We start from the raw sequence: 262,340 nt of genomic DNA, 5'->3' as shown, positions 1-262,340 counted from the left end.
GAATAAGATATGAGCATGAATGTCGAGTGATTTCACAAAACTGGCAAAGCTCATTTCACCTGATACACTAAAGAAATGGTGTGAGAGTAATGTTCGGCTGACAATCTTGTGCCCAACACGGTGGCCTTTTCCCAAGCTTCTTTGACCCAAATTTCAATCAGCCTACTTCGACAGGTTTATATACGTCAAAAGGGTTCTCGCGCCCCATACGTCAAAACAGCCCCGGAGTAAGTTTGCTTTCGACTAACAGAAAAAGTTCTGTTTCCGAATGGGCGACATTGACCCCTGAACTTGCGTCACAGCGTCTGCATATCCGAATTTAATCATCACCGCCGTCACCGCGGCGAACGAGCGGCGGCGAGAGCCCGACAGAACACCCCTGACGCGGTGATGGGGTTTTTCGAATACGACACGGCAAAAGTTTCGTCGACGACTGACGAGCCAAAGTTACCGGGTCTTGTCGTCTGCATGAGATCGCGCTGCTTTCCATCTGCTTCCTCTCCAAAAATATATTGGCCCTCTTTTACAGGTCAGTTAAGTAGGCTTTACTTTGCGATGAATGATACCTAAATGGCGTGCAGCTGCGACATCAAAGGTAGCGCAGAAACGCGACCCGGCATCTTTTCTTAAATGGGGTTGCCCCGTGGGAGACAGAAAGACCCACACCAGTCTCATCAGGTGTGCGTTTTATCGAGGAGCTTGAAGCTCCTTGGTTCTATGCACCACTTCACCGGTCGAAATCGGCTCAACTCTTGTTGTCCAAATCTTGTGCTACCCTCGATGTACATCGGTAAACACTGAGTTGGTAAAGTACTTGAGTTTTCAAAAGTTCCGATGTTTATACTGCCACCTATGACTGTATGAAGAGATCTGAAGAACAAATGTCACCATGGAAATGCACCGTTTATTCAATCAAAATCAATCCCAAGACTAATATGTATGGGAAGTACAAGGTATGGTAAATCCGGTCACTCAAAGTTTTTTTTTTTCTCTCACTTTTGAACCAGTGAGCATTTATTATTGAATTTAAAGACAATTTAATGACATTAAGTAAAATTAAATGAACAGATCATCCGAACTTTCACCAATCGCGCGCGAAACGTGAAAGTTAATATGGCATCTTGAAGTTTCAAATGTTTTCACCGATCAATAGTGATATTGGTAGAAAACACACATGATGTATCACATGCATCCTAATGTAATCGGTTTAGGCCTATACACAAGCGCAATCAGTAATTAAGCATGAAAATGGTGTTTGGAAGGCAAAATTCACCAATTTACTGCAAACCATTAAGCCTTACATGTCACCGGTGTTCGGTTATCAAATGAGTACGCTAATGTATTAAATGCACAGGAGGAAATAGAGAATACATAGCTATAAGATTTATGGACATAACAGGTCAAGGAAATACCTGTGAGTTGCTGGCATCATAACTCAAATTCCGTTATATATCATTAAATGTTTTATCATGCTGCCTTATAAATGCGTTCAAAAAGCTTTTTTTTTTTCACATATTGTATTATTATGTCCTACATTTATTCAGTGAGGTTTATGGAGGAACCCAAGCTTTAAAGTTTGCCGTTGGTCTAAGTAATAGCTCCGTAAATCATGTCTGTATAAACCCTGTGTATTTATCCAACAGTTTATCCGCGGGGCTGTTTTCTTCGAATCTCTGTACACAATGGACACCGCTTCACTTATCAGTTCTCTCCGATGTGTCCAGTATTTATTCAGAGACGTAACAGTCGCGTGAATCGACGACGCGTGGACAATGACTGTGATCGTAATGCTAGAAGGGTCACAAAAGCTATGGATAACCATCTTTCATGAGCCCATACAATAATGAAGCACGTAATTGTACAAGCTACATTGTGCAGCATCGATCATGAGCAAATCTTGCAACATGATGATTCACGTCAACACGTGATTTGCGTTCAGTGCTCACTGCTGCATGCATGCTGTATAGCTCTTCTACAGCATTTCCAGTAAGAAATTTAAAGAACATTTTTTAACTATGTATAGAATTGACACGGATCCTTGCAAACTGTTAATTCAGTTCGTGGAGGCTGATGGGTGCTGACCTATAGGCTCTACTACTGTGAAACCAGGGGAAGTGGGTGCCACACTGTATATGGAGGGAAACAAGATGTTCTTCGTGTCCTGTTACTTCGTTTTAAGACTGCATTACTTCTATACGGTCCCTTATAGAGTATGAAGAGTATAATCGTAACTCCTAACATTCCGTGAAATGTTTACATACGAGAGAAGGAGTATATGAGCAAGGGGAGAAGGGTGGGAGAGAAATGGAGGGTGGGATTTACACACGATTGTGTGGACATCTTCACATCAACATGCCACTTAACCCTAAAAACACCCTACACCGTAACAAACGTCTGTGTTTCTTTGTCTTCTCTACATGTGATGAAAAATTCGGCCAATTCTCTCTCTTGAACTTGCGCTTTGAAATCAGCCCCTCCATCTGACAACGCTTATAGAGTGATAACCTACTTTGGAGCGAAGGGATGTTTATGTAAAGAGATCATTGCACTTCTGTCGAAAGTAGTGGTAGAGGGCACGACATTCTGGTTACAGTTCGTTTATATTCCGAAGGTTATTCCGAATGTGCGTTGATCCGGAAACAAAATAAGGTTCGTTGTTCAGAAGGGTTTGTTACTTTGAAGTTTCGTTAATTCGAAAATGAAACGATGTATCGTTATTCTGAATGTTCGTTAATCAAAAAATGGAGTACAGGGTAAGGTTCGTAATTCCGAAGGTCCGTTTATCCGAAAACGAAATGATGTTCGTAATTTTCAGCTTAACAAACCTTCCGAACAACGAATCTTCGAAATAATGAACCTTAATTCATTTTCGGATAAACGAACCTTCGGAATGACAATCACCCGAAATTCGTTTACATAATGAGATTGACGTTCAGTTGACTCAGATGGACGGGCGTTGAATCTAACACCGATCAAGTGTCAATAGAGGACCACACTCACAGGTGTAGAAAGTATGCTGTGATGGTGTTGAAAAGTGCTCAACTCTCGCTTCGTGGTGTTAATTTTACACTGTACAGCTGGTGATATTTTTGACACTGCGCTGGTTTTAATTCATCAATGACACCGCATGGTGTTGATTTGATATTGGTGGTGTTAATGTCAGTGGTATAACACCCATCCAGCTTCAATGGGAGACCACACCAACTGGTGTTACTGTGGTGTAAATGTGTTCACGCCTTCATTCCAAAAATCAAGTGCTTTATTGGAAAGTTCTTGATCGTCTTGTCAAAGTTCAAAATCAACAAGAAAAAGAACTGTCACTAAGAAACTATTCAAAAAACATTTTATATTTTGAAATGACACCTGGAGGTGTTAATCTAACACCATAAATGAGCACCGGAAAGTTAACACCAGCTCGGTGTTTCATATTTAACACAGGACTTTTTGCAGTGAAGTGAGAAAACCACGACCTCATCATTCTCGAATTCAAATGCGAACAAGTCTTCACCAACTGTTTTTTATGCCTAAAATGAATGAAAGGGGAAGAAATTTTTATGAACTTGTAAAACATAGGGAGGACATAGTTGCCAATATTTTGACAAAAAGGATGATTTAATGATGATTTATGCGCGAACAAACGGGGAGAATTATATAAGTTTGGCAATGATAATCTTGTTTAAATAACATTCTCCGTGACTGTGATAAATACATAATATGTCATGCAAAACGTTTTCGCTTTAAATATTCCTCCTTTTTTTTTCCTCCTTTTTTTTTTTTTTTTTTTGGATGATTGTGCAGTATTGGTTTTGTTTTCTCAGGGAAGTATTGAGATGTTTGCTTGACTTCAATATAATAACATGATATGTGGATTTACACTCTAAAGTTGCTCGCCTCTTAGTACGATTTTCGATATCCGAAATCAGTTCGACTGTATATAGTTTTCTACAATGTGGGATAAGAGAGTGGTCATAAGAAGATACATGGCAAGGCAACCATTCGGGAGAGGAAAACGAAAACAGTTTTTGGCACATGATGATATCATTTGCCATCCTAAAAATGATATTAGTCGTCCAAAAGTGACTATCCGTACACGGATGGCCAAAAGTGGCGATCGGTATTAAACTAAAAACCTCTGATACAAATGACTAGCATCAAGAGATCCTGTTCTCCTACATCATAATAAGTTATTATCTGAAGTAGGTTCCTTACCACAAATAAGTCTAACGCAAATCTTAAACTGATCTTCGGAATCTGACCTCGCGGAACTTAACGGCGCCTCCAACTCAGACAGCCATTATAGGTTAATTAATGTTTGTTGTTTCGATGACTACATACACACAAAATACTCCCTATATTGCCAATAATTGAAGCACGGCTCATGATTGTGTAAATGGTATTTTGTGATTGAGTATATAGCATATAGGTAGGCCTACCTGCTATACAGCGTAGCCACTTGCAACATTTCGTGCTTCTTTTACACATGGTCAGTTTCCTTCCTTGTTTATTTCTGCTCTGTTCTTGTCCTAGCCTTTTCTCTAAATCTTGTTCGTATTTCACCGACTCCTAGAACGTTTCTTTTTTTTATTAATTCATTTATTTTTGGTTAATTTACTTTATACTGCAGGGTTGGCATGTTCAGTTTTGTGAAACCGCTTTCCAAAGGCACCTTGCAGTAACAACAAAATACAAAATACATAACAGTTATACTTATAGATAGCATCGTAAAGTAACAGCGTGGAGAGTGGAATAACTGCCAAATTTCATCTTCTGATTATTCTATCTATCTATCTATCTATCTATCTATCTATCTATCTATCTATCTATCTATCTCACTCTCTATCTCTCTCCCTCTCTATCTATCTATCCACTATATATCTCTATCTGTCTACCTATCCACCTATCTATCTATCTATCTATCTATCTATCTATCTATCTCATATTAGTTGTAATATAACCTTCAGTCTTTTTTATGGGGAGTCCACCAAAGCACATTAATTCTCTCACCAGACCAGCTTACCAAGATAGCATAGTACGCCACCATTAATCCGACGGATCAACCTCGGCGCTGCTTGACTAGGGCGGGAACAGACTTTACGAAGTGTTTTCTTTCTTTTTCTTTCTTTCTTTCAGACATTTTTCATTGGCTTACCGACTCACTGTTCTGCGCAGATGATTGACAATTGATTGCTCAAATTAATGACAACGGTCCAAGTGTCAACAGAACAAAGGTGCTAAGCACCACTGCTTTCCCGGAAACTCCAGCTCGCGAACGATTCTATTATCGCATTATCGCATGAAAGTGACAATACATTCCTTCGCGTCCAGGTGACTTACTTCAGTTTGTCAATGTTTGTTGAAGAAAAGCCTTACATTATGTGTATGATGTACACATTGTAGGGCCTATACATTGTGTGTTTTACAGGGCACTTCAATTTGACTGATACGACGTACAAGCAAGCAGCGAAGTGCCAACAAACTGGCTTTATACAAGGATCATGACACCTGGTACGGATGCACGGCTGGCTAATCGGTTTGATGTTGAGTCATATTGTCGGGAGAAACTATTCTACAATGCTGTGTGCAGAAGTACCTATAAAGACAGATAGCGTAACTGCTACAGTATACGTGTATAATGGGTCGAACTGTCTAAACTCTTCTATTGTTCTGTCTGGTCTGTTGGACTTTTCAAATGACACGTTGTGCAAATTCAAAAAAAAATTGAAAAATCTTTACAAACTATAATCGAGATATCTATCAAACTGCATGTGTGCTTTTGAAGAGAACACATTGTTTCAAACTGTTGAAATAATATTTGCAAAGCACTACCGACAGCCGAATAGAAAATGAGACATCAAAGCAATTATACGGTTCGAGACATGATATCGAGAGCTATACGTTTCATTTGCGAATGTCGAAAAGTAACATACGGTCTTATCTCGTTTCCTTGGTAACATGGAAAAAGGTAACGTTCTCCATTACAATAGTCAAATGCATCGAGTCATGAACAGTGCAGCAACCATGAAACTCTTTCTTTTTCCTCAATATTCGTTCATTTCTTTCTCTTCTTCAACATAAATCAAATTTAACAGTCTGCAAAATAATGCACGAAACAAACTTTGTGCATGACATATGCTTTAGTAACCTACATGTATACAGTCTTCTTTTTCTCAATATTCTTCTTCCACTTCTTTCTCTTGTTAAACATAAAACATGTTTAGCACTCTGTAAAAGATAATTCACGAAATAAACTTTGTGCACGATATCGTGCCACAGTAACCTACATGTTCTATTATAGTCTTCTTTTTCTCAATTTTCTTCTTCCATTTCTTTCTCTTTTTAACATAAAATAAAACATGTTCCACAGTCTGTAGAAATAACGCCCGAAATAAACGTTGTACACGGTATAGTGCTTTATACAGCCAAGAGTTAGATCCCTTGCCAGATTCGACCTGGATGGGGGGGGGGGGGGGGGGCTCTTTTAATCGGGGAAGTAACAGATTATTGGTGGGCAAACATCTGTCTTTACGCGCGAGAAGCGACCTTCATTAACGGCCTACACTATACTTAGGGCGCAACCTTCCTGTAAGATTACTGCGCTCAAGAAGCATTTGCACCGAGATCCCCCAACAAATCACCGTCAATCGACAATTTATACTACGGTGTGGTGGAGATAGAAAGATAACAATTTAATGTCGCTGAAAGCATGCAAGACGGAGAGATTTGTCAGTTTTTTTCTCCATCATTTTCCTGTTATTCTCCTCTTTCATTCACTTTTTTGAAGAAAATAGAACAGGGAGGTGGAAGAGTCTCTCTTCCACCTCCCTGGTTAGAATCTAGAGGAGCTTATAACTGATGGTGCGGCAGGGTACCGCTACAAACCCACTTGTTGCAGGCGCGCCCTGCTCGGGAAGGCAACCATAATTCACTGTTGAGTAAGATGAATGAATATTAGCCTTTTAAAAATATTGGGCCCCATGCCCAAAATGCCTGTTCGGGCACGTGGAATAATACCATAGGTATGAATTATGGAGATCGGGGTCTGCCTGCAAGGCCAGCCACCATTAATAGGCCTAGATATGACACATACGCATTATTATATGAATAAATTACGGTTGAAAAGAAAGGCTAGATGCTGAAAGGGGGGATATGTGAGTTACTAGATCTACTATCCGGTCATTATTTCCCGTAGACAGTTTAAATAATGTTAAATAAACCACTTAATAAACCGTTCACTGACATGATGATACTAAACTTGTTCATAGTTCTCTCAACTAAGGAGGTATATCGTGTGTGATATCTCCTTGGTTCTCTTGATAATGTCATTACAATTCTCTCTCTTTTTTTAGTGTGTGTCTGCGTGTATGCTGGAATGTTGAGTTTTTCCTGTTTATACATACATATATATATATATATATATATATATATACGCTTAAACATCATCACACAACTCAGTCGGCAAAATTCAACATTTTCACAGGTATAAAGCCATGTAAGTCAAAATTTATTGCGACACTTTCCCCTGTCTACTACACTCCATTCATCATGTCATTCATCAAGGAATACTATACGGCCTTTAACACCTCGGTATTATTCAGTACCGAAATTAATCATGATTGACAATGTTTTTCGGTTATGTTTCACCGTGTTCTTGCGCAAATATTTACGCAATCTTGACTACACAGCGGACAACGACAATCACGGCCAAATTATTCAAACTTGGCAAAGCGTGTGTACGCCAAAATGTAGCAACGCTAATATTCCATGGTTATAAGAGATATGTAGGCGTTATGTGATTTACTTGTCTACATAATGTCTTCTGACATTTGACAGTGATGGCTTTTCAAAATGAACTCAGGCTGCAGTCTGACGGACTCAAGGGAAAAAAAAACAACAACAACAACAACAAACCCGAAAGTTGAATTCTCGCCACATTTGAAACCCCCACGTATAAAGTTAAGCGTTCAAGACGTGACATTGCGTCGAAAGTTTCTTATCGAGTGTGTCAACTTCATCATCACTTCCTGTATATTTCACATTCCGTAAAGAGACACTTTTTTCCAATTTAAGTCTTGTATGTATATGTATGTGTGTGTGTGTGTGTGAGTGTGTGCGTGTGTGTGTGTTGTGTAAATGATTGGAATATGGTAAGTGCGAAAAATAGTCGAAAATGGTCTAGTTATGTTCCAAATACTCAAAACATATACTAATTGCACGTATTAACAATTCATACTAAAAGATTGGTCCACATAATTTGATTAAAAGGTAAATGGTTAGAACAAAAATAACGAATGAAAAACATACAGGCCTTATAAGATATTCATACTGAAGAGACGAAGCAAATAAATGGGGAATTTTAATCAACTTTTTTTTTAATTTTGATATATCAATTTATAATAGAGCGCAAAACCTATTTATGGACATACATTCTTCTGTTTCAGTAAATTGTTTGAAAAATAACTCACAGGCTATCCATAATTCTTGGCAGGACCGGCGTTCTGGAATGAATATTCAGATTTATCAGATGAATGACTCAATCAATAATAATGGTTCGACGATAGCGTGTAATCGTAACGTATACATATAGAATTTACGGAAAACATGGTCAAGTGGCTAAGGTTACAAAGTTTTGACATGTTAGCGCTGCATGAGAGTCTTAGTATACTTTTCATTTTATTCAAGTCTTGTAATTTGAGGACTTGCACAAAATGATTTACAGTTATTAGACGTTGGTACTCTAAAATCCGATTTTGTGCAAATTCAAATTGCTTTCTTTTGTATTAGGAAGAGCTACTGAATTTGGTAAGAATAGCTCCCCTTGCACGCCTAGATAGAATTGCAATAATGTAAGAAAGATGAAATACGAGCATTAAGGCTAACAAAAATTATTGGGCAAATCGTATTTTAGTCGATTTAAGATTTAAGAGAGAGATTCTTAAACAAACAGATATATATGATTATTCCAGGTTAATTTCCTTTTGAATTCACTGTTTAAAAATTAACAAAACTTTAAAGTCTCAAATGAATTTCACTAATTTTCAGGACTGTATCATCACCTGCTATTTTGAAAGGTACTAATTTTGCTTTAGGCCTACGAATATTCAAAGAGAGTTTATATTGCACTTATGCCATTTGCATAAATTATATTGAGCAAGATTTTTATTTCCAAATCCAATCGAAACATCAATATCACTATGAGTCTTGACAATTATGAGCAAATTTCTTGAATATAATCTTTTTTTTCTCTGTACCCCTCGGTACGTATGTTTGTACACACAGGATGCATCACATACACCACTGTCATTGTTATAGGCATTACGTATGTAACACAAGTGTAATCATCACGACATACGGAAGTACATAATTAATAGACTTTTTTTTGGTTTTTTTTTTTTTGCTGACAACGGACAGCTAGTCTTATAATAAGCCACCCTTCATCTCGCTCTGACTAACTTTCTCTCTCTTTTGTTTTTTGTGGACAAAAGGGATTGTTTGTGCACAATTGTGAATGGAAAATATGAAAAATTATCAGTTGTTGGTGTCACATACTTGTCCATTGTTTACGTTAAAGAAAAGCTTAGGCCTATGCGGGTGGCAGGATCCATTGTGAATTGGTGAAATTATCGCCAGATAACAAGCTACAACAATTCGAGTCAAATTCTCCGTATGAATGCACATATTCTCTCGAAATATATGTATGACATAATGGCAGCGGTGGCATTATCTCCCACTATACCTTCTGGAGGTAAGAGGACTGTTCTTTTATAATACTGGGAAAAAATAAACTACTTCAGATTTTCTTCATTTCTTTTTCACACCGTTTCACTTGCGCAACATTAAAAATTGTTACAGCTTTCTTATATCCGGCCATGACAGCGCATCGGTTTAACCTTAGCCTATAATCACAGACATCCATAACTTTTGGACAGACGATATTCGATTTTCATCAAACTTAAAGGACAAGTTCACCTTCTTAAACATAAGGATTGAGAGAATGCAACAATATTAGTAGAGCACATCAGTGAAAGTTTGAGGAAAATTGGACAATCGATACAAAAGTTATGAATTTTTAACATTTTTGTGTTTGAACCGCTGGATGAGGAGACTACTACAACTTATGAGTCATATGCGTACAACAGTATAAAGAAAATGTAAAGAAAATTCAACATATTTTCACTTTTTTCGCATAATAAAAAAGCACTTGACTTGCCTCTTTTTAAAGGCAGGGGGAATAATATTACCCGTAACATAATGTCGGTAATGAGTCAGGGGAATGTGTACTTTTTTCAAAAGATGAAATTTTGTGAAATTTTCTTTATATTTTCCTTATATTGTTGTACGCATGTGACTGCTAAGTTATTCATACACTGCAGTAGTCTTCTCATCCAGCGGTTACTGCACAAAAACTTCAAAAATCCATAACTTTTGAATGGATTGTCCGATTTTCCTCAAACTTTCCATGATGTGTTCTACTAATATCACTACATTCTCTCAATCCTTATTTTTATGAAGGTGAACTTGTCCTTTAAGTGGTGTCTTCTAGATACTTACTGCATCCATCAAATTCACGTAAATATTTGCGGAACATTCCCTTATAATACAGGTGACATATCATTTAATACAGCGATACACCGTAACCAACTGTTTCATTTCAACGAGCGAGCGGTACTCGGTTTCCCATTGTAAAGCTACATCACTACTCAATGGTTTTCCATTATTTGCACATTGGCTTTGATTGAATTCGACTTGATTCTAATATCGACAACGAGATTTCTGACCAAGTGCACTCCAACAGTATGTCTGAATTGGTTCTTTTTTTCTTTCTTAAAATGATCTCTAGAAAAAAAAAAGTACTGATTGATGAGAATTATATTCGAATTACTCTTATTAATATTGGTTTTGAGAGCAAAGCATATTACCAGCTCTGCTTTTTGGCTTCCCTTCCATTTTCAACATTAGGCATTACATGATTATTTCGACGTGTTAAGAAAATGTATTTTTATTTTTATGTTAGTTGTTATTTTTTCGTGATATATATTTGTACATTATTACTCTTTGTTGAAAATGAAATAAACCAAACGAAACGAAACTTTGTGAAAATCCGACAAGACATTAATTGGCCCATGCATAAGGCTGCAACTGACGCGTTAATTGTAGGGCCTATGTGTTCGTCAATACAGAGCGTATAATGTCGATGGTCGGAAAATTGCTTCAATAAATTACCCAATGTCATTCTGCTCTATAATACATTCATTTGCATGATAATTATGTACTACATTCAATAATGAAATGCAAAGATACAGCAGTGTTGGGGGTGGGGTCTGTTCTTGAGCACGCATAATTCTCTATGTTGAATCAGCTGCTATACTATTGTTCTAATTTTAGCAAATTTCGTGATAGATATAGGCCCAGCTATTATATATGAATTCATTTTAGCTTAACCGTCTGGCTAAAACGACCTTCACACGACATAGACTGCGATTGCGACTCAATTGTGGTGTCTGTAACCTTGCCAAAGCTGCATGGTACAATAACGATTAGTCATTTGTTTTATTCGCGGTTTGCGAGCTGCGACGAAGGCGCATTTCAGTAGCACAATCATGCGTGGAGATTGCCCAATGTTGAACTGTGCTGATGAGCGATTTGCACACCATGTTCAAATGGACTTCGTTGAGGGTCCCGCGAGATTGAGGGTACAAAAGCATAAGACAAATACAATGAAGGAACCTTAATCAAAATCGGAGGTGATATAAGAAAGTTACGGAATTCAGAATATTTTACATGTTTTCCCCGAATGTTGAATTTTGGTCGCAATTGAAAGATATTAAAACTGAATCAGCTTACCATGCTCCACTTTTTTTTGTGCACAAAAATACAGATTTCTTCTTTTCGGCAATATTCAGTAACTTAAAGAACTTTCTCACTAAAATGCACCGTTGCCAGATCACTAAAATATTTGAAACGAAAGAGACTTCCTAATTGTTATTCTACTTCTTGTAAAACAATAAATTCAGTGAAGAGTTATGAATGTAGGTATGATAACTGTTAATAAAAAAAAAGGATGGAGACCAACGGGGCGATGGTTTATGATGAGTTCCTCCTTGTTGCATTTGGTTGATATACAGTATAATGTTACTGTTGTATAAAATAATGTGAAACTTCAGAAATTCCTTCACTTTCCCAAGTTCTGTCCAATTTTGATGAAGTCCGACCTCTAGTCTTTCTTTTTATTCATTTATCATTATCATTATTATTATCATTATTATTATTATTATTATTATTATTATCATTATTATTAGTATTATTATTATTATTATTATTATTATTATTATTATTATCATCATCATTATTAATATTATTAAAATACTTTCCGTTTATTCAAGCCATCGGAACACTTGTGGAGTTGCAATGTAATATCAGGGAGATGGCCCCTCCCTGGTAATATGGGCTGTTGTTCAGTTGGGGGGGGGGGGGGGGGGGGGGGTATGTTGCAGCAGTGACAAAGTTTTTATAATCATTATCAATATCATTATATATCCCTTGCAGTGCTTGGCCCGTAGGGTGATGTAAGAGACAAGCTCATTTCCTGTTGCAGTAACTCAAGATGCCTCCGTTTAGGCCGCGTCATTGACGGCCTTCCATATACCGCCACGCTCATGCGATGTTTTCCTGCGGCAGTTGTGGCCGTATGTTTCCCGGACTGACGTGGGAGTGAATCACTTCTCCAGAGTAGAATTAAGTGTAAAATACTTTGAGGCACAACATGCCTACATGTTCTTCCTCACAATCTCACCACTTTCACTACAGGGACCGTATGACAGACGGTTACCCTTTCTTCTAAACGGCTCGATTTTAGTCTGACTAAGTGTAAGGAGAGAACAAGAATTTTTTATCACGACGAACTGAGTCCAATCTTTCAGTGTCTTTCCTCTGGTCTATTCCGTAGGCCTGTAACTGAAATATGTGAAACGATTCACATCAAACTCTTAAAGCCACTATTATACAATTTGCGGATGAAAAAAAAAAGAAGCTTTAGTTCTAAAATATGAATAGAAAAAAAAACAATGTAAAAATGTCAATCAGTATTATCAATGTGAAGTATAATTGTATTGATAAATATGCAAAAGGTGGACGATAGCTTATCAAAATCATTTTTAGAATAAACCGTTTACAGTTACGGTTCAATGAGAAAATTGGTGGTGTCTCCTTTTATATTTGTGGCTTTATTGCGAAATGTTAATATGGTATGTTTTGTGATGCAACCGAACTATACATATGCATCAAATGTGATGTGATAACACGAAAGTATTTTTGAATCACTGCTCCCACTAGTAAACAGTGGTTTTAAAATGGTTATACACTGAAAGGAAACGATTTATTCACTGTTCTTAGTGGCAAACAGTGGATTTAAGATGTACATATACTGAAAAAAAACAACAACTTATGTCTCTAATCTTTTGCGTCCGTAGAATGTTTTCGAACTATACATTTCTCAGAAACACCCACAGTGTTTTCTGAGATAGCTAGGGCATGCATCTTGCGAGGAAAGTATTGTTTGTTTGTTTTCCATAATCATCGCAGGAAAGTCTTGAAAAATGATGCATGATCTACGTATTTTATATACTTGTTTAATGGTATTCCTTGTGTTTGCGTACCACAAGGTCTGATTAATTTTTAGAACAGGACATCCTTAAATCGGAACCTATGCTCAAATTCACAAAACATTACACCACATTGAATAGGTTGTCCCAGGGAGGCCCACCTCCTTGGTTGTCCTGTGTTCGTCCTACAGCAGGGCACGTGATGTTGTCGCGTTCAAGTCACAGGCTGACGATAATGCACAATTCACACGAAAAGTATTGAAACTTACGAGAGCTTTACCAACAATCAGGAAATGTCGACATTTCGTGTATGTATGAGCGTTATGGACATCAAATGGACATCGATTTAAGTGTCTATAACGTTCCAACTGTCTCTTCCCATTTCGACCGCACCCATGGCAAGTGGGTACGGCGAAAGGAAATGGCAGGCTGAACTCCTACAAAGTTTTTAATTGAAACGTACAAACACACATACCATCACACAGACAATCATAAACTTTTATCTGTTTGATGGCTGTTTGATGTTCGTTACAATCAATTAGGGCCCAGATTGAGTGGCAATATCCTGGAATTAATGACTTGAGTGAGGACTGCGAGCTCTTAGAAAATGATGTGACACAATATCTCTCCAGCTAGCACAGACATGTCTCCGTTGAGAGGTCACAAGGGAACCGGAAGTTGCTTTTTATCGCATCTCTTCCTCCTGATCGACTCAACCCAACGACTGACTGCATGGTATGGGCAGGGAAAGGTCGACTGGACAGAGAAGTACAGTTTGGTCGCGGAACAGATCGACAGTAGATGGCTGCGGTATATTATAATACATGTATGCCTTCATCTGCTGATCCTTGCTTGCTAGTCTGCTCGCCAGTAATCAATGACATAGATTCGGCTCCTTGCTGATTTTAGTCAAATTTGTACCAAATTTTACCAAAGTTAGTAGAGGTTTGGAATTGGTTGCAGTTGGGATGATTGCGGTTACCATGGCAATGTTTCAAAATGCCAATAGTTGATGGGTTGTTGCCTGGCTCCTGCAAAAGTAGGGTCCTACAATTTAAAGGGTGTGTACAGTTCTGGTCATCGGATTTAGCTTTTAACGTTTTGCGAGATATTCAGAAACCACTCTATGAGATGTCAAAGAGCATGCAATTCTAAGGGGTATCAAAAGTTTATTTGATGAAGATCGGTTTTGAAGTGGCCGAGATATCCAAAAACAAGGTGAAACAAAGAGAACCTAATAAAGTTGTGGCCTGTAGTCTTTTATTATTATCACTTTTTTTGATATCTCGGCCATTTGAAAACCAAATTTCATCAAATAAACGTTGAATCCTTCTTAAAATTACATGCTCTTTCATATTTCATTGGAAACTTCTCATTATCTCACTTTGGAATGTAAAAAACATGAATCCCTACCTCAACCAGTACTGTACAGCACCTTTAATGGCAATCGTCACAAAATTTCGTTTACAGTCAAGTGCTTCATGAAACACTACCGTGAACATCTCAGGATCATGTAGCCTTTTGTCAAGGCCCTCTCGCTGTATGGTTGATGGTGAAGAGAACCTCGCCCATTACAGCGAGAGGGCCTTGACAAAAGGCTAAGGATCATGTTGATCAAGTGTGTTTTCAGACTTCTTGAGGCTATACTGTTGTATCTTTTTTTTATGTCATCTGCTGAGCATGCTACAAACGGAAAATACCATAGCAGCAATATGCATGCCGGCTATTTCCTCAAAATTGTTTATAAATTGTTTAAATCTAAAACAGGCCTATATAGATGTCAATTATAGAACCTTTGTAAAAACCTGTCTGACCCCGACATGGTCCTTCATCTGAACTGCAAGGTTCGATACCAATGAATCAATCCAAATCTTATTTCCTCGCCTTATTCTTCGCCATATAAAATATCACTTCAGTATTCAGTTCGTTGTCACTATTACATGTATCTCTGACTTTAATCTAGACCTTTTCAATTTCAACATGATGTTACGCTGCGAGGTTTGTGTTGACACAAGTGGAACAGGAAAGACGAATGAGACAGACATAAAAAGAACAAAAAGAAAAGGGAAGAAAAAGGCGGCTATAAAAAGGGAAGGAGGAAAGATGGTACAATCAGAGAGTAAATCAACAATGTCGTTTTGAACTTCCAACGTCATGTCGAAAAACGCAAAATGGTTTTCGCCACAGGCACGATTTCCTTCAAATAGTATTCGTGGTATTAGTCATTTCCCTTCATTTCCACCATCACAAAAGGTTTAGGAAGTTACTAGCCTCGTTTGTCTGGGCAGGCTGTAGATAACTGCGCACATTGTGACGCTTAGTCTCTGTTTCAGTCTTTGCAATGTCATAAGAGCTATATACCCTGTCCTATTAATTATACGATTACCATTCGGTCTTTTTTCATCTTTCCCCGTAAATATGATATTGTGAGGATTATATTCATATAGTTATATTATCTGCATAAAAGATCCTTGTTGTAGACGCTGAGGCATTTAAAACAAGGAAACAAAAGCTATGTTCATGAAAAAAAATGTGATTCAAACCTTTATAGGTTGGAAAATTTATATTGCATCTGAACGGTATAATATGCTTTCTTTGTTGCCCTGGGAACCCTGCCATTGGCAACAACGCAAACACTGACAGAAGGCAACAGACTGCTTGCTGGAATTGAACGGTGTCGGTACATTCCAAAGATGAATTTGGGGGTCAAAATAAATCATTGTATTATGAATAATTGAAACACATCTAAATCAGAACCAAAAACAGATGGCGGCGTGTCAAGGTTTAGGTTATATCACAGCCATGTATGAATATCAAAACCCTATCGTGTAGCTCTTTGGTCGAACGCTTATTGGAAATCATGTTTATTATGGCAGGGCTCTTACTTACGATGTATGGCAATTTGATGGTCCTCAATCGTAATTTTATGAAAAGTAATTTATTAATAATGGTGTGGAGTATATTTCGCTGTAAGCTTCAATCAGTATAGTACAGTAAAAATCTACTTTCGTTAAACGTACATTACCACTTCTCCTACTGTAGTATAATATTGCTTCACTACTTACATGTATACTACCACGACAACTATTGCAATTATTACAACTGCTGCCGCTAAACTCCTACTCTTCTTCTCCTGCACGTTAGCCTCCTACTCTTCTTCTATCCTTGTATTTGTAATCTTCAACTTCTCCATCGACTTCTTCCCCCTCCTCCTCCTCCTCCGTCTGTTCTTCATCATTATCGGTTTCTCCTTCCTCTTTTACATGTGTCTTTTTCTACTTTCACGCACCGTCCTCTCTTCATCAGGAGAGCATCCGTTCTAGAAAAGAGGGCCTCAATTCGAGACCTTAATCCTTTGAGGACGGACTGATTTTACTATACACACATTTCTAATAGACACCTGTCCGAGTATACGTGACTCTCGTCCTCAACGGGTTAAAGGGGAATTCTAGTACAGAACAAAGTTAGTCTGAAAAGAAGGATAAATTTTTTTCTCAGTACCTACCACAGTGAGAATTTGATCAAAATCGGATGGAAAATAAGGAAGTTATGATATTTTAAAGTTGTACTATTTTTTTCCATGATATAGTTCTTGAACGGTCAATATAAATATACAAATAGTGAAGTAATTATGTCACATTTGGTACCCTCACAACTTGCGCAGCTTGTAAGCCTATATAAGATTATGAAATTTCTAGTTTTTTAGGCCCTACACCCAAGTCTCAAATCCTGATATATCTATTTGATAGTTACTCTGAAGTTACTCAACCAGACATACCATCAGGTTTTTAGCCTACACTGTAATAACAGAAATAGTAAATTACCGCAATCTTTTTGTACAAGAGCAACGGAAAATTGTAAGGTGATGACATCATCAGCTCACTCATCTGCATATTCGTAGAATCAACTGTACGAGAACTGTTCCGCAGAAATTGGCGGAACTTCATAAAGTCATGACTTCCCTAATTTTTATCCAATTTTGACAAAATTTTCACTGTTGTACTACATAGTAACTACTACTGGTAAGATTTTACGTTTTCTTAGCAGACTAACTTATATCTGGACTGGAACTCCTCTTTAATCAGTTATGAATGGTGTCGATATGGAGCGAATCTTCTGCGGTGGGGGGAGGGGGGGGGGATCTCTCGTCGCACCTGCTGTACCCCCGATATGACCTCTCTACTAGTATTTCCTGTCCCAAAAAGTGTGGAGGCATACGGATCGCTTGAATTATTCGTTCTGTGAGAAAGGGAAAATGACGATTATTTTTGTCTGCAGCAGCAAGCCTGGGGTTGAGCGTGATATTTCCCTTTAAAAAAAGAAAAAAATCTATTTCTAATATTGGAAAATATGAATGGAGGATAAAATAACACAGCATACATTGTACATACACGGGGCTGGGGAGCACCAGAACACATTCCACAACACAAGTCAATGCTCGGGAGAGGTACATAAACACGATGTAGGGATCTGCGATTTATGACATGAACAACTCGCAACGGAGTCTCCCCAAATTTTTGCCCACGACATTATTATGAGAGGATCGGCCATGTCCCCGTCCCCAGGGTGGAAGCGAGCTGTCAAAATCGCGCCATATACGGTGTTATCAAAACGACAATTCTCGACGGAGGCATAAACTTACATGAGAAGGCGGAGGCCCCCTTCCCAGTATGTATTCAAAGGAGAACTACCTAAAAACACGCCTTCCCCAGCCCATTGACACGGTGAATGGCACTCGGTAGGGCCCCGAATCTCCAATCGCGAATTCGACAATGCTAGTAATCGCTGGGGTCCTTTCTCGGGTGATTGTGTTTCCCCCTACAAATCGCCAACGCCAACGTATTTAACAATAACCCCCCCCCCCCCCCCCCCCACAAGAAACCGGGCCTGGCTGGGCAGCTCTTTCCTGTGCTCAAAACCGATCACAAAAGAGCTGTGAAGAGATGGACTTGTCACGCATTATAAAGGCTACAGCAGTCAAGTGGTGCCTAATAAAGTTAGCCAACTGCGGAAACTTCGTGCACAAAGACACAATAGGACGTAATTGTCGACAGAAGCCGCTTCTCGGGTCCGCTTCAGATTCTAAGCGAGAGCTTCATCTAACGATTCCTATTCACTGCGTCATAATATTATTTCCATGCACGAGGAACATGCACAACGATTATGTACAGCAGGTATTATGCTGTAGAAGCGATGATTTATCACTCCAGGTTAGGGCGAATAGGTCAAGGGGCCAGATTGATCATTGCCATGATAAACTCTATACTTGGTTAATCACGGACGTTTTGGAGTCATCTTTCAACGCTGTCGTAACTTGGCGGGCATCTCCAGCCCGACAACTGTATTACTTATCCATTCCTGTTCATAGTCTATATGCTATTGCATGGGAGCTCCAAGGTCTGAGCCTGAAGCAAGTCGATATATAAACACGCCTTGCCTGAGCTTGACATTGCTGAACCCGGATTACACCCGTTGTTATTTTCCTCTCCTTGATACACAACCTTGATCCCATACCTGCGTCTCGAAAGAAAAGTAGTTTATGCTGACGAAATCAAAGTTAGAAAACTAAGCGGTTTATACCGTGGTTGATGTTGCTGTTGTTGTTGCTCTTGTTTTTCTTTTTTACTTTCGCAAGTTGCCCCGTTTCTCTTGAATAGTGGTCAAATATTTATCATAACACTTTTAACAGCAATGAGGGCTAACGACCCGAAGCGTTTAATACAAACCTTCAAACAACATAAATATACACAATCCCAACCTATTTGTATTAAATACTGTGAACACAAAAGAACCACAAAATACTTGACTAAGTAGCATATGTTTGCATTAAAGAATGATTCTACTCGTAGGCCCTACTCATTTTTCCACATGTTCAAGAAAGCTCTACAGACGTCATCTCATACGTATAACAACTACACGAAAATAATACTGAAACCTCAGCCGCTGTGCCTGGTCAAGTATTACCCGTTGAAAAATTGGTCATAACGGAGAACTTGTATGACCTCGCGTTGACCACCTGTTTCTCTCGTCGACTAGCGCAAATCTAATCGTGATCGTTGTAGCACGAGGCACCTCGGTTTTACTCCTATCCGCAAGTGCAGCTCTCATACACCCTAGTAGTACTATAGTATACGTATAATATTGTCGCTCATAAATAGTGCAGTGACGTCCGATAGCTGTGATCTTTTTGTTTTTTTGTTACCAGTGGGCCCTATTTGTTTTAAAATTCAGCGCTTCATCAAGGTCATTATATAAAAACACTAGGAGGTAGCACACACATTGCCTGTGACAGCTAATTGAAAGAAAAAAAAACTTGAGCCTGCCCCTCCGATCGCTATAGTTTGAAAGGAAACATCTAGAACAGAACAGAAAAGGAGTGATGGGTGAAATGAAATACAACTTCAAGGTAAGAATTTTATGTACACCACATGAGTAAAAATCTGATTTTGCAATTTACGATACCCTCACAGTCGGAAGAGTGCGAAGTGTGTACAGTATTTGATTATAGGCCTAGCAGAGGGTGTCTGGAAATTATCCCCCCCCCCCCCCACCATGTTTATTACACTTTTTGAAGTGATATGGTTTCATTTGGCCATGCATGGTGATGGTAGACTCTTTCTTGCAATTGTCTTCCATAGAGTTCTACGATTTACTATTACCCAACCTAAAGGGCTATGTGGATGCGAGCCAGTGACACCAAGGAGGTACGAGACCTCGTTGGTGACACACTGCAGATTCTTCAGGTACAGTTTGCTCGGACACGTGAATTGCTTCAAAGGAGTTTCTTCCCAGATGTCATACACCAATGAGGTACGGTACTCGCCTGGTACCTCCTTGACACAACCAAGGTACCTCCTTGATGTAACCTTTGTAACTCACTGCAACAGGCCGCCGTCTCCTGCACCCCACTGTCAAACTTGGAGAGAGAGAGGTACTGTATATCAAGATCCAGCTCCAATGCAACATTATTTTGCACGTGTAAATTTAATATTCCGCACAACACAAGAGATCTAAATCCCGCGCGTTGAACCATGGACCTACTATAGCTAGTTGAGTTGTGTTGTACAAACGCTGCTCCATGGTTAGTCCATGGTTGAACCAGGGAGGTGGATCTCTCTTCCATCTCCCTGGTTGAACCAAGAAGTCATGACGTGGCTACTACTAGCTATGCTACATGCAGAACACACAGTTTACAACCGGAAATTCTGTATCTGATTTCAGAGACCTGGGTCATAAATTATGTCGGTATATATCAGTAGCTGTGTGGGATGTTGGGAAGTGACTAAATTTAAGTGGTCAACTGTCATGATAACGGACTGACTAAGTATGAAGATGTAATAACAGTGATAATAAATAGATACAATTTCTAAAGCGCCACATTCCATTCTGATTAACAGCTCAAGGCGCTTTTATGCAACAAAGCAAAAAGACTGAAAATACATATATACAATAAAAGAAGAAAAAGGTGAAAAAGAAGGCATGAATGTCTGTCTTCAAAACGCACTGTCAAACAAACAGGATTTTAAGATCCTCCTAAAAGACGTTATGGAGATTGAGCCTTTCAGCTCAGTATGGAAGTGAATTCCAGTGTTGGTCCAGCGTGAGCGAAAGCTCGTTTCCCCCAAAGATTTCCTGCGGAAAGCAGAATATGTAAGAGTCCAGAAGTTGAGGATCGAAGAGTTTGCGTAGGTTGGTATTGGTGAAATAAACATACATTGTAATCAGGAGCTGTTCCCTCAATGACATGATAAACCAGAAGAAGTATTTCAAACCTAATACGCTCTTTTACAAGCAACCAATAACGACTCTTTAGGATAAGGGTATAGGTGACTGCGTTTGCTTGACAAAGAATCGATGTGTGCATCGACATTTTGTAGTTATTGTAATTGGGCAATTTGTGAGTTTAGTGAATTGAAAAGCATCAGGAGATGAAAATGAACAATGAAGCATTGAATGTCCGATATGGGTACCCATCATAGTCACTGGTCAGATTATATCTCTCAGAGTTGAAACAGGCAGAGAGAAAGGGAGAGAGAATAGAGATCGGCATATAAAATAATAAAATATACTAACATAATATACTAATATATGACTGATATATATATATATATATATATATATATATATTTCTTTTATCATATCTCTGTTCTCTGTCACAATGATTTCCTTACCTTTCATGGGCAAAATCAGCCATGAATAGTGATGAACCATGTACATACTTTCGAAAGTGATTTAGTTGATTACTTGTACCATGCAGAAACAATAAAATGAAAATGACATGAAATATATCTTGCTACGAGAGGAGGAGGGGATCTCGCTCCCATCTGTCTAGTTCGAACGTGAAATGCCTTATCCTTCCATGTGGAACAAGCAAAACAAAATAATTAATTTATCATTTTTATTCAAATCCGAAATCATCGAAAACCAAACACGTGCGTGAGCATGGCTAATATACACATAACTATAGCGGATTGATTTAATATGATTACATTCACCTGTTGTGGGGATTCACCATTGACCATATTAATACATACAGTAGGCCCTATTCACAATACAATACTCGCTGATTTCTCTCCTTGACCAATACCATACAAGGTACCCAAAACGCAGCCTTATAGCAGGGAGGTGTGAGAGAGAGCTCTCACACCTCCCTGCTTATAGCTTTGGTCCCATTAAAGAAGGTGTATGATACCTCCTTAGTCCGATATGGAGTGTGTGCATCCGTTGCATCCCCATTCACTTGATTGCCACTCTATCCACTTGAGGAGGTATCACACACACACACCACGATACTTCCTTGCTCTATCAAATTTATCGTTGCCTCCTAGTGACTAAATATGCCTCATAACCGCGAAAACTCAGCCGTCATATTGCCATTATCTTGATTTAGGAACAAACTCGACAAGCCAATTGAACTTGACGCGCAGAAATGAAACAGCCCATGCCACCGTCAAAAAGGTTAACCATGCAAACATAACAAACTTGTCTGTCACACATCAATAACATCGCAAACTGTCACGCTAGATAAATCTGTCATGTACAGTGATGTATGGCACCGATTTGTATCTAGAAGATGTTCTTATCAGACACACGCAATAATTAGCTGACCTCATGGCTTTTGGGGAAACAGCACGAACAGAGAAATTTAGAAGTCTTAAAGATCCATATCGAGTCTTCACTTTTACGAGAAAATGTTCATTGATACCAATAAACTTACCGGCAAAACTTTCTTGGGGATTTCTTCGGCGCGATAGTATCCCGTTCGGTACGCGGTTCACACATTAGCCCATGGAACACTAACCCAAGTCTTGTCTGTGTACGCGTACATACACTTGTCTTCCAAGAGGAGAGGGGAAATGTAAGCAAATCCGAGACTGCGAACTTTTCAAGGGGTGCGAGCGCGAGTAAGTTCCACAGTCCACCCGTTCCGAAAGGGCTGACAGTTTGAGAACGGAGATATGTAACCAACTCCGTGAACGAAGGAAGATAATTCCCAGTACAGTCCGGGCCGTATATTCAACTAAATCCAAAAAGAGGAAATCGACACTCGGGCAGGAGCGAGGTAAACACGGAGAAACGGCAACACGTTTCGCTGGCCGCTCAGTCCCCTAGATAGTTAGGGTATCTTCTCTTTCCACCCCGTTACTCGACGGCAGACACGGGTGTGGGAAATCCGCTGCCAGCAACGTAGGCAGCGAGGGGGTCCTTGTGAGTGCTTCTCCTGTCAAAACACGACCTGACAGTACAGCTTGGCTACTGAGATTGAGCTGGCAAGCGGACGAGAATTACTGCACTGCTCCGCTTACTGTCGCTGCTGCGGAACTGCCAAATGTTTGAACAATCCATTTACCCCTGTGCCACAGTGCCTGCTCTGTGTGAGAAAGTGCGGCGCGCATGAGTGACCCGAGCGCTGTATGTCTCATTGATCTAATCAAGTCGCCCTAATGGGACAATAGAGCGAAACTTTATTTCGTTCTTGGAAGGCGGGGGGGGGGGGGGGGGGGGGGGTGGAGGGGGGTATGGATGGGGTGGATGTAGAGAGTATTTTTTGGATGTACTGTATTTCTCTGCTGTCGACCAGTTTTAAGTGCTGCCAACTAACAAATTACAACGCCTGGATGCTGATAGTTCAAAAAAAAAAATAATGTTTCCGTCCCCGCACATCTCATTCACCAGCATAGTAATCTCTTAATCTTGTCACATGCATGGTAATAACCGAGGATTGTTGTACCCAAGGCGATTTCAATCTCTCTCAAAGTTTGAGTAAAACATTGATTTTGTTTACAGTATAGGCCCTATAATGATGCCACTTATATACAGTATAGTGGAGATTGTGATTCGTCGTATATATTCCTGATTAAAGCAATGAATTGCAGCCTCTCTAACTCTCTTTTTTTTTTAAGACAATCAAGTGCAGATTTAGATCAGAGATTTTAGAGGACTCGTGATCGGCCTTATCATGTGTAATTTACATGTGTAACTTTGAACCAAAGAGCGTAGAAGTGCGCACTCTGTGCGCTTCTATACTCTTTGCCTTGAACCATATAATCACTACATTCATAGTTATTTTAGAATAAAAGTGAATCCCTCACATGAAACAACTCTCTTAATTTGTCCGATTTTCATGAAACTGTCACCGTTCGGTATGCTTGGTTTGATTCTTTATCTTTGATCGATGATTGCCCCCCCTCCCCAAAAAAAAAAGTTTACCAAAATTCAAAAGTTTACGAGCGATGAAAATGATGACCGGCTGAACAACACTCTTGTCTTTGCGACACAAAAAAAAATATTTAATATCAAAAAGAAAAAAATAATGAAGATAAACTTTTTGATTTGAATAATAACATAAATCTCATGTGGCTGTTTCCAATGACGGCAACAAAAAACATTTAGATTAGTCACTTGCATGTACTTTAAATTCGTTGAAGCACTGTCCACCTATAGTCTCTGTAAGTGCTTCTTACTTACAAAAATAAGTATGAGAGGAGGCATGTTCTGGTAGACATGTTTACAATCCAACAACAGAGTTCTCGATTTGATAATCATTGCACCTTGCTCTACCCACGTAGCGTAAATGTGGAAATAAGCTCCTTTGAGCACGCAGTCAAATCGAATCAATTTCTCCTTCTGTGCAATTTCCCTGCGCTCAATCTGTTGCTCTCTACGTCTTCGATTTACCAGTAATGTCTCGTCTAGGGTTGGGAGTGTTTGATTTTTGTTTGTCCGTTTTTGGCAGTTGAATGGGAATGTTGTCTTCTGTACATCTACTTGCATCGTTATTATTGTTCACACCCTTCTATTGAAACTGCTGTGGTTCACCGCTTGCATGCACTCTGCGTTTTTGCTCCATATTATGATTGTGAACTCTATTTTTACATGTTTCCTCTAGCTAATGTGAAGGGAGGGAATTCAAAAAAATAAAGGAAAGACTTCTAGAAGTTTACTGTTATCTCTTATTAATAATGTACTATTAAGCAAGTAGCAAAAGATTACCGTCATCCTGTCGAGTGATGGCGCTATATATCTTTTTTGTGCAGCAACGGTTACGACGGGAGGGCGATTCTGCATCTTGTGCTGGCGGGGGCCCAGACAGTCAGAGTCTACGTGGATGATACATGCCCCTTTCTTGTATGCGTTTAGCTAGTTTGCTTGGCCTGTATAATACAATACAATAATGTCTAGACTTTTAAAATAACTGTGCGAGAAGTTGTTGTAAAATCCATGACGAAGTAATTAGACCGAAAATGAGACCTTTACAAACCGTCTTATGGGTCAATGTTCAGTTGCTAAATTGTGATTGGATTTAATAGGGCCTCAGGACCAGTCATAATTATTGATTTCGATGGTGATATTTAATATGAAATTATGATAATGTATATTTATTCATTGCGCTTTCCATTTGTTTCTTTCAGTTTCCTTTTCTTTCTTTTTAAATTCACAGGGTAGCACCTATTGAAATTCATGACAAAATAATTGAACCTTAAATAATGAGATCTTCACATGTCGTTATTCTAGGTCAAAGTCTTTTGTAAGTACTTTGCGTAATGAGGTATGACAGGGCCTAAGGTCCCTAATACCCCCATCTCACTAGACGGCGATTCCGCTACGATCATCAAAAATCGACAAAGCGCGGCGGATCGTAGCTTGATCGCTTTAAATTTTCTCCATCGTATCTTGAGCGGTTCAGAAGCGCGGAGGATCGCCACTATCGCCATGGTCGGCGACCTCGTTACGGAAGTTTTGAACATGTATAAAACTTCCGTAGCGAATGGATGACTTAACTAATAGTGCAATTTCACATCAGGTTCTAACTGGTGTGTTCTAGAATGCTAAGATGTAAGGGTAGAACCATATTCTGCATATCCATGTTAATTTGACACTGACATCTGCCTGAAGAAATTCAATCATGAAACACATTTTATACCCCGATCGCTTGAGATCGCAGCATGAGCCCGGCGTAAACGTATCACTGTCGCTCCGATCGTATCACTGTTGTAGCGAGGTCTTGATAAGCGTACGAATATCGCAACACAATCGGTTCGATCGCAGAAGCAGCGCGTCTCGTCGGCCTGGAAACGCGGCAACAACGTGGCAGAGTCGTATTATCATCGTGGCGCTATCGCCTATACAGCGCAAGTTGAGCGTGGAGAAACCGTAGTGTAATCGCCTCGGAGGCCAAAAATGGAGACGGACGGCGATCGATTTATTAAATCGTCACAGATCGCCAGGGTCGCCTTCCTAGTGAGATGGGGGCCTAACATTGATTTCAGTGGTGACAGTCAATTTTCGATTGTACACATTCCTTCGTAGCTCCTTTTTTTATCATTATTAATCATGGAAAGAGTCATCGGCGATTACAAACTTGAAGAATTTGTTCGCAAAAACCAATAAGTCCATTTTTGAAGATTTGAAGTACGGTCTCTGTCATAAAGTACAAAATAATACATTTTAAATGATATATTGGTCACTACATAGATAGCTACATTTTTGAAGTTATGGTCAAAAGAAGCAAAAAGTTTCTTATTATTCTCGTTATTTTTCTTGACCTTTAATCGCAAATATCTCCATTTGGCAAATATGGACTTATCGGTTTTTGCGAACAAACTCTTCACTTGTTTTTTCTCCTTTCCATGCGCATACTTAAGATGCCAAAAGAGCTATTGGGATTGTCAAAATCCTTCGTACAATGTTGCTTTAAATGGCTAAACATTAAGTTTCTTATAAACTTGAAGCTGATCTGCTTGATAATGGTTGCGCAGTAAGCAATCTTTGCTTATTAACTGTTTCATAGGGTGGTGATTTGGCTCAGTCGGCAACGCGTCAGCATCCATCAGATTCAAAGAATCCGGGGTTCGATTCCAGAGTCGAATATTATTGAGCAATGTTGTGTATAGCCATACCGTTCTCTTTTGTAAGAGGCAAAACACTCTGTCCCAAAACTTCGAATAGGATATAAAATTGAGGTTCCGTGTGTGAGAGAGACACAACTCATGCACGTAAAAGGTTCCGCTTCATTCATTCAGGTCGAATCGTGTGAAGAGCAGGGTGCATAAGTATAACCCGGTGAAGTATAGTCCCGCCTCATATCAAACTGGACGGACCTTACGGAAGATAGCTCGTGCAGAAGGACTACCCAGCCATTTTCTCAGATGGAAAATGAAACAAACAGACAAACAAACAAACAAAACAACAACATGCTCACACAAAATCTTACATAATAGTCTGGGCCAACCACCTTTATTGTTTTTGAAAACGAGGTTTAGATCTGAATGATATCAGATGTTGATAAACTCAAATATCTAAAATGATACTACCAACACCACGACCAAACTTCATTCAAAACAACCCATCTTACTTTCGATACAGTCATATCTCTTTCAAACAACACACAGTCTAATCATTAAACGTCCAACCAATCTCATCAGAAACTAGTAAGTCAAAACTTTCCCGAAGAAATGATTCTGATACCCCTCCCCAACCCCCTATGAGATAAATCCCAACCCCGGTGTTTGTGATACATTCTTCATCTCTTTTCCAGTAAATTATAATTTGTTCCATCCATCTCTTTCTTATTCAGGAAGACTGTTTTATTGTATCCGAGCAGCATTATTACATTTTAGATGGTTTCATGCATCGGAAGTTAATTAATTGTGCCATCTTTTAAAAGCATGTTAGATAATTAATTGATTATTTTATATCTGTCAGTCACGTATCTATTTTTTTACGTTTTCAGTTTGCTTGTATATAAGTAACAAATCACAATTGTTGATTTTGCTAAAAGAAATCCATCCAGCAGAAAGCACACTTTAAAAAACATACATGAATGAATGAAAATGAACAAAAACTCATCTCCAGTGTGTTCAGCCTGCAATCACATTTGATGGAAGGGCTGATTAGATAATGCACTTATTACCCTGATCATCCAGATCCCTTCTTTACCATTGCTTTTCAAACGAGGGGCGGGATGATGGATAAAGACAAAGCCAAATAAACTGTAGGACCACTGAGGTACCAGGTCCTTCTAAGATCCCTTAGAAGAACACGTAGCATATGTGGGATCTCTGCAGACCAATATATCCCCTTATTATTGTTATCATGGGGACCCATAGGCCTAAGTATTTTGTTTGTTTGTTTATCTGCTTTTGTTTGCCTACCTGACTCTCTTAATCCATTTCTTTCCTGAGGAAGAGATGTTTGGGGTAACACCATTCGTTGCTTGGTGCCAGAAGAATTAAGCAAAGGCCCATAGAAAGAGGAGAATCTGTTGAGGAGGGAAGCGACATAAGGAGAGTGTAAGGAAGGTAAAGAGTGACAATCGAGGGGCAGCGGTCTGCGGTGAGCTTGAAGTCGAAGTTGCACCAGGGAGGTGGAAGAGAGACCCCCCGGTTGTACTAGTGGAAACGGTAGAGAATAATGGGACAGAGAGAATGATTGTAAGGAAGAATAGAGTGAAAATCAGGTAGATCCTAAAAGGTTCGGAATTCTTTGGGAGGAGAAAGATGAAACGGAATTAAAAAGGGAGGGGGGGAGGGAGGGAGAAGTTGAAGGTAAACCGTTGTAAAATCATAGAGATAAGAGAGAGAGAGAGAGAGAGAGAGAGAGAGAGAGAGGCGTGAAATAGATATGAAAATTATGGCAAATGATGTTTCAAGAAACGGAGGGTGAGAAACGAAGTCGGTGAGCGATGCATTTCTTTCCTTCTGTCTTTCCTTGGCCTTGCTTTTGGCCATCAACTACCCCTTCCTTATATCAACGCTTGTTGGCTACCTTTTTAATTATGACAGGATAGGAGGATACCACAGCCGCGGCAAAGTTGAAAAACTGTTCCTAGCAACATTTTAATATAGTCTTTCTTAATTTGTAAATCTGGGCTAGCACATGCATCCCTATAGACATCGCCAAACTGCCCAATGTACATAAGAAGTGTGTAGTCCCCATATCCATGAATTGATCTTATATGGGCCTACTAAACGTCCCTCTAAAAGAACAAAACAAGGGTTCCTGGAACCAGAAATAGATATTTTCGATGTTCTTTTAAAAGTTAATGAACTGTATAAATCCGGTGTGAATTAAAATCGAAAGAAAAGAAATGAGAATACTATGATCCTTTCCTTTGGTTCAAAAATAATTCGAGGTGCCGAGGAACGTGCAGTTGCTGCTGATGGGGTTGCTATTAAAGAGATTCGCCGTAGGATGATGAGGGTATGACATCATTAACTCACTAAGTTGAATATTCATAACTAAGGACTGGTCAAGAAAATAATGTTTTCCGAAAAAGCGTAGAATGCTCTACACACTAAGAAAAAAAGGTTCAATCATTGTCAATAAGGGAGCTGGAAGGGTTCGAAGTCGCGAAAATGGGTGCAAACTACACGATTTGAGAAAATGGTGGAACTTTGCTTCTTATATGGTTCATTTTGGGTTCGATCTTGCCACGGTCATTGACGGTGCAATATTGCGCCCAAACTAGTCTCAAAACAAAGGCCATCCTATGGTGTTGCTCGGCACTAAAATGCAATATTACATATCCTTGTGCTGATATTATGAACATATATTTTTTGATATCAGGAAACTTAAGCTTTCATATTCTATAATCATTCATCGAGAGTATATTTTCAAATTAAGTTGAGTCCATGATGAAAGGGGTCTACTAAAAAAAACAAACGTAGAATACCTGATTGCTTGTCTGGTATTGACCAATCACATTGTACACATAACCTAGGAGGTTTAACAGATGAAGTTCCAACTGGATGTAATTATTCAAATAGTCGTCAGATTTCTATTGCTGTACAAAACAATTCCACAGGTGCATTTGTGCCTTCGCTGATCGGGATTCGATGCCGCCGTCTCGCTGAGCAATCTGAAGATTCATTTTGGACGTTTACATAATTTTGGCTATATTTTGCTTCAAATGAAATCCTATACTTTAAGATAAAAACATATAAAACAAAAGTCAATTCTGAACAGAAATATTATTGTGCAAAAGTGTTAATCAGTGCTGTTTCATGTGAAAGTGTTTAAACTGTACCCTGGATAGCCGGTTTATTTTATCACTTTTCCTCATGATTCTGACAATGCAAACTGATATGAATCTTCAAATAGAATTCTTTATCAACAGAAACATCAGATTACTGCCCAGGCATGCCTATTAGAATAATGTTCGTTTTATTTCATTTTTTTTTTGAGCAATTTCTATTCGTGTATCCCCGTGTCTTTAACATTCACCTTACCTATCTCTTATTGGTTGGGATGTCGAAACGTAATTACCATTACAAAGACATATCTTCCTGTTTGTGGTTCATTCTTGCTAAGGTGCAATATTGAGCCCATAACAAGTCTCAAAGAAAGACCCATATGGTGTTGATCGACACTTGAATACAATACTGCATACCGTCGTGGTGCTACTATGTACATGTTTTTTTTAAAGACATCATAAAACTTGATGTTCTCCCATAATTTCATAATCATTAATCGGAGCATTTTTAAATGAAGTTGAGTCTTTGATGAAAGGGTCTGCAAACAAGCTAACGAAGAATACTTGACTGCTCGTCTGGTATTGACCAATCGAAATGGAATATGTCACAGCATTCCCTGCATGCTTACTGTGCGATGATGGAATCAAACCCTACCACACGCTAAAGATTTTCGTTGCGACTCGATCTCGGGACAGAAAAAAAAGTCAATATTTTTTTCAAGGCCCTCAAATCTGGAATTCCATCCACTCTGATGTGAAATGTAAGAAAACGGTACAAAGTTTTAAGGAAGCTTTCAAACGTATTTTACTTGAAAGGTTTTCTGGAAGTTACCAATATCATTTTACGAATTTATAAGAGACTAGCAAGATAGGGTGTGTTTGTGAAAATGACATCTTGTGTGTTGCTAATATGCGCTGGTCCATGTTTTTGTCTGTGCATGCATGTGTGTGTATGTGTGTGTGTGTGTGTGTGTGTGTGTGTGTGTGTGTGTGTGTGTGTGTTCGTGTGTGTGTGTGTGTGCCAATGTTTTTCTCTGTATATACAATGTATTTACTTTTCCGGGATTAGTTTTAAATAAGGCCAATTGCCTTCTCACTCACCCCTTCACTTGATATCTTTTGCTGTTTGTTTGTTTTGTTTGTTTGTTTGTCACATTGTCATTTTATTCATACCATTGTCACATTTTATGTATGCATATTTTATTAAGTGAAAGTAAAGGAAATGATAAACTAAAATCATTTAGAGAGCAAACTCGCGGATATATAAGGGTGCAAACTACACGATTTATTTGTAAGGGTTGATTTTTTCCCCTTTTTTTCATGGATTCATGCACGGTAAAGCCTAAGGGTAAAATGCATGCACATGAAAAATGTAAGCACATGTTTCCGTGTGCTTGCAAACACCACATGTTAGAATGAATAAAGACTAGCTGTGATAGTGGAATTTCTCATGAATAAATAATAAAGCATTCAAACCCTGGCCATTGTTCAACACCACACTGACTGTCGGGGTGTTAACCACATACTCCCAGAATACACACCCATTGACCCCTGTGCAAAGTGAAAATTTTGTACAGAGAGTTGGAAATAGAGCAAAATCTGTAACCTAACTGTGAAATTGATCATGGATTTCATGAAACTGATTTGCGTTTTAAACCACCTCCAACGAAATTGTACACTATTCAGCTATCTCCCATATCAATGATAGTGCTATCTGATATATTGTTACTTAATTATTAAGAATCAAAAGTGGAAAATGTTTTTTTAACGCCTATTAATCCATAGAATACATTCGATGCAAAATAATGACATGGATGTTTCCTAAAGTGTCAATTTACGGACCCAGTAGTTTGGTCACCTGGTGTGGGCATGTTCATTCTTTTCTTGAACATGATTTATGAATTCAATGAATTGTTGAGTCGTGCAAACTTATGTGCACATAAGTTGACTCCCAGATGGCTCATTGTACAGCTCGTTCATGCGTGTTTGAGCTGAGCATCTTGCACAAATTCCATTTCCATAGCAGATCAGCTCTTCTGAGGCTTTTCGTAGCGGCTTACTGCAACTCTGACTTCAAAATTATTTTGTCCACTTCATAATATCAAGACCCCGCAGATTCCTACTACGTGGAAAATGGTGAGTTAAAACATCATCGTAAAGCATGATTTGAAATATCCACAATGTTCTCGACCAAGGCCTTACTCTCGATATTACCCTTCATCAAATTTCTTGTATCTGTTATGTTTTTGGTTGTATAGCCATGTCTTATAATGTAGGCAGTAATATTAAAATGTTCATGTTAGAGTTCTGTTAAAACTGGCTAGTTTTATGCGTGCTGTTTTCTGTTCTATTTTGTTTATTTCGTAACCATTCTGTGGAATTAGAGCAGCTTTAGCGATAAAATGTCTTGCTAAAGACGTCATGGCATTCCGATTTCAGATTTCAGATTCATTTATTGTTCATTTAGGAAATTCTTTTTGTTGGTACATAGGCGTGCACATAGGAATATCTACATACATACATAAACTCACATATATTCATGTACATGTACACATTATAAATGATACAATTTTCACGACATACACAATTATACAAGCATAATTTATACTCACAATATAGTGAACACATACATAATCACAAATTTCAATTAATTCTTTATATTTACCGATCAACAACAAAACAAAATAGTTATGAAAACGTGGAATCGGATATTCCTATAGAAAGTGTATCCTTAACATAACCTTTACGCCACCTCCCCCCCCCCCCCACACACACACATACACATCCCCAAGGATAATACATCGCGTCGTGCCATACCACATTTGATTAATAACGAATAAAAGGAACGGAAGTTGATGAATAATTGTTGATAAACTTATGGATAAATAGACCAGTGTACTAAATAAACTTATAATGGCAAACATTGCACGCTTATCTTTATGCTGGGATAATTCTCTGTAGTCAGGTAGTGTTAGTGGTGGACTTAAGTTCACCCTGTATGCAGCAAGGCAGTGCATAAGAATTGAACTATACATTAAACTGCCATGGAGTGAGTTATGTAGTCACATTTACATAAGTTAGCTCTTCTGCAAAATTATTACACACGCATGAACAGTGGCCTTGAACTCATGACACTTGATTTTCCTTTTCAGGTATTCAAGCAAGATACAATATGATGAAGTTGCGCGCATTCTCCTGATCACGTAAACTTATGTGCAATTCTGAAGGACAGAGTGATTCCTCAACAGAATATGTAAGTTTCATTAATGGATTAATCCGCAATACATGTATATGTATTTTCAGGTTATTGATTCATCTAGATTTTCAGCATGTGATATCCGTGAAGTATATTATATTAAAGAGTATTATTACACATGAACGCAGTTTTATCAGTTACTATAACGTAGCCACCGTTTAGTGGGTTGCGGAAAATTTGATAAGACTATAATGCAATTTTTGATACCGTCTATAATCGAGAGATATGTTACTCAAGTGGACCATTGCGATCATTCATTCTTGTCTTTTCCGTTCTACGTCTTCTCAGTTTTTTTTTTTTTACTTTTTCCTGAAAACTCCATGATGGATTGTAACTCATACAGGCAGCATCTCTACCCCGCAAGAATCTTCATTTTTTTTCTCGTTTTTTATTTATTTATTTATATATTATTTATTTTATTTCATTTTATTTTATTTATTATTATTATTTATTTATTTATTTATTTTTATTTTTTATTTATTTATTTATTTATTTATTTTTTTTTTTTTGGGGGGGGGGGGGTAATCTTCTTTTCTGTAACCAGTATTATCAAAGTAAATCAAATCAATGTTATGAATAAGTAGAGGGGGCTATATTTTCACTTTTGTGTGTGTGTGGTAGCAGGATTAGAGGTGTCAACCATAATGGGCATCATTACACCCATTGCCATGGCCAGCACCCGGACCATCATCTGTGGCAAGCTCAGCAACGGCTGAATGGCTGAGGTCTATAAGTCTTACTCCTTTCCTAACTGTGTAAAATATACAGCAAACTGATGTTAAATTGGCATGTAATTTGATGTTGTCTTACTTTGTTATTTTATGTTATGAAGACTTTGAGTTGGTCAGGAAAAATGTGGGAATATTTGAATATGCCCTATGTCATAAATGTATGCAGGCCTACATAAAAGGTGTGTATTTTCATCTCAGTCCAAATTCGCCACATTTTTTTTCTTTTCAACATGACTTTACTCAGGCTATTCCACATCTATTCTTTTTTTTTCAGCTCTAACTTTGATTAGTGATGTCGGCATGCTATCTCCTAATTCCCCGTCTGCCTGGAGAGGACATGCTGTATGTCTGTGACAAAGTAAGTGCTGCACTTTTATTTTTTTATGGGAGAGGGGAATTCCATCTGCTTTGTGACTAGAAATATAAGAGGAATATTTCTTTGCAACATTATCATGTTTTACTTATATGACAAAAGAGCTGAAATAAATCTATCCGACCGGATTTGTTTAGAAACCAATATCAAAGCTTAGAGGGATGGTGGGTGGTGGAGGTGAGGATTTGGGTTTTTAACTTTTTGTGACATACCAAGAACCTACTTATGAAATAATAGAGATCAATGCCATTCTAGGAGGAATTCTAAAGATTATTTGATGAAAATTGGTTTTGAAATGGATGAGCCATCCAAAAACAAAATAAAACGCATGCAGCGATCGTGATAAAAAGTGAGTCCTATATTATATTATTATTGCTCTGTTTTGGATATCGCAGCTATTTCAAAACCATTTCTCATTATTTCAGCAAAAGACGTTAGAAACCTCAAGTAGATCTATGCAATCAATTTAATTTTCCATTTTCTGGTCAATGGTCATAGTTGCAACCTGTTAGTTTATGTAAGCAACAAAACTGCGTAGTGTAAACGACCTATTTCCTTCGAAATTTTATTCAGTCATTATTTATTCATGCCAATATCTCTTTCAGAGCCTGACAGGACTAAATCCCACAATCTTCACTGTGAATGCTGCGCACTAGTGACATCACTATTTGGCTGGATGGTTGTGAAATCTGCCCGAATTCCTGTATACAATCGTGTCTTCCTTCGCTACAATGTTTGCGGCCTTCTGTGCTCTGTGGCTCTGAGTATCCCAGACAAGGCAGAAACTGTGTTACACCCGATGCATACTTCAGCAGTACATTGCAAGCCTTGATCTGAACAGGCAACTATCACGAAGAAAAACCTACGGCATTTCATTAACAATATTGTTCAATAATTGTCTTGATATAGTTTACCAGCCTTAAGTTTTCATGGTGTATACTTTTACAAGGAATTGCCACCAGAGAAATGATGTTGTTCAGCTTGTCCCTTCGTTCGTACATCAGTCTGTTATCGATTATGGCAACGTTGTATCACGAAGGGAAATGAAACGAAAAGTACAAGTGGGCAAGTTAATGCAGGGAGATTACTTTAGCAGTTGAACACATCGTCACAAATTGAGGAATATCGGAAGATCCGTTGAAGAGCTATATATACACTTATATTTATAGTTTCAGTGCCGCCATTACGAGATGAGAAAGCTACATTTTTGACGTCAACCATGGAAAATTATACAAAGAAATGTAAAGAAAATAGGCATAGTTTCACGTTTCTAGCATTATAAAAGGAGCACTTGATTTACTTCTTCCAGAAGGGGGTGGGGGTAATATTACCCTTAACATTATGGCAACGACAAATAAGTGGAGGCAATTTGTACTTTTCATTTAGAATCAGATTTTATGGAATTCCCTTGATATTTTCTTCATATACGTTTCCATACATGAAAGTGACACTGAAACTTTTAAAAATGCATAACTTCCACTGGATCATACGATTTTCCATGTTCACTTATGTGTTCTTATGATATTGCTCCAATCCACGGGTACATTTGGGTTTCATTCCCCTTTAAGTACTGTTTGAGGTATCCAAATGAAACTTTGCATATGTATGTACGATTGGACGAAGTTACTTCTACCACCTTCTGGGTGCCAGCGTTCAAGGTCAAATATTGTAGGCCATTGTCAAATTCTACAATGCCATTTCGTGCTCTTTCTTTGTATCTCACCTTGTAAGCACTGTCGACATAGTATTGTGGTGTTCTTTTAATAACTTTCCACACTTTTGAGCTATATGACCACCAAATTCACTCCTCAGATCATCTAAAGATGGCTGTCAAGTGTTGATATTGGTGAAGTCCGACTCCGTCAACAGTCAAAAAGTCAATGAGCTTACATTTGAAAATCAGTGTAATCACAAATTCGATATGTGGGCAAGACATCACTTTATTTTATTTATTTATTATTATTTCAACATATTTTGACAGGATAACAAGATCAGCAAGTGAATGCTGTTTTACATCAAGGTCCTGTACAATCCAACTATATGAATACAAAAATCATGTTACATAAATATAAGCATAAAAACCACTACAATTAAACAAGCAATCAGAGCTGAAAGGAGCAATACGTTAAATTGAAATCAGTAGTAACCAGTCTAAGTATAATATAATGAAACAATATGATGCAAAAGAATATATTAAAACAGTGAATAAAATGATGCAAGATTATATACACAATCATACCATTTGGTGTACAAAAGGAATGTAAAAACTCTGCCAGAAAGGACTTGAATCAACAAGCCCATTCACTTCGCTTTTACCTTGTTAGATGGTGAATATTTGTGAAGCTTCCGTTTCTAATTCATACAGCATCTGCATACCTTATGTCTGAGAATAGTGGTAAAGAAGATTAGATACTTTGGCAACAGCGTGTAAAATTCGCAAAATTTTATTTTGTGCCTTATTTGCTGAACAAACGTTGTAGGAGGACTACAACCTGCCAGGCAGTATATGGCGGAACAATTACTCTACTATTAGCGTCATAAAATAAATGACAATGATGTAGTTCTGAAGCATGCTATTCATTAGATACTTTTGCAATGACTCCATGAATACTTGTAGGTATATAATCATTAATGTCTTGTACTTGAATAACGACAGAATGATGTTGGTGAGGAAAGTTTTCTGTCACGTCATTTAGGAATAAGGGAACGTGTTAATATTATGCTATTTGTTCCATAGTTATTTCTGAAGTGGTTAAATGTATTTTCCTTTAAAAAAAATCATTTTATATATACCTACGTTGCATCCAGGTGCCTACTCGTTGAAAAATATGGGCAATGTATTCAAAGGACAAAGATCATACACTAATGGGCCTAGGGTATACAACATTTCACTCGTTGTTGTTGTTTTGCTTTGTTTTGTTTTGTGGGGTTTTTTTTCTTGGGGGGGGGGGGGGGGGGGGGACACGGTTCAAAGTGTCCTGAAACCTTGTATAATACATGCATGTAGTCATGTATGATGCCAAACTGTTCCCGCTCATACAAATGCAGCCGTTTCAAGGAAATAACATAAGATTATTCTTATACTCCATGATTTGGTAATGCTTAAGTGGTTCATAAGAGTCCAGTGAAACTGTGTACAGAACAAAAAGTGGATTTGACAATGGTATACGATATCCGCAATTTACTCTTTGACGGGGTCTATCATTCGATTAATATGTATAAGCACGGTAGTCCCCTATTCGGAAACTACAAGTTAGATAAGCTGCAATCATTTTGCACGCGACCATGGCGTTATAGCCAAAGGTGATCTGCAAATCCCTGTGTGCCTACAGAGGATTGGAAAACGTAACAACTTTCTATGTATAGAACAACGAAACAGAAACTGGTGCATGTATTATTCTCAGTCACTTTGTTAGTCATTATGATGATTTGCTCATTGCAGTTTCGGAATCTCAGCTCGAGGGACTCGAATTGATCCCAAATCAGTCGGAATGCGTGTATCACCCAAAACAAAATCTGAATGCATAACCATGATAACTGCGATTCTGCCTAGTCTCCATTGGTAGCCCATAAGGGCTGGTATCAAGTTCGATTTTCATATTATAATTATACCTTGTATATTTAGATGTTTTCATCGAAATGCCCGTATATCTGAATATGGTATGCGTATGTCAGTTAAGTATCTAAACCATAATAAATTGTAGTCGTAATCGAAGTGCCAAGAATCTCATGATTTAAATAAGTGTGAACACCAAGACATGTCGTGATAAGGACTTTAAGACAATTTGCATCGTCATTATTAAACAAACTCCTAATTGTAAGACATGTTTTGAATTTTAGATAAATTCATGTCTATGCTGGAAACATATCTTGTTGATGATTCATGATGACGTCACTGTTACATGAATATTGTACGCATGGAAATATGTATATAGGCCTATTCGTTTAAATGCATACAAACTATAGATATGGTGCATACTTTAGAAATGTACGTAGCATGCTTTTGTTTTTTGAGGCTTTGTGTACTGGTTAAAAGCATATTTTATTCTTATAGATTATGTGAATAAGTACGTATTCAAGTACGTTTTGAATAAAACGTATCCAGACAAATGTATATATTTTTACCTCTTCCTTCATGCAGATGTATGCTTTTGCCTAGAGGTATTGTTTGATAGATAGTGATAGTGCTCACCTCATTGGAAAGGTAATTGGGTAAATATTTGGTTTTAGTATGTCATTCAAACACAACTATAAGTTAACTTCTACATTAACATTTCAGAACTCACAAATTTCACCCACACATTTCATGATTCACAGGATCCAAATTACACCAATCTTATTTACTTTGCAGAGTGCAACAACAGCATAAGTTTGATATACTGAGCAAACAGGCTTGCATAAGTTCGCACTATTCAAGGTTTATAAAGTAGTTAAGTAACCAAATTGTACCTTGTTATGTGATGCTAAGTATATTTACCTTATAGGTATAATGCTGCAAATATGTGGTGCTTATTTCATCAATAACTGCTGCAAAATTGCTTCTTTAAAGGAGCCAATCAGTGTCACTGCCTGTTCCTCTAGAGACGCAATATTGCCCAGTAATCTCAAGGTGCACTTGAGGTTATACTGGGCAACATTGCGCCTCTAAAGGCGTAGACAGTGACACTGACTGGCTCCTTTAAAGAAGCAATTTTGCTGCAGTCATGGATCAAATAAGCACCACATAGGTGCAACATTATACCTATATATATGGCACAAAATCGCACCCTCAAAAGAGGCTACAATCTTGGAACTTAGGGTGCTTCTTTGCACCCTCACGAAAGGTGTAAAGTTGCACCAAAAGTAGACGCAAGAGAGGGTGCAAAGTTGCGCCGAAAATTAAAGGGAGAAAGATCGCACCCTCAAGAAAGGTGCAACTCAGCACCAATTAATGTGGGTGGAAAGATGCACCCTCAAGAAAAGGGTGAAACTTAGCACCACTTAGTGTGGGTGGAAATATGCACCCAAGGGAAGAACTTCGCACCCTCAATAAAGTGTGCAATGTTGCACCCTCTATGGAGGGGCAAAGGTGCACCCACAGGGTGCAAAATTATACCATTGCACCATGGTGCTACTTTTGCACCAATTTCTTGAGGGTGCAAGATAACACCCATAGGGAGCCACCAGTGTGACATCATTTTGCACCCTTAAAAGGTGCAAGAATGAATCATTTTTTCTTAGTGTGTACAGATAAATGGCGCTATATGAATGCTGTTCATAATCATAATCATCATGATCATCAGCATCATCACCACCATCATCGCCATTATCGCCATCATCACCATCATCACCATCATCACCATCACCACCATCACCACCATTACCACCATCACCACCATCACCACCATCACCACCATTACCACCATCATCACCATCATCACTCTATATTCATCATCATTATCATGATCATCGAGCGGCCGTAATAAGGCAAAACAACGTAACTCAGAATATCATGTTCTGAGAAAAACGACTTTGAAAATTCAATTGATTCCCATTTTTCCGTCATAGGAGCAAAACACTTTTGAAGCAGCGAAGTTTCTTAGGCATTAATAAAGAATATCTCGGGAAAATTTCAGTAAAATAGGACTTCCCGTTTTAGAGTAATTGCCATGTTTAGAATAGATACAGCATTTTACCGAATCACAGCACTGTGCTGATGAGTAATTCTAGTTTGCCAAAAGAGCGTATCCTTACTTACGTTGTGCGAGAATCCTCACGCGGCAACATATCAATTAGGCAAAAGAACGTATCCTGACTTACGGCGCGTAAGCATTCTCCCGCGAAGCCACTTCAGTATGCCAAAACAACGTATCTTGACTTACAAATATCTGCGCCTCAACCCTTTCATCAATGTAATTAGGCAGAATGACGTATCCCAACTCTATGGCAACAATCTCTATGATTTATTTACTTTGACAATTTTGTTAACTGGATGATAAAAGTCCCGTTATGTGTTTTTAGATATACATAAGGAATAGTAAAACACGTTAGCTTGCAAAATGATCGATGCAATTGAACATTTTCGGTTTTTTTTTCTGAAAACTTACCGAGTATGTACTAAAATGTAATTAGTTGTTATCTACCAATTACCGTATATTTTTGTTTTACTTCATTTGCATACACAGTTTATAGTTTATTGAGATGTCCATTCTTTTTCATTATCTTTCAGTGTATGTTTTTTATCTCTTGATGCAAGATTTTTTTCATTGGGAGCATAATCATATGTGGTTTATCATTCATGTTGTTTTAACAAAAGCATGGATTTGGATTAATATTGACAACTAACGTACGAGTTTGGGTAAAGTCTGAAAATGGATTTCATTACACTTCTTATGCCATGTGCTACAATTAAGATGAACTTGAAATATGTATATTTTTTAGTATGAAAATGCATGAGTGGCAACTATTATGACTGTATGGGAACTGGCAAAAAAAAAAAAACTAAAATAAAATGGGTATAAAAAAGAATTGTATAGACATCTGCACATACACTTCGTTTCAAAGACACATACACGCATGTGTTAATATTGAGACTCCTGTTTTAATTTCTATCTTTTCTTTGATTTATTTAACGATTTCCATTGAGATGAAAGGATTTGAACAGACAGAATAATATTAAGTACTTTGTTTATCGTTATAAGTTGTTGATGTTTGGTTGATTGCATGAATTGTATCCGGAAGGTTAAAATGCCTCAATTCTTTGAACAACAACAATAATAACAATGATTTATCAGGTAAGTATGAATCCAGGTTTTAATGTTTTTAGGTGTAACTTGACCACACACACACACACACACACACACACGCACACACACAACCAAGCAAGTACAAAACACACACACACACACACACACACCTCAGACTTGTCAGAGGTGCAAACATTCTCTCAGTTGAATAACTTTGAGATAGACATGACAAACGTAGATGCAGAGACTGATTTACATTTTCTTAAAGGTTTATAGGGGAAAACATGTGTGTACATCTGTTTCTCAAAGACAACAGCATTACAGAAATCATTCGATTATTTGCAAGTCTTAAAAATATGAAATAGGTATCTACGCTTTCTTCTTACAATCTAAGATAGAGTTTGATATGCCATTATGCTTTTATCACATTGAAAGCAAATCAGCAGTAACTATAAACATTATCATGATGGTAACAGAAATAGAAAAAAAAATGTAATTTACTTCCCGAGTAAAATAGCCTTTATCATTACGTACCACAGTTGAACAGAACCATGGGAGCAAAATTTTCAATTTCAATAGAACAGAACATATTTTTTTTTTCTGGAGATTACTTATACTTAGTTATATATTACCATATCAGACCTTCGCATCAATTTTTACCTTGGAAGATCAGAACATCTACAAATTACAAATTATGAATAGCACACAATGTATTTTTAATCCTTACTGTTGTTGAAGATCAAGTGTAGTAAGAAGTAAATACTTGGGTAAAGAACAATTATCAGGCAGCTGAAACGAAGGGAGAATTTGCAACAGTATTCACTTTAAACACATTTCAATAAACGTCTTATCACAACAGCGATTTGCTGTGCTGCAATACATCTGCGTTGTCTGAGAGCTCCCGGAGAGATTAGGCTCAAAATAAATCAAAATTATGCAGGAAATAAAGGTTACTATTTCCCTGGTTTTCTGAAATATGTTGACAAGTTTCAATCAACATGATATTGATTTTGAGGGCAAGCATTTACAACAATATTTACTATGAACAAGTGATAGTTTTACCTAAAGTTGATAATCATCATTTCAAAGGGCAATAAGCCCTCATCATATTTTTTTTTAAATAGAATCTTTAGTTTCATATCAATATAAAAAAAGAAATCTTTCTTGTGCCTTAATAACGTAAGAATAGTCATTAACATTTCACAGTTGAGTTTTGCGAGTTCTTAATTTAACTGTGAAAGATTTACTTGATCCTATATAAACAATCCGAGTGTTATTATTTTTCTTTTAAAGTTGACTGATCTAGTGCACAATCCACTCCATCTTTCATGAGATTCTGACGGGCGTGCAGAGCTGTTCTGAAATTTGTATAGTTGCTCCTTTCTCTGCTTTCGAACTGCTCGGTAGACCACTGCAGGAAAATGAAAAAAAAAAACGCAAGAGAATAATTAAACAAAATAAAATTAGGCACTCTGTATTTTCCATAAAAGAAAGCTAGTGAATTTCAATTCTGCTTTAGTTATGTGATTAGATTCTTCATTAGACATGGTTGTTTGTAACAAATCCTCTCTCACAGACCCCCCCCTCCTAAAAAAAGCAAAGAATATGAGAATGAGTATTTATGAAGAGTTTGTTCGCAAAACCGATAAGTCCGTTTTTGAAGATTTTGAATTACAGTCTCTCTCATCAAGTACAATATGATATCTTTTAAATTATATACTGGTCAGTCCATAAAATCGAACATTTTTGAAGTTGTGGTCAAAAGAAGCAAACAATTTCGTATTATTCTCTTTATTTTTCTTGACCCTTACTCGCAAATATCTCCATTTAGCAAATATGGACTTATCGTATTTTGCAAACAAACTCTTCAAATAATGAAATACACTCACAGTATCTATTATTCAACATCATACAAATACCCCTTGAGGATGCACACGGCTGTGTGTTTGTTTTGAGACAGAATATGGTTACCATTTCATCAGTTTTCATTTAATATTATTATTTTTTATCGCTAAGGAATGAACTGTGAAATGTGGTATTCTCAAATTCTCAGAAAGTCATCATCATGGATTCTGCCTTCTTTTCTTTTTGTTTAATAATTTTTTCCAAATGCCGGCGTGTGTCGCTAGTGATAATGACAAAGGTGGGATAAATTTCTGCCCCCTTCTCCTAATACTTTTTTGTAAGAATTAATAGGTGATTATTCAACGTGTACCTTTCATTGTACTTGATACACTGCATTCCTTTTCTGTGCTGGTCTAGGCTGGCGGTTGGTGTGGACACTGAAAAGAGAGACAAGCAAAAAGTTCAACACGAATGTTAATATCACCTAAAGTAGACGATTGGGTCTGAATATTTGAACTTTACATAGTATTTAAAACCATCTAACTTGACGATAAATATTTGAATTCCATGAGCTTTTGCCCTCAACATTTTTATGGGGGAGGGGTGGAACGTATTAGCATGTATAGGATCTACCATGACAACAATGCATTTTATATCGTATCGAAATGAAAAAAAAAATGTTTTAAAGAATATGTACAGCTGACTAAAATTGCACAAAGAATTAAAAAGAAAATAAATCAGGCCTCCATAGTTAGCAGGTAAAGAGTACCATTAAATATTACCTTATTTTTTAGGTTAATTTTAAATGAGTAAATTCCTGTATGTATGAAAACACCACAATCACATTCTTCATCCTTTCAAGAAATAACAAACAAGATCTAAGACTACTTATGTTTAACCAAAGATGTAGACCAAACATTCCATTTTATCCCTACTTTTCTTGCCAAAGTAATGCTATTAATGTCATTATTAGAACATATTGTGTGCCATCAGTTCATGTAGCCACTAAAGACTAAATGGAATTCATCAGTATCAAGCTTTATTGTCATTTGCTTGAAGTCGAGTCTACTGTTTACTATAAAGCTGTTACTTTACAAAACTGAATTTGAGGTAGAAGACCTCAAGTCGAATGTCGATGATCATAACAGTATATTGGGGTCCACTTCCTTTGCGCATAGGTAAATTTCTTTTGACAGTCACTACTTGATCTACTAGACCACTAGTAGTAGTACAAGTATCCTACATTTACATAGTCCTTTAATAGTAGAACCACAACCACACCAATGAGCCACGTTTTGCCAAGCCCACCGACAGGAAAGGCTGTCATACTCATAGATCTATGTTTGCTCTTTATTTTCGTAGCTTGCTGTGTTTTTTGTTTATTTGTTTTTTACTCATCGTTTTCTTAAATCTTAGTGAAAACTATAATTGAAAGTACTGGACCCTACTACTAGCATAGCGTACTGTCGTCCACTATGTACAGCCCAATCGCCGTACTTCGCACGGCGTCTGGTCGGGCTGGATCAAACTTAGACCTGACAAAAACAAAATAAAACTTACCGGTGTTACCGCTGATTTTCTTTGTGGTAGCATTAACTGGTCAGGAGAATATCCATTCCATGACTGCAAAACAGAACAACTGGCATGACTTCATAGTTCACACTGCAGCAAAGCTTGCCTGCCAGTCAACCAGTACTCTGCTACAGCACTGCTGCAGCTGTTGTCGCAAGTGGCCCGGCATCAGCGGCGGCACTACACTCACTGCCGCGGCTGAAATGGATCTGCAGCACGTAGCCGTATGTCTTGCACATAGAGTTAATATGCAGTGTAGCGTGTGTTGTGATGGCCACAATGTTGATACGTTGTTTTGCCGTGCTGACTGTAGCGCGCATGGCCCTGATTTTATACAGCAAAGCGCAGTATGATGACTTACGTTCTTTTGCCGTGCTGACTGTAGCGCGCATGGCCCTGATTTTATAAAGCAAAGCGCTGTATGATGACATACGTTCTTTTGGCGTCGCAATTTCCTTCTTTTTTCTTGAGAAACCACCATGAAAAAACAGTGTATGTAAAGATACGTTCATTTGCCGTAACAGCGAAAATGCTTTCTTTGTCATTTCTATACGTATCTCAGCTTACGTTGTTTTGCCTAGCTGGAAACGGCAACGTTGTGAAAAAGGTGTGTGAGATACGCTTTTTATCTCTGAAATGGTAAACATTTGAGAATTGAGACATTCACCATTAAAAAGAGCACATTTTATTTAGGAGCCATATGCTCATAACTCAAAATGCCCAAATTTTGAGTTACGTTCCTTTGCCTTATCACGGCCGCGAGGGAATCCATACACTTAGGCCTATAATTCAACATTCTCCTACCCGACACTTCATGAAAAAAAAATACTGACAGTAGATGGCGCTGTGCATATAAATTCTAAATTGGTTTCCGTTCTCGCAACCTAAACATGGCGACTTGGCAACGAGAAGCTGAACGAGCGATCAAGTAAGCCAATCTCTTGTGACCTGTCTAAATTTGAACTTGAAAATCCTTTTTTTCAAAGAAATTTATCGTTCGTTTGTCGTAAATTGATTGACGAAGTTTTTAAGCGGAACACCGCCATCAGCTACAAACAATTTAGCATTGTCTGGCACGATACAGCCAGGCTTCAGTGTATTTGCCGCTGGTATTCAGCTGAGGCCAACGTTATCGACGGGTACGGTCCCCGCCCGCGCATCGCCCGCAGCAGCTGCTGCTGCGCTGGCCGCCACGCTGGCCGCCGCGCTGCCGTCCAATTTATATCCGATCAACAGACGTAACCGTTTAGACAATGCACAGAAACTGTACTGTAGGGTCTGGATCTGGATGTGTATGGTTGAGTGCATGATACATCGACACCCTAATGTTCTTCTGTCAGTAAAAACTTAAAATATCTCTCAATTTCCCTGAAATTTTACTCACATTTTCTAATGTTAGATCATTGTAGAAACTATTTAGATAGAGTGGTCTAAAATTAAATGTACTGTAACACTAACAGGTTACATTCCCTAAAACTAACGGAATGTCCCGCTGAACTGACATAGGATCTATGACTTACAGTGTGGTAGATCAGGGGCCCGTTTCATAAAACTTGTCATCAGTGACAAGTTGTCATAGATGTGACAAGCTACTGAAATGCTTGCATCTGATTTGCTGAGAGCAAATTTGTCATAGAAATGTGCCAGTTGTCACTGATGACAAGTTTTATGAAACGGGCCCCAGGTGACACAATTTTTAGAGACCTCTGCACTCTGGATTATCTATTTTTTAATAGTGGATAGTCTAACAGTAAGCACCGTTAGCTGTAGAATTCTAACGTTAGATCTAAATTGTAATTTAGTTTTGAGACCAACACCCCTAGACCCTACCCTCTATTGACAATACGTGAGAAATGCACGTAATGCTTTTCCAGTGGTGCATTTATAATCTACGGTATCATTGTTTTGCGGTTGATCTTGTTTATATTATCAGGGGTTTTCAGTAATATTTCGGCATCATCAAATCCCCAGTGAAGAATGCAAAACCATTGCCCGTAGTTATCAATGCGTGAAAGTTTGTTCTTTACGCGCAGTGCTATATAAATAGAGGGGTATCTGTTTCAATGTACAGTGTTGATGTGTTGGACATGTACTACACTGTAGTTACATTCTCTATTATAGCCAACCTCTTGGGAGGTGTGAGGAAATGATTGCTGGGTGCACGTGTGTGCTCGAGATGGCTTGCTTGGCACTGTTGGGTTGGCATGAGATGTGGTACGTCTGTTACTTGTTAGTGGCCATTTAATGTATGTAGAATACATAGGACGTGACCCGAGTGGCCATGCTAAATACATAGAATACATAGACCGCCCAAGTCTATACTAGTAAGATAGAGATAGGACTAAACTTCTGGACTCGTCAAGTTTTGTTGAGTGGAATTGTGAATGTTAGCTTTGTGTATAGATCATTTATTAGATGTCATAGATCTAAACCATTATTATGCTTTATAACTTCCATGTTCTTATATTGACTGCCTAGTACCAAGATACAAAAAGAGCCCCCCCCAAAAAAAAAAAAAAAAAAAAGAAGAAAAAAGGCAAGTTCCATTCAGTCTCATTATACAATGTGATGGATGATGGCGCTTGTATTTCATAGCGAAACAAATGAAATTAATGTAGATTCTATGTAGCAGCCAACACTATGTTAATAACACAACTGTATCTTGTGGTAATTCAAACACATCCTATTTCATCAAAGTTATCTGTACACTTGTTACAGTACCTCTTTGTCTCTTCAAACTTTAATCCTCCCAGTAGGTAGGTCCTGATCATGAGAGACTAAAGAAGAGGCCTGGAGAACCTTCAAGATACTACATCCATAGACAAGAAGACAACAAGGTGGGCTAAAAGTTGGCCTAACCATGTCTTCGTTGGACCAGCAGCAGAGGACCATGCCCCTATCTCCGAGGGTCATCCCCCTGCTAAGGGAGACCGAGACACCTACCAAAACGCCGCATGCTCACATCTCAAGGTAAAAGCCACTGAAAGGTTCCACTAAAAAATTATGTACTGGTAATTTCATTCTCCCCTAAATCTGCTTTCATCGTAATTTCATTGCCAAATTTGGCAAAACATTGTGTACTTAATCTCGCATGTGTCCATCGAGTAGAAGTAGTGATGACTATTATGTTTTCATTCATTCATAATCGCATTACACTTGCCTGGGTGATGCCATTTAGCTGACTATTGCTAGTCTCCGTGGAAAAACCACATTAGAAGGAGGCATCACCATTTGAACACTGTCTTCCAGTGTTTGTGCAGAACATGACAGACCATTTTGCTTGGTTGCACCCTGCTCTTTGAGAGAGAATTGAAGTGGGATCTTTCATGTGCTTGAGCTCTGACTCACACACAAGACTTTCATTTGTATGTCGTATCTGAGGGACGTAGCATTTTGCCTCATAACAGAGGGGACAGCGTAATGATGAATGCCAATGCTCAGTTTCTGCTTTCCTACATTATAGGTGATGACAAACAACCAATTGTTTGATACTGGACATAAAATTTTTATGAAAACACAGGCTGTATATGCCTTTATCCTGGCCCCAGAATTTCTGAATCTTGTGTAATATTTTATCACACTGTTCAATCATTGTTTGCATGAAATGGAATTAACTTGGGGAAAATGAATTTTCAAATTGTTGTTCACATGATTAGATATCGATTCATGATTCATAACAGAGCTAGCATACTGTTAAAGATATTTTGGTGTCTACCTTACTGACCTACCCTTTATGACATGTCAGACATGCGGACCCCAGGATTCTCTCCTCCTCGTGGGCACTGGACATCCGTCAGAAGCTGGATGACTTCCTGGGTCAAGGTCATCACCCTGACAACAGTCTCATCACCGAGCTTACGGCAGAGCTCAGCGCAGTCTTCATAGCAGCCCTGCAGAGAAACAGGTATTACCAACTACTTGTGAGTGGTACACACCAACATCGGTGTTTTGTCATATTGTGTCTGGGAAAATGTTGTCACCAGCATTACTGCATACAAGAAATGTTTAACTGTAACACACCCTGTGCACATTGAAGCACTCTTTGATAATGCAAGAGTTGCTTTTGGAGCACCGTAGGAGCAGTTTAGTAGGGCTGTCATGACTAAATGCATCCAGTTTTCAAAAGTGTGTTGTTGGGTCTTGTTTTGTCAATCATCTGACACATATACTGTCGTGTTCCACAATTTGCCATTTAGCTTGAGCCATGCTGTGTACAATTAGAATTACAGGAGCAGCGCACAAGTCAATGTTTATGGATTAAGAATGTTTTACCGAGTACATGTTGAAACTAAAAAGTTCTTCCCTGAATGTGCTCTCTTCCATTTGTTTGATTGCCATTGAAAGGTACAGTGTAGTCTGTATGGCTATGAATAAGAGTGCTAGTAATGTTTAGATTACAGCTTTGAATAAAAATTTTGTTAAACAAAACTTGAATGTTGTACTTCGCGCAACCAGACACTAGCGTGAAAATAAAAGCGCGCGAATGTTTTTGCTTGCCATATGTACCTGTACTTGGTGTCTTGATTCTGCGGAAATAAAAACACGCGAAACTCCTCTTACCCGGCCAAGCTCGAAAAATTAGTCGCGCGAAAATAACCACTTTTACAGTATTAGAGTTTAAGATTAGAAAGACTTTTCAAAGTACATATATCTTGCATATTTCTCTCTTCATAGTCATTGAGTAAAATATTCTCCTCCCCCTCAAACTTTCCAAACCACATCCCAGTCGGCATCAGTGGGTCTACCTTGTTGAGGTGTTGCGCTTGTGCCAGCCTTATTCCATATTCATACAGGATGATGAACAAGTAAGTTACCTTCTCTGTATTTACTCAGATGTAATCTATGGTCAAAAATATGGAATGCTTCTCTTCATGAATATTCATGAACTCTATTACTACTTATCAGTAAAAGCTCTGTTCAGTCATCTTAACAATTGATTTAAGTTTACAGAGTTGTTTAATGATTCCGGTTTTTTTAAAATTAATCTCTAAGGTAAATTGGCAATTTGCAATATTTCAAAATGACTAGTTTTTGCCACCCTTACATCAAGATGTGGATTTTACACTTCATTATATTAGAATATTAGAATGAATTATTAGAAAGGAGTGCAGAAATCAAATCATACCAAATCAAATAAAATCAATCAAATTCACCCATCATGTCTTCATGTTTACTAGTACTTTATAGACACTATGTTCAAATGCTCATCATGTAGTGTAACTTAAACCGCTACTTCGATGTGTTTTTTCAGTTGAGGCACTATGTGAGCCGGTCCTACTTCCAGACGAGACAGCACAACACACCCACCGCAGGCTCCGCCATAGATGAAGTGATGGCCAGTGTGTTTCCCAAGGTGAGCAAATTGCAGGGGAATTCACCCTATACATGATATATGAGGATTCAGAAAATGCAGACAAATTAGTCACAAACATCATTAAAGTTTGAGGAAATTTGGACAAGTCATCCACAAGTTGTGAACATGAAAAGTTTTCATTAATCCATGAACCTTACTCTCTGGATGGGAAGGCTAATTCTATTTTGGTGTCCGAAAATGTCGAGAGGATTGCACAAAACTGATGTGAAATGATAGTATGATAATGATAAAAGTACTACCACTGTTATTTCTGTGCTACTCAACAAGAATGATGATTGTAATCATAATATTATGATGATGGTGATGATGATGATAGCAATGACAATGATAATTTTAGTATTGCTAAAAGCAATCAAAATGATAATAATGATAGTAATGATAATAATACTGATAATGAAGATGACAAATAGTAATAATGATAATAAAAAAGAAAATAATGGTAATAAGGTATTGAGGACAACAAAGATAATGATAATAAAATCATGCAATTTCATGTCTGTCTGAGGGAATGGCTTGCCTCATCAGTAGTAAATGCAGAAAACCACTCCTACCACTTGTCTCCTCCACCTTCCTATCCCAGGCGATCCACGCCCTGAAATCCACAGGGGGCGACTCCAAGGACTACCGGAACCCCCTGACCCCAGCAAGGTCACCCAGGGACGCCCCTGCCAAGTTCAACCCCCTGACGATGTCCCTTCCTGATGGGGCGGACCCATACACGCTAGAAAGACCTGTGAGTATTGAGGAGACTGATCTAGAGGAACAGATGTTTTTTGTGTGTTAACATATAGCCATTTAAGGGGAATGATTAATATAAAAACAAGAAAGTATTATGCGCAAAATGTAGTGAAACAAAAATGTCAGAAATTCAGGCAATTCTGACCATTTAAATGTGAGTTAATATCTGGCCTGGTGTCTGATGTCCACCGTCAGACAGTTGTCTCTGTTACATAATATTGATGTCTCTTGTGTGTTACTCTTTGTTTGCTTTTGGTTTATATTTGAAATGTGAGTAATTGTATATTTGCCTGTTAAAAATATTGTTTGTTTCAAAATTTAGAATGAAATATATTGATGATGTTTTATATATTTACCTGTTCTTCAAGGCCGAGATACATATGTATGTATTTTCTTCATGCTTATTTCAAGCAAAATTATGACTTTGACGTTGTGTTTAAAAGCAAGCAAATGATAAGTTTTGTTCAAGGGCAGTTATGTGAAGGAGAATTTAATCAGAGAGAAATTTTTTTTTGCTTGAATTAGAGCATGAGATCTGTGAAGCTTTGGTATTCATGAATATCAGTGTGAATTTAAAATGATCCTCTGTGATGACATGGGAATAACTTTTTAGCATATCAAAATATCATTGTTATATTGTGAGTGAACTTATTCATAGCAATGCAAGCAAGCAAATGTGATATCATTTACATTTTCAAACATGCCATAAACCTGCTGACTGTATTCTGAAAGCTTTCAGAATGAGTTATGACTACAACACATAGTATGAAAAGTCTGTGAAATAGATTCTTTACAGACTGTACACACTATTAAATGAAACTCATATCACCATAAGGGCATATACTTGTACATACCATGGTAATTGTTTTATTTAAAGAAATCACCACTCTGATAGTAGAAAGAACACAAAAGCAAATTTAACACTATACTGTTAACTTCATTGATTTCAATTGTTTATCTCTCATCATGCACTTGCCAGTTTTGCATCAGATGAGTTGATTTTATACTTTTCTTTCACATGATTTTCAATCGCAGGAAGATGAAGAAAAGCACACTCCAAGAGGCATCAACTTTGGCCACATTCGGGAGGTGCTGCCATCTGTTGTCATGGAAACCACAAGACGTAAGCAGCATTGTCTTGTTAGATATATATCCAATTATCACTTGATGGCAAAAGTTGGACATTTTGCAGAGTGAATAATTTCACACATTATGTGCTCTTTGACAACAGAGGGAATATCCAAGCATATGTATGTTGTAAACTTCTTATCCCATTTGAACTTCACTATCTCTGGTAAAATGATACTAGATAACAGAAGTGCAAATGTGCATGCTTGTGTGCTTTTCATGTTTGTGTGTATGCACATAATTATGTGACCATGCATTGGCATTGCGAAATCGACAAAAACTCACAGTGGTGGATTTTTCTAGTGTATCTGGAAATGACATTTTGGTCAACGTGGCTGATTTAAGGGTTTGGGTGCTTCTTGACAAAGGTACCTTTTTTTGTGTGTATTTTGATGAAAAATCTGGAAACACAAAATCAAGTTTATGGAGGGTTTTTTTCTTTTTCTTTTTTTCTTTTAACAGTTTATGTGAAATATCCATTCTGTTCTGTTCTCCAATATCCAATCATGAGGTGTTCACCAATTGCAGTTCTTATTCAGATATGAAGTGCTTCATAACTGTTGGTGTTTTTTTGTGTGTTTACATTCTAGATGAGGCTGTTTGGAGTGAAGGCCTTGGCTTGACGGCAGCTGCCATGAACCTTGACCTCAATGACAGGACACCCTCTGCACAGCGGCCTGCCCCACCCCCCAGGGTGCCGGACTCCTCGTGGTTGGCCGGTCAGCCTATCCTCAGTGAGGATCTGGCGGTCAGTGAGGACGCAGAGTCGGTGAGTTTGTCCAGCCGATTGCCGTCTATTGTATGTCCGATCCCCCCTTGTGACATTGCTATTGCTCTGTAGTTTCTTTTCCTCTCATTTCATAACTATGATGTTTGATAAATATCAGATACTCAATAGAGTTATTCACTCTTCAATTTCCTAATTCCATTACATTGTTACTGTAAAAGTGGATATTTTCGCGCCACTAATTTTTCGCGCTTGGCCCGGTGAGAAGAGTTTCGCGTGTTTTTAATTCCGCGGAATCAAGACAGTAAGTACAAGAACATATGGCAAGCAAATATATTCGCGTGCTTTTATTTTCGTGCTAGTTTCGGGTTGCGCAAAATGCGCGAAAATTACAACACCACGAAAAATTTCACTTTTACAGTACACTGTGATAATTTGTGGACCAAATTTTGAAAGATTTCAAGATGATCACACATGATCCCAAGGTGATTTTGCTATCTAAAGCATTTATCAACCTTAATTCTGTTGGATATGATCGTTTTGACATCATGCAGTACATTATTATTTTCTCTAGTTGTGGAAATGACATGATTTCAGTATGAATAAATGAGTGGGATGATGTCAATTTGTTATACACGTAGAGAAGCATGGTATCTGGATGGAAACTACTGTGACAGTGGACATTTCTGTGCAACTAATTTTTGCACACTTGGTCTACTATAGATAAATTTTTGTGCCATTGATTTTGCTGAATGTCGGCACACACAATTGTACCTGGTACTGATGTAAAATCACCCGGTCAAAATGTAGCAGACAATATATTTGTGCATTCTTGTTTCAAACTGGCATCACAATACGTGAATGCATGACAATATTCACATTGTAAAATCTTCCATGTGTACTACATTTTGTGTCCATGCCAACAGGAGGTTGGTGAGGAGGTTCCTATGACGGGCAAGGAGGTCGTGGAACTGTTCGGAAAAGGGCGCCATCTTGGGAAGGCCAAGTTCATCTATCTCAACAAGACCAAGACCAGGCACTTCATGCCCTATGAGCTGGTCATGGTTCCCAAAGCAAAGGTGGGTACTACAACTCCTCTATGTACACAATAAAAGTTCGAACACTGTTAAAAGAATATCATGCTGTAGACATGTAGACAAAAGCTTGCAAGTTTGAAAATCTGTGTAGTGCCCTTGCAGATCATATGAAGAATATTATTACATTAAAACCCCATTTCTGTGGATAAACTAGCTGAATATAAAGCCCTTCAAAATCCAAAGCTTGTATTTTGAAAATTAAGATAATAGACAGATAGTTCTGCAATGTGTGTTTTGATGGTAAAAACTTCTCTTTGGCTTTGCCACCCTTTGATTTCATTCGAAGAGTTTCCTAATTTGTTTTCTTTGTTAGCTTGTATGATGATTTTGTTGTTTTTTTGTGGGGGGGATGGAGAAGGATTGAAATTTAACCCATTCCACACTGAATTCTAAAATACCCATAGACTTAATGTGCAGGTGCTTGAGCATGAATCAACAGTTGTCATATTAGATTGCTTGTCTGTGTGTTGAAATTTGCATCCCTGGTTATGGTTGGAATGCAATGTGCAGGATTGCTATCCATATGCCACATGAATAAAGCCAAGATTTTGCTGATAAAACAGCAGAGTGACATTACATTTGAGCAACCCTGTGATTCACCAGCTCTCCTCCCCCCCCCCCCCCTCTCTCTCTCTCTCTCTACCCCAGGCCAATCCCAACGAACACTGGATCGTGTCCTGCTTCGGAATCATGCACAAGGTCACAGGTCAGCCGGCGGAGAGCATGAACCTGTATGACTGGCACAGGGAGGCGGTCCTCTGGGGCATTGTGTCCAAGATCCCCTTCTTCAAGAACTACCTGGTCAGAAAAACCTTCACCAGGTTAGCCCAAACATTATATCAATTTTTACTATAAGAAAAAAAACAACAACAGTATCAAACAAACAGAAAAATCAGAACAAAAAACAAAGCAAGGCAGCAATAACAGTGGATAAATTTAAGAGAGCGACAGACTTGAGCTTTGAAGTAATGATGTGATGCTCTTCAGTACGATGATGCTTTACTCCTTTCAGTTTGAAAATGCTGCTGTGATTCATTTTGTTGGGTGATCAATTATTCAAATTCATGAGGAAAAGATAATTAATGAGCATTATGTACTTTGCATACCTTTTCTTTTCTTTCTCTGCTTTTTCCTAAGTTTCCAGTTATCATTTGAACCACCATTACCACATATTCATATGAGTCTGATCAGAGCCATTTTCACACAGATTTCTCAATGCATTGTACGTGGATAGTAGATTCAAACATGTCATTGACTAGGAAGGAGACTATGAGATAAATCACATCTAGTCAAATGTAATCTCATCTATTTGAATGTCATGGTAATTATCCCTGCAGATGGAGGTCGGGCCAGAAGCATCAGGAGTTCTGCACCATCCGGAAGAAGGTGCACGAGAGTCTGCTCCTGGCTGTCCCAGGGTTTGGTGCTGCCTCCATCCAGATCTCCAAGCTCCTCCAGGAGCTGGGCACGGTCCGCTTCCTACCCCTCGAGCTGGAGTAAGTCAATCTCTTGACTAAACACCCCCCCCCCCCACCACCATCATTTCACTTTTAGTAGGCAGAGACTTTCTAAAAGGCATGATGGCCATGAGAAATTTTGCAGATTGAATATATGTTTGAATTTTTTTTTTTGCGTTTTAGCCCTGTTTGACAGTGAAGCATTGTAGAAATGTCTTACAGTGTACAGCTACAGTCACTGTGGCTCTTAACTCTGGGCTCCTGCCAACATGCACTCACGTATTGTGTCTATGTTACTCAACCCATGACCACAATTTTTATTGTAAAGCTTTTGTTTTATACACAGCATGTACAGTTGTGCATTGTATGTAAATCTAAGAACAAGTTTACATTTATGATTAAAAACAGACACATATGGTGCTGTTGTGACTGATACAAAAAAACTTATGCTTGAACTTGATGTCATTAACCTCCCAGCTTACCCTTGCAGTAGCACACTGCACAGTAAAGAAAAACACAACAGAGCAAATTAACAAACAAAGGTACTACCTACTTAGGCTTTGGTCTGTACACTGTAGATGTCCTAGTTTTAAGGTACTGTTACTCACAAAGAGTTTGACTTGAATGGAAGTGGGGGGATGTTGATTATACACTTAAAGGCAAATAAATCTACAGTAAAGTGGTGTGGCTAGGTTACCAGCTTCTGGATAGGATTTGTTTGGCTGATGACGTACACTGATAAGATATGTACATGTACACAATGCAGTATTCCTGATTGAGGATGGAAAGGATTCTGAACCTGCAGATCAGGGGCTAATAATAGACACCTTTTGTGCACCTACACCAAAAGTGGAGGGGATTATTGGAGTGAATTAGGTGGTGTGATTACAGACTACCTAAATGCATTAAAATTGTTTGAGCAGTGCATTGTGATAGGAGAGGAGAGCAGTCAGTCCGCAGCGTGAGCGAAAACGCACGTATTTATTCAAGTCGTATGCACGGCTGAGCGGTGCTTGCATACGTAATGAGCAGATACATGGTCATGAATAAATCCGTGTAGAACGAGTATTTCTTGTCAGTTTTTGACACTTTTAATATCGACTGAAAGAGAAAACATTAGCAAATATGCTCATGATCAAAATAAAACGGAAAAGAAGAATATAGAATATCAAAATCTCTATCGAATTCGGTATTGTATTCAAAAATATTCCTTCACGTTTGACGCCAAAAAACTAACCTGAAATCTTTCATGCCCCTCTAAAATATGGTGAAGACTATGTCCGCTAAAGTATATAGTATATCAATAAGGGCAAGTTTTCTCATCTTCATTTCAATACCGGTCAGGAACTAGCAAAATTCAGAGACATGTCTAGCGTCGAGTTTAAAAAGATTATCCTCGCGTTCGCACCGGAATTCTGGGTCTGTGATTGGTCGAAATCTGTCGCAAGACACGGCGTGTCGCATTGCGCAGTATCCATTGGCTGCTGACTCAATGCTGTGAGTTCAAAAACTATGTATCAGATAGAAGTGTCAAGATGAGTAATAGCTGAATAGTGTACAACTGAGTTGGAGGTAATTTGAAAATGAAAGCCTATATTAGTTTTATGAAATCCATGATTTTTTTTAAATGTTTGGTTCCAGATTGTGATCGAATTTTCACTCTCTATACAAAACTTGAACTTTACACAGAAACCAATGATGTGTATGTGAGTGTGCACTTACAATGACCCTGAACAATGGACCTGGCTATCACCTGTCCCGAGCTCTGCTGCAAGGCACTTGAATGCTTTATCAATTATTCATGTGGATTGCCCTGAGCACTGCTAGTCTGAATTCTTGACACAGGGTGAAATACATGCACATGAAAGAAGTAAGCACATGTTTCCATGTGCTTGCACACACCACATTTCAGAATGAACAAAGACTAGCTGCGATAGTGGAATTCCTCATGAAGCATTCCAATCCTGGTCATTGTCCACGACCATTGTCTGGGTATCAACAACACACTCCACGCGTGTTCATTCACTACACCACTTCCAGTAAGAAAACATAATTTGCCTTGTTTTCAACAGGAAAATTCACAACCTTAAAAATGATGCCCCTCTTCGTTTTTTAATTGATCATATTCGCTCAAGTTTCACGATTGTGAAATCGAAGAAATTACGGAGATCTATTTTCAATACCAGTCAGGAACTAGCAAAACATCAAACTATGATCTAAAAGCTTCTTGAACACTGGCAAAATAATCGTTTACTTTGATGCTAAAATGGACTACTATATTGAGATCAAAAATAGGGAAATTAGGTATCAAATTAATTAGCATAATCAGCTCTATAACCTACCCAACCATCCTGGGTCAAACAATGCACTGCGAAAGCTATGAAAGCTGTTATTGCGACCTCTGCAAAAACTCTCGCAAAGTATCGCGAAATCTCGTCAGTCTCAAGGGCACAAACTGCGCAAACGTGATTCTGAATAAAATTGTCGTTCGTGCCTCATTATCGCACGCGCTGCGGACTGACTGAGAGTGTACTGTACCAGATTAACACTATTTGGCAGTTTGATTTGCTTACAGTGTTTGCAGGCATACTGTTCATGATTTATGTTTCATGAAATTGCATTTGTGCTAATAAAAGAGTATAAGTGATTACATTTGAAGTTTTCAATTACAGCAGTTTCATAATGAAGACATATTTAAGGACCAGAAATTTCTTCCTCATCATACCATGATTGTTCACACGGACATTGCCAAGTTTTGGATTGTTGACATACATGTACCTTGTGTAAAGTAGCTGTATTGATTTTTTTGTTGCTGTTCTTTCTTTTATTTGGATAGAGAGGCTAATACATCTGTGTGTCTGTAAAGTCTATTCAAGTTTGTGACGTTTCTCATTACCCTTTTGATTTCAGCTACTGTTTCACCCTTTCTGAGTTTGAGCACAAGACCAAGCTAATGTCCAAAACCGGAAGAACCATCCTCAACAAGTTTTTCAAGTAAGAACGTCAAACATAGGTGACATTCTGCTGGTACACATGACATCAGATTTGTAATTTAGCTTTCAAACCCTACATAGAATGAATTGTTGATTTTGTGATATTTTTGTAAATACCACTTTAATAGATATCTGGTGCACAATTTTACAGATTCTTTATTGCATCATCTTTTCTGTGAATGACAATTATTTACTTGAAACTGAGGTCAGTGTACCAATAATTATGTTTTGTTTCCTGGATTTTGAATTATGTTTTTTGCTTGCAACATCACATCAGAAATAAACACACAATGGGAAAAGCCACTGCTCATTAGGCCGTGTTTGGAATATGCCTTGATAATCTTGAGATGAAATATACAGTGTATATACTACAAAGCAGCGAGAAATGCGAGCTGATTCTGTTTACATGGTGTTTGATAACAGGTGCATGACATATGTGCTTGTTTTCTTCATAGAATCATTAAGATACTGCTCTGTCATGATTTGCAGCTAGCATACAGTGTACATTAATTCTGGACAAGACATGCAAGGACACTTTTTGAGATGTGCATATCTATATTTCATTTACGTATATTGCTTTGACTTTGCTGCAGCTGCTGTATGTCAAGTCTAGAAGAGACATGTAAGGACTTAACAACAAAATAGATGTATAATATGTCTTTGTATCTCATGTATTCCTACCCTTCATGCTTGGTGACAGCTACTGTAAATTGATTCTGGATAAGACTTGCGAAGACTCCTTTGAGATGCTGCGATTCTGTGAGCTGCAGACTAAGAAGGACAAGGCTCTCTTGTAAGTATGGAAACAATCATTTATTCTCTCGTTATCCTACATCAGAAGACCCACTTGTTGCGCACCTGTCAGTGATACACTAGCCAATGATTTGAATTGCTGTTCATTTATAACTGTGACTGTGTATAGGCCACTGCCATTATCACAAAGTCCTCAGGACTGGCACTTTTCTTGTGGTTTGTCAAAATTTCACTACAGATGAACAATAAAGTGTATAAATTATATAGACAATAACTTTGGGACCTAAATTTCACTTTATTGTGTTGCGAGTGCTTGTTATACAGTGTGTAACAGGAGTGCACTGTATATGCGTAAAGTCAACCATTCATGTGCACCATGACATTGCACGTATAGGAGTTGATATGTGTTGAGGGATTGTCATGCTGTGTACTTGAACCTGGTGTGTGTATTCAGAAATCATTATGTGAGACCAGGCCTCCATATATTTAGCCTCAGGGCAGGTGGAAATGTCTCTCCTCTGTTGAAAAAAACAGAAGAAGATACATAATATTTATCTTCAAAGATGAATCTACAAATGTACCTCAAATCCCAGATGTAAAAGATCTTGCATACATGTAGATTGAAATTAATTCAGTGTATTGAGAACTGAAACTCTTTTAGAGCTGAAAGGCTAGAAAACCTCTTTCACCTGTGATGCTAACAGACAGCATCACATTAACCATCTCCAGACTGCAACTTTTGAAATATTAAAGTCTTTTCAGACAGAGTCACTGATAGTAATGACACAGTAAAAGAAATTGCTAAATAAGAAAAAGAAAAAAAAAAGTAGTTCAACTCCTGGTTCTCCTGATTGTACCTCAATCCAGCTCCAAGGAGTCTCTCTTCGTGCAGCGACAGAAGAAGGAGCAGCGAGAGATGAATCTGAGGAAGGCACAGGATGAAACTAAGTAAGTCTTCAACAAGATAACCCTGATCCACCAGGCCATGGTGCTCCCTTGTAAGAAAAAAGTTTCAGTATACACTTTCCATCAAAGAAAATAAGGTGGAGATACATATCTACTGTACAGTGGAAATCATGTTGTGTGAAGTCTGGCATGGAAGAGTAAGTTTGACGTGAGAGGCATCATGCATCCTGCATTATGCTCTTTAACTCATCATCCATGATATTCTAAAGTCTCCATATGCTGCTTTGCATATGGTTCACTATTTGTCAGTAGTCTATGGGTTTACTGGAGGCTTGTTTGCAAATTCCCTGAAAATAAACATCTTCAGCTCCAGGGATGGATATTTAAGGGAAGGGAAGGGAAGATGACCAGTCAAAATTTAGAAAAGATGTGAGCAAGTTTAAAAAGTCAAGCAAGGACAGATGCAGTGAAGGGCCTGTGTGCCATTTGCTTTGCCTTCAGTCACAGCATGTGTGAACAGTGTATGGTAAATATGCCGGTGACAATGCCTGCTCATGGTTTAAATTTTGCGAAATTGAGACACTGGTCCATGTGTTGCCATATTGTGTGAATATAGGTTGCATCCGTGCAATAATTAATTTTCAGTTTATGGGATAGTTGCTTTTTATAGCTAGATTATATGCATGTTTAGTTAAAAAAATGGTGCGTACACTTTGACCACCACCACCACCAACAACAACATCATCAACATCAACAGCAACAAAAAGGAGATGATCAAGTCCAAGTTCTAGGGGCTGGACCACAAACTACAAGTATTGGACCTGGTCCTTTGTAATTCCATTGCATTGCCCTTTTTATTACAGGCGCCTTGGTAACTTTGTGCTGCTGATGGACCAGATGCTGGTCTGCCACTTGCTGTCCCTGGCCCGCTTCAACATCTGCACCTTTGTCCATCAGACCATGGTGGGGGGCGAAGACGCCTCTCGGGAGGCCCTGTACAAGGCAAAGCTTACCTTCACCAACAAAGGTAAGGGGGTCATGACCAAGCCCAGTTACTGCATTTTGGGAGTTAATCTTTCATTGATGTACACAGCGTAGTCACAAGCTTAGTGTTTATTTGAGCACATGATCATTCGGTAATTTCCAGAAACGCTGAATAGAGGTTGTCAGGTTATCAGAAATACTTGGTATACTATATGTAGCAGCAATGGTTGCAATAGTAGTTGTGGAAGGACAATGTAGTTAGATTTGTAAAAATGATGATGAGAACAAGATAAAAGGATAATCCATGTAACAAAAACAAAAATTATATAACTCCTCCAATGACGATGACTACTACAACAATAACAACTACTACTACTACTATTACTACTACTACTACTACTACTACTACTACTACTACTACTACTACTACTACTACTACTACTACTACTACTAGTACTACTACTACTACTACTACTACTACTACTACTACTACTACTACTACTACTACTACTACTACCACTACTACTACTACTACTACTACTACTACACCACTACTACCTACCCCACTACTACTACGATGTTGACTTCTACCACTTCTACTAGTACTACTGCTACTACTTCTACAATGACTTTGACTACACTACTGCTGCTCTACACTACTGCTAAGATGTAATTGAACATTTACTTTGGTTTTTATGGACAGGAATGATATCAGCTTTCATGTAATTGACACAGATGGAACATCATTTTGAAGAAATGGAAGTAGCCCATCCCCTGTGGTATTACCCTCCCTCATGATTTCTCCCAACCCAGGAGCCCTGAGTCTCTACCCTTCCAAGCAGACGTTCCTGGACTCCAGCCAAGCGCTGGTCACCAACCTGGCCAGGCTCATCAGCGACGCGGCTCAGCCCATGGAGGAGGTCACGGCGGGATGGGTCGGAGACGAGCGGGAGAAGCTCTTCCTCCACAAGGAGTATGAACCTTAACCCGTTGACGATGGACTGATTTTGCTATAACATGCATTTCCCATAGACAACTGCCTGAGTATTCTCAGGACTAGTCTTCAGTGGGTTAAAGACCTGGTAGCATAGGGATTTATGGGTGATCCAATTCATTCGCTGCCCACCGGGGTACATACAAAAACCATGAATACCACTCGTCAGGGAATACATACAGTGAAACGTGCGCTCACCAGTAATGATTGACTGCAGCGAGATTTTCAGCTGCTGTGTGTGTACTTACATAGAAATCAGTGATAAAGCTGCACATGATTTGTTACGGGGATTCTTAATTATATCTGAACCGGGCCAGCCTTACCGATCCACCAACCCCCATGCTACAGAGTGTGTGTGTATAATTGCGCAGTATTCAGCAAACCTGCTCTTGTGATCACCTGTCTATAAAGACCACATTTCTTGTTTGCTTTGAGTGGTCATTGCAGAGAGGTTAGGCTGTACTCAATACATGTCGATACATCCTCTTCTTTCATTAAGAGCATTTCGTGTGTATTCAGGGTTAGTACATATACTGCAGATCACATATGAGTTGGGCCAAAGTTCTTATATGTTGCATATTATGATGGATGGGTAAATTAACTAAATGGCAGGTTTGCTACTTAGCAAGGGAATAATTTAATATTGTTCACACTTGATGCCCAGGACTAAAAAAATGCTTGAGGTTGACCTGTCATATATTTCTTTTTTCTTTTCTTTTTTTTCAAAGACAATTCCCATGTGTGACACTGTACATATTTCTTTCATCAGTAATCTGATGTCAGCATTTACATTGTGTACCTGTATAATGATGTTTGATTCCAGTGAGGAAGACGATACAGCGGCAGGCAGAACTCCCTCTGCGGTGTCAGACGAGGGCACCAGACTAGCCCGAAGAAGTCTGCTGCAGTCGGCCAAAGATAATCTGCAGAAGCCAGAACTCGTTTCAAAGGGTGAGTGATTTGTAGTCTTGGCATAAGTCAGTGATATTCAGTATTTAGAAAACTTGATAAGTATGAGATGAATTGCATTAGATATCAGTCGTATGTATCAAGCTCGAGTTTCAGTAAGTAATGAAGAAAGTCTGTGTTAGTAGTAATTTGATAGTTCTGCAGTGCATGGGCCATGAACTCTCTGTAGGGACATTCTTCTCTCTTTTCTGTGCAATGATAACTGGATGAATGCAGTGCTCCTTGGCATTTGAGAACCCAGCTTGGCATTTGCACAGATGCCCGCCTCTTTGGTATTGTGAAATGAATATGCATGAATGTTATTCAAATGATTTGACAGGCAACCCCCCCCCCCCCCCCCCCCCCCCCGTTTGTAATTGTGTGATGAGTGCGTATGAATGTTTTGCTAATGAAGTGACAGACACTCTGTTTGATGTTGTTCGATGAATAATCATAATTTCATTCCACTAACTTCACAGACACCCCCTCTTTGGTATTGTGTAACGAATATGCACAATTTTATTTGAATGATTTGACAGTCACCCCCTCTATGTAATTATGCAATGAATATGCACGAATTTTATTCCAATTATATGACAGACACTACCTTTGGTATTGTGTAATGAATATGCATGAACATTATTCTGATGATTTGACAGACACCCCCAGAAAGGAGGCAGACTACCTGGGCGTGGCAACGCCAGAGCTTTGCAAGAAGACCGACCTGCAGGAAGATTTCGTGGTCATCGGGGAGGGGATGATCGGCCAGTACAACCCCCTGTCTGAAGGGAGTCTGGAGACGAGGCTACTGAATGAGTGAGTCACTCCAACTTTCTAAGATTTGCAGTTATACAATGTATGTGTGTGTGAAGTGCAATTCCACTCCATGTCACACTTGGCGTTGACAAATAGAGTAAGAACCATACACAGAATGATGGAATTTTATTGATTGGATCGGAACTAAGAATGTCACTGAATTTCCAAGTTGAAAGGGATGGTATAATTTTGGTTGTCATGGGGGATTCAGCTTTTAACCTTTTGCGAGATAATTAGAAATCACTTATGAAATATCAAAGAGCATACAATTCTGAGAGGAATTGAAAGTTTATTGAATGAAAAAATCGCTTTGACCATGGACAGTGCGATGAGATGCATTTGAGTACCAGATATGAAATAACATGTTGGTGAGTGTTACATAAAAAAGTTGGGATTAGACTGCCACCTGCATGATCTCTAACCCCATTATATTTCCCAGTGAGGAGATTTCTGCTGCCCGTGAGCTTCAGGGAGAGATCATTGCCGAGGCTCTGGCAGACATCGACGAGTTCTGTGCCAACCACTCCTGGCTCGGCGACATCCATCACTTCGCCCGCAAGTGGAACAAGGATGCTGTGGAGAAATGGCGCAGGGCTCAGGCTTATACCATAGAGGTAAGATTCTAAAATGGATTGGGAAGGATGATGCAGGCTAGTATCATGCTGTCCAGAGTTTATGAAACACTGTGACATGCTGCATGTGTGAAAAGAAAAGTTTTGATGCAGTTGTGTACCTGCAAATGAGAGCAAGCTGAATAAGGTTATTTCATATTTTGCAAAAAACAAACAAAAACATGAACGTTGCATCCCAATCCTCACCCGGGAATTTTAATTCTTTGAAGATGAGTCTCGAGTATACTTGGACTTGGGTCTGTGAAAAATGCGTGTTGTAGCAAAATCAGCTTGTCTTCAATGACTTACAGATGTCATTGTACAAGTGTATGCAGAGAACAGTAGTTTATCTGTTCTGACCCATTTTCCCTTGCAGATGAAGCTCGGGGAGATTCGGGACTGGTGTGAACGCGTCAAGAACGTGGAGCGCAGCTTTGTCACCCATAACAGGCTGTTCCTGGTCGACTCTGGCGCCATTCAGGACGACCTTGTTCCCCTCCTGAACGCAGCCTTTAGGGACCTCCTCAACTTCACGGCCAACGAGGCCAAGAACCTCTCCAACGACTTCGTAACCGAGGTCAAAGGTGTCGTCATGGTAAGTGTCGTGACAGACTGTACGTGCAGATCTTCTCAAATTCATTTGTTTCGATTTGATTTTCTCTCTCTCTTTTTGCGTAGCAACAATAGTTCACTGTTACTATAGAGATAAAATGTGTTTTCATCACACAGCATCACCAGGCATTCTCAAATAGAGATGTAGTGTGTGTTTCTTCTTGTGGCTAATTTCCAGTCAGACCCTATTACCAGAAATTCTCTTCTAACATTTTAACCTACATGATGTATGTGTTGGTTCAAAGTAATGTAGTGATGTAAAACATCAAGTCCAAAGTCAGCTTCCGTGAAGACCTCTCAAAGAAATGAAGTTACGTGTATGTCAGATGTCAGCAGAAGAGATTGTTATAAAGTCAATTTCTACATATTGGGGATTTTAGCGATTTTGCGCAAAACCAAAAATTGAGCTTGCTGGCCAACAATTAACAAAACAAGCAAAATGGCAACAAGAAAGCCGTTTGGCTCATAATTCAATATGCATCTCATTAATGCAGTTTACCTTGACTTTACTACTGTGTGTATACAATATGTGGTGATGACATTGATATCAACCTGGAAGAATTTTTTTTTTTTTTTTTTAAAAAACAGGGAAAGTACTTGTTAGTCTTTAGGAAGTGGGGGGGGGGATTGAGGTGATTTCAGTAAATCTGGTCAATTGTTTTGAAAGTAGGGGAAGCTGGCAGCGACGTAGAGAATGTTAACTCTGAACTCTTCACTCACAGGAATTGCGATTTTGTGGTGATTATGCCATCGCCGAGCATCGAAAGGTGACATTTACTTTCTGTGTGTGTGTGTGTGGGTGTACACATGTGGATCCCCAAAGTGCCCTTTGCTTTGTCGTTGCCATTGCAGATGTGTATTTCGCTGTGTTCCCATGCACCATCTTTGATTTTTTAAATTTTTTCTCAGCAAACATGCTTGTAACTTTTTTTTTCACCGTTGGGAGCATGATATAGAAATCTTATGGGGAAAGAAAGAGAGAGAGCGATAGAGAGAATGAAGGAGTAGCAGAAAGAGCAACAGAGAGAAGGATGAATCTTTGGGGTTTTCGTCAGACATTAAATCGGGATAAGAAAGTTCTTACGTGTACTCGTGGGGTATGCATAGGATTCTTGGCCAGTGACACCAAAAAAGCTCATACAATCAGGAGTACTGTTTCAGTTATCACAACGCCAAGTTCCTATATCATCAAAATTTGCAGCTGATCATACAATCAACCATAACTCAATGATTATCCACCATCTAGCATTATACTTAGCAAATGTCAGTAGATTATAACTCTTCGTAATCCAGGGCCCAGTTTGTTGTTCAAGATATAAGACATGATAAGAAATACAAATCTAGGGAGCTTGATCCCATGGGGGCTCTGAGAAGCAGAGAAAAATATTGTTACCCCATTTAAAGAACCCAAAGAGTATTTTCCCTTGATGATCTCCTACCTGTTAAAGGCTTCATCAAATGAAATACAGAATACAAAAAAAAGGAAAAAAAATTGATCAGAATATTCCTAGATTAGATTGTTAAGGGGTAGGTTGATCAAAACTTTGATATTTTGCTGTTTAATAAATTGCATAACAATATTGTGCCCTTTAAGTCTGATGAACTTTTGGAAGCACAAGCAAAGTGTGATTCTACCTTTAAACTGAAGCACCAATCACAGCTGTCTGTCTTTGAAGGGGCAGCTCCCAGAGGAGCACTTGTTAAAGTGCAGTCCACCTTTTTTTCTCTCTCTCTGTGCATCGTTGATATGCCTGTAATGCCTTGCATTGCAGCAGCATGATCAACACGGTGAATGGGTCTCTATCTATCTTTCACACTTTGATTTTCATTTTCACCAGGTACATTGTATATTTGTATATTCACACATGTTGTAGGGGACATCAGTACACATATGATTAAAGGAACATGAATTTCATGCTAACCAGCTCTAACTAAACATTAGATAACTCAGATACAAATATGCACTAAAGAATACAAGAAACTATTCAAGTTGTGATTTCCTTGAATCTGCTCAAATTTTGGTCCTGGAACCTGCATTTGATTTTCACTTTTTATGTGGGGAATAAATTATTTATCTATTTAAGGTATGACAGAAAATGCCGTTAAATACTGCATTGCAGACCATGAAAACTCTCCATATTTCCATTGATTATTTCCCCCCCCCCCCACATACTGAGTGATGTTTGTTTCGAGCTCTGCTATACCACCACACACCAATGTGAATCAATAGCTAGTCTGATACGGTGTACCTACCTGTAACCATATCTGTATTTCAAATTACTTATAGTCCCACTTTAATATGTAGTTAAAGTACCACTCAGTCATGATGTCTTGTCCACATGCATCACAGAATATCAAATCATTTTGAGACATTTTAGTCAGATATACATTGTACATGTACATCGTGTAGCCACCTCCGGTATGACTGTCTTCTTCACGTGATATTTTCTTGGCAAAGCTTTAAATTTGTATAAAAATATCTCTTCAAATGAGTTCATTTTCCATATATACAATTATACCCTAATATCTTCAGAGGTCCTTCATATCTGGCCTGTTTCTTATTGGTATGCAGCGTCAAGCCACAATAATCTTCATTCAATCATTACATTACCAAACAGATCACAAAGATACATGTAGTAACATTGGGTCAAACAGCATCAATATCTTGCTTCCATTTTTACTTACACCAAGTTAGATTGTTGATACGGTGTTCTGTGTACACGTATTGTAGGACTATTTCATGGAAAGTTTCAATGGATGGTTGCATTATTTCCCTCACTTGCACTGAGCTGTATGGTTGGGAGCAAAAAGTGTGAGCATATGAATGAATCACCTCACCTGGGTTTGAATGGATTCTTTGAGCTGTTCAAGTGGGAGATCACCAGATTTGCACCTCTTTCAAGATTACTTTCTTTATTTTGTTGTTAACACTTTGGGATGGAAGGTTTTTATTTTCTTTTCTTTTTCTTTTTACTTTTATTGTTGTCCATGATTTACTTTGTTTTTGCAGGGCATCAGAGCATCATGATTTTTTTTTGTTTTTTGTTCTTTTTATCAAGTATATCAAATGAGACAGAAGCAAAAAGAGAGAAAAATAACCCAAGTATGCAAAATATGAAGTTATTGTGTAATACCTTTCTTTGAGTCGTGACATACAGAGTGTCTCATTTTTCCTGTTAAAGATGATCACAAAGCATTAATTCATCGTTACATATATTGCTGATATTTCAGACATAACAATGTTGTCTCTAGTGATAAACTGGAAATTTTGCATGTGGCATGAAAATTTAATGTACTCTCCTGGTAGTCACTCTATGTGCCAAATATGTATTCATTTATTCATTTATATTTATATATTTTTTAAAATCTATTTATTCATTAATTTATGCATTTATTATAAAATTATTTATTTATTTATTTATTTATTTATTTATTCATTTTTATTACACCTCAAGCATGATGAAGAGTTAATATCAGGCCATGGAGCAAAGGCTGTGTCAGAATTGTTTCCTAAAAGGCAGTTAAGAAATCTTGCATGTCGAATGCATCTTGCTTGTTCCAATTGTCCAAGCATCTCTAATATTTGTAGCATTGTGTAGACAGATTCAGTGACTATCCATGTGCAGTTTAATATAAGAAAGATATGTGACCCGCTACAACAAAAGGATCCGAAAGTCGGGGGAGGACGATTTTCTGAAAATGACATGACATAATTCCCATACTCTTCTCCTTTAATTTCATATATAACATGACTTATAAAAGTACTCGGTTGCGGAGATGTAGATGATTTTATTAGCGCTTGTCGAGTGGTTTAGGAAATCAGTGTCTCAAGAAAACCGCCTTTAAAGTTTTCCTTCCGACGCTATCATGATCAAGGGGGGGGGGGGCAAGACAGTTTTCACCTCTTGACAATAGAAGGTATGCTCCTAGCAGCCTCTACAATGTTCATTCAAGCTTAGCGCCAGCGGTCAACGCACGACCAATCAGTAACCAGGATGCCACGCACTGACCAATAAGATCACTCCCTCGTTGCTAGGGGCGGAGTCTATCTGCGGCGCTAAATCCAAATCTTTGGACACATTTCTGTTCCGTTGAAAGTCGGAAAATCATGGCTCAGAAAAACGCTAATTTCTTGCCTTTTCTTTGATCATTTAGTTTCGAAATTTTGGCAGAAGATAGACAAAACATTAGACTACAAAATTATGCCAAAAACAGAAATTCGATCACAAAATAATGTCATAAGGATGGTTTATAAATATAGGTAAAGAGTCCTCTAAACACGTATCCAAAAGTTAATTTTGGATGTGTTTAGAGGACTTTTTACCTATAGAAATTCGATCGTTTTGACCGATTTTAATGATCTGACTTCAAACTCGATTTTTTCGGCTCAGCCGTCAGCAACTTTAGGATCCTTTTGTTGTGGGGTGTCACATATACAATGTATGTAATGCTACCGATACATATGTGTACGATACTTTTCATTGTCATTCATCAAGGGCTCACGTTATCATATACAGTATATCTTGCAAATATATTTATATATATATATATTTCACGATCTTGAGTCATGCATTATACTAAATTATATGCACTCCAAAAGCGCAATAAGTCTGATGTGAGTTTGTTACACATCAGTACCTCAGTCTTTGTGTAAGGGAATCCCATAGGCTAATTATACTTTTGAAGTGCTTATACTTTAGAATAGTGTATCATCAGAGCATGTTGGCACATTATTTGCTGCAGTAAATATATGAATTGTATCTAAGTTCCATGCACTAATTCAAAGCTATTATTGCACAACTGTGCACTGTAATGAAAATAGTGACTGCACTGTAATGAAAATAGTGACTGTCTGTAATATCAATTCAACCAGGCCAGTAGTCAACCAAATCATGTTATAAGTACACTACTTACTATACTCATATTTGCATGTACAAAAAGCATATTATGCTTGTTCATATACAGACAGTATATTCAATGTGTATGCAGTATACACGTGTACATAAAGTACTATGCGTTTCATGTTCATCATTCTTTGTACCCACCATGATCCTGTGACCTATAAATCTAATATCAGCTTACTGTAAAATTAGCAGCAAACAAGACTACATCTCATGTGGTTGTAATTCTCTGTATGTGGATGAAAGCAACCAACTGTGTTGTGTACATCATGCCTTTTTATGTCGGGCGAGTACAAAATGATACAGTTTAACTCCCCCCCCCCCCCCCCCCCCCCCCCCCGATGTATTATCACATGTTTTCATCAGATTGGAGTATGCTGTAAACTTGGTTTAGCACTTACATTTTGGCAGTCCATTCTTTCAGTTTCATCTATGCTAATGCAATGAATGCAATGTGTATAAAAGCATACAGATTTATGCAGTATACTCTACACTACATTTAATCACATGATATTGACATAAATAATTGTAAAGATGATAATGAAGAGTGTTCATGTATGCAGTGCACTTTGTACCATGGCACATGTTTCCCATCTTAGCTATTTGACACTTTACACTATGATTTAACAAATAAATGTTCTTCTACTATTTTTGTAGTTGTTATTGAAAAGAGCAACAGAATGATTACATATTGTACATAGCCATGTCATCACAAGGTCATGCAACCAAAATTTAAACATATTTGCGACAAATTGACAATTTTAATTGGTACTTCTTTTTATAAAGAGTATAGTCTCAGCTGACGTAGATTGAAACTTTCAATCTGAGGTGTAGAACGTCTTCACATTGGCAAGATAGAAATGATTGGAAGATTATAGATTTTGTACACTTTGAATTCTGGCAGAGTTTAACAAAACAGTATATATTTTTGAAGTACTTGCATAAATTTACGAGGGAAGTGTGACGTACAGTGTAGGTAAACGGTCATATTGAAGGCAACAAATAACTAAAGCCCAGCAAATGTTATGTAAACTTTACTTTTCTTACTATGACATTGTATGGGATGAGATATTGTCAATGCAGGCAATTCTCATTATAACAGTCCTCGGGACTGGCAGGTTTTTGTAGTTACATTGTAAATCAAAATTTTGTTATAGCCAAACAAAAAGATACATTGTATATAAAATACACACTGCAAAGATAAAGATTTTGGGACCTGAATTTCAACTTCTTTGCAATAGAATCTCTTTATAACGGTTGTAATTGTAATGGGAGTAGCCTGGAGTCAATTTTTGAGCATTCACTGGTTCTTTTAGCATGGTAGCAAAGTTCAGGAAATATGACTATGAGCTGGTGACATTTATCAAAGATTAGATTACAAGTTAACATATTTTTATGAGATGTCAAAGTGATGATGCAAATTCATGTGTGTCTTTTTGCTGAATATTTTTACTTTCCAGAAAATGTATAAGATGCAGCTATAAATTAATGTCTGTGCAACTCTCGCTGACTTTGCTTTACTTTGTGATAAAGCAACCAAAACATTGCCCAAGGTTTCTGCATTGTGGCTGTGGTGAGATGCAGTTTTTCCCCCTTTACCACACTAATTCTAGAGAACAGCATGAAAAATAGTGCTGTGGAAATGCTCTTTGCCGTCAGTTTGTGTTTAATAGGTAGAAATACTGTAGTGATGATCAAACATCGGAGTGGTGCAGAAACAAGTTGTGATTTAATCATCATGCAGGGCGTACTTGTAATATGCGAAATAGACTCAAGCTGAGCATAACATGGCAAAGCTAGTGCTATTTGTAATAGAGAATGACAACAGCTCACATGCGAGACCTGATGAGAGTATTAATCCACTTACCTGTGTAATGCATGCATGTGTACTGCAAAAACTTTAAGGAGCACCATTTTAGAATAGTTGATTGGCTGTGCCAAAAAAAGAAAGAAAGAAAAGTCGAGTGCATGAAAGGGGTGCGTACAGTGTACATCACACTGCTGATACGTACATTTGGTTCCCTACGAAGAAGTGACAGATATAACCAAGAGATGAGTATGAATTACTACAGACCGCACAAAATTGTTTGGAAATCTTGGCGCGCACACTGCACATTGTATGCATGCTTTTCTCTGCTGTACATATTGAAGTCAAGGAAAGACAAACCTTTTTCAAAGTCATGAAGACAGGAGTCATCTAACATTCATATTCATAGATTCTTGCCACTTATTGTCCTTTTACAGACTGGAATGATACTGTTGATTTGTGTATAAAGAGTTTGCAGTTTTTGATGTTTGGTTTCATTATTTTGATACATTTGAACTGCTAGAGTGCTGATGTCTAATTACAGAAAGTCATTCTTCTACTTATGAATTGTTTCTCAGAATAGAAGCTATTGCATTCGTGATGTAAAAACATCTTTTTTTTTTCAAAAAAAAGTTATTGTAAAATTGGTTCAAACCTTCTTTTTCATTATCCCGCACCATCATTTATATCATCTTTGTCATCCTTCTTCTCCTCTTCTTCATCCTTATCACCATCATATTCATCATCATTTTCATCACCTAATCTTTATCACCACAATCATCTTCATTGTCCTCATCCCACATCTTCATCTTCATTTCTTTCCTTTTCACTTCAATGTCACCGTCACAAAAATTTCTCCTTGTCTCTGTCGACATCATTTTCATTGCTCCCACCCTGTTGCCGTGGTTACCATCCTCATCACCATCATCAATACCATTTGCTGTGCAGGGCATGAAGGAGAAGAACAGTGAGACAAACGCCTTTGCTGATTATGCTCAGCAGTACAGCAAGTACAAGATCAAAATGCCCGAATTGCAGAAAGAAGTGGAGTACATCAAGTCATTGTTTGAGGTATGGATTTGAATAGTGGATCATAATGTTTTTACTATGATTCTTATGTGTCTCTAGTGGTACAATGTATGTGAATCCATCTCTCCTTTTGACAATATCTCTTGAAAGGTAGTCATGACTAATTTAAAATTTGAATAAGCAAAGGAACAGCTCTTAGTCACAAAGACTAGTACATACATTGTATGTAGGTAGAAGATGTCAAATTGATAATATACCCCTGCGGGAAATCTTATGTTGTGACTACATCATAATCGGAATACTGCACATACAAACATGGAACATGTATGTTCCATTAAATTGTATAAATCTATTGTCAATAGTTTTGCCCTCATTGAATGCATTGCAAAGTTATTTGATATCCAGTATCATAATGTCATTATCAAAAAACTAATATTTTTGTCTGTATATATTTCTCACTCAGCTTGCACAAGCGTATGTACATGTGTGTATATGCCTTATATTCAAAGATCTACAGAATAGTAAAAAGAATAAATCAAGTAACACCATGTCTACACTCATGTCACAAGTAACACCTCATTTGAAATGACCCTCACTGAACTGAAGAGCAAAAGTGCAAGACTGAAGTATTGTCTGTACCAGAAACATAATACTCTGTGTTGAAAGCTTGTAGTTCTGGGAACTATTTGTTCTTATTCCTCCCAGGTTATCCGGCTGAGTTACCGCTCCCTGACGATGGAGGAAGAGAAGTGTGAGGAGGGGGTGTGGCAGAACTGGGAGGCTTTTCTACTTCAGCTCCAGGATGCTGCCGAGTTTGTCAACACACAAACTCCCATCCACATCGGCAACCTGGATGAGGCCTACCAGGTATTTGCACTCCACACACAGCTGGGGTCATAGGTTGCACAAAGGGGTCATTTGTTGCATACAAGTCTTACAGGTCATTGGTTGGGATCAATGGTTGCACAAAGGGTTATTGGTGTCACATATGGGTCATTTGTTGCATACAGGGATTATTGGTTGCACACAGGAGTCATTGGTTGCACACAGGTCATTGCACATAGGGGTCATATGATGCACACAGGTCATTTGTCACGGTCATTGGTTGCACACAATGGTCTTTGGTTGCGCGCAGGGGTCATTGTTTGCACACAGAGGTCATTGGTTGTGCACAGGGGTTGTTGGTTGTGCACAGGGGTCATTGGTTGTGTGCAGGGGTTGTTGGTTGTGCACAGGGGTCATTGGTTGTGCACAGGGATTATTAGTTGTGCACAGGATTCACTGGTTGCACATGTGTCATTGGCTGCACACAAGGGTCAGTAGCTGCACACAGGGGTCATTCTTCGCATACAGGGGTCATTGTTTGCACAAACAGATTATTGGTTGCACAAAGGGATCATCGGTTGTACACAAAAGGTTTTAGTTTCACACAGGGGTCATTGGTTTCACACAAGGGTCATTGGTTACACACAAGGGGTTATTTGTTTCACACCGAGGTCATTTGTTGCATGCAGGGTTCATTGGTGCACACATTGTATGGGTCATTTGGTGCACACAGATGGTCATGGTTGTACACAGGGGTCATTCATTGCACCTTTCTGCTCAAATCTAGCTGTGTGAGGCCTATCCTCACTGGCAAAATAATTAGTCCTGACAGCAGCTTGGGCTAAATGTTCCCTCCCCATTTACCCCTAAAAATCTCCAATGAGATAAAGCTGTAAATGCCCTGTAACAAATTAAGTTCTCACTGTCATTTTAGGAAAGTGGGCTGGCTATCCTGGTGTACAAAGACTTTCAGTTGGACTGTTTTCTATGGTAACAATGTTGAAACATGTAGACATCTGTCCACAGGGCTTAATCCTGATCACACTTTAATTATACTATAAGCACCCAAACTACACTGGACATAAGAACATGTTTTGTGCAATGTTTTTGTTTTTTGTTTTTGTTTTTAAATTGCCATACTACTTGTCAGTGATGGTGTAGTATCAAAAAACTATTTGCATGTACCACTTGTAACTAATGTCATCAATTTGTAGATATCATTGCTCTAATGCCTTCATACCTCTGTTGTCCCCCCCCCCCCCCCCCCCCCCATCCCAGCATCTGTGCAGTGAGGCTCAGAGGATATCTGGTGAGGCAGGAAGGGGCATCTACCTGGACCCCACTCAGAACCCCATGAAGGTCCTGGACCAAATGAAAGAGGTTTGTGGATAACACAATGTATGTCATCTCGTCAGCAAAACTGTGTATCCCTATTCAATGAAATTTGTTAATTTATAGATCAGCAGTCGTGATCTTAACAAATTTCATGTGTAGAGGGAGACAAATTGAAGAAACTCACACCTGAACCATCACCCCTCTGAATAGTGTTTTTCTTTAATTTGATATGCCTTGTCCACCTTGGACTACTTAAAAACAAAACAATGTTGGAATTTCCGGAGCTTGGGTATTGTACCAAGTGCATATGTCACTGCCGGCAACCAGGGACAGCCTGGTGGTAGTGTCGTTGCCCGGAAAGCAGGAGATGACAGGTTTGAGTCCCACTGATTCCTTTTATGTTTGTTAATTTATAGATCAGCAGTTGCGATCTTAACAAATTTCATTTGTGGAGGGAGACAAATTGAAGAAACTCACACCTGAAAAAAAAATCACTGCTTACAGATTTACCAATTTCATGAATGTAAAAGAATCAGACCTACACTATGCCACAGAGATCCTTTACATGGTTTTCTTGACCTGAATCTTTTTAGTGAAGTATTCCAGCTGAATCGTAAATTACGTCTTTCCCTTGTTGTAATGGCGTGAAATGGCAGGAAAATTACAAAGCTTTGAATGATCATGATGCTGATAATTCTTTCAAGGCATCCTCTAACCCTTTTCTTGGTGTCCAATAGTGCCATTGTTTTGCCTATTTCTTGTCCGTACCTGTGCAGCTCTTTGCTGAGTTTACCTCAGTGACGAACAAAATCTCTGACTGCAACCAGCACCGGATGAAGATCACCGGTCAGAACTACGACATGTCCGAGCTGACCGCCATGCTGCAGACCATGACCGTCAGGTCGCAGCTCTGGAAGTACGTGGAGGCCACGACCTTTGGCATCCAAGAGTGGAAGAACATGCTCTTTAGGAAGGTGAGTCAGAAGGAACAGGTCAGGACCAGAGTGGGGGAAAAAAGATTCAGACCTTTCCTCAGAATAATAAAACTGGAAACGTCTTCTTGATGGAGGGGGAAACAGTGCCATAGATTTCCAGTGAATTTATTTGGACCAGGAGAGAATTCCAACTGTTATTCTTGGTACAAAAGGGGGCGTATTCTTGAGTGACATGGGATTATTTTATCATTATTATTATTTTTTTTTAAATTCTGAGGCGTAGTACTGCATGATTTAATACACAATGTCTGGAGACATGACGTTTCAAACATTCAAAATTTTGTGACACTTACAAAAGGGATATATGACCTGTAATCAGTGAAGGATGACGTGCTCTGAAAGGCTATGCTAGGGTACTCACCAAATTTTGTTATGTACAGCAAATGTTGCTCTTCAGAGAGAGAGGGAAAAAAAAAGTATGTCTTGGGCATCAGTCTTCACAATCTTTCTGCTTATATTACACCTCACTAAATGCCATACATTGTATTTTTATATGAAAATGTGAACATCACTGTGAAAGTGTGAGAAGTTCTTGATTATTGTGACTTTGAGGTAAATTTGACAATGTTCAGAGATCAAATAAAAGTGGATGTTCTAAAATAGTATGTTAAGACCTCAAAAATATGATTTTTTTTAGCAATTTGATATTGGGATGTAGTTTTACAAGGCATAATCTGATTAGAACTTTTGTCGAGCCCACTGGAGGTGTGGGGAGACTAAGGGATCGCCTGCGGCGTCTGTCCGTCCGTCGTCCGTCCGTCGTCTGTCCGTAAAGCTACAAAAACTTGAATAACTCTCTACTGAGTATTTCAATTTCAATCAAACTTGGAGGGAAGAGTGGTTATACAAAGTTACACATTTTAAGAAATATGAAGGGCACCTCAAGGTCAAAGGTCACAGGCAGAGGTCAATGAACTTTAGGGCCCAATGTTAAGTTTTTAGGGCGCGTTTCGTTTATGGCTCATAACTTTTGATGTATCCGTCCATTTGTGACCAAACCTAGATGGTAGATGTCTCTTGGGAAGTTAAAGGTTACCACACAGCCAAGGTCACTGACAGGGGTCAACGAACTTTTAGGGCCCAATGTTAAGTTTTTAGGGCGCGTTTATTTATGGCTCATAACTTTTGATCCCTTTGTCCGTTTGTGACCTAACTTGGATGGAAGATGTCCCTTGGGGAGGTGAAGGTCATCACAAGGTCAAGGGTCACAGACAGGGGTCAACAAAGTTTTAGGGCCCAATGTTAAGTTTTTAGGGCGCGTTTCGATTGTGGCTCATAACTTTTGATCCCTATGTCCGTTTGTGACCAAACTTGGATGGTAGATATCCCTTGGGGAGTTAAAGGTCATCACAAGGTCAAGGTCACAGAAAGGGGTCAACAAATTTTTAGGGCCCAATGTTGAGATTTTATGGTGCGTTTCGATTATGGCTCATAACTTTTGATCCCTTTGTCCGTTTGTGACCAAACTTGGATGGTCAATATCCCTTGGGGGGTTGAGGGTCACCATAAGGTCAAAGGTCATAAGCAGGTCAATGCACTTCTGGGAGTTATAAAAATATTAATTTCTTGTATGCGAATGGGCGAGACACAATTTGGCACTTGCCTTGTCTTAGAAACCTGTAAGTGCTACATGTAGAAGTTCAGGTTCATTGTCAAAGTCCATGTTACACTGTGTAGATGCAAAATATGATGAATACTGGAGGCCATTTGATGAAACTATGAACTTGGACTGAGTATTATAGGAACATCTATTGAGTTTTAGGTTTGAGTTTTGAGGTAAATTCTAAATATGTTACTGATGTTGTGATTCTGCAAATAAAAACTTATTTGATATCATTCCACCAAGCTCTACATAGTGATATACAGTGTACATGTAGCATGACAGGGCAATGATGTAAAACATTGGAATAAACCGTTACCACTGTTGTATGCTGCCCTCTACAGTTCAACGTGAACAAGGCCATGACCAAGGTTAGGGACTGGCAGCAGGCGGCCGGCCAGCTGAAGCAGGTCTTGCCCCAGGGAGACCAGGTCCTGGCCCACTGGTACCGCCTCCTCTCGGACTTCAAGCAGGACCTGCCCCTCCTCCTCAAGCTCTCCAGCGACTGCCTCAAGGTAGGTCAGACATTCAGACAGATAAAAGGGAAGGAATGAAAGACAAGGGAAGGGAGAGAGGGAATCATACAGACAGACCTGAGCTTGATTACTGGAGTAGTAGTACTGTGGAAAGCTTCAAATTTGAGAGTATCACTCTGCATCGGTTGACAGATAATCTCATCATTGTTGCATTTTGATGTCGGTAGACTCAAGAGCTTGAAGTGACTCCAATCAGACATTATTCTATATCTAGTAGACATTATGACTGAAGCTGAAACACAAGATGGAGTGCAAGATTACCATGTTCTCATATGGTTTTAATGATACAGGCTCAGTAGTCAGTCAGGACCTTTTCAACTTCATGTAATTCTTCTGACTATATCATTTCACTAAATATGAAAATATTTTGAGGGAATGTTATGCCATTGTGCTATGGCTGACCTTTATCAGTAAATAAGCACTCTAGTAATCTCTAAATCTCTTTCTTTCATCATGCCTTTGCTATAACATTGTATATCAGAATACATTTATATTAGGAAATTCTCATGCTACGTGTAGCTTGTTCAATCTCCTAACTGTCTTATCATTCCATTTTACCCAGTCCCGACACTGGAAAGCCCTCTTCTTGGCCCTGGGCCAGAACTATGAGCCAGGTCGGCAGTACTACGTACACGAGTTGCTCTCCTACGACCTCAGTGAGCACAGTCTCCAGATCAACACCATCTGTGCCGGCGCCGGCGCCGAGTTTGACCTGGAGCAGAAGCTCATCAAGCTGAGGAAAGTGTGGGAGGAGAAGGAGTTCAAACTGGCCAAGTACATAGCTCCAGGCAAAGACACCTTTGGTGAGTTTGTGGTTCAAGTGGAGATACCTTTATTGCTTTCAGGTTGAGTGACGAATCCAAGTTTTGAAAGATGTCAGGTAAAACAGAGCAGAAAAGTGAATAAAGGTAAGAAAGAGGAAGAGAAAGTCAGATGAAAACAACAAAGTTTTATGATTTTGGATGTTGGCACAACTTGTATTTGTCTCAAAAGAATTGTTTCATTGTTCACATCATCTCATACTCAGACTTTGAATCCAGTTCCAAGAACAAGGGGAAGAAATCAGAACCCATGCCGGACATGTTTACACTGATTGGTATCGATCAGCTCAAGTATCTCCTGGAGGTAAGTCACAGTATTTTATCACAATGTCTCAAACAATCCAATCATCTATTCTACTAATTGGTCAGTCGGTGTAACTGACCAACTGACTGACTGACTAACCAACTGAATGACTGAACTGGCTGATTGACTGACACATTAACTCACTGCACAAGCTAAAGACTGATTGACTAAATAACCAAATAATCCAATAATATAATTTCACTGATTGAACTGACAATGTATATAACTGAATACTATATACGCGCTTTGAGCACTCTACAGAGTGGATTCAGCGCAGTATAAATTCATATTATTATTACTATTATCAATTATTATAACTATTAAATTGACTGACAAACTGACAGACTAACAGACTGATTGATTGACTCAGTGATTAACTAACTCACTATCAAAACTGACCGACTTGTTAACCAACTGACCCACAACTAGCAAAGTACAGTAAGTTACTACAACATTTGTAAGTAATTACATTGTAGTAAATGAATTTTACAAGTCATGTAATTAGTAAATCAATATAAGTCCTAATCTGGTGAAGCCAGAGGGAAACTGAAGGTTGATATTAAAGACCTCAGTTGTCTGTATGTTACAGAGAGGCAAGGGAAATTCAGATCTCAGGTGGATTCAATTAAAGCAGAGCATTTCGTTGGAGAATTCATTCTTCTTTGATACAGTTTAGTTTGTGCATGCTTGTATTAGATGGCAGAATTTCATTCAATGGTGTTTTTCACAGAAAAGAGATGTTTTTGAAGTTTTTGCCTCAGATACTAATTACATTTCAGAGAGCACACTTGGTGAAGATTTACGTGCCAACTAGCTGGTCACTGTGTTAGATGATGGTTGTGCCATCCCACTTGCTTGTTACTGATATTACTGTTGGCAGAAAAAAATAAAGTTGCCGAAAACTGCTTATGCAATAGTGGCGAGCCAATAGAGTAAAATGGAGTCTAAAGGGGCCTGAGCTTGTAGCAGAATCTGTGTCAGAGGCAAAAGGACCAACATGTAGGGAAAGCAATGGTATACAGTGTAAGGACTACACACAATTAGGACAGTCAGAGGAGGGCTAGTAACACAGAACGAAGAAAACAAAAGGGATGGGTTGGCAGTCAATGGCAGGAAGCCAAACAGGCTAGGTAAGGAAGGGGGATTAAAAGCAAGAGGGTGACAAGACAAAGGGCAGAGGTGGGCTAGTGATGATCCTGAGGATCATAGGGGGCAACCTGTGAGGGATAAAGGTGAATAGGGAGGCAACATCAAACAAGATATCAAAAGGAACATCAGAAGGATGAAGAATAGGAAAAAAGTGAAATAGCAACAGCATGAGTGAAGGGGGCTGTGTAAGCAGTGAGCCCATAACCCGGCGTACAAAGATGTGCCAATGAAAATGAAAATGAGAGCCAAGAAACAAATGCAAAGTACAAAACGTATTAAAACAACAACATATCTTTTATAAAAAAGAACAAAAAGGCAATACAGTATATACTTTATACGGTTGGATTGATACGCAAGCAAAATTCTAAGAGGGAGAGATGTATCGCATAAACACTGTACATACATATACCTGTGTACACATAACAAACAAATACAAGAGTGTGTGTGCGTGTGTGTAGAACAGGGCTATATAACAGTTACTCTGACAACAGGAAGCTAGGAATAAGCGGGGAATATGAGGTGTATATTGGGAAAGAGCGTAAAGTAGGGAACGAGAGAAGTTATGTTTGTCATTCCCCTCCTGGATCTTGAGGCAGTGGGGTTAAATTGTGTAAAGCTGTCTTACTAGAGCTTCTATCTGCTGGTTCGGACTGTGTCTGGACGGGTGCCCAAAGATTTGATGCCCTGTCCTTGTACATGATATTACTGCTTCATGAAAACTTGTAGAACTTTAACACTCCATAACTCTATTTCATGTCCGATTTTTATAAACCTTTGACCATCACTTTCTTTTGATGTAATCATTATTCTATTGTATTTTGTTTATTGAAGTCAACTTGTGTATGCACACATACCACATACACACTACAGCTGTACTTTTATTATAACAACCATATTTGCTATTTGCTATTTGCTATTTGCATTTCAGGAAACAGAGAAATAATAGGACCATACACTTTTTGATTGATCAAGGAGGTAATAGGCTCACCTAGTACCACTTCGGTTTGATGTGTTGCTTTGGTCCAGACTCTGTTCTTAATACAATGTTTTGTAATGCCATATTTGTCTCATGTATATCTGCCATGACCGGGACTATAAACTGAATTCAGTCCTTTGACTCCACTTCTTTGCCCCAATATTTCCCTCATGTAGGACAATCAGCTGACCCTTCAGAGCATGCTGGTGTCACCCCACCTAGCTGACCTTCGACCCGAGGCTGACCTCTGGGCGTCGACTCTTAGACAGGTCGGGGATATGGTGGAGCTCTGGAGTGTTTGCCAGAAGAAGGTGACAAAAGCTTTTCTGTCAACATTTCCGTGCGTTGTATGAAGAAAACCATGAATGAATGTACTGCAATGTACATTGCTTTTACCATGTGCTATGAAGTATATCACAAATAAGGTTTTATCCTTATGTTCAGTCACAAAATGGTAGCCAGCATGTGATTGAAATTTCACTTACTGCCCTAAGTCCCTTGTTTGCAATGTGATGTTCATTAGTGAAATAGCTGAAGAGAAAATGAGTTCTGATTAACATAATGTTCCAAACATTTCATTTGTAAGGACATGCCAACTGAGCTTGTTACATAATACCCTGCCTGCAGTGGTCTGTCTGAACAGATAAAGACAAATACCACTGAGTTTTCGAGAACAATGCTCATGTTTTCGTAATCAACAATGTTTAAGTCATGGTCTAGTGGTTTGGAGGCTTGACATGTAATATGCTGGTCCAGGATTCAAACCCCTAACCACGACCTTATCGATCCTGGAACAAAACATATATTTACCCACACTGCATCTCATATCTCCAGCCAGAAGTATTGGATAGATAATTGCAGAGATGTAAAAGCTTCCAGTAGAATGATTTGCATTTGAATTTGAATTTGAATTATATTTTCCAAGTCTTAGAGAAGTGATGAGAGCACTCTCAAGGAAGTAGAGATTGCATCCATCACTGTAGGGGCATGCAACACATACATCTATCATTCATGGCTTAAATCGCAATATCACTAGAAATACCTGGATGCCATATCTGTAAGCCTCCAAACCCCAATCTATTGACCTGTTAATTCTCTCTTTGTGCATCAGTGGCTGTACCTGAGCCAGGTGTTTTCGGATGAGGCAGTTGGCGAGGCCCAGCCGGATCTTGGTCAGCTGTTTGAGATGGTAGACCAGAAGTACCAGGTGAGATGGAAAGCCACAACTACCAAAGGTGGCCTCCCATCATTTCTTTCCTTGAATAATTCAGGGAAGAGTTTTGGAGTGTGGCTCTCTTTTGCTGCCCTATGACTTGTACACTCCAATTGATGGACCAGTAATAATTTCAATTCGACCTAAGGCTTTGTCGCAAACTTGCTTGTTTTTTTTTTTCCTTTCAGTATATCATAGAATCTGTTTTCAGCATGCAACAGAGGTTACTTCATACATTCAATTGTACTTGGATATTTGTTATTTCAGTGTGCCTCTGTCACTTGTATCAGGTCGCTGCCGTTCAATGCTACAGAGTGAAGCACATACAAACATGCAAAGGTGTCTGCATTCCTTTTACTGTTTAATATGAATGATGATAACTGTATTGTAGCCTTCTTTTGTCTTTCTATAACAGAGTACACTCATATGATGTCAAATGCAGTGTGAAGTTTAAAGATAATTTTGATATTAGAATTTATAATGTCCGAGTACTTTTCTTTTAAATGTTGTAATTGCTTGATTTTAGAGATTACGATACCATGTGTGTGTATACACTGTGGAGTGTAAATGTAGAACGCTCCTGACACTTGTTTGATGGTATGTTTGCAGGAGTTCATTACGAGTGTGGTGGCAGATCCAAAAGTGCTGTCAATCCTCAACAAGAGGAAAGGGACCAAGGGTTACCGGGAGCTCCAGGGGGACGTACTGGCAGAGCTCTTGAAATTTCTCACCAAGACCCAGGTAAGTGCTACAATGTACACGTGTTGATATTAAACTCAGGAATATATTGTTGTTGTTGTTTTGTGTGTGTGTGTGTGTGTGTGTGTGTGTGTGTGTGTGTGTGTCTGTCTGTTTCTGCCTTGGTGTGGGCATGTAGGTGTCTGTTAATGTGTATGTCTGTCTATTTGTCTTGATGAATGCATGTGTGTGCCTCTTAATTAATTAGACTTTTTATGCAGACTGAATATTTGGCTCAGAGTTTTAGAAAGTTGACTATTAAAAGTAAGACATGGAATCAGGTAGATGTACAATGTATATCTTAACCCTCTGGCTTTATGATAGAACTGCATCTATTAGGTAAATCAATTAAAACAAAGTGTATTCTGCCCTGATCGTAATATGTTGTTGATGGATATTTAAAATCAGGTATGATTATCAGTTGTTTTGTTTGATTTAGAATGTAAATGTGGTTTTAGTGTAAGAGCACCCTCTAATGTCCTTTTAAGCATACCAGGTAAAGATCTCAATACTTGAGAATTTAGATGCATAACAGAGGTTGTAGGACACTGCTGCTACACTTTTGTACTTTTGATAGAGATGATGATGTTGATGATGATGATGACAGTACTGATAATTGTGAAGGTTGTGATGATTATAGTGTTAGCTGTAATGATGATGATGATGATGAATATTCCCACTTCTAAAAACAGTGATTAATAGTGGTAGTGTGATGCTGATACTGATGATAATGATACTGGTGATAACGGTTATGACATTCAATGATAATATTGACTGTTGGTAGCAGTGATGAAGTGACAATGTTGATAATGACGATGGTGATGATAAGGATGATGTTGATAATGATAATGGTGATGGTAAGGATGGTGATGATGATGGTGATGATTAAGATGATGATAATGATGGTGACAATGAGAACCATGATAATGATGATGGTGATGATAAGGATGATGATGATGGTGGTGACGAGGTTGATGATGTTGGTGACGATGAGGTTGATGATGGTGGTGACGATGAGGTTGATGATGGTGGTGACGATGAGGTTGATGATGGTGGTGACGATGAGGTTGATGACAATGATGGTGACGAGGCTGATGATGATGGTGACAGTAATGATGATGGTGGTGGTGATGATGAGGATAATGATGACGATAATGAAGAGGAGAATGAGGAGGAATACTAACTGCATCCATTCTTTCCTTGCAGGAGGAGATTATGACCAACCTTGACCCATTTTCGGCCACTAACTTCTCCCTGGCAACGGCCCGCCACAAGTACCCACGACTCTGTTTCCTCAGCGACCACGAGCTAGTCGACCTCTTCTCTGTGTCGCGAGACAGGCCCAAGTGGATCCCCCATGTGAGGGCGCTCTTTCCGGGAGTCCGTAATCTGGACTTCGAGGCACCGACGAACACAGGCAGCACTGGAATGGGCACCGCCTTTGATATGCTGATGAATGGTGAGATATTCATTATCCAGAACTCCTTTCTTGAGTGAATTTCTGGACTTTGCAAGATGTTATAGGGTTTGTGAACAGAGACAAGTACATTGTTGCTTGAGTAGATCTCACATTATGTCTTTGCTGCTCAGTTTTAGATTATTGATCTGGTGATACTCATGGTCCTGGAGAGTACAATATTTTATGTTTTGACATTTTTTCCATCCATATCTTGAATATCTATATGGCCTAACTTGAAGAGATGCGAATGTATTTCTCGTAAATCTAACTTTCTGACAGATTAGCTTATGATAAGCTAATTTTAAGATGTTTTTAACTTCATACTTCTCTTTTGTTGACTAATACAGTGTATATCATTAATGTATATAGTTAGAAGAGATATTCTGTAATTTGTCTTCAAACAGCCCTCCTAATGATTCTCCTATGTACCATTGATATTCTCCAACAGCAAAACACAAGTTTGAAGGTGAAAACTGATGGTCTATGGGTGTTTGTTTTTGTTTTGACTTTTCATTAGGCTGGGTGATATTTTTGTGTTTGTTTTTCATATACATGTATGTGGAGAGAAAAATTGTTGCATATCTTTTGTGAGATATTGGTACTTTAAATTTCTCAACGGTGCTCCTTCAACTCTTTGGGGTCTTTCTTATAAGGAACATGCTTGCTATAAGAGGGCGACTTGAGAACTGGTGCTGTTAGTTGCATCATTATGCCTTGTTTTGTTGTCTGCCCTGTAGCTGTTCAGGACAGGCAAAGGGTGTGAGCAATAGGTGTGTTTTGTTGGTGGTGGTGAACAGACAGACTTTCCGGAAATGTTGGTGTTTCTCGTGTTTGGTTCTTCTCCTTGTTTTCTGGAGGGCTTTCTGTCAGTTTTACATTTGTATTTCTTCTCTGTTTCTATGAGATAGCTGGTTGAGGGATGTATCAAATAGCAAAAAGAAAAATTGCTGTTTTGTTGCTACAATGTATTTGATATGAAAATGCATTTGAGACAGGCATGTAGGGAAATCCATTTTGATTTTTGTTCTTAGTACAGGATGTGTTTTGATGTTTGTGCTTGTTTGTTTGTTTTCAGAATATCTGTATGCCATCACAAATCATTTGCCTTTGAAATTTAGGTTGTTCTGTAAGTCAAGGGATGCCAGTTTTAATGCAAAAACATGCATTCAGGCCCAATCTATCAAATTTTAAGGTCTTTTTGAGTGTGAAATTACTCCTTGTAGATCTTTTGACTGTCATACAGCTTGGCTGGCATCCTTACATATAAAGGATACATTGCAAGATTATTTTCCTTTCTTTTTCCTTCTTGTTTGATAATGTAGATAATGAATGTAGTATTAAGGTTTTTTTTTTAGCAAAGCATTTGTTAAAAGTGTTCATCTAAATCTTTTTCTGACAATTTTCCCCAGCTGACAAGCTGCAGGTGACAGCTGTGGAGGGTTCCCTCGGTGAGCGGCTGAGCCTCCTCTCACCCCTCACAGCCAAATCCTCCCCACCCGTCTGGCTGGCCTGCCTGGAGAATTGCCTCAAAACCACCCTGGGCAACCTGCTACACTCATGTCTGGAATCAAGACTAAGAGAAGGTATGCTGCTTTGTAAATGTATACTTACATGATGAGTTAAAAGATTTTTCTTTTTTTTAAATCATCAAAAGTAAAATTTTGTTATTCAATGTCTCTAATTTGTCTGAAAATTACAGGGACACTGTCATTCAGTCGAAAAATATTTTTTTTCTTTTTCTTTTTTTTGCCTAACAAATATGATGAAAAAAATTTCAATATCAATCTATATTTTCTCTTTCGTACTTCAACACATGCATCTGCTTGCTGCTTGCATGCCATAATGAAATCAGGTTTTCATTGTGCAATAGTACCTTGCAAGCACTGCCATGAGTATTTTCAAACACCCAGTATAAATTGTTGATATACAATGTAATGATGATGATTATGATTTTGAAAACATCCTTACTTTCAGCATTTTTAGCATTGTTATCAATAATAGTGTTGTAGCAGCACTGCAGTCATCTTTGTCATCATCACCATTATTGCTATTATCATTATTTCCACAACTACTTGTACCTTGTAGTAGAGGTGTGATAAATACGGTTTACATGTACTACAATGTGTATATTGTGACTACAATGAAAACTGGATTTGTTATCATCATCATCATATTTCAAGGCCTGACACCCACCAGCATCTTGGATGAGCTGCAGACCCTGGAGGACAACCCGTCAGCCGACCCAGACGAGCAGGCCCAGCTCAAGAAGGCCGTCCGCACCAGCTTCTCTGACTGGCTGCTGCGGTTCCCCACCCAGTGCGTCGTCACCGGGGAGGGGGTGCTCTGGAGCCGGGAGGTGCAGCCGGTGGTCCGGGAGGGGGACGTGAAGCACCTCACTCAGATCAGGTAGGATGCTTTCACCCCCAACTGTGCTTTGATCTTTGATGGGTTCATCTTCTGGCATATTTTTATCCTCATCAGTGCAGATATTCTGAAATTGAACATTACATCTTAATATGATTTCCCTCACTTTCGTACCGGAGTGGCTTTGCATAATTTTCAAATGTTCAACTTGCCGTTTCTGCATGAAGGTGTATTATCATTGATACAAAAAAATTTGTAATAATATGATAAATGTATTAAAAAATATACCTCAGTTGCGTATTCTGAAATATGATAGTACAGTAAAGATTGACTTTCCCTTTATTTGCTATGTGCGTTTATTGGTCACTTTTCTAGAGCAGCAATAAGATCGTGATATCACAATTATAAAGCTTAAACTTTTCTTGGTTGCTTTGCTATAGATGACAGACCAAAAATATCCCAAATTTTGGGGTTTTCAGATTAGTATACTGAGAATTAATCTGGCATTCCTGAAAGCATCCTGGCTATTGTCTTGTCCAATTTGTCAGTTCATTTCTCATATAATGTTCATTTATGTTGCGTGTATAGATTTTGGTATTGTGACTAGTTACCGATTATTTGTGATGTAGTACATGTGTCTATAGCAATCTTTCTGTCTGTGTGTCGTTCAGTGTGTTTGAACTTTATAACAGTGTATTCAGTATACCAGTAGATGTTGATACCTAGACTGGACACTGGATCAAAAATTGACCATTCTTGTAATTCCAGTCATACATGTAGTTGTCTTGAAGTACACAAGTATGTTAAATATTGCACTGTCATAATTAGTGGATATTGACTGATAGACTGAGTGATTGATTGATTGATCCCTATTACAGAGATCATCTTCAGAAGCGACTGGAGCAGTACAGCTCCATCCTGAGGGACCATTGCTACAACCAGGCCTCCTCAGACTCCAAGGTCCGCCTCCAGATCCTGCTCTCTTCCCTCATCGAACAGGGCATGCACCACCGGGACATCGTTGAAGGTGAGTGTTCAAGCCTTTGTCTGTTCCTATTCCTGTTGTGGCATTTCACAGTATCACCCCCATGGCCCACATGCACAGCTTGTGATTATAGTTTAAATGAAGGCAGTGACTTTCTTTTGCAAATTATCCAATGTCTATGATATTTGATCCATAGATGTCTCTTGGCATGAGAGTAGTGTTCATATGAAATTGGTTTAAATATTCATAGCCTTGTATTCTTGATATCTATTCTGTGTAAGCCTCCAGCACTTTCCAGCCCCCTCAGAACAGACGCTTATCACGGAGCATATAAGATGTTCACACTGACTGTAAATTGAGTTCATTGATACATTTGGTGCATTATGCGTGTATTTCATTTTCAGGCTGATTACGATAAATATGACTATAATAGGGGCTCCAATTACATGTTTTACCGTGCTCATGAAATCTTATAATGTCAAATGGAATTTAGTGCCATAATGTTACTAGACCGTATGGCGGCAGCTTGCCATAGATAAGACAACTTAGTAGTCAAACAGCACTCAGAAGGCTAGACAGTACATGTATGTTGATATAGGGAAAAAATTCCAGACAAAGTTAGATTGATGATTGTATAATAAACTGTAGACTCTTATTGACTCTTTCAATCCCCTCTTTGGGTATGAGAGGACAAACATCAAACAGGAGGTACAAAAATAACAATCTATCTGACATTTTAATACAACATGCATGGATTATAAATACACTGTAATGACAGTTAAATGTGATGATATACAGTACATATGATAATGAATACATTGAAAAGTAGTGGAGGGAATCTTTATAAGGTGATTTCAATTTTGGCCACATGCTTTCTTCAACTGGCAGGTCTCTTGAAGAAGAGTGAGCTGTCAGACGGTGACTTTGACTGGTGTCGCGTGCTCCGCTATCAGATGGACATCAAGGAGGTTCTCTGTGCCCAGACCGTGGTCGACCAGGACGCGGAGTCGGGGAGGAAGAGTGAAGCCTCGAAGTCGATAATGACCACCACCGATGACGCTTCCATGACCACAGAGAGATTGGCCACTCGAGGTGAACATTAGAGGGCGCTCTTCATCTGGTGTTGTTTAGTACAGTGTATAGTGATCTCTTTAATATTACTATATCATAAAATTGACATGTACATGTATGATGAAGTGGCTACGTACTGTCTGAGATAGAGATGAAAGTGTAGATAGAGATTCGTCATGCAGACTTTGGGGAAATTGTGTGTGATTTGCCCCAGACTTTTGCTTTACTTCTAAGTTGTGTAAACAATATGAAGGAACAGTATGCAAAAAAATGTAGATTTGTAGCTAGAGTATGTTTAATGATGAATGGTCTCAAGTGGGTAGAAGTTTCTTCTCATTCTATAATCTCATTTACTTCCTGAAAATGCGTTCTTTTATCAGAACCAAACTAGTGCTTGTCACGAGGTCATTATGGTTACTGCCTTTTGGGGAATCTTAGTAAAAAGACTTTGAGGGACTTTTTAAGTGTTGTTCTGGAAAGCAGCTACCAGGTAAATCTATACTCAAAATCACAGACTGTGGAACGAAGTACCCGGTATATTATATTTATCATGTTAGAATTCATGACTCAAACTTTGCATCTGTGTTTTCAGAAGCTGGGCTGGGACCAAGGACACGGACCATTACAGGTACAGGGTTTGCCTTTGGGCCCCTGAGAGTGACCCAGCTGGGGGCTTCCTTCTGCTACGACCATGAGTACCTTGGCCCTGCCCCGTGTCTGGTGGCCACCCCTCTCACTGACCGCTGCCACCTTGGCCTGACCACTGCCATGCGTCAGAGACAGTGTGGGACGGTCATCGGTCCTGCAGGAGTGGGCAAGAGTGAGACCGTCAAAGATCTCGCCAGGGTGAGATTTTTTTTTTTCCCATTGGAATCACATTTTTGATGTATTTGTATACATCATTACATATCATTTGACATACAGCATGAAAATATGTCAGCTGCATACAGTATGTCCTAGTGTATTTGCATTGTGCCAAAATTACATGTATGTTGAAATCGTAGTGTATCCTGGATGATTAATCTGCCAATTAACCATTGAATTGAAAGATGCAGTCTGTAAGGTAGCTTGAACTTGATGACTTGGCTGATGTTTTCTACATACAAGGCTGGTTCTAATAGTAAGTCTGATATACATTTATGTACACTATACTGTATGTATTTCATGTCCTTAGTGTATATTTTTGTGTGACACTTCCACTACGTAACCCTTTCTGTGCCAGGGACTTTGAACAGAGTGTACAACTCTATAGGGTTGTTAATGCCAGTCGGCTCTCAGAGTACACAAATGGTGATCAAAACACATTACATGTACATTTCCTTGGGTTAGGGTCTATAATGGCATATTTGAAGGCATGAAAAAGAAGACACATGAAGGAGACTACTCTGTACATGAAATAAATGAAAAGGCTATTTGAGAAGAAAGGACTTTGAGTGTGTCCAAAATCACTTGAAATGCAGTCAAAACTATTTATGGGTCAGTGGTCTTCTTCCTCTTGTTGAGCAAGGCAGTCTTAACAGATACATGTATATCTACTCAGGTACAGTAAGATGAAACAAGAGTGTTGAAGATGTGGAGAATTTTAGTTGAAAGAGACTGTTGTAGATATGCTCCTTGCCATTAGAGGAGTTGTTTTTCGGTGGATGAGACCATGGACTGTTAATCATGAGGTCCTGGGTTCAAGTCCCCTGACTGCTGCAGTTGTGCCCTTCACTAGGCAAGGCATTGTAACCTCGTTGCATAGCCCTTCAGAAGGGACATCAAGCCAACAGTCCCAGTGATTACACTCATTGTTTTCAGTGGCTACAACAAAATATGTAATTCAGTTCAGTTCAGTTCAATTCAATTTAATTTAATTCAATTTGATTCAATTCAGTTCAATTAAAAATAAATCATTTATTGCTGTTTGCATTTTTTTCTTTCAGTTCATGGGTCAAAATCTGATGACCTTTGACTGTGCGGTGGACACCAGTATTGAGATTGCCAGTCAGCTGTTGTGTGGGGCCGTCCAGAGTGGCTCCTGGGTTCTCTTTGACAATGCCGACAGGTTGACACATGGTAAGCGCTTCAAACGGTTGAATTCTAGTATTGTGTTATACTCTGTCATACTACAACCTTGAAGCTACCAAGCACTCTTGCTTCTCCACACTGTGGATGTAGTAGAAATTGCTATAATTGTTTGTTAAGTGTCTATTGTTGTTCTGTAGCCGAATCTTATGTTGGCCAGCTTATGCACCAAAATGGACCTTTATGAAATGATGACTTCTACATGTTGAAAGAAACCTAGTCACTAGTGTCCACTACTGTGTATGCCATATATCAAGCGAGTCTAATTTCTCGTATTATACAATATACTTCATGATGAGAGACAGACTTGAGATATCAAAGCAGCCCACATGATACTTATTCTAACCTCCAGTAATTGAAAAATGTGGCAGTCATTCCAGGATCTCAATATGATTGCATTCATAATGACTAGTTTCCATGTCTAAAGTGCATTAGTGAAGTATTTTTGTGGAGGTGATGCAAAGTTGGTGTGGTCTGGAAAGTTGGTGGGAATTCTTTCTCTTTAGTCTGATGAAATGCCTACATGTACACTGTATCTCTGTTATGTGTATCTTGTGCTTGTGACTTTATTTCAGGTCTGATGGCTGTCGTAAGCCAGCAGCTGGAGTACCTGTGCCACGCCTACCAAATCCTGCAAGCCACCAGCTCTCTGTACAACAACAAGGGAACCAGCAGGCACGATTACAAGGTTGGACTGGTTCACTCTTTGTTACCTCCCTCTCCTGAGCTTTGACCTACAGGCTGAATGAACAAAAATGTATTCTGGGGCTAGCAGGAGACTGCTAGCTGAAAGTTTTATCAACAAACAAGTCTCAAATGCTTTCACCTCCCAGTCATTGTTGGTAACATCTCTACTATGCTGTCCTAGGCTCTTTTTTTTTTTGCATCATTATGAAAGCTTTGAGATGCTACAACACTTCTGTTGTAGCCCCCAAAATTATCTTTCCTGTCATGATATGAGGTACATGTACTTGTAGTGTCTCTCTGCTGGCCACAAGGCAATAACATACCCCGTTGGTTGAGAATGGTGGAAAACGAAAACAGCTCTGGTGAATTGTACATTTTCAATGCATTAATGCTGTACCTAGGTAATCATTTTTTCCTCATGAGTACGGTACATGTATATATAAGAAACCATAAAGTTTAACTGCAGCATTCATGCTCAGAACGTTTGTCATTGACGAAATAAGATGACACTCAACCTTTTTGTCCCCCCCCCCCCCCCGCCTCATTTCAGTAATTTGGTTTATTTGAAGTAAAGACTATGTACCACTCCATGAAGCGTGATTTAATGCAATAAATTGAAACATGACCAAACATTGTCACACAGGTGCCAAAGACGAGCCCCAGGAGACGCCACTCCCTGACCACCCTGCACTCCTACCAGGTGAGGGAGGAGCAGCATGGACGACGCCCCACCACCTTCCCCGGGGACCCACAGGTGAGCCATTGTGTGTCGTCCGTCAGTCTGTGATGACATCCTGCCTTATATTGACTCCAGACCCTTGTAATATAAAGCTCAGCACTCTCTTGCCAATGGTTGCAGTGTAATGTTGAGGAACATTGACCAATCAGTATCAATTTTTTTTTTTTTTTTTTTTTTTGGGGGGGAGGGGGGAATTGCTGTCAATAGTCACCATTTAATCAGCTGTAATCACAGTTCTGTAGTGATCCTGGGATGTCATTTTTGTCTCTACTTTGTTATGCCTCCGCCACGAAGTGGTGCCGGAGGCATTATGTTTTCGGGTTGTCCGTCCGTCCGTCCTTCCGTCCGTCCGTCCGTCCTTCCGTCCGTCCGTCCGTCGTGCTAACGAGAGTATGCTTGTGTGGCTAGGAGAACAATAGTGCACAATAGATGGCCTTTATTCCGTCAGGCTTGTGTGGCTAAAATTTTTGCTTGTGTGTCTATTTTAACAAAAGGGAGAACAAAGGGGTAGACACACAAGTATATCACCGTAAGGTCGTCCGTCCGTCCGTCCGTCCTTCCGTCCGTCCGTAATGAATTTTGTGGACTGGGTAACTATCAAAACCTTTTGAGGTATCCTAATGAAACTTGGCATGTATGTGTATCAAGGGGTGAAGTTGTGCCTATCAATTTTTGGGTGCACATGCTCAAGGTCAAAAGGTCAAAAGGTCAAGGTCAAATGCGTAAAATTTTACTATTTCCTCCATATCTATGCAATACCTGAAGATATTTTCTTGAAACTTAGTGTATACTTGTATTACCCAATTAAGATTCTCTGGTGAAAGTTTGGGGTCATGAGGTCAAAAGGTCAAAGGTCAAAAGGTCAAGTAAAATGCTAAAATTTCACTTTTTTCTCTGTATCTTGGAAATTGTTCAAGGTATCTTTATGGAACAAAGTATGTATGCATGTACTGACTGGCAGTGGTTATCTAGGGAATTTGGGGTTCATGTGGTCAAAGGTCAGGGGTCAAAGGTCAAGGGCAATACTTCAAAATTTTACTATTTTCCTTATATTTGTGCAATGCCAGCAGGATTATTTTTTTAAAACTTGATGTATGCATGTATAACCCACTAGAGATTCTCTGGGATTTTTTTTTTGCCAAGAAGGTCAAAGGTCAAAAGGTCAAAGATCAAGTGAAAGTGCTGAACTTCTTTCTCCATATCTCGGAAGTGGCTCAAGTTATCTTTAAACTTAGTACATATTTATGTATGTTCTGCCTGACATTGATTCTCTTATGAATCAAAGGCCAGATGAAAATGATAACAATTTACTGTTCAATACAGAAATTGCACTTTTCTTTATACCTGGACAATTACTCAAGTGCGTAAACTTATGAAAGGGTCAAAGTCGAAGTTAAAGTTCTTAAATCCCCAAATACATGCTCTCCTATTCATCCAATTAAACATAGGTCAAGGAAGGTGAACATTTGATACATTTGTGACAAACATGTCATTTTAATATTTTGCCAATTTTGTGAAAATGTAATCACACATTGTCCACATGTACTATAGACCTATTAGGAGAATCATGCATTATGGCGGAGGCATACCAGTCGCCATAGCGACATTTCTAGTTTTGTTTTGTTTTGGTTGATTTATTTGTTTGTTTGTTTTTACTGTAGCCACTTACCATTTGACTTCATCACCTGTATTAATATCAGAGGGTTTTATCTTGGGTAGATATTAAAACATAACTCTGTGTTTAGATAGTAACAGTCAGTCTAAAGCTGAGTATTGAAGTGCAGGAGCAAATTGTTAAACTTTTTACATGTATCAAATCTGGATGGTGTTGCAATGAACTGGCTAAGTTTCCATTTCAAAGCCCTTATATACCTGCATGCGTGCAATGGATAGAGATCAATTTTGAAGATTTACAAGTGTAGACACCTGAAGAGATACTGATTGTACTTCCTCTGTCACATATAAAGATTCATTTTAAAGATTTTGAAACAGGGGCAGTGTTTCCTTCAGAGATAAACAAGGATTGCTGAAATTTTCATGAAACAAGGCTTAGCCCCTTAGGCCTTGTTTCATTATCTCTCATCTCTCTCTCTCTCATACTATCATTTCATTTGCTGTTGAATCCTGTATGTGCCCAGGCACATGGCTTAACTTGCCAAACCTCTTCTTCAGCATTTACGTAGTAATCCATCCAAACTTGACCTTGTTAAGAAGTAAGCGCACTCAGGTGTAACAGTGGTCCTCATTCCAACAGGATGGCCATGGTATAAACAAACACAATGGAAATTACCACTAGTAGGATTAATAGGTAATCCCTATTCATCGATGATTGGTTTCCAGACATCTGTGCCAATTAGCATAGAAGGCACAGTAAGGGTTAGGAGCTTGCTGAGTTAGAAGATTTATCAAGAAGAATAGTGTGCCAATTACAATAATTATGTGTGGAGACAATGGAGAGACTGCACTTTCAGGTTCAGTGTTAAGACAGCGAGTGCAGATATCATGATGAAGAGAGGTTGTGGTGTAAAGGAATCAGACATCTGCAATGAAAGTGCACTATGTATTATGAAAATATATCGATGTAGATTTTGATTCATCCAGGTAGTATGCTAAAGCGTGTAAATTAAATCTGGTTGACTGGACTAGATTGGAATGTGAAAATCACGAACAGAACAGTTTCGTGACTTGTCCAGGTCACTTCTTCATCTCTGTCTGGCTGGCGAGCATTTACCCGTGATGGTGAATGAGCGATGTTACTGCTTTTATTGTCGGACAGAGCTGAAAAAGTAACTGGCACGAGTCACAAAACTGTTCTCTCTGTGATTTTCACAAGTAAGTCCATTCGAACAGATTTGATTTATACGCTTTTATTGGGAAAAAAAGGAGTTGAGATACACTTTATCAAAACTTGACTTTAGCTTCCTCTTATCCAATACTTCATATTTACATTTGTACAATGTATCTATGATGCACAGCCATTCACACATTCATACTTTATTCTTTCTTTCTTTGTTTCCATTTCATTTATTGATATGTGTTCCACTTGAAGGATGTATTCACAAAACAATTCTTAAAAAAAAAAATGAAACATAACATCTCATGTCAAAGAGAATGAGGATCAAACTGAGGCTTTAAATCTTTTATGAAGGTATGACCTTTCAGCCCAAATTGACACAATCCTACATACACACACAGGTGAACTCAAACTGCATATTTTGCTGAATCCAAATGTTTGTTTATGAATGACCAGGATGCAAGTCGGATGTCTCAGTTGGATGGCGTCTTAACGGATGAGGAGCCGGGTGAGGTGGGCCAGTTCGGCAGGCGTCGACACTCTGTCTCCAGGGCAGCCGGCCACGCCTCTGGCGACCACTATGATCTGGAGCCGGTGCCCCTCTTTGCAGAGGTGCAGGGACCAGGTAAGGATGATTTCAGTTGCTATCATCTCCCTCCGATCCATGTACAAATCATCAACATTGCAGGGCTAACAGAGTGTGGACTCATTGGTCAAAGTGTAAATACATAATTGATTCAGTGCAACACAGGGGCTTTTATTTCTAAGGTTTCAGGAAAATAAAATTCTGATCATGGGGAATGTGTACATGAAAACATTTTCCAGATTTGTGGAAGGTGTGATATTACGTAGTGCTTGGGGTACCTATTGGCTGAAAGTAAAGGTGATTGGCTTTAAGCTAGTAAATGTATTGTATGAATGAAGTGAAAATTTCTTGTTGATGTTAGGTAATTGTATAAAAATGCCATTCTGCAACCACACAGTTACATGTACATAGGGTACTTCCAGAATTGTTTCTTGAGGCTATATCAATAAAATGAAGCCACCACTTCTGTCTAAAAGCTCTGATTGACTTCCTTCAGGCTCATATAGTCTGTACCGGTGGATTTGAGAAACCTCAAACAAATTTGTGCACTTCAGCCTTGTAGAACTGTATGCTGTACTTACAATGAGCAATTACATGTAAACTTGTGATGGAATGGTCGCAAATTAAACAGAATGTGTCTCTACACTGTAAGTTGAAGTGTTGTGTGTGTTTTTTGCATTATTTTACTAATTAATGTCATATTTAAACCCATATCTGTGTATTGTAAGGAGTTAAAAAAGTATCTTTTAACCATAACTGAGACTACTATCATACTCTCATATATAAATATGCTTATGGTATGGGGTAAAAAAATCTCACTATTATAAGACTAACTAGCATACAGATATTCATGAGGTGTAGCTGGGTATGAAAGTGAGAAGTAACATTACATTTCATTCATATAAGTCTTTTCTTTTTAAATCTGATCTTCTGATTTTGATTTCACCACACAACAGTTTATGGTTCATATTGGAAATGGCTTCACTAAATTCATGCCCCATGTTTGGAATGTGGATGATGTGCAAAATATGCAGTCTGCTCAGTTACTCTCTCTTACTTGAGAGCTAAAACTTGGCCTGGTGGCAATGATCAAATTTCATTTTTTTTTCATCGCTTTTGTTTTCACATCAGAAAAGAGAGCTGCGTCAAAGCAAATACTTTGTCATGTTGCTTGCCTTAATTTTTGTTGAGCCCACCGAAGGTGCGGGGAAACTGAGGGATCGCCTGCTGCGTCTGTCCGTCCGTCATCTGTCCGTCGTCCATCCATAACGCTACAAAAACTTGAATAACTCTCTACTGAGGACTTTAATTTCAATCAAACTTGGAGAGAAGAGTGGTTATACCAAGTTACACAATTTACCAAACATGAAGGTCACCTCAAGGTCAAAGGTCACAGACAGGGGGTCAATGAACTTTTAGGGCCCAATGTTAAGTTTTTATCGTGCGTTTCGATTATGGCTCATAACTTTTGATCCCTATGTCCGTTTGTGACCAAACTTGGCTGGTAAATGTCCCTTAGGAGTTGAAGGTCACCGCAAGGTCGAAGGTCATAGGTGGGGTCAATGAACTTCTGGGATTCAGAAAAACGTTAATTTCTTCTACGCGAATGGGCGAGACACATTTTGGCACTTGCCTTGTTCTTGTTAACAATAATTCATGATGAATGATAAAACAGTAATAGAATTATGGTTTTATGTGCTGCTCTGCACCGATTCGTGGTAAGAATATGATGCATCTTGAAATTCAACTACGTACATGTATTTATTTGACAGAAAGCTGATGGATTGATCAGCCTACGGTAGTATAGATGAACAGATAATGCATTGATAGATAGCATGATAGAAAGAAAGTGAAAAGAGAGAGTAGACAATTAGGGAAGATTTTAAAAGAGCCTGGCTGCTGTGTAAGAATATGTATTATGTCTAGATAAAATGTGGGAGGCAACTTCCATGTGCTAGCAATGTGTAGACAGCTGGATAGACATTTAAATTTATTTGTACTGAGATTAAGTACTAAAATTGTCAAAATCCTACTCTGCTACAATTTAAAGTTTGTTCATATTTTCTAAATGTTGAAGTTTGTTACAAAATCAGATGGTGAATAAATCATCAACTTTTACAGAAAGGTAGCAACAAGTAAAAGCGTTTTAGGCATATCTTAATTGGCATTTATCAACATCAGAACAAAATGTTTATGTTCACGCTTTCACATTGTTCTGTTATTTGAGTAACAGTTATTTGTGTTGATGCATCTTTACTGATGTCAACAATACAAATTGGGCATTTTTATGTGTTCTTGCATAATTGTGTGATTGTATTATAAGTACTCAAAACAAAAGATCCTGCAGCATCATACATGGCTTGGCTTAAAAATGACAAATGTGGCTTCATCCATATCCATGTTTTTGATTTTATTGTTCTTTTTATCTGCAGTTATGTATGGAGGTTTGTACTACTCAGAATCTTCAACATATATCAAACTCTTGCATGCATTTCAGATTCTCCTGCGCTTTTAATGCTCACAATGCATATATATTGAAAAATTCACTCTTCATTTTGACTGCCTCATTGAACAGGTTTTATGTTTTCTTCAACTGTCATTATAGCTCCTGTTTTTTTTTTCTCAACATAATTTGAAACTTTCCATTTTTGCTTTGCTAACCATCACACATGGCATAGTTAATAATCAAGTAGGGTAATACATTTTCATGTTCCTGCTGTCATATGTGTCCTTAAGAATCACAAAATACAACTGTATCACTGTTAGAGGTAGAAATTATCGATCACTTCATAATCAATAGACACCATCAGCTTCAATTTTTTTGCTTCATAGTTCAGTTGTTTGCATTTAGGCTGTGTCTGCAAAATAAGAATTATTAGTTTGACTCACAATCACGTTTTACTTTAATTAGATGACTACGTAACTTACCGTAAGTCAATAAGAAACTTACCATTTCAGAGAGTGTTTATTTAAGTATTGATGTGACTATCATTTTAACTGTCTTTGTAGATGTGCTGATTTGTATTGGCATGATATCACCAAAATGACAAACAAACAAAATAATGTATCTCAGTCCCACATCTACCTACAACCTCAAAACCCAAACGCTGTACAATGTATTTGTCTTGCCAAAAAAGGACTGTGCTGAATTACATGTAAACGCTCTCCATGAAAATCAAAATAATGTATATTTCTTATCTTTGCAGTCACAGACATAGTCATAGATTATAACAGCTGTACACTGCAGGTGTGTGAAACTGCCATATGTGTGGGTTTTTTTCTTTTTTTTTGATACAGCTGCTACACCAAGAATGCCATAATTCATTTTCATTGCAAAGTTCACCTCATTTGCGTAATATCTTGCCATTGTCACTAGATTATGACCATTTCATTTTCAGCATTATCTAGATTATGGACCAATGTTGCTGAAGCTTTAGTTGTTTTTCATCTTTATGCTGCTTTCCATCTATTTCATTTTCTATCAGCAATCAGGTACTGGTATCAGAATCTTTTTGTTGAAATTCCTGCTCAAGTGCTGATACATTTGTAGACTGAAGTACCTAGTTTTTTCATTCACATATTTCAAAATGTAGAGTTGAAGTCAAATGCAGGACTGTTAGCTTGATATTTTGTACAATGTGTGTTGTTTTCCATCAAAAATAGGAAATTATGTTTTCTGATAATGAATTATTACATACAATTTTTCAGTTGAACATTTTGTGTTTTGATGGCGGCAAGAAACCTCTACAATCTATACCTTTGGGAAAAAAAATGTATCTTTTTTTTGTGTGTGTGTGGTTGCAAAATGGATGTTAGCATGATATTTAGAGGTTGACTTTCAGATTAGAATTTTAATAGTTTAATCCCTTCGGCTTTGTAGAGTCTTTGAAACTCACTAAAGCACTTATGAGCTACAGAGTAGGCTTGGCATAATGACTTTTATGAAACTTGTTTTATAGACCCTTACAGCCCCTCTGCCACTGTGATGCACAATGATATATAAAATCCTCATCTTACAAAGATCTCTTTTTGGTTGATGCGGTGCAATGTATGGTAAAGGGTTCTATCTTCTTGGATCTTCATACCATGTTTTGGACAACACTGTATGTACACTTCAGTCGTTTGTTGGACTACTGGGATCAACACTTCTGACTCAAGATCAACTTTGTTATCAAATTCAATTGCACACTTTTCTGGACTTCAGGTACAAGCACTCTTTTATGGGTGGTCTGGTAATTCTAAATTATTTCACCTGAGCATATATTGTATATCAAATGGTATTTGCACGGTCTGAGTCATTGCTATACTGTTTTCCGGATCAGATGTAAAATGCCCACAGACACTTTTTTATCTCAAAAGAATTTGTGGATTAAGAAAGCTCTAATTAACATTGAAAATTCATATTTTTGATTCATTAACTGAAAATCTGAGACTGTATGACCTTATTTAAAAAGGGATCAAATCTAGAGAGCTAAATTTTGACAGTTTTGAACTGGAACCCCTTGCCCAAATGTGTTGAATTGGCCACTCCATAGTCATGTTATTCAGCTTTGTCTGTGTTTCTCTCCTCCTCACCAGTGTGTTTGTGTGTATCTTTATTGCCAGTCGTTTGTCTGCAACCATGTCAGAGACATTCTACATCTCATTTAACACCACTGACAAGGAATACTATGTACATTTACAATATATGTTATTGCATTGTGTGTTTTGTTCCTCTTTCTCCTTCCTCCCTCTCTGTTTTCTTGGACTTTTGGTGTGCTGTAAATGTGTATTTCTACTGTTGTGTCTGCGTCTATCTTCATGTACAACTGTACATGTACACCAACGCTGTACATCGTCAGCCAATGTCTGTCTTGTCACAGTGTCTTCTACACTCTATTTGATGTTTTGATTATACTTAGCACCTGTTAGCCTACAAATACCTACATTTTCTTGTCCCACTAAAAAGCACAATGTAAGTCTTTACGTGCCATTCCAATGTCTGTGTGCCATGCTACACAAGCACTCGTGTATGAATATGAGTTAATATTCATTCAGCCAGGTTCACATCATTTTTCAAACTTTGTTACTCTGGCTAAATACCCTTGCTGTTTTTATATTATGATGCTGTCAGACATTTTGAGTTTCCTTGGGGAAAGTAGGTATCATCAATTACTTGGCTGGAAGTTGTAAACATAGGCCAGATCTCAAGTTAAAGCTGATGGTGACCAGTGTTGACAGAGATATTGGCTGTGCCATCTCTGCAAAGCAAACAAAAAATAATTAGCTGCTACCTTCTTACTTTTGTTGCTTTATGTTTGATTACTATCTGTAGACTCCAGAATTGATGAGTGTGTGTATGCCTATGAATATGTGATGCTGATATGCGCAGTAGAGATGCCATGCTGAACAGTTGTATTGTGGCGTTAAAGGACAATTAGCTACAGTCCGTCTCACAGAATGTTCCTGTTAATACTGTTACTGTTTAAAGATATAATCTTTTATTTGCCTAATTTGTATACAACGACTTCTAGTCCTCTCTTGTTGCAGAGGTTGCTGACTTTACTTTGCTTCTTAACCCTAAAAAGACTGGGCTATTTTGGTAGCTCGAAAGACTGGGGGGGCCTAAAGGGCCCCCCCTTAAGATCTCGGCCGTGGATCGCACGATCGCCGCACAAATTTGCACATTGGTAGTGTGCGATGTAATCTGCAAGATGGTATATTCAAATTTTCCAAAATGGCCTTTTTGTATTTTATTTTGATTAAATATGCTAATTTATGCGAGAAATCAGACTCTTTGATCTAAATCAGTAAATAAAGCTCCAAAAGTGCTCATTTTTGGTGTAATTATTCTTTGTGGCATTCTTAGCAAATGTACTTGAAAAAAAAATCGGTATCAAAATTAATTTGTTATTTATTTTATTGTTTCATGAATTTCTTATGTATTTCTCTGTTTTTTCGACCTTTTGTTTTTATTGGTTTTTTTTACAAAATTTGTGGCAGACACTTTTTGAAGCATGATACTCCTAAAACAAATTGATTTTAGCCATTGAGAGTAAAAATAAGCGTAGTTATATGAACCATGTGAAAAAACTCAATTTGCAGTGACTTTGTACACAAAATCACATTTTTGAGCCATTTTCGGCCTCACGTGCATGTACAAAAAGTTATGTAACTTCAGAACCGTACCCCCGGGCGTCACAAATTTGGTGTCAAAATGTGCGGGAAACTCGAAAGAAAAAAGTCGTAGAGCATCGCGGCGAGAGCATTGCGTGTTGCAGAGTAATCACGCAAAATGTCGAGGGGGGGGCCTTTTAGGCCCCCCTCAGTCTTTTTAGGGTTAATGCTCTTCTCACTATAAATGGGTACAAAGTAATTAGTGCAAGATACAAACAAGTACATTCCAAGAACTGTTAGTGCATATACCGACGCAGTGTATACAATGTAGTTATGCACTTATGTTAATCCTGTTTCTTTGAACCAAATAAAAGTATTCTTCTCGCATTTGTAATACGTTGTGACTTTAGTTGCTGAAGAATGTTGCATGTTGGCCTGTTTTGTACAATTAGATAATACGATTGTAGGCTGCAGACTGTGTAATATGCTCAATGTACAAGTAGTCAAATAGAAGGATCATCTGAGGCATAGGCACTGCTCTTCCAATTTATGATAATTTTCACATATCTTTACCCTTGTAGTCCAGTGAATTTAATTTCTGACAAATTAGGAGTTGGAATACAGCTTGTAGTATTTTACAAACACCATGAATGGCAGTTAAATTTAGTTTTTGGTTTTTAAAGACAATATTTGTGCTAGAGTTTCAGCAGTCACATTATAAGCCATTCCATTTCTTCACTTCTATGCTGCTGTTGGTAAAACAAAAATAGATATTTTCACTAATTCTATTACTTGACTTAACTCTTCGTAACCTTAAACTCTGTTCATTTTTTTCTTGCCTGTCTTATTCTCTTGGGCGTGGTCACTGAGTAGCCATGATCAAGCACAAACCTCCGGACAGCCTCCCGGATTCACCGGACTTCAGCTCCCTCCAGCAGTGGACCTACCGGCCCCAATACTGCGGCCATGTCACCTTTGACGGCCGCCTCGTCCAGGCTAACCTCAACTACTCCTGCTTCATGACCCTGGACACGGGGGACAGGCTGGCACATGTCATCCCAGACAGCCTTAAGGTATGGGATCATCTGCAGATGATGGGAATTGTGGTGATGATGATGATGATGAGGAGGAGGATGAGGAGAAGGATGATGATGATGATGATGAGGACGATGAGGACGATGAGGGTGATGAGGGTGATGATGATGATGATGGTGATTGGGATGATGATGATGATGAGGAGGAGGAGGCGGAGGAGGAGGTGGAGGATGATGATGATGATGACAAGAATGATGATGATGATAATGATGAGGAGGAGAAGGAGGAGGAGGAGGATGATAATGATGATGATATGATGATGGTGATGATTATGATTGTGGTGATCAGGATGGCGATGATGATGATATCCTGCAACCCACAGAAACAACGAGAAACACGTTCTAGTTTTAATAGTGGTTGCCCACTCCAGTAAAATGAATAACAAACAACAAAACCCAAATAAAAATATCGGTAAGCTTACCCCAACACTTGTTTACTTCATGAAATCATATAAAAAGTTTGAAAAATGTATTTCATATCTTTGTCTTACACTATCACATTGTTGTTGGTTTTTTTTTTCAAATGTAGATCCATGGAAGATCTTTAATCATTTCTTTGATCATTATCATCATGATTATCATTGTGTACTTGATTTATCAAGACCTGCACACATCAGAATTTATATTGTGAAACATAAAAAGTATACTCATATAGACATATCCAGCATTCATCCCAAATGGCAAATCCTTACTGTCACCCTCCTGTTGTAATGGCAGACGTCCATGCGACCCGTCGCCATGGTGATTCCGGACATGCACATCATCCTGGAGACCCTCCTGATAGGCAACTGCTTCCAGGAGGCATCCCGGCTGGCCACCAAGCTCTGTCGCCTCACACAGATGATCAAGAATGCTGTGAGTACTAAAGCCACTTTGACTGGTCTCATGTCATTTGCCCTCAAAAGGAAGGGGAAAAACAAACTTGAAACATTTATAGTGTATACCTCAAGCGGAGCTGACAAAGAAAATATTTTCACCGTATTTAGTATGTTAATTTCTTTTGATATATACAAAAACTTAAAAGTGTGTATCTTTCTGAGCTACATGTATGCTTACTGTAAAAGTGGATATGTTTGTGCGACTAATTTTTTGCCCTCGGCGGGGTTAGAAGAGTTTTGCGTATTTTTAAATTTGCAGAATCAAGACATCAAATATCGAAACATATAGAGACTCCAACTCTCCCGTTTTCGACGGGAGATTCTCGCCGAAAGCCCATTTTTGCAAAATCTCCCGTTCTCCCGTTTGAGGTTTGATTTCTCCCGCCCTGGCTCTGTGTCTCCCGGTGGAAAGGATTTCTTACTTATTGCTATCGTATGTTGAAAGAAAATAAGCCTTAGATAGCACCAGAGAACATCTAGAACCCTTGGAATTTCATGCTTCGCACTCATCAACTTGGAGTCTCCCGTTTGCTAGGGGTTTCGGGCGCGAGAATCTCCAGATCAGAAGGTGCTTGGGGTTGGAGTCTCTGAACATATGGCAAGCAAAAATATTCTGGAGCTTTTATTTTTGTGCTAGTTTTTTTTGCACTGCGAAAATTTCCACTTTTACAGTAGCATATCATAGATTTAGTATATCATGACTTTTCCCTACTTTTTGTCCCCGCCGAACGAGTTCGAGCAGGGGACTATGAAACGGGCTCCGTACGTGTGTGTGTCCGTGTGTCCGTCCGTCTGTCCGTCCGTCCGTCCGTGTGTCCGTGTGTCCGTGTGTCCGTGTGTGCGTCCGTGTGTGATCAAAATCTTCAATTTGCTACTTCTCTGTCATTTATGAGCCAATTTTGATTCTGTTTGCTTTATATGATAGCACTACATGGGAGCTTTGAAACTTCTACACAGAATTTCAGTCGTGACCTTTGACCTTGACCTTTGACCTATATTGTACATTTTGCTACAAAATGCTACTCCTTCGCCATTTCTAACCCGATTTCGATTCCGTTTGCTTTATGTGATGGCACTAGGTGAGGGCTTCAAAACTTCTACACAGAATTTTGACCTTTGACTTCTTTGACCTTTGACCTTGATTTTTTGACCTATATTGTACATTTTGCTACAAAATGCTACTCCTTCGCCATTTCTAACCCGATTTCGATTCCGTTTGCTTTATGTGATGGCACTAGGTGAGGGCTTCAAAACTTCTACACAGAATTTTGACCTTTGACTTCTTTGACCTTTGACCTTGATTTTTGACCTATATTGTACATTTTGCTACGAAATGCTACTCCTTCGCCATTTTTAACCCGATTTCGATTCCGTTTGCTTTATATGATGGCACTAGTTGAGGGCTTCAAAACTTCTACACAGAATTTTGACCTTTGACTTCTTTGACCTTTGACCTTGATTTTTGACCTATATTGTGCATTTTGCTACAGAATGCTACTCCTTCGCCATTTCTAACCCGATTTCGATTCCGTTTGCTTTATGTGATAGCACTAGGTGAGGGCTTCAAAACTTCTACACAGAATTTTGACCTTTGTCTTCTTTGACCTTTGACCTTGATTTTTGACCTATATTGTACATTGGCTACAAAATGCTACTCCTTCGCCATTTCTAACCCAATTTCGATTCCATTTGCTTTATGTGATGGCACTAGGTGAGGGCTTCAAAACTTCTACACAGAATTTTGACCTTTGACTTCTTTGACCTTTGACCTTGATTTTTTACCTATATTGCACATTTTGTTACAAAATGCTACTTCCGGCGGGGACATATGTTACGCACCGCGTAATTTCTACTTTTCCTTGTTTTACAAAAATTTAGGGAGTTTTTTGTTTTGTTTTTGTTTTGTTTTGTTTTTTCCTTCAGAATGTGCATTCATGGTACATCAGTATATTTCTTAAATCTGTATATTCTGTACTGGTCTGTTGCATGTCTTTCATTTATTTCTTACAACTTATCAATTTTAATAGGAGCACTCATAAAAATTTACAGTGATAGGATAATGGTATCATTTGATGAATTGTAGTAGTTCATAGCATTCACGGAAATACAAATTTCACTATGTACAATGTAAGGCCACTGCTCCTATAGAGTCAATAAGTGAAAGTTTGAGTACCGTACAACGTATGTGTATAGCGTACCGAAGTGATGATATACAATGTATCACTGAACCTCCATCCGTACATTGTATGTTGATTTTTTGCACCAGTCCAGTAGTGTGCAAAAGTTGCAAAATTTACTGCACCACCAAATATTCTGCATCTACAGAGGTGTGAAAGTATGTTTCTCTCATTTCCTTCATTCATAGTATTCCGAGAAGCAAGAATATCACTTGGGTGTTGGCGCCCTCAAAGGCATCATCCACCTCGCCACTGTGAGGTTGATGTCAAAGCGACAACGCTACCAGCTGTCACCCAGGAGTAGCATCAACAGTCCGACGCCCTCTAGCAGCGAAGGTGAGTGCAGTCTGTTTGGTCTCTCCCTAAACCTTCAATCAGGGAACTGCATCGTGTGTACAATGCATGGCTAAAGAAGCCTTGTTGCCATCTCTCCTCAAATATTATGCAAAATCAGCCCTTCAGAACCATGGTTTGATGAATGTAAGGTACGTGGTACATGTATGTAAACTACACATGACATCTGATTGTATGTATGTTATATCCCACGTTCTGTTCTACTTTTGCTTTACGATTCATATTTCACTCTACATCTTTTGTTTTATTAACACTTTGTTATGTTTCACAAAAGTTATGGCATCCTTCCATCATTCTGTTCTGAAATACTGAGAGTTTGTCAGCTGCAAGCTGAAAAATACAAATTGAATTATTAAATGCAAATTGATTAGTGCATTAACTAGATGTATGACAGCAACTCAGACTTGCCTGTTTGTATATAATAATAATAATAATTAATAATTGATATGATTTATATAGCGCCAAATCCACTCTGCAGAGTGCTCTAGGCGCGGAAGGAAGAGAAAGTGATGAGGTAAAAGACATACAAATATCAAGTACATGTAATGAGTAGTCAAATTGAGGCTTTAAACAAGTGAGTTTTTAGACTGCTTTTAAAGGAGTCTGATGAAGAACAATTTTTAACGGCTGAAGGTAAGTTATTCCATAAGGTGGGAGCAGCATGGCCAAAGGCACGTGTGCCCCATATTGTAGTGAATCTTGGAATTATCAGAGAACCGGAGTTGGATGAGTGTAAAGATCTAGCCGGGATGTAATTATGGAGTAAGTCAATGTTATACTGAGGAGCAGCGCCCTGAATGCAATGAAAAGTCAAAAGTAAAATCTTAAAAATAATGCGATCTTTGACTGGTAACCAATGAAGTGATCTCAAAATAGGGGTGATGTGAGTGTGCTTCTTGGATAGTGTGATGATGCGTGCTGCCGCATTTTGAAGCCTCTGTAGCATGGAGAGCTGAGTTTGTGGTAAGTTAAATAAGACAGAGTTTCCAAAATCGAGCCTAGAGGATATCAAGGCATGGACTAATTTTTCGGTAGAAGAGCGGTTCAAATATTTTCTAATGAAGCCGATATTACGAAGTTGGTATCTTACAGATCTACAAATGCTAGAAACTTGATGAGACATAGTCATATTACAATCTAGCATTACACCCAGGTTGCGATATCTCACATCATCATCTCGTTTTTGCCGAATGTATGCTAGTTGTCCTCACATGTTCAAATTCATCGTTCAAGTAGTGAAATGGAATGTTGTCTGATGATTTGTCATTGTCAGAGCAAGTTGAGTCCAGGGTCCTGGATGACAGTGAGTTCATCACCGAACTGGAGCATGATGACCTGCACCGGGAGGAGCGCTCCCTTGTCTTTGCCCTGCAGCTCTGGCTCACACCCCGCACCCATTCGGCCGAGGACGGCATTGCCCTGCGCAACATGCTCCGCTGTGTCTTCCCCTGGGGCCTGGGCCACGGGGCCCGGGCCCAGGGGGCTGCGGAGCACGACCCCGCCCTGGTGGACGCCATCCAGAGCCAGTTTGTGGCGGACAAGCTGCAGGCCACACCACAACATGTGTCCAAGGTAAAAGTGTGCAAGTGGTGGTATGGTTGTAAGTGGTGGTATGGTTGTAAGGGGTGGTGGTGGAGTTAACCCTTCAGCCCTCACTGAACTGCCCTTAGCTAACTCCTCTCGAAAATCACTAAATCAGCTCCTTTACTATATGTGTGTGTGTGTGTGTACATTGTATGTATGTGTGTGTGTCTGTGTACAGTGTATGTATGTGTTGAGTGTGGAAATGCTAAGAAATATGACATTGTGTTTTTGCTCTGTTCAGCTCAGATATATTTCACTGTACTCTGCAAGTTAATCTTAATTGTCTCTGATTAATGTTTTGTAAAATTTAGATTTATTGCTTCCTTGTTGACACGGCAAGAAGCGTGTACAGTGTAGATGGTTTAGAGGAGAATCGAACAGTAGAGATTCATTTGGCATATAAAAAGATACTTACAAGTATGCTGGCAAATCTTCGTCATCTTTTTCTTCTTCCTCTACATCTTCTGTTTGTTCTCATTATTATCACTGTTATCAATATCATTATCATTATCTTCATGAATACTGAAGTCATAGTAATAGGAATGACATAATTTGTTGTCATCATCCTGATTGTCATCATCATCATTATTATCGCCTTCATCTCTGCAGGTGCTGGAGCTTTACGAATCCCTCCGTCACAAGTCGGGTGTGGTGCTTGTTGGTCCCGCAGGGACTGGCAAGACAGTATGCTACCACACTCTCTGCAGGGTCCTCAATAGCCTGCAGTCAAACCCACCATCCCAGGACAATGGCCTCATGGCCCCCATGGGAGGGCCCAAAGTACCGGTGAGTACAATCTTGTGTTTCACAGTGGGTGGGACAGGCCTGAAGTGTGTTTCAGTAGCCAAAACCTATCAAGTATGAATTTATTGTACAGTTGCCACCACTTACTCGGGACAACTTTGGAGTAAGACTTTGTCCCAAATGTAGGAGGACCATTGTCTCCACAGTGGAGCTCCAGGGTAAAAAGTGTACCTCCTTGTGCAGTTGGATAATTTGACTGCTGGGTTTCCTGAGGGGTCTCCGGTCTGCTCTGCCAGACCGGGAATCTGCTCTTTAATGATTTATGCAAGGGGGTATTTACTGTGGGTCACGTGAAGTACTCTTGCTGATTTGGAGATACAAATGTACAATTGTAATAATGAGGACATGACTGAATGAATGCAATGGAATCACTAGCTGACTAAATGAATGGATGAATGCATGGATGAATGAATTCATAAATGAATCATTGAATGAAGTTGTGAATGAATGGCTTGCTGAATGAATGAATGACTGACTGACTGACTCACTGACTGACTGACTGACTGACTGACTGAATGAATGAATGAATGAACAAAGGAATGAAAGGCAATCAGTAAATCAGTTAATGTCTCCATGGACTGAGCAATCCATGATAATCTAGTCAACTGAAGAAATAGGCGTGTCAAGAAATTCATGAATGAACCTGATATCGATGAAATGAAATAAAAGAAAATTATTAAAGTTGCTATCGTAAATCATCATCATCTACAGGGGCTGGATGCTGTCCCTCACCGCCCACTGTCCCATGGGATAGATAGGCTGAGGAGAAAAGCTGAGGTGGTGTCCTTCATGACCCTACACTGGATGGACGTTGCCACGCGCGGTGCGGAAAAGGTGTCCTACCCCCGGGTGGACTCCTCCGTCATCTACCCGGCCACGCTGTCAGACAAACAGGTCAGTTTCCCTCGGGAGATTTGAGGGTCAGTAGGGGTGAGTAGGGGTCAGTTTGATGTTCAGGAGAGTGTTTTGGTCGGGGGGGGGGGGGTGTCAGTTTAATGTTCTGTGTAATGTTTTGCTTAATTATGTGCCATGTTCGCACATCCCACTCAGTCGATGGCGTGCCAAGTTCGCAGATTCTGCTCAAACCCATAAACCCACCCAAACTGATCGATAAATCGGCAAATGCCAGAGTACAATGAAAGCGTTTCTCGTGATTCAATTCCTGCCATACGTTGCTTGTTTTTCATGTGGTGATTAAATGTCTGGCAGTGTTCCCTGCTGGATTTTAGAGTAAATGTTACGTTGCTGTCACTGTTTTGTGTGTAAAGGCCATGCCTCTGCAATAATGTAGCTGTTGGTCATTCAAAAGAAAAATAATCATAGATTTGTCATATCAATTTACATCAAAGCAGAGTTTGACATTTTCTCTACATTGTTGCACACTGCATTTCCAGTGCAACTAAAATCTATGAAAGTTACATAGATTTGAAATGCAGAATGTTTATTGCTATGTGCTCTAATAAAGGCTCAAATGTTAGGTTTTCAGTAGTCATTTTCCTAATGGTGGTGTCCATGGTCCCTTTGCACCATAGTGGAAAAGGAAAATGTATCTTGTTTTGATTTCGGTCAACAGCATGGCACTGTGTAATTTGCAGCAAATCAGACAAGAGATTCGAAGCGAGAATGTTAATATTTGAGTTAATGATAACATCTTTTTGCTCGCTTGGTCATGTGACTGTCATGTTATTGTGTAATCGCTGCATTTTCTTTCCCCCTCATTTCCAGCTGATCGGCCGCTTTGACCCCGAGAAGCACCGCTGGGTGGACGGCCTGATCACCTCGCTGATCTACGACTCGGGCCAGTCCATGGAGACGGCACAGACCATGCAGCAGGAGCTGCGGGAGAACAAGAAGAAGAACGCCACCAAGGGCATGCTGAACCCGCCCACCGTCATCCACAAGTGGGTGGTGCTGGACGGGGCCGTGGACCCCCGCTGGGCGGAGACCCTGGCCGGCATGGTGGGCAGCGGGCGGAGCAGCGTCGGGCGGGGTAGCTCCACGCTGTCCAGTGGGGAGAAGCTGCTAATGCCAGGTGAGTTTATAGGGACGTACCAGTCCTGCTACATGACTACTGCTGTTATAAAGAGATAAACTGCTTTAATGTGACATTGTATACATGTGTACTTCCCTTCTTTAGGCTAGTTGCAGCATTCACATGCAAGTCCCCTTCAATCTGCCATTAAACAAAGAAACAAACAAACACATCCAGTAAACAGGAAAACAAAAAGACAAGCAAAAAACAGAGTTTTATCAAGCTGTATCTGAAGACAGCTATTGATGGCAACATACAATGTAGAATTGAATTTGGTAACCACTCATCTCAACCATTATAAATTAAAAAAAAAGAAGAAGAGTGTCCTCATCTTTTCTCTGAATTCTTATGGCGTATTCCAGCAAATTTTGAGTGTAAAGGTCCTTTATTCAGTTGCTCATTGCATTCTTATCATCCAAGTTAAATCTTGGTATAGGTCCACATTGTGCCACAGTAATAGCCCCCATTTACTGTACATGTATGTACACCAATTGAAAATCTGTGTTTATCCTCTAGTGATGTGAAGAATGCACTGTATGGCCATAGATTTGACCCATGACATACAAAAATTTACATCTTTCTCTTATATCAATGGTGCCCGATTGGTCTTTTGTCAACAGTAGGGTTATAAGCAGGATTTCTGAAAGTTAATGGAAGTCTTTGAAAGGTTCTTCAGTGCTCTTTGTATAGGTAGCAAACAAGAAATTGAACATTAAGTTATGGAAACATAGTATATGTGTGCTGAAAAGAGAACCTTTTCTTTATTCTTAATCTCAGTCAACATTGAATATTTTCATTTACTTGCTCTTTGATTGCTTGATCAGACTGCACCTCCCTCATCTTTGAGACTGGCTCCGTGGCGACCGCATCCCCAGCCATCCTCTCCCGCTGCTCCATTGTTCACTTCAACTCGGGCGTGGTCAGCTGGAAGTCTCTGGTGGAGTCCTGGATGTCCGATGCTCAGACATTGTGGGAGGTCAACAATAACTGGTTAGTTTGATCTTTCTCCCAGTCACCAGAGCCACTTTGTGTTTAATGCTTGAAATGGTTTTAAACTAGAGCTCTAGACTTAAGGGTCATGATTTCACCTTTTTTTTTTCTTCAAATGGATGAAATGGCATTGAGTAGCCTCACACGATTCCTGTCACTAATGTTGATTGATTATTCAAGAATTGTGTACAAATAATCTCCAAACAAAGATTAGAGCAACTTATGAAAATGTCAATTTGAAAGATAAACTCTTTATGGCTTTTGAGACTTGTTTGTTTTAAAGTTGCATGGGACCCCAAACTATTTAGTATTTGTTAAAACTTGTATGCAATGTCTTTCATACAGCCACGTGTTGTTTGTGATGGTAAAGTGGTTCTGATGCAACCGTCCAGAAACGACAGAGCAACATAATTGTTAGATAAAAATGGGTGATTTGTTGTTGCAATGCTTGACCACAAAATATGCTTTTACCAGATGAAGACTAGCTGATTTTTCTGTAACACACATTTCCCATAGACACCTGCCAAAGTATACTTGTGACTAGTCTTGATCATGTTATTCAAGTGGTGTGTCTGTATGTGTTTCATTATTTCCTCCTGCAGTTTGCAGCTTCTGCAGAATCTGATCGACGACACGTTCTCCCGAACACTGGACTTCTTGGCCAACACCCGCTGTGTCCCCGTCCTCGAGGCGGACCTGCCCCGGGATGATACCAGTGGGGTGGGCGGGGCTGCCCAGGGTGGTATCCGGGAGGTGGGTTCCTTCCTTCGCATCCTGTCGGCCATGTGTGACCACCACATCATGAGGGAGCGAGGTGACGGCAGTGGGGGCGTGTCTGCCTCTTCCAGTGATGTCAAGATAGGTAAGTCATCATCTCAAAGTAAAGATGTGGAGCTGTGAGCTCAGGAAAAGGAACTTGTTTCATTTATGTTTTACTTTGTCTGCAGAAAGTGATATACAGTGTACGAGCTCATTGTACAAATAACTTGTGTGGTGTGTACATATTGGCTGGAACTAACAAGGGTCAATTAACCCGTTGAAGACAGACTGATTTTGCTTTAACATGCATTTCCCATAGACACCGGCCTGAGTATTCTAGGGGCTCGTCTTCAACGGGTTGAATATGTTAAAAAATGTGAAAAAGAATGGTTGTGACACATTTTATATGCTGAAACACATCTAGTAATGAATGCACACTGATATGTGTATATGCGATGAGGTATGCATATTCTAGCTATTGAAACAATGGATTTGATTTGAACAACACTTGTGAATTCAGGATGTAGTGAGAACTATCAAGATTTCAAATTGCGTTCCCATGAAGTGCCTGCCCACAATTCACATACAAGATGTGTAATATACACTTGTACGTGAGAATATGGCTTGTGTGATATCAGAATTAACATATATTTTCTGTGTCTCTTCCACCTTTGCAGAGGACAGACGGACACCTCGTATCACCCCAACTCCTACCCCAACGTCCAGCATGGCCAGTCTGACCAGGAGGTCAGCTAACAAAATGACCCTCTTGACCTCAATATTCACTTTCTCTTATGTCTGGGGCTTCGGTGGACACTTGCATGACAGGTAAGAACGTAAAAATTTAGCAAAACTAGTGGTCTATGGAGTATGATCTTGACTCCAATTTACAAAATTACATATCATAGTTTGAGTGAATATAGGTTGTTATCATTCAAGAGCTTATATACACTGCACTAAGGAGGTGTAGTGCTCAAATATTTATATCCTTAATTAAGAATTTGTACATTGCATCTGCAATGGCTAATTTGATTTTGAATTATTCATATGCAAGATATTTTCATGTTTATGGGCAATTTCTTTTTCTCAGAAAAAGTTGTATGCAGTGCTGTGTTTTGTCTTTTTTAAAGCATAATACTATAATCAACTCTTACAATTGTGCAATCACAGAATTATATAGCTGTTAAATAAGTGGCATGGTATTGTTTCATTTTGCACATCCAATACCTTTTTTATAAACATACATAAAGTATTCTGCTATGAGATTCAAAGGTCTGTATTCATGAAGATTGTTTAAATTTAGTCCATGGTTTATGCAGATTTCATCCAGATTTCATCTGTGTAAATGTGTGTGAAAGATCGCTTACACCAATGAGTTGATGAAAAAGAATAGAAAGGTCTTGTTGACTACACCCAGCCCACCTGTAGGGATTTTTGTAGGGGAAAGCACTGGCTAAAGCATGTTTCATGCTCATCGCAAGTTATCTGCTGTAAGTACTTCATCTATTAAGCCCCTCGAAAGGAGAATACTTGTCAATTTTCTTCAAGCTCCCATTCCTCTGTTGTTGTCCTGAAGGTTGTCCTCAACAACCTTTATTGGTGGATGTACTGTGAAACAAAATAGAAAAATGTTGTTTTTGTTTGTTTGTTTGTTTGTTTGTTTGTTTTTTAATCAACTGAGTGGAATGTCGTTTGATATGATCGCTTTCTCTCATCCAGGCATGCAGACATGTTTGACCAATTCGCCCGGCAGCTGCTGAGCCGAATCACCCATGACGTCATCCTACCTCTAGAGGGCAGTGTTTATGATATCCATGTAGACCCCACCCTAGGGGTTCTCATCTCCTGGGCTGATGTCAACCGTGAGAAAATGCGGACAATTAACGCCAACTTCACTGTCACACCTGATGTAAGTATAACATCAGGTACACATATACTCTTCATGCAATGTGCTGTGTGAACAGTATGTTTTTTCAGGAAAGTTGATGCATTCAATTTGTAGATATATAGTACAAATATATGACTTTGCGAGTAAGTTTTTATTGCCTTGCAATGCAAATCCTTTTTTTAGACAGTTTGCAGACTCAGTGCAATTTATTCCTTTCCAAGAGTATGAAACCAAGGGCCTGTTACAAAATCACACAGTGATCTATTGCTCATATATTACTGATATGATGTACAGTGAATCCTTGAGATTAACCTGTTGAGGATGGACTGATTTTGCTACAACACACATTTCCATAGACACTTGCATGAGTATACTCGGAACTTGTCTTAAACGGTTTAAAAGAGTGTTTTTGTTTTGTTTTGTTTTGTTTTTTGCAGGGGTGGGGGGGGAGGAGGGGGTGGATTTCTTAGGGAAAAGAATGGAAAAAAAAAAACGCTAGATGATCATGGAAGAACACTTGCGATATATTTTCTATTACAGATATGTCTAACATAATTCTCTGTTCTCAAATTTGGTGATATATTTATATGACACAACGGAGAATGTGATATCACGACCAGCAGGATGGAAGCAACTATCATCATTTCTAGTTTTCTTCCATTTAACAGGCTGAACGCTACTTCCATCTGGTTGATATTTTGGTCAGTGCCAACCAACCCGTTCTGTTGACCGGTGCACCGGGCATCGGAAAAACAGCTCTCATGCAGGTTGGTACTACCAAGTAGGATGGTATCATTTTGTATGCTTTGAACATAGGTGATGGTGATAATGGTGATGAAGGTGATGATGATGATGATGATGATGATGATGATGATGATGATGATGATGATGATGAGGATGAAGGTGATGGTGATGGTGATGGTGATGATGGTGATGGTGATGGTGATGGTGATGGTGACGGTGACGGTGACGGTGACGGTGACGGTGACGGTGACGGTGACGGTGACGGTGACGGTGACGGTGATGGTGATAGTGATAGTTGCCATTTGTTGTACAACAAGGGGGATAAAATTCTATGATGATTTGTTGATTGATGGTATGCATATAATGCTGGCAACAAAGCATTTCTTTTGTGGCAAATTGTCTGGTAATTTCTTCCATTTTACAAGTGAAATATCAACTGAGATCTTGGTCATTTGAGATCATAGCAAGATAACGAAGCTTCAGACAACCAGAAATATGAGAAAGCATACCTTAGTGGAAATTTGACAAGATTTCTCCTCCTTAACACTGATGTCTTTCCATCCCTAGAACATGGTGCAGCCACGCCACCACTTTGTGTCCCTGGCCATGTCTCCCATGCTGAGCTGCGAGACCATGGAGGGACTGATAACCAGCAAACTCCGCCCGCGGAGCACGGTGTCTGGCAATCCGCAGCCGGGGAAGCCGGGTCAGGTTCCTGCCAACCCGCTGTTCTTCGTTGACGATCTGAACTGTGCCGGGATGGAGCAGCGAACAGGTCCGTACTTGTGCATGCTGTGTGAAAAGGCTGGTTTGTGTGCAATATGATGGTCTGGATAAAGACGATTTGTGGTGTAGTGCGTCAGACTGTTGGGTTGTTCTTTGTAGGGTTAGTTGTAGAGAGTATTTGAGCTGCTGTAATTGATTTAAAGGACTGAATATTAATAGTACAAATTTACTCATTTTGACATTTAATTATTTAGCCCTTAAAGCATCTTGCTGAGTTTTGTCTGAATAAATCCCTGGGAAAAAACAAAACAAAACCCCAAAACAATAACAATGAAAACACAGATCACAAGTTCTCGCTGAGACTCTCAAGTAATGTAATCTCAAATCACATTTCGCTAACGAGTGAAAGATATACATGTACAACAATGTAGGTGCTATACGCTTTATGTATTGTTAGGAATACCAGCATATTAATCATATGTTCTGGACACACTACTGAGCTTATGAAATGTAAATGCAATAGAAATTGTAAATTTTGCATATTTTTCTATAGACAGTGCACATAGTATCTAATCAATGCCTCCTCTGAAAAGTTTATAACAGCAGTTTGTTTACTTGCCTGTGTACCGATGCATTTTGTACAGTATGAGAGATCATTCAAAGAATAACAACAACAACAACAACAAAAACAACAAAAGCCTTGGATGATTTATATTGCCTGGAGTGCTCGAGGGATGTTGATGTTGCCAAGTGCAATTAGTCAAGGATTCTCATTGCATGTGAGCCCAGATGGCCCCCTGCCATCAGAGATTAATGACTCTTTTGTGTATACAAATGACTTGTGACTTGATTTGTGTGAATATCGTAAATAATGGAGAAGATAGTTTATGTTTGAATGTATTGTCTATGTGTATTTTATGTGACTGTAAGGCCACTTTAATATTTGAAGTTTACTTAGTTCGGTTTTTTTTTTCATACAAATATGGAGATACATGTACATTCTATCTCTTTTTGATGTTAGCACATACAAGATAAACAAAAATATTATATTAATGTCATGTGGTGATTTTTGTTTTCCTTTGGTGGCATGAAAGCCCCTTCAAAACTTGTTAAAATGTGTCTGTGCAGTGTAATACAGCTGAAGCTAGATTATGAATGGATTATGCAACTTATTTATTGCCTAACTGCATGTGACACATAGAGTACTCCAACAGACATCCAATAGGGAACACATGTGATTAAAGCACATGTGACAAGTTTAACCTCTTAATTGTCCTTTTTACGCCTCCGCCCGAAGGGTGCTGGAGGCATTATTTTGTTAATGGACGGAACATTAAAAAAATAAGAATAAACTACCTTTGGTGAATTCAGGCGTAAGTACGGTGCATTGAATCTGTGCTTGATATCAAACTTGTCGTAAATGTTCACAGGGGAGCAGCCGTGCCTGGAGCTGCTGCGCCAACTGATGGCGGAGGGCAGCATCTACCAGCGGGACAGCCTCTCCCACCACGCCCTGGAGTGCGCCAACTACGTGGCCGCCTGCTACCCGCCCGGCACCCAGGGAGTCGGCAGCGGGGTGTCCTGTCACCGCGTCAGCCCCCGTCTGGCCAGGCTCTTCACCACCCTGGCCTACTTCTCGCCCTCGGCCGAGTCGCTCAACCTCCTGCATGCAGGCAGCCTCCAGGGATGGCTGGAAGAGTTCCCGGCGTACTCGCTCAATCACCACTACGAACTGGCTCAGGTATGCACCTACAATTTGTATTCATGTACTCACTGGGATCTTTATATTTTCCAATTTATTGTCAAATTGACCAAGAGCTTTGGCAGCACATACAGTACTATGGTATGGAAGGTGTCTAGTCCGCTTTATGACAGCAAATTTTCTCAAGGTACAGGGCTAGCAAACATAAAGGAAATGACATATAACATACAATGTTACAGATGTACAATGTATCTCTGTTACGGTCATTTGTAAACATGAGTGCAGCCTAATCCAGTGACATGAAAACACATGGCATTGTGCATTTTGTGCATAATTCAAGCATGTGTTCAGTGTTTGTGACAAAATAACAAGAAAAATAAATTTAAAGTGCTTGCTTCTGTTTTTGAGCAAGTTTCATGTCACACAAAATGTGCAAAAATGTCCACTTTTATTAAAAGAGTAATTGTAATGATGATAAACACTTTGTAGCACACATCACAGTTGCAACTCTGAGCATGGCAACCTCTTTCACTCCACCCAGGCCCTGGTGAAAGCCACACTGACCCTCCACGAGGCGGTCAAGCGACACCTCCTCACCAGTCCCATCAACCCCCACTACGTCTTCTCGCTCCACGACATCAACCACATCGTGCAGGGCATGTTCCTCATGGCAAACCGCTCAGCCAGGTCCAAGGGCCGGCATGGGCGGCGGGGCGGAGGTCAGAGGTCACAGGCAAAAGGTCAGTTCAATTTTTTTTTTTTGGTAAATGTCTTTCAGTTTGTGCTCGAGTTATATCTGAATATTTGTCTGTCGCTGCAGAGCGTGTCTCCTTAAATGTTTGGGTCAGGGAGGATGTACACACTGGGCTACATTCAGAAAATGATAGAAAACGATTAGTGTGTATTTGGAGTGGTTGCACTGATTGAAACTGATGTACATCTGTAACATAACTTTTCTCTGACGTATTAGGACCCTATTCCATACAGTATTCAAATTGACTTGATAAAGACTATAATTAAAGGAACTACATGCAGGGCAAATGCATGTTGACTTGTATTGCATCATAATACCGTGGGCATCACTTATCTGGCCAAATGAATGTCTAGATTTGTGCTGTGTGTGTTGTAACATTTTTCTTCAGAGTACTTGGATACTGCCATAGAAGACCTTCCAAACCAATATTCTGTTTGTGACATCATCTGTCAATCATTGCTGAAGTATAATGATAAACAACAAACTAGGAACGGCACTTTGTTTGCCTGCTATATCTTTTGTTACTCACACTATTGCTTTAGCAGTGATTGACAGATGATGTCACTGGCATTTTATGTGATTGCAGTTGATATCAGATTGTTTTTGTGAAAACCTGTCTAAATGTGTCCTAGTACATGTTCTATTTCTTTCTTTCTTTTTTCAGTCAAACTTCTACCATCTTACTTCTCTAACTTTATGTCACTTCAGTAATAGTGTGCTTCAATACTAAATAATGTCAACTCTGTTCAGGACCCATAATATGGTTGCTAGTAGGCAGTGTTCACATTCATCACACATCTTTATAGCATAATACACAAGGGTATAATAACTGTATAGGTGTCAGTCTGGTTTCATGTAATGCTGTATCCAAAATTTTTATTCATCATCAGGTTGTGACACACCACCACGTGGGATCTCACCACAAAGGTGTCTCTGCCAACACCTTTTGAGAACCGAATATAGAATGTACACTTTAGAAATTAATCCTTCATATGCATGCACATATTATAGACATACAATGTACAATCATACAATTGTACTGTACTTCTGCTTTTAATGTAACACATATGGAAAGGAAGATGATTTCTCATTTTATGCACCAAACAAATAGAGTACAACATTCGTTTGAAGTTCCCCTAAAATATACAAAATAGTCATAAAACTCTATATGAAAATTGTATGGACAGAAAATAACAGAATGAAAGTTCACATATACTGATAGGAAAATACTCTTTTTAAACATTCATTGTGACACATTTGCAAAAAGTGTCACATTTATTACAAATTCCTGTCCAGGAAGACAAACTGAATTGATGCATGCAAGGATATCAAAATGGTGATTCTAGTAGAACAATTGAGATGAGAGTTGAATTAGAAATGGACACTGTGTTCTTTGTGCAACAGCAAGTTTTTCCATATTGACAACACCACATGCCTCCTTAATATCCATGGCAAATCTTTTATGGTGCAAAATTTGTGATGAATTTGTTGGAGATAAATTTGCTGCATGTTACATTAAACAATCTTTTAAAGGATTCTGTGAATTCCTAACATTACAGCACTATGTACCTGTAGATGTATTATCCAAACATTTCATCAAAACTGAGGGATCTTGACAGAGCTGAGGACATTTTTTGTTGTTGTTGAAATAGACTATCAGAAAGTCAAACGATATGACATACTGTGGTCAAAATTTGTGTTAAACAGATTCAGTCTAGCACCATACATAACTTGTTGAGATAGATATTAGTGAGAAGCCGATCGCTGACTGTAGTGAAATAACAAAAGTCTCATACATTATGTATTTCAAAGGAAATGAGGAGAATGCTTTGTCGATTTCTCGTCATCGATTCAATTTTCCACTTTGGTTCTTTTCTTTTTTTGATCTTTTCTATTGCTCAGACTGACACATATTCGTGCCTGTCGTGAATTGAATGTGCCCACATGAGAATTGACACAAGTTTTCATCATAGGATATTTTGTTTTTATCATTCCCTTTCACTTTATCTTTCTCATCGCCAAGTTGGTAATTGCTCCAAATAAAATGCCTAACCCACCTGAATCCTAATCACTGGACTTAAGAAATATATATACGTGGTACAAAGTGGCACTTATGATACTAATAATGGAAGCCTCTTGTTACATGCAATAAGTGCGTGTTTTATGTAATGTTACAGATTTGCCTTTACTGATTGTTTTCCCCTACTCAAAAAGAAGAAGAAAGCAATAAAAGTCCAAAAATTAACATAGATATTTTAAGCATCAGTACACATACATCATGTGCATGTACATGTAACAAATGCATGTACTAGAAATAGTTTTGATAGATGACCCCAATATTCCATAGTGTGCCATATTAGTAGCATCCCACCAAAGATAAACAATATACATGTACATTTCAGATGTACATATAACGGTAAGAAATGTAATGTAAGTTTAAGCAAACTCATTGCTGATGCCACATATTTGTACATGTATGCGTGCTTCTCATGATCTGCACACTGACAAATGCAGATATGCAAAGAAATTGAAATACACAGTATAATGACATCTTGTGATGCTGCAGTTCTGTATGTTGGCTTCCACCCCTTATTCATTTTTGCATAAGAATATGCAGGAATACATTTATATACGTGTAGCTGTGGCAACATACACTGAAGTAATACTGTATATATGATGTCTTGTTGTGCTATATTTATGTTTGTGGGCCTCTCCTGCCCTCATTAATCTGCACATGAGAAGATGTAGGGACAGTAACCATGGCAACATGATTCATATGACGTCTTGCCACTGTCTTAGAATTGCACATATTGTACATACTGTAGGTTGGAGATGAGTTATAAATCCATGCACTCTTCACAGCAATTGCAAACTCTGACTTAAAATATCAAATGTACAAAAATACTGAGAGCGGTATCTTTAGGTACATGGTACGTACATTGTACATGTAGTGAATATCGCACCATGACATGCGTAAATGTAGCATGTTTTATACTTTTCATCTCACATGGATATTAGATCTGATGACAAAGTGTGGCCATCAAATTTCATGTACATGTACCTGTGCACTGAATAGATAATCAATAGGCTTTCAATCACATAATAATTCTGACAGTAAGCAAAAATGCATGTCATTCAATATTTGACACTCAAGATTTGAATAGCCTCTTCATGAACAATGTAATGTACATGTACAATGTACAAATGTAAAGTGAAACGTACATGTAAGGAATCTTAGTGGTGGGTATGATTTTGACATACATCATACAATATATATTCTTTTTTGTACATGTTTGTTACATAATATTTAAACTTTTGCTCTGTACAGTGTTTCCAACTGTGGAACAGTTTTCACATACAGTTGTATTCTAAGACTTCAAATCTGTTACAATTCTGCACACAAACTCCAATTTCCCCTCTGTCTTACTGCTGCACACGAGCAACAAGTGCACAATAAACAGTATCAACATATTTACAACATCACAGAGATATGTCTAGGTGGTGGGTTGTCTATAATACCACAATGCAAATACATGATTTTGTATAAATTTGATTTTTCTTATGAATAAAGGCTGTTAAAGTCTGTAATCTAGGCACTGTGTTATATGATCAAGATTCAAACCACATCCCGTGAGAAGTGCATATTGAACGATCAACAATTAATTGTGAGAACAACCACTCATTCATGCTGATCTCGCAGCATAATACTGTCCATGCTCTCATCTCTAGTAGGAAATGACGTAAGGATGTATTCCACATGAAGTTGTACACTGAATCTTCTCAAACATTGCACACCTTTTATAATATTCCTCTGCTATCTCAATGTCAAAATATAAAAACATATATAATATAAACTTCTCACATACTCCTCAACAATCCAGGTACATGCATGTAAACAGAATGTAGATTCAAGATGATACTTTCAAAACTTTATAGAGTCCTTATGAATGCTAGAAGGGTATAAGCTCTGTGATTTACATTGTAAGCACTACTGACCTTCTGCTTCTAAAGTGACAATAATCCAGTATTTACACAAGATAGGCAGCTCTGCTGGTTTTTTGGATCCTCTGTGACATGGTGAATGTACAGAAAGATTCTTTTACAAGTCAGAAATATTTCACTTTTCTTTTCTACAAAGTTTACAATAGAAGCAAGTACTAGCCCATTGGAGTGAAATGTATACTGATACCCCACTAAATAAATGATGGAAGAGTTTATATGCACCAAAGATATGATGTTCAAAGGCCATGAAATGAGTTGCAAGTTTGATTACTTTCAACAAGAATAGAAATGAAATGATCCCATGATATCCCTCTTTCAAAATCACATTTTCTACAAAAATATATAGATATGATGAACTTTGTGTATGTACATACTACAACTTGTTTATGACTTGGCTCAAATTCAGGTGTTTTGTATGCAAAAATAGGTAATGCTTCAGGAATTTTCAGTATTGTGGGGCATTACAAAATGCATTGAATTGTTTCCATCTGCCTGCATGGCCATCTACACTTGTAATCATGGGTCCCTGCCTAAAGAACAGGGAAGTGTCTGTTCATGTCACTTGCCCCGCACTGGGTTTTAGTTGCCTAGGGCAATTGAGCAAGCTGGGTTTTAGCACCCTGGTATCAGTGTGGAATGCTTACTTGAAGGCATACATTGTAGTTGAAGGTCTCATTTCAAATGTGCATCACAAAATATTATGACTACAAATCAATTGTTACATTATGTATGTGCTCTCCACCATGATATCAATATAAACCCTCTCATTTTTCATGTCCATCTACAGTTTGTATATACAGGAATGTCAGTAATGTTCTAAAAAGATGACTCCAGGGGGTTAACCCTTACTGTGCTTTTTACGAATGCCACAGATTTCTGAAAGCTTATTTTCAATGAACAGAGAGTTACTTAACCCCCCCCCCCCAAAATCCCAATGGTGTCACCATGGCCTTCCTGTTAGATTAAGGCACATTGCTATACCTGCATAGGGTTGCTTACAAATATGTATCTATCGCTAACTCAAGTTTGGATGGATTGCTATTAAAATGCTGAATGAGAAAGCTTTGCAAAGTTAAGCAAAGCATATGCCTGGGAACATAATGGGTAACGTTACACACTAGGCCTCTTCAAGGCACTGTTCCAATAATGTCACAATCTGAAAAAAAACCCCAAAAACTGTGCTCCATGGTCTTACTGTATATTGTATAAGCCATATCTCACACAGTTGTATATATTTGGAGAGTCTCCCATTTTTTTTTTTTTTCGAATCGGGACATTACAGCAATGTTGCCAGTGGTTAAATTTGTGATCACCGAGTATGGGTATGAACAGAGAAATGTATATACAGTATGCATGCCATATTTTTGTTTAATAAAGAGTTAGTATGGTCACATGTTGTTAAATATGTGAATAGAACCTGACTTGCGACATCTGCAAAAACAGAAACTCAGCAAAATACAATGAAAAGGCGGGGGGGGGGGGGGGGGTAATACTAGCAATGACAAATAAAGGTTACTATAAAAAGATACATCATTAAACCACAGAAATGTGCCATTCTTGGACTTCATGAAATCTTGATGAAGAGTGTCAAGTCCATTTTACACAGACAGCCACGTGTGAAGTTATACATTTAGCTTTACACTACAAGTAATTCTTTGTAAATTATTTCCTGCATCGAGTGCTCTTGGCTACCTCTCCTAAGTGTTATAACAAGCCACGTATATCAAACTTCTTGTTTGCCCGTTGCTAAGCTTCTATCCTATCACCTCAAAGACATCTTCGGCTGGAGTACTTTTCCGTCTAGTTCCATTTTTTGAGCTGTAGTAGGCATACCTATACTTCCTCAGACAACCTGTTTTGCGATCTAGCTTGATGAAGCAACCATCAGGAGTGACTCCCAAGTGTTCCAAGAAGCCGACGATGCCATGGACGTTCACAGACCTCAAGACGTTGCCGCTGGATCGACTGATGACATACACCACCTGGGAGAGCTTTTCCTCGTGGATCAGGATGTAGCCGTCAGGTGTGCAGTCGACAGAACCGATCTGATTGAAAGAGTCGGAGAGGGCAATTTCCCTCCGGAAATCTCCTTTCCATGTCAGGTTGAGGATGGCACCACCAGTTTTGTTGCTGATGTAGATGTTGTCTCTGGAGTCGAGGCTCATGGAGACAGGGTAGCCTAGGGATAGTGCATGGTTGGCACCACCCACAGTGGTTTGAAGGATTCCTGCAGAATTGTACACAAGGATAGAACTACTGAGGCATTCCAGGATGAGGGTTTCATCAGCTGATGTCACAGCAATAGAAACAGGATTTACCACCTGTGGAGTGTCAAAGAACCTGATCTGTTTCCCCTTCTGGTTGTAAAAGATCATGACCTGTCGATACGGGAATAAGAGAGCAAGGTTGTCCTTCCTGTCCTTTGATATGAGGGCATCACCTTTGTAGGGGACTTTGATCTTGATGAAACATTCGCCATGTCCTGTGAAACCAAGCACTCTTTCGTTCTGGATGGTGTCAGCCAAGAAGATCTTGCCCATATTTGTCACGGTCATCCCAGAAATGTTCTCCAAGAAGAACTGGGTCTTGTCAACTTTGCAGGTGATGATCCGATGAATGGGCACAATGACAGGCGAGCACTTGAGCGTAACGTCATTCAGTTGTATAACTACTCTATGCTCACCAACAGCCTTAGGACGGAACAGAATGCAGTGATGACCGTACGGATAGTAGTAGAGTTCAGGCTTCAGCTGCTCTCTTTGAGGATCAAGAATGTCGGCCTTGAACTTGAGATCCTTTGACAAAGAGGAGCGCTTCCCATTGCAATCCTTGGCAAATATTTCAATGGAGCATTCCTCATCAGTGTTCTCACCTTTGATTTCTGTTGCAAGTGCATGCACAGGCACTTTGATAGGCTTTTCCCTGATAGGCTCCCGACTAACCTCAACATACAAGAAGTGGTCACCGGGATCAGATGGAAAGAATCTAATGACGTAGGACCCATCCATGTTGTCCACAACTATGCACTCAACATTCTCTCCTGAAGGAGCCACCATCTTGGCTGTGATCATAGCCCCACCATGGGTTGAGCGTTCCCCCTGAAGATTAGTCATTTCAAGTGAAACAATGTTTTCCTGGTATACAAAGGATTCCTCCAGATGAACGAGGGTCAGGAAAGGCACTTCATCACTCTGTATCACCTTCCCCAAATCCCGCACAGCACTGTCAAAGTATGTCAGAGCCTCATTGTTTGTATGACTGAACTCCACACAGCTATTGGCGAGGGGTAGAGGATAAAAAGTCCCATTGGCCACCTCCTGGAAGAAACTGACTAATTTCTTCTGCACTCTTGCCAAGGATACCTTGTTGTTTTGATTATTGTTGCTATTAGCACAGTCGGACATGACTGCAACATGTGCCAACATGGTCTTGGCGTCATCCTTCTGCTGCTTGAGACCCTGCTGCATTCGCTCATGTGCATTCTTGACGGACTCCAAGAGCTTTGCCTCCCTCTCGTACAGCACTTTGTGGCATCTAGAGAACAGTGCCTTAATCTGGCGTGTGGCCTCGTCAGCATTGGTAGTCAGCTTGGCAGTAACACTGTCAATGTTTTCTAGGAGTTTCTCCAATAACTTGGTCTGATTCTCACTCATGATGAGAAGTTCGACAAGCTCCGCCTTGAGCTGTTCAACAACCGATGATAAATCTGAAATGTTGTGCTCAGCTGACACGTGGTCACTCCTGCAGCAAGAAAGACACACAGGAAGTTTGCAGTCGTCTCCGTTGCAGTAGAGTGTCAGGGCCTGGCTCTGATGAACCACGCAGAACTTCTGCTGCCGTTGAAACACCGTCCAGTCCTGTTCGGTCAGGTCGTTCACGTCCTGGAAGTGCTGGTGACTGTATCCGACGGTGTACTGATGTCTCACTAGGCACTCCTTGCACAGGAGCTTGACACAATTAGAGCAGCAGGCAACAGCAATTGTCGTCAGCTTCTCACAGCCCTCACAGAGCTTGACCAACCCTCTGGTGTAGCCCAGATACTCAAAGAGGAAGTCGGCGTGATAGTCCAGCTGCACGGCGTCCTGTCCGAGAAGGCCGTGCTCAGAGGGCACTGTCTGTTTGCAGGTAGGACACACTATGTGGACACCTTCCCCCGTCTGACTGGCCCCAGAGGAGGCTTCCTCAAGACAAGAAGGGCAGATAGAGTGGAGGCAGGGAAGCAGGGTTGGGGTGTAGATGGGTGTCTGAAAGTGCCCCCTGCACCCAGCGCACACGAGGTGGCGGTTGATGAACTCCTCTATGTGACTCTTGGTGTCGTCCGTGCCATTGCAGAAGAAATTGTTGCGAACCTTGAATGAGCCATTGTAGTCGTTGGCTGTGCTATTCATTTCTCAGACATTTCCCAGCACTGCACCCGCCATGTTGCTTTTACCTGCAGTAGAAAAAAAAAAAATCAATGGAGATATACACAAACACATTTAGCAAATGTGGCATGAAATGAAATCAGTCGTGGCAAGGTATCAAAACTTAACTGCTGTCAGTGGGAATTCTATTCAGTGGGGACCTTATTGTGATTTTTGAAAATATGTCAGCAATGTGACGTGTTAAGCTGTATTCACTTAATTTTGTTTACTTCTCAAGTATTGTATATTTGTGTCTCACCGATGAATAGGAATTGAGGGAGACATGACAGAATGACACACAATGCTCTATACAATTATCTTAGAGGTGAAAAGTACACTCACCAGCATATTATTTGTATGTACTTCATGCTGAAATAATTTGCTGTTGTATGATAGAGCAGTGGGAAGGAAAATAGGAAGGAAAAACCTGCCATGAATACCATATTCTCTTGTAGACAGAAAGTGCCCCAAAGCAAATAGTACAGTATGAGATGAACAGAGGTACATGTAGCTTAAAGGGATGGTACGTATGATTTTGGTTGAAATGGGGCTTCAGGTTTTCAACTTTTTTGTGTGTGAGAGAAACCCCTTATGAAATATGAAAGAGCATACAATTCTAAGAGGAATTCAGAATATTTGATGAAAATTGGTTTTTGAAATGGCTGAGATAACCAAAACAAAGAGATCATAACAAAAGATGGGACCCAACATTTATCAGGACCTCTTTGTTTTTAATACTTTCTGTGTGTTTTTGTTGTTGATAACTCAGTCATTTCAAAACCGATTTCAGCAAATACAGTAACTTTGAATACCTCTTATACAATTGTATGCCCTTTCATATTTTACAAGAGGTTTCTAATTATATCGTAAATTATTTAAATCTGAATCCCCCACCTCAACCAGAGCTATACCACCCCTTTAAAGTGCACTAGAGGCATGTACACAAGACTGTATGTACATGTATGGCTTGAATACAGTAGTTGTCTTGTTGTGTGTGATGGCTTTTAAAAGCTTAGTTTTACAGCGCCATGCTCAAGTGCACATGCATGGATGCATAGAATCCAAATCCTGCTCATGCGAGACTGCAGAAAAAAAGCAAGACATGCAAGTCATACACCAACTGTACATCTAATATATATCACATGTGCCACTTCTAATTATGCAGAGGTGATTATATTCTATGTGCACTCTTCCATACGTGGTACCAATGTCTGCATGAGTTGGCTTATTTGGCTTCTACTAGCTGTGACAAGTGCTGGTAGTGTAATCGATGTTCTAAGTGCAGACCTATCCCGGGCCATGTGATCTTGCGGCTTTCTGCAGGTACATCGCTCACACGGTTTAGAGTCTGTGTCACATTGAGCCTTGTGTTTGTATGTACATCAAGGAATGGGTCAACTGACGAGTAACTTGCCTCGTGTACAGATTCAGAAACACAACATGAATTTTCACAAGGCTGTACAGTAGCTGTAGTCTGTCAACAATCCAATAAGTTGCTTCAAATTTACCTAGTAATTTTCTGTGTAACCATCAGCTTTATATCATCCTTCACTTCTCGTACTTCACAGCACAGATCTAATATGTTACTGGTATATCAATTGAATTGCTGTCTCTCTCTCTTCAGCAATTTTAACCTGTCATGTCGTACTATGCAATGTGAAAATTGTATCAACAGTTTTCATATCATACTCTATAAATGCACACAAAACATTTTGAAGGTCTGTAGCATGTACAAGACCAGAATACTTGTACCTTACTGATTGATTTTTGCGTATCATTAAAAAGAGTCTCCTTTAAAATGTGTAACTTGAATCAGGTTGCATGGGTTTTTTTAAACACTTTTAGGGAAACTACACATTTTCCACAATTTTGTGACTGCAGATCAATAATTCATATAAAATACACTTCATTTTTTCATGATGAATAACAAAAGTCATGTATCTGATAATGGCAACAACACATTTTTTGCCTCTGGCCCTGGGGAATACTGTGAGAGAAATGTTTTTGGAGTAAAACGAGAATTTAGCTTAGGATTTTAAATGGCAATACAATTTGTTTGCTGCAGCCTGGTGTAATGTATAAAATGTCAAGAATTGTGCATGACCCTTCATATGGCATCTATACCCAGGCTTGCTAATGTCCATCTGTTGCTAGTTACACTGTGAGTGTTCATATGTTTTGAGTGCAATGTCAATATACAGCAGACTCCCAAGGTGGTGTGCAAACATTTGCATTGTCCGCTAGATAAAAGGCCGAGCAGATGAAATGTCAGGGTTTGTAATGACATCGTTTTGCCTGTAAACATGCAGAGAATGTTAAGTATCAGTGAATGGTAATCTTGTTTGTGTGTGTGTCCTTAGTAATTCTTTCTGAATGCCATGAAATAGTTTGTGAAAGAATGATTGATGCTTTGAAATTCAGTCCTAACTGCAGATAAAATACCGAGGGCAGACCCAGCTGGCAATAATTCTATAAGATAAAAGCTATCTTTGTCATATTTGGTCGGTATGTGCAGAAGCATGGTGTAACACAGCACACAAGTATTTTACTTGTAATAATATCTGACGTTACTGAAACTGAACGAAAGGTCACACCTTCTGAGCAATATAAACCACGGCCTCAGGTCTTCTATTCTTGCTCTTTATGCAATGTATAATGACCTCAAAAACATATTTTAGAGATTATGCATGTTACCTTTCAATACATTTCAGTACAACAATTGGCACATTCACCATACAACGTACCACAAGCCTCAATGACAGCTTCATTTTTTTTAATGCCATTTATTGATTTGAGTATCATGCAACTCTGTTCTATTGTGTGTTGGACCTTCACATTTCATCATATGTTAGGCAAGTATGATCATGGTCAATACAGTGTAATTGTGTCAAAATGTAGGAAAAGCCTTAAAATCAGAACACTCAGCAAAAACATATAATCATATTTTGTGTACTGATCATGGTAGGAATAGAAAAGTTATATAAAGGGAAAATGGTCCAATAAATCATACAAAACCTAGAAAAAAGGCACAGTTCTAGCATATGGCCCAACAGATTATGTTATACTTTTAAAGTACAACATTGGAGGATCCTTCTACAAAAAAAAAAAAAGAAATAGGAAAGAACAGGAACAGTTAAGACTATTTTGCACAAAGAAGAGTTATCCTACAAACACATTCTGTGCGAATGAATACACTGTACAGATCCTTGGTTATTATATAGCTAGCTGGAAAGGTTATTATATTGATTTATTAAAGAGTTACTGAAGTATAAATCTACAATGCACAAATGCACCATGTGTGCAGTGAAATATAAGCTGACCATATAGTATCACAGATATCTCACCATATGTTCCACCCACGCCCACATCAGAATAGTTGGTCTGTTTTCCCCCGCAAGAGTCCTTGCTGTCCCAGGCCAGGTGAAGTGTGTTGGATCACAGTGCGAGTGGAATTAAAATTCTGTCACCCCAATCTGCCAAAGAGATCCAAACCGTGATGAAAGCACCTGACTGGTAGTGGTAGTGGTATACAGCCGGATCTTGTCCTTATTTTGCCAGAGCGAGGGAAAGGAAGCCTCACTCATGCACATATGAATCCAGCAGAAGACTCACACACCAGTGCCAAATACTATGGCCAGCTAGTCAACTCATTGTATTATGAGCCATACAGTTCACCTCAGTATACTCCTTGGCTGCCGGGTTTAATTCTTTGCTTTCTTTTGATTAAAGCTAGTGGTACTCCGGTGCGCACACATGCACACGCAAGGTTGCATAGCTTCTTTTCACTGCATCAAACACACCTCCCCCCCCCCCCCTTCTTGTAGAGGGCCTATTATGATAATTGTGCATCCAAATAGCTGACAGCAGTTGTGCCCAAGCCCATTATGTGTGGCAGGCTGGGAGATAGGGCATGGTTGGGTGATCATGTATCAATGGATACCAGGGGTGGCCCCCATAGCTCTCTGAAGACTTGAAACCTTGGCTTAAGATGGTAATTGGCTTGGTACTAGTAAGTGTGTTCCTCATGCACTAGATTGAAATAGCAAAATGTTGAATTAGTCTGCATGGTACACTATATGATACAGATGTACACTGATTTTTTTTTTTTTTCTGGAGAAACTTTTTGAAGAGATGATAGAGCTCGAGGTGGCAGTGTGTTGATTGATGGACAAGAATGGGGAAACTTTTGTCAGCGTAGGGGACAATGTGTATGTTTGTGTACATGTGTGCATGTGCGAATGTGCCTATGCATGTGTGTGCATGTGTGTGTTGAAATGTGTGCCTGCTTTCATGGACAGAAAGTGGGAGAGAAAGTCATATCTTGCATGATCGTATACACCATTACCAGCTGCTTTTTTTTTTTTGTGCTCACATTGCTTTGCCATGTAGTTGTTTGATTTTATCACATGAGGAACTGATAGGTATTCATTATAAAAAAATAGCAAATAAATGTTGATAGATGGATTGGGGGTTATTAAACTTGATAGAGGATATAGGCAGACAGCAACCAACAAAAAGTGATAGATACAGTGTAGATAGATAGAAAGAAAGATAGATAGATAGATAGATACAGATGTAGATAGATAGGTACAGTGTAGGTTGGTAGGTAGGTAGGTAGGTAGATAGATAGATAGATAGATAGATAGATAGATAAATAGATATAGATGGGTAGATAGATAGATAGATAGATAGATATAGATGGGTAGATAGATAGATAGATATATTTATAGATAGATACAGAAGTATAGATAGATAGGTAGGCACAGTGTAGGTAGGTAGGTAGATAGATACAATGTATATAGATAGATAGAAAGATAGATAGAAAGGTAGATACAGGAGACAGATAGATACATGTAGATAGACAAACAGATAGATAGATAGAGAGGTAGATAGAGAGGTTGATAGACAGATAGATAGAGAGGTACAGAGAGGTAGATAGATAGATAGAGATATAGATATAGATATAGATAAATAGATAGATAGATAGATAGATAGATAGATAGAAAGGTAGATAGAGATGTTGATAAACAGATTGATAGAGAGGTAGATAGACAGATAGAGAGGTAGATAGATAGAGATGTAGATAAATAGATAGATAGAGATAGATAGATAGATAGACAGGTAGATAGAGATGTTGATAAACAGATAGATAGAGAGGTAGATAGATAGATAGATAGATAGATAGATAGATAGATAGAGAGGTAGAGAGGTAGATAGATAGATAGAGATGTAGATAGATAGATAGATAGAGAGGTAGATGGATAGATAGAGAGGTGGATGGATAGATAGATAGAGAGGTAGATGGATAGATAGAGATGTAGATAGATTATTAGATAGATAAATAGATCTATAGAGAGGTACATTTGTAGATAGAGATGTTGATAGATAAATAGAGAGGTAGATAGACAGATAGAGAGGTAGATAGACAGATAGAGAGGTAGATAGATAGATAGAGAGAGAGAGAAGGGGGAGAGGGGGAAGAGCAACAGAGAGTGAGATACAACAGAATCAAGATATTTTAGTGGTCAGAAAATCTTGTGTAACTACTTACTGTAAATACCCAAACATGTACTTCATTGGGCTTGATGATACTCACAAATAGGATTAACAAGCACAATGTTTTGAGCGCAGTGCACTGTAAACGTGGACAGATGAGATTGGTCAGTCAGCGTTTTGCATGAGTGAGTAATGGGATTATGCTGTTGCACTCTTCAAGGGAAATGAAAGAAAGGTATTAAACTCTAAAGGTTGGCACCATTTGTTACAATACCATTAGTTGTGTGCAGTCAGGAATCCTGTACAGATTCTAATGAATCAAAATTTGAGTGTTTTTTGCAGGACTATATGCTGAAAATTAAGACTTGTACATTTAAATACATTGTAAACTACTGAAAGGTTTTCTGTAATTCATGGAAATGTTGTAGATGTTTGTTTTGGTATAATCAATCAAAAATCTACAGAGTAAAGGCACTCAGTAGACACAAAAAGTGAAAACAAAGAAAAATTAAGAAATTATAATTGTCAATCATTGATGTGTAGATATGCAGGAAATGTCAAAATGTGTTATGTTATTCACAAAAAGTACTGGACCGGTGGGGGCAGGGGTGGCCTGGTTTACTGAAATATGCAAATTTCATGCATACCTTTTGAACAAGGTTATCCCTGTCAACCAGGAACCTTGTAGAGGCTTGCCCAACATTGCAATGACTAATGCATGCAGACCGTTGTGGTTTCAAGGATTGAAATGAGTACTGATTGAAGTGATTGCCTTGAGTACTCAAAGGTGAATTCCTTAAAGGCAGAGTATAACTTAATGAATTGTAATTTGTATTAGTAAACTGTTGCATTCAGCGACAGTTGTTTAACAGAGGACTTACTGAGTGTGCTCTTTTCCCTGATGATTTTTTTTTTTTCATGGCTGTTTTGAGGGACAGAGCCTGGGTGCAACAAATAGTCAAAATTTTTGTCTTAAGAAGTGAGGTTCGTTGTTGATGGAAGGAAATTTTAAATAAAAATAGGGTTAAAGGGTGTGTACAGTTCTGGTCGAGGTGAGGATTTAGCTTTTAACATTGTGCGAGATATTCAGAAACCACTCTATGAGAATCAAAGAGCATACAATTCTAAGGGGTATCAAAAGTTTATTTGATGAAAATCGGTTTTGAAGTGGCCGAGATATCCAAAAACAAGGTGAAACAAAGAGATCCTAATAAAGTTGTGGCCTGTAGTCTTTTATCATTATCACTTTTTTTGATATCCAAGCCATTTGAAAACCAATTTTCTTCAAATAAACGTTGAATCCTTCTTAAAATTACATGCTCTTTCATATTTCATACGAGGTTTCTCATTATCTCACTTAGGAATGTAAAAAACATGAATCCCCACCTCAACCAGTACTGTACAGCCCCTTTAACCTGAAATGGGATAGTTTCCTCGTTTTGTGAGAAAATGTTAAAGGCTGCTGTTACAGAGAAATTTCTAAAGGACCTTCAAGCAGTGCTGCTAGTGACTATTATTCTAATAATTCAATGGACTGAAGTTATTTGTGAGGGCAGGGAAAAAGAAGGAAGACATTACATTCATGTCTCAATGGAATGGAGGGTTTTACCTAGAATGATGGAGAAATATTTCAGTTTTGTATCTCTGCAAGAGCATAGTTCTGAGGGGACTGTGTGCATAGGGAACTATATGTGAGATATTCCTATCAGTGGTATGCTCTTTATTGCTCTCTCCTCTCTCTCTGTCTTTTTTTTTATGTCTGTCTCTCAGCTTTCAGAGCTTTCTCTCTGGTCTATTGTTTATATGAAATATCCCTAATCCTCAGACATGAAGTCAAATATCTCCCTTTATTGTCCTCCCTTCTCCAGCAGATTTCCCTTTTTTCATCTTCTTCTTCTCTTCCTTCAGCAAGAATACTTATCAGTGAATTTTCAGGACTTATACCTCAAATTGTGCAACCTCAAAATTAGTTTCCTCGATTTGGAACTGCACCATCCAAAAGAAAGCAGCTGGGAACGTCATTTCTTTTCCTCTCTTCTTGCTCTCTTGATCGTAAAGGAGCCTCCAACCGGAGTCGGCGGGGAAGAACGGAGAAGAAGCAGCAGAAGGACGGCCCACCTCCCATGATGAGGACTGTGGTGCGGCTGTGGTGTCACGAGGTCTGCCGGACGTACTACGACAGAATTGTGGCCCACGAAGGTGAGGAAGACTGGGCAATGAAACCTTTGAAGGGATAGTATAGTTTTGGTTGAGATGATGATTCAGCTTTTAAGTTTTTGCCAGATGATTAAAAAATCACTTATGAAATGTGAAAGCATAAATATCGTATAGGAATTCAAACTTTGTTTGATGAGATTCAATTTTGAATTGGCTGAGATATACAAAAGCAGAGTAAAACAAGATGATCCTAATAAAAGGTGGGTCCTATCTTTTATTATAACTACCTTAGTTGGATATTCTCAACCATTTAAAAGCCAGTTTTCTTGAAGTAAACTACATGGTCCTCTTAGAATTGAGTCTTTCGTATTTCACAAGAGGTTTCTCATAATCTCACAGAAAGTTGGAGAAGTGAAGTCTGCCCATCTCAACTAAAACTATATCATCCTTTTCAATACAAATTCATGATTTTATACTGTCCTTGCTTCTTCACATAGCCTCATGTGCTTTTTGTACCAACTATCAAAGAATATGAGTGTTGCGCTCTCTGTTTAAAGTGAATTTTCATCCCATATTTGAGTGAAAAAGTGTGAAATATAACAAAACAGGGCAGTATGAGTTTTGTTAAATTTGAACATATAAGACAAGAAAGATAAGTGAAGTGTCAAGTAAAGTTAAAAGCAAGGATTGTATAGTGCAGTTCAGATTAAAAAGTTAAAAAGTTCCAAACATGAATAGTCCTGAAACATGCTAAGTGGAAATTACAATTGTATGTGTCTTTTTGCTGCACAGCATGTAAAGTTGAAGACTTTGCTAGTAAATTTATTGACTGATTTAGTCTTGCTTTATCTAGAAGATATTTTCAATCCTGTAACTTGTAGCTGAGATTAATCTACATTATAGTTTATTTTCATTGTCATAATTATCATTCTATGATTTAATAATTATTGTTACCATTATCATTATTCTTGATCTAATTATCATAATGATTAACTGTCATTTTCATCATTTTTATTATCATTACTATCATTAATAGTAGTAATAGTACTAGTATTGTTACTATTATCTAATCATCATTGATATTACTATCATTTGACAATTTTGATGTAATGGTGACATTTTACACCATTCTCCCTGTTTTTTCCTGACCACAGATCAGGCTTGGTTTAGAAGGACTCTGGAGGAGGTGGTCGAAGCCCACTTCTGTGCAGGACCACCTCAGAAGCGCAAAGCATCACCCCCTCCGCCCGTGATGCCTGACAAAATTGAGGTATGGGACTCATAAGACCGTCCTGCGAAGATGTTTTAAAGGCATGCTTAAACATATGGGCAGTTTTAATTTCTGTCCAAAGGAGAATATGAACACAAGTAAAAGGTTTTCTAAAGCTTGTTAATAGCAGATAGACAGACCGATAATTACATGGATATACACAGGATACAATAAGTAGATTGACAGAAAGATGGATACACGAGATAGATAGATACAGTATAGATAGATAGATACAATATAGATAGATAGATACAATATAGATAGATAGATACAATATAGATAGATAAACAAGATACAGAAAGATATATAGATAGATAAATAGATAGATGGATGAGAAGATAGATAGATTGCTAGACAGACAGATAGATAGACAGATAGATAGATAGATACATGTAGATAGATAGATAGATACATGTAGATAGATAGATAGATAGATAGATAGATAGGTAGATATAGATCCAAGATAAATGTAGATATATAGGTAGATAGATACAGTAGGTAGATACTGAGATACTGTAGATAGACAGATACTGTATACGCCATATATTTCGCGAGTCAAAATTTTTGCGAATCGGTACTTCCTCACAATTTCGCAAGTGGTTGAATTCGCGATCGTGGAGTCCTGTACTGAACGGAGAAATGTATATGCATAAGTCACATTCATATCGGTATGAGAGTCAATATTTTCACGTGTTATTAATTTCGCGAATAGTAGGCTGACTCGCAAAATTCGCGAAAATAAAAACCTCGCAAAATATTCAGCGTATACAGTATTAGGTAAACTACATGCCGTGTACAGTTGTACATAGACATGTTTATAGAGAGAGACATCACTGAATGAAAGAGGAGTGGATAGGAATATATATATATTTATATATATATATATATATATGTATTATAGCAAGTCAAAACAACAAGAGAAGATTCCCAACAGATCTGTATATCAGTTAATTGCAAGACTTAATAGTCGACAATGAATATTAATGATTCATCAATTGCTCCCTTCCTGCCCTCCTCTCACAGGAGACGGACAGTAGCCAGGATCGTGAGGAGTCTGTGCAGCCCTCCACCCCTCACAGCCCCGCCCTTCCTGCCTCTCCCGCCCCCACCATGAACACCTTGGTGACTGATGCAGCTGGTCAAGATGGTATGTGTGTCTATCCTCAACGGCTGTGGTATTATGCACCATTTGCTGCCCCTTATCTCTTTCTCTTCATCTTGGGGACATTTGAAGGGCTTTCTCTGTAATGTTCTCTTCCAAAGATTTGTTTCACACTGCATCATAATGTGATAATGGTACTCCCACACAGACACACCAAAAAGGAAACATATGAATGATATGACTTACTTTTCAGATACATGGCTTATTTTTGTAACATTCAAATGCATGTTTATGCCTGGAATCTGTTAATCAGGTCAGAAGTGAACATTTTGTGGAAGTTGTATCTCTTCTTATGAGAGTTGTCAAATATACTTTTCAGCTGTTTTTTATACAATTTCAGAAGGGTTTCATTCACCTTTCTTGAGTTGACAGAACTTCAATGCCTTTTCCACGTTGTGTATTCCTTGCAAACTCATTTAAAATGTGTAAAAGTTGAAAAAGTAGGAGTGAGAAAATCCAAAACAAGCTAGAAAATAGTAGAGCAAAAACACAGTTCAAATAATGACTGTTATCGGCTATAGAGTCTTGTTATAGCTCTCTACTGTTACAGTGCCTTGTGTGTTGAGTACCTTGTCAGGGTATTGTGCTGTTGTGTGATCCAATGAGATCCCCACTTTGTGGACTATAAACACTCATCTCAGTCACTGTGTTGGGTTGCTTTGGTGGACACACATACACACATGCGCACCAAAACTTCTCACTGTGACTGGGTTTTATCTCTTAAAATTCTATGGATTTTCAACTCGGAGCAATGTAATCAGCACCAAGCAGTTCCAGAAGTCTTCATTTACATCTCTATGCTCTTACTCCCAGGTGGTGATGGGTGTTTTTCATTCCTCAGCCTCTAGCAGGGCAGGTTGACATGATCAGAGACATTGCCCAGCATGTCGATAGCCAGTGATTTAACAACAGCAACAGCGATGACCATTGATGATGATGTCATATAAGCATCAGCAACAGCACAAAAAAACAACAACAAACAAACAAACAAACAAATCTTACATGAAGATAGTCCCTCTGTTGTCCTTTGAATTTCTGCCATCCTACTTTAGCTCTTTATCTGAAAGTTCTAATTTTTTAAATCTGTCATCTGACTCTCTCATTAATCTTGTAGTTTGTTAGTACATTGTAGCTTCCAATGTGCAGTCCTACAAGCTTGGGTCTGAAATGCGCTTCCTTCAATGTCTGCTTGCTTTATTCATCTACTCTGTACTCTCGTTCATGTGTATAATGTGCTTTAAATGCTGCATGAAGAATCATTCAACCATTATTCAAAACTTATTGACTTGATTGCAATCCATCTGATCATTCATACATCATAATATGCTCCTGTATATTTTTCACATTGTATTGCATACTTCTTGCTCATTTGTTGCATAAGTTCATGATGATTTTTACTTGTCGCACTTTTCCTGTATCTCAGCCTTTCTGCCTTGCATGATTGTTTTTCTCTCCATGCATTTTTTTTTCCTGCTTCCATTCACCCCAATGTGCTTTCATGTGGACTTCTGTGTGAGTGTAGTTTTGGCTTCTGGCACTCCTCTCCCTCCATGCTCTGACTCTGGCACCCCTATCAATGTGAGTGGTGCTGACCCTCTGGCATTAGATGACCAATCAGAGATGAGCATTGAATCAGGTCTGTTCCACTTTGCTCGGTTGTGTGGGTGGTGAACATATTGCTTCACCCTTCAATAACTAAAAGTACTTGTAGTCTCAATACTGATATTCAGAGTAGTGTACAAGAAATGTCTGTAAGTTATATTGAACTTTAACCTTGTGTCTGGATCTCCAAAACAACATCATGGTAAAAACTATGAACTTCACAATTTCCAAGGAACTATGAGAACATGTTTTATCTTCAACAAAAAGATTGAATTTCAGGAGAATTTATAACAGTAATAGTGTTGTGATATCATAACCTAATACACAGAATGAAAATTGAGGTTTACATACATGTAATTTGTTAATTCACATACGAATGTACATATTCGATGGATTCATGTTTCTATAACCTCATAAGTGTGCACACATGTAATATACAAAATGTACAATGTATGTTTTGGTGCAAGTTACCCATAAGTGGGTACTAAACCAAATTGTTACTGTCCAGCAAATTATGAGTTTAAAATGATTACATTTGTAAGTTCTTTTTTTTAGAGAGAGATAAGTACTATCATGGAAATACAGTGTACATCAAGTACATGTTTTAGGGTACAGATTGTAGTTGTATATCAAGTGTATTTTTTGTTAGCAAATTCAAATTTCAAAGAAAGGAATTATTTTCTGACATGAAGAAAGCCCATCTTATGATTACAATATCTAATGACTGTGATTTGACAGAAGTTTAACATTTGATAATGTGATCAGAATAATTTGCCCTTTAACCATATGATGTGTTAACATTTTTTGAATGGTTAATGTCACTCTGGATATTATGCGAGTTTGTGTGCCATTGTTCACATCTAATTCAAAGAACATGATTATATATGCTGGTGTGACAACATTGTACGTCAGGACAACATTCTTATCGCTGGGTTTGTGTTTGATAATTTCTCATTGAAGAAAGAAAACTTCTGGGTATATCATGCTCATTCATACACGTTTTATAGATCTACAGTTACTACTGTATTTGGATCAAAAGGTGTCGAGATTACTATAATGGTGTCATTTGGTCAAATCGCACTTACTAACCACCAGAAACAGATGATTTAATCATGATTATTTAAATTGATTGACATGGACATGCAGTGGAATCGCCTTGCTATCATCAAAAGCTGATAACTTAGATATATGGTGAAAGTTATGGGGAATTTAACTTTAACTCTGCAAACTAACATGATATTAACTTTAAGAAAAGGATGATGAAATGTGTAGGTGTAAAAGTGGAATTGCAGATTTGTTTAACAATTAATATGTGTTGAATGAGACAATTTGATGTTAATTAAAGTATGACAGATTTTGATGTGTGATTTGAGTGCTAAGTACACTGTAATGATATTGAATGAAACTGTGAAGCTCTGTGTGTGTGTGTGTTCTTTTTTTAATGATTAGACATATCAATTATACATTGTGCTATTGCGTCAAAATGTTATTTTGAGTGTATTTTTGCTTCCAGGATTAACATTGCACAAAAGTCACCTGAAGTGCCCTTTCCAGTGCATCCTCTGTTTTCAGACATGCATGATATGGAACATTGTCCCTTCATTAGGACTACAATGTATGTAGGAATATGTACAGGATAATTGCCATTGTCCAGGAATGACCAATAGGAGCAAGATAGTTTAAAGCAAAACATTCTTGATAACTCATGCAAATACGAGCCCAGTTTACATGTATGTACACAGACGAGTTTGAAAGATTGAGTTGTCATGATGTACACTACATTTTGTATACATACATCAAAAGTGATCTGGATATGTGCAACTCTTTCACTATTTTTGCTCTTGCTCTGTTGTCGTGCATTGCATCACTTTTCCTTCATCAAGCTAATTATCCTCATGAATTCATATCATCATGGTTTCAGATCCTTTGAAGTGCAGACAAACTAAACTGCCTTAAATGTATATCCACATTTTCTTACTGTTTAACACACGCCCAATCTCTTTTAGATATGACCTTTGATTTTTTGGCGTATAGTAGAAGCATGCCCATTTTTCAATTGTGCAATACTGTTAATAGTAGAGTACAGAAAGTTTTTTTTTACCATTCATGCATGTACATGTACTACCATTTGCTGTTTTATTAATTTTGCTTCCTATCAAATTTGTAACTCTCCATTTCTTCTCCTCTTGTCATTCATTTGCTCTTTAATGCTCTTTAAAAAAAAAAAATCCCCAAACCTACACCTTCGCCCACCCATGCAACCACCAATGCCGCTCTCCGCCGCTGGCCGACCAACTTTGCGGCTCGATTGCGTTTTTAAACCAACACCCGACCTTTGTGACCCTGCAGCTGTGAGCTCCCTGGATGTCCCCATTGATCTGAAACCTGAAGCGACCACCGACCAGCCTTCCATACCAGCAATAGTTACTGGTGAGAATTGCCTGACCCCTGACAGCTGTGTGTGCTGGCTGAAGGAGAAAAAAAAATGCCATAATATAATCACGAAAGGAATTTCTTAGAAAGAACATAAACAAAAATAGCAAACACCCAAGTCCAGAAACACACCAGTAGTAGCAGCTACACTTGTATCTTGGGAAAGTTTGGTCTTTTTGAACTAGTAGGATATGGTGGGGTGAGGAGGAAGGGAGTGGGGATGTGAAATTGAGGGGGAGGGGAGAGGGATAAAATCACTTTTCATCACTTGACATGATTTAGAATTTGGACTCCAGTTTTGAAATCAAGATCTATGACATCGGTCTTACCTTTTCCTCAGCAGTATAATGACTTTAAATATAGAGTGTATTTTTACTTGTTTTCTTTAAAACTAATTTAAAAATGCATTATACAACCAACAGTTCTGACTACTTTTGTTTCACCAAGGGCACTCCGAAATAATTTTTAAGCAAGGCAGTATCCGGTATACGAGCATAAACAATGGGATATTCTGAACTATGCGTATACAGGCATTGGTTCAAGAAAATAGCAGTAGTTCATACATGTACATGTATTTCAGGATGGGTGAGCAAACCAAAATCTGAATCAGTGCTATTTCTGCTGAGATTTTTATTGCCATGCTCTGTGTATTACTAATAGTCAAGCTACAGTTGAGCACAAAGACACACTCTGATTCCCCATATCAGACTCTTTATTTGCAAGCTTTAAGAAAAATATCCCAAACAAGGGCCATTGGAGGCATGAAGGAATGTTAGATGCCATAGTTTCTTTTTTTTATCACACCTATTGTCGCAGGTCACAAAAATGCTATCGTTGTGGCTTACATACAGTTGTATGTGTCCATGAGTGGTTTGTTTGCATTTTTCCCATTCTTTTTAATCCCAATAAATGTTGCATGACTTAACTCTAATACATAGTAGATGCAAAGCAAGCATGTGGCCATCTGCAGTAAAGAAATAAAAAAAAAAATGCAAAGTGAGAATGAGGATGTAGTGATAGGCTGGTATGTATTGTACAATTGATTCAAGTGGCCTTCGTGTGGAGACACTGGTTCAAAAATCTGCCGCTGTGTGACTTTATGTCTTGGAATGGTGATTGAAATGCTAGACAAATATGGCATCTGCTTGCTCAAGCTGATACATATTTGAAAAGTTAAACGTGTGGATGAACCCTAGTGCCACATCATTCTGATGTACATTGTATACATGTATTTGCTGTGCGTCCATTTACTTGTACCATCAAATATCTGCCCCAAATGCAGGAGGCCAAAATTTATATTCAGTTAGGTGATTGGAACACTGAAAATGAAAACAAATAAGAACCCCTGTTTGTGAAGAAAGGCTTCAATGGTTATGTGTAGACAACAATTTTTTTCCCCAAGATTTTAACAAACTGGTAAAAGGCTTGTACACTGTACATGAAAAAAAAAATGTATGTCCATATAATCATTTTACTAAATGCATATCTGTATTGCCCCTTGATGCTGTCATAATATGATGATATACGTACAATATATTATAAGAAGACCAGTGGTGTACAACTGTCATACAGCATCACCTCTGGGGTTTTGGGGGTTTGTTTTTTTTTGCATCGAAAATTGTCATCAGACTTTGCACATTTTCTCTGTGTGGTTTACTTTGTGGCATACACCGCACGTTGTCCTAGATGTATTTCCTGTATGCATGAAAGCAACTTAGCAGTCCCACTGATATTATCTCTATCACCAACACCCACAAGGCATGGTTGAAAGCGTGACAACTATTGTTGTGTTTGTGTGTAGTTGTTACTGTAACAGTATCTGCTCTCTTCATATTCACATTCATAATGAAACACACTGAAGTGTGCTCATCCCAATATTCTGTGAGTGCATGCCTTCAGTGCCATGATTCCTACCACAAAGCTATTCTGTCTTAACTTCACGCTTCCATTTCCACACCTGAAATATCTCTTAATTGCATGCAAGTCTGTTTTCGAGCTTGTTTTCATAAACAAACCCAATTTCAGTCACACTGTAGAGCATACATTGTAATGTCAAAAAAGATCAATTCTTGGGAATAATGCAAACACTATACTAGGCTTCTGAATGTTGTATGCATAATAATTATGCATATGCCAGGACTTGACATTGGCAATGGCCCTATGGCCCAGGGCCACTAAAATTGATGTTGGGCCACCAAACTTAGAAAATGGTGGCCCAGTTGGGTAGCTAAGATTCAAAATGGATCGCTATATACATTTTCCTTTTATTCATTTCCACTACATTTCCCTTGTTTTGGCCACTAACATTTTAAATTCTATGACTTTAGTGTTTAGTTTTGGCCACTGGAGAAAAAAATAGTGTCAAACTTTGCATAAACTGTATTAAAACCATTTGATCTCACTTTGCTATCACTAAACAGAAGGATGATTTTTTTGCTTGGTTTTGAAGTATGTGTAGCTCATCTCCAGTAAAGAAAGGACAGATACAGCATGAAAACACTGTTAAACAAATTATAACTAGCTGGAAGTGGTTTTGAACAAAAATGTGTATTTTCATTTTTCAATTTGATTGATCCAATATTTTCCCTAAGCTCTGATAACATACATGTAGAATACATATTTATTAAAGCTGCAAATGCCTACACACGCATACGTAACACTAAAAGTGTACCTATTATACTTAATTGCATAGTGCTAGTGTACAATTGTACATCAATTCCTATTAGCCTGCTTTGCGGGGCAACAGTTTGTCTCTACTGTACAAACGTAGATGCTGCAGTGTACAGGTGTTGTGTAAATTCAGGACCTTAGTCTCAAGGGTAGGGGTCTACATAAAGTTACCGATAATTCAATTCATTGACCTGTAAATGAATGCCCCCATGCCCGTGGATTGTTTGTTTGGTTTTTTTTTTCAAATATATGTTTTAATAGAAGCTTAAAATATTTCTGTGAGCACTAATCCTTTAGTGGTCACCCAGATATGAATTCAGGTTAAATTTTTCATTGAATACATGTACAAATTGATCAGTAAGTTCCCCTGGTCTTCATAGCACACATGGGTTCACAAAACAAGAGTTCCGTCTTCATCTGTATCTCTTTAGAGCAGGAACTATTCTGTTTGTTGTAATTGTAATTGATGCCTCAATAGATGCTGGTAGTTATGTCTGTGTACAAAATTTCAAGTAGATATATTCAATGTCTTATGTATGTACCAATCAAACTACAATGTATTTGCTACATGCTGCCTTTATAAAGTATTACTGTACATCTTTTTCATTGCTAGTGTGTATTTGTACTGTAAAGTTTGTATTGATTACATTGGAGCTTTACATAAGGAGATATGACTAGAATCTGATGTAACATATACGTAAATGCCCTCCTTTTTATAGAGCATAGCACAGACATGCCAAAGAAACCTGACTGAAAGTGGATCAAACTCAGCACACTGGTACAGCTGTATGTGCAAATGCATGTTGATCGGTCACAGCTGTTTTAGGGAGTTTTAAGGAATTCATGTGGCTGTTTACTATGAAATGTCTGTAGTTGACAGATTATTGATTGAAGAAGGGACCAATTTATGTACATTGTCAGCAGGGAATGGCAAGATAAGGCACTCCAGGAAATACACACACACAAACAAAAAGAGAAATCTCTGGTGTGTTAGTTATTCTGTGTTGCACCATCTTTATAAAGTAATATCTAGGAACCTTGGATAGGGGGGGGGGGGGGATAAAAGATTTCAATAAGAATCTTTAGTTCAAACATGTTATGTGCTATGTAAAGGTCCGCACTGGGTAGATCTTATACTGACAGATTTCACTGAATAAGTAACAGGATTTCGCATTAGAAAGTTTAGTCAGTCTTTTAAACACAAGACAAAAAGGAATTTCAGTTGAATCACATAGTCCATGAAATCATCATGTCATGTGTTCATACAATATAACTGGTATCAGGAATGGACAGTTTTTAATAATGTGCGGTATTTTTCTCTAGTATACAGAGTAGTTGAACACTTCCGACTCTTTAGGGAAAAATGATGCATTTTGGGAGTGGGAGTTCATATCTAAGGCTGATATTTTTTAAAATCTTTTCTCTCTGGGGTCGTGTTGACATTGCATAGATCTCGCTCCCTCACCGGAGCCGAGCACATCGCCGAAATTCCTCCAGCCCGTGCCCCCACCCCCGCGGACCAAGACCCTGGCCCCGACCCCGCCCTCCCAGCCGGCCATCCAGCCGGTGCTGAAGAAGGAAGGGGAGGAGAGCAAGACGAGGCTGGGGCCCAAGCGGGGCGTGACCTTCAAGCCCGGCCTCATCCACGACGACGGGCAGGCAGAGAACGAGGATGTCTTCAAGGGGCCGCTGATCACCAACGAACAGGTGGGTGATGAGTTTGACAGGATCGGTGGTAGCCACATCCAACCTCTTTCTGTGTTTCATATCGTTCCTGAGGTGACGAGGCCTCGTATCTTGATTGTCGTGCTAGTATCAAATACCATATGTCCTTCAAAAAAATTACAACGGGACCCTCTGCAATGATGATTTTTAAAAAAGAGAATCAATCCAAATACAATTTCAGCATTTGAAACTATAAGTTATTACCCACATCTTGCAGAAAACCCCATCTGATTTGCTTCAGCGGTCAAAGAGAAATGAGGATTTTTGTGGAGCATGTCAGGAATCCCTTCCCTCCAAGTTCTGTTCATTGTGTTCAAACATTGATATGCAGTTTAATCATATAGGAAGTTATCAATGAAAAAAATGTGATTGTAATTTTTTTGGGGACATACTGTACATTAAAAAATTACCCGACTTAGTTTTGAGCACCGATGTGAAAAACACATATTTGAGTTTTCAAATGGTACAATTACTTAATGTGATCCCAAATAATGTTTTGTACTTGATGTCAACATGGACTTTATTTTTAAAGAAAATGTTGTGAAAAAAAAAAAAAGTTTTTCACTCTCCTGAAAATGTATGATTGTTGAGATATGAGGTCCTATCACCCAAGGGATGATATGCCAGCCTCTGGCATGATTCACTTAACCCATCAAGTCCTGGGTGTAATTTTTGGTTGCAGAAATTATCATTCTGCCATCATCAAATTGGTAACTCTGGATTTCACTGCATAAGTGTACACTGTATCTTACATTGTACAAAAGGGGAAATTAGACGGAACTATCTACATGTAGATGTATTCAATCTGAAAAATAAATTAGAAGGAAATGTCCAAAGGTTGCCAATTTGAGAGAGAAACAAACAACATTATTTGGGGTTCTTGATTCAAGAATCAGTAATAAATTAGGATGAAAAATTCTGCAACTAAAGCAAACTACATTGTACTATAAATTCCAAGGGCTCAAGTGAATGTTTGTTTGTTTGTTTTGGGTTTTTTTTAGGAGACATTATGAAACACCAACAATGGGTACTACAAAAAAACAAAAAAACAAAAAAACAACAACAACAGTACAGCACACCAAACCAAGAAAATGCAGCCTTTTAGGGGGGGTTAACAATGAGTACATAATCCCTGCAGCTATCATGATTGAAAGGGGATTAAATGAGACTGTTAATCCCTATTCAAACCCAAAATGACCTTCAAGCTAGATGGTAAGTGAATGTAACTTTATACATTTGGGTTTGCTTTTTGTCAACTTTTTTTTCAGGAATAAATTCAGAGCTACTGATTGACAAATTGCCCTACATCGACGTAAATGAGCACTGAATTGATCAGTGTTTTAGTAGTAGCCATGATAAAAAATCATGGGCGTACATACTCGAGCAGGATTCGAACCTACGACCTCCTGATCACCGAATTTGAATAACAAAGCAGTACCCGCTGCATGCTATAAGGATTAGAACCAACACTTGCTGTCGGGCGAAAGCTCGGTGGTCTAGTGGAGATGACGCCTGTTCGGTGATCAGGAGGTCGTAGGTTCGAATCCTGCTCGAGTATGTACGCCCATGATTTTTTATCATGGCTACTACTAAAACACTGATCAATTCAGTGCTCATTTACGTCGATGTAGGGCAATTTGTCAATCAGTTGCAATGAAAACATCTCGACGGAAGAATTTCATGAATTTGAAATTCAGAGCTAATGAACACTTAGTGGAGTGACACGTAAATGATATGCCCATGTGATACATACAGTAGGTAATCAATTACGATGTATGTACACTGTACGTGTTCCTTCTTGTTCAGTGCTGTTGGTATTAGTGTTCCGAGTGCTCATTGTTAAAGCTGTTTATTTCATCTATTTTGCTGTCAGACTCCTATTTGTATTCTGTAAATCCATTGGGGCGCATCATTTAATGCTTGGTAAGCCAACCCACAGATGAAGCTTGGGCAATCATGAGGGTTATTGAAGATAATTTGTTGAAATATTCATGCATGGAATTTACCTACAAGGAAAGGAAGATACATACTGTTATTAAAGTGTGAATTTTTTCGTGGCATGAAATTTTCACAAATTGCCATTGGCATTCATTGCATATGATAGTGTAGAAGAACTTTTGCATGCATTTACATTTTTCAAATCTTGACTCTTACGAATTTTGCAAAATTCAAATGCACACAAACATTGTGGATTTTACAGGGAAAAGGCCATTTTGTTTCATTGTATTCAATATGTCCATGTCGAAAAAGAAAGGAAAATAAAACAAAGAAGACGTTGGAACACATGCAATTTCCAAGCATGACTAATGTGGAAACATTCTTTTGGAAGAAATGAGAAATGGTCAATGCTAGTTAATGACAGAACTACAATCTGTATAGTTGTAGAACTAGACAGTCTCAAACAACACATCATAGAGAGTCTCTTCAAATCATTTTATCTTTTTACCTGAAGTTGCTCCTATAATCTTCCTCTGTCAATCATAATGAAGGACAAAGATTTTGGATCGCTTCACTTCACTCAAACGTGAAATACAGACCAGGTCTATCATGAAATACAATTTGTCTGACTCATTGCCCTTGAAGGGTAGAATATAACAGCATACTACATAATTATGTAGTTCATTCTGAATGCCTTGTGTTATCAAATTTTCCCTTTTTTTATATAATCTAAAACTTGTAGGCCTTTCTTAATAGCTTAGAATTTGACCCAGGAGAGTAAATGAAATGAATAAAAAAAAACTGTGTTAAATCAGACAGAATTCTGCCAAAGCGGATGGATTCTCTGATAAGTCAAGTCTTTGTTTGATTTGACCTCAATATAAAATTGCCACATAGTCTCAATGCACATATATGCTTATTGATCCAAAATAGCAGAGTCACATTCTTCGCAAAGACCAAAAGGTTTCCATTTTAAAAGACATTACCTGACTATGAAATTCAGTTAGGAGGTAATGAAGATAATGCCACACTTTTTATCTTTTAAGCCAATATCAAATTTCTCAATTTTTACAACACCTATCTATGACTTTGCAGTTTCCTTGAATATGTACAACTTTATCAGGGTGTTTTGGTGATAGACAACACATGAGTATTTACAGCTGTTTACGCTGTATGTGCATTTGTTTGTGTTGCTCTATATATCTTAGGATGTCATTGGGAAGAAAATGATTGCATTAGTTAGTTGTTGTTTTTTCATATTCAATACAAATTCTTCTCAAAAAAAAAAATCTTGACTGTAGGCCAGTTGAAGCCGTATTCATCTTTTGACGAAGATTCTAACCACTCGTCATGAGTGGAGATTTGTGCTTGCGTTCACCTTGAACACTCCATTCTGTGGGCTTTAGAGCTGCAATGAATACCAACGTCCCATAATTTGTGGCACCTTTGCTGCTCCGATTGTGTGAAGTGCAGTGCCATTGTGACCATTACAGATCACTGACACTGGCTGGCTTACAAAAAGAGAGAGATGAACTAGAAAAAAGGTGAAAAACACACAAAAAAAAATGGACCTGCTTCTGAGAATCAGCACTCACCTGGAACATCTTGAAAGAACTTGTGAGATTGATGCACAATAGATATTTGATTGTTTACATGGGTTGATGCATTGCCCCCTCGGATACTTCGGTCTCTTTCTAGTGTACACAGCATTTAACAAATATGTAGTGTATTCAGAAGTCAAACTTGTGCAACTTGCACCAGTGTTACTATTCCAAAAGATTCAGGCAGTTGACCCATATGTGATCATAGTATTAGTTCAAATGCAGTCCATAGTATTTTCATAAAGCCCTTTGTGTCGACTTTTTGTTTTCTGCTTTGCATTTTAGGACAAAACTTTTCATGATATAGTCTGTTTGTTTGTTTGGATTTATTCTGAATCATTTAAAAAATCACTGATCATCAGTGAAGAGTATTGAGCGACTATGTCTAAAACAACACTTTTATTACCTAAAGTTGTGTATTCGTGTAAAGGCATAGCCAATGAACACGCTCTGTGATGTCAAAGTATCAGGAGGTGTAGGCCGTAGCCATTTAACACTTCGACACTTTCCCCACCAAATCATTGCTACATACGTGACAACATATTTTATTAATCAAACAGAATTATATATGATTTACTGTTGGTTGTCATGGCAAAAACCAAATTTAGCATTTTGCATGACATTTTCTGCAATGTTAGGCCTGCAGACAAGAGAGTGAATTTTAATGATATGATATACATTTGTATCCTTATAAGACTATCAGCTCAAGTTCACTAAGAATTTGTGCTACGTGTGCTAAACTGACATGTATGTAGCGCACCATACAGTGACCTCCTGTTTTTGTGTACCTGTATGCCATGAACAACCAACAAACACTTTTTGTCCTTGTACATTCCATCAAATATTCAATAGATACCCCAATCTCTACAGATCAATGCCCAACAATTAGTTTCCTTGCATGGCCACTCAGATTGAAAGAATATCAAGACGGACAGGCATCAAATACTGAATTGCTTGCCCTTGTCAGCCGCTCAAGGCAAAAATACCGCTTCCTTTCGATACATGTAAAGAAAAGCAATTTAGCCATGAACCCACACTGTCCTTTTTTCATTTATTTTAAAATATTTCATTTAGAAAAAAGAAGTCCGATTATTTAGCTGATTTAAACCTAGTATGAAAATGTGAATGTCTTTTAAAAATCTATGTAAACTGATTACTTTGTGTTGTTTGATGGTGTTACCACAAACCTCTCTCCCTCGGGATTATTGTATTGTAATTTTTATTTTATCAAACCATCACAGTAGCAGCTTCGTGTTTGGTACAACCATTTTCTGCAAGTTTGTGACACTTTTAGTGGAGCAGAATAAGGATATATTTTCTCTGTCCCTCCTTCTTTCTCCTTGTCATGTCTGTGTGTCTGCCTCTCTCTCTATCTTTCTCTTTCTCTCTATATACACCTTCATGTGTATTTGTGTGTACTATAAAAGCTGTTTTTTTTTTTTTTTTGTGAGGGTTTAATTTTCACGAAATTTATCAACTTGAAAAGATGAGGGCGGTGAGTTGGCTCAGGCGGTGAGTTGGCTCAGGCGGTGAGTTGGCTCAGTCGGTAGCGTGTCTGCCTCACGATCACGCGGCCCTGGTTCGAACCCGAGTCTGGACTGAGCAATGTTGTGTGTAAGCATACCGTCCCCTCTTAATTCTAGCAAGAGGCAAAACACTCTGTCCCTCGGATAGGACATAAAATGGAGGTCCCGTGTATGAGAGAGTAACAACTCATGCACGTAAAAGATCCCGCTTCATTCATTCATCGCAAAGAGCAGGGTGTTAATTTAACCCGGTGAAGTGGTCCCACCTCACATCCAACTGGACCCCATGGAAGACCAGCTATTGCAGCTGAATATGGGCTATCCAGCCATCTCCTCAGATGGAAATGAAACAAACAAACATTGGGAACTGACAGGCACTATCAGGGCTTACGATAGTCGTGGTGTCAAATTGCAAAAACAAAATCTCACAAAAATGTTTGTGACCTCCCCATTTGCGAAAGTACATGTAATAGTTCTCACAGTTACCTCGTGTCTCCCAGTCATAATCTCTTCTAGTTATTCACACATGAGAGGGGCAACTATGACAGTCTATCACGTCTACAGTAAAACCAGAAATTTTTGCATGCATTTTTAATTTTTTCCAAAATTAAAATGCAGTATGAAAGTTCTTGTTTACAGTCTATCCATCGAATGCCAGTAGCAATTTGTGAAAATTTCATGCCGCAAATATTTCCTGCTTTACAGTATAACGTTTTATTGTCTGCAAATTAACTGTCTCTGTGTGGCTGCAGTCATGACCCGTGCCCTTTGCCTACAAACTGTAGTTGTGTAATTCATATTGTTTGTCATTCATATTTCCTGTCCATAAGATAGGCAGTCTGCTTTTTATGTGACACTGAACAAATGCATGCAATAATTTCATTTCATTTCATTTCATTTTATATCATTTCTTCAAATCATTGAACAGTGTACAAATGTTCAGCTTTTCATTGTGTGTTCTATGTTGAATACATGTATGCTTTTGTGCAACCATTCGGTCATGGACCACATGCACCAAAACACATGGCTGAATACTTATAATTGTGAACAAGCACAGTGACAGGATGTGTGCTCATGAACCCTCAACTATACCGACATATGTTTATCATTTTTAGGAAGCATTATGGATGATGTACTTTACAGTCTCTGCTTTTCCTGCTCTATGTCCTAAAATGTAACCTGTAAAATGCATTTCTATATACAGAGTTTTTATTTTGACTTGAAGTGTAATAGCTAACAATGGAGCAAAATGAAATGAAATGATGCCATCTTACTTGAGAACTCTAATAGTGATGTCGCCCTCTTGTGTCCTTATTCTGTACATGCTTCTTGCAGTTGATGGACCCTGGAGAGGACTTGTGTGCAATCACCTTTGCCAAGTACATCCCCATCGGTGGCAAGGAAGGAGGTACATATATGGCCAGGGCGAAAGTGTGAAGTTACAGCCATTGCTACTGTTTCTTTGATTGAAAGCACCCCAGTTGCACATTTAGGAAAGAAAATGAATTAATTGCAATACTGGGATGCAAGAGCAATTCTACATAGAAAAGGAAAAGCAAGTGCTTAAACATGACTGTCAAGAATCATGGAGGTGAATTTTTCAATCCTTACAGGAAGAAAGAAAGAAAGGAAGGAATGTACAACGTATCTGGATATGTGATGATTATTAGCAATGATGTTATAGTGCCATGCTCTATAGAACCTTGGGTTGTGAAGCTCTCCCAGGGGGGCCGCAATGTTGGCCAAAAAATAATAATTAAAAAAAAAAGATTCACATTCGATTTAGCTGGGCCTCAAAGACATTTTAAGGAGCCAAAGTGGGCCTGGGGGTAAAAATGGTTGAGAAGCATGCCAATAGAGCATTGACTAATAAGTATGCAGTACAGTTTGATATACAGTAGCTGTCGCTCTACTCCATTTGCTATTGGATTGATGGCAGTGGTTTTATTACCATTATCACTGCAATGTTATTGAATGTGTAAAGGGTACAGTTACATGTATACTTTAAGCTGCACTGCATTGTATTATTAGCTTTAAAAACATGCTCAAGGGAATAACCTTTGGTTTTTGAATGATTGTACATTTATATTGTATACCAAGTATTGAGTAAACATAGATATTGAATATGTCGTTTTTCAACAACAACAACAACAACAAAATATTGAGGGTATTGTTGATAATGTACAAGTGTAATGCTATATACCTGTATTACTATTACATGTACGTAATGTCCATATATTTCTAACCTTTGACCTCTGTGCAGGCTATGTGGAGTACAGCGAAACCAAACTTCAGCACGGTCTGGAGAACTGCCTAGCTGTGTTCAACAGTACAGCACAGCAGAAGATGGAGCTAGTCTTCTTCACAGACTCCATCCGACACATAACGAGACTCACCAGAGTGCTGGTAATTTCTGGGGATCAGCAAGCCCTGGCTTGTAGAACTTGCAACTGATATCGATTTCAAAATAACTACAATTGTATTCATTAAACTTGCAATTGATTTCAGCGTGCTATTAATTGTAAATGTCTGTCTTGGTATAAAGACCAACACAAATTGTGTTAAACTCACAGTTTATGAATTGTTTTACTGTAAAAGTGGATATTTTTGCGCGACTAATTTTTCGCGCTTGGCGTGGTAAGAAGAGTTTCGCATGTTTTTAATTCCGCGGTATCAAGACATCAACTACAGGAACATATAGCAAGCAAAAATATTTGCGTGCTTTTATTTTCACGCTAGTTTTTTATTGCGCGAAATGCGCGAAAATTTCAACACCGCGAAAATTTCAACACCGCTAAAATTTCCACTTTTACAATAATTTTTGATAACACTGACACAAAAAGTACACCTAAAATATGTAACTGTGGTACAGTGTATCTTTGTATTACAAATCTAAATACCTAATGACTTTGGAATTACTTTCATTTCATTTCAAGTCATATCTCCTCTATCTAATGATACCTATTTCAATACCAATAAGGACTGCTACAAGTTGTAAGTGCTAATTCCATGACAACCAAAATTTGCAAGTGACCTGCCATGTCTTGTCATTAATTTGGAATCAATTGCAACTTTTGACAGATTTGTGATTAGTTCAGTCTGAAAAGATGCAGTTGATATCAATCACGACATTTTCATACGATGCAATCAAATTTTTTTTTCTATCTCATCTACTGCAGGCGTCAGAGAATGCCAATGCCCTTCTCATAGGGGTGACCAATGGGACCGGTCGCTCCTCCCTGACACGCCTGGCCTCCCACATGGCCCGCTGCAAGCTCTACTCCCCGCAGCTGACCCGCGACCCCGAGGAGAACCGGCGCCGGCTGCGCTACCAGATCAAGCGGGCCAGCAAGACGGCGGGACTCCTGGGCCGGCCGGCTGTCCTGCTGGTGAACGAGAAGATTGGGGAGGACTGCATGCAGGATGTGTGCTGTGTCATTCAAGAAGGTACACATTGTAGGCAGCGATATTTTGAAGCAACTTTTGGAAGGAATGGGGAATGAAACCCAAATGTATGTTGTGGATTGAGTGAATTCAGAAATATTAGTAGAACACAACAGTGAAAGCTTGAGGAAAATCGGACAATCCTTTTGAAAGTTATGAATTTTTGAAGTTTTGGTGCAGCCAACATTGGATCAGAAGACTGCTATACGTTGTACCATTTGTGACATCACATACATACATGTCTGTCTATCTACATGTGTCTATCTATTTATCTATCTTGTATCTATCTACACTGTATCTATCTATCTACCTATCTATCTATCTATCTATCTACTATCTATCTATCTATCTATCTATCTATCTGTCTATCTATCTATCTTTCTACATGTATCTATCTATCTATTTATCTATCTATCTATCTTTCTATCTACCTATCTATCTATCTATCTATCTATCTATCTACTATCTATCTATCTATCTATCTATCTGTCTATCTATCTATCTTTCTACATGTATCTATCTATCTATTTATCTATCTATCTATCTTTCTATCTACCTATCTATCTATCTATCTATCTATCTATCTACTATCTATCTATCTATCTATCTATCTATCTATCTGTCTATCTATCTATCTTTCTACATGTATCTATCTATCTATTTATCTATCTATCTATCTTTCTATCTACCTATCTATCTACCTATCTATTTACTATCTATCTATCTATCTGTCTATCTATCTATCTATCTTTCTATCTATCTATCTATCTACTGTCTATCTATCTATCTATCTATCTTTCTACCTACCTATCTATCTATCTATCTATCTATCTATCTACATATCTATCTACTATCTATCTATCTATCTATCTATCTGTCTATCTATCTATCTATCTATCTATCTTTCTATCTACCTATCTATCTATCTATCTACCTATCTATCTATCTATCTATCTACCTATCTATCTACTATCTATCTATCTATCTATCTATCTATCTATCTATCTATCTATCTATCTATCTATCTATCTATCTATCTTTCTTTCTGTAGGTTTGTGCCCAGATCTTTATGAGGCAGATGAGCTGGAGTCCATTGCATCACAGATGCTGTCTGGAGCCAAGATAACACCGGGTCAGCGTAACCCTCGTCTGGAGATGGCACAGGAGCGGTTTCTCAGGACCATCTGCAAGAACCTACACGTTGTTGTCTGTGTGGACTGTGAAAGTGAGTGCTGATATCATTCCTGACAAATTTTGGTATTTATGCCTCCACCCAAAAGGATGCTAGAGGCAACGTTTCCAGATTGTCTGTCTGTCTTTGTGTTCCATAAACTCGTTAAAGTGTTGTGAAAAAAAGAAGAAGAAGTTGTGTTGTAATGGACTTATTATGCCTGGTCAGGGCTTCTTTTATGAAACCGAAACTGTACAGTGTACGAAATATAGATGCACTATTTTTTTTTCTTTTTCTTTTTTGCAAAATCCCTAAAGGTAAAAAATTACAGAAATCAAAGGCAGTTGTATGTCATAAAAAAAAGTCTGCCATTTTGCAGCAATTCATGCCATTTGCAATGTCCATACACTTGTATCTGGTCAGGACAGAAATGAATATAAGATGTTAAAGTTGCTTGAAGGATGGAAAGGTCAAGGTCAAAGGTCATCAAACTCAGTTACAGTGTCATTTTATGCGCTAAGATTATGCTAATAAGGTCCAAGAGAAGTGGTCTTTGGTGTAATGGATAGAGATGAATTGTAATACATTTCCTTTGTGTAGAGAGGGTTAAAGGTCAATCCTTTAGTCAATGGTCAGGTTCATTGTACTTTATCAAAATGTAAATGAAGGGCCGTGTATTTACTGTAGATGGCAGATATAATGATTGCAAGAGAAGCAGAAGCATCCCAGTCAACTGTTCAACAGTCATATTGCTCTTACATAATGTATTTCTAAACTCAGTAGTCAAAAAGTAATTAGCTATGATTACTTTAAAAATATATATATATATATGTGATGCACATTTGATTGCAGTACAGGCACAGCTAGGCAGCTTTGCATTTTATCTCTTTATCACTTAGATGAGAGTCTTGCCAGCTTGATGGAGCGGCTACGGAAGTACCCAGCCGTGCTGAACGGCAGCTACTGTGTGGACAGCTATGTGCCTTGGAGCCAGGAGGCCCTGGCTCGGGTGGCCCAGCACTGGCTGAAGGTGCCCACCCAGGATGCTTACACACTCAAGGTATGATGTCTGTAAAGAGCCCAAAGAAAAAAAAAATAGTAAACTGGCAGAGTTGAGAAAAAGAGAATGAGAAGGTACATGTACCATGTATTGGTTTATTTTGATTAATATTTACCAGTAAAAATATCAAGCAAGTCATGCAGCTTTCATCTCTGACTCTGTCAGGTTGTAACATTTTACTGCTCTCACAGCTTCTCCAATTGGTGCAGAAATGGGAATTTTGAGAATATTTTCATTCTCAAAGCTGTGAAAACAAGCAGAAACTGAAAAGATAAGTCTTGGTGCGGTGAATTTTTCACTGTGGTTGCATTGAGAAGGTAGAGGGTTCAAACCCAGCTGCAATACTTGTGACCCTCAGCAAGACACTACATCAGCAATGCCCTCTCTACTCATGTGTATAGTGACACAACATTTGCTCCTGTGACAATTGCTGTGCCTTATTTTCTCAAAGGACTTGGAGTTGGGGTTAGGGCTGTGATAGGGTATTAGGATTATTTACAGTTGTAAGTGTGAGGATTAGGATAAGGGTTAGAATTATGTTTGTGATTAAAATTTATGTTTGTCTTAGTGTGCAGATACTAAGTATTTAATGGGAGCAATTGTCGCAGGAACAAATGTCATTGAACCCATGTGTATAGAATGGTAAATCTGGTAGCATAATATGTTACTGTGGTACTAGTGTTTAGTATTTATGCACAATAAGGTGTTGGCCCGGCTAGGATAGAATTCTCCACAGGGAGTTGGATCAGTGCACTCATACAGTAGGTGCTGGCTGCATTCCAGTGACTCTGGTAGTAATACATTGCAAAGTGCCTAGAGCACTAAGATGTAGCTGAAGGCCCAACGTACGACAAATGACTCGTGTCATCATTATTACCATTAATTATCTCCTCCATCTTCCAGCGGATCCGTCTCCCGTGGCCGTCCCAGTTCCAGGACCCCCAGGTCAATGCACTCTGCCAGGCCATGGCCTACGTCCACACCACGGCAGGGGCCACCACAGACCGGTTGTATGTCAAACCGCTGCGATTCTTCACCCCGCACACCTACCTGGACTTCATTGACCTCTTCAAGAACCTGACCTACAAGATCACCAAGGAAGAGAAGGTAGGGATTATTTCTTGGGTTTTCCTTCCTTCGTCACAAAAATATATTTCTCTTTTGAAAGTAAATACCATGTGGTCTTATATAAAGAATACATGAATCTGCAATGTGCTGGTTTAGAAGAATGCTGGTTAAGATCTTACCTTCATCTGCCTTGTTTCAATTATCACCAAGTACGTAGGTTATGTGGATTTGTGAGTACATGTAGACTTACTAGTGTGCTACAAGTGGTGTGTTTCTTTGTGAGAATATCTTTCATATTTCTTGCTCACCCTTAGTTGGTAAGCTGTTTCCACAAAGGCCTTTTCCAAGCTGTCTGTTAACCCTAACTAGACGGGGGGGGGGGGGGGGGGGGGGGGGGGGGCTCCGAGGCCCCCCCTCGATGTTTCACGCGATGTATTGCTATCGCGAGAAGCTATCGCCGCGATGTTTCATGACTTTTTTCTTTCGAGTCTCCCGCATCTTTTGACACCAAATTTGCGATGCCCAGGCGCGTGGTTCCGAAGTTGCGCATAAATGTGCACGTGCATGTCAGACCAAAAATTGCTCAAAAACGTGAATTCGTGTACAATTTCAATGCAAACTGTGTTTATAGGCAAATTTCATAAAAGCATGATATTATTTTGGGGTTTTATTGATTAAAATCAGTTAATAACATATTTTCTTGTTCGGAACAATGTCGCGGACAAATTTCATCGAAAAAACAATGAAAAACAAAGTCGAAAAAACAAAGAAATACATAAAAGATTCAAAAAACAATAAAATACTTGGGAAATTTTTTCTGATTGCACAATTTTTTTCTCTTACATTTGCTAAGGACACTAAAAAGAATATTTACAAAAAAAATGTGCCTGTTTTGAGCTTTATTTAGTGATTTATACCAAATTGTCTGATTTCATGCATCATTATGCATAAATTAGCATTATTTAGTATAAATGATAATTTTTGAAAAAATTAACTTCATGGTACTTTAGATTACATCATAGGCAATGTGTGTGCCAATTTTCGTCGGGTCGAGATCTGGAGGGGGGGCCTGGGAGGCCCCGGCTCTATCATCTACCTAAATAGCCCAGCCTAGTTAGGGTTAAGTAGCTGTGATGTCCAATACAGATACAAAGTACCCAGGAATGGTTTGTCTTCAGAACACATACAGCGCAAAGTCCTAATTGGTCGTTCATTTAGTGATCTGCAATTTTTGAAAAGTGAAAAGAGTACTTAACAGTTGGTTTCAAAATACACAAAGGATCAATTTGTTGTCTTTAAATAAGGCTCGCATGATGCCTGTTAAGCTGAATTGTTACGTTCACCAAAATTACAAATTATTGACTTAAACATCCAACGATACAACTGTAAAGTGGAAGTCTTTGTTGTTATGTCCTCCAAAATATTCAGTTTTAGTAGTATGGGATCAGTTGAATACATGCATCAATCTTTGTGATTTCTTAAATAGCATATTTCCAAACTCTTTCCCAAGTTTAAACCCTTTCTTTTTATTAGGTGATACGCTATCAGCGTATCACCTATTGTGATTGTCAAAATCTCTCTTTATTTCTTTTTATTCTTCTTTCTTTCTGGACAATTTTGTGTCATCAATATCTCAAGAATGACATTACGGAATAACATGACATTTTCAGGGAACATGTCTCATGACAATATCTAGCCACAATAAGGTTTTCATGACAGTAACATATCTATGACGTCGTCTAGGCGCCATTTTGTGATTTTTGGACCATGTTACATGATCGATCATAACTTCATAACTAAAGGTCATTTCTGTATCATTTTTTGTGGACATAAAGTTCAGGTCACGTTCTATCTTACTTCTTTTGATGCTAATTACCTAGGACATCATTAAGTGCGCGTAAGCGCGCGTCAAAATTTTAAAAGGCTCAAAACAACTTTCCAATGGGAAATCTCGAAGTTTCAGACAATTTTATGCGTTTCAAACAATTTTGCGCGTGCGTGTCCGTCCGCGCATTTTCGCGCGCACAGCGCGTCAGCAACATGAAAATACACTTTTTTTGACAGATTTGGATTCCTGATACTTTGAGCAACAATATCCATTGATTTCTAATCGATTCCTACAAATAACAAAGCAATGCACTTGCGTCAAAGTTCAAATTTCGCGTGCACGTCTATGTGCAAATATAGTGAAAAAACATGTCTTTGTTTATTTCGCCATAGCTCTTTAAAACGTCAGGTGACCCTATGTTTTTATTGCATATTACAAAAGCATATAAATTGGACATGACGTTTCAAGTATCATTATTTCCATAATTACATTATGACGTCATCATATCGTCATCTGAAATAAAAAAAGTGGAATTAATTTTTTTGAGGTACTGTTTCTGACATTCATTTGCTCGTATCTCTGTTGTTTAAGCTCAATATTATCCCAAATTCAGATATGTTGTACTTTGAACATTTGCCTTTCAAGTCCATGTCATGGTTTTGAAATTTGATGACGTCATCATGCTTTAAATTGTGTTTAAAGGTAAAGACGCAAAATCGGACAAGTTTACGTGTTATGTCTATGGGAGGTGATTTTTTTAGAAACCATGCATTGACTTGACAACGTTTAAGCACCTTTATCTCAGCTGATTTTGCTTCATTTCCTCTGAAACTTATTTATGTTGTAGCTGTGACAATAAGCTGCAGTAATCATGCATTTTATTCTTTGAAATCTCCTCATGAGGTTGACAATTTTGCAATTTAAAACTGAAAATGAGAATGGAATGCGGACCAAACGATTCCTGATTCATCTTTCACGTACATAAGCTTACGTTCCTCTAATTTTCTCGTCGAGACGTATGGCCGAGTGGTTAGAGGCGTCGTCTTAGAAACGTGAGGTTGCACACGTACGGGTTCGATCCTCACAAGAGCACGAAAGAAAATAATATTTTTTTTTTTACTTTTTTTCTTCAATGGAGTACTACACCTTCGTCCATGTAGAAATCACGTTTGCATGTAAACACACCTATACGCACACACTCACACAGTATACCTTTGTTTTGCGTTGGAGACTGCATTACTTCGACTGCTGCAAAATTATAGTTTTGCAGGTTGGGCTTTTCAAACTGATATAGTATACTGTAACAAAATGAAATTTGTTCATATCAATTCAGTAACACAATGTAGTCGTGGTTACTTTGTGCTGATTTATACATGTAACAAGCTATACATTGTAAAAAAGGTATTCAGTCTTCTGTATTGATGATTATTTGTCAATTAGTGGTTTTTGTGGAGTTTCAGATAGTGATAAAAAGTATGGATGATAAGTGCAGCGATAATTCCTATAGTTAGTTCAAAGCTGTGTTACAGATGTTTGATACATACATTTAGCATTGTGTGTGTGTATATACGTGTGTATACAGGTTGGCCATATGACACATTCTAGACAATTACTCTTAATTGATTAGCAAACGTGATCAGCTATGGAACTGGATATGGTACTAATGTATGATGTTAATGATTCTGATTAAACTGTGACGAGTTTAAAGGGATAGCGTAACTGTGTGTAAAAATAAGGCAATTATAAGGATATTTTAGGGCAATTTGATAACCATGCCTATAATAATTTCATACAGGTACTAATGCCTGCCTCATATTCATGTGATAGATCGTCATGTCAATAGCAAACTGACAACGTACGATGAATGTGTTATATATTGAACCACTGTCTTTCAAGTCCATAACGTTCCCCATATTTTCCCGTCGAGACGTGTCGCCGAGTGGTTAAAGGCGACGTCTCAGAGACGTGAGGTTGCGGGTTTGAACCCCACAAGATCACGAAACAAAATAATTAGCTACTTTACTGTTTTTTTTCTTCAATTTTGTATTACATATTCGTCCATGTAGAAATCACGTTCGTATATAAACGCACCTATACACACACACAGACACACACACACGCCATATCCCTCTTTTTTGTGTGTTGGAGACCACATTGCTTCGACTGCAGCAACATTTTGCAGGTTGACTTTGTCAAACCGATCATAGTATGTAATGACGACGACTGAGGTGTTGTACTTTGAACAATTTTCTTTCAAGACGATGTCATTGTTTTGTAATTTGATGACGTCATTACACTGAAAATTGTGATTAAAGGCAAGGTATCAAAACCAGCCGATTATAGGTTTTATGTCTGCGGGACGTATTTTTCCCAAGTTGCCAGAAATGGCATAGCGACCTCAGTCGTTACAAGGCCGCTTTTCCGTCTAGCAATGCAATAGATGTTCACACGGCCACGTTAGTTGAGTGGGCATTGACTTTCCCCCCGTTATATCTATACATTGTTGTTGTTTTTTTGTCTTACCATTTCCGTGGATGACCCGTGGCCGAGTGGTTACAGAAACGGTTTCGCATGCACGCTCAATATAACTTCAAGGTGCCTATATCACATTCTTTTCTTTGTCGATCACAGATGACTGTCATCTGATGACCACAAGCGTATCACCTAACTCGTCCTCAATGTGACGAGTTTTCATGTCTCGTTTATATACAATGTATCTATCTACAGTATCTATGTACCTGTTGTCTGTCTGTCTGTTTGTGTGTGTGTATGTATGTGCATGTTTACATATTCATACAATGTCCGTAAATCATTGTCTTTTCAGGCCAAGGTCAGTAAATACGAGCAAGCATTGGAGAAGGTGAACGAGGCATTCTCCAGCGTGGACAGCTACCAGGCTGAGATCAGTGCGCTCACCCCGGAGTACCGGCTGGCCCAGGAGAGGACCCAGGAGATCCTCCAGGAGGTGGAGGAGTGCGAGCAGATCTTTGCCGACGTAAGTGGGTTTTTTTGTTTTTTTTTTAACTTATCCCCACCACAACAAAAATTTGGCCCAAGGTCTAGATCACCTGACCATGTCGCATGGATATGTCTGCCTGGTGGAACTGATGGGAAAAATTGCGTTGAAGGGCAAGTTTCCAGGTCATCAGTTTTAATGCTACATGTAGTTGACCGAAGCTTATTGTGTCTCAACCATGACTCAAGCACAGACTGATTTTGTTAGTTTGTTTGTTCATTTTGCGATTGATATTTTGCCTAAAAAGATTCACTTTCCTCTTGATAAACCATGTTTGGCTAATTTCTCTTCTGTGAAATAGGTGCAGCTTGAGATACTATTATCTGCCACTTGTGTTTTCTAAGTTCAACACTTTTTTCCCCCAGCACAATCTGTAGAAGGGCTTTCTTTATTGACATACATGTCTGTATCTGTAAAGGGTAGAAGTAGTAGTTGTGAAATTCACGTGGGTACCCTCAAAGAAATATGTTCACCTGTCGGCTCATAGCTGTACAGCTTCATTTTGATACAAGATCAAAGCCCTGGTATCATGCAGTTTGAAACTGGTAGCATTTTTCAATAAAAGTGCATTTGCAAGGTCCCCAATGAAGACAATCACATTAGTATCCATAGAAATGTTGATATACAGCTGTACACCTCACCAGTGGTGAAGTGGTATGTCTAATGCATGATTTTGTTTGCCCGGTCTCACACCAGGCAAGGAGCAATTGCGCCGAGGACGAGAAGGACATAGTTCACCTCCAGGAGCCGCTAAATGAGCTGAAGAAAGAGGCACAAGCTGAACTAGACAAGGTTGGAGAAGATACAATTTTATCCAACTGATTTCTACTTTAATAGCCAGTGACAGTAATGCTGATAATGATGACATGATAATGATACCAATAAGAGTATTAGAAATGATAATAGTAGTAGTAGTTGTAGTACACTCCTGTAGAAGAAGAAAAAGAATTAGTAGTTTGTAGTAGTTGTTGTAGCAGCAGCAGCAGCAGTATCAGTAGTATTAGTAGTAATCGTAGTGTAGTAGTAGTAGAAGTACATAGTAGAAGTAGTGGTGGAAGTACAATTTGTACTTCTGGAAATAGGGAAGTTGAAGAATTACAGCTGTAGTACCACCAGTTTATAGATATGATAATGGAGATAATGACCCTCAAAGAGGAATATGATAATCATGATTACAATGACTATAGCAGTAAAAATGAATACTTAGTTTTATGATTTTGGTCTGAGGAGCAACTACCAAAAATGCAATAGAAAAGGAAATGATGTAGGGCACCTAGGCTTGCTTGCATTTTATCCTTGTCGCCTAGTCCTTCAGAGGGGACTTTACGCCAGCGGTCTCTAGTTGTTTAATTACAAACTTTCATTGCTACTTTAGCCGTCACGTGAAATAAATCAGTTCAATATCACAGTACCCATGAAAGCATCAAAATGACAGGCAATAATAAGGCACCATATTTCAAACAGCATTTCTGAAGCAGGATTTCACACCAGTAATTTGAGGGCGCCCTCATTGGTGACTGTTTTTACAGGTGAATCCTGTCTATGAGGCCGCCCTTCATGCCCTGAGGAGCCTCGACCAGTCAGACTTCAATGAGCTGCGGACCTACCACCAGCCTCCTGAGCTCGTCAAGAAGGTCATCTTTGCCATCTGCCTCATGTTCCGACAACCGCTAGAGTGAGTTTACCTCAGGACATGATCCTTGCTATGCTATTACTTGTTTCTCGTTGTGATACATGTAGTCCGGACATATGACACATAGTATACAGGTCACTGTTGTATTTGTAATAGCATCTTGTATTTGAATCAAAGGTTGTGTGTTTCAGAGGACCTCGGGTTGTTTTTGTTTTTGTTTTTGTTTTTGTCTGTAGTACGTGATACATGTATTTTCAATTAAGATATTCCTTGACCTTTCTTTCAGTTGATCCAGCACTGTCATTGGTGATAGATGAATGGAAAATCTTTGATACTTTTTTCCTAGCATTTAATTCACATTCTCAAAAAAAAGTGCTCTCACTAGTATTAGAAAAACTCTCTATGTACTGCTTTTGAGCAGACCTATTGTATTGTTTCTGTATCTGCATTTCAGTATCAAAATTTGTGATGACCTACATACGTACTGACATGACAAAAATGCAGTATACAGTAAGGGATGGTACAATTTGTAGGAGTAACTTGTTATCTATAAAAGGTATCTCAGATGACAACATTGTATAGCCAATACACGCATGTACTTGAATAATGGCAAGGGCATTCATTTCAGCCAGTAGTTATGGTAGACGATTGATTCTCGAAAGTTTGAAAACATTATTGAAATCTCCAAAGAAAATAACACACCAAAATTCACTTCAAATAGGCTGTCACAAGGATAAGCAAATGATATGAATTTCCTCCTTAATCGTGAAAATCTCTGCTTTTCTCGTGCAGTTGGTCAAGCGGAAAGGTCCTCATCAACCGGAAGAATTTCTTCCAGGAGCTGGAGTTCTACGACAAGGCGTCCATCCCTAACGACATCTTCCACAAGCTCAACGTCCTCTTTATCCATGATCCGTCCTTTGACCCCCAGAAGGTGCACGTGTGCAGCGCGGCGGCGAGCTCGCTGTGTCAGTGGGTCCATGCTGTTTATGCCTATGCTGTCATCCACCGCAACATGCGTCCCAAGCTGCAGAATGTTGAGGAGGCTGAAGCTAAACTGCAGGAGGTATATCACCATCTCCAACGCTTCCTCTTCCTTCTCCTCCATACCCTCCTCCACCTCCTCCTCCTCTTCCTCCTCCTCCTCCTCCTCATCTTCCTTCCCTCCTCCTCCTCTTCTGCCTGCTCCTCCTACTCTTTTTCTTCTTCTTCTTAGTCTTCTTCCTCCTCCTCCTCGTCCTCTTCTGCCTCCTCCATCCCCTCCTCTTCCTCCTCCTCTTCCTCCTTCTCCTCTTCCTCTTCCTCTTCCTCTTCCTCCTCATCTTCCTCCTCCTCTTCCTTTTCCTCTTCATCCTTTTCCAACTTCTCTTCCTGCTCCTCTTCCTTTTCCTCTTCCTCTTCCTCTTCTTCCTTTTTCCTCCTCCATCTGCTCCTCCTCCAAGCTCCTCCTCTCCTCTCCACCTCCTCCTCCTCCTCCTCCTCCTTGACGTACCATTGATCTGCATTTTGAAATGCAGAATACTGTAACCTTCCACAAACCAACACTTTCCAGATTCTGTGCTCTTTAGTATATCTTTTATATTCTTATCTTCCAATACTTTGGTAGCAGTCAAAAGTAGTGCAATTTCTGCACATTCTCTATGTGGAATAAACATCTCTTATTTCAGAGCAGAGAAAATGATTTCTGCTCATATTAAAGTAGATCGTACTGACAAAGAGCAGTATTGAAATCGTACATTGTACAATAAATTAAAATTTCCCGATATTGAATGATATGATGACGGTAAATGTTGACAGAAAATATATGCAGCATTTACATGTATATCAAGCATGGTACACGCATTATGAACTTCAAACACATCAAAAATATTAGGCATGTATTTTTAAGGAAAATGACACATTGAACAACGCATTTGCTGAACTTTGATAATTTGTGCAATCACTGACATCATGAGGTAAATAAAGCTGACAAATTTCTGCACTATTAAAGAGACTGTACAGTTCTGGTTGAGGTGAGGATTTAGCTTTTAACGTTTTGCGAGATATTCAGAAACCACTCTATGAGATGTCAAAGAGCATACAGTTCTAAGGGGAATCAAAAGTTTGTTTGATGAAAAATCGGTTTTGAAATGGCTCAGATATAAAGAAACAAGGTGAAACAAAGAGATCCTAATAAAAGGCTTGGCCTGTCGCCTTTTATTATTATCACTTTTTTGATATCTCAGCCATTTGAAAACCAATTTTCATCAAATAAACGTTGAATAATCTTTAAAATCACATGCTCTTTCATATGTCATAAGAGGTTTCTCATTATCTCACTTAGGAATGTTATAAACCTGAATCCTCACCTCAACCAGTACTGTACAGTCCCTTTAAAGACATTGGTTGGACGGTATCTGACAAGACAGATTTCTTTTTTTTTTTTGATCCCCAGGCACAAGGTCACCTTGGTAGCAAGCGAGTGAAGGCCCAGGACATGAAGGGACTACTGGAGCAGAAACGCAAGGAGTACCAGGAGAGCCTGCGGCAGGTCAAGCAGTTTGAGAAGAAAATAGAGGTCAGTGTCCAACCAAAAATTGCCATTGCCAGCAGGAGTACTATGTTACTTCCACCAAAAATGAGGAAATTTTATAATGGAGTTTTACAGAGCACTAAGTATAAATACTGGCGTACAGTTTGTATCAGGTATACATGTACATCAACTTTAAATTAATGAAAGAGTTGAGTAGAGGGTTGAGCCGTAGACTTGTAGAATGTAGTACTCCTACATGTTACACTAAAGATTGATCTTAGTTGGGAGTGTATATGACAACTTTTCTGAAGTACATGTAGTATCTGACAGGCATGCACAGTTTGTATTTCCATGAAAGGCCATTCTAGTTTACAGAGTGCTGTGGGACTCCTTTTTCATGTGACAGAGTGCTGTTCAGACTTGTGATGCAGGTTCATATACTCATGGTATTATCACAATATATCTACTGTATAGGAGCAGAGCTTCCAAGTCCCCCATGATTCTGCAGGGGGTTTCCTAAAAACTTCAATATCTCTTTGTATTTCGATAATATGTGCTACACGTACATGTACATTCCCATTATTTTGTGATCCGTTACAAACTTTGTGATTGACCATTAGTAGATGATCAGAGCATTTTCTGTCTGTCTATGAAATTGTTGCCACTTTTGAAAATCATGGCCTTTATCGTGGAGTAGTTGTTATCTTATTAGATCTTGAGGTCAGTTGTGACAATCGCATTGATCGTAGACAAGTTTTGGATGGTTCAAAATTGCCTCTACTGAACTTGGTCAATATGAGAACATGTAAATGTGTTGAGGAAATATCAACATATGTTCTGAAATACTTTCCTATATGTAACGTTTACTGAAATTTTCTTTGTGTGAAAAGAGATTAAACACGCTGAAGTTGTCACCTGTACAGTTCTTCTTGTTATCATTTATGTCAGTATAATCATTATGATGACAACTATCATTTTGATCATTATTATTGTTGCTACTATTATTTACTGTCCAATGAATTGTTTTGTTCTGGCCCTCTTAGGCCATTGGGGTCAAGATCAAGGCAGCAACAGACCTCATGGAGGACATGGAGACTCAGTATGAAGGCTGGAAGACCAGCCTAGAGTTAGCCAACAGCCAGCTGAAGACTGCACCGGGTGATGCCCTCCTGGCAGCAGCCTGTGCCACCTACCTGGGCCCAATGGATGAGTCCGCCAGGGTCAGGCTGCTGTCCGATTGGCTCACGGCCTGCCAGACCGGGAGCTACCATGTGGTGACGGGGATGTCCAGCGTGATGAGCGGGGCTGATCCCTCCCTGGCTGGGAGCCCTGCTCTGAATATGGTGGGTCCGACAGCAATTTGATATGTACAGTGTATTATATGAAATCATTAATTTCAGTTCTTAACCTGTTTAGGACGGGCTGATTTTGCTATATAACACACATTTCCCATAGACACCTGCTCGAGTATACTCGGGACTAGTCTTCAACAGGTTGATAATTAGAGCTTCATTAAATTTTATTCTAAATTGTTAGGAAGTTATTTTCAAATCCAGCTCAGTCAAACATATATGATACACATTTTCTCATTGAAACATGCATGTCTGTTCTTACACTTTGTCCTATACCAACACACGTTCCCTTTATGCAGGTCATTGAGGCAAACACGGAGTCAGATTCAGGACCAGGCCCTGCCAGACTGGAGCCGTATCCGGAGAACGACAGCCCCTCCGTGGAGGTGGACCTACCGGCCCGGCTGGCTGAGGACGACCAGCGGGCACCAAGCGAGGGTAGTCTTGAGTCAACGTCCAGGAGAGAACAGCCAGAGTCGGAGGAGACTTCAGTAGTCCCCATCAGACAGAACTTCAACGTTGAAAGTAGGTAGAGGGGTATCAGTGAAGACCTAACGAGCCATACAAAAGAAACAAACTAGGGTCCAGTAGATATAGGGTTTTGCTACAAAGTGCACAGTCATGTAGAGTGATGTATGTGCATTCTCCTATAATGATATTTGGTATTTTCATAGTTCAGGGACCTGTGTTCTGTATGTTTCATTGTATTTCACACAAGTGGAATGACTGTAAACTCATTTTTTGTAAACATTTTATTGTCTACATGATATGCATAATTATTTCAATTTGCATTTAGATGATCGTACTGTACAAATATCATATGCAACCTTAGCGTGTATATACACAATGTAGACCATTCTGCATGTCAATGTGAAAACCCAAACTCAATTTTAAGAATGGAGGCCTTATAAGAGAGCAGAGGCTGTTATTGTGGTTGGCATCCATTTCATCGTCATATGTCATACTGCATACAGTATCAATGTATTAATTAAGATTTAAATGAGGACCACTGGTCATTTAGTCAAAAAATTTGGGAAGTAGGGGTTGGGAAAACTGAGTGAGCCAGTGATTTTAATTGGTAAGAGGTAGGGGGTGATCTCTGATTCTTTGCCTCAAAGGGAAGATTTTGACTTCTCTTGACCTGTTTAGGACAGGCTGATTTTGCTGTAATACATGTTGCCCATAGGCACCTGCTCGGTGCACTCAGAACTAGTCTTTGCACATCAGGTTGTAACTGGTCTATACTATTTATTATCTTCTAGTAAATGAGGCATTGCTGTCTTGCTGAAATAATATTTGGCAACACATTATTTTTGAAAGTACAATTGTATATCAACATATACTTTTTTTCATATATTTGCGATTAATTTCATTTCCTTTAGAAATGACAGATTTCAAATCTATAAATTTATGATTGGGATCAGCCTTGAAAGGCCAATCTGGCCTACTGCTGTATTCCTCCATGCAGTATCCTAACTCATATGCAATCTGATTTATATGCTTTTAGCCTATGAATGTACTTGCTGTTAATAAATAATTCATGGTATCCATATGATTGTGTACATTTTAACTAATCACTTTTGAATATACGTTTATTGTATTTATGGAGACAATCTTGAACTTGAACTTGAACTTGGAAGCATGAGAGAGGGAACGGAGGAGAGTTATTGAGAGTTGGAGCTTACTGTAAAACTAAAAATATTTTATATGGCATGATATTTTTGTGAATTAGAGCCATTGGCCTTTTTCGTGGCTTGAAATGTTTGCAAATTGCCACTGGCATTCAATGCATATATATGTAGTGTAGACAAGAAGTTTTGCATGCATTTTAGATTTGCAAATCGTAGCTCCTTGCAAAATTCGCAGAACTTTCATGCACATGAAAATTACAGTGTATGTTAGTCATGCCCAGATTGACACAAAAAGAGAGGTCTGCTAGTATCCCTTCCTTCTTCCCCCACCAGCTATCCTCAGCACGGAGGAGGAGCTCATGGAATGGCGACACTGCCACGGCGTGGTATGCGACCAGTTCTCCGTCACCAATGCCCTCTACGCCAGGGCCTGCGTGATCGGGAGACGGCGCCAGTGGCCGCTCCTGGTGGACCCGGACAATCAGGCGCTCACCTGGGTGGTCAAGCTACAGGAGTCGGCAGTGGTCAGCTTCCACGATGGGCTGGACGCAGAAGATGAGTCAGGTGTGTGAGATGACCACAAGTGAACACACATTATCCCTTTGACTCTTTCAAGTATTTGTTGCCACTGCTAAGTAAAAAAAAAAAAGGACGAGTTACGTGGAAAAAGGAGGCTCGCAGAACTTTGGAGCTTAGTATACAGTTTCATCAGTTTTCAGTGTAGCACAGTATAACATGAAACACAAATGATAATTGTGTTTTGAAAATAATAAAAAAAATCTATCACAAAAGTTTTTGTGCATTTGAACTTGTCAGCAGGAAGTTCTGCAAGAGAAAGAACGTAGGAAAAAAAACCCAGCCACTGTGTTAAAAATGTAATGAAAATGTGATTTCACTGTTTGATGTTGTTGTTGTTTTAGTATTTAAAGATAGTGCAAAATTAACATTGGCCATATCACAACTGGGAGTACTGTACAAGGAACATTTCACGAGTGTGATGTAGGTTGGTGGTCACTAACCAATAAACTACCAGAAAGCTGCACATAGTCTGTGTTTGTACATACATTGTAAGTGTTGTGGTTACAGAATTCCCAAAAGCCCCTTAATTGCTAAATCTATAATAGTTTCCTAAATAGGCAAGAAATTTTTGAAGGGTAATGTTCCCTTTTCTTCTCAGCCAAATTGCGCAATAAAGTTGCTTTCAGATTTGAAGTAGACTAAAGGATTTAATCAATTTCATCTAATCTTGCTGTAGTTATGTGTAATTGAAAATTCAGAGTTCCCAATTTAGTAATGGCGTTTATGATGATGATGATATTTTGCAGCAAATTCCCCTTGATTAATGGGTTTAATTCCACGAGTACCATACTCGTGACTCTCTCACATCACTCTCTGTTCATCGGTATGCCCGTCTCCAGAAATGTCACTGATCCAGGAGGGGGAGCTGGAGGAGGGACCCCTGGGCCAGAGCCAGTCGGGCCTGACGGAGGACCGCCTGATGGAGAGCCGAAATCTGGAGAGTGTGGCTACCTCCAACTTTGCCCTCAGCCGGGCCGATCACAGCTCCATCGGGGCCGAGACTGACTACGGCACTGAGTTCCCGGAAACACCTCGCACAGTCACCACGTGAGACATTTTCCCTTTGCCGTAACAATTTCCAAAATATATTTGGTACCCAAACTTTTGTTTTGTATATAGTTACATGAGTTTGTTTGAACGAGAGATGACAGTTCAAAGTATACATTGTAGTTTGCAATTGTAAAATATGTATTTATAGTAAAATAACATATTTGCTGTAGTCCTAGGGATACCATTTTGCATCACGATAGTGAATATGAAGCCGTACGAGGGAAAAGTCCTTGCTAAAGTCAATCTCTGGTATACAAAGTATCTCAAACTTTGGCCGTTGGAGTACCAGGAAAAAGTTTCCTGTTTGTGTTCCTTCAAGAAGTGGAAACAGAATTCTGTTATACTGTACATGGATATGAAGCCACAGGTAAAAATCCTTGTTAAAGTCAATCTGTGGTACACAAACTACATGTATCTCAAATGTAGCTGGTTGGAGTACCAAGCAAAGTTTCCCATTCAGGTTCCTGCAAGAAGTGGAGACAGAATTCTGTTACTCTTAAGGTTTTAAAGCCAGCAAGCCTAAATTGATGGAATGGTTTTATGTCTTTGCAGTATGGGTGGGGTGACACCGAACAAGGACAATGCTAGCGAGAAGGACTTTGACATCTACAGCACGGGCACCAGCAACCAGTCGGCCGTCACCCACGCCTACTCCGTGGACCTGGATGGCGAGCGGCCGTTCAGCGACCTCTGGGTGGTGGCTGCGGACGACGACATGCTTGAGGTCAAACTCATCCAGTCCGTGGCCATGGGACTGACCGTCGTGATCAGCCACCTCGAGCGACGCGACCTCGACCCCAAGTTTGACGACCTGCTGGCCCGCAACGTGGCGGAGGACAAGGACGGGGAGAGGCAGGTCCGGATCGGCAGCCACCTCTACGACTACAACCCGCGCTTTGCCCTCTATCTCACCACCGCTGTGCCTCTAGAGCTAGAAGGTACAGCATGTATTTCCATGTCCGTCTTTGTGCAAGAGGGGCACAGAGAACTCAAGACATCCTTACATTGTAATAGTAGCATTACATGCATTTACTAGTCTGCCTTAAACAGTTTCTATGTCATAATAGTCTATTGTAGGTTTTGGGTTAATAGCACTTCTACGTGTACTTGTATTTCATTGTCATTACTCTGTCTTTTAAATTTATCTTTTATGGTATGTAAGTGCTCATTTTAATCATTTCCTTTGATTTTTTTTTGTGTGTGCATCAAATGCTTTTACTTAATGCATATTTTTTTTTTATTTCATCTTACTTTTTGAGCATGTCATTACTTTTGAATCAATAATGATGTAACTGTTGTGTCTTTAACTTGAATACATCCTAAATTCTAGAAATAGACAATGGTATCTCGATGTCTTATCATTCCATCATCACCTCCGATTCTGTCAAGTTCAATCTTTTCACTTCATCGCTGCAGGTGCGGGATTCCTCAAGCCCCACACAGACAGGTATTCCGTGATTGACATGTCAGTGAACCTGGAAGGGTACACCACGAGACTCCTGATTGACGTCATGGCGGCCGAGAGACCAGAGTTTGCCAACCACCAGCAGTCCATTCGGTCTGACATTCGGGAGCACAAGAAAAAGCTTCAGGATACCGAGGTAAACCACTTGAATAGTCATTTGGAGTCGTGTTGGGCATGGCATGCAATAGGGACCATTCGATTTCTGATGCGGCCACCTTGTCGCAGGCTGTGGTGGCCGTCCTGCACGAGCACTGTGCATTCGTCAAGCATTGATGTCAAATTTTTTGTTGCGTTACCACGGCTTTTCACCATTGATCAAAATGCTGCTTGCTTTTGACTTGATGTGCTTGCTTTGACGAGCAGACGACATACACACTGTAAAGGACGTGTGAGTGACATTGGAAAGGCTTTCAGTGCAGTCAGTGGCATACTATTGTATGTCAGCAAAGCGTCAACACCCTTCTCACTCCATGCGTTGACTTCTTTCAAAAACTCCCTATTGTCTAACACTGTGTATTTAATCTGCCTCGTGGGTTTATGTGACATGTGATGTCAACAGAAGACTTATTGTAGTCAGCAGACTGTGTATCGTGGAGACCATTATAAAGTTCTATTCTATTCTTATGCCAAACTTTTTGCTTCTTGACTAAAAAATGTCAATTCAGGAATGTCCTGTCATGTTTTCAACTGGCTATACCACATTGTGTCTACAGTTTCTGAATATATACAGTCATGAATACAGTATGTGAAGGAGATTGAAAACAATCAGAAGTACAATGTACAAATATTGCAGGGAGTATCCATATTGATATCATCACCACTGGTATGATCTTCTGGCAAGACAAGGGGCACTACAATGATATACTTGGAGCAAATTTGTGCTTTTGATTGAAATCCGAGTATGTATTTCATCTTACAATCACCCATCGCACTCCTCTGGCTGATTCTTACCATTCATTACACACCTTTCCAACCCCAGCTGGAGCTGTTGGACAACACCCTTGATCTAGACCATGGCATCCTGGAGGATGCCGGCTGGCCAGACTACCTCGGGCTCTACCACCAGACCATCTTTGGCACCGAGTCCCTCCTCCAGGAGAGCCAGATGCTCTTGGACCAGCTGCAGGAGAAGCAGGAGCCGTACAAGGCGGTGGCTGAGCACGGCGCCCTCCTCTACTCCACCATCAAGCGCATCTGGCAGCTGCTGCCCACGTACTACGTCCCGTTCCGGCGCTACGCCCGCTGGTACGCCCACACAGTGCGCTCCCGGGAGAAGGACCGCACGGACATCGCCTCGCTGAAGGCCCGGGCCGTGGAGCTGTGCAACGCCCTCACAGGGGAAGTCCATGCCAAGTTGGCGTGCGGCCTGTTCCAGCAGCACTCGGACCTCTTCGTGTTTCTCGTTGCTGTGCAGAAGATGCGGTTGTCGGGGGAGATGTCGGAGCTGGAGTTGGACCTCTTTGTGAATGGCTTGGAGTCGGTAGTCTCCAGGGAGCGAGAATCTGTGTTCGATGGTGCCAGCGATAATTCAGTCGTCCCTGACTGGCTGACAAATGAGGTACATTTGATAATGTGCAAAGAATTGTCAACATGTTTGTGAAAGCTTGTTGACATGTTTGTCTCTGAAAACTGAATGGGTTAATGATGCTTTGACATTAGTAGAAAATTCTGAGAAATCGATATGTTACAAATATGCACAGTTCATTCTTTGCCGTGCAATAAGTGTACAGTTACTTTGCACAATTTTTAATGACCCTTATTGACTATATGTATAAGTCTGCTGCTTGTACTTTTGAGTCAAAAAGGCTAATCTTGTATAATCAGATACATGGCGCTATACAAACGCTTTGAATCATCATGTATCATATTGTTATTGAATTGTTTTGGTGCTCTCATTGTTTTAAAATTGCCCACATGAATGCATACTCTTTTTTTCCATCCACAATCTGCAGATATGGATCAAATGTGGGCACCTGGAACAGCTGGCCCCAGTGTACCAAGGCCTGAGGCAGTCCGTGCTGCAGCACTCTCGCCAGTGGCAGGAATACTTCTCCTGCAACCCAGTCCTCCTGGCCCCGGTACCCGGGCCTGACCTGCAGAGCCTGACGGTGGCCCAGAAGGCCCTCCTGTGGCGAGTGGTCCTACCAGACCGGCTGGCCCACATCTGCAGCGACCTGGTGGTCTACCAGCTGGGCGCCCACACGGCCCGGGCTGAGGTCTACAGTGTGGCTGACGTGTTGCAAAGGACGGGGAAGAACGTACCGCTGGTCTTTGTACTGCCATCAGGATATCACGATGGGGAGACAACAGGAATGGAAGGTTAGATGCATGTTGATGAATTATTCTTTTGTCAAGTCTTTTGTATCGCAACTGATTGACAAATTACCCTTCATCAACATAAATAAACACAGATTGTCCAGTGTTTTAGTAGTAGCCATGATAAAAATCATGGGCAGACATACTCAGGTTGGACTCAAACCAGCAACCTCCTAATGGTAGGCAGGCATCATACATGTATCTACTAGACCAGGGGTACGCAATCTTTTTTAACTTAAGACTCACGGTGTAACAAACTGTCTAATACTACAATTGTAATAACTGGGTGCACAATAAATTTACTGGATGCATGGCTAGCCATCTGTTGCTATGTGCACAAGTGCTACAAGTCTACAATAGCATGTTAACAGCATCTATCACCAGTGATTACAGTGATTATTTGATATCGAGCTTGCTGCCAATTCATTGGTGCACAGCTCTCAACTGATGAGGTCGCAGAATTTTCTCACCATGTACCACAAAAATGTTTGACTATCATAGCGACTTTTCTTGTCCCTCGCTAGGTCACACTGTGGCCGACCCTCTCTCGGAGATCGCCCTCTACTGCAAGCGCGAGGGCGTCGGCACCGTCGTCAACACCGTCTCCATGGGCAACACCAAGCAGATGAAGCAGGCGGTGCTGGCCCTACACGAGTGCATGTCCAGTGGTCAGTGGCTGGTGCTCAATAACTGTCAGGCCGTGGACAGATGGAGCACAGACTTTCTCCATCTCATACAGGTTAGTCGTGGATGGACGAGGAAGAAATGATATATGTTTTTTCTCTTCCAGCGATGTAATTTCATATTCTCCTGGGCATTCATCTTGTCTGTATTCCTGTAGGCATAACCATCATATTCTTCACAAGTCAAATAGCACTTTCTTGCTTATTTTCCTCAATTACACTGCTGTATTGTGGGTTAGATTCAAGTGAAGCATATTGTCTTAGTCCCACTTGATTGCTTTTGTGATGTTCGTAGTAGATTGAGGGGGATTAGCGTACACTGTATCTCTCTCCTTAACATTTTGCTGAAGGACATTTGTGCTGACTGGCAAAGAATGCATGCCAGCAGAAATGTCAGTGAGAAATCAAAAGCAGTCTACGATGATGTGTTCTTTGAGAAAGTGACCATATAGTAAAGTCCCATGATAACAAACAAATGACTTTTACATGCCATTTGACAAGAAAGATAAAAGAAATTCACTATCCATTCCAATGTACCCGGTTTCCTGTACTTCGTCTTTTTTTTTTACTCTCTTTTTGTCCCCGCCGAATGAGTTCGAGCAGGGGACTATGAAACGGGCTCCGTACGTGTGTGTGTCCGTGTGTCCGTGTGTCCGTGTGTCCGTCTGTCCGTCCGTGCGTCCGTGTGTGATCAAAATGTTCAAAATGCTACTCCTTCGCCATTTCTAACCCGATTTTGATTCTGTTTGCTTTATATGATAGCACTACATGGGAGCTTTGAAACTTCTATACAGAATTTCAGTTGTGACCTTTGACCTTGACCTTTGACCTATATTGTACATTTTGCTTCAAAATGCTACTCCTTCGCCATTTCTAACCCGATTTTGATTCCGTTTGCTTTATATCATGGCACTAGGTGAGGGCTTCAAAACTTCTACACAGAATTTTGACCTTTGACTTCTTTGACCTTTGACCTTGATTTTTGACCTATATTGTACATTGCCTACAAAATGCTACTCCTTCGCCATTTCTAACCCGATTTTGATTCCGTTTGCTTTATGTGATGGCACTAGGTGAGGGCTTCAAAACTTCTACACAGAATTTTGACCTTTGACTTCTTTGACCTTTGACCTTGATTTTTGACCTATATTGTACATTTTGCTACAAAATGCTACTCCTTCGCCATTTGTAACCCGATTTCAATTCCGTTTGCTTTAAGTGATGGCACTAGGTGAGGGCTTCAAAACTTCTACACAGAATTTTGACCTTTGACTTCTTTGACCTTTGACCTTGATTTTTGACCTTGATTTTTGACCTGTATTGTACATTTTGCTACCAAATGCTACTCCTTCGCCATTTCTAACCCGATTTCGATTCCGTTTCCTTTATGTGATGGCACTAGGTGAGGGCTTCAAAACTTCTACATAGAATTTTGACCTTTGACTTCTTTGACCTTTGACCTCGATTTTTTTACCTATATTGTACATTGGCTACAAAATGCTACTCCTTCGCCATTTCTAACCCGATTTCGATTCCGTTTGCTTTATGTGATGGCACTAGGTGAGGGCTTCAAAACTTCTACATAGAATTTTGACCTTTGACTTCTTTGACCTTTGACCTTGATCTTTTTACCTATATTGTACATTTTGTCACTAAATGCTACTTCCGGCGGGGACATATATTACGCACCGCGTGATTTCTACTTTTCCTTGTTTTTTCTCAGCCAGGTTAAATAACTATTTATGAAATGACGAACATGTTGATTGATATTGTCCATATTTCTGCAGGTTGCCTCATGTCTCTAGTACATCAACATCAACATTTGCCATCACATGGTCTGTGTGTGGTTTGATTGATATTTATGTGTTCTCTTTTTCTTTTTTTGATTTCTCCAGCACATCGTCACTCCAGCGACGTACGTTGACAAGACGCTGCCCTCCAAGCCGGTGGACAAGGTGCTCAAGGGAGATGACCTGATGTCTGAGATGATGTCCCACCTGACCACCAGCCAGTCCAGCGTGTATGAGGGCTTGGAGGTCCACCCCGACTTCAAGCTCATCTTCATCACTACGGCTGACAGCAAAACACCCCTCCCAGGTGAGAAGAAGTGGCTGACGACAAAGTGTTGGGAGTGATTGGTTGGGGGAGGGTGTTGGCTTTACTGAGAAGGAAAAACTTTATCATCATTTATGCATCTTATGAAATGTATTCAAATTTCTGTATTTTCTTTTCGTTGCAAGCTATACAGTTGTATGGTTACCATCTGTATACGCAGTCATACACTACATGCTTTAAAGGTCGGTCGAATAGGCAATTGACTCAAAGATTGGGTAAGCACTCTGCCAAAAAAAAGTCAATGTTGCTTTTCATATGAGCACAGTATCCGTTGGGAAAGATTGGAGGGGTGGGGGTCATAAAAACAAGAATTCCTTTGTATGCTTTGCATGATGCCTTATTTTCTATGATGCATCGACGATGAAGACATATTCAGCTTATTCATATTCCATCTGAAGGTGCACTACAGTGAACAAACTACAATGTAGCAAATGAAAGTGTAAAGATGGAGTGAAGTTGAATTGTGCCTCTTGGAGTGCTTCCTTTGCTGATTGGCACAGATACAATCGTATCTGGAAACCAATTGCCGATAAAAAGAGATTACCCAATCATACGTGATTCCTATTGTGTCACCTTGGCCTTCCTTTTGGACTGAGACTTTATTATTACACCTGGTTACAGCAGAGCACGAAAAATTACTCTGGTGAAAATATCCACCTTTCCAGTAGTAGACACTGATTTCAGCAAAAGGCTATAACAAATGATACTTTTGTATTGGCATAACCTTTAAAGGTAGGGGATACCTTTTACAGACCTCCCAAAATGCAGCAAAACATTAAATATGAACCTCAGGGGACTTGCTTAGGCCACTGCTTAGAAATTTGGAAGTCAACCGTTATCTAAAATTTGAATAATGCACAAAACTCAACTACTCAGTAGTTCTGTGTGTCAGCCACACTTAAGCCTTTTTGTTGCATTCTTCTGTATTTGTGATCTATAAACACAAATCTAAAAGTACTAGAGTTGATGTAATAACATATAGAGTGTGTGGTAAGAATGTATATAGAAATGTTTGTAAGTGTTGACGAACTTTCTTCACAAAATATGCATGATGGACACACATGCAGTACATGGGTCTGCGAAGGTAGCCTAGTAATGTACTGGAATTTACGGTGAGCCCCGAAAACAATTCAATTCAAAATCTAACCGTCAAAAAAATGTACTAAATGTTACCTTCCACTTTCAATACTTTATGGGAGTTTCTAAAATGATATTCTCTTCAACATACCACTGTATTTATACAACTCTTCATTTAAGAAGTGCAAATGGGATTCCCTACCTTTAATAGATATAATGCTACTCTATCTTTATGTAATCATGTGTTTGTACCAATAATATTTCCTCTCTCTCTCTCCTTCGAAAGGTCTGGTAATTCAGAATGGCATGCAGGTGGCTTGTGAGACCAACACAAACTTTAAAGCCACCCTGAGGACATACTTTAACCAGGCCATGGCAGCGGTAGATCAGCATCGTCACATGGTCACTACCACACAGGCCAAGGTGAGACTCAAGGCTTTTATCCTTTCCTTTTTCTTTTGTCTCATTTGTCTTCTTTTTGTTTTGTTGTGGGTTTTTTTTTTGCTTTCAATAAGAGTTTACAACAGGGATTTGTCAAAGTGTCTATGTGTACATCCTGTGGGACTAAAACAAGATCATTCCATTTTTTTCCTTCTCTTTTAGTCTGTCTCCATCATCACAAAACCCAGTTATTGAGTCGCAAGATGCATTTACTCTCATACAGAGAATGCATCACTTAATTCACATAGAGGATCCGATGAATGCAATAACTGGACAGGGATCATCAAATTGGAATGTTCTTCAAGGCTTTTACATCTTAATACATTGTGATTAAAACAAACTCAACAAATAAAAGAACCCAAACCATCCATTACTGGACTGAAGTGGATGAAATTCTTTCCGTTGAATAAAACGAGTACAGAATGGAGCCATGACTTAAAAAAACCCAAACAAACAAACCTTTGATTGTAATCTCTAGAAAAAGATGTAATGATTGCTCTGACAAAAGTTTCTGTCTTGAAATTGCTGGACTGAATCCACCGTTTCCAAGAACTTGGTATGCCAAATGTTTTTCATATGGGAAATTACAACATCTAGGAGCCAGGGGCTTAATTAGGCTACAGTGTTGGAGGGTTTCAATGAGTTCTTGGGATCGATGATGGCATATTGATTATTCATGTGCACATAGTTACACTGTCAAGGATAATGGTGGATTATTTTTTTTTTTTTTGATAAAAGTTAAAAAGAAGTAAGAGGATTAAGAACATTATTTCAGTAGCCACCAAAACGTGGTAGTATTTAATCAAGGAATGTCTCTAAAAATGTTTTGCTTTGCATGTTGTATTATGCTCCACAGAGTCTGACTGAGCTTGTATTCTGCATGGCCTTGCTACATACGGTCCTATCCCACCGGCGACTTTTCTATCGCCTGGGCTATAGCAAAGACTATTCCTGGTGAGCCTTCTCTCTCCCTCCCTCCCTTCCTTGAAAAAAAAAAATGTCCTTCTCTAGGACCAGCAGTGATAGAGCTAGAGTTACATGTATGACTAAAGCAGATTGGTGACAACAGGTTCAAGTTTGTTCATGGCTCTCTCCCTCCCCCTCCCCTCTCTCTGTAGCCATACAAAGTATACTGTGTACACTATTCTGTGTATATATTTATATATTTCTGTGCTCATTTATCTTTTTCTCTCCATATCTCTTACTCAGCTTATGGTGAAAATTATTCATTTACTTTTGTAAAATATTTTACACATCTGTAGAAATTTGTGAAAAATTTGGTATGTAATTTTAGAAAATAATACAAGTACTGTCCATGGTGTAATTTTAATGCATGACATTGCTAGAACGACTTTCAAGCAACTTTACTTTGTCAGTATCCCACATGACTATTTAAAGATCATACTATGCACATGCATGGTACTTGACACAATTCATTGTGCTCACATACCCAGTATATCCATGATACAGAGATGATATGATATCAATAAGAAGTATTAGTGGTAACAAAACAGAGACTGTTAAGATCAATGCTGTTGATAATAGCGTTGATATTCAAAGCAACAACACTGGTGGTACACTGAGTAGTGGAAGCAGAACCAGCAGACTTTATCTTGTCCTCCTCCTCTCAGTTACATACGAGTTCTATTGCTAAGAAATATGGTAATACTATTAGTGCAAGTAACAATGCCAATAATCAGATTCTAGGTGCATACTAGTGGTATGCACCGAGAATTACCACATGATTCTTTGTATCATTTGATATGACTTTATATTTGTATTTTATGATGAAATGCCAAATAAACATAAATAATAATCATAAATGATAACTGTGTGATATATCATGATATTGCTCTGGATACTCTATGCATGCCACCTTGATGTCACTTTCAGGGGAATCCCCGACCTCAAAGCCATGATGTCATCCCTGAATTGGTGCGGGGAGGGCGTATCCCCGTGGGAGAACATCCAGACCCTCAGGGTGATGGTGGAGCAGCTGGTCTATGGAGGGCACACCGACGTCTTGGAGGATGCTGATGTGGTGGGAGCTCTGATTGATAGTCTGCTGCAGCCATGGAGCAACTTAAAGGCAAGCTGAATCACCTCATCTAGACCATTGAATGTTGGGGGGGGGGTCATAATATAACCATTATTAAACAGTGTCAAAGTCATTTTTGTATTTGTTTTTGTTTTTGTTTGATTTTGCTTGAAGGCAGGCCAAACTCATCCCCTGTTAGACTATCGGGTGTTCCATCTGTGCATTTGACAGAAGCTAGGTTTCATTCTTTTACGAGGTGAATTGCAACTAATGGCATGCTGCAATGTTTTCAGATGGCGTTCATTTCTTCTTCTTTTTTTCATCTTCTATTGTTTTGTTTTGTTTTGTTTTGTTTTATGTTACTTTGACAGCAAGCCCATATGTCGTGTCTAGACCATTAGATGGTATTTCAGTATTGTCCAAATGTTTTATACCTCAAGAGTAAGCTGGTATTTTTTTCAATATTTTTTTTTTTTGTCGGTGTTCACCAATGAAGCTATCTTCATTGGTGAACACCAACAACTTACTTCAGACACTTGTATCCAGAATTGATGGTTCCGAACTTTCAAAAACCAGACACACCAACACCAAAAGCATTTCGGGAGATAGCAGTGAATATTCATCAACAGTTAATAAACTAGAGCTGAAAAAAATGTCGCCCGCAATGTCATTCGCAAGTAGGAATATTCAACGGCATGATTTGAGTCTCTATTACTGCAAATGTGACCTTTGCTGTGTAACGTCAAGGATCATGACATTGAAGTTAGCCAACTTTCTCTGCTCATCCTCACAGAAGATGCCATCCTCCATGGGCGCCGCCTCCCTGCTCGCCTCCCTGGTTGCCGAGATGGGGCGAGAGAGGCGGTCCGGGAGCACCGGGGGTAACATGGTCGCCAGGCGGTTCCAGCATCTCTTTGACACCATGAAGGATGACGTGGAGCCTCCTCATCTTGGACTTTCTCCCGGAGCTAGAGAACTCCAGGAGAGAAGATCCAGCAGGTAGGCAGGACCTAGACCTAACTGATTAGTAGAGACTTTAGTGCAACAGTCACTGATAAGTACTGCTTGTGAAACACCACGGGCCTGTTTCATGCAGATTGATCGTAGGATTGATCTTGCGATTGATGCGATTTAAAAAATTTATGTTCAGTCTGCCACTAAATCTGTGCTTTAAATCAAGCACAAGTATCTTCATGAAGCAGATGTACATTGTAAGATCAGGATTGATCTTACGCTTGATTTGCTGAGTTACACTCAATAAATCAAGCATAAGATCAATCCTACCTCTTAAGGAAAAAGGGTCCATGTACATGTACACGTACAACCATGATGTGCAGTTTGTGAGGTGTTGAAGAGCAACTTGTTTTCTACATAAAAGTTTCTTTTAAAAAATTGTATGCACTTATGAGAGTTGTGGTAAAATAAAAGCAGCCCTGTTGTGCTGATATACTACAAAGCTGATGTTATGATAATGTAATTAATTCGCAGGTACCTCTCCAAGTCACTCAAGGCCCTGGCTCGCTGCAAGATGTCCATTGACACCTGGTACCTTCCCACCCTACCCAAGTACATCCTTTCCTTGGACGAAGCCCTGGCTGACATCCCAGCCCTCCCGACCCAGGCACCCGAGTCCCTCAACCACCTCCAGAACTTCATCGGTGCCGAGATCGCCGCTGTGGGGTCTCTCATCGATTGTGTGCAGTTCGACGTGGACCTGGCACTCAAGGCAGTGGTGGGCGAGGCCGCCCTCACTCCTGGTGTTGACCGGATACTTTCGCCCCTGAGCAGGAACTGCATCCCTGAAGACTGGATGCAGGAAGCTGGGGGCGTCCCACCGTGGCGCACCTCAGTGAGGGAGTGGCTGGCAGATGTCAAGACCAGAGTAGAGCTCCTGCTGAGTTACAAAGATGCGGGTGAAAGTGTGTCAGCGTGCTACAGACTAGCAACCTTCAGTCGTCCCAAGGCTTTCATTGACACTGTGCTCCAGGAACACTCCAGGAAGGAGTATCTTGAGCTGCACCAACTCAAGATGGGGATTGAGGTAACTTTATAGATATTGCAGTCTTCCAGATTCTATAATGCACCAGATTTAATTTCAGATGATGAGATAGTAGGCTTGTAGTCAGGAGCTGGCTATGAAGCAGTACAGTCCTGTGAAGCATCAAGGTAGAAATGTGCAAACTGGAGATATATGTTAACTTATTTATTCCTTAGTGATGGAGAATCTACAACTGTATCTTCATAATTCTGTACATGAAATTGCACTCAGAGAATCAACATTCCTATCCTATAAAAAGATGGAAATCATTTTGTAAACTGACATTTGGGACTTTGATAAACCGCAGATTGTCTTCTTAAATTATTGAGTGATTAACCCAACAAACTTGTCTTTGAAGGTTGGTACATGCCGTCTATGTACCAGCTCTTTGTGACTTTATGAGCTGTGATGCAACCTTTGCCTTCAAATCTGAGGCACTGAAGATGAAATTGCTTGATGCAGATTTACTTAATCCACAATATGTAACAGAATTTCCACCTGCTCATTTCTTTATCAGATAACTGGAATTGAGAAACCCCCCAAAGAGCCCCCAGCCCAGGGCGTGTACCTGGCTGGTTTCCACCTCCACAATGCTGACTGGGATTCCAGACGCTCCCTCATCCAGCTCCCTAACACCTCCGCTCCATCCTCCACGGCAAACCGACACTCTTCCGCCCTTCCCATCTTGTGGCTCAAGCCGGATGTCATCAACCACGACTCTGCCGCCGGTGACGAGCATCACGCTTCCTCGTCCAGCTATCCATGTCGTGCATATGTTGGGAACGTTAGCACCGAAGAACTCTTCGTGGGTGACCCAGTCCTCACAGTGAACCTTCCGTGCACCCTCGACTCTTCCGTCTGGATGCAGAAGAGAGTTTACGCCACGTGCAGACTGTAGGGACGCCACTTTCTGTTGATCACAAAGGTTAACTGGGTATTTGTGGTGTCACTGTGCACCTTTGGTAACATAAAGTTGTATGTACGCTGCCCCCAATATCCTGTAGTTAAGCAATAATATCAAGCCAAGATCTATTGATCGTTTTTGTTACCAGAGTGTCCATTGTGTAGCATTGCACCTTCAGTACCATACTTTGCAGCCATTATAGTTTTGTTACACGATAAGAGGACACCAAGATTTTTTAATCTCATGGTGCAAGGATGTCAGTGGTACAACATGACATAAATGCTGTCAAACAAACTGGATTCATCCAGTGTTAGTGTATAAGAAAGTTCACACCATGTCTGAAATGCAATTAATCCTACTTGTTGTTGATATTGGCCTTTAAATGGTATTAACAGTACAACATTGCACCATTGGTATAAAAAATATATCAAGCACCTTGGACTCTTCATTGAGGTGCTATAGAGATGCAGACTGTGAAAGGATGCCAGTAAGATGTGTTGATCTCTGATGTTATGATTGTATTGATGGGATATTTTTAGCACAATAGGTCACAGCCTGCACTCTGGACCTATTGGCTTTATGCAGTATATATATATAATATGGATTTAAGTGTGTGAGCCTGGATCTGAGTGTTTTGGGATGTTAGTGTATATAAACACTGATTTAGAGTGTAAGGATCTTAAGTGTTTATGGATCCTACTGCAGTGTAAGTGAACCTTGATCGTACTCGGTGGATCTGAGTGTACATACACTGTATAGTGAACCAGGATCGTGTTTTATGGATCTTAGTATTTATGGATCCTAGTGTACATGAACCGGGATCTTAGTGTATTGTAGATCCAAGTGTTCACTGTATGTGAACCATGATCCTGTTTTGTGCATCTTTAGTGTGTGTGGATTTTAGTGTATCATTCAAACCTGAATCCAAATGTATATGAATATTATGAACTTGAGATCTTAGTGTAAATGGATATTATGAATCTGGATCTAACTGTATATTGATCTAAAGAGTTTTATGAACCAGGATCCTGGTGTATATAGATCTTAATAGCATGTATGAACCATTGTCTGTGTAGATTCATACACTGTAAGCAAAATGTGTGTACAGCAGAGAAATATGCGACCGAGTCTTTCATTCACATGCCACCGATTTTATATCACACCTTTCCTCACAGGTGCTTATTGAAATTGATGTCTCTTCCTCTCTCTTTTAAAACATATCTGAGAATAGACTGTTTCCTCTTGTTCATTACATGTATATCCTTCAACAACCCGTTGAGGACGGGCTGATTTTGTTTGAACAGGCATTTCCCATAGACACCTGCCCGAGAGTACTCGTACTTGGGATTTGTCTTCAACGGAGTAATGAAATCCTGTTTGCTGATTGGTCTTTTGTTGTCATCTGACTATCAAAAAGCATAAGATCGTTATGTTGACGACAAGATGCAGATTAGAAAAATGTGCCTTACCTCCAACGTCATTTTCATGGTATATTCATTGATATAGCGTGTGTGGAGTGCTATCGGTATCAGCCTCATAGACCACTATTAAAGGGACTGTACAGTACTGGTTGAGGTAGGGATTCATGTTTTGAACATTCCTAAGTGAGATAATGAAAAGCCTCTTATGAAATATGGAAGAGCATGTAATTCTAAAAAGGATTCAACGTTTATTTTGATGAAAATTGGTTTTCAAATGGCCGAGATATCCAAAAAAGTGCTCATAATAAAAGGCGACATGCCCCAACTTTATTAGTATCTCTTTGTTTCACCTTGTTTTTGGATATCTCAGCCATTTCAGAACCGATTTTCATCGAATAAACTTTTATTCCCCTTAGAACTGCATGCTCTTTGACATCTCATAGAGTGGTTTCTGAATATCTCACAAAACATTAAAAGCTAAATCTTCACCTCGACCTGAACTGTACACACCCTTTAATCACCTCCACTGTACATAGTATACTACATGATTGTCTGTGCTGCAATATGAAAACAAACAACAGAACTGTTGAGGAATATCTAATGTAAGTGGAAATGTTTTGTAATCTTATTGAGAAAGATGTGCTTGAAGACAGAAAACAAATATACAGTATCGTGCTGTATTTCGAGCCTGTAGTAAAATTATGAACTCTGTGGTGACAAAAATTGTCTTATTTTCTGAAAAGATGTGCCCCTCAAAAATAGTGCTATTTCTGTCACCTCAGACTTCATGATTTCAACAAGAGCCTTTCATTGTGTGGTGTATTAAATTTGTTCACTATAGAATGACTGACACCACAGAAAACACCTTGAATTCTTCAAAGCATTGAGTGAGATTGACGACTTAAGTAATGCCAGGATGTTAAAGTCATACTTTGTACATCACTGTTTATCTGTAAGTTTTGTCACTGTGATATTCTGCAGGGTGTGTAGATCCAATGTACATATACACAGGAGCATAAAACCACTGCATCTTACAAGTAAATCTCTGGAAAGACATGCAGTATACTGTATTCATTCATATTATGCAAAATAGATTTTAAAAAGATGATATAGGCTCTCTATTTATCATGGAATAGAGAGAGACTAGAGAATAGAGTGGCCAAGTCTTATATCTGCTGTGTTGAAAAACTTGCAAATCCGTCCCAAATAATCCATTCCAATGCATGAATTTTGTAAATAAGTAAGTGTGACTTTCAGATATTTTGCACGATATTACAGCTTACAGAGTGTAAATCTATGCATATTGTAAATGTTTCTGTATAGGTTCCTACAGAAGGTTTATTTACATATTATGTGTGTACATGGAAAGGTAAATATATAACTGCACTGCCAGGCAGCTACAAACAGTTTTAATATTGTTGTAAATATGGTCTTTTTATTAGAAGTGTAAATTTTGCTGGGTTTGTCCCTGTCTTTCTGTCTTGACATAAGCGAGTTCATCGTCCTCTTCTCTGATGGTATTGTACATTGTATATATGCAAAATACAGTGCACCAAGAGTAATATGCAACCTGTTGTTTGCAATGAGAATTTCAGTGATTGTTGTGGAATAGAAAATAAATCAGTCTTATCTTGAAAGTTAAGATAATTTCTTGTAACTGTTATGTTTCAGTAATGTATTGGTTCCATTTGTCCATGTACCATACATGCATAATGCACAAACACACACTCACACAAGTACACACACGCACATTTGTGTAAACCATTTTAATGTGCATATACACTGTATAAACACAATCACATATACAATCACATGCAATGTCATACATTTAATTATGAGTGTGTACACATGTACAAGTGTATATGAACTGCATACATGTACAGAAACATGAGGTTAACACCTCCCAGACATAGACACACACACACACACACACACACACACACACACACACACACACACACAGAAAAAGTGATACAACAAAATCGTCATGGGGCTGGGCGTGATTTAGTGTAGGTTTATAGCATGAATGTGTTTTTTATACTTACTCTACTTGTATTTTTTATATAGTCAGGACAACACCAGATAGGCCTACACTGTATGTCAATAAGACCAAGAAGCTTTGCTTTGATTTGATTTGATTTGATTTGATTTGATTTGATTTGATTTGGTTGTTCCACACCACAAACACAAACATCATGATAAAATCAATAGAACACAAGACAAGATATAATGTCATCATTAAAGAAGACAAGACAATTTTGCAAACATGAAATGTAGGGGACCTACATGTACTAAATAGATGAAAATGTTCAAATCTTACTGAACAAAACAACCTAATAACGAAAACTACAAAAGAAAAGGAGTGGGACGTAAAGGAAAAGAGAGCAAAAAGAACAAGAGAAACAAACAATTAAAAAAATACATTAGAACATACCGAGATAGCCACCTGTAATATGTTTACAAGATTCGTCATCACCACATTACACTATTAATGGTCACCACATTACTTTATTACTTTATGGTCACCATATTACTTTAAGCTTTATGAGGTAAGGGCCAAGTAACATATGTTATTTTCCTCAACATGTCAAATATAATAGTACAATGTAGGTCTTCTTATCAATATAAATTAACTTTCTGATTAACCCATCAAAGACTACTCCCGAATATTTCTCAGGCTGAGGTAAATGAGAAGTGTGTTATGGAAAAAATAGTACTTCTCCAACAGGTTAAAAATGAATTTCAAAAAAAAAAAAAAGTCAGTATACTATATATTACTGTAATACTATGTTCTTCATTGACATGGTCATTATCATGATTATGTTCGAAGAACCCACAGTGGCAGTTTTAGGACAGTAGAATGCTTTGAGAATATTCAACCATACCATATCTACACAATAAAGCTTGTATTAATAGATTTTAGGATCCGCTGGATTTTTATCTTCTGTTGTCATCAAAGCATGGGTGGTAGGCCTACATGATTTATCGGGGCCATTGTGTGGCCCATACAATCACATAACTTCATGAAGTAAGAACTCGACCAGGCTTTCTGACTGTAGTTTGCGCGGTACTTTGTACTGGTTAGCAGAGGTGCTGGTGTTGGCCAAAATATGGCCCTTCAACGCCTCGAATGCTCCAGGTTGCACGAGGTGAACTCGAGGGGGCGCAATGGCACCTTCCCGGCGCAGCCGGTCGTAGTCGCTATTGCGGTCACGCAGCTCCTGATCGAGCTGTCGGTAAAAAGCACATCGAGTCAAAGATGAAACGGCAAATAGATAAACCAATGAACTGATGGATGACTTAATGAGTGAACAGCGAAGTAAACAAACATTGTTAATGAATAAACATGATAAATGTACTCATTATATTCATGGACCAAGCAATAAATGTCGGACAGTCATAGGCAATCAACTGATTGATTATCCAATAGATTGATTCATTGCTAGATTGATGAATGAATTATTATATCAAAGAATATTCATTCTCTGGAACCAGGGATAGTGATGGAACCGCATTTTTGCTAAAGAGAAAGTTACATTATTTATTTTATTTCATTCTTAATAATAATGTGAAGCTCCATATACAGAAATACAAATACCAATGGTAAAAAATTAGCCCATTCTGACTCTTCCATAATGAACGGTATTTTACGGTTTCAGGGAGTTCGAAGTCGTTGTGTAAAAGTAGGGAAGTGCTTAGAAATTATTCGAAATGGTATTCTAGGTTGCACGAATACAAGCATTTGAATACCAGATTGCATCTAATGTATCTTACACGGTGAGCAGCGAAATAGATATTCAATTTGTGCAATAGGTAGACAACAGTATGGTACAACCTTGGATGACTTGCAAAATATAACGTAGAGAGTATACAGTAGACGATGCAGTAAGATCACATGTGAGGCTGAAGAAACACAGTAAAGTGCAGTAAGTAATTATTATTGTTATATTTCTCTAATTCCATTCAGTATTGTGTAAAGTGTGACCTCGGGATAGCCTATGAAAATGGCAATATAGATGATGTGCACCAATGTATTTGGCATTTTTCGATGTTTTCAGCCATGGTGATTTGAACTGTGCCATGTCTTCTTTAGTATACAGGGTTAACTGTCCACATGGGTTTTTGATAGTATTGGAAATTCCATGAGAATCATTACATGAGCTATTTTAGATACAAAGGAAAACATTTAAAGGCTGTGCAGAAATGACTATTGATTACCGTGAGTAAACATATGTATGATAGGGGAAATTCACTCTTGTTCTAGGAGGGTAAATTGTGTGTATTATTGAACTTTGACTATTATATTAAAAGAAAGGAGAAAAAGACGTTAGGAGGACACTTACCATTGCATTGAGTTCTTGTGTGATCTCTTCATACAATTCATATCCAGATTGGAACTCCAACTCCATGAAGATTAAATAGTAAGGCATAAGTTCGTCCCTTTCAAAAACTGGTTCAGAGTAAAAAGGCAAGTTGAAAATCAGAAAATGTTCAGCATTTACAGAAACTCCTTTTTAAACAAGAGAGTCCTCTAATAAAGGATTATTAGCATTAAAAAAGTGGCGTCTAAGAGTCACGCAAGAGAGTCACAACAAAGGAGTAAATGACACCTTACCAACTTCATAAAGCCCATCTTGACTCATGGTTGTTAGCAAAGAAAAAAAAAAAAAAGATTAACATGTCAGAGGGTAATAAACCCAACTATATGTTATTCTACTCACCAGTGCATGTTTCTGAAAGCAAAGTACTCTCGGCAGCAGCAAACTCAGTCAGTTTGACCCTGCCCGGCAAGCGATCAACGGCGGCCTGAAATGCCTGGAGTGCGACTCCCTGATCAATCTTCTCGTATCGCAAATTCAGTATTAGGCCCAGACTGAAAATGACAGAATGTGAAAGTTACAGAGGGACACATGGTGATGGGAATGGTCAATAATAAATCTACAAATGTATATAATTTAGATTAGAAATCTGCACCACGTGACATCTGGTCTCTATAAAGGGCAAGACCGAGTTGTCTGCCTTTATTATAATTTGCTTTTAATTTCGTATAGGCCTACTAGTATTAGATTTCCTAGCCATCAAATTGCAACATAGGGACTACATAATATCTACATATTGATCGATAAGAAAATAATTCAAAAACCCGTATAGAAAATGAAATTTTTGAAAGTACGCCATATTTATTCATTAAAAAAATGTGTGATGTGGGAATCTACAGACGTGTGCATTCTAGTGCGGGTAGGTCCTCAGAAAAGAAGTCAACACACACACACACACTCACACACACACACAGACACACAGACACACACACACCACAATCGTGCGTGCGTCCACAAAGCGAATTGAAAGGGAAAGAAAGGAGATAGGAAAGATAACAAAATAATTTGACTCCAACTCAAGGCAGCCCTCAACCCTCAACCCTCCTTAGAAACACCCCCCCCCCCTCCTCCCGTGATTATTGGAATATTTGCGTTGTTCGCATTTGATTAATTCCCCATTCTTCGTGTTTGTTACTGGCCTATAGCAATGTTCAATCGACATTCTCACACAAGTCGGGGGAACTACGCACAAAGGTAATGTGCAATCAAGAATGGTTTGATCGGCTTCATTGTGGGAAACACATTCGGAGAAAAAACTTTTCCGAATGTTGGACTTTGCCATTGTTTTTTCAACATTAGCGTCCTAATGGCAAATCATTCATTTGCTTAGTAAAAACAAAACAAAACAAAAACAAACAGAAAAACGAAACAAACAAATACAGCAAACAAACAAAAAAGAAAACAGGCTTTTCAGCACGGAAAATTACCGATGAGTTAATGGCAAGCTAAGAACCGCTGCTGTAAATGGTGAAGGGGACTGCAAGTGTGTATATTTACAGTGGGTATTAGGCTTTTTGTTCGTTATATCTTGACACAGGCGTATTTCAGACCAGGGCACAAGAAGCGTTTAAATATTACGTGTGATTAAGATTTATAGGTAGGGTAAGAAAAAGCATTATTATTCCAACCAACCAGGATAATGTCTTTCATCAGGTGGTATTTTTTCAAATGTTTTTATTGTTGTTGTTGTTGCTGCTGCTGTTGTTTTTATTTTGCTTATCATCTTCAGTCAGCGCCATTGCAGAATCGCAGTGATTACCCATGACTTTGATTAGCCGAAATCAGTCAAAATGAAAACCTGTGAACTCTTTTAACTCCAAATTCAAATCAAGAATAAGAGCAAAGCGAACAAAATACATGCATTGATTACATTGCATTGTATGGGGACGAAGACAACCGGACATTCTAAACCAGTCTGGTTGACGAAGTCAGATTTTGGGCCTAACCTTGTTTTACAATCCTAGAAGTCATTTAGTGGTGGGTTACCCTACTTCGAAGACCTGTCGCCTGTGTTGAATCGAAATCTGGGTCATGCAAATCTTATTTCCTTGATGATTTTTTTATACTTAAAATCTAAAATTCGAAATATTTTCTCATAAATGGTGAAAAAAATCGAAAAAGGAAGAAATAGTTTTAACGTGTTTCAACGGTGCTTAATCGAAACCTGGATGATGCAACTCTTGATGAATATGGAATATTGTCACGCATTTTGGTTCAGATATTTGATGTAACATTATGTATAAAGCATTACATGTTTTTCCTTGCTTTCGTGATTATTGTACACTACAATTCTATGTAAAGGATGTCTCGCTAGCGCCATTGCAAATTTATATTAGCTATCCCAATCTCAATCGCTTTGCATCAGCGGGGTCTTCTCTTTGTCCATCTTCCTCTGTTCTTCTGACCTTCACAAGTCTATTCTATGCTCTCACCACTTTGACCTTGTGTTCACTTGTTCTTCTGACCTTCACATGTCATTCTGTGCTTCCCTCCCTCTGACCTTGCTCTCACCTTCAGTACTTTCGTTGTGTCCCTTCTCACTTTGACTTTGCTTTGTTTTTCAGATCTCTTGCCTTGCTTTCCTAACTTCAACTTTGTCTTGACTTTCAGAGTCCTCGCCCTTACCGTGTTTACCCTTCGCCCTTGCCTCTCACTGCCCTAGCTTCAGCCTTTTCAGCCTGCTCCCTATACTTCCTTGACTCTCACTGTCCTTCAGCCCTTTGTGCTTGCTCCTTTTGCCCTAACTCTCACTGTCCTTCAGCCCCTTTCTGCTTGCTTCTTATCTTGACTTTCTCCTGTCCTTGTATCCTCTCCTTGCCTATGACTTTGAGCTCCTTATCTATGTGCTCAAAGACGTCCTTCTCCTATATACTCCGCAGCGCGATAAACGTCTTTCTCGTGACCTTCATGACTGGTCCTCTCTATCTCTCTCGAACAAGAGGAGCTTGTTTGAAAGCGGTATATAAGACCGACTTCATGCTTACCTTAGAGTTCACTTCACTTACTTGGGAGATGGAGTGAAGTGTTGTCAGCTTAGAGTAAAACTCGTGTTTGAACAGCGAGAGAGTAACCAACGAAAGAGATAAAGAGTCCACCAGTCTAGAAACGGTCTCTAGTCTTGTTAGCTTATTGCATTAGTTACTCATAAGTCCTTCACCGCATCGCACCTCTCATGCCGGGCGAGACAATCCTCAAATCCATCCCTGTAAATGTGTTCGAGTGATTTACCATAATAAACTTCTTTAACCGTGATTTCTTCCTGATGACTGTAATTTCTATCTGACCCTCGGCATCCTTCGACAATGAACTTCAACACATTTTTTCAATGTTCAGTTGCAATGTACAGTATCCTTTTTTTTCTGTATATACGTTTTGCTATTTATTTAAATGTACATTATGTTCATCAATGTTATTCAGGGCTCAATGGAAGACTACTATTTATTGATGAATGGGCTTCCCTGACAAAACATTAGAAATAAGTAAATGAATAAATAAATATAATTATAATTATGATGGACGCCAAAAACTTAAATTTCCATGTAGGTTCTATTTTCTATATATCTGGTGAAAAGAAAGGATTTGATAGTTTTACCCTATTTCGAGCTGAACCTGGATAAAGCAACACTTACACCCTCGACTCTGAGGGCCTTGCAACTGAGATATTCAAAATGCCAGCCAAAATTGAAAATTTGAATAATCATTTCCTTCTTAATGGTTACAAATTGATAAATAAAGAAAATAGGAATAATCTTTTTTTTTCCGGGTGCTGAATCTGAATCTGGTTGATGCATTTCTGGCTTTATTGGGGGGGGGGGGGGGGGTGGTTACGTGCATATGGCCGCTAAAAATTGAAATGCCCACTTCGGTATTTCCTTGTAAATGGTGAATACATTAAAAGGAAATTGAGGAGTTTACCCACATATCCAGGGCGCTGAATGCCAGGTTGGTTGTAGCCTTTTGTCAAGGCCCTCTCGCTGTAATGGGCGAGCGAAGCGAGCCCAGCCGAGCGCGCCAGCGCGAGGGCCTTTTGAGATCTGCTTCAACATTATTATTCATGACACGTGAACCCTTGTGAATACTTATTTTAACAGGTTCCGGTCAACCAATGGAATGGCGCGCTCCCCGTATCCTCAGTCTTGATGTGGTCATGCCTGTTCGCATGCATCACTGACCACCCGCAAGAGGTCTTACCACAGAAGTCTGTGTACACATTCAGTGTGTAGAGTTCTGTGAGGTCTGCGGCGTGCATTCGCTCTATTCAAATCGGGTTCGAGCAGACAGACACGTTGATTGGTCGACTTTTGCTCCCGAAATCGGGGAGCAAAAGTCGGTAATTCAAAGGGCTAACAAAAGGATGCGAAGCAGATCTCAAAAGGCCCTCGCGCAACCCCACTCAGCTGGGCTCTCTTCACCATACAGCGAGAGGGCCTTGACAAAAGGCTAGGTTGGTTGATGAAACTTGGGCTTCGTTCAGAGTTTTAAGATATTCATGATTTTTAAGATCTCTCTTTATACTCTCAAGGATGCTAGAGTTGCATCAACCAGATTTGGATCCCGAATAGATACATACGAAAAAGGGTAAACCATCAATTAATTCTAAAGGGGATGGCTAGTAACTGATCAGTGTGAATCAGTAGGAATGCTGGGGGATGATTGTTCCAATCCTTGTGGGATTCATTTAAGAGCAAAAGTTGCCTCATCCAGATTCCAATTCAGCACTGTCAAAACAGGTTAAAACCATGAAATATGTTGCCATTTATAATAAAGCACACTGAAATGTCAGTCTTTGGCAGCCATCTTGAGTACAGTCCGAACTCTTCTATCCGGACGGGAAACCCTCCCGGGCTGAAAAAGTTGAGTCATCCAGATTCGGACTCAGCACCCTCGAAATAGTTAAACCATCAAAAACCATGCTACAGATGATGCAAAAAAATCGAGGCACAGCTTCTGGCCACCACCTTGACTACAATGCCGGTCTATCATGTTGAACTGCTCATACCGTTTGAAAAAAATCGTGAAAGTTAATGTCAAAATGACCATGATGGGTTTTTATTTTCAGGAAAACTGAAGACTATAAGCCTATATACCTGATACAAACTAATGGGAGATATTTCTATCTCGCTGATGGTTACATTTGTCACATAGTGACAAAGGCTACATAAATGTTTGCACTAACCGGTACAAGAACTGAAATGAAGGACAGTTGTCATGGAAACCGGTGACTCGAATGATATCTCCCAGTCTATATCGATAGAGTCCGCAGGCCTGGGTAATCACGACCTCGTACTCCTGGCCAATCTCGAGCTCGTCGAGGAACAGCGTTTCAGGCTGACTCTCGTGACTGAGTAAAGCAAAAACAAACAAACAAACAAACAAACAAACAAAAACAACACACATATTTTACAAAACTCTGAAACTAAATCGTTATTTGAAAACACAACAAAAAGGCTTCATCCATACTTCTATACACATTTTGTTTATCAAGTAATCAATTTGAAATAATCGCCGAAAGTCTGTAGCCTTCATCAGCTGTTTATTAACCAATCAATGAAATAAATTTGTCATTTTTGGTTTCAGTTCTGACTTTTTTACAACGTGTTGCATAATTTTCATAGTTTCATTGAGAAATAGGGGAGTTTGATTGTAGGTGATAACAGGAGAAGTAGTTTAGGTGTGTCTTCATGAACTGTGGGCAGTCTGCCATTCTGTGGTACAAGGAAATATTGACAGATGAAGTAACAAAACTTTTTATTCTCGGTTTTTTGTTTTTGTTTTTGTTTTTGTTTTTGCTTTGTTTTTGTTTTTTGCAAGGATCAGTGATAGCCGTCTCGCACAAAAAGGACGAATGTTTAGACTGTTATGACAATTGAAACGTGGATATCATCTATCCTGCCGTTTGTGTATGTGCGTTTGTGTGTGCACGTGTGTTTGTTGTGTTGTGTTTAGGGGCCCTCCACTTTAATTCGTCGTATCGTCTTTCTGTTTTATCTTGGTTACTGCACTCGTCACGTACTTTACTAGAATTGAAATACCACTGGGGTTTTTTTTTTTCGGAAGTGAATTATCATACACTGCAAAACATTACAGCAGTCCACAACCAAATTTTCTCTACTTTTACCCCATCTCTAACCAAGCTCATACCGTCTGATCTACTGCCACCTGTGCTCTGCTCACGGAACAACAACAAGGGGTACATAGTATACGTACGTGTTCTGCAGTTTGATGAACTCGAAGAAGTTTGTGGTAGGAGTGAAGAGCAGATCCGGTCGCTCGTCCCACGCCCAAATGGAGATTCCCATAAAAATCGACTCTGAGCTTCCGTATCCATTGGAAACTAAGGTAATGTCTAACAGTGGTAGTCAAAGTGAATTTTGAAGCTGTAGATGTTAAAGTAGCTACTGTGAAAAATGTTATATGTTTTTGGATTTTAAACAAGATACCCTAATCATTGCTTATATTCATGAACAACGTGTTAACACTTCTGAGATACAGTTGACGAATTATTCTCAAATTTTGAACATTCACCCCCCGCATAACCCTTTGTTGGGCAGAACATAATTTTCTTTGTGAAGTTGCGGTTGGCAATGACAGCTTTGACATTTTTAACCCAACATCCGTGATTTTTTTTTCTGTTTTTTTTTTCTGTCTTTCCCTGACTTTCGGCTTTAAGCCCTGTCTTGTGGTAAATGTTTGAACATTTTTTACCCCCTGTTTACGGAATGGCATTACAATTCACTCAAGATGATCAACCTTTACCTTAAAGACTTTTCCACGGGAATTTCGCCCAACTTCAGATAGTGCATTTAACAACCGACAAATCACGCTCGCCATACTGAATGGCATTATACGTTTCACTCAAGATCATGATCAACCTTTACCTTGAAGATACTCGGAAATTTGGCACAGAATTCAGTCGATAGTATACATACAACTTGAAAATCACGCTTGGCCAGACATTAACAGACTACTGCACAATATTTTTTTTTTTCAGTCGTGACAACGATATTGAATGACCGGTATAGGATGGACTGAAAAACGACCAACATAGCCACATTCGGTAGTATTTGCAGATACCAAACAATATATAATGACCAATATATAGCAAATGATTCGGGAAAGTCATTTTAAAGATGCATCACTGTACCTCTTGCATATTTCTCTCTTATTTTGGGCCAGATTCCAGTGCTGTCCGCGGATATGATGACTCTCAGCTTTGGCCAAACCCTTGGCAAGATGTTGTCCAGTCCGACTACGATCTGTTGCCGTAATTCTAGCGCCCTCTGTCTGTCGCCTCCAGGAAGCTCTGCTGTCAGTGCCGACCGTATGTCGTCAGGGAGATCGAGTTCCTCACGGATGGTTCCGTACTCGATGTCGTGGACGATGTCTTCCCACCACTGTTCGAGTTGTTTCATCAGGCTCTCTAGCGTGCTCAGAAACACGACGAAAATAGAGCCGAGGTTCTCGTCACTAAGTGCAAACAGAAGGTGAATGTAGTTCGCAACCTCGTAGGAATGTATGTGAAAACCAGCTGGAGGTGTGGTGTAATACAGCCTTGTGTCCTCTCTTATAGTCATGATACTTTCGACGAGTACTCCATTTTTAGTTGCAGAGACTACAGGGGCTACATAGTGGTATAGCTGCTTATTATATATCCCCAGTTTAGGGCATTCCATTCGAGCAGTGGCGTAAAGAATATCCATATAATTCACGAACAACCCGAATCTATCTGTGTGAGGGATCATCTTGCCGTGACCAGTCGTACCGGAAGTCCTGACGTAACTGGATTGGAACTTCCGGGTCATAATGTTTCTCTCGCCATTAATCTCCCTTTCAACGAAAGGACGATAGTGCTCGTATGTTGTGAGTGGATGGCGAGCCCTAAACTCTTCTCTGTCCTTGATGTCTCGAAGTCGGTATCGTCTGCCGTACTCCGTGTCGCCATTCTCGAGGAGAATGTGTCTGAGGAGGCGATCCTGTGCTTGGCGAGGACTCTTCCAGTGCTTCTGCAGACGATAGAGAGCGGTCTTCCCTCGCAAGAGCGCAACCGTGGACGACAAGAAACAACACAGAGTGGACTTTATCCCATCATTTGGTGCAGGGCCAAGAGCGAGGAGAATCAAAAATAGCAAAGAGAGACAGGTAGAAAAAAGAGCAATGAGCGCTGGAAAGAAAAAGAGAGAGGAGATAACAAAGAGCGAAAGAGAGAGAGAGAGAGAGAGATGGAGAGAAAGAGGGAGTGAAAGAGAAAATAAAACAACAACAAAAAGATTGGATGAATCTGTGGTAGAACCCGAGAGTATAATACCACGACAACTAGAACCTTCGGAAGTGGTAGTTCGGGAACCAAGGAGGTAAAAGGCTCGCCTAGTACCTCCTTTGTAGAACCCTCTGAGCTGCAGCCCAGGCCCTTCCTCTCCTTTCGGTTTCGTGGCCTTTGCATTACAGTTCATGATTATCATTCTTGTGTGTGTGTGTGTGTGTGTGTGTGTGTGTGTGTGTAGGTAATACCCTTAGTTGCAACACAGATAATGGAAATACTGGAAGCAAGTTTCGTGATCCATCATAATTTTGTCCTATCATTTTTTTTTTCACCTTAAATTTTGTTGTGGATGTTTTGTGCTCCTTCAAAATGAAAGCTTTCCGCGGGTAGAGAATATCAGAGCCAGGTTTTACTTACAAAGCAAAGCTAAACAGAGGCAAAAACATGCAGTAGCTCCATGGTATTACATTGCGGGAGGTTGTATCTTTCTGATGTAGGGTAATACAGCCGTTCAAGTGATTTTTTCTTTCTTTCTCTCTCTCATCGGTCTAACTTGTCGGAAGCAAAGCTTTGTTTTGTTTTGTTTTTTGTTCAGGCCATTAACCAGTGTATGGGATCGCACTCCAGTCAGATGAACCTGACTTGTGTTGGTCGACTACTAGTATCAGGTCAGTGCAAGGCGCGCAAGAGAGGCGTAATCCGACTTGGCAAGATCGTCCGATGAGGATCACGCTCGACGTGTTTGACACTGGCCTGATAGTCGACCAACACAAGTCAGATTTATCAGACTGCCATCCGATACACTTCAATGGGTGGCCGGAAGTAACAAACTTTGTTCCCGCTGAGTGGCCTATGTGGAATTGTATCCCCCATTCCACAGAAACTTTTTCTCATCGGTCATTCATCGGAAACAAAGTTTGTTGATTCCGGACATCAACCAAATTATATTGGATCGCAGTCTGATGTATCCTACTTGATCGGTCATTTATCAGGTGAGTGTCAGACATGTCGCGCGTGATCCTCATCGGACGATCTTGCCTCATCGGATCACCGCCCGATATGTCTGACACTGACCTGATAGTCGTCCAAGGGTGCGTTTATAAGATTTTGCGGGCCTAGAATCACTGTTTTGAAACACTGTTTTGAAACACTGTTTTGAAACACTGTTTCAAATCACACTTTCGTCAGGAGAGCGTTTATAAGATTTTTCTCCGAGCGTGTTGGGGCTCTCGCTCAGACTGTGCCATTGCGCAACTCACTCTGCGCAGTTTTTCCTCGGCAAAAGGTCAAACAGGGTGCGCGCAAGGCTTTGTGACGTCATTATAAACAGTGTTTGCGATCGCGGTTGCGTTTATAAGATTTTTGAAACACTGTTTCTACAGAAACACTGTTTGTAAACGCACTATTTTGTGCGTTTACAAACAGTGTTTCAAAACAGTGTTTCAAATCACGGTTAGCGTTTATAAGATTTTTTTTCGAGCTAGAATCACTGTTTGGCCATAAACAGTGTTTCAAAACACTGTTTCTGGCCAAAAGAAAAATCTTATAAACGCACCCCAATACAAGTCAGATTCATCGGACTGTGATCCGATACACTTTGGTGGGTGGCCGGAAGCGATAACCTTTGCTTCCGATGAGAGAAAATCTCTGTAGAATCGGGATAAACAAACAAACGCAGTCTCCGCGGTGGACGATCTGGTATTGGCCCTTCTACAGTCTGAATATGTATATCACGCGATTTTCAGACTTTTACCTTTGAACATCTGTGAAGTGGTGACACTGGGTACAGAGTTTTGTAATTTATAGTGATTGGGATGAGGAATATGAACGTTTGCGGTTTTTTTTAACCAATCACAATGAACAAGGATGATGACATATCAGCTTCACCATAAGGATGCATTGTTTATGGGGGCTAAAGGAAGCAAAAATAAACAAGAAAGCTTCCATTAATTCTACATAGGTGAACTTGTCAAGTAAGCGGTATTACAATGGAATTACATTGCCACATTTCTGAAATGTGTGAATCTCCTATGTCATCATCCGTGTTCAGTGAAATTTGTTTGATTTTTTTTTCAGGGTAATAATTTCTCTGCTCAGGGACAACAACTTGTTCCACAAATCTGTACATGGAGCTGTCGATTTATGTTATAGACCCTAAGTATGATGTAAAATTATGAAAATCGCCTATGAACTCCATTGATACCATTTAGTTGCGTACGATTGATTGTGTGTGTGGTGTGGTACTTATCGTGGTGGTGGTGGTGGTGGTGGTGTGTGTATGTGTGTGTGAAATGTGATCATGGCTTCTTAACATTCGGTTAAAGGTGTTACACCAAACAGAATTCATGCAGACCAAAGCTCATTGACAATTTTCTTTCAATAGCCGTTGTGTGCCTACCTATGAACAAGTTTAAGTATTGCCCGAGTGCACAAATTCGACCGTGTAAAGTATAATACAGCTGTATGCACAGTTGGTATTTGATTTTAAGCGGAAACGTTTCACTATTAAGCTAAACGTTGAATTATATTTGTATTTGTAAAGAGATTTGTGTAACATATCCTCGTATTCATTCATGATGGTTTAAAAGATGGAGGAAAAATCTTAACGTTCTTTACATCGTGAAAAAGAAAAATGGGGGAAAATACTACAAATTCCATAACGTAATGCTGTTTTTACGATAATATTCCTACCGATTGCAAGTACAGATGTATTTAATCCCCTTAACATTCTTCAATAGGCCCTCCATGTTTCGTGTCCATAGCGCTGCACGCATTAACGTACTGAATTTCTAACAGAAAAAAAAAAATCATCGACAGTCAAGCAGTCAAGAACATAGTCGTCCTGATCTTCGATGGGGGAGGCCGGGGGATGGGAATATTCAGGATTGTGGCTACATCTGACAAAAATGATATCACCTGAATTTCAACATGACACTTAAGAAAGAAAAGTAGAAGCCGAGTTGTTCATTTCATTACAAAAGTGACATCCCTGCAATTAGGCCTACATAACTGGGCATTCCGCAGAGGACAGACTGAAATGATTGAGCAGCCTAATTGTACTGTAAAGCTCACCGAAGCTCATGTACGCCTTTCTCCCAAATTCTGCCAGACCAGTTACCTGGGCGAGCAGCAGCGCCACGACCAGACAGATCGTCGACAATAGCGACAACTTCGTGTAAAGATTCAGGAGCGCCATATTCAAAGCCGATCTTTCAACAGTAAGTCAGACGATATGAGCATCAATAACTGCAATTAAGGTATGGCGTCTCTGGTCATGGGCTCGGAGAAACACAAATCAGCATGAATACCAATTTCGCGGCGCAGCACATGACGATCATGAAGCAAACTCTTTCAGATAAGGCAGACAAGAACACACACACACACACACACACACACACACACACAAATATAAACCATTTCAATGTATATAAACCTTATCACTTATTGCACGCATACACACACACGCTGACCTCCGCAGACGCACAGAGAGAAAAGAAACAATACCGTAGGTCCCTAGTGTCCGTGTTAAACCCACAAATGTAAAAACGCCCACAAATGTAAAAACGCCCACAAATGTAAAAATACATCGCCCACAAATGTAGAAAATCGACCACAAATGTAAAAATTTAACATCGCCCACAAATGTAGACAACGCCCACTAATGTAGAAATGATTTCAAACAACGCCCACAAATGTAAAAACGACAAGTACTAGATCTATAGTACGTTGATATGAATAGACTCACTTCTCTAGGATAGCAGTGCACTTCTTGTAAAAATGTGTACGTGTACGGAGACGAGTGCGTGTGTGTTATGTGGGTATAGTAGTGGAGAGTTCGGCGGGGGAGATGTGTGTGCGTGTGTCAATCTGTGTGTTACGGTGTGCTGCGTGTCACACCTTTCCTGTAGGCAGCTGCGCCTCCGGGCAAGTTACGCGGGCTTGTTGCGAGTACGAGCAGTACAATTTCTGCGGGTGGACATGAAAGATGTAACATAGTTCCGTACTTGCGTTTTACCTGCTGGACGCGTGCCACTTACCTGCTATTTGCATGCCGACCTGCCATGGAGTATCGTTGCATGTACTACTGTGATAATATGCTTGTCTTCTGTGTGTGTGTGTGTGTGTGTGTGTGTGTGTGCGTGTGTGTGTGTGTATATATATATATATATATATATATATGATATACATATGTTTTCCTGCAAGTTTCTGATTCTGGGCGGCGGGTGAGGACTGACTTATCTGCAAAGGAATCCCTCTGAAGTAATTTGAAATGGCAGAAAGTCATACAGAATGTCTATATTATACTCTCAACTAACAGCAGCTAGCAGAGAGACAGTAACTGACCCTCAACATGCACGCGCAGATGACCAGCGACACTGGCAAATCAGACTTGCGTGCGCATCTCCGGGTACTAGAGCGGGCCAACACCACTGCGGGGAGCTCCGGAGGGAAAAAAAAACTCCCCGCAAGTCAACCCGCAGGCTTCCCCAGACACGATGTGACAAGGCCTTAGTTTTAGAGCTCCAGTCCCCGTATGTCGCTCGTAACTGAAAACGGATCGACTTCGACAGGTCACAGTACACGGAATACATGCAATTAATAGTCCGGGAGCCAGCGGGGGTCAGCCTAGCTGAAAAGGTTACCAATTTTTATGTGTATAGCAATTTAGTACATATGCCCCTGAGTATGGAAATGCACGTCTGGCTGGTCATCGGTGGTGGGTGTGGCCAGGAGGGCCACAAAAAGGACCCCCCAAAATTAGGCTAGCCTAGCTGGAAAAGTAACCCCATGAAAACAACTGGAATTTGTTCGTTACACTTACAGGATAAATGAATGACCATAACCAGACGTTTTAAGTGGTGGGGGGTAGCCGCCATGCAGACGCTCTTAAAGGCCCAACTCCAGCTAGGCTAGCCTAGCTGAAAAAGTAACCTCATGAAAACCACTGGTATTTGTTCGTTACACTTACAGGATAGAATGACCATTGCCAGACGTTTTAAGTGGTGGGGGGTAGCCGCCAGACGCCCTTAAAGACCCAAATTTTTCCAGCTAGGCTAGCCTAGCTGAAAAAGTAACCTCATGAAACCCACTGGAACTTGTTCGTTACACTTACAGGATAAATGAATGACCATTGCCAGACGTTTTAAGTGGTGGGGTGTAGCCGCCAGACGCTCTTAAAGGCCCAACTCCAGCTAGGCTAGCCTTGTTGCCAGACAATAGCTGCCAGACGCACCAAAGACCAAACTCTTACCAGCTAGGCTAGCCTATAGCTGAAAATTAGGAAAGTAACCCCATGAAACCCACTGGAACTTGTTCTTACACTTACAGAATAAATGTATGACCGTTGCCAGACGCTTTAAGTGGTGGGGCGTAGCCCCCAGACGCTCTCAAAGACCCAATTTTACCAGCTATAAGGTTCACATATTTCAGAAATGATAGCAGTGTAATTCCATAACAATACCGCTTGCTTGCGAGTTCACCTGTCTATAATCTATGCATGCCTTATTCTTTTGTTCTGCTTCCTTGAGCCCCAACTCATGCATTCTTATGGTGACTCTCCCATGTCATCATCCTTGTTCATTGCAATTTGTTCTATTTTTTGAAAATATTCTTATTCTTCATCCCAATTATCACAAATTCTGAAACTCTGTCCTCAGTATAACTAATTCATAGTTGTACAAATGTAAAAATCTGAGAATCACCCGGAGGTCTCCTTTCATGGGGGAGTTTCTTGAGCGCACAGGGAAACATGCTTTGAAATATCAATAGGGCAAGTGTTGAGACGAAATACTGTAGAAATATGAGAATATACAGTGCTGTGGTTTTGGTAGAAGAAATAGGGTATCTGTATTTGTCCTCCGTGATAACCAACAAACTTATTTGGAAAGAATAATAGACATCAAAAAAGAATTGCCCAATCAAACATGTCGGGATTTTTCTCAAACATCAGTGTTCTCATTTTCTTTGCAGTGTAAAACAAAAATAAAAAACAAAAAACAAAACAAAACAAAAAACAGGGCCGGGTACAGTATCCGGATGGAAATTGGTGGGATGGGCGTAAACCCGCGGGTATTATAACATACTGACGTGAAAAAAAAAAAACCAAGACCAAAAACTACTTTCTTTCTGTGCCCTGGGGAGAAATATTCATCAATTGCATTTTGGAAATGTTGAAAATCACAACTTTTGATGAAATTGTGTCCTACAGTATCTCTTCTTATATGAAGGCTTTTTTTTATAATTAAGTTTCTTTCCTCTATGACCATGATAAAACAAACCCCTGATGATTAAAACAAAAGACAATCAAAACTTGGCAAATGAACTCTTTGGACATTAGCAAAAGGGAATACATTAACAGTTTTCGCAAACACTTTATACAATTGTCTAATACTCCATCAAACTCATAAAAAATACAATTCTACTGCAACAAGAAATCCATTCAGTAAGACTCGTCCTCGGTGTACATAGCTTAAAATGCCAACTTTTTAAAAATAATGCCCTAGCTCTTAAAGTTACTTTAAAAAGGGGAAGTAAAGCTCAACACCTTTGGCCTATGACTTTTTAGGTACCGTATCACCTTACGATTGAGGAGATGGGTAAAGAAAAATTATTAACGAAATAAAACTTATAGGAACATGCTTCACATGACCTCATCGTTTTCTTCTCTTAAGAAAGAATCGAAATCTGAAAATTGTTCAAGAGTGTTTTTGAACATAGTACATTGCAAAAGCAGAAAAAGCAGTGTTTTTAAGAAACATAACTCACAACAACAAGGAATTCCTGTCGTGTCTAGTATTGCACGTTTTGGTTTGGAGGGTTTTGGATGCTAATATTTCAAGACAAGTTTATGCTCCGGCACTTCAATGAACTTAAATGTAAAGTAATGATCAACCTCTCTTGCCAATAAACTCAACATTTGCTGTTCTTCAGTAAAGCATATGACAGAAACATATGAGAAACATGTCTAAAATTCATATGAATAAGCTCACAGTAACAACAAAAATATTATGTTATCTATAAACTAATAATGCATGTACTTAGTTTCGAGGGATTAAGATGCAAAATGTTGTGACAAAAGCCCCTACGTGGCTACCAGCAATTAAACATCCTTCAACTTCTTTAGCAAATGAGCTCATGTGTATCATCTTCTTGTTGAGAAGACGAAGATGAGTAATGATAAAATAACCAAACTATCAACTTTCCTTAACATGTTTTACATGAAATCATTATTGCCTTCTCGTAACGAAATTGAAAAACCCAGAACATCTGAAATTGTTCAAAATCGCTTCTTGATAACGATGAAAGCAGAGGAAACTTAGTGTTTGTAACCACTATGACACGTGTCTACAGATCTGTCATGCTCATAAGAAACGTAACTCACAGGAATATAATTTTTTACAGTAAGTACTTGGTTTGGAGGACATTTAGATGTCAACTTTTCAAGAATAATACACCAGCACTGACATTAACTGATGAAAAAAAGGAATGCTTAGCTTCTTTATCCAATTAGCTTATAGGTAATTCCTTGTAGTTGAAAAAAAAACGAGTACACATAAAAATATAGACTTCCCGTAACATGTATCACAGGTCATGATCTCCACATTTGCTCCTCTTAACTTAAAAGAAATAAATATATATTTAAATTTGTTTTAAATGACCTTTAAACAATATGAAGAAAAAAATTCTGTGTCTGCAAAGGCTTGACACGTGTCTAATACTGGGTCACGCTCATATTAAACGTAGCTCATAGGAACAAAGAATTCACGTGTGTATAAAATAATACTGCAGAGAGGGTGGAAAGTTGAACCCTTTATTGAAGGTGCGAAAATGTTCCCTTGGGTACATCTTTCGACCCACACTAAGTGGTGCTAGATTGCACCTCTTCTTGAGGGTGCATCTTTCCACCCACACTAAGTGGTGCTAAGTTGCACCTTTCTTGAGGGTGCGATCTTGCATCCTTTACCTTTCGGCGCACATTTGCACCCCGTGTAGCCTTTACATCTTGGTGCAACTTTACATCCTTTCGTGAGGGTGCAAAGAAACACCAAAGTTCCAAGATTGTGCCTTGTTTTGAGGGTGCAATCTTGGAACTTTGGGTGCTACTTTGTACCCGCAAGAAAGGGTGAAAGTTACACCCTCGGGAGCAACTTTGCCCCCTTGAAAAAGGCGCAACCTCGTACCTTTATAGGTGCAACTTTATGCCCGAAGGATGCAAGAATGTACCCTCTCTTGAGGGTGCAATCTTGTGCCTTATTGGTATGATGTTGCACCTATGTGGTGCTTATTTGCTCCATGACTGCTGCAAAATTGCTCCTTTAAAGGAGCAAGTCAGTGTCACTGCCTGCTCCTTTGTAGGGGCAATATTGCCCATCATCTCAAGGTGCAACTTAGCATCACATAATCGGGTACGATTTAGTTCCTTAACTACTCTAAACCTTGAATAGTGCGAACTGATGTAAGCCTATTCGCTCAGTATAGTTGTTGTTGCACTCTGCAAAGTAAATAGGATTAGTGTAACTTGGATCTTGTGAATCATGAAATGTGTGTGCGTGTGGAATTTGTGAGTTGTGAAAATGTTAATGTAAAAGTTAACTTAGTCGTGTTTGAATAACATACTGAAACCAAAAATTTACCCAATTATAATCATCTTAAAAACAAAATGTAAGAGGATTTAAGAAGCTGTTTGTATGCATTCAAACGAATCCATATTTCTATCTAAAATCTAAAACGCGTCTTGTAAAAGGGGGATTCGTTTTATAATGACGATGCCAATTGTCTTAAAGTACTCATCACGACATGTCTTGGAGTTCACGCTTATTGAAAACATGAGATTCTTGGCACGTAGATTACAACTATGGTTTAAAGAGTTAACTGAGATACGCATACCGTATACGGGCATTTCGATGAAAACATTTATATACAAGGTACTGTAAATAATATGAAAATCAAACTTGATACCAGCCCTTATCGGCAACCAATAGAGACTATGGAGGACTGCAGATATAATTGTGTTCAGATACTAGTATTGTTTTGGGTGATACACGCATGCCGTCTGATTTGGGATCAATTCGAGTCCCTCGAGCTGAGATTCCGGAACTGCAATGAGCAAACCATCATTATGCATAACAAAGTGACTGAGAATAATGCATGCACCAGTTTCTGTTTCGTTGTTCTATACACAGAAAGTTGTTTCGTTTTCCAATCCTGTGCAGGCACACAGAGATTTACAGAATTCAATCATCTTTGGCTATAACGCCATGGTCGCGTGCAAAATGAATGCAGCTTATCTAACTTAACCTGTAGTTACTGAATAGGGGACTGCTGTATATTCAATTTATACATTATTAATCGGATGATAGAACCTGTCAAAGAGTAAATTGCGGATATCATATACCATTGTCAAATTCACTTTCTGTTCTATACATAGTATCAATGGAATGTTATGAACCACTTCAGCATTACCAATCATTATCATAATTATTTCCCTGAAACGGCTGCATTTGTATGAGCGGGAAGAGTTTGGCATCATACAAACATAGCAAGAGTCGTGACTACAAAACTAAATACAAGTATTATACAAGGTTTTAGGACACTTTGAATCATGCCCCCCCCCCAAAAAAAAAAACCAACAAACAAACAAAAAACAACAACAACAACCAACAACTTAGTGAAATGTTGTACAATGTATGCCCTACTTCCATTAACCTATGATCTTTGACCTTTGAATACATGGCCCGCATTTTTTCAACGAATGGGCATTTGAATGCAACGTAGGTATTATATAAAAGAAAAAAATGTTTTAGGAAAATACATTTTACCACTTCAGAAATAATTATGGAACAAATAGCAAAATATTGACACGTTCACTTCTTCCGTAATGACATGACAGAAAACTTTCCTCACCGAATTGTTCTGCCGTAATTCATGAGCAAGTCATGGATATATACTTAGTTCGATTAAAAGTATACATTGAGTCATTGCAAAAGCATCTAATGAAAAGTAACCTTCAGAACTACATCATTGTCATTTATTCTATAACACTAATAATATAGAGCTATTGGTCCGCCATATTGCCAAACAGGTCGTTGTCCTCCTATCACTATACCACGTTTGTTTAGCAAATAAGGCACAGAATTTAATTTTGCACTTGTTGCCAAAGACTCTAATCTTCTTTACCGCTATTCTCAGACATGTATGCTGGTGCGGTATGAATTAGAAACGGAAGCTTTCAAAATAATATTTACCATCTAACAAGGCAAAAGCGAAGTGATGTCTTCTCCACGTATCGACTTTGTGATTACAGAGATTTTCAAATGGCATAGGCCTAGTTCATTGACTTTTTGACTGTTGACGTAGTCGGACTTCACCAATATTAACACTTGACAGCAATCATTAGATGATCCGAGGAGTGAATTTGGTGGTCATATAGCTCAAAAGTGTGGAAAGTTATTGAAAGAACACCAGAATACTATGTCGACAGTGTTTATCAGGTGAGATACAAACATATTAGAACAAGTTCCAGTGGGTTTCAGGAGGTTACTTTTCCAGCCAGGGCTATAGTCTAGCTGGTAAAATTGGGTCTTTGAGGGCATCTGGCGGCTACCCCCCCCCCCCCCCCCCCCCCACTTCTTAAAACGTCTGGCAACGGCCATGCATATATCCTGTAAGTGTAAATAACAAGTTCCAGTGGGTTTCATTAGGTTATATTTTCAGCTAGGCTAGCCTAGCTGGAAAAAGTTGGGTCTTTAAGGGCGTCTGGCGGCTACCCCCAACCACTTAAAACGTCTGGCAATGGTCATGCATTTATCCTGTAAGTGTAACGAACAAGTTCCAGTGGATTTCATGAGGTTACTTTTTCAGCTAGGCTAGCCTAGCTGGAAAAAGTTGGGTCTTTGAGGGCGTCTGGCGGCTACCCCCCACCACTTAAAACGTCTGGCAATGGTCATTCATTTATCCTGTAAGTGTAACGAACAAGTTCCAGTGGGTTTCATTAGGTTACTTTTTCAGCTAGGCTAGCCTAGCTGGAAAAATTTGGGTCTTTAAGGGCGTCTGGCGGCTACCCCCCACCACTTAAAACGTCTGGCAATGGTCATTCATTTATCCTGTAAGTGTAACGAACAAGTTCCAGTTGATTTCATGAGGTTACTTTTTCAGCTAGGCTAGCCTAGCTGGAGTTGGGCCTTTAAGAGCGTCTGGCGGCTACTCCCCACCACTTAAAACGTCTGGCAATGGTCATTCATTAATTATCCTGTAAGTGTAACGAACAAGTTCCAGTTGTTTTCATGGGGTTACTTTTCCAGCTAGGCTAGCCTATTTTTTTTTTTTTTTTTTTTTTTTTTTTGGGGGGGGGGGGGGGGGGGCCTTTTTGTGGCCCTCCTGGCCACACCCACCACCGATGACCAGCCAGACGTGCATTTCCATACTCAGGGGCATATGTACTAAATTGCTATACACATAAAAATTGGTAACCTTTTCAGCTAGGCTGACCCCCACTGGCTCCCGGACTATAAGTAGCGCGCGTCTAGTAGCAGGTATGACGCACGAAATAAGGGTCTACATAAACGCCCACAAAGTAGAAATACGTCAACCACAAATGTAAAAAATTTTTACATTTGTGGTTGATGTTTGAATTTTTTACTACATTAGTGGGCGTTTTTTACAATTGTGGGCGCTGTAATTTTTACATTTGCGGTTGAAATTTTTTACATTTGTGGGCGGTGTTTTCTACATTAAAGTGGGCGATTTTTACATTTTTGGGCGATGTATTTTTACATTTGTGGGCGTTTTTACATTTGTGGGCATTTTTACATTTGTGGGTTCATCAACAGTCCACCCCATAATTATAACGGGGGCATGTGATGGATTTGTATGCAATCTTATCAAACGCTATCTGGACACGTTGTTGCAAAAAAAGGAACAAAGAAATCCTTGGTTTAACTTGATGTGGATCTTTATTCTGTTACACAGTATATATCGGCGATAATATACCGTGTGTACTGCAAACTTGCGTTAGTTAGTTTAGTCTAGTCTATTCAACAGCTGATGTGTAGGAATGAGTAGTTCCTTGGATTGTTGCACAGCATTAGATTGTCCAAGAAAACCAAACTACAAGCAAGCTGCTGCAGCTAACTGCTGCTATTTTGGGACGACTGACCAGAACTTTTTGCTGACAGTCTTCAATTCAGACCCTAATTTCGCAACTCCTACTAAATTGTATCATTCTATGACATCCTGCCCCCTTCAACGTGACGGAAGTCACTCTTATAAACGCTCAAACATGTACCAATGCGGTTATTTACACAACAACGAATAGATAACTACTCAAAGGTTGAGACCTTGATAGATCCAAAGCTTAGATGCAAACCAGCAAACGAACACTCGAATGGAATGATTTCAAATGTCCAAACAAACTAAGACTGAGTTTCATTGTTTCCACACAAATGGCAAGAATTCGTTTATTCGACTCAATAGCCCAAATCAAGTATCCGAAAATATTCTAAGCAGACGAGAAAGTCAAAATGCTACACTACGTCCTTTCCTCAGATGAATGCAATTATTTACTCAGTCCTGCAGTCACACATTAAATGTCCATTCTCTCTCTCTGTCCTCTTCATGAGGAGAATCAGTTTGGTCACAGGTCGTTTGCGCATGTCTGATCTGCGTATCGAAGCTCGACGACGCGAACCTGCTCATCGTCTCCACGGAAGGTCCTCACGATTTCTGCCTCCGTCAAATGCCACGCCTCATTGTCTTCTCCGATGACAAGCACAACGTCAACCGCTTCTAAATTCTCTGCTGCACGTTGGTTGGTGAGAGCTTTTGAATGCAGTCCATCCAACGCGCCCAGAACTTGTCGATCATTGCGATACACATGCAGCTCTCTCCGCTTCCTGAAATCTCTATTGTACGGCGCACAAGGAAGATCAGGGCTCGGAAGATCTCCTTGGCCTTTTCCCTCGCAACGTCTGAGGAATGAGATATCGTGGAATCTCAATGGCAGATGCTGCTTTCAGATTTACCTTGATCTCACTGACGATTCGACGGAGCTCAGGTCTGTCGTTGAGTGGCGTATCCAAGTCGACCTTTAACTGCCACAGTTGCTGGAGTAGAATCTTTGGCCAGATTAAGATTCCAGAAAGCATACCAAATACATCACAGTATGATGCGGTGTGGGCAAACAACTTGCGTTTGGTCAGGACAACGTCCTTCTTGGGCTTGGCTTTCAGGTTGACGGCTTCCTCGACATTGGTGACGGATTCACTCAGGTCGTCCATGTAGAACTGTTCGGAGACAACTTTCTTCAGCTGCTCATCACCAGGTGCATGTTGATCTGTGACGTGCCTGAGGGTGACAATTGCCGCCGTTGGAGAAGGCCTGTCTCTGAATGTCATAGTGGTGAGTTCATAGACTTGAATGGGTTGGTTCGGGTTTTCGCGAAAAACATACTGATGAAACCTTTCATCTTGATTGCATGGAACATTTTCCGAATATCAGCGATGACGCCTAATTCGTTCTCTCTGAAACGCAGAGCCACGTTGAACAGGTCAGAAGTCAGGTCTTCACCCTTCACGAGGTAGTCATTCAAAGAGTGACCTTGAAATCTCGCCTTTGAGTTGTAGACGATCCTGACTGGGGCGGTTTCTGAATATTTCCTTGCAGCAAAACGTGGCAAGAACCACATGTTTCTTCCAGCTTCTCTGTCTTGTCAAATTTCTGCGTCACTGACACGACGTAAGACACCTCTAGTGGTGCTGCAGATTCCTCATCTGCTTGCAGTACACATCCCGCTCCTCAGGCCTGTCTCTGAACTGGCTCTCTAAGCTATACAGTCTCTTCAAGGTGTAGTTGTAGTTGTCCGGAAGACTTTAAGGGGACTTCTTCCACGGCAACCTGATTTCCTACGAGCCGACGTCCTGACCCTGAGTAACACTTTTCTCCATTGCCTCAGTTGCTCCTCTGTCCAAGAGCTTTGATGAGCGTTTACATCTTCTCGGCTGCAAGGCTGCTGTTTCCATGCCGAGGAACTCCTCCAGGGTACTGATTGCCGACACGTTGACATAGTTAAGCAGCGCTGCAGAGCCTCCTGACCATCCTCCTTGGATGAACCATCCCAAGGAGCATCTCGCTGCTACTGGCTCGTCAGGTTTTTCTCTAAGGATGTATTCCTCCCATATCATCAAATGAGTGTTGTCAACGCCCTAGCCAGCAACATGCCGACAGTTTCAGAAGAGGCAGCAAGTATATCAACTTCATGTAGGTTGTGATACTGCTGGAGGTCTTCTGCTTGCACAACAGGGGCTTCTCCATAAGGCTTGTATATTTCTGTGACGGTTACTGGGTAAGACAAGTTTCCCTCGATGTCTTCGATGTAACAATGCAACAGTCGAAGTTTTCTCCTGATCCTGGTGCCTCCTACCAGACTTAGATCATGATCCTGGTAGATGTCTTTCTCTGTCTTGGAGAGGATTCCCTCTCTTACCAGGGTGGCCTGACTTCCACCATTTAAAAGAAACCGGTACTGACATTTTCTACTTGTCTGATAATTCTAATCTACATTTTTTGATGCCTACAACTGGAAAGAGAGGATTCTAAAACCCAGGATAAGCCTGTAATGATTTTTTGAAAAAAAATGAAAACGAGCAAGCCAAGGAACGATCCACACAATTTGGCATACGTCACAGGTGCCAACCTCCGACTTTAGCAAAACGAACTAGAAAGGTTCTACACATGTCATTTACTGATGAAATCTCACACGAAGTACTGCAAAAACTGTTATTTAGTAAAATTGCAATATGGAGCTGAAATAAACATGTTAAACAATATTCATTATTTTTTAAAAGGAATCTCTTCAAAAGCTTTTTATTTAGATCAAATTTGTGGGGAATATTCCAGATATGCAAAATGAAAATGGCATCATTGTCCGAACGTGCTGCCCATAGAAAACTGTGTGTAAGTATTAAAAAACGTTGCACTAGCTATGCATTGATGATGAGCGATAATGGTTCGACATCACATTCACAGTTCAAACTATCTAACGAAGATGAGGACTGAGTGATTCCTAAAATCTAAATCCAAAAAATAGTCAACGGCAATCACGGTTTACGCCTAGTTAGAAGAAAACGGCACTCAGTACATATAGACTCTAGACTAGAACTAGGACTAGGACTAGTGAGCAGTCAAGGACCGAGAAGATTCTACTCGCCGCTCCGTCGACAGCTGTACGTGCACAGCGCTAATAATAGGCACAGCGTAAACTTTTAGTATGCAATACCGGTACATACCCCTGCTGCCAGAACTTGAAGAAAGTCCAGACTCCAAGGTCTAGCGTTGCCGCTAGAGGCCCTTGTGCTGCAGGCCCTGTTGTTTCTGTGCTGAATTTTGCAGGTAACGTATCTGCTTTATGGATTTTCAATGTTTTTGTGGTCGAGATAAATCTCATGGTGGTCGTATTAACACCAAGGACTAACTCAGATCTAGTTTTGGTAGGACCCATACCTCGGAAGAGTGGCCCGACCACGTAGATACAAACAGTGCCACTGCTGGTGTAGGCATAGTGCTAGAGTTCTTCCGTATCCATGTAGATATCTCAAAATTCACCCAACCAAATTGCACCAAAATCACAAGAAGTATTTTATGACTCATGTCCACTTGCTCACGCTAATTGGAACCAAATCGCAAGTTGAGAAGCGTAAGTGAAGTTGTCGACTTTCCTGTCGTCGCTAAAAACAATCTGCTCTGTACGAGCTAAACAAGAGTGACCGCGGCGTACACGTAGTAGCCCTACTTGCCTGCGCACGCACAGACTGAAGTTAGCCATCTAATATCATGAGACAAATCTTTCAAGTAATCGGGAGCAAAAAATCAATTTATAAATTATTTGAGCTAAGTTGAATGAAAAATAAAGTTCGTAAATCACACAAATCGCTAAAATCATGACATTTTTAAATTCAGTTCCCGCGTAAATTCCCCGTTCGCACAGCACTAGTCGGCTAACTTCAGTTCTAGATTGTGCATATCGCGTTTACCAAGATCTCTCGCGAAGAGTGAGGTTTTTTTTAGTGACAACTTGAAATTCGGCGTCAATATTGATACTTCTCGATTACCGATTTCGTTCAAATATAATACGGTATTTTGAAATATGCTTAGAAGTATATCCTGTAATTTTGGTGCGATTTGGTTCAGCGAAATTTGAGACAGCTGCATGGATAGGACAGTACACAAGTGCCGCCTGCTAGCTAAATTGGGCCTAAGCGTCGTCTGCTACTCGGCACGATTTAACGCACGCGTATGCGAGGGCTTGTAATCAGTGAAACATTTGGCACCTGGCCTGTGACATCACGACATCTGGGCTCGTCAGCTCATTAGCATAATTCTCGCCCCAAAATTTCCATTTTCAACATGAAATTACGGACTAAATCGTTATGAAATTTTGATTCTGTTTGCACCACTGGGTCTTTCAGAATTAAAAGAACAACATATAAAAGAATAAAAACCGGTACAATGCCCTTTTAAGAGAATCCGCACCAGCTGACGGTCATTTCCATGTCGCAGATATCCCATGACAGTAGGTACGACGCTCTGTAGTGTGCCTGCATCCTTGTTCGCGACCGTCTTCACACTCGCTGAAGTGGTGTTGGAACGTGTTGGTGGTGCATTGTGATCCAGGGGAAATGAAGAGCCTTGATCTCTTTCTCCATAACACAACAGGGCAGATAGCAGAGAAGTAGGAATCTATTCAATTTAATTCAGTTCAAAGGTTTTATTTTCACTTCTTTCAACAGAATGTACAAAAAATATAGATTCGACATGCGTTTGAATGAATGATACATATATAGCAAAGAATAACATTAGTCAATATTCATTACAATATTAGGCATTTTTCATACAGACATATTTATACATTCTGCGAAAAAAGTGGAGGTACCCACTCATAAGACTAGGCTTGTACGACGTGGGCACCTCACAGGAGGAAAAAAAAGGTGAAAACTTAACTACAAGTGTGTGGGATGAAAAAAGAAGTGGAAACAACTATGGAGCTATTTGACCAAGCCTCCGAGGGAGTCACTGATATGCTCGTCTCTGACATCTTTGTAGTAGGCAATGCGATGTCCCTCAGGCATCTTTTGCTTGATCTGACTCAGCATGATTTTATTATTCAACTCCCAGGAGAGACCGATCGTTTCGGCCTACACCTCAAACACCTGTAAGGTTTGAACAAATCCATTCATGGCGCTTAGACTAATCTTGCCCTTGATTTCGTACGACTTCAGATTCTCCAAGTCACGAAGAAGACTATCGACAACTCTGTCCTGGTCTCCGTACTTCCCATCAAGTACTTGCCAAGCCCTCTGTGCATTAATGCAGCCCTTGATCATGTTAGGTTCGCGTGCATTAATCATGGCTTGATTGAGTTGGTAAAAACATCTCTTTGAGGTCAGCAGCACAATGTTGAAACAAGGTACGGAAAAGCTGGTAGTCCTTGTTTCAGGCTATGAAACTATAACTTGTTACCCACATCTTGCAGAAAACCCCATCCGATTTGCTTCAGTGGTCAAAGTTAGTCGGGTTTGTACTGTAGGTTAGTTATAGGTCTCCGTGTCTTCAGTCTCCAAGTTTTCGGATTAGTTAGGTTAGCTATAGGTCTCTATGTCTTAGTTTCTTTTGTTTCTTCCACTTTTTATGTATATCAGTCAATCAATGATATAATTTGTTGTATTACTTGTGTGTGTGTGGGGGGGGGGGGAATGCACCCTACAAGTACTGCATTTTAGCATTCCTCCCCATTTCCAGCATTTCCGTATACTTACAATATTTTGTAAACTTATCCTTTATTTTGTATCATGATGAAATTTATGAATTCAATTTCTGTAAAATATATCCATGTTTGTGTTGGAAATGGAAAAATGAATGAATGAATGAATGAATGAATGTAAGTGAAATGATGATTTTTGTAGAGCATGTCAGGAATTCCTTTCTTTCAAGTTCTGTCCATTGTGTTCACACATTAATATGCAGTTCCAAGAGCATCCAAGAACTAAACTTCGAAGAAAACCGACCCATGACATGCTTTACAACGATCCACATTCCTCTGTGACCGCTTAACCATTTGAATAGAATTTTCTGCAAAATATAGGTAAAATGATATATTTTTAGGCCCAGAAATAGCGTTCAGGCAGATTTCCTCTGCAAAAAACAAAAAACAAAAACAAAAACAAAAGAACAACAACACCAATGTCGATAAGACAACAGCCTTGTTTGGTAAGAGCTAAATAACGTCATGCTCTTTTCCTCGTCATGTCAAACTTCCCACTTTTCATTTAATCAAAAAGGTCTATCGATGTAATTCGTTTTCTACTTAAAAATATAGTACCAGACGAAGATCAGTCCACATAATAGTTTCTTCATTGTTCTTCATTGACATGGTCAATCATAATTAGGTTGGAAACACAATGGCGGGACGGTAAGAGTGCCTGGCTTGCCTATGAGCACCAGCTCTTATTTATCTATTTATTTATTTTTTTTTTCAGTCATTCACTCATTCATTCATTCATTCATTTTTCCGTCATATTCAAACAGGAAAGTCCCCTTATGTTCGCAACTGCTTTCCCGGGGAGCCTGTGCACAAATACATGATAAAACACTGGAATACAATTATATAGACTTCATAAAAATCACATACAAGTATAAACACACATACACAAAACAATACACGCTTGCAAAAGATACGACACTGACATACCGAAATCAGCGTAGACATGATAGACGAAGTGAATTATTCAAACAAAGACACAAACATAAAAACATACATAGATTTAATGTGTAATTACTGTAATGGCGTACCGTAAGTAAAAGCTTTAAAGTTTGAAATACAAAAACAAGGGTTGTTTACACACAGAAAAAATATGAATTATAATTTAAAAAATAAACAGACAGTTAAAAAGAAATGTAAAAACTATCAATGTAACACCACTGTGTGACAATAATGAATATTTGCATAGAAGGTATAACTCAACCGACGGCATCATTTTCTCAATCTTTCAAGAGGGGGGGGGGGGGAGCTAATTTGCAATAATAGCGGCTGAATACAGTGTTGAATATAACCGTCACTTCCCTGCTAAGAAAAGGAAGCTTACATGTATTCTGTCTGTGGCGCAGGCACAAAGAGGAGGCTATTGATTGCGTATCTGGTATGGTAGTATATTGGTCTATTGGTAATGAGAGGTTTTAGTAAGACGGCACTCTGTCATTTATGATCTTGTATGCCATAACTCATTGCTGGTATTTAAGTCTCTGTTCAATTGATTGCCTCTAAAGCGTTTTCAGCCGAGGAGAAGAAGATGAGAACTTATCGGCATTTAAGGCCAGACGAGCAAATTTATTCTGGCATCTCTGCAGTTTTTGCGTACCTGTTTTAGTCTTGTTACCCCATACCGGACAGCAGTAGTCCAGATAGGGGTCAGTGAGAGAAAAATACAAATCAATTAACATTTTCTGAGTAACACAGGGATTAATTTTGGGGAGGCGTGCATATGTTTTGGGTATTTTTGTCTTTTACAATGTGATCTACGTGACTAGACCAACTTAAGTCAGAGTCTAAAATTACACCTTAATATCTAATTGTTGCAACTGTTTCCGTACTCTCTTTTTTCACCTGACTTTATTTCTAGGCCCTTTTCTGACCCTTGTCTTTAGCAACTTTGATACTATATATATATATATCATTAAATCTAATTTGTACTTGTTAAGTAGACATGTACGAATCTCTGTTAAAAACATAAAGCTGCTGCATCATGCCAATCCATTCGTCTTTTCGTGATTAAATGGCTAAATCAGTCACAATGGACTTTGGCCTTTGACCTGTGCATTATACAAGCGTAGCCACAATTTATGGAAGTAATATTGATAGTAGAAGAAATGGTAGAAGTAGTAGTAGTAGTAGTATTTAGTAGTAGCAGTATCAGCATTATTATTATTATCATCATCACTATCAAGAATAATTATGCCTACGATATACAATTTTAGACGACAAAAATTCGCCTCTGATGTCTAGAGCTCTGACATGGTACATAATCATAGTTATCTAACAATGTCATAGGTACTCATTTGGTTCGTATTTGAATTGATGTATGAATATGTGTATTTTAGGGTCCACATTATTCTTATTTACTATCGTCATCAGAACAGCATTATTTATATCGGAGTCATCGTGTACGTGGTCCATACAATCACATGACATGATGAAGTAAAAACTCGACCAGGCTTTCCGACCGCAGTTTGCGCGGTGCTTTGTACTGGTTAGCAGTGGTGCTGGTGTTGTCCAAAATATGGCCCTTCAACGCCTCGAACGCTCCAGGTTTCACGATGTGAACTCGAGAGGATGCAGTGGCACCTTCCCGGCGCAACCGTTCGTAGTCGCTATTGCGGTCACGCAGTTCCTGATCGAGCTGATGGTAAAATAAACGGCACATGAATAAACCAATAAAACTGTAAATGAATGAACAGCCAAGTGAAAACTGAATGCTTGTATATTCATTGATTACCTATCAATTTGCTAGCAATAGTCATCAATCGAATGGACAGTGGATTGATTGGTTGTTTGATTGATCAATTTAAAAATTAGCTGATTGGTGAGTAAGTGAATGCGTCAAACGAAAATCTTTGAAAAGCTGTCGATGCTCATTACGGACCCACAGAAAGCAGGAGCAACGCTACTAGAGGCAATTTATATATTATATATCTCTTCTTTTTTTTTTTAGAGAATGTGATGCTCCTTAGGACTCATATCTAGTATCACAATTTCTAAGCAGACTTTTCCCAAACTGCACAGGAGGGAACAGAGGGATATATCCATATTACATTTTTTTTTTTTTACGTTAAGGAAAATTATTATAGTAACAACCGATTATTCAAAATGGTATGCAAGTCGTATAAATACCATCAATATGACCTATTGAAAAACAGGAGAATCCAATATGTCCTTGGGGCACGCTAACAGCGTGGAAAAGAGCTTTTTGAGAAATACATTGTATATACTGAGTGCAATAAAGAATTTGACGTACGACTGTAGAGCTTTGGACGACATTCAAAGGTGTTTATAGATATTGACGAATGCAGTTAGATTACATGTTGTAAAAGGGTTTACATGAAACCCGAGGAGGTTTAAATCATTCCATTCTGTGTGAAGTGCGCCCTCGGGATAGCCTGTACTGCATGGTATGTGTGTACCCACGTGTTTGGTAGTTGTTGATGTTTGCGGCCGATGTTGCCCTTTGATGTGTGCGAGCTGTATCATCCCTTTCTCTCATTGGCACGAGTTGTCTACGATGGCATTTAATAGTACGGTATATGCTTTGAGAATCGTTACACGAGCTCTTCTGTTTCGAAGGAAAACTTTTATCAAAGTAGTGCGGGGATGACTTTGGAATTACAGTTTGGAAATCGTTACATATCCAGTGGACTCCCGTAGTATTAACAAAGTCCTACGAACCGGCAGTTTTCTTTTGTAATAACCGAGCAAATGTATAAGAAAATACATAGAGTGGATAATGTTGCGCCTGAATTTTTACTTCGTTATAACCGGAATTTCGTAATATCCGTGTTCGTTATAACGGGAGTGCACTGTATTAAAGGGGAAAGTTCCATTGTTGTGCTTAGTTTGGGTATGGTGTGTAACTAACGAAACTTTAACCTTGTTAGATATTAAAAAAAGGAGAACAAAAGTCGATAATAGAAAGACGTTAGGCGGATATTTACCAGTGCCTTGTGTTCTTGTGTGATCTCCTCACACGACTCATATCCACATGGGAAATCCAACTCCACAAAGAGCAAGTAGTATGGCATAATTTCGTCCCTCTCGAAGGCTGGATCAGAGAGAGAGAGAAAAAAAAGCAATTGGTTAAAAACCAGAAAATATCGAGCATTTACAGAGACTCCTAATAAAACAGGGGCATACCTAAAAAGAAACGCATCAGAGAGCCTAGCTTTGGTGATGCTTTTGTCGCATCTCTCAGGGTTGGTGACATCAACGTCACTAATTATGTACAACCCCCTTATGGCGCCACATGGCCTTTCCCAGCGCTGCCGATCTTCCTCCACCCAGAGTTACTATGCAGGAGATTTCAACAGTCACCACTCCTCCCGGGGCTATTCTGCCAATGACAACAATGGCGAAGTCCTGGATGATTGGGCGTCTATCAACGACCGCTTCCTTCTTCATGATGCCAAGCAACCTGGCACTTTCCACTCTGGCAAACGGAGAAGAAACTCAAACTAGACCTTTGTTTCACTTCAAAGACCAGCAAATGACCTCCCCCTTCTTGCTTCTCCCACGATTCTCCCTCATTTCCCTCACAGCCAACATCCACACTGGGCTGCAAATTTTAATTTTGCTATTCAAGCCCAACTCACGATGGAATTTCAGGAAAGCTGACTGGGAAAATTACAAATAAGGGCTGGGTGGAAGAATCGATTGCTGACCAGCTAGTCTCAAGGAACTATATCTTTCTGAAGTATCCTGAAAAAAGCGTCAAGGAAGCACATCTCTGGATTTTTGAGAAAGACCTACACTCCACATTTATTATGCTGGTAATCCGATCGAGTCTGCAGAACTACTGGAGCTTTACGAATCTACGGGAGACGTGACATCAACAGAGACTAGACACAGCAAGACGCCAACGGTAGCAAAAACCGGTTGATGATATGAATTTCATTTACTCCAGCACAAAGAAATGGCACCTCCTCCGTCACCACGGTTCAGCCCCACTAGCCCAGCATCAGCCTCGTAAGGTATCTGACAACGAAGATGCCTTCCGTTTGGTTGCCAAATCAACGGTCTTCTCTTCTGAGGAAGCTCGAAAGAATGTTGCTACAAAGGGCTTGAGAGAATCCTACTTATCCTCGCAACTGACGAGTGGTCTCTGCTGTCCCTAATCCCATGCAAAGATGGATATAGGCCTGTACGCCATCAAGTCAGGCAAAGCGGTCGGAATCAATGGTATAATATCTACGAGGTGTTCCTGAAGAACCTTGACCGCAAGGGCCGCATACAGATGGCATCTCGTTTCCCCATGTCCACTCAACTGGAACTACTCCCAAAGCTCGGAAAGGAGCCGTGGAAAGCCTTTGCTAACTGTTGAAAACCCCGCCAGGTACAGACATATCTCGCTGTTGTGTACAACATTCAAGTTATTTGAACGACTCCTCCTTGTCAGGCCCTCTCCTTTGGAAAAGCTCATCCTACCGAGAGAACAGGAAGGTTTCAGACCAGGCAAGAAATGTGCTGACCAATTCATATTTCTGCTTAATAGCATCGAGGCTGACATCCAAAGAGGCTTTAAAACACAGGCGTTGCACTCGTAAACCTTTCAAAAGCATATGACATAGTGTGGAGACATAGTCTGCTTCTGAAAACGTCCATAATCCTCAATTGCCAGACAACTTTGCGCTGCTTATTGTCTTTAATTGCAAAGTCAGGATCACTTTGGGTAACCAGACCAACTCTGTTAGGACTCTGAATAATGGCCTCCCCCAGGATTCTGTATTGGCTCCATTCCTTTTTAACTGTACGAGTGGTATGCCTGTCAAGCACGAGAAGTTCCCTAAGTGCATTGGAGGTACGTTAGACCGCATCTCACATAAACCGAGAACACCTGAAGAGAGTTGCATACAAACTAAAATCACGGGGTTACATCATCAGGAAATTCGCAAGCAACAATTGGAATTCAAAAGCCAGTACTTTCTGTAGGTCTACTGCTACCATAGCTCTCATCTACCCGACTGCAGAGTACTGCTCATCATCATGGGTCAACAGCCGCCATAAGAAACAACCTAGGGCCGTTTTTGTACGCATTACTCTCCCGATCCCTACGCAGGAAGGGAAGGATGGCAAGGTTCGCCATTGTCATCAATGGAGACACTGGCCTTTCAATCCGCGATGCCTGAAGAACCTCCCTTAACCCTTTCCAAACTGAATTCCGAAATCCCCATAGGGTTAATACATAGATCACTAGGTCCCCGTATGAAACGGGTTTAATGAGTATTAAGTTCCGCAAGCTAGTCTGGATCACATGGTCTATCATTAATCAGAGTTTATTCATCTTGTCACACGTTTAGATGCAGCTGTCATTTGTTAACGTATTTTAGTCATTTCACCATTCTATAATCATTCTTTGTATTGGTTCGACTGTTTAGGACCATATAAATCATTTAAGGTGCAACTTGATGTATTCTTTGCATACTCACCATCGCAGTGCATGTTTCTGAGAGCAAAGTACTCTCGGCAGCAGCAAACTCAGTCAGTTTGACCCTGCCCGGCCAGCGATCCACGGCGGCCTGAAATGCCTGGAGTGCTACGCCTTGATCAATCTTCTCATATCGCAAGTTCAAAATTAGACCCAGACTGAAAACGACAGAAAGTAAAAGTTACAGAGGTAAAAGTGTACTAGTGCAGGGCCTCCATGATTATAAAGACAATACTTAAACGATGGTATATTTTCTTTGATCTATGAAACCCGATGATAGGCCTGTATATCAGAAATTTAACAAGTTTTTCTAGTACAAAGAGAGCTGACTCAAACAGACGAAAAACAAACAAATTAGGATATTACTAAGAAATATCGCAATGCTTCTGCTTAAACGCCCATACCATGTATTAAGTGAAAATTAATCATGAAAAAGTAAGAATCTTTGAAAGAGCAGGATTACAAGGAAGCCGTGTAGTTCGTTCCGTGCAAACGGCATAATCACTGAAAATTGTAAATTACGAATTTATCTGGGTCCCATTTCATTAAAAGAAAAGGTTAGGATATCTTGCTAGTATAGCTGCTTCTCGTAGCTACAGTCATTCAGGAACTTGAATTCTTATCGTTAACATGGCACTGTTAGGGCGATGAGTTGGCTCAGTTGGTATAGCGCGTCTGCCTCACGATCCTAAGGACCCCAGTTTGAGCCCGAATCTGGACCTAGCAATGTTGTATGTAATCATACCGTCCCCTCTACCAAGAGGTAAAACACTCTGTCCCTAGGATAGGGCATAAAATGAAGGTCCCGTGTGTGAGAGAGTCACAACTCGTGCACGTAAAAGATCCCGCTTCATTCATTCATCGCAAAGAGCAGGGTGTTTAACCCGGTGAAGTGGTCCCACCTCACATCCAACTGGATCCCATGGAAGACCAGCTTAGCATAGCTGCATATTAGACCGGGGGCCCAGAAGATTTATTCAGCTGAAAAGGGTCACACTTTTTAATGGTCTCATCATATAAGGATGTGTCCAAGGGTCAATAAAATGAATTGCTGGCAAGTCACATCCTGTACCGTAAGCCTAGGGACCACAAAAAGGGACCCCGAAAAATGGATTTATTCAGCCGAAGGGGGTCACGGACAAAAGTTGGTGGATATTGTTCCTTTGGGTGTACTTATCATGAAAACAGCAATGCCAGCTATCTTATCCTGTACGGGGCCCCAGACAGTAGCCCCAAAGGGCCCCACAAATATGGTGTTATTCAGCTGAAAAGGGTCACGGCTAATTTCTTTTGCAATGGAAGTAGTTCCCATCAGAGATATTCAAAACACCAATGCCAGCTATTTTATCCTGTACGGGGCCCCAGACAGTAGCCCCAAAGGGCCCCACCCCCCATAGGACTACGTACAAACACACACAAACATTGATTTTATTCAGTTGAAAAGAGTCACGGCTAATTTCTTTTGCAATTGAAGTAGTTCCCATCAGAGATATCCAAAACACCAATACCAGCTACTTTATCCTGTACGGGGCCCCAGACAGTAGCCCCAAAGTGCCCCACCCCCCCCCCCCATAGGTCATACGTACAAACACACACAAACATTGATTTCATTCGTGCAGCTGAGAAGAGTCACGGCTAATTTCATTTGCAATGGAAGGAGTTCCCATCAGAGATACCAAGAACACCAAAGCCAGATATGTTATCCCGTACGGGGCCCCGGACAGTAGCCCCAAAGGAGCTCCCCCCCCCCCAAACACACACACAAACACACATTAGTTTCATTCAGCTGAAAAGAGTCACGGCTATTCATTTGCAATGGAAGTAGTACCCATCAGAGATATCCAAAACACCAAAGCCAGCTATTTTATCCTGCACGGGGCCCCAGTCAGTAGCCCCAAATTGCTCCCCCCCCCCCCCCACACACACATTGATTTTATTCAGCTGAAAGGGGTCATGGCTACTTTCTTTTGCAATTGGAAGTAGTAGGCATACTCATCAGAGATATCCAAAACACTAAAGCCAGTTATTTTATCCTGTACGGGGTCCCAGACAGTAGCCCCGAAGTGCACCCCCCTCCCCCAGCACACACACACACACACACACACACACACATACACACACACACACACACACACAAACATTAGTTTCATTCAGCCAAAATGGGTCACGGCTAATTTCTTTTTCAATGGAAGTATACCCATCAGAGATATCCAAAGCACCAAAGCCAGTTATTTTATCCTGTACGGGGCCCCAGACAGTAGCCCCAAAGTGCCCCCCCCCCTCTCCACATACACACACATACACACACACACACACACACACACACTCACATTAGTTTCATTCAGCTGAAAAGGGTCACGGCTAATTTCTTTTGCTATGGGAGTAGTACCCATCAGAGATATCCAAAATACCAAAGCCAGTTATTTTATCCTGTACGGGGCCCCGTACAGTATAGCCCCAAACACGGGTAATTTCTTTTGCACTGGAAGAAGTACATGTACCTATCAGAGATATTCAACACACCAAGGCTAGTTATTTTATCCTGCACAGAGCCCCAGACAGTAGCTCCACAGTGTCCCATCCATTATACATGTACTGTGAATCAGCTGAAAATGGTCTTACAAATTCTTTTGTAGAGTTAATATCAGGGCCTACTGAACAGAGATATCACAAACACTAAAGCAAGTCATCTTATCCTGTATACGGGGTCCCATAGGTTACAGTAGCAAAACACTCAAGAAATTTGCAAAAGAAGCATACGTCTGTATATTGCACAACTAAGATGACCATATTACGAAAACCAGTAATTTCATCTTGTACTGGGCCCAGGTTACAATAGCCATACAGTGCCCCTCCCCCACATAATTATTATGACATCATTTAGCTGAAAAGAGTCATAGTTGTTTTTCTTTTACAATCGAAGTAGGCCTTAGTTTACATCATAGATACCCAAAACATCAAAGCCAGTTAGGTTTTCCCAGCCAATTTCGCACTTTTGTTGGTTCATTTGATAGAAGGTTCGAATTCGTAAAATGGGTATTCAAATTGGCTGGTACCCTACGTTCATTAAAATTCGCCTTGACTTGCCGAAAAGGGTATTTCAGCCATTAAATTTCGCGAAAGACAGTCAAATTCCAAACGTGTTCATTCAAATTCAAATCATGCTATTTCTTTGTTTCAGATCATTTTAACATGTCTTTCTATGTGTGTTTTCGTTTCATCTATGAATTACTGTTATAAAGCAGTAAAAGTATCACATTTCTTATCTAATATAGCTGCATTTGGTTGTTCTGTAACCAGACTGGTAACGCTCCTTCTCTTTCATGTACATGTCATTATAGGCCTATACGTGTACCAGTAATGTAGATTAACTTCATTTTTTATAGTCATGACAGCACAATAGATGCAGACGTATATCTCTAGAAGACATAGAAAGAATTATTTAAAAAAAACAAACATTTGAGGATCATAACCTTGACTTCTTGGAACTGGCCGACCGCTCGTAATAAAGCGCTCGTAACGGCCAGATAATTTGTGGCTTCTTACTTCTTTGGATTCAAAAAGCACGTTAAAAAATGGTGTCAAAGTCTCTCAAACGAATACGAAAACATGAAATGCTATGATGCTTACAAAACAATAACTACGATGAAAGAAAATAAGGAAAGAGGCCAAGTATGAACCTATCTGTTTAATTGACTGCAGAACATGTTAAATTAGATGGCCAGAAATCAATTTGAATGAACGAGCGCAGCATGTAATCACGTGACTATATCACTATGAATTTATGAATGAACGGATATAGTGGAATGGTACTTGTCTTATATATGGATTTCAGTTGAAAAAGTGTTATTTAGAATAAGGTTAGAGGTAATGTGAATGTTTCAAAATAAATTTGAATGAAGAGATTAATATGACATTGAACTCCCATGTCACCTAGGCGTAATTTTTGCTAAATTTAATTCAACATTAAAGAATTCGATTAAAAGAGGTGCGATATTGGCCCGGATGCAGGGCCCTTGACAGGTATAGCCCCAAGGTATTCCCACCTCATATGAATTTAGTGTTTTTAGGTGAAAAGAGTCATGTATGCCTATTTTCCTTGGCAGCTAGTGGAATTAACAGCTGAGATACGTAAAACACAAACCCATCCAGTTAAGGGGCCCCCAGCCAGTAGCTGGAAAGTGCTCCCGTATTATTTTATTCTAAGTGAAAAGAATCACTGCTATAATTTCTTTTGCAATGGAAGTAGTACTCAACGAGGTATCAAAAACACCGAAACCAGTTATATAGCTGTACGAGGCCCCACATAGTGTTCCTAAAGTGTCCCCACATGTAATTCCACTATCAAGATCTGCATCCCGATCTATTCAATCTGTCAGATCGGGAGAGAGCGGCAAAAGTGTACGGGGACCAGGAGCATCGTAGCAGCAGCGTTTGGGTGATGGGGTTGGATCTGGCAATTTTACAGATCGGGAAGAAATTTTGAACTGGTTCAAAATTTCTTCCTCATCTCCCCATCAAGATTGACCTATTTTGAATCGTAGCTCAAACGGGGAGAGAGCAGTGACAGTGTAAATACCGCGGGATGAGCGTAACAATTCCAGGTTTTTCTGACCGTAGTAACAGCGGCACAAGAATGGGAAAAATAGTCTAAACTAGACACCGACGACATGGTCCCGCTGCTGCGCCGCTTTCTTGATCAAAGCACGACCTTCCCGCTTTAACGACGCTCTCACTAAGCCCCCGTCACACTAGAGCGGATCGAGCCAACGAATGCCCAGCGGATCCGAAAATTTGGACATACGCTCACATCCGTTGCTCGTCGTTCGTGACCCGCTTGACGTTCGTTGTTCGCAGAGATTCGCAGACATGTCCAAAATCTTGAGCAGATGACGAACGGAATGACAATCCGCTCTGTGTTCGCTTAGCATCCGCTGATTGAAAGTTTTGGTCGCTCTGCATTCGTTTCTCATTCGTCCGCCGTTCGTCCAAATTCGCCCAGCAAATGTGCACAGCAACACACGTTAATCAAACGTAGATAAAAAAGTAGATATTCATATATAGCACATGATAATGATAATGATAATTATAATGATAAGAAAACAAAAGGTCTTATTTGCCCAGGGTAGTCTCTTCAGTGTTGTCACTGCTCTACCAGAGGGCCCTGCCATTATTATTACCCCACCGTTGCCAGGTACCCATTTATACACCTGGGTCGAGCAGGACATCGTATGGGTAAAAAGATCTTGTCCAAGGAAGTAAGCACTAGGCGGGATTCGAACCCGGGTCCTCGGTTCGGGAGTCGGATCCACTATGCCACAGCCCCCCACATGACATTTCATTATACGTATTCTGACATTAAGTAGTAAGAGAACATTATTCTAAACCACTGCTATAAAAGTCAACCTGTAGTAAATGGGAATCTCTGAATGGAAATTGGGAATTGTGAAAGTTCGACTCCAGTTGGAGGCACCAGACGCAATGGAGGATGTTGGACTACCAACATCATCGTCACGTGATCATCAGAAGGAAGTACACTTTTAGGGGAATCTTGAATGAGTGACATCAGGAGTACTTGGTGGTTACTTAGGCTTCCTTCTTTTTGGGGCCATTTTCACAGTCACAACTATCTAAAAAAAGAAGATCACTCCAAAATCTTCGAGTAATCCCTGAGGTCACTCCAAAATTAGTGAAAATGAGCATTTTCACTCCAAAGTCACTCCAATTTCACTCGAAACTCACTTTTTTGTTATTTATTCCTTTATGAGTGAACAATTTCACTCTTCTTTTTTTAGAGAGACAACATTACTTGACACTGTCACTGCTCAAAATGATTTGGTAAAGTATGCGTCATCCGAGATCCGTCAGGTAATCGCTCTGCATATGTTGGGCATTCGCTGCTCATTCGCTTTGTCCGCTCAGTATCCGTTGGATGGACTGTACGCATTCGCTTTCATTCGTTACTTTATCCGCTCGTTACACGGTCAGCATATGCTCATCATTCGTCAGGCGAACGTTCGAAAACCACATTTTGCTCGCGAAATCGAGCGGATACGAGCGTATCTGGACTTTGCCAAATTTTGCCCATCCGCTAGGCATTTGCTGATTTATACGCTGTAGTGTGACGGGGCCTTTAGTTCTCTACTCTCATATAAAATCAAGGCCTGTTCCTACGACGCTCCATTTCTGCTTCGATAACGCTGTTGGCCGCTTTAGCTACGCTGTTCCTACGCTTTCCCAGACTCAATTATGCATGCAATTATGCGATACGCTGGAAAATGTTTGCCAGAACAGCAAAACTGATGATGCTCAGGAGGACGCGTTGTCGTTGTCGCGAAAATGAAGACGAAGGAGCGCATATTTAAGAAGAAGAAGAGATGCAAACAATAAAGAGAATAAAGCAAAACACTTTGGAGCTACTGTCTGGGGCCCCGTGCAGGATAAAATATCTGACTTTGGTATTTTGATATCCGATGAATACTACTTCCATTGCAAAAGAAATTAGCCGTGACCCTTTTCGGCTGAATGAAACCAATATATGTGTGTGTGTGTGTGTGTAGGGGCCACTTTGGGGCTACTGTCTGGGGCCCCGTACAGGATAAAATAACTGGCTTTAGTGCTTTGGATATCTCTGATGAGTACTACTTCCGATTGCAAAAGAAAGTAGCTGTGACCCTTTTCAGCTGAATAAAATCAATGTGTGTGTGTGTGGGGGGGGGGGGGGGAGGGGGTAAGGGGGCAATTTTGGGCAACTGTCTGGGGCTACTGTCATGGGGCTACTGTCTGGGGCCCCATGCAGGATTGGGTGCAGGATTTCGTATTTTGGATTTCTCTGATGGGTACTAATTCCATTGCAAAAGAAATTAGCCGTGACCCTTTTCAGCTGAATGAAACTATTGTGTGAGTATGTGTGTTGGGGGGGGGGGGGGCACTTTGGGGCCACTTTCTGGGGCCCCGTACAGGACAAAATAACTGGCTTTGGTGTTTTGTATGTTTCTGATGGGTACTTCCATTGCAAATGAAATTAGCCGTTAATCTTATCAGCTGAATAAAGTCAATGTGTGTGTGTGTGTGTGTGTGTGTTTGTACGTAGGGCTTATAGGGGGTGGGGCACTTTGGGGCTACTGTCTGGGGCCCCGTGCAGGATAAAATAGCTGGCTTTGGTGTTTTGGATATCTCTGATTGGCACTCCTTACATTGCAAAAGAAATTAGCCGTGACTCTTTTCAACTTAATAAAATCAATGTTTTTGTGTGTTTGTACGTAGGCCTATGGGGAGTGGGGCCCTTTGGGGCTACTGTCTGGGGCCCCGTACAGAATAAAATAGCTGGCTTTGGTGTTTTGGATATCTCTGATGGGAACTACTTCCATTGCAAAAGAAATTAGCCGTGACCCTTTTCAGCTGAATAACACCATATTTGTGGGGCCCTTTGGGGCTACTGTCTGGGGCCCCGTACAGGATAAAATAGCTGGCATTGCTGTTTTCATGATAAGTACACCCAAAGGAACAATATCCACCAACTTTTGTCCGTGACCCCCTTCGGCTGAATAAATCCATTTTTCGGGGTCCCTTTTTGTGGCCCCTAGGCTTACGGTACAGGATGTGACTTGCCAGCAATTCATTTTATTGAGCCTTGGCCACATCCTTACATGATGAGACCATCAAAAAGTGTGACCCTTTTCAGCTGAATAAATGCTCTGGGCCCCCGGTCTATATAGGCTATCCAGCCATCTTCTCAGATGGAAATGAACAAACAAACAAACAAAACACTTGCCACCCCCTGCAAGATTTGCTATCATTATATCAACCTTTTTTTTTTTTTTTTTTTTTTAAAGAGATGAAAATATACACTAATGTGAAAGGTATCTATTTTGCACACTGTCACACTCGTCACAGTTTACTACAAAGAGTGCATGGGTGTTTTGCACGACCGGTACAAAAACTGAAATGAAGGACAGTTGTCATGGAAACCAGTGACTCGAATGATGTCTCCCAGTCTGTATCGATAGAGTCCGCAGGCCTGGGTAATCACGACCTCGTACTCCTGGCCAATCTCGAGCTCATCAAGGAACAGCGTTTCAGGCTGACTCTCGAGACTGATTTAGGCAGAAAAGTAAACAGCATATATGATTAAAGCAATAATACATACATGTTATCCCCGGGACAAAACACACACACACACACACACACACACACACACACAAACAACAACACTTAATCTGAACTTCAGAAGTTATTCAATAATTATCATCTCGTCGATTTGAAATAAATCATCCCATTTCTGAAGCCTCAATTAACCAATTAACAAACAAACTTATGTCATTTTATTTCTAGTTCTTTCTTTTACTATCCACGAGGAAAACAATACGGCATGAGCAGGCTTGCTGAGAAATAGAGGGCTTTACCGAAACAGGAGAAGTAGGCCTAAACCCGTCTTCATTAACAGTGGACAAAGTCCACCAGGCTGTTTTTGCGGCCTGTCGCCGTGCAAAGAGAAATTGAAAGATGTACTGTTAAAATTGATGAATTCCCCATGAATATCATATTAAAGGGGGTGGCTAATAACTGATCAGTGGGAATCAGTGGGAATGCTGGAGGATGATTGTTCCAATCCTTGTGGGATTCATTTAAGAGTACATTATATACATATTGTTATGTGAAAATTATTTGCTTCAGAATGGTCTCATATTCAAGTAATGTGCAGATTAATATTTCCAGGTTAGCGTGCCTGGTCAGTGACAGGGCATTAATCTGCACATTACTTGAATATGAGACCATTCTGAAGCAAATAATTTTCATACAATAGTAGAAATATAATGTACTCTTAAATGAATCCCACAAGGATTGGAACAATCATCCCTCAGCATTCCCACTGATTCCCACTGATCGGTTACTAGCCATCCCCTTTAAACACAAGATATAAAACAAGAAGAAACAGGCCGAATGAGAGAAGCTCTGCTGAAAGAACGCAGTGTCTCACACAATGTGTTCACATAGTCGACCACGTAAAAACGCAAATTTGATTTCACACTGTCATTATTGTGGTTTTTCACAGAGAGTTCACATTATGTTCTGTTTCACACTGTGAATCATGTGTGGATTGACGAGTCATTGAATGAGTTCACATTGCTAAAATGCTTGCTTGAATTTAACAGTGCGAAGAAATTTGACATTGCGTTCACAATATGTTCACACTGTGGGACACTGTGTTCTTTCCAACAGGAAAGGACAAATGTTGAGATAGTGATAATCATTTGAATGTGATTATGACATCTGTAACCTGCACTTTGTCTATAATATAATGTTGTGTGTTCGTATGTGTGTTTTGATTGTGTCTATATGTACGCAAGCACTGTCCTTTACAGCCTGTTTTCGAGAAAATTTTGTTGAAGATCGCTATCAAGGGATCATTCCTTCAAAAACGAAACCTATACACTCATTCATCCACGAAAGAGATACTTACCCTTGGTTGGGAGAGCATCTATAGGATAGTCATGGGAACAGAAGGTCCTACTATGACCCAATAAATTTGTGGTACGACTTGGTATTGATACCTCCTCCCATACCCTTCCCCTTTGGGTACGTCATCTTAAACGTGTTGTTGTGTTTTAAAGAAAGAAAAGAAAGAGAAAAATGGGGCCCCTATACAACAAATAATTTGCCCTAGACAATACTGACATAAATATCAAGCATAATAAATCTTAAGAATATCAAACAAGAATATCAGATATACTAAAATGATGTCTCCACGAGGGAGCTCATAACGCCTCCACGAGTGAGCTCATATCAAACATTATCGCATCGGACTACTTTTTTTTTCTTAGCCTCGTCACCTACTACACCGCGGTTACGATGAATTCCGACACCATTTTTCAGAAGAGACAAAACATTACAGAGGGTGCGACATTACAGCAGCCGGAGCCAAACATCCTCTGCTTTCACTGTCAAGCGCATAACTGTGTGATCGATTGCCACCAGTCCTGTAGGTCCTGTACTGTGCTCAAAGAGTAACAAGTGGTTCAAACTTACGTGTTCTGCAGTCTGATGAACTTAAAGAAGTTTGTGGTAGGAAGGAAGAGCATATCCGGTCGCTCGTCCAACCCCCAAATGGAGATCCCCATGGTAAGTCCCTCCGAACATCCGTAGCCACTGGATACCAAAGTGATACCTGGCGGTAGGTGGAGTGGATTTCATTCTTTAAACGCAGGAAACACTCTCACATACATCATCGGAAATGCTTGGTGCTCTTGAAAAGATATCCTGCGTAGTGGTTACCCTTCATGATTTATAGTAACAGTAACTGCACGCCAACACGATGCAGGCGTTACAATGATGGGAGGAAACAATTATGGAAGAGCAGTGCTGTGGGCTATCGGGAGTGATTTAAGACTGATGTTGGAATGATGATCAGGAATTTGGGGTGGGAGAGGTGTAGGACAATGTAACGCTCCACCCAAATGATTTTAAATGCTGTAGGGACGGAGTGTGCGGGTAGCGTGCATAATCCTGTGCTGTGTACATTTTGTATACTTCTGGAGTGCTCTTAAAACTAATTACGTAGTCATCACAATAAAAACAATCGTTTATGATGCATGGGGAATGTTCTCTAAAAATCCACACGGCTGCAACTACGGTGGGACAGACTACAAGCAATCCGCCTATGCCTAGAGGATTCATTGGAGGTAAAAAACTAAGTGGAAGATTGCATGAGATTCCTATGAAAATGTGATATAGGGAAGCAGCCTCAAGCAAAGTTTGCAAGGGTAAGCACTGCGGATTAATAGGGTTTATTATGAGTATGAATTCATTATCGACACCATACCTCTTGAGTATTTCTCTCTTAGTCTTGGCCAGATTCCAGTGCTGTCCGCGGATATAATGACTCTGAGCTTTGGCCACACCCTTGGCAAGATATTGTCCAACCCCACTACAAAATGTTGACGTAATTCCAGCGCCCTCTGCCGGTCACCTCCAGGAACTTCAGCTATCAGTGCCGATCGTATGTCGTCTGATAGGTTGAGTCGCTCACTGATGGTTCCGTACTCGATATCATGAACGATGTCTTCCCACCACTGTGCGAGTTGTTTAATCAGGCTCTCTAGCATATTCAGAAACAAGACGCTGATTGAGCCAAGATTACTGTAACGCAGGGCAAAAAGGAGATGGATGTAACTCGCAACCTCGTAGGAATGGATGCGAAAACCAGCCGGAGGTGTGGTGTAATATAACCTTGTATCATCTCCCATAGTCAGGGCACTTTCAATGAGCGCACCATTTTTACTTCTAGAGACTACAGGAGCTACATAGTGGTACAGCTGTTTCTGAATTATTTCTATATCGGGATGTGCCATGTGAACAATGGCGTAAAGGACATCCAAATAATTCCTTATTCTCCGTAGTCTATTCCTCCGAGGGACCAACTTGGCGCAACCAGTCGTACCGGAAGTCCTGACGTAACTGGATTGGAACTTCCGGATCATAATGTTTCTCTCGCCATTTATCTCCCGTTCAACATAAGGACGGTAGTGTTCGTATGTTGTGAGTGGATGGCGAGCCCTGAACTCTTCTCTGTCCCTGATGTCTCGAAGTCGGTATCGTCTGCCGTACTCCGTGTCGCCATTCTCGAGGAGAATGTGTCTGAGGAGGCGATCCTGGGCCCGGCGAGGATTCTTCCAGTGCTTCTGCAGACGATAGAGGGCGATCTTCCCTCGCAAGAGCGCCACCGTGGACGATGAGAAACAACTCAGAGTGGACTTTATCCCGTCATTGGGCGCAGGTCCAAGAGCGAGGAGAGTCAAAAATAGCAAAGAGAGACAGGTAGCAACAACAGCGACGAGCACTGGAAAGAAAAATAAAGAGAGGGGAAATAAAGAGCCAACAAGAAAGAGGGAATGAGAGAGAGAGAGAGAGAGAGAGAGCGAGGGAGAGAGGGAGACAAAAGAACAACAAGATGGGAAGAAAATCTGTGGCAGAACCCTCGGAACCAAGGAGGAACTAAAGGCTCGTCTAAATGGCACCTCCTAGGTAGAACCCTCTGAGCTGCAGTCCAGGCCCTTCCCAGCTAAAACTTGGATGTTTTCTGAACGTTCTTGAAACATTCTAAGTTCGTTATTTGGACGTTTTGTCAAAAATGTTTTCAGAACGTCTTTTTATTTAAATCGTTTCAAATGGACGTTATAAAAACGTTTTATAAACGTTTAAAACCAATAAAAAACCTTTCGGAATTTTGAAGTACTTACAGAAAACCTTTTGAACGTTGTGGACGTCAGTAAAACCTTTTAAGAATATTCAAAACGTTCTTTGGACGTTTTGCGGACGTCCAGAAAACCTTTGAAACCCGTCTAGAACGTTCAAAAAACGTTTTAAGAACGTCTAAAAAGTCTTATGACCCTTTCCAGAACGTTCAGAGAACCTTCCATATCCGTCGATCTAGAACATCCAGAAAACCTTTTAAGAATGTCTGTTTATTTTCTATAGGATATTCAAGAAAAAATGTAGTTATGAGATTATAGACGCAATCTGAGATTAATGTATCCTAATCCTATATAATCTTATCCTAACCTAATCCTAATGTCCTACCACCTATACTACACCCTATTCCTCAATGATTAATCTGTATCACGTTCTTTTATATACCACCAAAATGTTGTGATGTATGAAGACATGGTCACTAAAATTAGATCACACGGCTTACTTCGTTCCTTCGGGTGTTCGCGTTCGCGTCGGGTGGTCGTGTTACCCGACATTTCGTAGATTAGGTGCCCTAATATACGAAGGGTCGGGTAAGGAGGGGTAAAATAATCTCAATTTAATACAGAATAATCCTTGACATAAGGCTGATCGTTTAACGCGACTATACGTAAAAAAGTGTCATTCAAGTGACGAAGTATCGGGTGAATCAGGGACGGCGAAACCAGTGAATAAATCAAAGCAAAAGACATTAAACAGGCCACAAAATAGCACAAAAATGGCAATAACAAATACAAGAGTATAAAATATCTTCAGAAACATAATTCTAGGGCTAAATAAAACAATAGCATTACAGGATGGAGAATAATCATGAATATTTAAACTTCCGATCAAAACAGCAAATCTAAAGCGTTAAAATAATTAAGAGTTTTATTGCAAAACGCGCGCTAACTCCATTCTTGTTAATTTGATTGATTGATTGATTGATTGATTGATTGACTGACTGATTATTGTCCACTCTGGAAATTCTTTGTACATCGGATATCACAGCAAAATAAACATGAAATACATCACAGGTATACACCACAGATATATCACAGAATACGAATGAAACTAACTCATACGTATATAACATGCAATATATAGGCCATAGCATATGCAGGACTCCACACTAACTTTTATCTTTGGCGGCCCGATCGATTGAATTTTTATTATTTGGTGGCTCGAAAGTAAAATCTGGTGGCCCGAAAAAAAAAATCAAGAAAAACTAAATCGGTCCTACTAAACATATAGAAAAAGAGATATTAAGTATTACTGAAGTGATACAGGTACCCATGGCATGTCTGAAATAAATGAATAAAAAATTCAATCATATTACCTTTATTCTGAGTTCTAAGATTTAGCAAATGGGCTTATAGATTATTATAAAAGTTGATGCCTATATTAAGTGGTCAAAACTTACATTTGAAATGATAAAATGGGAGCATTGCAGATATTGGTTAACATTCGACATTTTGTTTTGCCATTGTAAAGAGCCGAAAGTTACCGTTATTCATTTCTGCTTGTAAAAGCAATCATCCAACATTTACAAGTATCTTAACACCTTACGGCAGCCGAATGCTGTACCGTTAATCATTTCAAATGTAAAAGCAAATAACTGAAATTTCATTTTAGCATCATACGGAGCTGAATGTTATCCTTATTCATTCCCGAACGTGAAAGCAAATAGGGCCTATCCACTTTTTATTTTAGCATCTAACTGAGTCGATTAATACCGTTGATTATTTCCAAATGTAAAAGCAACAGTTTGTTATTTATTTTAGCATCGTCCGGAGCAGAACATTACCGTTATTCATTTCCAAATTTAAGAGCAAACATCCAACATTTGTTTTATCATCGTACGGAGCCGAATATTATTGCTGTCCATTTCCGAAAGTGAATTGAATCATCTGACGATTATTTTAGCATCGCACGAAACCGAATGTTACTGTTTTTCATTTTTGAACGTCAAGGCAGACATCAGACTTTTATTTTACCATCAAACGCCGCTGAATGTTACTGTTATTTCGAAATGTAATAGCAAATATCCGACATTTATTTTAACATTGTATGGAGAAGAATGTTACTGCTATTCCGAATAAAACGTCAAAGCAAACATTCGACATTCATTTCAGCATCTTCCGGAGCCGAATCTTACCGTTATTCATTTCTAAAAGTACAAGCAAACATCCGACATTAATTTTATTTTAGTATCATACGGAGTGGAATATTACCTTTATTCATTTCCAAAATAAAAGCAAGCATCTGATATTTATTTGGGCATCTTACGGAGCAGATTGTTACCGCTGTCCATTTCCAAAAGTAAAAGGCAAACATCCGACTTTTTTGTGTGTGTGTGGCTCGATCGGGACACCGGTAACTAGATTCTGATCATATCTGAAAAGAATTCCATCTTTTCAGCCAAACAACACAAGTATTCGCAGTGATCTGAAAGAATGTCTCCATGAATGATACTATGTGGTTTTGTACAATAAAGGATGTTTATCCTGAAATAGGTCCCCACTCCATTCACCGCCATTCAGTTACACGTATATACAGTCAACCTCGCGTAAGTCGACATAATCGGGACTGAGAAAAACACGTCGACTTACGCGAAAGTCGACTTATAAATGAAAACTAATTTCCCCTATACAGAGTAAGATCACGATGCAGATCGTCACCCAGATCTTACTCCTTTTGCCGCCAAAACATACCTACTGACATTAGCAACAATTATGTTTTAATTCATGCACAAATCTCGCGCGGATTAGTAACGACAACGCACAATTTCCAAATTTCTTTAGAGATTTTGAGAGAGCGGGATCGGAAACCTGGGCCCGTTTCTAGACACTGTACGTTTTAAATTTGATTTGAAAAATCAAACGCACATTCCTCAAATTGCATGCGACTTGGCGATTTAAATTGAAGTGCGTTGCTGCGAAGATATGCGTGTGAATTAACATGATTCTGTCGAGATAATTTTTTAGTGCCGACTGAGTTTAAATAGGATGTGTGATTTTCCCTCCCTACGTCGCCATATTTGTTTTGCTTAAATTTCTATTGCCATACTGTGAAAATGACTTGTTCTCGCTCTCCGATTCGCAACATTACCGCTCTGTACGGCGCGGGCCAGTCTAAAATAACAAGAAGAAGAAAAGTTTGTTGATCCGAAAACGACATGTTTACTTACCTTCGTAAAAACAAATCTCTTTCCATCGTCGGACTAATTTAAGTTTGGACTGAGATTTAAACCTTCGGCATCGCGAACTGTAACAATAATTTGCTACTATTTTTTCATTGACATTGCTTGAAGTAGCATGCGTTTCGGTAGTTTGAAACGTATAAATGTTGCGATGTCTTTCCCCTGCTAGTGCAGACTAAGTTCGGTCATGGCGAAAGTTCCGCTACAAAATAAAAAATAATGCAAGTCTTTTCAACAATAACAAACTTCCGTATAGATTTTTATGCGTTTAAACGCAGTTTCTAGTTTCGTACAAAAACCGCAATTCTTTTCTGAAACACTCTTGCGTTTTAAATACAGCGTTGCTTGTGATTTGATGGACTTGCATTTGATTTTTAGAATTGCGTCTAAACGCAATTGAGTTTAAGTTTCTTACAATTTTCTAGTTTCGGATGATTATCAAACGCAAGTCTTTTCAGCGTTCCGTGTGATTTGATGGACTTGCATTTGAGTTTCGGGGTTGCATTAAATTTTTAATTTTGCGTACAAAATAAGAAATAATGCAAGTCTTTTAAAAAATAACGCACTTCCGTAGATGTTTAGAGATGCTTTTAAACGCAGTTTCTAGTTTCTTACGAAAACCACGAGTCTTCTCTGCAACGCTCTTGCGTTTGAATACAGCGTTGCGCGTTATTTGATGGACTTCATTAAATTTTAGAGCTGCGTTTAAACGCAATTGACTTAAAAAAAAGTTCCCTACAAATTTCTAGTTTCGTATGATTATCAAACGCAAGTCTTTTCAGCGTTCCATGTGATATGATGGACTTGCAATTGCATTTGATTTTCAGAGTTGCGTTTAATTTTTAATTTTGCATACGAAATGAAAAATAATGCAAGGCTTTTCAACAATAACGCACCTCCTTATGTATAGATGTTAAGAGATGCTTTTAAACGCAGTTTCTAGTTTCTTACGAAAACCGCAAGTCTTCTCTGCAACGCTCTTGCGTTTGAATACAGCGTTGCGCGTGATTGATGGACTTCATTTGATTTTTAAAGTTGCGTTTAAACGCAATTGAGTTTCATGTTCGTGCAACTATTTTCTAGTTTCATATGATTATCAAACGCAAGCCTTTTCAGGAACGCACTTGCGTTCATGTGCAAAGTTGCTCGTGATTTGATACACCTGCATTTGATTTTTAGTTGCATTTAATTACATAGAGTTGCATTTTAATTAATTTTCTAAAAACGGGCCCAGGTTTCTAATACCGCTTCGGAAAAATTAACGTTATAATATTCGGATAAATGGGAAAACCTATTTCCTGTTCCGATAATGATTCTCTACTAGGACCTACAGTTGTATAGGTGTACAAAATTTGTGCATTTTGAGAATAACGAGGAGAAGAAAAGGGGGAAAGTCAGGCCCGTAGCCAGGGGGGGTGCGTCGGGTGCGTACGCACCCCCCCAAATTCTGAAAGGTCCACTTTTTCATAATAACGGTTTTTAGCAATTCTCAAGATAACAATCCAAATAAATATAAAGACACATTATATGCTACGTAAATGTGGAAGAGTACGTTTAACAATGTTAAAAATAATTGTACGAAACCCTTTTGTTGTATGAACCATCGGATCGTCCCCATGCACACAAACACAAATGTTATGTATCAATTTGTGCGAGCTATTACATATTGAAAACTTTCGGTCATCTGCGAAGCCGCGCTTCCGCGCGAACTACAACACGTAAAACGGGTCAAAAATCGACGCATTTTTCCACAAAATCTGCCATAACTTTTAAACTGTTTAAGAAGCAAACTTGGGGCGCCCGGATTCTGAAAGTGGACACTTTAGGGATTATTTATGTGTATATATCTTTATTGTAACATTTGTAGCAGTGACGCAAATTAGATCAGAAAAGTACCTTATATACAAGTAGAATTGTCTATGGCGAACAGTCCAAACTTGACGAATTTGAGCATATTTAATTAGTATACAAACGATTTCTTGAGCCTGCACCGTTTCAGGCTCTGTTCTGGATACGGCGGTAGAAACTCATTCTTTTTTGTTGTTTATTTTATCATTATTTACTAATCTCTTTTCTAACTTACAGATAGCGGATTTCTTTGCAGGCCAAATTCGGAAATGTACTGTTGATTATTACTTATACGTTTTCTCATGTTGTGACAGTTCTATTGGTTCTCATTTTAAAGTGAGCCAAAACCTAAGAACATTCTCACTTATAATTTCCAAAGAGTATTATGCAGGCACGCAAACTCATTTTAGTTGTATTTCATTTAAATGTAATGGGTAAGAGGGTATGAGAGAGAATGGAAAGTGCTGAGCTATGAAGTAAAATGGTAAAGTAAAAAGTTTGTCAGATAGTATTACAAAAGCCTGAATATTGCAAGAGCTCCGGAGTAAAAACAGTCAGTGAAAAACCCTATGTATGATAGCATTGTGAGAGCGTTAGACTGCATTGTGACGCATCGTTATTTAATTTACATTCTTTATTGATATATTTTCATAAATATCTCAGGTAATGAGTCGGATTGGATTACAATTCTCACTTACAGCTTTGTAGAAGTCTGAGTCAACAGTATCACACAGTACTTCAAGACGTATTATAGTACAAACGATTTCTTGAGCCTGCACCGTTTCAGGCTCTGTTCTGGATACGGCGGTAGAAACTCATTCTTTTTTGTTGTTTATTTTATCATTATTTACTAATCTCTTTTCTAACTTACAGGTAGCGGATTTCTTTGCAGGCCAAATTCGGAAATGTAGTGTTGATTATTACTTATATGTTTTCTCATGTTGTGACAGTTCTATTGGTTCTCATTTTAAAGTGAGCCAAAACCTAAGAACATTTTCACTTATAATTTCCAAAGAGTATTATGCAGGCACGCAAACTTATTTTAGTTGTATTTCATTTAAATGTAATGGGTAAGAGGGTATGAGAGAGAATGGAAAGTGCTGAGCTATGAAGTAAAATGGTAAAGTAAAAAGTTTGTCAGATAGTATTACAAAAGAAACTCATTCTTTTTTGTTTGTTTATTTTATCATTATTTACTTATCTCTCTTCTAACTTAAAGGTAGTGGATCTCTTTGCAGCCCAAATTCGAAAATGCCTAGAGACGGCTAGTAACCAAATATGCTACTATAATTTAATAAATAAGAAATAACCATTCCAGTATGTATCTTAGTGTGCACAGTAAGACAGATCAAATCAAATAGGAAAACATCTGAGCACTAGGCCTGAGGTCTGAATTTGCACTCAACTTCTTCCAATGGCTAACGGATGTTTAATTTTTGAATTTCACTGACCTCCAAATTTCACAAAGAAAACCTTCTTAGCATGATGGTTAATATGACATTTGACTGATATTGGAGATGTTTGCGAATCGGATCTACTACCTTTAATATTATTAAATCTAAAATGATTATTTGAAAGTTCGGAAATGCTGGAAATATCCTACCACATGGAGGCAAAATATAAATGGTTCACATTTACAGTTCATTTTGTTTTAAAAATTTTCTTATTTATTTTCGTTTTTGACAAACTCGCACACCAACGGCTGATATACTGTACAGTAAAGTGAATGTTTCATCTTCCAAACAGCATCCAATGGGATGGAAAACTCCAACTGAAAGGTGGACACCGTGACCATACTCGCTAAAGAAAACGCGTAATAGGGGTCGTTTTTTCTCACGGATTAGATGGAAAGTGTGATGTACGAGCGTATATAATCAAAGGGTATCAAAAAGGCCGAAATTTGGGAAAATGGTATATATATTGTTCAATCATGATGAAGTACTTCTTTAGGGTACAGGAAACATTTAAGGAATACTTGTTTTTAAGGCCCGAAAAAATCATATGATCATTACTCGTTTAGGGGCCACTTTGAAAGTCCATGTATGAGCATGGTGTCCACCTTTAATTGTCGCTACCCCTCCCGGGACAGTATCAAAGGACCGTTTTGTTAATTAACGCAATCCCCCCTTCCTTTAAAAATCCTGGCTTCAGGCCTGCTAACGCAGATATACAATAGAAAAAATAGAAGTTAAAACAACACCAGGAAAATCACTATTCTCAATTTTGCGGCACGCTACGCGCGCAGAGTCTCGAACACAATTAAACTTTGCAACTTCCTGGCAAAATGAGTTTTTACTATTTCCTAGATGAAATACCGTAACGCGATTGCATGCAACAGACAAAAATACAAATTTCCTCGAGACTTTAAAACGTCATTAAAACAGTCAAAATTCACAATTTGCGGCGCGCTTCGCGCGCAAATTCTTATACAACTTTTGTAGTTCGGTCGTCCAAAGAATATATATATATATATATATATATATATATATATATAATTGTGTGTGTGTGTCATCATTGGTATTGGTACCGAAGGTCCGTTTTTTTAGTGACCGCACCCCCCCTTGAAAAATCCTGGCTACGGGCCTGAAAGTGAACTGCTTTGGGTACTACAATGTACATGTAATTCTCCAATGTAAATGAGTGTATGCCCTTTCTATCCCGGCGTACAAAACAATGGACGCATGGCGCGAACGCTATACCGCGCCGTACTCTAGCGAATTACCGAGTAGAAATGCGGCAAATCGGAGCGGGAAAACAATTCTTTTTCAGAGAATGGCGATAAGATTTTGAGCGAAAAAAATTATGTCGACTTAGACGAGGGAATTAACACGTATTTCAGCTCAGTTGGCACTCAAAAATTAGGTCGACTTACGCGAGTTGTCGACTTATAAATGTCGACTAAGACGAAGAAATTTTCAAGGAATAACAAAGGCAAAAATCGGGACTTTTTTATCGTGTCGACTTAAGCGAGTTTTCGACCTATGCGATGTCGACTTAAGCGAGGTTTACTGTACATGTAATTTGTATTTCGTCATAGTGCAGCCGCCTGCCGGTGACTGCTATCAACCTCGAAACTTTGCACATGGCAGACACTCGCACCTGTGCTAGAGGGGATCGATATCACGATTACAGCCCGATAAAGTCCATGGAGGTGGTATGAGCTAGCTGTCACCAGCAGTGAAGAAAGGAGTGGAGACAGAAACCACGATAAGCCGATAACAATGTTGTCAGGACTTTCAGATAGTACAGGACGGACCAGATCGTTGTAATCCACGAGTCGAGACGATTAAAACTTTCGCCGCACATAATACTGTACAATATGAATGACCGTCCATTGAAACCTGCATCATCACTCTATCGCACGCGAGCGTATCGCTTTGCCATAGTTATGCACGGCGAGCATTATGTGCTGCTAGCCTTGTATACAAACGCTCGTGATAATTTTTTCAGAGTAAAAACGTAGGAATACAATCGCGTATTCGGACATAAAACACGCGATCGTTCATAAATTTGCACTGGCTTTTTCTCGAAGATTCGGGTAAGCTGTACCCGATACTTCGTAAATAATAGGGGTCTAATTCTCAAATGCTCCACCCGACCCTTCGTATATCAGGGCATATGATCTACGAAAGGTCGTGTATCGCGACCACCCGACCCGAACGCGATCACCCGATGAAACGAAGTAAGCCAGATCGCACACACCTTAATTTAAATATTCATAAGTAGGCATGAATATTCATAATAAAGAGACGTACAGAGGACGAAATAAATACGTTTTTTTAGACGTTCATTAAAGACGAAGTCGACGTAGCAGACTTAATAAAAACGTTTTGTGGACGTTTACAAAGGATGAAGACATTGCAGACATAATAACAACGTATTGTAACGTCCATTGACGTTTCTAAAACGTTTTCCAAAAACATGTGCTTTGCAGTAAATGCTAAGTCCCCAATTTGACGTTGTATGTACGTTTTAAAAGCGTCCATTTTATACAAAGACGTACGGAACCTCAAACAAACGTTTAGGAAACGTTTTGAAAACGTTCTGTGTTTGCTGGGTTCCTCTTCTTTCGGTATCGCCATTCGTGCGTCATGATTATCAGTTATTGTATATGTGTGTGTATGTGTGTGTAGATAATGCTCTTTGTTACAACGCAAACAATGAAATAGAACTTCAGGTTCTATCATAATTGTGTCCTCTCTGTTATTTGTTCACTTTTGAACTTTGTTGTAAATGTTTTGTGTTTCTGTAAAATGTAAAGCTTTCAGCGGGTAGAGAACATCAGAGCCGGGCTTTGCCATTGAGACTTACAAAGCAAAGCTAAACAGAGACAAAAGCATGCCGTGGCTCCCTGGCATAAGAACACTGCTGGAGGATGTATCATTCTGAATACGGTGTACGCTCATTCCACAGAGATTTTTTCTCATCGGTCACTCATCGGAAGCTAATTCATCGCTGCCGGCCACTCACCGAAGTGTATCGAATCGCAGTCCAGTGGATCAGCTAGCTTGGATCGACTATCAGGTCAGTGTCAGACATTTTGAGCGTGATCCGATAAGGAACACGAGCGATATGTCTGACACTCATCTGACAGTGGACCAATCAAGTCGGATTCATTAGACTGCGATCCGATACACTTCGGTGGGTGGCCGGAAGCAACAAACTTCGTTCACGACGAATGACAAATAAGAAAAGAAATCTCTATGAAGCGGGGTCTTACGGGAAAAAAGTGCATTCTCCGCGGTGGACGATGGTATAGGCCCTTCTACAAGTCTATGTTTACATAGTCTCATTGATTACAATAGGAGAAAACTCAGGATGATTTTCAGACTTTTACGTTTAGGCCTACAACAATAAAGTCGTGACACCCGGTACAGAGTCTAAGAATTTACCATGATTGGAACGAGGAATATGAATGTTTTCACAATTTTAAAACAAATTACAATGAACAAGGATGATAAAATATGTGAATCTCCTATGTCATCATCTTTGTTTAGTGCAACTTGTATTGAGTTTTCCAGAGTATAAGTTTCTCCGATTTAGGACCACAATAAATTCCACAAATCTATAGAGTGTGTAGCTGTCAATTCATAATGTACTACATGATGTGAAATTATGAAAATCACCTGGACTTCTCCTTTATGATATTGATACCTTTTAGTTGCTTAGGAGTGATTGTGTGTGGTGGTGTGTGTTGTTGTTGTTGTGGTGGTGGTGGTTATGTGTGTGTGGAATGAGATCATGGCCTCTTCATTAGAATTCAGCAATACTGGTGAGACACCAAACAGACTCATGCAGACCAAAGCTTATGGACAATTTTCTGTCAAGCCGACGCGTGCCTACCTATGAACAGGTGTAAGTATTATGAGAGAACAAACTCCACCGTATGAATTATAATACGACTGCATACACGGTTGGCCGTTGATAAAAACTGAACTGTTTCACTACAAAAGTTGATTATCGGTAGGCTCCAATTCCTAAAGAATTTTGTGTAAGCAAGCAGTTGCATTCATCGTGATCGTACAAAAAATATAGAGGAAAATCTTTGCATTCTTTACATCATGAAAAAGAAAAAGGTGGAGGAAAATTAAAATCTTTACATCGTGCAATTCCAAACACTGCAAATTCCTTAATATCATGCTGTTTTCACGATAAGATTTCTACCGACTGAATTATGTAATAGTTTTAACAGTTATTAAGTATGTCAGTAAGCCCTCCATGTTTCTTGTCAACAGCGTTACACGTAGGGCCAATAAACATTCTGAATTTCTAACAGAAAATAAATATCTTCGGTACATTTGCGAACATAGTCGTCCTGATCTTCACCGGGGGAGGCCGGGAGATAGGTTTATTTAAGACCATGGCTACGTGAAAAAAAAATAAAAAGATATCACCTGAACTTCAACATGACACTAAGAAAGACAATTATAGAAGCTTAGTTGTTGATTTCGATCATTATTAATGTGATTTATTCTCTGCGACTAAATGGCTTGGCATTCCGCGGAGATTAATGAGCAGCTTATTATTGTACTACTTTACAGCTCACCGAAACTCAAGTACGCTATTCTCCCAGATTCCGCCAGACCAGTCGCCTGGGCAAGCAGCAGCGACACGACCAGACAGATCGTCGACAATAGCGACAACTTTGTGTGAAGATTCAGGAGCGCCATATTCAAAGCCGATCTTTCAGCAGTATGCAAGTCAGACGATATGAGCATCAATAACTGCAATTAAGGTATGGCGTTTCTGTTCATGGGCTCGGAGAAACACAAATCAGTACGAGCACCATGCATTTTTGCAGCGCGGTGACACATGACGATCATGAAGCAAACTCTTTCAGACAAGACAAACAAGAACACACACACACACACACTATCATAATCTGCTACTCCTGTTATATCAAAGCAGTCGGGACAATCGTAGTTTCGTTACGAGATTCAGCGATGACCAAACAGTTTTATTACAAACATAAATTGCAATGTGACCCCAAATCACTTTTGTTATACATATTCTGACCATAGCTATAAGAAACAATTGTCTGTTCCAATCGCATCGCTGCCCTGTAAATAGTCAACACTTGCTTATAAAGGAACTTTGTTAAATGACATTGATACAGGCCCGGCGCGACCGGGGGAGGGTGCACTGGGGAACTTTTTTGGGGGCATAAAACATAGAAATACACACGGTCAAACCATTTTGGGGCCCTCATTTTCTCTATCAAGGAAGTTGCACCAGTTTTTTTTTTTTTTTTTTTTTTTGGGGGGGGGTCAGCTAATGAACCCCCCACAAAAAAGAATAAATAAAAAAATAAATGAAATAAAAAGCTTACGCTGAAGGGCTTTCTATTTTTTTTCTTTTTGTTGCGGGCGTGTCAAATATTTCAGCTAATGATCGAAACCCGGAAGTGGTACCAAAAATTTATACTGCCCCTCACCCACTTTTAAAACGCAGCGACGGCGTGAAATGATGGCCCCCAGCATCATTGCCCGCCCCCAACAGCTTGGGAAACAAACCAGCGAGAGCTAAGCACAACTTCTCTATTAGCAGCTGACAAACAAAATCTTTCCCTGTTTCTATTCAAACCAAGATCAACATGAAAAAAAAAACGCTTACTGTGTAATCGTGATTTAATAAAGGCATGAAGTTATGAAACAGTTGTGTTCTGTCTAGGAATACGAAAGTAATTACTTTAGATTAGAAGACATATATTTGTAATGACATTGTACATGATTGCATTGAGTAGCCTAACCTGTTAGGCACGCCCCTTCGATTGTGTATAGCGTACAATTGAATTCAAATAGATAAAGATACAAACAGTAGCCTCTTACCCAAACATTTTATTCGCTAGTACTGAAATTAGCCTCATGCAAATCAAAGCAAATCAGAAAACAGACAAATCCAATTAAATAAACATTTTACGCTCAATTTATATCTAAAGTCTCTCCAGTCAAAATGTATGCTACAAGAGGTTTACAGTTCGTCAGGTGAGAATGATAAGAGCGTTAAGTTGCCACTCAGTGCTTGAGGCAACTTACCCCCCTCGTTATTCTCAGCAGACAAGTTAAGAACATGATAATTTTGTGGTCTTCCCACTAGCCCGACATCCACGAGTCATACAGCCCACGAGTTCGACAATGAAATAAGGTCCATGAGTCATACAGCTCACGAGTTCGACAATAGACAAATAAAGCCCACGAGTTCGACACTGGGAGAAAACAGCCCACGAGTTCGACATATACAGCACGGGGTTTAATGTGTCGGTCTCATGGACTTGTTAGCTTAGTGTCGAACTGATGGGCTGTATGACTCGTGAGCTGCATAACTCGTGGGCTGTATGACTTTTGAGCTGTATGACTCGTGGGTGTCGGTCTCGTGACGTGCACCCATACTTTTCAGCATATTCCACATTTTAAACTTTATGCTCATATAGGAAAAATAGAATATATATATATATATTTATAATTCATTTCACATGGAATCATGCAGCTCCAGTGTGTTGTCAAGGCAGATATTACAATCATTCTTGAAATGCTGGATCTATTTTTATATCCCCCTTTTTACCCTCTCCATCATGAGAAAATATGGAATGTGTTTATCAAAATGCTGGGATGTCGAGAAATGTGAGGGTATATTGTTGTCGGCCTTTGAATTGCTTTTCACATTAGACTTATTGTTGTCAACCTTCAATTCAAAAGGACGGAATGCCTCTTGAAATGTTTTGAAAAGCTTCTGTTTGATTCCGCATGAGCGGATGATTATCAGAATCTGCTTTGAAGCTCCTTGCTTTGAGCTACCATATCTCGTGGGAAGCAAAGCATAGTTTCTCTTCAAAGGATTGCGTGCCAGTGCACTCTAATAAATAATGCACTTGACTGCACATACGATTTTGTTATCAATTAAAAGATATCATGTTAATGTGCACACAAAGGCGTGTTATCTGTTTATGGTATAGTAGTGGTATTCATTAGTATCAGTATCAGCATCATCACTATCCAAAATATGCACACGACTTACAATACTGTATACCACAAAAATTCACCTCTTGATGTCCACAGAGCTTTAATTAATGGGAACATAATCATAGTTATCCATCCATGTCACAGCTACCCATTTGGTGCGTATTACTATTATATTATCGTCATCAGAATAAGAGAGGTGCTGGTACATAATTCATCTGAGCCATCTTGTGGTCCATACAATTACATGACTTGATGAAGTAAAAACTCGACCAGGCTTTCGGTCCGCAATTTGCGCGGTACTTTGTACTGGTTAGCGGTTGTGCTGGTGTTGGCCAGAATGTGAGCCTTCAGTGCCTCGAACGCTCCAGGTTTCACGATGTGAACTCGAGGGGGCGCAATGGCACCTTCCCGGCGCAGCCGGTCGTAGTCGCTATTGCGGTCGCGCAGTTCCCGATCAAGCTGATGGTAAAAGAAACAGTACATGAATAGACCAATAAAACTGTAAAGGCCGTGTCACACGTTTCCGGGCAAGCTACGCGGACTTGTGGCGAGGAGGTAGTTTCCAGCACGCAGAAGATTTTCCGAGGGCGAACAAGAATGTTTGCAAGTTTCGCACTTGTTTCTTACCTACTAGACGCGTACTACTTAGCTTGTACTTGCGTGCATTCAGTGTGACTTGCGTGAGAGCTTTGAAACCAATCCGTTTTCTGTTACGAGCGACTTATGGGTACTGAGAAGTACTTGCGTTGGAGTTGCCTGCGAGGTGCTGCCGGCAAGGGTCTCCTACTGGTGTTCTGCGACGAGTACCTCACGAACCCCCACGACTCACTCGGAACAAGTTTTGCGCATGCTCAAGGCCTTGTCATACCGTATCCGGGGAAGTTTTGCGGTTTGACTTGCGGGGAAACAAATTTGCTACCCGGAGCTCTCCGCAGTTGCTCCGCACCTGACAGTACCTAGCGCGTATCTCGCCTGTAGTTGCCCGGAGGTGCTCAGCCAAGTTTTTGAGCATGACCAAAATTTTTTTCCGGGTGAGTCGCGGGGATGCCCGGAGAGGTCCACGCAGAACGCCAGTAGGAGGCCCTTAGCGGCTTCACTTCGCAGGCAACTCCCACGCAGGTACTTCGCAGTCCCCAAATGCAGCCAAGATAATGACATTCCGTGGTACTTTTGCCATTCCTTCAGAGGAATTCCTTCACTGAGTTGTCAGCCCCCATGCGACTGGTACAAAGGTATCACTGTATACCCGCAAGTAGAATTTAAGTAGAACGCGTCCAGCAAGTAAGACACATGCACTGACTCGCCCAAATCCTTGTTCGCCCTCAGAAATTGTCCGTTATGCTGGAAAATCCCTACACGCAACAAGCCTGCGTAGCTTGCCCGGAAAGGTGTGACAGGGCCTAAGGTTGGTTGCAGGTGAAATGATTTGCGTGCACACCTCCTGGTGACTACGGGTGAGATACGTGGTAGGTACTGTCATGTGCGGCTCATCTACGAGGACTTCCGGGTAGTAAAAATTGTTCTTTGCAAGTCGCACGCAAGGCTTGCCCGGAAAGGAGTGACACGGCCTCAAATGAATGAACAACCAAGTAAAAACTGAATGCATGTATTCAGTATTCTGTGTGACCTGCGTGCCAGGCGCGTGGGGGCTGACAACTCAGTGAAGGAATTCCTCTGTAGGAATGGCAGAAGTCCCACAGAATGTCATTATCTTGGCTGCATAAGGGGACTGCGAAGTACCTGCGTGGGAGTTGCCTGCGAGGTGCTGCCGCTATTAGGGTCTTCTACTGGCGTTCTGCGTGGACCTCTGCGGGCAATCACCCGGAAAAAATAATTTGGTCATGCTCAAAACTTGGCTGCGGGTATATCGGACTTGCATGAGCACCTCCGGGCAACTACGGGCGAGATGATTTATACGCGCCTAGGTACTGCCAGGTGCTTATCAACTGCGGGGAGCTCCGGGTAGCAAATTTGTTTCCCAGTAAGTCAACCCGCAAAACTACCCCAGATACAGATGACAAGCCTTTGAGCATGCTTAAAACTTGTTCTGAGTGAGTTGCGGGGGCTCGCCCGCAGAGGTGGACGCAGAACACCAGTAGGAGACCCCTACCGGCAGCACCTCCCAGGCAACTCCAACACAGATACTTTGCGGCCTGAATTTTCACTTCATTGTAACCGGAATTTCGTTATAACCATGTTCGTTATAATGGGAGAGCACTGTATAAAAGGGGAAAGTTCCACTCTTGTGCTAAGTTAGGGTATGGTGTGCGACTAACGAAATTTTGACTTTGATTATAAAAAGGGGAACAAAAGTCGATAATAGAAAGACGTTAAGCGGACATTTACCAGTGCCTTGTGTTCTTGTGTGATCTCTTCACATGACTCGTTTCCAGATGTGAACTCCAACTCTACGAAGAGCAAGTAGTATGGCATAATTTCGTTCCTCTCGAAGGCTGAATGAGGGAAAAAAGGAGTACGTTGAAAACCAGAAAATATAAAGCATTGTATCGGCAAACGACATCCTAGAGACGCTCGCTTTCTAAATGTCTTATGGACAAAGAAAAAAAAAGGAAATGACATCGTTCCCATTCCATTAATCCCATCTTGAAGCGGAATGGGAGACTTCAACCTTCTCGTGGTCCACCCTGTTGTTTGCAGATGCAACTTACACGATGCAATACAACTTTGTACTCTTCTCTGTAGAAAGCATACTAAGTATACAACTTAGATTCTACTTTCTTATGTCACCCTTGCCATGGCGACTGTGACCATCAACTCAAGCGGCCGTTCTCAGGGCCAACACACCCGTAATGTCAGGAAATCCCTACATTATCCTCCGGCAGAATGTGGAGGATGTCTCTACAAAGAATGTCAATATTTCTCGAATTGTCAAAGATCTTGATGTTGATGTTCTCCGACCTCCAAGAGACGCATATCGCAGACACATTCTTGGTTTCAAGCTTATTGCGTGTGTTAGCCATGAAAAATAAGACATTGCTACCTATACTTTAGGCATTGTCTGGAAGATTTTCTGTCCCCAGGAGTCTAGCTTTCTTGATGTACTTGTCGCATCTGTCAGGGTTGGTGACATCAACGTAACGGGAGGGGGATGGGGGGGGGGGGCACATGACCTGTCCCAGTGCTGCCAATTTTCTTACACCCAGAGGTATACGCAGGAGATTTCAACAGTCACCACTCTTCTCAGGGCTATTCTGCCAACGACAGCAACGGCGTAGTTCTGGATGATTGGGCGCCTATCAATGACCGCTTCCTTCTTTATGACGCCAAGCAAGACCCTGCCAGCTACAGACCTATCTCGCCGTTGTGTACAACTTTCTGAACGACTCCTCCTTATCAATCACTCTCCTTTGGACGAGCCCATCCTGCCGAAGGAACAGAAAGGTTTTAGACCAGGCAAGAATTGTGCTGACCAAGTCATAGCCATAATCAGTAGCATCAAAGCCGGCATCCAACAAAGCTTCCAAAAAAGGGGATCTTGCATGGTCTGCTTCTGCGAAAATATCCATGATTCTTAATTGCCAGACAAATTTGCGCTGCTTGTCTGTAATCGTCAGCAATTAAATCGCAGATTCAAGATCAGTGTGGGTGTCCAGACGAGCTGTGTTAGGACGCTGAACAATGGCCTTCCCCAGGATTCTATGTTGGCTCCGTTCCTTTTCATAATCATGTGGGTGGTATATAATGCCTGTCAAGAACGAGGATAGTTCCCCAAGTGCCTTGGAGGTACGTTAGACCGCACTCTTACATACTGAAGAGAGTTGCAGACAGATTGAAACCACGACGTTACATCATCTCGAAATTCACAAGCAACAATTGGAATTGAAAAGCAAGTAGACCCTACTTCTCATAGGCCTACTGCTACCATAACCATCATCTACTCGACTGCAGAGTACTGCTCATCATCATGTGTCAACAGCTGCCACATGAAACGTGTTGATACGACGGTCCTGAACTCATTCATACAGGTAGTCTTAGGCACACTCAAGTGCCCGCCCTTCACTGGCTATCTCCTTTGGCATATATAATTCCACCGCCCTACGCAAGAAAGAAAGGATGGCAAGTTTTACCAGTGACATCAATGCAGTTAGAAACTGACCATGTAATCCACAGTACCTGAACGACCTCCCGTCAATGCGTATGAAATCTTGGAAATCCCTAAAAGTATTGTGGATGTCCCTTCCGTCGCGGGAAAACTTCGACTTCAAAACTTATGCTGGTCTGATGCCGTCTCCAATCCAACTTATAGCTGCAACGCTATCACTAACCCGACAACAGAACCAAAAGGTTTTTGTCACAGGGGACTTTCCTCTGAATGTGGGGAACGAAAGTCCTCCCTGCGACTGGGATCTTTTCTATAGTCAAAGGCTGACTTTCTCTAAATGCAGCAGATTGTTAAGCAGACCATTCACTCAATCAACTCCTTCAACTTGTGCAACTACAGTGCCTCGAAATAAGTAGCCAATTACACAGTGTTCTTATAATGTAACAAGCAATAAGATTTATTATACTCGTCTCAAATTATGGTCGTTTACAATTATAATAACATGGTACAAACTTGAATACAGATTTCCAATTCCACTTGATCTTGAGCTTGGTTGCTCTGCTCGTTGGTTTATTCTAGAAGCTCCCGTGCTTGGTTGCTCTAGGTTGTAGACGATGCCCTGCCTGAAGTAGCGGGTCGTCTCCCCTTACTTCTGGTCCTCTCTGGAACCCTAAACTTGGTCCTCGCTGGAACCCTAAACGGTGGCTCTCTCCCTGGAACCCTAAACACCCTGTTAATTTAATAACATGATACCTCCCTTATAATTTGTGGTCTTTAGTTATTCCTGATTCTTATTCATATAACTTAAACAAAACATATGATTATATATTCCATCATATCAACATTGATTAGCCACACATAATTTCCATAATAATGTTTCACCATGGATAATTATCTTTCAATGTGGAATAGGGGTGATTAATCAGCCCATTAAAATCTTAGCGTTGTTCTAATTCTCTATTTCTTTCACAATGCAATTAAAATTCGGTTTGACATACAACCATCACACATACAATGCAATATCGGGAATTACATAGGAACTTACAAGGCATAAACAACTTCAATTAAATGATCGTGTACTTACAACAGTTGTTGGTGTTTACACTCGAATCCTCCTAGATTCTCTGCTGGATGGTCAGGCTGTCCCAGCCGAAATGCAACAATCCCTGAATCACACTGATTCCAAATAACACTCTGCTACTCTAACTTCGCAATCTCGAAGTACCGTAGCCTGGTCCTGAGTGTTCCGCAAATAATGTGGCATCTGAATTTTGTGCCCAAACACTGCATATTTATACATTTGTTGGACCATAGGTCTCCATGTAAAATTAATTAAATGAAGTCAAGTGACTTCCTAGAAAGTTTTCATAGAAGTCCTGCCCCCTTTTCTTATTGGTTGGCGTTTTCTGTCTGTCAAAACTTTCCTGAGTATCTCATTTTGCATTGGTCAAGCCTCTGCTTGACGTCATCACTTCCTGTCCACGGAAACCAAAATTCTTTGAAGTGGTCCTGTTTTGACCTAGCTAGAAACTTGTGTTTGACGTCGTGAATGACGTCCACATACCAGATAGTATGAGGCATACTACCAGGGATACCCTTTCCTCGTATTTTGACGTCATGTAGGGTTTACTCATCCCTAAAACATTTAATTCCAAATCACTCTCTTTTACTTTGATTGTGCATCGCAACATCTCCTTATATGGTTATTTTGATGCAAGCTTTTGTCTTTAAAGCTGCACTTCTTTTGTAACCATTGCCATAACATCAATTTCTTACATGAGCTACACAATAACCAGTAGTACAATGAGACAAATTATTACGTGACAAATACAAAATATGTCATATCATGACAGTTTTAACCTTCTTCGGAAACAGTTGCTTACCCTGCTAAACCGCATCAGCGAACCCTCCAAGTTAACAACAGATAACTCTCAGACGTGTGAATGCCGCCATCCCGACCAAACCCTGCGTCATATCGTGGAGGACTGCCACCCTTAAAAGTTTCCAGGAGGCCTTACAGAGCTTGGCAAACTAAATGATGCTCAACTGAACTGGATCAGCAGCTTGGATATAAACCTATGAGGCAAGCATGACCCCCCTCAGATTTGTTTCGCAATATACAACAGAAGAATCTTGAAGCACGATGAAAATCATTCATCTGCTATGTTAATTTAAGGTCACTGAACCAGTAAGTCCAGTATTTTCAAAGGTTCCATAGCAAAGAAAGAAACTAAACCACTGGTTACTGATATGCTTTAAAAATATGAGTTATGTCCTATGGCAAAGGGTGTGAGGAAAGGGGAGGTGGAAGGCAGGGTAAATGAAGATGGTAAAGGGAATGGAGAAATGGAGTTGGAAAGGAGGTGAAAGGGAGAGGAGAGTGGAAGGGGAAAGACAGGGGAAGGGAGAGGATAAGAAAGGGAAATGGAAAAAGAAATAGAGGATGACAGAAAGGAAAGGAAAGAGAAGGAGAAGGATAGAAGGGGAGGTGAGAAAAGAGAAAAGAGGGAATGGATGGGTAAAGGGAGAGGGGAGTGGAATGGAGAGTGGGAAAGGGGAAGGAGGGCCGGGAGGGGAAATAAGGGGAAAGAAGGGGAGAGGGGAGGGGATCAGAAAGGGAGGAGCAGAAAACTGAATTAAGGTGCCTTTTTCCATGCAGTGCGTTAGATACAGGACTCGTCACAATCCAGTCATGATTTATCATTAATCAGAGTTTTGTCGCCTTGACCCACGCTTAAATGCAGCTCTCGTTTTTAAATGGTTTATCAATAGCATTCTACAGTTATCACCAACTGATTCGACTCATTAGGACATGCAATATCCCTATAAATCAGTTTTAGTGCAACTTGGTGTATTCTTTGCATACTCACCAGCGCATGTTTCTGAAAGCAAGGTACTTTCGGCGGCAGCAAACTCAGTCAGTTTGACCCGGTCCGGCCAGCGCTTCACGGCGGCCTGAATTGCCTGGAGTGCGACGCCCTGGTCTATCTTCTCGTATCGTAAATTCAACATCAGGCCAAGACTGAAAATGGCACAAAGTGAAAGTAACAGAGAAAGGGTCAAGTCGATATGAGAATGGTACATCACGGTCATAGCTCTGGGTAAAGCTACTGTATTTGTTCCTTGGCTGTAGATGTACGTCGCAGATAATCAAATTTTCTCGGCACTATATACTGTAATCATGAGCATGTCCGAATTCATATTTACAATACTCATCTAATACGATTGTAATTTGCCAGAATGTGCTATTGAACGAAAACACGATAAAGATCACAGACAAGCTCACACTAGCACAAAAACACTGAATTAAACCTAAAAAAAAACAAACAAGCAGACAAACAATTTCATCAACAACTTTGATTTAACCATGAAATATATCGCAAAGCTGAAATCAAAGCTTTCATGTAACCGCTTGTGTCGAGAATGCACATGAGGCAGTGTCACACCTTTCCGGGCAAGGCTTGCGTGCGACTTGCAAAGAACAATTTTTACAACCCGGAGGTCCCCGCAGATGACCCGCAGATGACAGCACCTGGTACGTATCTCACCCGTAGTCGCCCAAGGTGCGCACGCAAATCTTTTAACCGGCAACCATGTTTAGGCCCTGTCACACCTCTCCGGGCAAGCTACGCGGGCTTGTTGCGTGTAGGGATTTTTCAGCACACCGGTCAATTTCTGACGGCAGACAAGGATTTTGGCGAGTCGGTGCATGTGTCTTACTTGCTGGACGCGTTCTACTTAAATACTACTTGCGGGTATACTGTGTGACCTGTGTGCCAGGTGCGTTAGGGCTGACAACTCAGTGAAGGAATTCCTCTGAAGGAATGGCAAAAGTCCCACAGAATGTCATTATATTGGCTGCATACGGGGACTGCGAAGTACAATGTACCTGCGTGGGAGTTGTCTGCGAAGTGATGCCGCTAGGACCTCCTACTGGCGTTCTGCGTGGACCTCTCCACCATCCCCGCGACTCACCCGGAAAAAGTTTTGGTCATGCTCAAAACTGGGCTGCGGTTAAATCGGACTTGCGTGTGCATCTCCGGGCAACTACAAGCAAGATACGCGCTAGGTACTGTCAGGTGCGGAGAGCTCCGGGTAGCAAATATGTTTCCCCGCAAGTCAAGCCGCAAAACTTCCCAGATACGGTGTGAAAAGGCTTTGACCATGCTCAAAACTTGTACTGTGTTCCTAGCGAGTCGTGGGAGTTCGCTCGCAGAGGTACACGCAGAACACCAGTAGGAGACTCTTACCGGCAGCACCTCCCAGGCAACTCCAACGCAGGTACTTCTGAGTATCTATAAGTCACTCCTAACAGAAAACGGATCGGTTTCAAAGCTCTCACGCAGGTCACACGGAATACACGCAAGTAGAAGGTAAGTAGCACGCGTCTAGTGGTAAGAAACAAGTGCAAAACTCGCAAGCATCCTTGTCAACCTGCGGAAAATTCTCCTGCGTGCTGGAAAATCACGGCCTTGAGGGATCTTGTTTATAGGATGACCGTTTAGTGCGTTCTGGTTTATGTGCAAGTGGTAAAACAGTTGAAGGTAAAAGATTTCGATCTTGCAAACCGTCGCGACGGTTTGAAATGTGCGACGCGTCGCGCATGTCACACAGTGACAAAGGCTACATAAATGTTTGCACTGACCGGTACAAGAACTGAAATGAAGGACAGTTGTCGTGGAAACCAGTGACTCGAATGATGTCTCCCAGTCTGTATCGATAGAGTCCACAGGCCTGGGTAATCACGACCTCGTACTCCTGGCCGATCTCGAGCTCGTCGAGGAACAGCGTTTCAGGCTGACTCTCATGACTGATTTAAGTAGAAGAAAAACAGCACATAAAACAATCATACGTAGTCATTTTCCACGAAACTAAAATCCTCATCTAAGCTTCAGTAGACATTCAGTTTTCATCTCGTCAATTCGAAATGAAGCATCGCAATCGTGAAGCCTCAATCAGCCAATCAACATATAATTGATGTCAGTTTAGTTTCAATTATTTCTCGAGGAAATCAGTACAGGATTTTTTTTTTCTCGATGAAAAATAAAGGAATGTACGTGAACAGGGGAAGTATTTTACGCATTACATCAACGAACGTACCCAGATTCTATCCTATTGCCATCCATAACTACAATGATATTCCAATTATCCCTTCGCTTGTGTTCTCGTCACTTTAATTCGTCGCATTGTCATTCTGTAGTTTTTGCACCTGATTACTATGAAGTAATTACAGTGAATTCTGATACCATCTTTCGGCAGTGAAATGTCATAATCGGCGAAATATTACAGCAGCCCGCAGCCAGACTTTCTCTACTTTAACTAACTTTAACTCGATGTTAGCAAAGCTCATACTGTTTGATCAACTGCCACATGCGATGTACTCATAGAGCAGCAGGTGATACAAACTTACGTGTTCTGCAGCCTGATAAACTCGAAAAAGTTTATAGTAGGAAAAAAGAGCAAATCCTGTTGTTTGTCCCACGCCCAAATGGAGATCCCCATTAGAAGCCCCTCTGAACATCCGTAGCCACTGGAAACCAAGGTGATACCTGGAGGTAATATGTATATAGAGTTTATTTCAAGCTACAAACCCAGGGAGCACTGTGACATGTGAAATAGGCGACAGTGCTTTCGGCTTTTCAACAAGATATTCCGTCCAGTGCTTAAATCCAGTGACTAAGTGTTACCACTCCATTAATATCTCTCGAGATACCCTTGACGAATTATTCTTAAATTTTGGTCACTTTTATAAATTTTTCAGTTTACATAGTTGATATGAATGATCAACTCATATCTTTTTTTTAGAAGGGATATTCCACCGACCTGGCAATAATTATTAGATAAAATTACTGAATTATTTGCAATTAATGAAGATGTTATTGGAATATATGGATCTTTTGGAATCGATTGCCACAATAGGTCATGATTCATTTTGACTACATGTTGAAAAGATATAACGTAAGCGGTTTTAAATTTTCATGGATATTGATTACTTATCCAGCAGAAGGTATTATGTGATATTCAAATCTTCTTCACATCCCAGAAATCTATAATTGTGTGCGGCATTCGTCAGGAATAGATCCCTGATCCTTTGCTGTTTCTTATACATGTCAACGATATAAAAAGCTCTTAGGGATTTTACTGTCAAAAGGACTTAGAAATACTGACTAGGATAAAAAAAAAATAACGATGGGCATTTTACAACGACTGAAAAAAAACTTCGTTTCTCAAGATTCCCTTAGGTCTAGTAACACAATGCTTTGATTCTACGATATGTCACACACTGCAATATCGTGTCGGGGATTGTGACTCAACTGAAATAAATCCATGGATCCAGTGGATCCACAATTACACAAATGATGACGTAACAGTAAAATTGGGCAAAATAATCAGTATCAAACTACTAATCAATAGATACAAGGATATATGAAGGTGTTATATAATGCTTTATAGGAAAGCAGCGTAGAATAAATTGTGTGCGCGCATTGCGCAATACACAAAGATATTTGTGATCTGGCGTTACAAAATGTGAGTGTGTGTGTGTGTGCTTAAGAACCCCGTACCTCTTGCGTATTTCTCTCTTATTTGGGGCCAGATTCCAGTGCTGTCCACGGACAAGATGACTCTCAGCTTTGGCCAAACCCTTGGAAAAATGTTGTCCAGTCCGACCACAAAATGTTGACGTAATTCCAGCGCCCTTTGCCGGTCGCCGTCTCGAAGTTCACTTGTCAGTGCCGAACGTACGTCGTCTGGGAGATCGAGTCGCTCACTGATGGTTCCGTACTCGATATCGTGGACGATGTCTTCCCACCACTGTTCGAGTTGTTTCATCATGCTCTCGAGCGTGCTCAGAAAGAAGACGCATATAGAGCCGATATTCCTGTCACGCAGGGCAAAAAGGAGATGGATGTAATTCGCAACCTCGTAGGAATTGATGCGAAAACCAGCCGGAGGTGTGGTGTAATACAACCTTGTGTCATCTCCTATAGTCAGGGCACTCTCGACAAGCCCGCCATTTTTAGTTCTAGAAACTACAGGGGCTATGTAGACAAAAAGTTGCTTTTGAACTATACCCGTATGAGGAAATTTCATTCGAACGATGGCGTAAAGAAGATCGAGATAGTCTATTATAATTTTGAGTCTATCTGTCTGAGGGATCATCTTGCTACGACCAGTCGTACCGGAAGTACTGACGTAACTGGAATGAAATTTCCGGGTCATAACATTTCTTTCTCCGTTCATCTCCCGTTCGACGAAAGGACGATAGTGCTCGTATGTTGTGAGTGGATGGCGAGCCCTGAACTCTTCTCTGTCCTTGATGTCTCGAAGTCGGTATCGTCGGCCGTACTCCGTGTCGCCATTCTCAAGGAGAATGTGTCTGAGGAGACGATCCTGGGCTCGGCGAGGATTCCTCCAGTGTTTCTCCAGACGATAGAGGGCGATCTTCCCTCGCAAGAGCGCCACCGTGGACGATAAGAAGCAACGCAGGATGGACTTTATCCCGTCATTGGGCGCAGGGCCAAGAGCAAGGAGACTCAAAAATAGCAGAGACAGGCAGAGAGCCACAACAGCAATGAGCCCTGAAAAGAGCGAGAAAGAGAGAGAGAGAGAGAGAGAGAGCAAAATACTGATGGAATAACAGTCAAATGAACAGTTTCATTAGTTAAGTCGATTTTCTTGTAAGATTCATCGATCTACCCCTCATACGCCTACAGGAAATACAGTTGCTAATCGAGGAGTTCTCATTATTTGTGTCAATATATTCTAAGGACATTGGGTGTAGGCATTCAAATTGTGTCTAGACGACTAGAATCATATTTTCTGACGTCCAATACAGCTACATGCTATTGGTAAATTCTTCATGTAATTATGCAAACAGCCTCACCGTATTCCGAAGGCATTCCAACAATCGTCTTTAGAAAATGTATGCTCATTACATAGGTACATTCCACTCATGACACAATCGGTAATAAACATCGAAGACAACCACAGTTCAGTCCCGTTCCTCCCTTATTTTGTCAGTCGCCATATTTTTTGTTCATGGACCTCATAGTACAACATAATTTCTGCCGACAAGGATGAAACTGTCCCCTTCATGTCTGTTGAATTTCGTTCCTTGGTGGTCCTGTCTCAACCAATTAATTATCTTTGATGCCTCCATCCTCCTTTTTTCTTACAAAAACCCGGTCAACCACCAACTCCATGGCCATTATAGAAGGAGCAATTTGAAAACTTTACTGGCTTAACGGGGCGATACATTCTAGCCTGAGAGGAAAAAGGCGCTTCTGTTACATTGCTTGGGAGCAAAGGGACAGAGAATTTTCTACTCCTCATGAACACTGGTACAATGACATCCTCGCAGTTGCGCCCTGATACTGGAAACGCATATCAGATGACGTTAGCAACGATTGAAGCCTATTTTGTTCCCTTGCATTAAGTGGTCGCCGAGAGATATAGAATCACATGACGAAAGGAGACGGCTGATGAGACTGTTTGCAATTATGTTATACCGCCGTAGAGGAGCTGGTCAAACACTGTGCATTCGGGAACCTAGCTGAAAGATGAAATAATGATTCGTCACCAGGTTGTTGAAGCGTGTATTAACCCCGGGACACGCGAGCGATAATTACTTGAACCCGATCTGACCCTTCAGAAAGTGTTCCCCGCAGCAGATGCATCGCAGATGCGCAATAAGACTCCAGCCAGTCTGGATGTCCCTTCATCACTGGAACACTTTGACCCCAAAAGTATATGGCGCAGATGCTGGTCTGATTCTGTCTCCAACACAACTCAAGTCACGCGCAACACAATCACTGACCCGACAGCAAAGCTAGAGGAGTTCAACCTCCCTCGGAAACAGTGGCTCACCCCATGGACCTAAGTACAGGTTCACGCTCACCCTAAACCGCATCCGAACCCTCCATGCAAGGACAGGCCACCGTCTACACAAATGTTTTGTCCGACGAAGTTGTCGGACAAATTTGCTCTCAGCCGATCAGATGCAAGGATTTCAGTAGCTTGTAACAGTTTGTCAGAGAAAATTAATATCCGACCAAAACGCTTCATGAAATGCCTCCCCCCCCCCCTAACTGCATGGATCCGCAGCTTAGATATCAACCTATAACTCTGTAACCTCTCACCCACCCCGTTGTATTGCATCATACGACAGAAGAATACGATTTGAAAGCAATGACTCCTGGGGGGCGTTTCATCAACGAGTTCGTCGGAGGTTTTCACCGACAAATTTGCTCTCAGCCAATCTGACGCAAGGATTTCAGTAGCTTTTAACAGTTGTCGGTGTAAATCACTGACAAAAAGTTTCATGAAACGGTCCCCAGAACATGAAAGTCAAAGTCAGAACGTTCACAAGCCGTACAAGCAAAAATCGCCCAGATAGCAAGGTTCGGAGGTAAGACGGAGCAGGAACGGACAGGAAGTGAGGAACAGCTGAAAAACGCAAGGTGGTTGCAAAAACTGTAAATGTAAGGACCACACGACATATGACCGCACGTGCAGGGTAAAAAGTGCCACATATTATGTCTCAAAACAATGACACAAAATGAGCCAGGGGGCTAGAGTAAAGAATACACAAGACCTGCTAGCTTCTAAGGGGATTTTCTGAATGCAGTTAGTATTAATCAACTTGCCAAAATTGGGGCTGAAATGTCGGTCAGTGATCTGTTTTGGGGCAGATATATACGTCTTTTCATCTTTTCATTATTGAATTTTAGGTGCATCAATGAAACACAATACCGAGTAGTAGATGGAATGGACCACAAGAATTCCGTGAAATCTTTGGGATATCTGGGGATGGGATTGGGGGATTAGATTTAGTGTGAATATTACAATTGGGGAGGGGGTACTATTAAAATGCTAAATATTACATTTAGGATTAAAATGTGATAACGGAGGGTAGATATTATATTGAACGTTAAACCGTACGTATACGGTGGATTTGATAAATCATTTAAGGATAAGATGTAGGCCTTTAGAGCCGATGTTACATTTAGCATTTAGGGGACATACACGCGTGTACTCTGAAACTCACCGAAAATGATGCGTGCAATTCTCACAGACTCCGCCAGACTAGCTTCCCGGGCAAGTAGCACCGCCACGACCAGACAGATTGTCGACAACAGCGACAACTTCGAGTGAAGATTCAGGAGCGCCATATTTGATACAATGCTTTCAGCAGTAGGCCCTCTTTAATTTCTAGATGGAAGCATCGATAATTCACCAAGGTACAAAATCGTTTCTATTTGGTGGCCCGGGGAATCACAAAGCAACTACATGTAATGCACTGAACACCACATTCGCACCTCAGTGACACACGACGCTCGCTGAGCACTCGCTTTTCTGTAGTCACAGCTAGTAGCCTATAAGTTAAGAGTGGAAACTGCTGACTTTGCGACTGTGCTATGTTGACTGTGCGATTATATTGTTCAATTTGTTTACTCTGCGAGTAAACAATAGATTATTTGTATAGGGCCCCATTTTTTCTCTCTCTTCTTTCTTTCTTTAAAACAACAAGAAGAATGATTTATTACATCTTAAAGGAAG

At 39.7% G+C, this 262,340-nt stretch overlaps 5 protein-coding genes across 5 annotated transcripts; 1 reads left to right on the top strand and 4 right to left on the bottom strand.

The window, feature by feature from the left end:
* The first annotated feature begins 47,367 nt into the window (after window positions 1-47,367).
* LOC139732731 (dynein heavy chain domain-containing protein 1-like) lies at window positions 47,368-183,675 on the top strand. The gene is made up of 89 exons (XM_071643582.1): window positions 47,368-47,544; window positions 48,320-48,478; window positions 49,301-49,379; window positions 49,826-49,927; window positions 50,529-50,681; window positions 51,722-51,809; window positions 52,405-52,583; window positions 53,468-53,620; window positions 54,287-54,459; window positions 54,976-55,134; window positions 58,006-58,089; window positions 58,789-58,881; window positions 59,709-59,789; window positions 60,611-60,774; window positions 61,545-61,704; window positions 62,549-62,676; window positions 63,333-63,489; window positions 63,929-64,103; window positions 64,477-64,695; window positions 65,435-65,479; window positions 72,369-72,491; window positions 73,155-73,316; window positions 74,553-74,654; window positions 75,386-75,583; window positions 77,549-77,719; window positions 78,303-78,543; window positions 78,768-78,865; window positions 81,167-81,301; window positions 82,102-82,197; window positions 82,813-82,944; window positions 84,148-84,400; window positions 85,810-85,983; window positions 86,581-86,806; window positions 87,643-87,791; window positions 88,638-88,841; window positions 89,413-89,666; window positions 90,746-90,878; window positions 91,463-91,575; window positions 92,218-92,349; window positions 95,585-95,732; window positions 98,126-98,137; window positions 102,663-102,862; window positions 103,601-103,738; window positions 106,127-106,274; window positions 107,566-107,864; window positions 108,486-108,662; window positions 109,392-109,574; window positions 110,406-110,712; window positions 111,537-111,702; window positions 112,305-112,564; window positions 113,139-113,289; window positions 114,181-114,370; window positions 115,018-115,116; window positions 115,661-115,868; window positions 117,250-117,560; window positions 118,063-118,261; window positions 134,238-134,375; window positions 135,488-135,603; window positions 136,627-136,750; window positions 138,288-138,401; window positions 140,717-140,797; window positions 144,921-145,177; window positions 151,596-151,668; window positions 152,524-152,666; window positions 153,440-153,707; window positions 154,756-154,929; window positions 155,775-155,935; window positions 156,839-157,042; window positions 161,656-161,826; window positions 162,544-162,639; window positions 163,377-163,522; window positions 164,273-164,546; window positions 165,915-166,037; window positions 167,036-167,335; window positions 167,644-167,869; window positions 169,309-169,539; window positions 170,394-170,601; window positions 171,157-171,542; window positions 172,021-172,205; window positions 173,049-173,627; window positions 174,022-174,388; window positions 174,910-175,124; window positions 176,964-177,165; window positions 178,547-178,683; window positions 179,558-179,655; window positions 180,595-180,790; window positions 181,533-181,738; window positions 182,228-182,780; window positions 183,295-183,675. Exons 1-89 carry the CDS (start codon window positions 47,435-47,437, stop codon window positions 183,673-183,675), a joined length of 16,086 nt encoding a protein of 5,361 aa, XP_071499683.1. The 5' UTR covers window positions 47,368-47,434.
* LOC139732724 (uncharacterized) lies at window positions 124,032-130,301 on the bottom strand. Its single transcript, XM_071643575.1, has 2 exons — window positions 130,025-130,301; window positions 124,032-126,709 (listed from the first exon to the last, which is right to left on the bottom strand). The coding sequence occupies exon 2, from the start codon at window positions 126,663-126,665 to the stop codon at window positions 124,032-124,034; it is 2,634 nt and encodes an 877-aa protein (XP_071499676.1). The 5' UTR covers window positions 126,666-126,709; window positions 130,025-130,301.
* Window positions 183,676-188,113: 4,438 nt separating the features above from the next.
* Window positions 188,114-200,937, bottom strand: LOC139732730 (uncharacterized). The gene is made up of 7 exons (XM_071643581.1): window positions 200,814-200,937; window positions 196,626-197,510; window positions 195,689-195,827; window positions 194,658-194,822; window positions 189,824-189,975; window positions 189,446-189,552; window positions 188,114-188,332 (listed from the first exon to the last, which is right to left on the bottom strand). Exons 1-7 carry the CDS (start codon window positions 200,935-200,937, stop codon window positions 188,114-188,116), a joined length of 1,791 nt encoding a protein of 596 aa, XP_071499682.1.
* A 17,029-nt stretch (window positions 200,938-217,966) lies between these two features.
* LOC139732729 (uncharacterized) lies at window positions 217,967-245,428 on the bottom strand. The gene is made up of 7 exons (XM_071643580.1): window positions 245,305-245,428; window positions 232,803-233,819; window positions 232,010-232,148; window positions 229,918-230,076; window positions 222,014-222,138; window positions 219,495-219,601; window positions 217,967-218,185 (listed from the first exon to the last, which is right to left on the bottom strand). The coding sequence occupies exons 1-7, from the start codon at window positions 245,426-245,428 to the stop codon at window positions 217,967-217,969; spliced, it is 1,890 nt and encodes a 629-aa protein (XP_071499681.1).
* Window positions 245,429-247,159: 1,731 nt separating this feature from the next.
* On the bottom strand, window positions 247,160-261,952 carry LOC139732728 (uncharacterized). The gene is made up of 7 exons (XM_071643579.1): window positions 261,829-261,952; window positions 258,344-259,360; window positions 257,191-257,329; window positions 256,426-256,590; window positions 254,651-254,802; window positions 250,064-250,170; window positions 247,160-248,176 (listed from the first exon to the last, which is right to left on the bottom strand). The coding sequence occupies exons 1-7, from the start codon at window positions 261,950-261,952 to the stop codon at window positions 247,958-247,960; spliced, it is 1,923 nt and encodes a 640-aa protein (XP_071499680.1). The 3' UTR covers window positions 247,160-247,957.
* Window positions 261,953-262,340: the final 388 nt, after the last annotated feature.

Source organism: Diadema antillarum, unplaced genomic scaffold (assembly GCF_040938485.1).
Source record: "Diadema antillarum isolate AM-2024a unplaced genomic scaffold, OU_Dant_1.0 seq00000445_RagTag, whole genome shotgun sequence".
In the NCBI taxonomy this organism is placed as follows: domain Eukaryota; kingdom Metazoa; phylum Echinodermata; class Echinoidea; order Diadematoida; family Diadematidae; genus Diadema; species Diadema antillarum.
This window is presented reverse-complemented; position numbering and strand designations above follow the sequence as displayed.

Coding starts and splice junctions, on each gene's coding strand:
- LOC139732724 (XM_071643575.1), bottom strand. CDS start 126,665: ATGAATAGCACAGCCAACGACTACAATGGCTCATTCAAGGTTCGCAAC.
- LOC139732731 (XM_071643582.1), top strand. CDS start 47,435: ATGTCTTCGTTGGACCAGCAGCAGAGGACCATGCCCCTATCTCCGAGG. Junction 61,705..62,548: donor AAGCTCTTCCTCCACAAGGA/GTATGAACCTTA, acceptor GTTTGATTCCAG/TGAGGAAGACGATACAGCGG. Junction 115,117..115,660: donor GAAAAACAGCTCTCATGCAG/GTTGGTACTACC, acceptor TTCCATCCCTAG/AACATGGTGCAGCCACGCCA.
- LOC139732729 (XM_071643580.1), bottom strand. CDS start 245,428: ATGGCGCTCCTGAATCTTCACACAAAGTTGTCGCTATTGTCGACGATC. Junction 233,820..245,304: donor AATAGCGTACTTGAGTTTCG/GTGAGCTGTAAA, acceptor TTTTCTTTCCAG/TGCTCGTCGCTGTTGTTGCT. Junction 232,149..232,802: donor AAGAGAGAAATACTCAAGAG/GTATGGTGTCGA, acceptor ACCTACCGCCAG/GTATCACTTTGGTATCCAGT.
- LOC139732730 (XM_071643581.1), bottom strand. CDS start 200,937: ATGGCGCTCCTGAATCTTTACACGAAGTTGTCGCTATTGTCGACGATC. Junction 195,828..196,625: donor AAGAGAGAAATATGCAAGAG/GTACAGTGATGC, acceptor TACCACTGTTAG/ACATTACCTTAGTTTCCAAT. Junction 189,976..194,657: donor TCATTTCAGTTCTTGTACCG/GTTAGTGCAAAC, acceptor TGTCATTTTCAG/TCTGGGCCTAATACTGAATT.
- LOC139732728 (XM_071643579.1), bottom strand. CDS start 261,952: ATGGCGCTCCTGAATCTTCACTCGAAGTTGTCGCTGTTGTCGACAATC. Junction 257,330..258,343: donor AAGAGAGAAATACGCAAGAG/GTACGGGGTTCT, acceptor TATTACCTCCAG/GTATCACCTTGGTTTCCAGT. Junction 248,177..250,063: donor CACAAGAACACAAGGCACTG/GTAAATGTCCGC, acceptor TTTTACCATCAG/CTTGATCGGGAACTGCGCGA.